The sequence below is a fragment of the Balaenoptera acutorostrata genome, chromosome 5 (assembly GCF_949987535.1).
Source record: "Balaenoptera acutorostrata chromosome 5, mBalAcu1.1, whole genome shotgun sequence".
In the NCBI taxonomy this organism is placed as follows: Eukaryota; Metazoa; Chordata; class Mammalia; order Artiodactyla; family Balaenopteridae; genus Balaenoptera; species Balaenoptera acutorostrata.
The window spans coordinates 50,178,837-50,467,194 of NC_080068.1; the positions used below are offsets into that span (position 1 = coordinate 50,178,837).

At 39.3% G+C, this 288,358-nt stretch overlaps 6 protein-coding genes and 1 non-coding gene across 11 annotated transcripts; 6 read left to right on the forward strand and 1 right to left on the reverse strand.

Annotated features, from left to right (window-relative positions):
- Positions 1 to 337: 337 nt before the first annotated feature.
- Positions 338 to 68,416, forward strand: SCARB2 (scavenger receptor class B member 2). Of its 2 annotated transcripts, none has more exons than XM_007165566.2 (12): positions 338 to 870; positions 19,701 to 19,858; positions 40,809 to 40,956; positions 42,029 to 42,217; positions 47,652 to 47,743; positions 51,311 to 51,430; positions 55,150 to 55,319; positions 58,262 to 58,380; positions 59,796 to 59,869; positions 61,220 to 61,271; positions 64,058 to 64,216; positions 65,710 to 68,416. In XM_007165566.2, exons 1-12 carry the CDS (start codon positions 754 to 756, stop codon positions 65,746 to 65,748), a joined length of 1,437 nt encoding a protein of 478 aa, XP_007165628.1. In that variant the 5' UTR covers positions 338 to 753; the 3' UTR covers positions 65,749 to 68,416. The 2 variants fall into 2 exon arrangements, with proteins under 2 accessions (XP_007165628.1, XP_057402664.1); XM_057546681.1 differs by lacking the exon at positions 338 to 870 and adding an exon at positions 14,112 to 14,146.
- Positions 68,417 to 72,393: 3,977 nt separating this feature from the next.
- NUP54 (nucleoporin 54) lies at positions 72,394 to 102,806 on the forward strand. The gene is made up of 12 exons (XM_007165562.2): positions 72,394 to 72,545; positions 76,335 to 76,418; positions 76,875 to 77,024; positions 84,429 to 84,655; positions 86,170 to 86,357; positions 87,087 to 87,283; positions 88,944 to 88,998; positions 89,427 to 89,520; positions 94,984 to 95,091; positions 99,250 to 99,369; positions 99,928 to 100,038; positions 102,172 to 102,806. Exons 1-12 carry the CDS (start codon positions 72,479 to 72,481, stop codon positions 102,298 to 102,300), a joined length of 1,530 nt encoding a protein of 509 aa, XP_007165624.1. The 5' UTR covers positions 72,394 to 72,478; the 3' UTR covers positions 102,301 to 102,806.
- Positions 102,807 to 104,813: 2,007 nt separating this feature from the next.
- ART3 (ADP-ribosyltransferase 3 (inactive)) lies at positions 104,814 to 142,459 on the reverse strand. Of its 4 annotated transcripts, none has more exons than XR_449602.3 (11): positions 142,350 to 142,459; positions 141,103 to 141,180; positions 134,757 to 135,468; positions 115,530 to 115,562; positions 114,648 to 114,680; positions 111,297 to 111,329; positions 110,654 to 110,686; positions 109,993 to 110,025; positions 108,299 to 108,376; positions 106,894 to 106,923; positions 105,116 to 105,246 (listed from the first exon to the last, which is right to left on the reverse strand). XR_449602.3 is itself a non-coding variant. In XM_007165564.2 (10 exons), exons 2-10 carry the CDS (start codon positions 141,169 to 141,171, stop codon positions 105,110 to 105,112), a joined length of 1,113 nt encoding a protein of 370 aa, XP_007165626.2. In that variant the 5' UTR covers positions 141,172 to 141,180; positions 142,350 to 142,459; the 3' UTR covers positions 104,814 to 105,109. The 4 variants fall into 4 exon arrangements, 2 of the variants coding, with proteins under 2 accessions (XP_007165626.2, XP_007165625.2); XR_449601.2 differs by having other exon boundaries at positions 105,116 to 105,252; XM_007165564.2 differs by lacking the exon at positions 108,299 to 108,376 and having other exon boundaries at positions 104,814 to 105,246.
- A 62,045-nt stretch (positions 142,460 to 204,504) lies between these two features.
- Positions 204,505 to 205,719, forward strand: CXCL11 (C-X-C motif chemokine ligand 11). Its single transcript, XM_028166134.1, has 4 exons — positions 204,505 to 204,565; positions 205,159 to 205,285; positions 205,394 to 205,466; positions 205,708 to 205,719. The coding sequence occupies exons 1-4, from the start codon at positions 204,505 to 204,507 to the stop codon at positions 205,717 to 205,719; spliced, it is 273 nt and encodes a 90-aa protein (XP_028021935.1).
- Positions 205,720 to 237,978: 32,259 nt separating this feature from the next.
- Positions 237,979 to 240,279, forward strand: CXCL10 (C-X-C motif chemokine ligand 10). Its single transcript, XM_007165561.2, has 4 exons — positions 237,979 to 238,078; positions 238,593 to 238,719; positions 238,950 to 239,039; positions 239,484 to 240,279. Exons 1-4 carry the CDS (start codon positions 238,018 to 238,020, stop codon positions 239,515 to 239,517), a joined length of 312 nt encoding a protein of 103 aa, XP_007165623.1. The 5' UTR covers positions 237,979 to 238,017; the 3' UTR covers positions 239,518 to 240,279.
- Positions 240,280 to 240,814: 535 nt separating this feature from the next.
- On the forward strand, positions 240,815 to 240,887 carry TRNAW-CCA (transfer RNA tryptophan (anticodon CCA)). The gene has a single exon. It is a non-coding gene; the product is annotated as a tRNA-Trp (tRNA).
- A 29,982-nt stretch (positions 240,888 to 270,869) lies between these two features.
- Positions 270,870 to 275,005, forward strand: CXCL9 (C-X-C motif chemokine ligand 9). The gene is made up of 4 exons (XM_007165560.2): positions 270,870 to 270,958; positions 272,064 to 272,190; positions 273,486 to 273,570; positions 274,718 to 275,005. The coding sequence occupies exons 1-4, from the start codon at positions 270,895 to 270,897 to the stop codon at positions 274,820 to 274,822; spliced, it is 381 nt and encodes a 126-aa protein (XP_007165622.2). The 5' UTR covers positions 270,870 to 270,894; the 3' UTR covers positions 274,823 to 275,005.
- Positions 275,006 to 288,358: the final 13,353 nt, after the last annotated feature.

Below are 288,358 nucleotides of genomic sequence, written 5' to 3' on the forward strand. Positions count from 1 at the left end.
CCCATCCCCCAAGACCCAGTTCAACTGTGAGGTCCTAGGTCGCCGGGGCAGAGGTGTGGTAGGCACAGATCTCAGCACGCCCCTCGTAAAAGCACTTGTTACATTGCGCCTTAATTACGGTTCACAGTGTCCCCGCTAACTTGTGAGCTCGTCTAGAGCAGGCGCAGTGTCGTATCCATCCTGAATCCCCCGTGCTTGGCACTCGGTAGGCCCGCAGCTCGTATCTGAGGAGGCGGTAGAGCCGGGGAGGGCAGGCGATTTTCCGGGGTGGGCGCGGGGTCTGCGACGAGGGGGCGAGGGGCGCTGCCGGGCGGGCGTCAGGGAGCCGCTGGCGCTGGGGGGCCGCCGGGACTGGCCGCGGGTCGCGCGGGCCGAATCGCGGCAGCCGCTGCGGGGCACATGACTGCGGGCTCAGCCTCCGCCCCGCCCGCTTCCCCGCGCAGCTGCCGGCTGTCGCCTCCCGGGGCTGCGGAGAGCCCGGCTGGCGAGCGTCTCCGCCCTGCGCGCTCCCTTTTCCTCGCGAGCTGCGCCACAAGGGCGTCGCGGCTGCCCCGGCCAGGGAAAGCGAAACCAAAGCGGGCCTTCCACTCCCCATCGGCCGGCGGGGGGCCGCGGAGTCGGGAGCCGCGCGCATCGGCCGGGCCGCAGGCGCCCGAAGGCCCCGGGCCTTCCGGCCGCTACTGCGGCGGCGCCTCCCTCCCTCCCTCCTTCCCGTCCAGTCGCCGGCCGCCCGGCCCGTGAGCGGTACGCGGAATGGGCAGGTGCTGCTTCTACGTGGTGGGGACGCTGTCCCTGCTTCTGCTGGTGACCAGCGTCACGCTGCTGGTGGCCAGAGTCTTCCAGAAGGCCGTGGACCAGACGATCGAGAAGGTGAGGCGTGGCCGGCTGTGTGTGTGTGTGTGTGTGTGTGTGTGTGTGTGTGTGCGCGCGCGCGCGTGTGTTGGGAGGACACTTCCAGCCCACCCTCCCTCTGCTAAACCTTGTGCAGGGAGGATCTGCACCCCAGCGAACCCTCTAGACTAGAGCCCTGCTTTCCTCCTTGTCTTCTTGGGGTGGGTTGGTAAGGGTTAAAGGAGGAGAGGAATGAGAACGCTTCTGTTCCTTTTAGAATAATAAACGAGACTACGGATCTAGACTTTTAAAGAAAGATTCCACTTCTCTTCTGTCGTTTGCATCCCCGCCCACCCTGAGCCCTCCCTACGCCCCAATTTCTGTTGGGCCCAAACTCATTTCCCTCCCACTTTATGAAGAAACAAAACTAAATGAAAGACCCCACAGGTGTGTTGGCTGCTTGCTGTGGCCTTGGAAGTGATGTGGGGTGGGGATGAGAAGCGGGTGTGTGGTCTATTGTGTCCTTGCCTTCCTGGGCTGAGCCCGCCCTTGGTTGCCAGGCCAGGCCTCTGGACTGGGTGACTTTCCAGTCCATCAGAGTCTGTGTTTACCGGCCGACTTAGATGTTTGATATCTTGTACCAGCAGTCTGTGTTGCTTTGTTTCACCGTGGATTCTTGCTCTTCTCAAACAGCCATAAGCTTCAGGCAGAGATACATTTAGATCCTTAAAAGAATCTGAGCCCGTCTCTTCCCCCTAGATGTGTGCGCTGGATAGCTGGTCATTTCAGATTTTTCCATCCTGTGATTTCACCAGTAGTCATTTCTTCTGCCCTTTCACCCACACCCACCAATCTGTGTGGAAAGAGGAACCGGAGAGAGTTAATGGGATCGCTTTTTCCTTTAAAAAAAGATTATCGGAGCAGCCTTTCTTGTTAGCACCCATAACTGCATGCCTAATTTCTTCCACTGGTTGACGCTTGCAGTTGGCCAGATAATAAAAGCCCTGGTCCTCCTCCAAGATTGATCACTGCACTCCCAGTTAGCAAAATTGTTTTGTTCCAGGTGGCAAAAGACATATTCCTTTAATAGAGGCTTTTCTAAAGGCCATCAATTACTTGAAATCTGACGGTAAAGGCAACTTAAAAAAAATGCCATGGTAAAGCATAGTTTAATTTTTTTTAAGTTCACGTTGCCAGTGGGAGACAAGGCCCACTGTCTGAGCTTCTCAAAGGCCATTGTTTTCTCTGAGCACCCATGTTCAAAGAAAAAACTAAATTGAATCTCTCCACGCTTGTCCACCTGCAAATCCACGGCACGATTGTTTAAGGATGTAACCTCTTGCTTGAGTGACTAGAGTTAAGCAATCCAATTGCAGTCAATTGAATTTTCTTGTGTGGCTTTGAAAGGCTGTTTCAGGAGAGCCCTGTAGGTTGAGTGATCTCCCCCGTGTCTCAGATATTATCAGCCTTCTGATGCTCTGTGGGTCTACATTCATGGGCGGTCAGCAGGGAGGATGCCGGGGGTTGGGGGGGGGTGGGCTGTAAGGCAGCTTGGCTGGGACTTGAGTTGGTGTTGATATTTGGTAATTGGCTTTTAAAGATGGTTTTTTCCATGAGGAATGAACTCTGATCTGACTGATAAATTATAGTACAGAGGAAGTGAACTTTCAGAATTGCCTCACTCTGCTAAGGAATATTGCACAATGTGGTATGTGAAACTAAATGAGAGGGCTAGTTTCTGTGGACAGGTGTGGGAATATTGTAAGGCAACCAGAGGTCACGCATTACCATCATTACCATTCTGCTTTCCTGGATCACCTGTAGGATGTTAGCGTGAGATGGCAGGAAAGAGTAAGGACTCAGCAGGTCAATTCGTGGGCATGAATCCTGGCTCCACTGTGTACTAGCTAGGTTACCTTTGGCTGGTGCTTAACCTTTCTTGATTTTAGGTTTTTCCATCTGTAAATGGGGTTAATAACAACTCACGTAAATAGAAGGACTATAAGAATTATTAGAGAAAATGAGTGTACTTTTCATGGGGTATAGTTAGTACGTATAGTTATTTGTAAACGATAACAGTTTTATTTTCGTTAGAAGGCACGTAAGCAAAGAAAAAATACATGAGATTTGAGGTCAGGCACCCTGTGCTCAAATCCTAGCCCTGACATTTTCAAACCTTTTGACTTTGGGCAAGTTACTTTTCTGAGCCTCAATTTCATTCCTTGAAGTGAGGATGTTAGCCATCTTGGGCACAGCGGTGCATTTACCATGAAGCTCACAAAGCTCAAGCTTTGGGTCCCTCGTGTGCATAGGCCCTTCCAAAGCCTTCTACCTAATTCTGTATCCAAAATTTTCTTTTCTTAGGGAGGGCCTCCACACCATGTATAAGCTTCACACGAACCCAGGATCTGCCTCTGTGTGTGCTGTTGTGAGACTGAGTGAGGTAATCTGAGCCCAGCATCAGGCATGGAATAGGTGATCAGTTATGGCTGCCATCATTCTTTCCATTAATGTTGTTATGGAAAAATTCATTCATAACTTGACTTTAATATACTTGTAATATAATCCACCCTGTTACTCCCAGTTCTTAATTTTTTTCATTTGAAGACTGTGTCCTGTCTTGTCTACATCAAAAAGAGAAGAGAGAAAAAGAATGAAAATCAAATGAGTAGGTTGGGTTAATTGTGAGAAGCTTAGTAACATAATTCCTATTAGAAGAATTTGTCTCATGTGATAATCATCTATGATCCCCACAGTAGCCAGGGATGATTGAAGGGAGATTTTAATTTTGGCCATTGAATAGAGTGGAAGGAACCCAGACAGTTTGGTTCCATTCTTGGCTTGTTATATTATGCCTTGCATTGGGCAAGCCCTGTAATTGTTTCTCTTTACTTTTCTCAATTGCAGAAGAGGCAGAGTAATGCTTCCCTCCTTGGCCCACACCTGCATCCTGGGGGATACTCTGAGCATTAACTAGGCCTTCCCTGTCGAGCATTTTAACCTCCCTGAAGACAGAGCTTTGCAGAGACCCAGCAATCTCTTTTCCTCCCTAGAACCTGGAAGGGCAGGATTTTTCGGGACATTTCATTTGGTAACCCTGCTAATTGTTCTGGCACCTAGTGTAGTGCCTGGTACATGGTAGGTAGCTAAAAAGCCTGCTGCCTCACTTTTGATCGTTTTAGTTGAAAGAACAGTGTCCTAAGAATCAGCAGAACTTGGTTAAAACTCCTTTTTCTGTCACTAGCAAATACTTGGATTAAATTGGACAAGCCAAGTAGCAAAGTATTGAACCTCTCAAACCGTTAGGTTCCTCATCTTGAAAATGGGGGTAATAAGAATACCTACCTTTGGGTTGGTGCAAGAATGAAATAAAAGGATTGATGGAAAGCATATAGCACAGTCCCTCCCAAGCACCTGACTTTGTTATTGTTATTTGTATAGGCAAAGTATTTGTATGGACAACAGTAAACATTTGTTATTGTTTGCAGCTATTCGTTTCTTATCTAGGAACTGAAGCTTATATAGTAGATAAAGTTCCTTCTAGCTTCAAATTTCTGAGATTCTATGACACAGGCATACGACCTGTGCTTGAGAACAACTCTGCAGGTCAGGATGTTAAATTTGCCTTTAGGCTTGTTGACGGTTTAAACATCTCCCAGAAATGAGGACATAGAGCTGGCCGAAGTCAGGGCTGGCTAATAAGAGATGGGCTGGCAAGGGAAGCAGTGAGAGGGCAAGAGACTGTTGACGCTTTGCTTCCTATTCACAGACCAAGGAAGAACAATAGCCTTAGGTCTCCGCGATGAGACAAACAGGACAGATTCCCTTACCCTTTGCCAGAACCTGAGGCTCTAGGCAGGTACCAGCTGGCCTCCATCGGAGCCAAAGCAACTTTGGAGCTGTTCTAGTGCCTCAAGAAATAAAATATAATCACTGATAATTTAACCAAACAACATTGATTGGTGAATATGTGGGGTCTTTTTTAAAGTCAAATGAGTAAAACATCTTCATTGTTGTTTATGTAAAGACAATCAAGTATATGTAATCTTAAAGGGCTCCTTCTTGCTCGGCTACCTCATCTCCTTAGTTGTCTCTTTTCAGAGTTAAGAAGACATAGAATCTTAGATTAAGAAAAAAACCTTAGGCATCACTTAATCTGTTATTTTCTAGTCAAGGAAACTGAGACTGTGTCAATTTTGAAATGGATGGTGGTGGGTATCGAATTACCTTTACACCTATATGACACTGGATACGTAGATAAGTGACTTACCAAAGTCCAAATGGAGAGGCTTGGGGGGCAAGCTGGGTCTCCTAATTCACTTTTCCCATCCTGAGGGTGACCCTACATCCCGTTGCCTGTGACAATTCTGGCTTATTTACACCTGTTATCCTGGAGCAGTTACTAGCACCTTCTTTCCTTTCAAAAGATTCCTGGTGACAGTAAATTCTACCCTCGCATATCACATTGTCCTCCACTTCTTGGCATTAAAGAGGAGCAATGCTCTCTGAGGAAACGAGGCACCCTCACGCGAGCTCAAGAACGAGCTAGCCGGCTTTTTATAAAGCCAGAAGAGGAAGCTCATAGAAATCCAAGGGTGAGACCCACAGCACAGTCAGGCCTCCTACCAATCCAGTAGAAACTGGAAAGTCAGCAGGACCAGGCACACTCTGTGTCTCCCACTCGTTCCTCTGTTTTCCCCACCAACCAGCTTCCTCTGATTCCTTGGGCGCAGGCTGTTTCCTCATCTGGAGCTTCCCCAGCCCTGACCCTATATGACTCTTCAGCTACTGAGCCTCCCATGAACGTGCTTCATCTCTCAGTTCCTTCTTCCCGGATTCGTGGTAGAGTCACGTGATTGGCTCAGCACAAGCAGAAACCATAGATCTGTAAACAGAGGCCGTATCCTTGCCAGATTCTTTAACTCCTAAGCAAAATTATCCAACTCCTCCCTGGCTTTTAGAAACATGAGCTGGTGACATCAAAATCATATTACGTTTCTTCCAGCTGTTACTAATTCATGGTGACCGTGCGTGCATTCATTACTAATGGTTAAGACAATGGAGTGAACCGGTGGTTCTCAGTGTTGTCTCTAGACTCTAGGGAACCACGTCAGAATCACCTATAGAAATTTAAAAAATAGAGACCCCACCAGCCCTGCTGAATCAGAGTCCTTAGAAACAGCACCCAGGTCAAAGAGCTAACCATGAAGTCTGTGACTGGTTTGGATGGTGATTACGTTAACCCACGTCTTCACTCCTTGAGATGGCAATTCTTTTTTTTTTTTTAAACTTTGTATTTTATTCTTTATTTTTGTTTATTTTTCTGGTAAAAAAATACGTGCCATTGTAAAAAGTCAGACAACAAAAATTAATAAAAGAAAGATAACCACTGTTAAATATATTGTTGATTAATCTACATTTTTTCATTGTGCATATATAGTAATACATATACTTTAGAGAAATAGGGTGCTTCTATTTATTTTTAATTTATTTTTAATTTGCTATATTTATTTATTTATTTTTTTTAAATTAATTAATTAATTAATTTATTTATTTTTGGCTGTTTTGGGTCTTCGTTTCTGTGCGAGGGCTTTCTCTAGTTGTGGCGAGCGGGGGCCACTCTTCATCGCCATGCGCGGGTCTCTCACTGTCGTGGCCTCTCTTGTTGCGGAGCACAGGCTCCAGATGCGCAGGCTCAGTACTTGTGGCTCATGGGCTTAGTTGCTCCGCGGCACGTGGGATCTTCCCAGACCAGGGCTCGAACCTGTGTTCCCTGCATTGGCAGGCAGATTCTTAACCACTGTGCCACCAGGGAAGCCCTCTATATTTATTTTTAATTTCATCTGGTATGACTAACATATAAAAGAGTTGATAATTCTAGTTGGGGCTATTACTCTTAGTAATTACTATTATTCTGCAGGTTTACATTAAAGGAGATATCTTTAGGGAGGGAGAGGAAGGTTCTAGATTGTGAGAATCGTTTTTGTTTTCTCGTTGAATAAAGTACAAGATTTCATTGTCAGGCCGCAGTGAAGGGGCCATCTGTTCTGCCAGACACTTGCTTGTTTCCCAGGGAAGAATCGGCAGGTGGGATTATAAGATCATTAATGAAAACACAGGATGTTGGCCAAGTGACTGGGCATTAATGGCCTATATCATCAAGATATATACTCTGTATACATGATACATTACATGAAGCGACTGTTTTTTATCAAAGCTGGTAACTAGTCAAAAGCAACCGAGGAAAATAAAGGCTACATTCAGTGTTTGCTCTCTATATCCAAAAGCACTTTTAGGTATATTCTTTGGCAGTCATCTGTTTATTTAGCAAATATCAGTATTTACTGAGTGTGAACCATTTGTGAGGCAGTGTGCTAAGAGCTACGGATACAATAGTAAATGAGGCACAGCCCTTACCCTTATGGAATTTATGATCTAATTCAGACTTTTGGGGCTCAGACCCTTTTATTCTCTTAACAATTATTGAAAACCCCAAAGAACCTATATTTCTGTGGGTTATATCTATTGATATTTACAATATTAGAAATTAAAACGGATACATTTTTAAAACACAAGAATACACAAGCACATATTCCGTTAGCTGTCAGAGCAATGACATCATTACAAGCTGTGTGACCTCTAGAAAGCTCCTCTGTATGCTCACGAAAGAATGAGTGAAAAAGGCAGATTATGTCTTAGTATTATTATGGAAATAGAGTTGACCTTGAGGAACCCCCTGAGAGGGTCTTGGGGACCCCCAGAGGTCCTCAGACCACCCTTCGAGAACTACTGATCTGGTTTTCATTTAATTAATTTTGTTGATTTTTAGAATAATTTTAAAAATAACATAATGTCTCTGCTTTATTTCTGTAAGGCCAGTTTGGAAGCTATATTATTAATGTTTTCAAACCACCAGGATTTTGTTTAGTTTGTTACTGGGTTGGCCAAAATGTTCATTTGGTTAGTGAATGTTCAATAAAACTCTTGGTGAAAATGAAAAATGTGTCTTTTATGGTTACTTAAAACCGAACGAACTTTTTGGCCAACTCAATATATATTCATATGTCCTTTTAGTTTCATTAGTCCAGTGTGAAGGGTAGTAGTTTGGGCCATCGGTGATGCAGGTTCAGCAAATCTCCTGTCTTTTCCTGCATGTGAAACAAGCTAGACTAGAACGTAAGCAGCTCCATAATTGAATTCCTTGATAACTCCCCTCTAGCCTCAGGCCTACCAGGGATTTTCTATTCATATGACACAATTTAGTATTTAAAGCTAGCCTGAAAGCTCTCTTTGAAGGTAGGGGTCCTGCCTTATGTAACTTTGTATCCTCTTCCCAACCTGCTGAATGAATGTCATACAAAGTAGATGGTCATTAAACATTGCGTGGATGAACGGAAGAACGAAAACTTAACATCTTCAGGATGATTTTGTTTGTATATTGTTATTTAGCTTCACATTTTTGTTCCGCTCTGTAGGCCAGTGGTCGCGTTTGCCTCACTAATAGTTTATGCCTTTAAAATCTGGAAAATTCACCAAATAATCCAGCTTTCCAGCTTCTCCGGAAACATGCGGCTGTTTTGCCGTGCTGACCCCATCACAGTCCTGTGTGTCAGTAGCCTGGGCAGAATAGAGGCTGCTAACCTCCCTCCCTGTTCCCACCACGGTCACACCCCTGTTGTCCCCTGACCGCAAGGCTCAGTGAAGGGGCCCTTTGTCATGGTGCTTGCTCTGCTGTCTTTCCTAGAGTAGAGAAATATCTGTTTGTGTCTGATGCTCTTTACCAAAAGAAGGAAAATGAAAGATAGCCTGTGTTTAACAAAATGTGTTTAGCAAAAATGGGAGAGGGCATATTTCTGTGTAGAAGTGAATATTATTGCTAGGATTTGGCTTGCAAATATGTACAAACCTGTACCTGCTTCACTCATTGCCCTTTCCCACGTGGCTCCTTTGGCATCTGAGTTTTCTACTCTTTCTAGAGAAAGCAAGGCAGAATGCCATTGTTATGGGAATGTAATCATTACTCTTGCAAGTCCCATTTTAAGGATATTACTTTTAATACTATATTTCTGATAGTCCACAGTAATGGAGGGAAGAGGAGACGTAGAACATTACTTATTTCATCTTTGGGATATATAATCGCAACCAAACAGGTTGTAAAAGAATGACTGGCTCTACAGGTTATACACAGAACCCAGCATTATTGTCACGGCCACATTTCTTATTTATTCACATCTTAAAATACTTTCTGTCATCCACTCCTTCAGCCTCTTCCCCCCAACCCCCTGCTGGCTGGAATCCACATATATTTCCCCAATTTTCACCTGGTCTTTTTGATTAACTTTATGTCTGGTGGCTGCTTTTTCTTTAGGCTGGCAGTCTCAACCTTGGTGTCACATTTGTAATTACCTGGAAGCGTTTAAAAAGTACTCTAGTGTGTATTTTGTAGCAGGAGCTTTTTCAGGATAACTGTTCCACCTTCTTGTCTTGTATGTAATTTTTTTTTAAAGGTCAAGTTTTTTTTTTTTTATAAATTATTTATTTGTTTATTTTTGGCTGCATTAGGTCTTCATTGCTGCGCGCGGCCTTTCTCTAGTTGTGGCGAGCGGGGGCTACTCTTCACTGCGGTGGCTTCTCTTGTTGTGGAGCATGGGCTGTAGGCACATGGGCTTCAGTAATTGTGGCTCATGGACTCAGTAGTTGTGGCTCGCGGGCTCTAGAGCGCAGGCTCAGTAGTTGTGGCGCACAGGCTTAGTAGCTCCGCGGCATGTGGGATCTTCCCGGACCAGGGCTTGAACCCGTGTCTCCTGCATTGGCAGGCAGATTCTTAACCACTGCGCCACCAGGGAAGCCCCCCTTGTATGTCATTTTATAGACAGAGTAGCAGCTTACACATAAACTAACATTTGAACCTCAACTGTCAGATCTCATTAGCCGAAATTGTTGGAGTTGCAATTAAAGCAAAATGAGTTCAACAACAGTGACATTAAAAAAAAAAGCCAAGGCATTTGTTCTTGAGTTAAAATAAGGTCAGAGAATAAGGGTAAAATGTTAATGGCAGCGTATTTCTTTTACCTCAACAGAGAATTTAAAAAGGTAAATAGTGCAAATTACTTACATTACTATAAGAGTCTGCATTGGGTTTGCTTAATTTCAGGGAGAAATTTTTAAAATAATGCAAACCAACTGGTGTTTTGCTATATGGTGAGTTTTATTAATCTGGAATCCAATGAGAATCATCCACATGCTATTAGATCAGGTTCTCAAAGTTGGTCTGCATCATCTCCGGGTGAATTCAGATGGTGTAGATGGCAACATGGTTGCTGAGTTTCTGTTTAATTATTAAGTAGCACTTTATTGAACTAAAAGAACAACCAGCAGTGCTCTTGAAGCCTGGAAGTTTCCTTTAAAGTATTACTTACTCCCATCAAGCCCAATGCAATTCCCTGAGTGCTTATTTTTATCATCTGGACGTGGCTTATACCAGGACAGCCGGTTCAGCAGCCATCCTTGTGCTGCCTTCCCGAAAGATCTCTGTCAGGCTGGCTTGGATGTGTTGTATCTTGTGGCTGTACCAACTCATGTCAGCTCTCAGCAGAAGCAGCTAATCCAGCCCATACCTGGGGGAAGGTGGGCAGTTGAGTGTTGCTGGTGCTTAAAGGACCTGTCAGGGGATGACAGAGGATGGCAGGTGACGGGCTGCGTCAGGTCAAGAACCTCAGACTTTATCCTGTGAGCAGTAGGGAGAGTGTCTGTCCTGATAGGCACTTTTGATAGAACTCTCTGGAAGCTGATGTGGATAATAGCTTTGAAAGGGCCAAGGCTGGAGAGAAGGAGAGCAGTTAGGAGACTACCTGTTACCTAATTACCTATGAGGAGACTAGCTAATACTGAACAGTATTGCCTCAGTCCACGCCGGTGATGGAATAGGCACAGGAATAGAAGTGGAGAAGGGGAGGAGGTAAACTCAATAGGACTGAGTGATTGATTAGGGGAGAAGATCATGAGTCCCTTTTTTGGTCACGTTGCTGTTGAGCACCCTGTGAGGTATCCAGATGGGGATTTTAGGATGGATCCATACAATTGAAACGATCCAAATAATTTCAGGCATAAGCCCCTCTTTGGGCCTTGCACTGTTACATGCAGGTCAATTTTGTGTCCTTAGCTAAATGTCTTCTTGAAACAGGGCCTATGCTTGTTGGGCATAGAGGAAGCTCTCATTATATGCATATTGGCTAATTAACTGAAAGGTACGTTTTTCAGTCCAAATGATTAACTTGGCTGCTGACATTACAGATTGACCACGTAACTTGATCATCTTTCCAATACCGCTTTTGATGGTAGTGCCGTCATTTTATGCCTGGAACAATTCATCATGTTCTGCAGTATACAAAGTCACATTGTAAAACTGATTTGGGACCTTACGCTGATTGTTAATTTAGCATAAGTGGAAAACTCTGCTGGTTATAGGGTTGTCTAGTGGCCCGGGAAGGTCTCGGAGCCCAAGTGATGATTTCTCTACAGTTTCACGGTCTTTCTGGGGTAGGTTGCCAGATAAAATACAGGATGTCTAGTTAAACTTGAATTTCAGATAAACTACAAATAATATTTTAGTGAGTATGTCTATGTAAGAGTTTGATTCATTTCAATTTATAAGTTGTTAGCATCTTCCTATATAGACGTCATCTCTCTCTCATACACTTTTTCTTGAATTATTTGAATGCAAGTTGCAGATATTACAGCACTTTGCCCCTGAATCCTTCAGCATTGCGTCCTAAGAATTAAAGCATTTTTGACATGGCCTATGCAATATTTGGGACAACCTTGGGCATCCTTTGTTTTTATTCACTAAATCTGGCAGCTCTACCCTGAGGGTGCGATGGTGGGGCAGCTGCTAGAGTGGCCAAGCATGGGCTTTGCAAACCCACAGACCTAGACTAGGTGGGACTTCACTTGACTTACTGGCTCTGTGAGTTTGGGAAAGCCGATGCCACCATTTCTTTACCTGCAAAATGGGAATTCTTACCTTGCAGGGCCAGCGTAAGGCTTAGAGATCCTTTCCATAAAGCCCTAGCACGGCACCTGATTCCTGGAGACCTTCAGTAAGTAGCATTTTAGCAGTGATAACTGTCCTTCTCTGAGCTGAATGTCAGGGTAGGAGATAAAAATAAAGAAGCGACTGTTTTAGAAATGTTGGCAGCTGTCTTTATAAACTCCCCTCTGTTCTCTCATTCCCCTTCCCTACTTAGTGTGTACACACACACAGACACACACACACAGATGCACACGCACCACCCCACACCATCCACTCTGGGATTTACAGTGGGTTCCGTGACAGCCCTTTAGCTGGGGAAGAAAAGAGACATGTTAAAGGTACAGGAAAAACCAACACTCTTGAGAGCAAGATTTGAAGGGAATCAAAGGTGGTCCGAGACTTGTTTGAGTGTTGACTCAGCTAAGAGTGACCAGGGAGAGGCCGGTGATGGGGGTGGAGGAGAATCCCGGGTTGTCACAGCACCTGCTGTCACTGTGGCTCTGGCAAGCTGTCAGGGATTCTTCCTGTTAGTAGGTTTGCATTTGCTTTGTTTAGCGAAGGACTCCAGTCTACCAAATGTTTATTTCCATCCTGGAACTTCATCATCCACTTGAAACTTGGAGGAACAAGTTCACATCAGACTGTCGTGAGAACAGCTAGTCTTACCCTCCCTTCTGGGAAAGATTTTGCCTTCCTTCTTTCTGGGAACTCTTCCCCTTGTCTTTGGACTTTTTTGGCTAAGCTGGATACAAACCAGGCAAGATAAACTTGGGCAGTTAACCGTCTGTTCACTCACACTGACTGGCTCTTTTGGGGTTCATAATTCTGAGATGATTTTCTTTAATAAATAAACGAGGTTGCAAATCCTTTTTTTTATTGACGTATAGTTGATTTACAATATTGTGTTAGATTCAGGTGTACAGCAAAGTGATTCAGTAATATACATATATACACACACACACATATATATGTATCTATATTCTTTTTTTCAGTTCTTTTCCATTATAGTTTATTACAAAATATTGACTATAGTTCCCTTTGCCATACAGTAAATCCTTGTTGTTTATCTATTTTATATATAGTAGTGTGCATCTACTAATCCCATACTTCCAATTTATCCCTTCCCACTCCACCTTCCCCTTTGGTAACCATAAATTTGTTTCTAGGTCTGTGAGTCTGTTTCTGTTTTGTAAATAAGTTCATTTGTACTACTTTTTAGATTCCACATATAAGTGAAATCATATAATATTTATCTTTCTCGGACTTACTTCGCTTAGTGTAATAATCTCAATCTCTAGGTCCATCCATGTTGCTGCAGCAAGTCCTTTCTCACTGTGAAGTTCTTCACACACTGTGGCGCTTGTCAGGAAAAGCTGGCGAGGAACACAGTGTTACATCAACCGTCCTGACAATAATAGGAAAAGAAATACTGTACAGCCCAGTGTGGCGGGTGGAGGCCCTTGGCGCTTGTGAGGGGGAACTGACCACAGCTGAGGAGGCATCAACCTTACCTCTGTTTTGCAAGGACAGAGGAAAAGCTAGATGAAGCTGGTTCTCTGTATCTCCTCCTTCTGCCTTCCCTTGGGGTCTGTTAATACATTTTGTAGAATCTGAGTTTCTTTCTTAGATTTTCACTTAAAAAAAAATGATAAGGGAACAGTTATTTTTTCTGCTTACAAAATTACTTTACTTCTGTTGTAAAAAAAAATCCAAACAATGCAGAGAAACATCACAGAGAGAATGCAAGACCCTTCATAATCCTGTTCCATAGAGTTAAGTGCTATTAGACATTTAGTGTGGAGGCTTAGTGATTTTGAGGGTAACTAAAAGATTGAAATTGTAAAATTATCTATATATCACCCCCCTGGTTTCATGTTTACATTTTATCTGCTAGTTTTGTCCACACTTAGGCATATTTTACATTGTCTGCTTTTACCATTTAACATACATTATGAACATGTTCCTTAGGTCTATGTAGTTTTTGTAATTCTAATTGCTTTCTACTCCAGCCTGTGAATTATCGTAATTCACTAAGTCATTCTTGTCCTGTTCAACATTTTGGTTATTTCCGATTTTATACTAATTCCTTGTTGTTTCAACCTAAACTGAATTTTATGTAGGGCTGGAAGAGAGAATCATGACTAAAGACTTTATTTTTTCCCCCTCTTTCATTGTTTAACATTTGTTGGGTTGTCTGTATTTGAGCAGACTCATGGAAGTGACATGATTCCTTTTTTTCTTCAGACTAAGTCCTGGAACCCTGTCATCCCCATCCTGAAGATGGTAAGAGTCAAGATCGCAGTCACCATTTATTGAGTATTTTGAGCATGGCCTGCGATAAGCGCTCTGCTGAATCTTCCTTTAATCCTTACAACAACCTTAGCCAAACCCTCCTTCCCACGTATGCCAGTGTAACCTTCTGAAACACCTCTTGCCTGTGTCAGTGCAAAATAGGCAACGTGGCACAATAGTTAGGAGTGCCAAATAAAAAACAAATCTGACTGTAAAGGGGAAAAGACTTTGCAGTAGGGGCAAGGGGACTTGCATTAGGGAGAACCTCTGTGTGGTCTGCAGGGCCTCAAGGCTTAGCCAAAAGGATTTTCCTTTTATAGGGAGGAGTTCATGGGGCTGGGAAGGAGGGAAACCTAACCAAAGTTTGGTGAACAAACATTTTTCCCCCCAGCTTTATTGAGGTATGATTGACAAATAAAAATTGTATATATTTCAGGTGTACCATGGGATGCTTGATATGCACCGTGAAATGATTACCACAATCAAGCTAATTAATATATCCATAACCTCACGGAGTTAATTCTTTGTGTGTGTGGTGAGAACACTTGAGATCTGTTCTCTTAGCAACTTTCAAGTGTACAATACAGTGTTATTAACTATGGTCACCGTGCTGTACCAGCATTTCGCTCCCATTGACCAGTGGGGTCAAGCTGTTCAGCTAATCATTATGAGGCAACAAATGGGAATCTGGAGGGTCAGTGCCTAGCCTTGTCTTAGGTAAACAAGAGAGACATCTGTGAATCTAAGTCACACGGGGAAGGGTGTTTCTTTGCAGTCAACCATTTCCCGGAACACGGAAGCAGAGATTCCCGAACCATTACTGTTTTCCAGGGGCATGAGGTTCCGGTAAAATTCAGCATTGCCAGGAGCCCAGGTTTGCAGTGAGTCCTGGGGTGGGAGGCTAGCTGCACCCTCTGCTAGCAAACCTTAGGCGTTCACCTAACCTCTCTGAGCTTTGGTCTCCTGAGGTGTAAGATGGGGAAGATGATTTCCCTCTTGTAGACTATTAAGGGGATTAGATGAGATAAAGCGGCAACATAATGCCTGGCTCTTGATAGTATTCTGCAGCTCAGAAACCTTCCATAACCCCTCCTTATATATCATGTAAAATCTAGACTCCTGGGACCCCAACCTAGCTCTCTAAATCAATCTCCCTACTCCCTAGAAAACCCACACCCAGTCACATCTAATACCGTCCCTCTTCTGTATCTTTTACTGTCTCCTTCTCCACATCCACTCTTTCTGATTAAGCAGAGGGCTCCAGGAGAGATGGACGTGGAACAGGCCGGGAGGAAGGGCTCACTCTGCCCAGCCAGACAGGATAGTCGAATCAACCCCAGCTATCCATAAGGAGCCCACCCCCGTGACCTCCTCTGCTTGCCAAATTTTTATTCATTCTTCCTTGCTCAGTTCAAGCACTACCTGTCTCCATCTCAGTTCGTAGAATCCATTGTCTGAACACCACGGAGACCACTGCCTGGTATACTCATTGACCATTTCTTACGGGCTACTTTACATTGTTGATTATCTTGCATGTGTGAGTTACCATCCCCCAAACAGAGGGTAAACTCCTGGAACACAGAAACCATATCTGTGTTGCTGGGTATCTCCTACCTGCAATGCCTGGCACAGACAGTGTTTGGATGATTTGCATGTATAGTTCTACGCTTTGCAAGAAAACCATGGGTATAGCGCTGCTTTAAATAGTTGTTAGGAAAAAGGGATCACGGAGACACACAGATTTTTCTTTCCACCCACAAAAGGAACTGGCTGCACTTAGCTCTTTAGCGTGCTGGGTTACCGATAAGACACACAAACTAATAGGTGCTAGATCTGTGTGTTTCTGATTCTAGTGAATCTGTATCTGAATTGCTTTCTCTATATCTGAATGTGGCTGAAATGGCTAGGGAACAACCACTTCCTCTGGGTATACTTTAAAGGCTCCTTGGACTTGTAGCTGTCGAGCTGCTGTTATAGGGCCTTGACTGTGGCTTTGCCTTTGACTGATCATGCCTTTCTTCTGCTCTTCTCTGGTTGTCTCACATCAGTTTCTTCTCTCCCAGCATCTTATAAGCAAAGTTGACGGAAAATATAGTTTTCTAGTACTATATTTTGTGGATTGAACCAATATTTCTCCAAAACCTGCATTGTCCTTGAGAAGTGGGGAGGAGTAAAGAAAAATTTTAAAAACCCTACTTTTTTTTTTGTAGGTCAGCACCTTCTGTTTTGAGAAGCCAACTGTTAACCTAATATGTTCCAATATAATAGCTGCACTTTCCTTCTCATTTTTGGTTGCTAATATCCTGCTTCATGTAGATTCCAATTAACCTCAATTTTTAGATGTTTTCTGTCCTGAGCACTTTTTTTCCTAAGAAATTCCTATGTAATGTGTTATAGGGTTCAAAGGAAGGGATGATCCATCCAGTTAAGGGGAGGGTACTCAAGGAATTCATGGAGGAGGAGAAATTATTGCCCTGCCTTTTTCTGGAAATTTCTGGATAAGAAAAAGAGGTTCTTTTTTTTTTTTTTTTTTTAATGTATGTATGTATGTATTTATTTATTTATTATTTGGTTACACTGGGTCTTAGTTGCGGCAGGTGGGGTCCTTAGTTGTGGCATGCGAACTCTTAACTGCAGCATGTGTGTGGGATCTAGTTCCCTGACCAGGAATTGAACCCAGGCCCCCTGCATTGGGAGCATGGAGTCTTAACCACTGTGCCACCAGGGAAGTCCCAGAAAAGAGACTCATTTTAATGAAATCAGATGACTTTGAAGGTATCTGTGGGCCTTCAAAATCCTCTAGGAGGCAAATAATTATTGTATATGTGTTACACTTCTCATAATTAACATACTAGTTTTAGGTAGGTTATATTCATGTTACTGAGCTGTTTCTAGGTGCTGTGTGTATACTTTATACCAGAGAAACTCTACCATATAACTTGTATAACTAAAATGTGTAGTAGGTTTATACCCATTTTATTAAAATGTTGTATGCTGAGGTGGGGTGGGAGAGTGGAGGAAGGGGGCACTGGGTTCCAGACCCAGTTCTGACATGAAGCAGCTGTACAACCTTGACCACAGGCCCCTCCTTACCCTGCCAGGTCCTCTGGGTCCCACCTGGTAAGCCTCTCCAGTTATGCTGTCCTCTCTCTCTCTCTGGGCCCGACTTTCTCCCTTGTTCCTCCTCAGATAGCTAAGACTCCTGTTTAGAAGATAAGATAAAAGACCACGAAACTCTTAAAAAACTGCCTAAAATGATCAGTTAGGCTGCTCTATGGCCAGGACAGGGAGAGAGTAATGTGTGCAGGGGCAGGCAGGGAGGGCTTCACAAAGGAGAGAGTCTGAGCTGGACCCGGAGCTTGGAGGAAAGGGGTTTCGTGGTTTGTCTTTAAATTTTTCTATCTCAACAATCTGACCTCAACTCAGTAAATCAGTACTGATAGTAAAGGCCAAGAATATTTCAATAATGTGTTGTTTGGCTAGAAATCTGATGATTAGATGTTCCGAACTGATGCCAAACCACAAAGAGTCCCCAGTTCTATGACATGGCTGACTCATGGATGTGAATTGACTTCCAGCCCTCCAGATGACTGTTTTTGCTCTGACAAGCTTAGGTTTTCTGCATCCATTTATTCCGGTGCCACTTTGTTTTTCCCTACAGAGATTCTTGGGATATTTTCCATTGAATAATAGAGTTATATCATTAAGTTCCCTTGCAACATTGCTTCTATTAAATTGGAGGCCTGGACTACTAAAAATTGGCATCCTGTTGTGTTCTGTGTCACAGGATGTTTTAGCATGTGATTTCTGTCATGTTTTGAAGCGGTCCCTCTGTTGATTGTCATTCAAATCCTCACCGCTAGGGGAGTGACAGGTGATATCAGGGGATGCTTCTCTTGCAATCTAGTTATTGTTTCACTAGTGGCCCTACATTGTCTTTATCAGCAAATCCCATTTTCCTCTTTTAAAAATTTTTCTCGGTGTTAATTTTTTTTATTCATTATAAAAATTCGGAAAATACAAAATCTCATCCAGGAGAAAATAACAATGATCCAAATTCCAACATGCAGAGTTAGTCACTGTTTGCATTCTGGTTTATTTATTCTGTGTATGCTTTTATCCTTCTCAAGCACTTCAGTAATCTTAACTTTAAAAATGCAGTTTTTCTTTATTAACAAGTTAACTACTAGATATTAGCTTTCAGTCTATTAACTTTAGGTGCTGTATTAATCAGGCTACTCTTGCAATGCTGGATAACAAACAACCCCCAGATCTAAGTGGCTTATAATAGTAACATGTACTCCATACTCCTTACGGCCAGGTTGGCTGCAATTTGAGCTTAGCTGGGTCAGCTGACTTAGGCTGGACTCCTGGCTTCATGTCTGGTCTGCACATTACCATTTTAGGGCCTTGGCTGAAGGATCACCAACTACCTGGGACAGGGCAACAGAGGGTGACTGGTGGAAACTTGCCATGCCTCTTAAGGCCTCAGCTTGAAGTTGGCGCTTTGCCATTCCACTCACATTCTGTTAATCAAATCAAGTTACTTGCCACACCTGAAGTCTGTAGGGTGGGAAGGATACTCCTTCCATAGAGGGGCCATGGTGTATTAGTTTGCGAGAGCTGCCATAACAAATACCACAGACTGGGTGACTTGAACAACAGAAATTTATTGTCTCACAGTGTTCTGGATGCTAGAAGTCTGAGATCAAGGTGTCAACAGGGTTGATTTCTTCTGAGGCCTCAGTCATGTTGGATGACAGCCCACCCTAATGACTTCACTTAACCTTTAATTTCTCTTTAAAGACCCTATCTCCAAATACAGTCACATTCTGAGGTACTAGGGGTTAGGACTTCAATATATGAATTTTGGGGGGGAGGGGGGTGGCAGGGACACAATTTAGACCATCATCCATGGTAAGGGTGGGAAACAAAGGAAGGATTGTAGACAAAGAATACCCTAAGCACTTAACCTCAGTGTGGCTTAGCTTTCTCATCATTAAAACAGGGATATGCAAACCTATGTTAGGGGTTTGTTGGGGATTAGATGAGAAAATGCATGTGAAGCCCCTGGTGGTGAAAGTGGTAGAGCTGGGTGTGGTTCTACCTCAAATTGAAGGACCAGAGTAACCTTCTGGGGCCTCGCTTCCTGGTCTCTCCCATGGGCGAGCTGGGAGTGCCTGGAGCTTCTCAGAGTGGCCTGACTTCCACGGAAGCTGTCCGATCAGTAGACTCTTTGTGACAAAGCAAATAAGGCACTTCGGTTACTCAGACTGTGGCCTTGGTCTTGGTGAAACCATGAGCTATGGCTCTAGCATCCTTTCTTTACCACAAATATTTATAGAAAACCTGTTATGGCTTCTGAGGGCTGTGGGCTTCATATTGGCGTAAGGCATGTCCCTGCTCCCAAGGGACAGCAGCTGAATGCCTGTGGAAAACATAAGTGAGCCGGGAGGTCAAAGGACAGGGTGTCCCTCGTTCTGCCTCTGTGTTCAAAGCCAACTGCCTTACCCTACGTAAATCCCCTTTTGGTTTTCTCCCCTAGAATATTGTGTTAAGGAATGGCTCGGAGACCTTTGAGTCCTGGAGGAAGCCCCCTCTGCCCGTGCACACCCAGTTCTATTTCTTCAATGTCACCAATCCAGAGGAGGTCCTCAGAGGGGAGACCCCTCGGTTGGAAGAAGTGGGGCCCTACACCTACAGGTGAGTCCCGACCACCTCCCTGCCATACCAGCCAGAAGATGGAGCGAACCCCCCCGCTGTGGCCTGAGCCCCCGTCTCTTCCCACGAGCAGCCTCTGTGTGCTGCGTGGGGGGCACACGTTCCGGCTACAGTTGTCTGAAATGCTGCTGGTGGTTGGCCCACGTGTGTCAGTAGCTTTGTGGACCCGGCCAGTCTCAGCCTGTTAACGTTTAGAAACGCAGCTGCTTCCTCCTGAGGTGGCAGAATGTGGTTACTAAGCGACGGAGAGCTCCCCTCCACTCCCTACCCTTTTAAGGTCGTCCTGCGATGTTCTTTGGTGACTTTTAGGGTCTTTTCCTATTTCCCTCCGCCACATACCTAGTTTTAGACCAGTTCCTAGAATTCATTGTTGGTCTGGAGACAGGCCTTTCTGTGTCTTCTTTTTTTTTTAACTGAGGTATAGTTGACTTACAATGTTGTGTTGTTTTCTGCTGTACAGCAAAGTGATGCAATTATACATATGTATGTACATTCTTTTTTATATTCTTTTCCATTACAGTTTATCATGGGATAGTGAATATAGTTCCCTGTGCTACACAGTAGGACCTTGTTGTTTTTCTGTCTCTTCATATTCACTCCTTTTCCCACTCCTCCAGAGTACAAGAGATAACCAGGTGGCAGGGTGGGTTAGAGTCTTTGGCAGTGACCATCAATTCCAAACGCTGGGGGAGTTAGGAGCATTGCTTTAATCATTTTTTTGAAAAGATTAGTAGAGGGAGGTGCTGGGGGATGTTATGGTCAAAGTGTTTTCCCCACTGTTGCCGTTATCCCCGCAGCCCTCTAGGACAGTAAACTGCCCCACACGCCTTGCAGTCATCTTTCCAACAAAGTTTCTCCATACCAAGTTTAAAAAAAAAAATAGTAGAGGAAGCAGACAGCGAGATCTTTATTCTTCAGAACTGCTGCATGGTAAAAATGCCTCACAATTCTATCGTAACCGATTGCTCAATAAATGGTTGCCAACTGATTCATTTACTGTGAGTCAGCACTGTCTCAGCGCTGGAATTGAGAGATAAAAATCCCGGTCCCTGCCTCAGGTGCTCATGGTCTGACTCTGGAGTCGAATGACCTGTTGTGAACCTCACCTCTGCCACTTACTAGTCCTCCGTGCCTCAGTTTCCTTACCTATAAAGTGGGGATAAAAATAGGACATCCACCATGGGATTGTTATGAGGACTAAGTGAGTCAAGTACTTATAAAGTGCTTAGACTAGTGCCTGGCACAGAATTAACACTAATTAAGTGTTTGATGTTATTATTAGTCTTAGGGGATTGTCTTAGTCCGTTCCGTGGAAATCAATACCCAGAATTGTAAAGATGAGCTTTATCATTATATAGTAGAATTTTAAAAAATAAACAACACTTGGGTCCTCATTTTAAAAAGCATTTTTATACCTTTAATGCCTCGAGAAACTCCAGGTACTGGGTAGAACCAGGCCTGCATTTGAGGCTGTCCAGCTTGGTGACAATTAGAAGTTGAACCAGAATTAGGCTCTGAGCGTCCTGTTTGTTTGTTTTGCAGTTTTAACCATTTTTATGGTGATTAAAAAAAAAAAACCCACATAAGATGTACCATCTTGGGCTTGCCTGGTGACGCAGTGGTTAAGAATCTGCCTGTCAATGCAGGGGACACAGGTTCAAGCCCTGGTCCGGGAAGATCCCACATGCCACGGAGCAACTAAGCCCGTGCGCCACAACTACTGAGCCTGTGAGCCACAACTACTGAAGCCTGCAAGCCTGCATGCCTAGAGCCTGTGCTCTGCAACAAGAGAAGCCACTGCAATGAGAAGCCCGCGCACTGCAACAAAGAGTAGCCCCCACTCGCCGCAACTAGAGAAAGCCCACGTGCAGCAGCGAAGACCCAACGCAGCCAAAAATAAAATAATAAATAAATAAATTAATTTTTAAAACATTATTAAGAAAAAAAAAGATGTACCATCTTTACCATTTTTAAGTGCAGTTCAGTAGTGTTAAATATATTCACACTTGCAAAACAGACCTCCAGAACTTTTTCATCTTGCAGATCTGAAACTGTATAGCCATTAAATAACTCCTCTTTTCTCCCCACCCTCAGCCCCTAAGAACCAACATTCTACTTTGTTTCTATGAATTTGATTGCTGTAGATATCTCATATAAGTGGAATCATACAGTATTTGTCTTTTCCTGTTTTTGTTTTGTAACTAAATTCCTTCGGGCGAGACGGATGACTTCCTCCCTGCAAGAATAAGCTCGCCTGAGAACTAAAGAAAAACCCCAACAAACAGTCTTCCCTCTGGGTCTCCTGGGCCTGTTCCTGTGATCATTATCCTCATCTGAGAAAAAGACATGGGTTCTAATCATAACCCAAGGAAACCCAGTGTTCCATTAAGACACCTTCTGGGCCATTGTGTCTGCTGCCTTAATATGCTGTTGTAGATGTGGTCATGAGAATAAATAAATCCTAGAAGTAAAATAGCGTCCAACTGTTACCATACTCCCTGCATGTTCCCATCTTAGAGGGACCTAAACTTACTCCTGAGGGAAGCCTGGGAACATCTAACAAGTGTCTTTAACCCTTGATCCATGGATCCCTAAGGGGTCATGGATGGAATTCAAGGTGGTCTGTGACTTGGGGGGAATAATTACAGTTCATTTTCATTAACCACTCACTAAAATTTAGCACTTCCTTTGAGTATAAATGTAGGCAACAAATCACAGCAGTGTTAGCAGTACCGTGGCTTCACCACTAATGGAAACACAGATATCGTTGGGTCTCGTGATAGCTGTTGCTCAATATATCATTCATGTTCGTAAATACTTCAAAATTACCATAATTGTGGACTTCCCTGGTGGCGCAGTGGTTAAGAATCCGCCTGCCAGTGCAGGAGACAAGGGTTCCAGCCCTGGTCCGGGAAGATCCCACATGACGCAGAGCAGCTAAGCCTGTGCGCCACAGCTACTGAGCCTGCACTCTAGAGCCCACGAGCCACAACTACTGAGCCCATGTGCCGCAACTACTGAAGCCCGAGTGCCTAGAGCCCGTGCTCCGCAACAAGAGAAGCCACCACAATGAGAAGCCTGTGCACCACAACAAAGAGTAGACCCCGCTCACCTCAACTGGAGAAAGCCCGCGCGCAGCAACGAAGACCCAACGCAGCCAAAAACAAAAAAAAATTACAGTAATTGTTAGACCTGCTGCTACATCTTATTTAAAGTGTCAATAAAGAAGCACACATATTGCCACATCACAGATTTTTACAGTGACACCTGTATTTCAGTCATTGGTTTCCTTTGTAATCCTGGGTATTTTATTTTCTGTATGTAAAGACATTTATCTGAGAAAGGATCTACCAGGCTGCCACAGGGCCCAAGGCACAGCGAAGGTAAGAATCCCAAGAGCAGATCCTGTAGGTTGGGAGGCAGATTGGTCACTCACTGATATTTCATTTTTGCTCCATGAGTTTTCCTGCCTCCGGTTTTCACCCTGCCCTGGTCTCTCCCATTTCACTGCCACAGTGATTTTCCAAAGCACGCAGCTGACATTTCCTTTCCTTCCCTGCTCAGGGTCCTAGTGACTCTCCCTGTGTGATGTTCAAGGCCTGAGCACCCCTGCTCCTTCTGTATATATAACCTCTTTGATTTTAATTTAATTTTTTGTCACTCTCAACCTAGAATTTTATTCTCTAACCAGAGCTAATTCTGTGCTACAACCAGAACTGTCCAATAGAAATTTGAGTGTCAACTTAAAAACAAAAACGCGCAACGTAAGAGCTGTGAGTTGAGTTTATTCTGTGTCTTACAGAGGACTATAGCCTGAGCCTCTCAGATAGCTCTGAGAAACTGTTCCGAAGAGGTAAGGAAGGGGAACTTCCCTGGCGGTCCAGTGGTTAAGACTCCACGCTTCCAATGCAGGGGGCACGGCTTGGATCCCTGGTCAGGGAACTAAGATCACATGCCACTCGGTGCAGCAAAAAAAAAAAAAAAGAGGTAAGGAAGGAGTCAGAATATATATGAATTTTTTTTGCAGGAAAAACATGTAGTCAAAACATCAAAAGATTACTTCTAATCACAAAAACAGACATCTCAAGTTAATGATCTTAGTACTTTTCTGTGTATGGGAAGATGCAAGAATCTGAGATCTTTGAACTATTTCCTTAGGTATGTACCTTAATTATCTAGGGGCTGGTATCCAAAGCACAAAATGCTTCCTGTTTTTCTCCATCCTGAATTCCCCTCGGGCTCACTTTTGGTGGGCAACTGCAGGGGCTAATGGCTTGATACTATAGAACTAAAAGGGCAAGCAACATTTTTTTTTTGTTTACAGTGCCCCACGTTGGTCATAAATTTGACCAAAGCTTGGGAGGCATTTCATGACCAATTTGTCCCACAGCCCTAGGAATGCTTATTCCTAGGTCAGGCAAGGATCTTAGTGATAGGCCATTCATATGCTATATCTGGCTTAGGCCCTATTAACAACCTGAACAACCTAAAATCCTCTGGATCTTCTGTTTTACTACTCTATTATGATCCAGGAAATGTTTTCCCCTTGTTGTTTCTTCCCATATTTAAAGTTGCGCTATTACAATTAACTTTATCTGTATATATGTAATATATATGTGATCATACATATATGTGTGATCAATTGCCTCAAGATATTTAGCCATCATTAATTTTGTTGGAGGCCTGGTTACACATCAGGTAATGCAGGATACAACAATCTTATAAAATAGAATATAAGTAATATAACAAGTAACATTAATAAGATAGTACAGCAGAGAGACAAAAAGTATAAATAGTTTGAAAACAACAAAGAGAGAACAAATTAAAACAATGATTAGTATAACTAGTTGTAATCTGAATCTCAGTAAGCCATCAAGTCCAGAGGGGAGCCAGTTAGAGAAGCCAAATTCTGGAGAGATTAGGTAGAGAGAAAAAGATAAATGTTTCATCTTCATTTGCAGAGGTATACTTCATCAACTTGCCACATATCATAGTTAGCATAAGAGGAAAGGTTTTTCTGGAACACAGAGATTAAAAGCCAGTATATTTAAGAAAAAAATCATAAGATTATAAATCATATTTATCAGTTCACTAAGTTCCATATAATTAATTCTTGTTGATCTTGATAAACGCATCAGGTTTTCTATTAGAGTTTTATAATTTCTTACCCAGTTCAGTGGTATGATCTAAAAGTCATCAGCAACTTATATTTGTCAAAAAATCCTTTTTATGAATCTTCTTGAAGATTTTCATTTTTGTAAAAGCATCAGAGTAAAACAATGACTGTCTATAAATAACAAAAGACTTAAAATGGCGTGGTTAAAGATTTGATTACAGTGCAGTTGACAAAGCAACTTGGTTATTTCTGTGACAATACAACATTTTAAGGAATAATTAGAATCATAACTGATAATATTATACTAGGACATATCAGGTTGTTAAGAATTCCATATAATTTCTAGAATATCTATGTTAATGACATTTACCCATGCAATATAACCTAAGAAGGTTTATCACCACTTATTTGACAGTGTTTCCCATGTAATTTAACATATCAAATAAACCTAATTAGTTTAATATCTCTTTTGAGGATGCTTTGGGATCTCTCTGAAGCATCCGAAAGTTAGCTACAGGTCAAAAGGACTTCATTTAGAATTGACTTGGGGAAGTTTGTCAAAGATATCAAAAGGTTTAAAACACTTGGTCATATAGGATCATAGGTCACTGTGAAACAATACTTATTTACTTAACCCAAATTACAAAAGATTTTAAAGGCAAATACAGAATGTTACAACAGATCACTTAAAAGGTAGAGAAGCTTTTTTAATCTGTTATCAAAAACAGATCAATATTCTAAGAAAACTTTGTTCTCTTAGCACAGAGAAAAAAACAAATTCTAGTGTCATACCAGCTTACTTTTAATGTTAAAATTTATTTACTCAATTAAATTTTATTTTAATCCTAGCCAGTCCTGACCATGTACAAACCTTTTTCTTTTCAGGGTTTCTTTCCCACAAAACTTCTAAAACTTTCTTTTTTATCTTCAGGTTTTGTCCTATGCCTTCCTTTTCTTTCTCTCTCTCTAGGACAAAATTACCTTCTTTTCCCTTAACAAAATGCATTTCCATTTCTTATACTTTTTTTTTCTTTCATACAAAGATGTTTTCCTTATTACTTTTAGTAGTTTTAATTACATGTATTAATTAGAATGCTTAACCTTGAAAACTTTAATTTCTTTCTGCAAAGAATACATACAGATGGCCAACAGGCACATGACAAGATGCTCAACATGGCTAATTATTAGAGAAATGCACATCAAAACTACAGTGAGGTCAAAATGGCCATCATGAAAAAGTCTACAAATAATAAATGCTGGAGAGGGTGAGAGAAAAGGGAACCCTCCTTTGCTGTTGGTGGGAATATAAATTGGTGCAGCCACTATGGAAAACAGTATGGAGGCTCCTTAAAAAACTAAAAATAGAGCGACTGTATGATCCAGCAATCCCACTCCTGGGCATGTATCTGAAAAAGATGAAAACTCTAATTCAAAAAGATACAAACCTCAGTGTTCACAGCAGTGCTATTTACAATAGCCAAGACATGGAGGCAACCTAAATGTCCATTGACAGATGAATGGATAAAGAAGATGTGGTATATACGTACAGTAGAATACTACTCAGCCATAAAAAAGAATGAAATATTGCCATTTGCAACAACATGGATGGACCTAGAGATTATCATACTAGGTGAAGTAAGTCAGACAGAGAAAGACAAATATTCCACTTATATGTGGAATCTAAAAAAATACAAATGAACTTATTTACAAAACAGAAACAGACTTGCAGACATAGAAAACAAAATTCTGGTTACCAAAGGGGAAAGGCGGGAGGATGGGATAAATTAGGAATATGGGATTAACAGATACACACTACTATATATAAAATAAGCAACAAGGACTTACTGTATAGCACAGGGAATTATAGTCAATATCTCGTAATAACCTATAAAGGATAAAAATCTGAAAAAGAATATATATATACCTATAAAGGATAAGAGTCTGGAAAAGAATCTGAAAAAGAATATATATCAATATGTATATATACATATATATCTATATCTCTATATATCTGAATCACTTTTCTGTACACCTGAAACTGACACAATGTTGTAAGTCAACTATACTTCAATAAAAATTTAAAAATTTTAAAACCTTAATTTCTAGTGAAAACTAAGAAGTAAGCAATTATGTACTTTTATGTTAGCATTCTGTGGATTGGCAAACTTATAAATACCATTTATGATTTTTAAAAACGTGCCCTTGGGGCTTCCCTGGTGGCGCAGTGATTAAGAATCTGCCTGCCAATACAGGGGACACGGGTTCGAGCCCTGGTCTGGGAAGATCCCACATGCCGTGGAGCAACTAAGCCCATGCACCACAACTACGGAGCCTGTGCTTTAGAGCCCACTAGCCACAGCTGCTGAACCCACGCACCACAACTCCTGAAGCCTGCGCACCTAGAGCCCGTGCTCTGCAACAAGAGAAGCCACCACATTGAGAAGCCCATGCACCGCAGCGAAGAGTAGCCCCCGCCTGCCGCAACTAGAGAAAGCCTGCGTGCCGCAACTAGAGAAAGCCTGCGTGCAGCAACGAAGACCCAACGCAGCCAAAAATAAATAAATAAATAAAGTTAAGATCTTTAAAAAAAAATAAATTAATTAAAAAATAAAAATAAATAAAAACATGCCCTTTTATGGAAAAATTTCCAATGTGACACAAAACATTTATTAATGGTGCTAAATATCTTTAATTTCTCTGTAAAAGGAAGCCTATTTTCAGTAATCAGTTTTTCAGTATCTTTATTTGGGAATGATCTAGATATTTAGTACATTTCCATCATTTAACTTAACTTAGCAAAACTCTAAAGTTTCAAGTTACAAAAAATCTGGAGAAACTATTTTTAAGTAGACATACCATCATAAAACATAATCTTAAACAGTACACTAAATGGCTCTTATCCCATTTATATCTATTTAACTCATTTGTTTCCAATAATTATATTTAGATTACCCATGAAAACTTCAGGAGACATTAGACCAAGTCAGCCATCATTCCAAGCTATTTTTCTTGCTGATAAATTTTACAACAGAAATAATATGAACATATCTGACTAGGTTCAATAAAAGTAAGACATGTCTGTATTAATTAAACCAACAAACTTAAACTTTAAACCAAATATTAATTTAATATTGAATATTTCCCAGATCACATGAACTTGAAATTCATTTGGGTTAGTTTCTATTACATTCAAAAATATTTAATTTTTAAGTGCTTACTTTTAAGTCAGTTAAATAGAGCTCCTTTATAAATTAATGTTGATACTGTCTGGAGATAGAGACATATCTATAATGTACACACAGACATATAACAGACATAACCAGAGATCTCATAACTTCATTTTATAACTTAGTTGTGAATCAGGTATTACAATATAAACTTACTAGTTTATAAATAACAGTTGGCGTAAGTTAAATTTATTTGCTTAGATGACTTAGCCTTTTTACAAAGACAGTTGCTTTCAATTCCCCAAAGAACTGGTCTGCCTAAATGATATCAAATGATTGATTTGTCCAACTACATTTTCTTTAATTTGCTTTTTTATATCAATGAGAAGATTTCCAGCTAAACTGGAAATTAGGAGTTCTATGTTCTAGAGCTTTAGGGTTCATTTTATCATGCCTTCAAAAGTTTGCACAAGGCATTCAACAAAGGCCCTCTTTCTGAGTGCACAAGTCAAACCCAGACCAATTTACCCTAGAGGCAAAAAAAGTCTCCACTATTGCTTTATTAGGCCCTGAATATTAGCCCCCAGTTTTTGTTTCATATTGTGTGGGCTCAGGTAACTCTGTTTCCTTTAGTATGTTTAATTAATACTGCCTTAGGGGCAGATATATATGCTCTGTATTATAATACCGGGCAGGAGAAGCATTCCCCAGTGAGACATAATGTCTATCCCACAGTATAATCAGGCAAAAGGGATGTAACCATCTCACATAAAGCCCATTCAAATATGCCAACTTTGTTTTTTTAATTTATTTTTGCCTGCGTTGGGTCTTTGTTGCTGTGTGCGGGCTTTCTCTAGTTGTGGCAAGTGGGGGTTACTCTTCGTTGTGGTGCACGGGCTTCTCATTGAGGTGGCTTCTCGTTGCAGAGCACGGGCTCTAGGCACACGGGCTTCAGTAGTTGTGGCACACAGGCTCAGTAGTTGTGGCTCGCGGGCTCTAGAGCGCAGGCTCAGTAGTTGTGGTGCACAGGCTTAGTTGCTCTGCGGCATGTGGGATCTTCCCGGACCAGGGATTGAACCCGTGTCCCCTGCATTGGCAGGCAGATTCTTATCCACTGCGCTACCAGGAAAGCCCCAAATACGCCAATTTTTAAAAAACAAATTGTTATCTCAATTCTGTCAACTCTTATACCTTTAACTTTAGCCAAGTGACCCAGGCCCTTTTGTCAATCTTTAACTTGATTAATTGGCCTGTTGCCTCAAGCAGTTGCTGGTTAGGTATCATAGTATAATTTTATTCCAGCCTTTAAAACAAATTTTTTTTTAACTGGGCTAAATAAACCAGACTTGTTTGGGGCCCTTTAATGTTGGGGGGACCAATAGGGGGTCTCTTTGGCCCATTCAACTTTAGGTAATGTTGTATCAAAGCCTTTGTTTTTTATTGTTTGTTTTATTTTGTTTTTTGGCTGTGCTGTGCGACTTGCAGGATCTTAGTTCCCTGACCAGGGATTGAACCTGGGCCCTCGGCAGTGAAAGCACAGAGTCCCAACCACTGGACCACCAGGGAATTCCCTGAAGCCTTTGTTTTAATCTCATCAATGTCCATTTTATTTATCGCATTTTAAAATCACCATCTAAAGATTTCTATCCTGCTGGGATGAGTCCCTTTAAAATTTCCACCTTGTTGGGAAGCAGTCTCTTGACTTTCCCTTCAGCATTTCCTATTCCCTTGTTAATCAACCTGATTAACGTTAATTAACCTAATGTTTTTATTAGTATCCTAAGACCCATCAAGGGAAAGCCAAGACTACAAATAAGGCTTCCCAAATCGTTTTGTTTTATTTTGTTTTAAACTATGGGAATTCTTAAGGTTAGGATCTTAAGAATTCCCATAGTTTATTCAGAGGTTGTTAATAAACCTCTGTATCTACCTTTTAATTTGCTCTTTTCATAGGTACCAATAAAACAGCTATTTATAATGAGAGCTCTCTAAAAATTTACCAATTTAGAAGTTTCTTCAATTTAAAGGATCCATTGTCTGGCCATTGATGAGTAGTATCTTAATAGTGATAACCAGTAAGATGCAACAGGCCTCCGCAACAAGAGAGTGCAAAGGATGCAGGCTTCACAAGATCCACAAAGTTTACTCCAAAAAATAGTCTAAGAAAATAAAGGCCTTTGTTGTACAGGTGGACGCAACGAAGGTTGAGAAGACAAAGGTCCCTTATGGACCGGGACCCCTTATGACAAATTTTCCTGAGAGCCGGCACAGCCAGACAAAAAGACTGTTTGGAATCCCAGTCTATTTGACGGGTTGTCAAGTGTACATCGTATGTGTACTTTGCTGATGGCGGACACTGTGCCCTCAAAACACAGAACAAAATGCCTAAGACGATCAGGTAGAACATTTACATCTCAAAGGCATAGGGAGAGAAATGCAAGTTCCTCCTAAGTCCTAAGAGGGCTTTTGTTCCTTTAAGTTCAGAAATCTGAAAAGATGTTTTATCAAGCTGGCTTTCTCTAACTGGGTATGCAAAAACCAGTTTTGGAATGTCAAAAAGAGCCCCATCTCAGCCATTTTTAGGGTGAGATTTCCTTAGTTCTCACTTAAGTACTTGCAAGTATAAATTCTGTACATCCCTAAACCTGGCTGGGTTTTAGTTGTTAGTTGGAGGTTGGCTTTCTGATACCCCTCATTTCTCTGTTTGAGAAACTGTTTCCTATTTTAAAGTTGAATTTGTCAGGAATAAAATTTACTAATGAAATTGTGTGATGGGCAATGTGCTGCTTGTGAGCTTAACCCCTCTAGGCGTTACCCTAGAGTCACTTCTGCTCTTCTGCATGTCTCTTCTAAAACCACCATCGGTGCTGGGATCAGTGAGTGGCCAACTGTCATACATGGTCCCCAGACAAGCACGTTTTAAACTAATGAGTGGGTTTCCTTATGGGACTCTGCTTCCATCACTCCCACAAATTTCTTAGTTGCCTGAGAAAGCCGTAACTGGCTGGGAGGAGCCTTGTCCCTCTTCCTCCGAGCAAAGCTTTCATGCGATATCTTCACTTTTATCCCAACAGAGTCTGTTAAGGAAGCCAAATTGAGGAAGGATGTCAGGTCAGCTTCCTACTTAATCACCGCGTCCGAGCCTCCTTAGGGTCCTTCAGCTGAACAACGTCATCCCAGTGGTTCTCACCTGAGGGTAACCTCAGTGTCTTTCAATTGAGCAAATACAGGCACCTCTTCTGGAACCTAAGTTCAAGGATAACCTACTCCGCATAGTGAGGAGTTTAACAACCTCTGAATAAACTCAGGATCTTCAGCTAAGAGTGGGAGATCCGGTACCAAGAGAGACTCACTTAAATTTGTCTGGACTCACTGAGGAGGCAGACTGGCACAAGGGGCCCTGCTGGTGTCAATCAAGGTTCTGGATCCTTGTAGAATTCAGGCGAAGGAGAGAAGTCTGCTCTGGGTCTTCATGGTTGCCAAAACTGCTGCCAAAAAAAAAAAAAGGCACAACATAAGAGCTGTGAGTTGAGTTTAGTCTTACTGAGGTCTATAGCCCAGGAGACAACCTTTCAGATAGCTCTGAGAAACTGTCCCAAAGAGGTAGGGGAGGGGCCAGGATATGTGTGAACTTTTTTGCTGGAAAGAAACACATAGTTGAACATCAAACAATTACTGCTAATCACAAAGAGTAGACATTTCAAGTTAATGATTTAAGTTGTTTTCTATGTATGGGGAGATGCAAGAATCTAGGGTCATTGAAATATTTCCTTAGATATGAACCTTGATTATCTAGGGGCTGATATCCAAAGGACAGAATGCTTCCTGTTTTTCTCCATCCTGAATTCCCCTCAGGCTCACTGTCGGTGGGCTACGGCAGTGGCTAATGGCTTGATCTTTGTGGAACTGTAATTGCAGGCAACATTTTTTTTTTCCTTACATGAGCCACATATGTAATTTAAAATTTTCTAGGAGTCACATTAAAAAAAAAGTAAAAAGAAACAGGAGAAATTAATTTGAATATTTCATTTACCTCCAAACTACTTAAAATAGTATCATTTAAACATGTAATCAATATTCAGAATTATTAACAAGGCACTTTGCATTCTTTTTTTCATATGAAGTCTTTGAAATCCATGTGTATTTTACATTATAGCACATTGAATTTAGGACTAACCACTTTTCAAGTGTGTAATAGCCTCGTGTGGCTAGTGGCTACCATAGTGGACAGCACGGTTCTAACCAAACTCCAATTAATTTTATAGCCCTAGACACCCTACCCTGTCAGTAAGCATGCCGTTCCCTCAGTCAAGAAGGAGCTCCTCACCACCTCTCTCCGTTCTCCCCTAGATTTTCCCTGACTTTGAATGCACTCTACCTGGTATGTGATAAAGTGAAAGGGAAGAACCAAATCCTTTCATCTCTGAATATCCAGTGTCCAGTGAATATTTATAGAATAAGTGAATGAAACATCCTCAGCCATGGTTTAAATCCACAGGACACAGGTTGCTCAGCTGGAACCCCAGGACTGAATCAGGGAAACCCAGGACCCAAGGACAGGTTCAGGAAAGGGGAATAGGGTCCTGAAAATGAGTGACCTTGTTTAGTAACGGCTACTCACATGTGCATTACCAACTGCTAAGTGTTCCTAGTGGGGTTGAGTGGGTTGTGAACTGGGATTTGTAGGAAAACCTGGCTTTTTAGGGAGACCGGCAGCCCCTCTAATGGGTCTTTTGTAATCATTTGGTGGATCTGATCTCTGTCACTTGTGACTTAATTATGCTATTGTTTAGCTACACGGGAAAGACAGAACATTCCAGTAGCTCTGCCCCAGTATTGGATAGTCCCAAGGGTTCCCTCCAGACTGAGTCAGCTGTGTGCGTGCAAAGAAGGGGAGGGCATGCGGCCCCCCATTGGTCAGTGTGGACTGGCCTGGGGGTGGGAGTCTCTGAGATGGGGAGGCCACGCTGGGCAGTGCAGGGCCTGATTGATTGGACACACAATTTACAGTGGTACATTCCCCATGACTTTCACATATTCGTGAGTTCAGAATATTAGTGTTTTTGGAAAAAGATGGTGGAAGTTCCACATGTAAATAAAAAAATCAGTCTGGTTTAAGGAATGTAGTGCATTATTTACATTTTTATTAAGCTGTGGATGGATCAGCCCTGGAACAGGTCTGTTGACACGAAACTAATTTGCCTCATGATCCTGTTGCTTAGTGACCTACTTGCCTAAAATTGTGTATCCAATGGCTTCTGCAACCTTTTTGAGATTTTTCATTTTGTCTGGTTTCTTTTTCTATTTTGCCTACTATTTAGCATTTCAAGAATTTTTTTTTAATTAATTTGTCCAAGGGCTCTATCAACTAACTTTCATGTTTCTAACATGTATTTGCTGAATTTACAATATCCCATTAAACATCTTCTCCTTGACTTTCTTAGTTTTGCTGTTTGGATTGTTAATTTCTTTTATAAGGTCTTATTACTGCTTTGATAGTAAGGAAAAAGATGTGAGGGACAAATATTTCATAAGTGTTTTTTAATTATTATTCACTGACCAGTAAGTAATACTGGATTATAAAGTAATCAATATGTACAGTATCATATATAGCATTACCTTTAAAAGAGTAAAATATATTTTATATTATAAAAATAATATATATAAGCAGCAAAGTTGAAAGTACAGGAAAGTAAAATAAAAAAACTACTGCTACCCTCCATCACTGTCTCAAAGATAACCAGTGCTAATGGATAGATTCTTGGTCATTTTCGCATGGTTGTGTTTTACTTTTACATGGTTATACTGTATATACTCATGCATGTTCATGTACATACATGTATATTCTACTCACTTAATATTACATCAGAGGTATTTTCCCATGTATGTGTTAGTCGTTATACAAATATATTTTCGTGATGATAATATTCAAGAGATAGAGGAAATATATTACTATACTTAACCACTCTGTTCTTCTTGGACATGTCTATCAGTTCTCGTTCCATCCTTTGATTATCACACGGATTGAATGTTCTCCTCATGTTTGCCAACCGATTGTGTTTCCACATTCTTAGTTCTTGTCCTTTGCTGGTTTGCCTGTCTGGGTTCCGTCCGGTGTGTTCATGCCACTCCGTAAGCTTTTTATATAATACGATGTTAACCCTGTGTCACAATGGTGGCAACTGTTTCTCTATTGTTTGCATTTTTAATTTTAAAATTTATATGTAACCAAATCTATTCTTTAATGAACTTTTCTATCATTTCTGAGTTTAAAAAGTCCCACTTCCTTCAAAGGTTGATATTCAAGTCTATTTTCTTGTAGTTCTCTTTTTTTCACATTTAATTTCTTATGGATCTAATTGTCTCCTTACAATTTAGCCAAGATAGGAACTTAGTTTAAAGTTTCAAATGCTGTACTGTTATTCCTTTGGTCCTTTACTCAACTCTGAGCCAAGCTATATATATATATATATTTAAATACCAAAGAGATGGTACAAAAAATTTAAATGCCATGGTTTTTGTTTCCATTACTGTAAGAGGATGCTTATCTCTTTTTCTAAACCTGACTCACTCTACTCTGATAGGACCGTTTTTCTCAAAATAGAAACAGAAATAGCTTTAGATAAATCCGTTTTTTAAAAAATCAAAAGTGAGAAAAATAGAAAAAGATCTGCTTCTTATCCTGTACAAAAAGGTGGTGACCAGGTGGGTTTTAAATACATGTGGAGTCCTGGGTGAGCCAGCAGGGTCAGGGTAACACTTGGAGGACGGGGGACCATTTCCATCTTCAACAGTGAAGCTGTCTCTTATACATCGCCAACAAACATGGGCCACCGCCCACCCCCTACCCAGTGCTTTTTCTCCGAGTCCTGCTCTGGACTCTGGGTTTTCAGTCTTTCTCCTAGTTGACAAGGCAGTGGTGATAGAAAGTTCAGCAGCCCGCTGTTTAGACCCCGCCTTTGGCCGGCTTTCCTGCTCTGCCCTCTCTTCTGGGTCGTCCCATCCACTCTGACTGCACTTCACTTCCCTGCCATGCCCCGAGCTGCAGGCTGCTCTTTTTTTTTTTAAACATACACAAAGTTGGAAGAAGCTTTTTACTTATTTATTTATCTATTTTTGGCTTCATTGGGTCTTCGTTGCTGCGCGCGGGCCCTCTCTAGCTGCGGCGAGCGGGGGCTGCTCTTCGCTGCGGTGCGCGGGCCTCTCACCGCGGGGGCCTCCCGCTGCGGAGCACGGGCTCAGTAGTTGTGGTGCGTGGGCTCAGCAGTTGTGGCTCACGGGCTCCAGAGCGCAGGCCCAGCAGCTGCGGCACACGGGCCTACCTGCTCCGCGGCATGTGAGATCCTCCCGGTCCAGGGCTCGAACCCGCGTCCCCTGCATTGGCAGGCGGACTCCTAACCACTGCGCCACCAGGGAAGTCCAGGCTGCTCTTTCTAAACCGCCTCTGCAGCGCGTCATCCCCCGCCCCACCACAGTTTTCTCACCCTCCACTTAGGAAACACATCCTGTGCTGTCGTGCGATGCTGCCTGCCTTGCTCTTCCTCTGCCTCTGCCTGGAAGCCCCTCCACCCTCCCACCCCCGGGAAGCCTACTCCTTCCAGATTCAAGTGTGCTCCTGCCCAGTGTTCCCTCAGGACACCCATCCCAGTTGCCCCCCCCCCCCCCGCCCCCGACCTAGCACCTTGGGGTCAGCTTCAGAGCCCTTTCTACATGTGAGGTAGCCCTTTAAACAGCAGCCTGCTCTGCTCTGCTGTGGATTCTTCGAGGACAGGACCCAGGTCTTAACATCTCTCTATCTCAAGAACTTAGCACAAGCCCCCTCCTACATGATATTAGTAGCTAATGTTTCCTAAAGCACTTAGTATGTGCCAGGTAGTGTTCTAACTGGATGACAAGCTTATGTGGATTTAATTCTCACAACAACCCTACAAGGAAGGGATGCTGTTATTTCCATTTTACAGATGAGGAAACTGAGGCACAGAAGTTAGTAACGGATGAAGCCAGGATTGAATGCAAAGCCTGACAGTCAGATCTCAACCCAGACCCTACCCAGTGTGTTCAGTCACTTCTTATAGGAACCCTCAACAGAGAGCATTGGGTGAATGGAGAACAGAAATGACTTGGGACATTGGATTATATGGTGGTATTGAATGTATCTAATTTATCCAGCACCTCTGAGGAATTAGATATTGCAGAGATGTTAGTTTTCCAATTGATTAAAATTATTCCTTTTGGTTTCCTTATCTCAGGTGTATTTTTTGCCTTCTGTGATGGTGAGATTTTGCCTAAACATTCAGGAGATTAAAAATTCTTTTTTGTTTTAAAAAGTAAGAACTTCTTTTAAAAAAAGGTTTTAAATGAAATATCTCTAAAATCAATTATGTATTTTCCTGCCTGATTAAACAGTTCATGGGGCATAATCAACCTTTTCTTAGTGACTAGGGCTATCATTGTGATTAACAAATAGTAAACTGTATTCTGAGCCTGTGATGTCCTGGGGCCTTTGACATCAATCAGTAGGATTAATTAGTATCTACTAAGTACCAGGGACTATACCAGGCACTTTCAAGTATGGTTCCTTAATTAATTGTCTAGGCCTATGATTTTGCTTTGCCTTTTTGTTTTTTAATTTTGTTTCTATTTCTGGAAGCTTCTTTGGTCTTCTCCGATACTGTAAAGCACTAGTCCATCACTTCTTGCTCTCAGTCTGCTGTTCACCAGGACAGCGCCCTGCCTCTAGTTGACTATGGTTGATCAGCTATGGGGGAGATTTGGGTAATGAGACTTGTTGCTCTTGTTACTAAACTCCCTCTCCTTTTGCTGTGACCTCCTTAGGGTCTCCAGAGTGACAGCAGTGCTTGGAAGGGGAAGCCTTTTGGGTTTCCTCTGACTGTCACATGTTGTTTTGAGACGGAGGTCCCTTGCCATCCCTCCCCTCGGTTTTCCTGGCCTCTGCAGAGCTGGAGGCCACTCCTGACAGCCCTGTGGCACTGTCTTCCTTCAGTTAGATGGCTCAGCAAAGGTTGTGTGTCGGTCATGCCCGAGGACGGCTGGCGGCTGGGGGAAGTCACCTGGTTAGCTGTGAGTGACCTGACATGAACCTTTTGTGCCTGCCAAGGGAATGAAATGTTTTTGTGGTTCGGGAACCCTTGGCTTTGACTTTTTGAAGTTTACTGAGAAACCAAGTCAAATTACGAGGCAGAAAGCGATTGGAACATCCATGTGCAATTTCCCTTTAAAACATCAGGTTCTTACAGGGTAAGCAATAAAGAAAACATTTTAAAAGTCATCTTCAAAGTCAGTAAACATACATAGACGTAAACGAAGCAGGCTCTAGACTTGGAATTACTCAGGCCTCTAGGTGTATGACCTAAGGCTCAGTGAAAACAACAAAAAGTCTTGGGAAGGTCATCGATTTTCGTCATCAGTTAGAAAACTTGGCAGTGTTGGTCCCTGGCTTCTGAATCTGTGTTGAATCCCAGCTCTTGACTGCCTGGCCCAGCTTTCTGTGAGTGCAAGGAAACTGGCGTTCACCCTGGGGTCGCTTTTTCTACTTCTAGTTCCCTGGTGTGCAGCAGGGCTAAGCTGGTATCCTGGGCCCTGATTATACACAGCTTCTCCTGGAGAAGTCTGTCCTTTCCCCTTCCCTGCAGGGTGGCTCTGGGACTAGAGAGGGGGCGGGGCCCTCTCTGCAGGCACCTGCCTTGGCTCAGGCATGGATTTGCCTTTGAAATTTCTTCTTTTCCTCCAGCTTCTAACAAATCCCTTTGCATTCACTTAGGTGTAGACTCAAGGAAGACCTTGGACATGAAGTCAGGCTACCAAGAGTCTAACCCTGGGTCTGACACTTCTTGGTTAGTCCTGGGCAAGTTACTTTAGCTGAACCTCTGTTTCCTCATGGGTTATGATTTCTCTATGAGAGGGTTTTTGGTTGCAAGCAAGAGAAACCTCTAATTTAAGTAAAAAGAGCATGTATTGGAAGGCTATAAAGTGGGTTACAGATCCCAAGGAAACCTGTAAAGAAGAAAGGGGCAGGGGCCGGGGAAGCTTTAAAGACCCAAGTCACAGGAGCCCATGGGTCCTTATCTGTGCATCCTGGGAGAAAACGTCTGTCTACTGTGTTTTCCATCCTGAGGCTCTGTGCTCAGGATTCCGGGGCCAAGGAAAAGGAATTGGGTACCACACCACTGCCCAGTGCAGGAGAGGAAAGAAAATGAGGGCTCTGACCAGCAGAAAGGGGAGTGAGTATCTAACAACCAAACGTCCAGTGCAAACACCCCGAACTGCAAACTGCACAAGGCTTTTAACAAGTATTTGTACGTATTCCTCGCAAACTGGAAGGGCGTGGACTTTTTTTCTCTCATACTTATTTAGATTTGGCAATTGCTAGAGGCACTCATTGGTTTCATCCTACAGACATTTAGTAAGCACCTACTAGGAGAGACCATCTGATTCAGAGGAGAGAGCACTAGGCAAGAATTAGAAGCCTTGAGCTCAGGTTCTGACTCTTCCACTGCCCTGTGTCCCCATCTGTAAAAGTTGGACGAAAATACTTGCTCCGTGTGTGCCACAGGCTTGTCAGAAAGATTAAATGATATCAAATGGCATAGTGTGGTCAAACCCTTGGAAGAGCTGTACAAGTGTCAGATATTTATATGACCGTGTGTAGCTTGGTGCTAAGTACTAGAGAAGAACGAAGACTCATCTGCTTTTATGTATAGGTATGCATTTGTTTATTGTTTGCTTGTCTATTTTTATTTTAAAATCTAGAAAAGATTTGAAGCATACAAGTTTCTTAAGCTTATTTGCAATCTACGTGAGGCTTCAAGCTAATTTCTTCACAATCTAAATGATGTCGCTAAGCATTTTATAACTGAGTGCCAGTCTCCATGGGTGTTCAGGGATGAGAAAGCCCACGTGTGGCTGTGGTTGGGAAAGGCCTCCGGAGGAGGTGGCGGGTAGCCCCGCTGCCTAATGCCTTCGTACCTTTGTCTACATTAGCTCTGTTCAGTCGAAATATAATGTGAATCACATATGTCATTCCAGATTTTTCTAGTAGCCACATTAAAAAAAATAAAAAGAAACAGATGCAATTAGTTTTAATGATATATTTTTAGTTTACTCATTCTGTCTAAAATAGTATCATTTCTGAATGGATAAAGAAGATATGGTACACACACACACACACACACACACACACACACTGGAATACTACTCAGCCATAAAAAAGAACAACATTTTGTCATTTGCAGCAGCGTGGATGGACTTGGAGAGCATTATGCTAAGTGAAATAAGAGAAAGACAAATACTGTATGATATCACTCATCTGTGGAATCTAAAAAATACAACAAACTAGTGAATATAACAAAAAAGACTCACGGACATAGAGAACAAGCTAGTGGTTACCAGCAGGGAGAGGGAAGGGGGGAGGGGCCTTATAGGGGTCAGGGAGTAAGAGGTACAAACTATTAAGTATAAAATAAGCTATAGGGATATATTGTACAACACGGGGAATATAGCCAATATTTTATAATAACTATAAGTGGAGTATAACCGTTAAAAATTGTGAATCACTGTATTGTACTGTACACCTATAACTTATATAATATTGTAGAGCAACTATGCTTCAATTTAAAAAATAAATAAAATAGTATCATTTCAACATGTAATCAATATATATTTTTTTTTTGGTACTGGTTTTGAAATCTGGTGTGTATTTTACCCTTACAACACATCTCAGTTCCAATTAGCCACAGTTCAAGGGTTCAGTAGACACAGGGCTACCAGGTGAGACAACACAGCCCTTGATGAAACAGGAAGAAGAACAGGTAAGCAGCAGAGAAGGAATGGACATGGCAATTTAGTGAGCATCTACTATGGACCAGGCAGGCTCAGGACTGGCATGAGGCATATTTGATGGACAAAACATCAGTCCTGTTTTTATGTAAAATTTTGATATTTTGTTCATCATGAATTTTTAGCATTAATTTTGATTTTTTAAAATTGCATTGAAGTATTATTTATTTTGATTACTGAGTGTTTGGGCACCTCTTACATTTTGTACCCAAGGCAGGGGCATCACTTCCCTCACCCTAGTCTCAGGCTTGGCACCAGACACTTCCTACCAACTTTGCCAATACCTCATTTGGGGGCACTCACAGGCACCAAGCTGAAATGGATATCAGAACCAGGAGTGAACTCCTCTACTTGACTAAACCTTAGGCATTCGTTTTGGTATATGGATTTTTAATTGAATTCAACTTAGAAATAAAAAGACATTGGTAAACACATTGAAATTGAAACTGAATCTATGAGCTGAAAAATTTGAAAATATTTTGGGACCAAACTATAACCCAGGAGAGAGTTCACTGGCTTTGATTCCCTAGTTAAGGTGACCCTTGACCACTGCATTTCCCAAATTATGGGGGGAAGGAATGAAAACAACACTTTTTTTCCTCTCTCCAGGGCCTCATTTCCTTTCCACATTATAGCTTAAATCTCCAGTGTTTAGGGGGTCAATATCTGCAGTCTCTCCCAATATGGGTTGTATTGGGAATGTTATATTGAAAATAACTTTGATGCAGAAAGAAAGGAAAAGTATTACTTAGTAAAGTGTTGCCTATTTTCAAACGAAATCCTTTTCTTTTAGGGAACTCAGAAACAAAGAAGATATTCAATTTGGAGATAATGGAACAACAATATCTGCCGTGAGCAACAAGGCCTATGTTTTTGAACGAGATAAATCTGTTGGAGACCCTAAAATTGACTTACTTAGAACATTAAATATTCCTGCATTGGTAAGTAGGCATTTTAAATCTCATTATTGTGGATTTTAGAAGAAAGGAAAAAGCTAAGTTAAAGCCATTATGGTTTTACCTTTAGGAGCTATTAAGTTATATATGTGTGGGTGTGTATATACATATATATATTTTTTAAATGTTTATATATATATGTGTGTGTGTATGTATATATTTATATTTTCCCCCCTTCTTTAAAGTTCATTTCAGACTTTTTTTGAGGTCTTTCAAATGCGGTCTTTTCAAATGGTGACAAAATGTAAGTTTTAGGATTTTTTTCACGGTTTCTTCCCGTGTGTTCAGCATCAGCACTTGTGGATTTTGGAAGGTAGCTGATAATTTTTTAAATATTTATTTACCCCTTGTTTTGGTTCAGAAACTGTAGCAATAGAACTCGCATACTACTTCTTAATTTAGCTTTCTATCTTGGATTTTTTAATTCTCAAAATATATATTGACTCCCCCCCCCCCCGCCCCGTCCCCTTTTCAAATAGCAGAGACTGGGCTGTTGATTACAGCCTAGCATGATTTATTGGGCTCTGTTTTTAATGTCAAGTCCAGCTAATAAAAATACATGAGGCCCAGGAGACTTCTTCTGTCCCCTCTGAGGTTCCCACTCCAACTCCTGGGTGACCGCTACGTATGCAGCTGGACACTTATGGTGGACCCAGGACCTGGAAAGTATTAGGTCCCAGGTCTGGCCCTGCCCAGCTGGCTAGTCGGGCAGAGTTTATGGGGACCCAGCCTCTATCCCTGATCGGGAGGAGGATGGTGCCACCTTGTGGCTAAAGATGCCAATATATCGCAGGAGTTTTTCCCCTTCCGTGGTGTTGGGAGAACTCTGGGAGTTGCGAGTGAGGATGTTAAGATGACAGTTACAAAACGTAATACTGAGAAAGGACAGTAACTGAAGAGTCCTATTCTTCACACCCAGCCAGAGAGGAGCTCTTTGGTTAACCTCTCAGCTATTTGATCTCAACATTTACATTTAAGTTTGCAGCCCCCTTTGCTGAAGGGGCGGTAGGAGACTGGGGTGGGGACACTGCTATCTGAATGTGCCTGTGCTCCTCAGACCGCCATGGAATGGGCCCAGCTACCCTTCCTCCACGAGCTCATCGAGGCCCTGTTGAAGGCCTATCAGCAGAAGCTCTTTGTGACCCACACAGTGGATGAATTGCTCTGGGGCTACAAAGATGAGATCTTATCCCTCATCAACGTTTTCAAACCTGACATCTCTCCCTATTTTGGCCTGTTCTATGGGGTAAGTCCATTTTTCTTCTCAGAGATTCTTTGTTCAGCTGAGGAGGAGGGCATTCCAAGCCAGATTTTATCTTCACTTTGGGCTTCTTCTGGGAGAAGACCAAAGTTGGTTGGAATTGTAGATCTCTTGTAGAGTATGTGAAAAATAACAAAGTGCTTTAGTAAGGGAAAAAAAAAAAACTTCTCCCACAATTTCAACATGCTACCAGTGCTGACTTTGAATGAGTGTCACTATGAAAAATATATAGAGTGTGCTGTACCGTTAATCAGGTGCAGTCTTTCAAAGTGTCATAAATTTCAGTGATCAATGCCGAGTCTTGTTTTGATGACTTGGAGACTAAACCCATGGATGAGTCTGACAGAGGCAAATAAGAAACTAAATAGGGATGTGATAGTCCATTAGGGGTGGGAGCTACTTATTAGATTTTTAGACATCTTATTTGTGAAAGAGGCTGGATAATTTGAAACTCTATGTGTCCCTCGTCTATGATTTCTTTTGTTTATAAGTGGAATTTTGTATCATTTTTTGCAGATTTGATTTACTTTGGCTTGAACCCCAAAATACCAGCATTCAAGTAATTATTATTCAAAGCATATGTTATTGCTGCCTGAGCTTCAAATGAATTAAAATTAAAAGCAATTAAAAATCTATCCCCCCCCCCCCAAAAAAAAAAAAAACTTGAGTAAAATGGATAGTTGGAAGGTTGGTAAATGACAAACTTAAACTCAGGAAGAGAGGTAGGTTCGGGACAGGATATGGAATTGTGATGAATTTCCCCATCTTTAAATTTGTGGTTATTCTCTGGGTCTAACTACTGGAGAACTTCACCCTCATCATGTAATCTCTTAGCATTTCAGTTGCTTAGTGGTAATAATACTGCCCCTGTACCTTCAGGGATATATAAAACTTAAAAACTGTTCAAACGAAATGGTAAACAACTTTGAAATATTATCTTCGCAAGAGGAGGGTGGTCCTAGGAGTAGGGTCCCACCAACCCTAAATCCTTCACTCTGGGCAAGCAGACCCAATAGATGTTCCCTAGAAGCTTCCGTCTGACAGGAGCCAGCTTCCACAGGACCAGAGGAAGCACCGATTTCTTGTTAAGCTGTGACTAGACTCCCTTCTAGAAATAATTTCCGGGAAACTTCCTGCAGAAAGATACAAAGGTTTCCTTAAGCCCCCTTTGGTCCCAGTGGCTACCATCCATCTGCCAAGTGGATCCTGTTCCTAATACCTCAGTATTTCTCTGATAACTTTCATTGTATGGCTTGCTTTTTGTTTTTACACTGACCTCATCAAACTTATAACTAATATCCTTAAACACCTGTTAAAAATGTCACTCACATTTACAGACAGATTTAAAAATTGGCACTTTTGCTTTCCCGTGGCAAGGATGTGTGGTTTCACTTTATATATTTTCTCTCTCTGCCTCTCCTTGCAAGCACCACGGTAGCTCTACAAGGCCCTGTTAGTGAAAAGCCCTGGCATTGCTCAGTTAGATTAGTACCTGGTGTAGATTTCCCACATGCAGGAAAAGAGCATGAGACTTAGACTCAGAGGGCCTGGATTTGCATTCTGACTTTCTCGTTTAATAGCTGTGGGACTTTCCTGAACCTCAGTTTCATCATTTGTAACTTGAGGCTAAAGGTATCTACACTTCAGAGTTTGCTTGGAATGGCCAAATGAGAGTCCATGAAAGTGCTTTGCAAACTATAAGTTGCAACACATTTTAGGAACCATTATTCTTTTTCCCCTCCATGACTGGCTCAAAGTAAAGACCCTGAATTAATATGAATGACTGGTATATGCTTCCATTTTGGAGCCAAATAAACTGTCTCTAGTGTTGTTGGTAAGAAGGCAAAGGTGTTTTTTGTTCAGTTTTTCATCTGCTCTGGCCAATCCTGACTGTATCTCCAGCAGCACAGAGGTCCATACTTGGGCCGTCATTCATTCCAGACCGGGACAGACCGCGGGCTTGTGCACCTCACTGGCACCTCCTGCTCTGCACCCGTCTGAGCCCGGCCTCAAATCTTTCCTTAATCCCAGTGGCGTCTGCCACATTCCCCTCTGATCCCCTAGGCCTGTGTGCCCGTTCCACCTGCTCCAATACACATTGTGATGAAAAAAGAAAACCTTGTTTAAGGCCGTTGAACACTTTTCCTTCAAAGACTTTAATGATGAAACAGCCAAACAATTAACGGTGCGGGACAGGGTGTGTGAGTGAGTAGGATGAGGTAATACAGACAGCGTGTTGGCACAGAGCTCCTGAGAACAAGGGACCTGGCTGAATATCAGGTGTGCTCTTATTTGCATACTGGAGAGCCAATCAGCAAATCTTTACCCGTTGATTTTAGGGTACCTCTGTTTTCCTTGGCATAAGAGAGTTGAAGCACCTCCCAGTGAGTGTGGGTTCTTGGATGTCTAAAGCGATGGTGGCTGGGGAGTGTCCTTGAGAGGTCAGCCAGTCCAGCCAATTGTACTGGGAGGATGGATTATGCATGTAGTACGCTAGTGGTATGAATGTTTTCTTATTCTCAGAACATTTCTCAACCTCCTGCAGTAATATGTTCCTTGTATTCAACCCACAACCCTACTGCAATAACACAAAATCTATTTATTCCTGCTTGTTCTCAAATAACAAAAGTTCTAGCAAGTAACAGGGAAGCATTGACATTCAGTGTCTGACTCTTGGGCCAATAACAGCTGGGGAGAACTCTTGGAGATACTCTGAAATATTTAAATGCTTAACCACTTAGCTTAACCCACATCTGAGTTCATTGGAGAACTTCAGGAAGTAACACAAGCATTTTTTAAATTTGGTGGTTCAGCATTTTTTTTATGTGAATTTGCTTCTAAATTGTTGTATGTCCATATTGTTGCCCTTAAAGAGGAATCCTTTCTCATATCTTAAAGTCGTGTAAAATTTCATATGTGGAACACAACATGACTATTATGTATGTGGACCATGTTGTTATATTGACATAGTTGGTGAAGTAGTGTTAAGTGACAAAAAGAAGAACCCAAGTAGGCAAAAAATTGAAAAGAGAATTCACAAAGGGTATGAATGTTTTTTTAAGGAAACTGACTGAATGAAAAAAGAGTTCAACCTCAGTGAATACAGAAATGCAAAAAGAGATAAGAAACCCCTTTTTTGTTGATCCAATAAGCAAAGTTTAACAAAAGGCATTTGGGGAATGTAAACTGATTTATCTTGCTGTTTCCACTGGGTGACCTTGAGCAACTTGATACTATGTTTCAAAAGTTTAAAAAATGTTCATGTTCTTTTATCTGGCAATTTCACTTTTAGTGGTCTATTTAGAAAATAAAAGCAGGGGAAAAGTTTTTAGTCATAAAGATATTCATACGTTATTTATAGTAGCAAAACAATTCAACACTAAATATTCAATAATAAGAAAATGGTTAAATTATTTACACATAATATTATGGAGTCATTAAGTTGTACCTAGGAAGAACTTTTGATAATACAAGAAATATATTAGACACATAAGTAAAGAAATTGTATATGTGTATACACAATTGTATATATGTATAAAAATTGTGTATGGCAGATACTGTATGTGTATGTTATATATAATATATCTTAGTTCTACAAACAAATTTTGTGTAGAAAAAAGACTGAAAAGAAACAGACCAAAATACTAAAAAATAAATACATGTATGTTGCTTCTTGAAGTCCTCCACTTAACTCAGATGTGGTCTAAACTAAGTGGTTAAGCATTTAAATGTTTCAGAGTAACCCATGCTATTTCCCAGAAGTCAAAGCTCCATCCCAGATGAAGAACTTGTAAGAATGTACAGTGTGTCTGTCTGTGCCATTAAGAAGTGTAATTTGGAAAGAATATACAGCTCAAGAAAACTTTAATTGAAAAATGGGATTATATTAATACCACTTTTTTCCTATTCAAGTATAATTGGGTCCTGGCCCTGGATTTATGCTTTTTTATTTTTTAATTGAGATATAATTCTCTTAACATAAAATTCACCATTTAAAAGTGTACACTTCAGTGTTTTTTAGTATATTCACAAGGGTGTGCAACCACCAACACTATACAATTCCAGAGCATTTTAATCAGCATCCCCCCCCCCCCAAAAAAAACACAACCTGTTAGCAGTCATTTCCATTCCCCCCTCCCACAAGCTCCTGGTAACCACGAATCTACTTTCTATCTCTATGGATTTGCCTATTCTGGACATCCATATAAATGGAATGAAATTCATATGAAATCATATAATATATGATGTTTTGTGTCTGGCTTCTTTTATTTAGTATAATGTTTAGAAGATTCATCCATGTTGTAGCATGTATCAGCACTTCATTCCTTTTTATGGCTGAGTAATATTCTATTGTATGGATATACCACACTTTGTTTATCCATTCTTCAGTTGATGAATATTTGGTTTATTTCTACTTTCTGGCTACTATGAATAATGCTGCAAATGAACATTTGTGTACAAGTTTTTGTATGACCATTAGATATAAACCTTGGAGTGGAATTCTCTTGGGTATATCCATAGGAGTAGAATTTTGGAGTCATCTGGCAACATTATGTTTAACTTTTTGAGGAACTGCCAAACTGTATTCCACAGCAAGTGCAACATTTTACATTCTTACCAGCAATGTAGGAAGGCTCTAGTTTCTCCACATCTTCACTAACACTTGCTCTTGTCCTTTTTTTTTAAATTGCCATCCTCATGGGTATGAAGTTGTATCTCATTGTGGTTTTGATTTGCATTTTTCTAATAACTGACAATATTGAGCATCTTTTCATGTACTTATTGGCTATTTTTATATTTTCTTTGGAGAAATGTCTCTTCAAATCCTTTGTCCATTATTTAATTGGGCTCATACTTTTTAAAACCATAAAGTAATAATATGGTTAATATGGGATTTAGCAAAGTAGTTACTCTATTCCCTAGTTGTGGTTCAGTCTCATGAGGCAATTAGGCCCAACTAGGGTAGTTTCATAAAGATTAAATGTGTTAGTTACTGTATCAGTTAGGGTTGTCTAGAAAGACACAATCAATGGAGATCTATATATCTGTTGAGGAATTTATATTAAGGAATTGTCTTACGCACTTGTGGGTCCTGGCAAGTGGCAAGTCTGAAATCCATAGGACAGGCCGGCAGGCTGGAAGCCCAGGCAGGATTTCTATGTTTCAGTCTTGGGGAGAGAACTACTTTTTCTCCAGGAAACCTCAGACTTTGCTTTTAAAGCCTTCAACTGATTGAATGAGCCCACCCACATTATCAACAGTAATCTCCTTTACTGAAACCGAACTGATCACATCTACAAAATACAGCAACATCTAGAGTATTGTTTGACCGAACAACTGGGTACCATAGCCTAACCAAGTAAACACATAAAATGAACCATCACAGTTACCATCAATGACCATATTCACTTATTTTCAGAAAAATGGGACTAATGATGGAGACTATGTTTTTCTAACTGGAGAAGACAATTACCTTAACTTTTCCAAGATTGTGGAATGGAATGGAAAAACGTAAGTCTAATGATTTATTGGTGTAATTATTTTTTCAATTTTCATTTAATTGAACGTCCACTTCTGCTTTATTTCAAAAAAGTTTAGCACTATCATTTTTTGGATGAAAAATCTATAAATTAAAAAAATCTATAATTATGTAAAATATCCTATAATATAAATAATATAGTTTAAATATGTAAAATTATTATCTTGTAAATCAAGATTGGGGTAAGATACTTCACAAATTAAATATTAATGATAGGTAGGTTTCTCATGGTTAGTCATGAATCACAAGCCAATGAAAAGTTTTGGTCTTCCACTTAGTCATTGAATGATATGTAGCTGCAGCACAAATACTTCTCAAATCACTGCTTGTTTTTGGGGAAGGAGAGAGGTTCTCTTTTTTATTTAATTTAGTGATTCTGCATTGTTTATGTATTTTTTTTAAGATGAAATACATTTAAGTTCAGCATTACAGCATTTCAAAATATTTTTAATGTTTATAATTTATAAACAAACTACCTCCAAATAGGGACTGAGGCAGCTTGCAATAAAGCCACACATAAAGCAGAATGATTTTTTTAAGTCATAGAAATTAGAAATCTTCGAGAGAAAAGGAGGCTAATTCTTCAGGAACTATGGTAAGAGGAATTTTGTTCTTGAACATTAAATTTACTTCACAGCTTCCCAGAAATACAGGCAAGAAAACTGGCGTGGAATATTATCTGCACAACTTTTCTGTAAAGCAAAAACTGTTTTTAAATTTTAAGTTTATTTAAATTTTTTAAAACACACATATCCAGGTACATACACATACATTGGCGCATGCATGAGGGCGCGCATGCGTGCACACACACACATTCCCAAGAATAAGGACCCTAAAAGAATATGAGAAACTGGCAATAGTATTGCCTTTGGAGGGTTAACTAGATGACTGGGTACTGAGCTGGGAGGGAAATTTACTTGTAAACAGAAAATAGCTGGATTTTGCTTTAAAACCAATCTGTTATTTTCTTTCCACATTTTCTTTCCATATTTTCTTTCTCCTTTTAATAGGAGAGTTTAATCCTTTTATATACATGTTGTAATTACTGATACATTTACGATATAATGATATATTATTTGATATATTTAGACCTATTTCGACATTATTTTTCACCCTTAGCTGGTTTATATCTATTCTACCCTTTGATTATATTTAACAGGTTTTTTTCTAACAGAATCTAAAGCTATCTATTATCTCTCTTTTTCAAATGAGACAATAACTTTACCCATTTCTTAATACCCACACCTTCTATGTTATTCTTGTCTACAACTTGTTTCACCTTCTTCGGAAGCCAAATATAAGTAAAATTTCATTATTTTTATAGTAAATAATTAAATATACCAACATACAGGGGCAATTTTGCTCTCTAGAGGACATTTGGTGATGCCTGGACACATTTTTGGTTGTCACAACTGGAGGTTGCTACTGGCATCTACTGGGTAGAGACCTGGGATGCTGTTAAACATCCTGCAGTGTACAGAACAGTCCCCCACAAAGAATTAATCAGGCTCAAAATGTTACTAGGTTGGGAAACACTCTATTAGTTCCTTCAGTGAGGATCTGTGGGTGGTAAACTTTCTTAGACTTTGCATATTTAAAAATATCTTTATTGCACTTTCACTTGTTAATGGTTTTAGTTGGGTATAGAATTCTAGGTTGACAGTTCTAAATTATGAAGATGTTACTCCATTGGCTTTTGATATCTATCTTCTTCCTTGGCCTTTTGCAGTTTTACTGAAACATATCTAGATTTGAATTTATTTTATTTATTCTATTTGGCCCTTGGGGCATACTTTCAATCCAAGGTCTCGTATCTTTCTTAAATTTTGGAAAACTTTCAGCAGTTATCTCTTAAATTATTGCTTCTCTGTTATTTACTCTATTCTCACTACCCTCCCACAGACTCCTATTAAATATTTATTGGAGCCTCTTGATACATTCTCTGTATCTTGACCCTTTAATTTTTAATCTTTCTGAGTTTATATTTGTATAAATTCCTTAGAGCGATCTTTCAGTTAGCCAGTTCTTTCCAACTACCTACAGTCTAGAGCTTATCCCTATATGGAGTTTTTCTTTCAGAAAACTTTTTTATTCTGTTTTTATTCTGAAGATTTCTATTTTTCATTCTTTGGGTCTCTCTACTCTTATCTCATTCTTTTTTGTTTTTTTTAATAATTTGCCATTCTTTTTTACGGATGTTATTCTTTCATTTGTCTCTTTGAGGATACTAAACAACATATTTATTAGCCAGATTGTTCAGTTATTTTAATTTCTTCTCAAGTGAATTCATCTTATTGTTGATTTTGTTGCCTATCTCTTAGTATAAGTTTCTTTCATTAAAAAAAATGTTGACTTGCAGAATAATTATTTGGGAAGCCTGTTATCTATCCATCCATCCATTCAACCATCCATCCATCCATCCCCTCACCTCTCCCTAGGTAACACTTTTGCAATTGCCTCCATGTAGCCTACCTAGGAACCCCAATACCAGTACACATGGTGGGTCTCCACCTCACGATTACCCAGGGGTCATCACAGATCTGGCCAAAGAGTCAGCAGGCAGCTTGACTCAGGTTCTGGTTGTGAGGCTGTGTCTGGGGCTTTCTGCCTCCCAGCAACTCAGCTTTGCTTTCTTCAGCCTCTCTCGCTGACCAGAAAATCCCTGCCCCCAGATCCCGGTTTCACACCCTTGATGGACCACTTTTAATCCTCATTAACCTCAGGAGCTAGACTTGCAGATCTTTCTCCTGGCTTCCAGACCTGCAGCCCAGTGGGCGGGCGGTTGTAGCCCTACTCACCACTTGGCAGTTATCACCTTTCATTGTCTAGGGAGATGTTCTTTTGTGTTTGAGTAGGATGTAGACCTTTTAAATGTTCTCTTTTTTGTTCTATCAACCACTGCTCTGGAAGATGTCCTCAACTCACGAACTTAGAAGGCCACCTTGACCAGAAGTTAGAGGAATTACTATTTATTGCCTGTCCTTTCCTGTCTTTTGCATTTTATACCATTTTTCAAGGAATTAATTTTTAAAAACCCGCTATCTCAACTGTGCTCTTAGTGAGCATAAAGTTGATTCAAGGTTAAACTTTCTTGTGACCCAAAAGAAATCCTCCCTTAGCTGTTTGGAGGGGGAGACAGTTAATGCTCTGTCACAAATATTATCTCCCTGCAATATCTGTCCAGGGCTCATCTGTCCACGGGCTGGCTGTGAACAAAGCTACTGTAAATGCCAAATGGACCACTGCTTTAAGGAAGTGCATATTCCCAAACCTCTACGTGAGATACTCTGTTTTAGAGGAAGGGAAGAAAGATTTTTGGCTGTTGCCTCTGTCAGAATTGATTGGGGATCGGGGGCCTGCTTTTCTGCCTTTTGATCCAGTCCCCAACCAATACCACCCTTGTGTCTGCATGTGAATAAGATTCTGTGGGTAGCCAGCTCCTAGTTGAGTCTTGAAAAGTCCTGACCATTAAAAAAAAAAAAAAAAAAGCCTGAAATCAAGTGTGACCTCCTGGACTCTTTCTTGTCTCCCAATGACAGGTCGCTTGACTGGTGGACAGCAGACGAGTGCAATATGATCAACGGAACAGACGGAGATTCTTTTCACCCATTAATCACCAAAGACGAAATCCTTTATGTCTTCCCATCTGATTTTTGCAGGTAAGAACTTGAAAAATAAGTTCTTTGACTGTAAGACCACCAAAAATGTGAGGAATATATATAGTTGCACTTACTCGGTGAGGATACGTATGCTTAGTGAGTGATCAACGATGATGGCATATTGAGAAACAGCGAAGTGTAGTGGTTCACAGCACTAACTCCAGAGCCCGGCTGTGTTGGTTTAAATACCAGCTCTACCACTTACAGCTGTGTGACCTTGGGAACATTATTTAACCACTCTGTGCCTAACTTTCCTCATTTGTGAAATAAGGATAGAAAGAGTTGCCTACCTTGGGAGTTGTTTTGAGGACACACGAGTTGCTTTGATAAAATACTCAGCCCAGGGCCTGTCACACTGTAAATAACATTAAATGTTAGCTGTTTGTTATTATAGTATGCTCTGTCAGGTGTGAAATTTGCCCTGGTCTTCTTGCGGTCAACAGGTGATCGCTCCACAGAAGGTAAAGAAAGCATACTGCGGTCCATGTTTCAGAGTTCATAGGTCTTTGCTGAGCTCTAACCTTCCCGTTGATCCCGTCTGCTCACGCGTGCCCCGCAATCTCTCCCTGTCTCCCACCTGCCGTTTCTCTCCAGACGCGCATGATGAAGTCCCCTCTGTGGCAGGAACGCATCCTGCTCTGTGCCCTGATTCCCAGCTCCCCGTCACCACTGCTCCTTCTCCCGCCCTTCACCCTGAAACCGCTCAGCTGAGTGGCTGATCACACAGCCTCCCTTTCCTCTCCCACTCACTCCTGCAAAGCTTTTTGTGAGACTTCCCCTCCGTCAGAAGTAATCTAGTTGCCTTGGACGCTATGGAGTCAATATTCTCAAGGTCAGCTGTTCTTCTGGCTTTCATATCTCACACCATTGACACCTCCTCAGTCAGCCCTGCCAGAATCACTATAAATCTCCCTCTTCTCTTGCACTGAATCAGTCACCAAGTGGTATCCATCCTCCTCAGAAAGAGCTCTCCTTTCACTCGATCCCTGCTCTCTGTGCCGCGGTGCAGACCCTTTCCAGCTTTCACGTGGAATATCTCAGTGACCTTCCATCCAGCTGCTTTCTTCAGTCAATATTTGTGAAAGGACTGAAGGAAGAGAAAATATGTTTGAGTGCAATGGGTGAGACAAAGAAACTTCGGAGGGTAGTAGGAGGCTTATTAAAGACATGGCACAGAGGAAACTCATTCTTGTTTGGTACCACTACTTCTGAAGAGCCACTTGGCAATGCTTAGTAAAGCCAAAGACATGCAAACCCCATGATTCCGCACTTCCCTCCTATGAAGGTTCCCTGACCTGAAGAACTCGTGTACATACATGAAGGAGATTTATACAGAAAAGTTCACTGCAACATGGATTGTAGTTAGGAAAAATTGGAAGTGTCAATGGAAATAATAAACAATCTGTAATAGGAATAGAAAAGAGTTTTATTTGAGCCAAACGGAGGACTGTAGCCTAGGAGACACTGATTCAAGGAGCACTTGAATTGTGTTTTATCAGACTACAAAATGGGGGAGACGTACAAAGGCAAAAACCTCAAGGTTGCAGTTAGTTACATGAGTTGTTTATCAAGAATTATAACTGGAGCTGGCAAGAAGTAAGAGTGCTTGTTAAGCAAGGATTGGTTGGGATCTGAAATGGTTGCATAGTGACAAGGGGAGACCTTGAGACCATGAGGTTGCAGCTGGCCACTGCTAGCAGATACTGTTTTGAGAATGGCTAGTGGTGTCCTTGAGTTTGATGCAGTTCAGAAAATTCAAGTTCTCAGTGATGCAGGAATGTGTCTGAAACCACATCCGCAATGGCCACCAGGCTCCATCCTGAATGTGTGACCCACAGTTACTCCATTTTGATTTTTAAACGCATTCTTTTCTTTAATGGTTAAAGCAGATGTACAAGGCGTGTTTGACAGGCTATAAGAGAGGCTGTTCTCTTTAGCATAAAGTTTAAGTTAAATCATGTGTAAGCCAGAATAACTTCCCCATATCTCGCTATGTGAAAATTTCTTCCATCCAAAGCAATCTAAGTGCCTGTGAAAAGGAGAATATAAATAAATAATGGGGCTTCCCTGGTGGCGCAGTGGTTAGGATTCTGCCTGCCAGTGCAGGGGACATGGGTTCAAGCCCTGGTCCGGGAAGATCCCACATGCCACGGAGCAACTAAGCCCGTGCACCACAACTACTGAACCTGCACTCTGGAGCTTGTGAGCCACAGGTAATGAAGCCTGAGCTCTATAGCCATGAGCCACAGCTACTGAGCCCACGCACAGCAACTACTGAAGCCCACTCACCTAGAGCCCGTGCTCCGCAACAAGAGAAGCCACCACAATGAGAAGCCCGCACACCGCAATGAAGAGCAGCCCCTGCTCGCCACAACTAGAAGAAAGCCTGCGCGCAGCAACGAAGACCCATCGCAGCCAAAAATTAAAACAAACAAAAAGTTTAAAAATAAATAAATAAATAATGGGGTATTTGTTTGATAGAATATCATACTAAAAGTAAAATATAACAACCAGAGCCATGTACATTAATGCAATAAATCTTAAAAATATAATGTTGAAGGAAGAAGCAAATTGTAAAAGAGAATATGGTATACTGTTTATATAACACTTAGAAATAACAAACAATGCCACAAGTTGTTTATGGATATGCACGTAGGTGAAAGTATAAAGACCTGCATGGGAGTGATAAACCCCAAATTCAGGATAGCGGTTACCTCTGGGGGTGCAGAGGACCAGAATCAGGAGTGTTACGCAGAGAGCTTCAGTTGTTATCTGTAAAATATACATTTTATTTATTTAAGTGGTATTTGTTATAAAAGGTACTTACTATAGTATTTTCTCTGTTTTTCTGTTTGCTTAAAATTTTCATGGAAAAATGCTATGGGGTGGGATGTGCAGTGGAAGGCAGCTCCTGTTAGGCACAACCCAGCGAGAGATGTGTCCCGCCTGTGCGTCAGAGATGAAAAAGTGAGGCCCCAAAAGCAGTTCCCCTCAGCCTTCAGACGCCTTCAGATGCAGGGCTGAAGGATCAGTTACCACAGTGTATGTGAAAAGTACCTTGGCTGTCGCTCAGGTGCTGTGCAAATAGAAGGGTGGTTAGTATCATAAGCGACCACTGTTTGAAACTCTGTAACCACTGAAGGCAGAATGATGTTGAACGCCGTTGAAATAAGTGACCTAGGCAAAATATGGAAACTATTTTTGTTTGGGGGAAATGGGTATCAAAGTATATATTCTAATCAAGTATCTGTCTAATGGGGCACTCTTCCAGGCCTTCAGAATCTACCAGGCCACACCCTTTGCCACCTCTTCTGCTTTTGCTTTGCCTCTGCCTCACCCTGTCTTCCTTTGCTTTGCTTCTGCTTCATGCATACTGGCATGTGTCCATGCTAGTCTAGACGACTCCTTTCTTTCAGCACAAATATCCATTCTAACTCATTTTCTTGATTTTCTACCACACATTATGTTTTTTTCTAAGCCTTGTTAAGATGTTAGCATAGCTGCTGCCTCTTAAACATCTTTCATTATAATCTGTCTCCTACTTTACTACACATTGAATGGGTTGAGCTCCTTTCAAGCTTTCTTTTGCCTCTTTATTTTCCACTTATCCTGTAAGCTTTTAGCCACGTTACACCCAAGAACGGTTGGCTAACTCACTGATATGGTCAGATCGTGCTGATGGGAGCTCACGTTGACTTTTTATTCTTACTTCCTAACAGGTCAGTATATATAACTTTCAGTGACTTTGAGAGCGTACAGGGACTGCCTGCCTTGAGGTATAAGGTGCCTGCAGAAATATTAGCCAATACCTCAGACAACGCTGGCTTCTGTGTACCTAAAGGAAACTGCCTGGGCTCAGGAGTTTTGAACGTCAGCGTCTGCAAGAACGGTAAGAACTCAGAGAGGGGACATGGGCAGGAGGGTCTGGATGCAGGATTGGTGTTCTTCAACAAAGAATGTTGTCAGCCCAATAGAAAGAGCGATTTTGACCTTTCAAGAATAACGTTTTGTCAGAAACAGACTCACAGACATAGAAAACAGACTTATGGTTACCAAGGGGGAAAGCAGAGGGTATAAATGAGGAGTTTGGGATTAGCAGATACAAATTACTATATATAAAATAAAATAGAACAAGGTCCTACTGTGTAGCACGGGGAACTATATTCAATATCTTGTAATAACGTATAAAGGAAGAGAATCTGAAAAAGAATATATATATATATATATATATATGTATAACTGAGTCACTTTGCTGTACACCAGAAACGAACACAGCATTGTAAATCAACTGCAATTACAAAAAAAAGTTTTGTAACATGGCTATAGCATAGTTTTGTTTTTTTTTTAAAAAAGCATTGGCTTTCCTGTAATGATTTTTATTCCTAGATTGCCATGTTATGTTTTTTCTGGGCAATAGTTGAAGAGTTTGTTTTTTTTTTTCTTGAAACCAATCCAGGGCCAGGGTTTCTTAATGTCTGAGCTAATCTGCTCCTTTCCGTGAATGAGGTGGAATGATCAGGGGTGCAGCTGACAGAAACATTTTTTTCATCACGAGGACTAGTTTTTGCAATCATATGCTGCATAATATTCACAATAGCCTTGCTAGATAGACAGCCAGTAGCCTCTTTTCATAATTGTGGAAACCAGGGCTCAGAGAAGGAACAGGATTTTTATAAAATCCTTACCTCTGAGCAAATTCCTGCTAGAACTTAGGGTCTTCTCATACTTGTACTGTGATCTTTCTTAGGCTACAATTCTTGTTTAAAGTTTCTCTTGAGAAACTTTGTAACTCCTTTCTCTTGATTGAAGTTGTACTTTTTTCCTGAATAATGTGCTAACTTTTGCCCCCTTGTCCATTTGGTTTGAAAATCTCCTTTTAGGATAACCCTCCCTTTCTTTGTCTGATGGGGTCATGGCTCCCAAGCCTGGCTTTGCATCAGAACGATCTGGAGAATCATTAAAAACATCTGTCCCAGGGCGCACCTGCTAGCACCCCCGTATCTGTAGTTTTAATGAGCTCCAGGTGATTCTCATGAAGGTGGTACCTGCGAGATTGGGAACCACTGTTCTGGGGAACACACACCCCTGACCTAGAGATCAGACCTCTCCTGCTGGCTCACTGGGGGATGGTCCTGAAATGGCACCTGCCCGCTCAACCCATGTTTCTGTGGCTCAAGGCACACATGCAGACACATTTTTCTTGTTGTTTTGTTAACAGTCTGCTTCCTCAAGAAGTTGATGTCAGAACCAACAGAAGGATTCTACTTTGCAACAGTCATACCTCTTGCTATAATCCGTTTCCTCTTGCCTGTCCTGTGTTCCCAGATGCGGACTGAAATATTACCCTTCAGTACTATCCTCAAGTGTTTTGCATTCCCCAGGGGAACATTCTGGCTAGTGGGATGAGTGAGCGTTCTGGAGTCAGGGGGATCTGGGATTGAATTCTGTTTGTTAGCAAATTGGCCACGTTGCTGAAGGAGGGTTCCAGACAGCAGTTTTCTCCTCTGTAAAATGGGGGTGATTATAACTTCCTTGGAGGGTAGTGTGAAGGTTAGAGATAATGTATGTAAAACACTCAGGACAGTGTCTGGCTTTATTAAGTCCTTAACAGATCTTTAAAAATACATTTTAAGGGTCAGTGTAGGAAATTCCCTGGCGGTCCAGTGGTTAGGACTCTGCCCACTCACTGCTGAGGGCCTGGGTTCAATCCCTGGTCAGGGAGCTAAGATCCCACAAGCCACGTGGTGTGGCAAAATAAATAAATAAATAAAGGTCAGTGTAGGTCACAAAGAAGGAAATCGTGTCTTTGTGAAACTGTGTAGCAACAGAGCGCAGAACTGTGTGTGGGACAAGTGAGGTGTCTGAGCCTTGGGCTGGAGGATATGTGAGCAGACTTAAACTACTTGCCGTTAAGCTAATTTCTCCCAAAATGTATTTTCCTGGCAGCAGTTATTGAGTCCCTCTCCTCTTTTCAAGAGCAAAATCTATCAATAGAATAGGTTTCCTTTAATAACTTGCTTCTCTATTTGTTCCTTAAAATGAATAGGAAATATTTTTTTTTAAAAAGGAAGGAAAAAAAAAAAAACCAGTGTCTTCCTGTGGGCAGGCCTTGATCTAGTCAGAGGCTGCAGATGGCAGGACCAGGCAAAATCTTAAAAAAATTCTGCATTGGGAATTCCCTGGCGGTCCAGTGGTTAGGGCTCTGTGCGTTCACTGCTGAGGGCCAGGGTTCAATCCCTGGTCGGGGAACTAAGATGCCGCAAGATGCCTATTTTGGGTAAAACATAAACAGAAAAGCAGAAAAATAAGGGGGAAAGAAGTCCATTTACTGGTAGAGAATTACAGTTGAAACAAGTGCTTTAAAATGAGCCGTCCCTTATTTGATCAGAATTCTGCCTCCATCGCCTGAAAGCTGGATGTCTTGGGGAAATTTTATAACTTCTCTGAACCTCCCTTTCCTCAAATGCAAAAGGAAGGAAATAGTTCTAACTTCATAGGGCTGCTGGGAGCGTTAATTAAAATAATGTGTGTAAAGCATTTGTCTATTATAGGTTCAGCAAATGTTTGTTGAAGAATAAATGATTTAGCCAGGACTTCATTATCATATTATGATATAAAATAACGTAGGGGTAAATGAGATGTCAGCAGATGAAGTATAAATCCCAAGCTAGGAGATGTAGAATATACTTTTAGCCTGCCCCTCTCCCCGACCCAACTTTTCTGTGTATAGCTTTCCCCCCACTGAGGAACTGGATTTGTGGTCAGGAACTTTATATTCATCTTAGACTTTTAAGAACCTCACCATTCATTTCTGTTTTCCTCAAAATGCAGGTGCACCTATTATTATGTCTTTCCCACACTTCTACCAAGCAGATGAGAAGTTTGTTTCTGCCATAGAAGGCATGCACCCAAATAAGGAATATCATGAGACATTTGTGGACATTAATCCTGTGAGTACACATGTCTTCTTGGTTGAAAAACATACATTTTATTCTGTCTATACGGTGTTCACCAGCTTAGCCCTGGGTACTCTTGAGAAGTGTATTGTCTTCCTTTCGTTCACATATTCAAGTGGAGGGAGCTCAGCTCAGTGTGATGTGATGCAGAGTCTCATAGCCCTGTAATTAGAAGGCTGAGTTGTATGGAGCTAATACGCAGAAATATCGGCAAACCCACTTTAACAAAAAAGCAACAGTGAAAGTCCCATCATTGGAAACAACTGGAATCGGACCCAGGTAACCTGGTCAGTCTTCTGTTGCCAAAAGACCGGACCTGAACATACACACATTCCTCTCACTGGGCCACAGATCAGCAGGGTGAAGACATTCCTCTGTTTACTCGCTGCCAGGAACATTTTGGTTGAAATTTAAATGTGTATATATTAGCTTCAGTCACTTTTGGCAAAACTCTTTATACAGGTGCTTTTGAGAGTTATTATATGACATCATTAATTTAAAAAGCTTCAAATATATACATACTCTAATCCCGTAATCATAGAGGAGAAAACCTAAAAACCATGTTGAAAGGCTGTGAGTATCATTTCACAATGTGAGAACCTTTTACTGTAGGGACTGAATTAAAGGTGAGATGTCTTCATTCTTGGGATTTTGAACACACGCATGGGACAGTCACAGAAGAGCCAGCACATTCTTTGAGCACAGCAACTTATGGGCATTTCACTCTTAGCTACACTCATTGCATTTATATTTGAGAAATCGGTGCTCTTATCGTTTTGTGAATAAGGTCAGGTGTGGTTTTCTCCCTTTTCTCTCTTAGCCATCAGTCAGTTCCCTTTCAGTAGCCAAACCGCTTGTCACCAGGGTGAGGCACAGCCCCACCCGCTTGGTGCAAAAGGTGGCATGGCCATGGGTGGACGGTGCTGCGTCTGTCCTCCGGGCTCTGTTGGGTGGGCCTGGCCATACGTGGGCATCATTCTCTGGCTGTGACCACGTCCTCCTTGTAGCACTCTGGCCCTCTGCCTGGATACCCAGACCCGACAGGGTATCTGCTGGATCTCCTTCCCGCCCGGGTCCTCTAGGGCTTTGCTATTCAGAGTGACAGCATCCTGCCCAATCTCAGGCCCCACCCCAGACCTACCAAATCAGAATCTGCATTTTAATAAGGTGCCCAAGGACTCGCATGCATAGTAAAGTGTGAGAAACATTGGTCTACCAGGCACCTAACACAATCCACAGTTCTCATTCTGGCCTGGGGAACAGTTTTCCCTCGTCCCACTCTGCCTAGCAAATGTGGCAGTGGCCGCCCTGTTTATCAGAACCACACAGAAATGGTGCTCTATTGACAAAAACTGTGTGTGTGGCTTTAATAAATCCTAACGTTTTCTTTCTACTTCTCTGATTCACAGTTGACTGGAATCATCCTGAGAGCAGCCAAGAGGTTCCAAATCAACGTTTATGTCAAAAAATTAGATGACTTTATGTAAGTTTTGCTTGTTTCTGCAGAGGCAGAGGGTGGTTTTGCTACATTGACTTTCTGGTGGGGTTGATGTCGAGAGGGGTACAGCCCACTTCTAAGTCTGTTCACCCTGCCCTTCAGGGATGAGGCACGATCAACATTGTCATGGGCAGCCTCGGTCTTGGAATTTACTTATTTTATTTAACCAAACACTTATAGAATGCTTTCCATGGGTCAGCCATTATTCTAAGTAGTTTACATACATTAACTCATTTGTTCCTCACAATAACCCTGTATTACCCCGTTTTACAGATGAGGAAACTGAGGCACAGAGTCTGCTCTTACCCACTCTGCTTTCCCTCACCAGGACTCTGGCTGCCTCCCTCCCCTCCCTTTCTTTCCACTGCTCCCACCCAGGCCAGCCACAAGCCCTCCCGTGGATGGTTAAATACTCTCTGGAGTCCAGTGTACCCACACTCTATCTACTTAATTAGGATTCTTGAGTATAATCTCCTGCTCAGACTTTTCAGTGGAAATTGAGAAAATGATTTCATTCAATGTTGAATGAAAAAACAGAATGCAAAACTGTAATACATATCTATAATACATCTATATTTATCAAATCTTTCTGTCTGCCTGTCTATCATTCAAACTTGGTTGGCTCCCCCCATAAAATTTGCCAGGTTTAAGCGCATGTGTTAGGGATCTTTCTAGGAAGCAAATGTGATTTGTAAGGATGCATTTTGTGTGTGTATTTCTGAGGGAGTATAATTTAGTAGTTACAACCTAGAGCCTTAGAATCAAAGTGGAATTCCAATCCTAGCTCCACCACTTCCTCGTGGTGGTCCTGGGCAAATTGCTCTGAGCCACCATCTCCTGGCCTTGAACCTGGGACAGTAATACCTACTGCATGGGACTACCATGAGAATTAAGTGAGATAAATGTTCCCAAGACACCTGGTACAGAGCTGGTGCATAGTAAATGCTCAGTAAGTGACTGCTCCAGGCTCTTGTAAAGACAATACTGAGTAGCCTGATTATAAAACATTCTGAGGAATGACAGCATTGTTCTGCTGGAACCTCCCCTCCAATAACCCTTGGGAGTATAGTAATCATTTTGATGAATTTACTTTTGGCATCTTGTGTTTTGGTTAAACACACTTTACATAAATATGCAACACTTTGAATTGCTAGACTGTTTGTGATCTAACTGCTGATTATTGTGTGTTTGCAAATATACTAAGAGGTCTGCATAAATTCCAGGTAATTTAATGAAATAACTGGGCTGGCATTTTCATATAAACTTGTCTCGCCAGGCCAGTGTGCCATCGTTATGAGGATGTCTATAAAACAGTCTCTTTTTGTGTGTTTGTAGTGAAACGGGAAATATTAGAACCCTGGTTTTCCCAGTGATGTATATCAATGAGGTAAGTCCTGGGGGGGGGGGAGCCCCGGGTACATTTTACCTGTGGACGCTTGGGGAACGTCCTGCTTCTGCGACTGTAGCTATGTGTAATTTAAGATGTGAGAAAGGGGCAAAGGTGATTTTTTAAAACCTGTTTGTCCTCAGAAAATTTCTGTTTGTACGTTTACATGAATCTTCCTGTGTCTGAGACTTGAAAACGACAGAAAGAAATTTCCCTTGTCAAGAACGTTATTTGGGTGAAACTTCTTTCTGGGAAGCTGGTTCTGTAAGAAACAAAATGCAGAGGTAATTAGTTTACCGTTCATTAGTTGAGGAGAAAAAGAGAGTAAAAAAGAGCGTGGGGTGGTTGAGAAATGATTAAATAAACTGTGATACATGCCCATTAATTGCAGTGATACGTGGTTGCCTTATCCTTCATCATAGCATAGAGTCTTTTCTCCTTTCTGCTTCCTGTCTTAGTTCAAACAAAAGGAGTTTCTCTTTAGAAATATTTCTTTCACAGTGTACCCACAGAAATATTATCCCTAATTCTTAGGCATAAATTGAAGTTTTGTAAAGCATATTCTGAAAGCTCATAAAACATCCACTATTTAAGACACCTGTGATAAATTCTTTTCTGAATCACATATCACATTTCCTGTAGTTATATCTCCTCAATTTCCCTTCTCTCTTTCACCCAGTTTTGAGGGGAAAATTGCAGAATTGTCCCCCTCAAATTCATGATCCGCTGGCTTCCATTGTTAACAGCAGCAGTTTTTAAAGTTTTATGATTTTTCTCTCTTCCCTAAAAATATTTGTTCTTTGTAGAAGATTGAGTAACAAAGATTAGCAAGAAAAGGGAAAATTAAAATGACTTCTCACAAAACCTGAGCCAGACTGATAAGTTTTTTTTTTTTAATTAATTAATTAGTTTATTTTTGGCTGCGTTGGGTCTTCATTGCTGCGCGGGCTTTCTCTAGTTGCAGTGAGCGGGGGCTACTCTGTGTTGTGGTGCGCGGGCTTCTCCTTGCAGTGGCTTCTCTTGTTGTGGAGCACAGGCTCTAGGCGCGTGGGCTTCAGTAGTTGTGGCACGCAGGCTCAGTAGTTGTGGCTCACGGGCCTAGTTGCTCCGCGGCATGTGGGATCTTCCCAGACCAGGGCTCGAACCCGTGTCCCCTGCGTCGGCAGGCAGATTCTCAATCACTGCGCCACCAGGGAAGCCCCTGATAAATTGTTTTTAACTTGCTTTATTTTCTTCAACAATGTGTTGTAAAATTTTTTTTTTCCAAAACAACTTTGTAAAAAATAATTTGATGTTTCGCATTTTGTAAAAGTAACGTGCTCTTTATAGAACTCAGGAAATTAAAAATAGTATTTAAAAAGTGAACTGCTTGATAAGCAAGCCCATCCCTCAGAGAAAAGTGCAATTGACATCTGCTTATGTTGCCTCAGTATTTTTCTGGTCTTGATATTACATAGTTGAGACCATACGGTAGATACAGTTTTATATCCTTTTTCAACTTAGCATTGTACTGGTAGCCACATTGATAAACTTTTGAAGGGTTTGTGATTACAGTTCTAAGACAAGGCTTTTATTGTTTCATAGGAAGAATTCAGGCAATATTTACCATTTATAGGACCTATTTGCAGTTGCTCCTGGGTCATTACGGTTATTGTTTGTGGGGAGAGCCATGGAAGGAGGGCTTTTTGAAAGTGTGGAAGGGCCCTGTTCTGCCAGCTTACGTTCATTGTTGCACCATATTTGAAGTCCCCTCCACCTTAACATCTGCTTTGACTTTTTGTTAAAGACTAGATTGAGTCCAGGGAATGATGGAGTGAAACCTCGTGCTTTTACTCCCTCCCAGAAAGAACCTGACTTTTCTCTTCTCTAGAGAAGGAAAACATTAGACCTGGAAGTGACCTTGGAGACTGCTCTCCCACCGCTTTTTTTCCAGAGGAGGAGACTCTGACCATGATGGGCCTTCATCTGCAAATTGAGCCTAAATTAAGCCCCAAGTCCCAGTTGTTGCTAATAATTTTTATAGAATTAAGCTCTGCAGATGCCTCACAGTTTAAGGTGATAATACTTTTGCCCTTAGTTATCTGGAATTCTGGTTAGCCTCAAGACTTCCCTGAACACTTTCTGTCTAGACCTCTGGTCCCGATCAGTATAGATCCAACCAAGAGAGAAATGATGCTTTCCACATGCCATTGTTGGAATATTGCATTCATTCATTCATTCATTCCTCTAATCAAGCGACATTAATTGAGCACCTACTGTGTTTCAGGCACTATACCCAGTGTTTAGTTGACTGAAATAAAAGTCTTGCCTTCAGGAACCTCACAGTCAGGAGGAGACAAACAAGTAAACAGACAGTTATAGTGCAGAGTATGGAGACAGTGATGGAAGATTTTAGAATGTGAGATGGAAGCGCAGAAAAGGGGCCTTGAACCGGCCAAAGGAGACTTCTGGAAGGAAGTTATGCTGAGTTGGATTTTGAAGGGTGACATGGAGTTGTCTGATACAAAAGAAAAGCTGATATTATCTCAGTATTTCTGAATACTTTCCCCCTCCTTTTTCCCACCAATTTTGAGTAAAACATGTCTTCAGGAGAAAAGAGACGTCAATGAATAAGTGCCCCCTCTGGTTATTCTAACTTATAAAAGGATTTTCAGTATCTCTGGTTTTCGAACAGGAGGACATACCCAAATTGTGTTTAATGGTTTGGAAGAAAGATAGAGCAAAAAACTTTACACCCTGGATATTCAGTAATCAAGGGAATACTGTTTTCTTGCCCCTCCCCCCAGAGTGTTCTCATTGATAAAGAGACTGCAAGTCGACTGAAGTCTGTGATTAACACTACTCTGATTATCACCAACATACCGTACATTATCATGGCGCTGGGTGTGTTCTTTGGTCTGATCTTCACCTGGCTTGCGTGCAGAGGACGGGGATCCACGGATGAGGTGAGCAGTGGCTGGAGGAATGTCTCCTTTACCGAATAACGTTCCCCGAGGACTTCAGCTGTGCTTCATGGAAGGGCTGGCTGTCAGCGGGCTTATTAGGGTGGATTCTGAGGTTTTATGCTGGGCACAGTGATTTCATGGTTATATTACTGCTGGGCCAAATGAGAGGCAAGGGAAGTGTGTCAAAGGTGGAGGGGTGATAGAATGGTATCTTTCAGTATTTCAGGCTTTCTTGGTGGGAATGGAACCCCTGGGAGAAAGCATTATGTCTTTGAAAATAACCTGAAAAAAAGCGGAAGAATATAAAACAGCTAAGCACCCGGGCTTTGGTGTCAGACTGCCCAGGTTCAAATCCCAGTTTGGCCACTTAATAGCTGTGTGACCCCAGAAACTGTGCCTTGGTTTCTCTAGCTGTAAAATGGGATGATAATTGAGCCTCGCTTAGGAGTTTTTTGTGAGGATTTGATGACATTTTAAACATAAAGCACTTGGCCCAGTGTAAGCATTTAGTAAGAGCTCAATAAATATTAGTTATATGACAGAATAGCTCCATAATTATAGAGCAAGGCAGCCAGAGATCTGCTTGGAAAGAATCCCTGGTTTATCAGAAGATACCTACCACTGAGTCGTCATTGCATAATAAATGATGGGCACAGGGGAGTAGTTCCTCTCCTGGAGGGGTGGGAACAGCCCCAAATGGGTGGGATAAGTGGTTAGATTGGCTTCCCTAAGTGACCAGCAGGCCAACCCAGGGGTCTTAACACCTTCAATGAGCCCTTCTTAAATTCTCACCAGCCTCTCTGTTTGCAACAAAGCCTTTTTTTTTTCCTCTCTTCACTGCCTCCATTACGTGTCTGAGGCAAATGTGAAGTAGGAAATGAAATAGGCTGAAACCATCTAAATCATATAAGCTCAGACTTCCCTGTGTTCTGCGTGCTTCCAGTATGCCTTTCAACCCATGCCCATCACGTTAGCGTGAATTAGGTATGAGGCAACGATTTTTCCATTTCTATCTATGGATTGATCTTACAGTCACTGTAAGATGGATTGTACTGTCACTGAGATTTTCATAGGCACAGATGAAAGCCCACGTAAATATTATGACTGTTCCTACAATTAGCCGTCTTCACATATTCAACAAGCAAGCATTACTGAGCAGCCATCCCCTCTGAGACATTGTTCTCTGATGGGCCTCCAACTGAAGGAGACAGATTCAATAGGGTGTGATGAGGATTATGGTCCAGGTCAACACAAGGAGAAGGGTACTGGTCCAGTGTCAGGGTAGGGGTGTCAGAGCAGGCCTCCTGGAGAGGATCAGGGCTGAATGTTAAAGAAAGAGCAAGAGGAAGCAGGCCAAGAGAAGAGAAGGTGATTGGGATGACAGTCTTCCCATCACTTTCCCCTCCTTGCACCCCTCTCTCCACTTCCCACATCTGGGGAGATGTTGGTCACGTGATCGCCTAACCTCACTGTTCTCTCTCACCTGGTCTCAGGGAACTGCAGACGAAAGAGCACCCCTCATACGAACCTAACCTAACCATGGGCTGCGCTTGGGGAAGGAAGCGTGCGAGCTGTCGTGACCTGGACCACAACAGTGGGGCAACTGTCTGCATCCTCACAGGCTTGTCAACGGGTGTGAGAGGAGGGTGGAGACCCCATGCCTGCGTGTGGTGAGCGCCTTCTGGCAGAGGTTCAAGAACAGGCTGACCTGGTTGGCCGTTAGGATCCTGTGGTCCCTGACAAATTGTTTTGTTTTTCATGTGTCTAGCAAGTATTTAATAAACTCCGGTATAGTAATTTTTTTGTTGTTGGGTGCTGGTAGCTCCAGAATTTTGTGACCACTGTCGTGGTTATAATGTCTGTGCATCACTTGTTAATGCTACTTGGTCTAACCTTATTCACTACTCTTCATTCACCAAACTTTGTGCTCAAAATACATAAATACTATTTGATGTTGTATTCCTCCATTCATTTCATCCACAAAACAGAAGTAAGTAAGAGTTTGGGATGCAGGGTAAAATGGTAAGCCTCATTCAATATCATTCAGATGCATCTAATTTCCTCGTTTGAAAAGGTGCATATTGCATTTCTTGCTAATCTTCAGTTCATAATTCCTCCAGGAAAATAATTCAGACAGCTTTCATACAGGGTAGGAATCAAGCAGGGAAGGGGTTGGTGGAGGTGGTACCCATGAGTTGATAGTGACAAGCACCTGAGGATTTTTGACTTGTACTTTTGTGAATTGAGAGAACGCACAAATGATGTTGGTGAGGACAAGTACAGATATTTCATATAGAATAGAATGCCAGTTATGACATTTGTGGGTAGTTTGTTATTTTTTTAGTCAAAATGATCTTGATGTGGAAAGATGTTTCTGGGAGAATGTAATCAGTAACTGATTTTTTTCCCCAATCGCCCTTGCCAAATATGACTGTATCAATTACAATACTATTGAGTGATTATTTGTAAAATGATTTATAAATATAGGATATCCACAGCCTAAGTTACACTTAAATTTCAGGAAGTCTGACTGCACTAAAGAGACATTTCTTCTAGGGCAGTCTTCTTGGTAACTTTGAAATTGTTTTTATAGGTTGTTCTTTTCTCAGGTTCAGTCCCTTCTGATGTTTTGTGGCTCACTATCACTCACTGAATGGAGAAAGATGTGCTCACACTTCCTGTGACAATCATTTTGCTGACAGAGTGAGGGTGTTTTAAAATATTGCACAGGAAGTATCTTTAAAGAAAGGTCCCTTGGGACCAGAAGCAGAGCCACCTCTCTGCAGAAGACCTCTCGGCTTTCAGTGTAACCTAAGTCAGGATTGGGAACCATCAGCTGTCACAGAATTCAAGCACATTTAAGGGCAGTTCCTTTGATTCTCAACGTTCACTATTCATTTTTGATTGAGAAACCTGTACAGTTAATATGGCAAAGTGCACAGATAATTTCTTACCAACGGAATCATTCTGCAGGACTTTTTGTTTAAAACTGGATTTCAGTGTAAGCAAATGAAGGGAAAAAAAGCCACAGATTTCACAAATGCAACTTCCGATCCCTGTATGGAGGTAATCAATCATTTCGTTTCCTTGCCCCGATTTTCCTATTCTCTACACTAAAGCAATTTGCAATGTTTCCCTTTTTGAAGGGGCAGTTCATTAAACTCTCAATTTCTCTATAAATTAAGATAGAACCTATAGATACCCCAAATCACCGAAATGTGAGAAGCTAAATTGAAGATATTTTGTCTTCAATAATGCCAAATATCTAGATTTTTTAAAATTTATCAATATTTAACTAGATAATAGGCACATCTTATTGTTATGCACCCATTTATTCACATTAATAAAACTGATAAGTCAGTGCATACCCATTGATTCATTCTCTTACCAGGATATAATCATCTGTGAGGAGGAAATTTTTAAACACTATGAGTGATAATATTACAGTTAATGATGCACACCTTTTGATTGAATCCCACACAGTCAGGGAGGCCAAAAGCATAATATTTTCATATGATTCTTAATAGTTACTTGGCTTAAAAATCACATTTGATATTTTACTTCTGAAAACTCTGTGGCAAACCCATACACTGCAGTCAAGATTATAGATTGGTTAAGAAGAATGAATGTACCCATTTGGTTTGAGGTTGAAATAACAAACAGTTCCTCATCCTCATTTTTGTGGAGCCATTATCCTAGAAAGGTCCCCAAAAGCTTTGTGACTGTCACAATCAAAGAATACGGTGTCCTGTACTATGATACTCAATTTAGGGAGAAACCAAACAGAGAGAGGTTACCTCACTTCTCTCAGGGAAACTTAGGAGTTGAACACAGGACAGGAAATGGGCTTTGCCACTTTCAGCTCCAGGCTTTTCCCACTAGACTTTATTCTAGAAAGCTCACTAATGGTCAGGCAGACCAAGTACTACACAACTAACCTTTATCGGGGTTTTTACTTAAGAGAAGCTAATTTTTTATTTCAGTTGCTCAAGATAAGAGTTCTGTAAAAGGTGACCACCATCCTTGGCCCTCTGGGTATTATCACTAGGATTAATTGCTTGTGGCTATTAAAGAGAATGCTGACCAGAATGTTCTTCCTATAGTTTATACTGCTGGTTCCTTTCATGTGATTCTTGACATGTTTATTTCTACCCTTAATGCAATGGAATATTTCACTAATAAAAAAAACTTTCTATGAAATTGCACTGGAAATTGTATGTTATGTCACCAGATGTTCAGTGGTCTATGGAGTTTCATTTGAAAGATGCTCTTCGCCCTCCTGATGGGCTCAGGCCTGAGTCACCCCCCTTGGGCCACCTCTGATTTCAGCTCAGCTGTGGTGGACGGTTATAGGCAGCCTGACAAGCCCCACTTCAAGCAGGTCCCACACTGTGCTCTTCTGCCTCAGAGCTTTCTCCAGAGCCCTGGAAGCCCCTCAGGAGCATGGGGGTTAATACTCCCATGTATTGACGCTCAATCAAAGGGGGCAAGAGTCAGCTGACAAGGGTTCCCGTCCTCAGAGGGACAGTTCTCAGGCTCATTCTACTTGGTTCCTCAGCTAGGGTTGCCCACACCAGAAACTGCTTCCTATCATCATTTCTTCATCCCCTGTCTCACTCTACCCACCCCCTCACTGCTGCTTCCAACCAAATAATCTACCTGCACTAACATCCTTATTCAGGTCTGCTTCCAGGTAAACACAAACTGAAATGCAGACAAGTCCACCCAGAGGGCTCAGCAAGATCAGAGAGCTGTTGGAGAAATACCAGACCTTTGTTTCTGCGGACATTTGGACCGAAGTTACTAGTCCAAAAGTTTAGATTACCTTTAAAACCTTTCCCATCCCAATAATATTGCAACTTATTTCTGAAGTCAGAGCAAATCCAGATCAATCATAAAATATTTAGTTCAGTGTTACAAATGTCCTTATGTATTAGGGACACTTGAACCTCAGCATAAGTGCTTCCTAGGAATCCCAAATCTGCTTAACTGGCTTCTGTCATAGGAGAAGCTCCTTATTTGATCATAAATGTAAACTTTCAACTAAGTTTCATGATGCTCTGGGAACCTGACTCCGAGGGAAGGCTTGCCCAAGGAAGTAACATTTAAGTGATACTGAAGAATAGGTGTTAGTTAGGCAAAGCGAAGCATTTCAGACAGAGGTAGCAGGAGGTGCCCAGGAGCAGGAAGGAACATGTTACAAGCAACTGAGAAAATATTTGGCTGGGATTCAGAGAAGGAAGAGGAATAGTGGGAGATGAGGCTGGAGAGAAAGGCAGCCTTATGGAGCCATGTCAAAGGTTTTGGTCCTTTTCAAGGCAAACGGGAAGCCATTGAAGTGTTGTGAACTGGGTTGTTGGTCAGTGTGTGTGTGTGTGTGTGTGTGTGTGTGTGTGTGTGTGTGTGTGTAGGGGGGGTGGAATGGGAGATACGACAGGTTTGTTTAGAAAGACTCACTCTAGCTGCAGGGTGAATAAATTGGAAGAGAGTCAACGTGGATACAGGGAGGTCAGTTAGGAGGCTGTTGTGTTAGGTGTTAGGTGGTTCCTTTAGGGTCCCCACTGGATCTTGTCTGGGTGTCATGCACTAGCCTGCAGGGTGAATTGCACAAAGCCACATACATAGCATAGGTCAAGTAATGGCTTTAATGGGGAAAAAGAAAAATTATGGACAAAGGAAGGCACAGACCCTCCATCTTCCTGTCATCCCATGGTGAGGCAAGCTGAGGGCCAGGGCACTGCTTGGTCTCAGTGCAGAGCGCATATTCCTTCTCGTCCACCTTTTTATAGGGCGAAGGTGAAAAAAGCAGTCTTGTCAATGGAGGAATACACAAGCAACTGAACAAGAGGCAGTTTGGACTTGGGCTGCCCATGGAACGTTATTACAACCTCCACTGCTGGGGTGAAGAAGACACCAGTTACGTGGGACATAAGGTTGGGTGCGGCCCCTTCCCCTCCCCTAGGAGAAGGGGGAACCCCCAGCCACGGCCAGCGCATTTGCCAGGCAACCTAGAACGAATCCTGCTCATTGCACTGCAGTAGTCTAGGTAGGAGCTGGCAAACTTTTTTTCTGTAAAGGGCCACTTAGAAAATAGTTTCGGCTTTGCAAGCCTCTCTATCACAACTACTCAACTCTGTACTTGTAGCATGAAAGCAGTCATAGACAACACGTAAGCAAATGCATATGTCTGTGTTCCAAGGAAACTGTACAAAATAGGCAGCAGCCTACATTTGGCTCATGGGCTGTCTGCTGATCCCTGGTCTAGGCAAGAGATTATGGTAATTTGAATCAGGGAGATGGCAGTGGAAATGAAATATTTTAGAAATATTTAAAAGATAAAATATATAGGACTTGGAGATGAAAATGGGAAAGGCAAGGGAGAGAAACATGTCAAGGAAATCATTCGTTCATTCCACGGTACTGAATAAGGGCCTATCACGTGGGTGGGCACTCTGCTAGCACTAGGGACACAGCCAGTAAATAAAGTTTGCTGCCCTCATGGAGCTAACATGAAATGGGGGCTGGGGGGCAATAAATAGGTGGTGGTAATGCTAAGAATATTAAAGCAGCCAGTGACAGCAGTGGGATGTGCAGTTTTAGAAAGGGTGATCAGGGATGGCTTCCTACTGAAGAAACAGTCATCCATTCTTTTCCATCTGAGATCGTTCTCGCCTTCCATCCATAATTTCTGGATTTGGCTCGGCTGGTTCTTCTTCTTTCTCGCAGGCTCTCTTGAGCGCTGTCTCCTCTGGTCTAATTACTGATGCTCAGCTGCATCTTCTCACTTGATCCTCTCTCCCTGACAACCTCATTGGCTCCCAGAGTTCCATTACACCCTAAACATGGGCCTCTCCGTTCCACCTCAGTCCCACATATCCAAGCGCCAGCTGCATATCCTCAGCCAGGTTGTCCTCAAATCCAGTAAGTAAAGAAAGGAACTCATTTGTTCTTGTCTCCCTCCCAAATTCCAATGGCATCACAGTGTACAAGCCAGGAACCAGGGACTCTTGCTAGAGTCCTCTTTGCCCGCCTCTCCACACCCCGTCAATCATCAAGTCCGCCTGCTCCTCAGTCTCCATTCCTGCCGTCCTCATCCGCATATCAGCGTTCTCACTGGGACTTCTGCGATGACCACTATTAGCATTATTTAATTGTATGAGTAGGTAACCCATTTACATTTTCAAAAACTAAACGGGGTTTATACTGCAAAGTCCTCCTCCACCCATCTTCTTGCCACCCAATTCATCTTCTCAGAGGCAACCGATGTTACTCATTTTAAAAATGTATCTTTCCAGGAATATTTCATACAAATATATGTAATTACATATTCTAGCCCTCTTTTTTTCCCATCCAAATTGTAGCATACCATATACAGTGTTCTAAATTGTTTATATAATTTACCTTTGAGATCTGTCTTTTCAGTACATAAAGAGCTTTACTTGGCTGAATAGTATTCCTTTGTATGAATGCAACTATTTAAGCAAAACACTGGTCCCAATCATTTGTTATTATAAATAATGCTGTAACCTATAACCTTGTATTCCATTAATTTTGCCAAATCATTTACAAGATAAATTCCTAGAAGCAGCATTGCTAGGTCCAAAGACAATTTTAATTTCGATAGACACAATGACTTTGTTTTTATTTTTATTAAAGTTACAGAAGCACATAGGTTTAAGAAGCAAATAATTCTACAAAGTTTCTACCAAGAATTCTACAAAACAAAAAACCAAAAACCTAAATGGACATCATTCTCAGAGGCACTTCTTTTAGCCTTCTTTTTTCTTTCTTTCTTCTTCTTTTCCCCATTACCCCATGACTTTGAGTGACATGCTGCTTCGTGAATTTTCAGTTTTAGTGTTATCCACTGTCTCCCCACTATGGAGAACAAGGATTTAGCTTTCTTTCCTACCCTGTCTTCATTGGACACTGGTATTCAGCCTGCTGCACATCTTTCCCAAGGGGCCTCCCTAAAGCAGTTTTTAAGGGCTCTCAGGCGGCACGCCACGGCGAGCTTCCCAGCATCTCACATTGCTTGTGACGCTCCACACCACGTGAAGCCACAGGCCCCCGGAAGCGAGCCCGGCCGGGGGCGTTCCCTCTCCACCCTCCACCCCCTACGCTTTTCAGGCGTTCCGGCCTCTTAGGCTAGGCCGGAAAAGAGGCGGAACGCCGAGATCCGGGAGTGGTTTCCCCGCGGATCGCAGAGCGGAGTGCACCGAGCGCCGCGGGAGCAGTACCTTGGTCCCCTGCTCCCGCGACATGGCCTTCAACTTTGGGGCTCCCTCGGGCACCTCTGGTACAGCTGCAGCCACCGCGGCCCCCGCGGGTGAGTGAGTCCCCCGGACCTTCTCCCGGGGAGGAGGGAAGGCCTTTGGTCCAGCCCTTCGGTCCGAGACTCTTCGGCTTGGGGATCCTGGGGTCTCCTGCCCGCGCGGAGACTTTAGGGGCTTCGGAAAAGGGCGGGCGGCAGCAGAGCGGGCAGAGGCGGCTCCTGAGGAGGCCGCGGGGAGAATGGAGGCCCAACCCAGAGCTCGCGCGCTGCGGGTGGGTCCCCGCAGGGCCCTCTCCTCCTAGGGTTCGTTTCCCGCCGCCCGGGAGGCGGACTCGGAGAGACCGGAGGCGGCTCCTCTCACCCTTTGCCGGAGACCCATCCTTCCCTCCCCAACCCTACTCACCCCTCCCCACCTCAGCGTCCGGGACGGGCGCGAACGCTCGCTTGGTTCCCGCTGCTGGGCTCGGCGAGGACAGGGTTGGGGAGCCTTGGGCGCTGCTCTGCGGCTCCCTCGGCCCTGGCCCCTTCGGTTCTTGCTGCGGGACTACACGCTCCGGCTCGTTCTTCCCGTCCCCGCCTCCGCGGCTTTCTTAACTCGTTTGGAGCAAAGTCCGGGTTTGTCTTTGTTCACTTCTTTGAAACCTCCTGCAAACTCTTCTAATCTTTACCTTGCTTTCTTTTCTTTTTCTTCTTTCTTCTTCCCCCCTCCCCCTTTTAAAATTCTGTTTGTTTCTTTGCCTACACGCCTATCAGGATTTGGTGGGCTTGAGACTGCCAACTCCACCGCCAGTGGGTTTAATTTTGGGGGTTTCGGATTAACTGCTAATCCTGCAGTGAACTTTAATATTGGGAATTTCGGTGTTTCTACTACCTCGGCGACTCCGTTCAATTTTGGTAACAGTCTGGCAAGTGCAGGTAGATATGCGGGTCGTCTGTGTAACGAATGTTGGGAGCTGGAGTCCAAGAATATTTTGTGGTTCCAGAGTTTGGGAAAGAACAGCGACTTGTCTAACAAGGAAAGGAAATTCATTTCCTAATGTCGAATCAAAAACATTTGTAGCAAGTTTTGACTCTCTTAAAAGATTTGGTTTGGGGAAGTCTTGCAAGTTATAAAGTTCCTTTGTTAAATTTGCATTTAATTGAACAGAATATACCTTCCAAGTGATAAGTATTTGGAATGGATTTTTATTTTGAGTAGAATATATCTTCCAGATTATTAGATATCTCTTTCGAAGTATAAGCTCAACAGTCAGGCCCATTTTCCTGGAATTCTTGGACTCCTGCAGTCATTTTTTTCCCATTTTTCCTGCATCTTTCATTGGAATTTCATTTGATTGTCCTTGTGTTTCCTGAGAGAAACAAGTCTTATACGAACAGCAGCAACCTATCTTGTTTTTTAACCTGTACAATAATAATAATAATGTGTTTCTTTGGCCAACTAAGCAGATTAGGATACATTTCTATAAGATAACGCAATTATAGAAAGAATCCCCAGTTCTTTACTGGATTTTTTGAGAAATGATCAGAGAGAGCAATTTAATTTATTGTCAGATAGCATTAACTTCTAAAATATAGGCTAGACGTCTTTGTACTCAAAAAGGTAATTATGAAGATTCTGTTATCTATATGGATTGTTTGAAGCTCGTTGGAAATTCTGCAAAACATAAACTATAACGTGTGTGTGTGTGTGTATATATATATATATATATATAATTTAAAATAGGTCTATGTGTACCTTGCATACAGTGACCCTATAGAAAAGCCTTGTTCCTCAGCTGCTCGTATATGAATTTATTATTCATATTCTCTTACATATGCCACTTATGCCCACCCATGCCAATTATATGCATTTGGTAAGCATGATTTATTCCCTACGACATATTTGGGAAGTCTGGCATTTTGTGCAGTTACTTGTTACTGCAGTGTGAATATGACCTTGGCAATCTGATTTGAAAACGTTTTGAAGAATACTTGAAATTCCAAAGATTAAACAATCCATGATCACTAAGGTATATTTAAAGTGATCACATATCCCTGTTGCTTGGTATGTTTACTTTTCCCTGTTTGCTTAAAATTGGCACTGGGTAAAACAGAAACATTATTTTGAAGTTTGTGTTTCCGAACAAACCCACCCAGCTCGTAATTCAACAGTAATAAATAAACCTGTTGGTATTTGCTTGATTTCATGTTCATTTGGAGTTATCACTGTGAAGTTTTGAGTTGTGATAATATAACTGTTTTAACTGCTTTTATGTATGTTTATGTATGTTCATCAACTTCAAAAGGCTGATTGAAATTCTTGTTTACTTTTTTATTTTATATCCTTGCAGATCCATTTTTACTAATAAACATTTTCATATTATGAAGCATGTTAAGATACCAATGTTTTTATTGTATAGCCAATTCAGAATATATCTTAGTTTTTCTGTGAAAATTAGAAGTTATGAAAAAAGATTAGGAACAATGTTCAGTACTTTAGGTGATTTTTATCAAAATGTTTACAGTTTGCAGTACTGCAGTAGAACCTACAAGTAAATAGAGTATTTGGTTGTGCCTGCATGCAACACGTAGTCTATTCTTGAGTAATTTTCCAAGTCAGAGTCATATGATGACTATCAGTGGGTTGGGTTTTTTTCCTTCTTATATCTTTTATGTTACAATATTGATGAATCTCTGTCTCTTATGCCAGAAATATATGAGACTAAAAGTTAGAATCCCAGAGAGTCTGCAGTATAACTCAACACTAATGGTTCAAACATTTGTCTTAAAAGTCTTTTTTGACACCACATTGGTAATCAGGTAAAGACTGACAGTAAGGGGAAAACAGCCATTGTGTATTGGCCAGCATTCCATTCCATTCATATGTCAGCTTCGATATGGTTAAGATTAATTTCATCTCTAGATTTATCTAAAAGTGAAATTTGTGTATCTGTCAGTGTTGTGGCGCAGAGCGCCATGGTGATAGCTCTGCTCTACTTGCCGGCCACTGTTGCCTTGTGATATTTTTTCCCCTTATCTCTTCAAGAAACACATTCTTGTTTACATACCAATATAAGAGTCAGTATATTGGTATGTTTCATTTGAAAAGTTGCTCAGTCTTGATGGAGACTAAGTAGAAATATAAGCTAAAGTAGAGTATAAATTAATTCACTGAAGCCAGGGTTGCAAACTGGCAGCACAGTCTGCCAGTATGATCTGTTTGTCACACTGTTGTAAAAATATTTGAATTAGTTACAAAAAAATCAATTGACTTCAGGTTTAAAATTGTGTAAATTTCACACGGAAAATCTAGATTTTCTATTTCTCGGGAGAAGTGGGAATATTCAACACTACTAAACTACCATTCTCCTGCAGCAGTAATTTGCTGGAATTTAGGAACTGCTGCCATTTAAAAAAAACTGTTCACACTGATCCATTCTGGCAGTCGATAAACACCTAGTCTATTTCATTCATGAATGTTATCAGCCTGTATCTTGTAGGCATTTGAATTTGCAACCTCTGCTATAAAAGTACACAGTCATTTTAGCCTTAACACTATGGCAATAGGCTTATTAACATGTTTACTCAGCTGTAGCTTAATCACTTCTTTAGTTGAAAGGTATATATTGCATTGTGGTATTTCTACTTTAAATACTTAGTAGCTCATTTCTTGCAACATACTGACTTCTTGATTAGTAGTATAGTTTTTTAAAAATTGACACTGAAGTAGAGAAAGGAAAAGTTAGACCAATATATTTTGTCTTTATATGGAGCAATTGCTTATCATGTAATTTGAAAAGGAAATTACCTCATATGTATACAAAAGATTCTTCCTTGCTATTTTATTTATCCTTTTTTAATTAGGTGGGTTTAGTGGATTTGGGACGCCGTCTACAACAGCAGGTTCTGCGTTCAGCTTTTCTGCTCCAGCTAACACGGGCACTACTGGTGAGAGGACACCTTTTTTTTAAAAATTTTTATTTTATTTTTTTTGACTGTGTTGGGTCCTCGTTGCTGCGTGCAGGCTTTCTCTAGTTGTGGCGAGCTAGGGCTACTCTTCGTTGCCGTGTGCGGGCTTCTCATTGCGGTGGCTTCTCTTGTTGCAGAGCACAGGCTCTAGGTGCGTGGGCTTCAGTAGTTGTAGCACGTGGGCTCAGTAGTTGTGGCTCGCGGGCTCTAGAGTGCAGGCTCAGTAGTTGTGGTGCACGGGCTTAGTTGCTCCACGGCACGTGGGATCTTCCCGGACCAGGGCTCAAACCCGTGTCCCCTGCGTTGGCAGGTGGATTCTTAACCACTGCGCCACAAGGGAAGCCCAAGAGGACATCTTATATCATTTGTAGAAGCAAATGAGCTACAAGTCAGCTTGTTTTTTTACCTTAAACAATTAAAATTTTTCATTCAAAGGACTGTTCGGTGGTGCTCAGAACAAAGGTTTTGGATTTGGCACTGGCTTTGGTACAACAGCTGGAACTAGTACTGGTTTAGGTACTGGTTTGGGAACTGGACTTGGATTTGGAGGATTTCATACACAGCAGCAGCAGCAGCAACAGACTAGTAAGTATAAGAGGTTTTCATTTTCAGATATAAAGCCGTAACAATGTAGGCAACATTGTTGAGTGCACTGTTCAAAACACTTTAGTGGATATCTTTTTTTTTTTTTTTTGGAGGAATTATAAAGTATTCTAAAAGCTACTTCTTGTGTTTATATATGATGATAGCACCTGGGGAAAAGACACATTGGCATGATTCTGACTATAAGGCCTCTGTGTTTAGTATCACTCCTTTAAAATTTTTGTTGTTGTTGATAAAAATAACAAATATAGAAAGCGGCACAAAATTACAGCTTCATGAATTACGCCATTGTAACCACTGCCCATGTCAGGAGGTGGACCCTGACCAGCCACTTCAGAAGCCCTCCATGTTTCCCTCCTAGTCACTTCCCCATCAGAGGAAATATAGTTTTGCCTTTTGTGTTGATCACTTCCTTACTTTTCTTTATGGTTTTGTCTTGTATTGTTTAGTTTCATTTGTCTTAAATCTCTGTAAGTTCCCCTTTTAGCTCTTTCTTTTTTATTTATTTTTCAATTTGTTGAAGAAATCAGATCATTTGTCCTGTAGAGGTTGTCAGTCAGAACTTTACTGATTGCATTCCTATTGTATAGTTAGCATATTCCTTTGTACAGTTAGCATATCCCTTGTCCTCTGTATTTCTTGTAAATTAGGTTGGATCTAGGGGCTTATTTATGTTGATAGTTCAGTTTTTTTGTTTGTTTGCAAGACTACTTTATAAGTAGTGTTGTATTTTTATCAAGAGGCATATAATGTCTGATTCTATTTTTTGTGATGTTAGCAGCAGCCATTGGTGATCATTACCTAGATCCATTAATTCATTAGGGGTTGTAAAATGGTATTCCAACCATCAGATTCCTTTGTCATTTATTTGTTGAAATACTTCTATAAAGAGAAACTACCTCATCCACTATTTGGTTGATTCTTTCCCTTTATTCTTAGCTTTCAAAATAAAGAGTTGGTTCCCTATCATTCTCCAAAGGTAACCAATTTTTTTTTTATGTCAGGAACTCAAGTATTTAAATTATTTGATATTTTTCAGTCCATTGCAGTTTTCCATATTGATGTTTAAATTGTTCCATCTTTGGCCAGTGTAAGCCTCTTCAGGTTGGTTCCCAGGTCCTTTCAGACAAGTGTAGAATTAGTCTTTGATAGCTTCCTTACTAGCTGGTGTGGCAGTATGTTGCAGGGTTATCTTGTATGGATTAGTTTATTTAATTATCACAAGAACTCTATGAAATAGAACTCTTGTTACCTCCATTTTATAGGTGAAGAGAGGTAACTGAGAAAATTGTGACTTTTCCATATATCTTCCAAGATGTAGTATAGGAACATAAATTCAAGTTCCTTGACTTCCTTTGTAATGCTCCTTTTGCTTTTCCATAGTTTGCTACCTCTTAAAATCACTTTTGTTTCATTTTTCTTAGGTAAGTTGATTGATTGGCTGAAATTCATCCTACTCAGTCATTGAAGATTAGTAACATATTAAAAATGAATTTCAAGAATTATCTAACCAATAGGATGAAGATAATAGAATTATTCTTTCTAGTGTTACAATTATATCTTTCTTACTGTCCTCCTGCAACAATACAAAGTTTGATGGAAATCCAAGTAGTTAAGGAAAAGAAAGGAAAAGAAGTTTTTTCTTTGTTTCTTGACATAAAGTCTCTTCAACTATAAGTTATAGTTGTGCTTACTCTTGTTAGGAAAAATGGGAATTTGAATCTGGTGCTGTTCATTTTCAGAATGAAAAGGGCTCATTCTGCTGAGTGTATGTTTTATATCAGGCACTGTGTATATAAGGTATATGTACTGGGTATATAAGGTTGCTCATAGTCTATAAGGAGATAGAATAACAAACATCCAATTAGATAGAATAATAAACATCCAATTATAAAAAATATATATGTGTGAAAGCACTAAAATAGACCCATACAAGGTGCTTTGGAATGTAGAGGAAGAGTTGAATCTTAAGGGAATTAGCCAGTTGGATAAAATCAGAAAAGGGTATTCCAGGCAGAGGGAATAACAGTGACAAAGGCACGAATGCATGGCATGGCGTGATGAATTTGGGACCTGCTGTTGAAAGGAGTTTGAGTTTAATCTGCAAAGACTGTGGAGTTTTTGCCTCATTTTTAAAAACTCCGGCTTGCATGAGGTGCTTGCTGTCTGGTTATACCACCTCTGATGTGTCTGATCTCTGTTATCTGCTGATTTCCTGGGCATTGAACACTTTGGCAGCTGGCTCTGAGTCCCACTTTTCTTTCCAACTTGTGCTCTCAATCTGGGTTATTTTAGCATTCACATGGCTATGTACTCAGACAGCCATACCATCTACCTTTTATTCCAAAGACCTTTTCCATTTCACTTTAGCCACAATTCTTACCTTGGACTTTGGCAACATCTGAAACTGTTCTAATTCCATAATCAATCAATAATCTAATTCCAATCATCAATAATAATCCATAATCAAACATCCCACAACCTATTGCTCTTTTAGCCTGCCTTTTCAACCACTTCCAACATAGCTGTTCTTAGACCTCATTAGGATCTTAGAGCACTGACACTTTCTGCTCTTCCGTCAGCTCCTTCCTGTCTCACTGTCCTTTCTAATTAGCTTAGAGCCCTTGTCCTTCCATTTCAGTCACTCTTGCCAGTATGCTAAACTTCCTTATCCTTGTATCATGTCTGCTGGAAAAAACAACCCCAAGCCTGTGTAAGCCCAACTGTCTGTCTAGATACTGCTTGAGAAAATCATACAGTACAGAAGATTGAATCTCTAAATTCTTAATCACCAACCCAAGTTGGGGCCTCAACATTGCCTTGTAATCCTGTGAAGTTTCTATTTTCAAATTTTTCTCCCACTTTCTGTAAGTTATTTTAAACCTTTATTCTCTTCAAATCTCAAAGTTCTCTGTTCTCACTTTTAGTAGATGGCCTTGACCTCTGCTTCGAAGAGAAAATAGAATGCCTCATTGTAATTCCTTCAGTTGCCCACTACCGAATCTTATTTATCTACCTACCCCTGTAACCCATCCTCTTCTCTTTTCGCCTGTGCTCTGGATCTCATATCCTCCCACCTTCTGGGGCTCCTTGTGCTGTTGATTATTTTTCCCAGCAGACCCCCACCCCATTCCACCTCTCATCCCCCACCAAAAACAAAGTCTTCAGCTTCTCTATCCCAGGATTATTCTCATTCACATTTAAACATCTGAAGTTTCTTTTTTCTTAAAACAGAAACAAAAAAATAAAACTACTTTAATTTCACATCTCACTTCAGTTATCTCTTGCTATCACTCTCTTCTCCCCTTCATAAACTACTTGAAATAGATATAGAAGAATGGGACCCCCTGCTGCTGTCTTCTATTACCTCTTAGCCCACACTAATCTGTTTTCTACTTTCTTTACCCAGTCAAATAGTTATGGTCATTAATTATCTCAAATCCAATGAACATCTACTGTTCTTTAATTGTGAAAAATTCTAACACAAAAATAGTAAAATGACCCCACGTTCTACCAAATAGATTCAACAAAAGTCAGAACTTGCCACATTTGTTTTATCTATATCCTCCTTCCTCCCCCCCTCCTTTTTTTTTGAATTGCTGAAGTGTCAGTACTTTAAATCAAATCCCAAACATGTCATTTCACCCTTACTTTACTGCTTTACTATGCTTCTCTCTTTAAAAACATGGAGTCATTCCAACTCAAAATTACTAATTCCTTGGTATCATCCTTAATCAGATTTCCCCATATGTCTCAGTAAAGTTTTCTTCAGTTGGTTTATTTGAATCATGATCTAAACAAGGTCCACACATTATGTCTCTTAAGCTTCTTTTTAGTATAGAGAATTCCCTGTTTGGGTTTTTTTGTTTACCCCACTCATGAATTGTTACAGAAACTGGACCAGTTGTCCTGTGAAATATCCCCCAATCTAGATTTGTTTGTTTCCTTGTAGAATCATTTGACTTTATGCCCCATATTTCTGGTAAATGAAGTTAGCTTTAGGTACTTTATTAGATTTAAGTTTGACTTTTTGGCATGAATACTTTGCGGGTGGTGCTGTGTGCTTCCTATTGTATCATATTATGAGGCCATCTCTTTTAGAGATGCTAAGATTGATCATTGGGTTCGGGTGGTGAGAGCCAGTCTGTCTTGTAAAGTTCCCCATCAGTCTTTAACCTAATGGTTTCATTCATTGATGGTCATTGCCTCAATCAGTTATTTTATTAGGAGTTGCAATATTAGGAGTTAGTGATTTTCTAATTCTGCCTTCTCTTCCGCACTGAAAGTCTTCTGTAAAAGGAGTTTTTCTGCATCTCCCCAAGACTGCTTGGTCACCCTGAAATGGAATCTGTATAGGAAAGGCAAGATAAATTCTTTCTTTTTAACTGACAGTTTTTGTAAGAAGTTGTTGGTGGCCTGATTATTTCCAATGGTGTCCAAGGTGTTGAGATTTTTCTGAATTTTTAATTTTTACTTTTAAAAATTATCATTTTGAATGCATGAGATTTAATAAATTGAATGTGAGTTGGATGCATTCATTATTCTTTTTGATGCTCAAATTGTCACATTTTTGGCCAATGTGAGCCCTCAACTTCAGTGATAGTCTGGTCTTTTTCTTCTCTTACCCTATTGTTTAGTACTCCATATTCCTTTTGCCAGCTTATCTTCCCCTCCTCTTTGACACAGAGATTTTGCACATGCTGTTCTTCTTTGACGCTACCCCATGGCCTGGCTGACTACTTCCTTTAGACCTTAGCTGAAGTTCTTATGCGACAGCCTTCTCTTAACCCTCCTGCCCCAAGCTTGATTAGCTTCCTCATTTAGGACTCTCAGAGCCTCTACTTCGAGGCACTTATCACAACTGTTAATATTTGTTTGATATGCTCAGTTTGTTTAAAGAACCAGTCTTGTTTACCATGATATCCTTAGTGTTTGCCTCTATGTCTGACACTTAGGGGGTACTCAGTAAATATTTGTTGAATGAATGCATGGTGAATGAATGAATGAAAATATGCATGTATGTATATATGTATGATATATAAAACCAGGAGAGACTGTATTGTCAGGAAATCTAAGAGAGAAGAGTTTTTCAAGAAGGATGCGTATTCAGTGAAAGTTGAAGATTTTCTTTGAGGATTGAAGAAATGAATAATCAACAGCATGAGGGCCTGAGAAGGTAGAAAGGTGTGAGAAATCTAATATGCTAAGGCTTTAAAAGCATCTGTTGCATTTTGTTATTTGCGTTTCTCAAATGCCTTCCAGCTAGTGAGCTCTGAGTAGACTAGTGTGGTTGGAATCTAGTGTGAAGTGTAAATTAGTATAGATGATAGTTTGTTAATCTTATTTAAAAGTTGAGGAAGATAAAACCTAGGAATTTCTTGTTGGAAGCTCCAAAGTGAGCATATAGCAAATCAGGATTCAAATCTTCTGGCTTCTAATCCACTTCTTTACCATTTTCATAAATGCCCATTTGGGAATTAATAATTCTCACGTTGAGGGTAACAGCAGCCCCTCTCTAGCCCTGTAGAAGCCCCATTGGCCTTGTGGTACTTGCAATCTTTAAAGCTGAAAGAAAACTTAAATATCATCTAATATAGTGGTCCTAAAATTCAGGTCATTTTGGTATTCATGATTTTTCTTTTATCTACATACCATTTGTATTATTATTAGAGAATTTTCTTTAAATCAATTTACTTTTTTTTTTTTTTTAATTTTTTTTTAAAGTGAGTTTATTTATTTATTTTTTAATTAATTTATGTATTTTATTTATGACTGTGTTGGGTCTTCGTCTCTCTGCGAGGGCCCTCTCCAGCTGTGGCAAGCGGGGGCCACTCTTCACCGCGGTGCGCGGGCCTCTCACTATCACGGCCTCTCTCGTTGCGGAGCACAGGCTCCAGACGCGCAGGCCCAGCAGCTGTGGCCCACGGGCCCAGCTGCTCCACGGCACGCGGGATCCTCCCAGGCCAGGGCTCGAACCCATGCCCCCCGCATTGGCAGGCAGACTCCCAACCACTGCGCCACCAGGGAAGCCCAATCAATTTACTTTTAAACATTAAATATGTTTATTTTGAAAGGAAAATCCAAACTACTGCTATAAATGGAAAACCAGTATCACTTGCTATAGCTATTGTTTCTTTATAAAGAAACAATAATTGAACTTAAGTCCACAGAAAATATAATAGTGTTAATAAATTCTAGCTAGATACCTTTGCTTTAAACTCCTAGTTTTAGATTTGTTCTCCCCTTTGTTAAAAAGTGAGATAAGTGATGACACGAGGCATTAAAGGCATACTAGCACCAAACTGAGACTTTAAAAATATATATAATCAGATAATTAAAAGAGAAGTTTTTGTCATATGATTTAGTCCATCTGGTGACTCAACTGTTGCTTGACAAAATAATTTCATGTACCAAGGTTATTTGCTTATCTAGCACTTTGGAAATACTGATCTGATCTAACAACTTAGCCCTTCTTTCTATTGGAGAAATTTTAACACAGAGTAAGTAACTTGTCCAAAGTTACACAGCCAGCTAAAGCTTTAGCTTAGGATTTGCCCATTTGTTGTTTTTTTTTACTATATATTTCTTTGCACTAAGAGAAGGAAATTGTTTATTAAGCTGATATTGATATAACATTGATATAATGATTCTTTTGGCTTATTTTGTATCCTCCAATTTGTATATATTATACAAATATAACAGTAGTAAAGGTTGTTTAAAAAAACAATTCTGCAACTTCACAGACTTTACCCTTTTTTCGGTGTGGGTCTAATATTAATATCATGGATCTAAACTGTGTTTAATGGAATTAATTGTATTAAGATGATATCAGAAATGCAAGTTTAACATTATAAGGATTGTTCTGGCATATTACTTTCCTATTATTGCCATAACAAAGCGTCACAAACTTAGTGACTTAAAACATATTACCTTACAGTTCTGGAGATCAGAAATCCAGAACTAAATTTCACTGAGCTAAAATCAAGGTGTTGATAGGACTGCATTACTTCTGGGGGCTCTGGGGAGAATCCATCCCCTTGCCTTGTCCAGATTCTAGAGTCTCCATTTCTTAGCTTATAGCTTCTTCCTCCATCTTCAAAGCCAGCAGCACAGCATCTTCAAATCTCACTTTGACTCTGACCTCCCTCTTCCCTTTTAAAGAGCCCTTATATTATGTTGAACCCACTCTGATAATCCAGGATAATCTCAGTTTAGTTAATTTAATCACATCTGCAAAGTCCCTTTTGCTGTGCAAGGTAACATATTTACAGGTTCTGGGGATTAGTATGTGGATCTCTTGGGGCGGGGGATATTATTCTTACCATATCTAGGACCTGAATTGATTGATTCTTTTTTTAAAAAACTAATTTTGGGGTACATTTTTAGCATTAGGTGGTCTCTTCAGCCAGCCTACACAAGCTCCTGCCCAGTCCAACCAACTGATAAATACTGCAAGTGCTCTTTCTGCTCCAACACTGCTGGGAGATGAGAGAGATGCTATTTTGGCAAAATGGAATCAACTACAGGCCTTTTGGGGAACAGGAAAAGGATATTTCAACAGTAACATTCCACCAGTGGAATTCACACAAGAAAACCCATTTTGCCGTTTTAAGGTATTAATACTGCTTTTGATCTTCACTTGAAGAGTGTATGAGAAAATGTGATATTTGGATTAAAATAATACTACGAAAACAATTGCTTGGTTTTTTAGTACTCCTTAAACATGGTACAATAACACTTTCGTTTTAAAAGTACAGAAACTATAAAATTGAAGTGATTTCTTACATATGTGTGATTGAGATGACCAGAATATGACTGAAGGAAGGTGTGACTAGAGTGTAATTTATAGCAGGAAAAAATGTTAACAGAGGGGAAATGGTCTTCTTGGCACCTATAAAGGGGAGACCAAAAACTAGAATTTAGTGGTTTTCATCTAACATTGTCCTGGAAAGTACACCCTAACCAGCAGATCGGAGTAACTCTTCTGCTTGGCATGTATACTCTTGTCATTATAGCTGACTGCCAAAGCCAGTACTCCAACAACATAGTATGTTTTCTTTGCTCTGATTCCATGCCTACCAAACAACTTTCTCATTTGAATTTAACTTCGCAGAGATTCTACTTATCAGCCAGTGAGATTTAGGTCAACTTGGTGATGTATTTTTTCATAAAAAATTAACGTATTTCAATCCAGTTTATACGTCAGCCTCTTTTAAGTTTTGTTGGCCTATGTCAGTCTCTTAAACCTAATCAATGTGTACATAGGCTGGTGTTTGGAGTTGCAGGGCTGAGGATCAGACCCTTGAACATGGTTAAACAACAGAAAGTGACCAACCTATCTTGTTAGGGAACCTCTTTATCTCATCACTCTACAAAAAGAAAGTATATCTTTTGAGTGTATATAGTTGAAATTTTAATACTTTTGTGTAGTGACTAAGAGGTATATAGTAGACATAGGTTGAATATGACAATTTAATTTTTTTCTTTTTTTAATTGATATATTAACATACATATGGTAAAATGCATAATGAACTAATACAGAGTGAATTTAAATTCTTTTTAAAAAATTGCATTATAAGTGGTGACAAAAGAGAAAAAAGGCTCTGTCTAAAAGAGTAATTCTTCAGGAAGGTATAGTTTGTCATTTAATATATGTAAAAAACTAACCTGTTTCATAAAGTTTTGTATTACATGAAACCATAAAATAATGTAGACGTTGTTTATAGCATTTATAACTTGACAGTGTTATTATGGTACTTTAAAAGTATTTATTTGGTAAACATTTCTTTATATATCTTTATATAAACTTCACTTAAGATTCCATGAGTCAGATATATAATAAAGTAAATTACATTTTGGTCGATGACTTTTGCAGTCATTTTTATGGCATGCAGAGTTGTTTCCACAGTGTTCGGAAACACCCAATGATGATGGATATCAAAGTTTTTCAGAGGAGAAAGCTATTTAGTTACTCTGTGGAAGAGTTGTGGAAAGAATCATTACATATTCCCTTCATTACCAGACATTAAGCTGTTTTCCCTGTTTTAGCAGATGTTAAGCTGTTAATATTAAACACGTGATTTGAGATCTGTACGTTTTTGATATTGTTTGTTTTGTCATTCCACAGGCAGTAGGTTATAGTTGTATGCCCAATAATAAAGATGAAGATGGGCTAGTGGTTTTAGTTTTCAACAAAAAAGAAACAGATATTCGAAGCCAGCAACAGCAATTGGTAGAATCATTGCATAAAGTTTTGGGAGGAAACCAGACCCTTACTGTAAATGTAGAGGGTATTAAAACATTGCCAGATGATCAGTAAGTATACATTAAATATACTGTATATTTCTGTGTGCCTGGTCCAAAGAGAGTGATCAACAGTGTTTTTGTTGCTAAAGCACAAATTAAATCTCAAAGCAGAATATTTCTCAGCTAGTGATTCTTCAGTATTTATAGAAGCATTTGTTTAAAAGCTTTTTTCTTAATCTTGGGTTTCTTATTAGATGCTAATAATTTCTTAGATTTCTCATTCAGAAACAGGAGGAAACTTAATTATGGCTGTGTGCAAATTAGGGGCCACAAAGACATTGGAATGTTTTAACTGATTACTGTACATGTTCACTCATGGATAAATGTGATTAACTTCCCTTGTCCTATGTATAATTATCATGCTTAGTGTCAAGACATTTGCTTCAGGATATCTTGGGTTAGAAGAATTATTGTTATCAGTGAGATATAATAACTGAAATCAGATTTTACTTTTTGGACTAAATTGCAATGAAGCAACCCATAAACTTCAACAGAATCTCCAAAGTACTTCTCAATTCTGGGGGAAAAAAAAATAACATTTACATAGGACTTTGCAGCTAAGCATACCTTTTATAGATAATATCTTACTTGCTTACCTCATTTTAACTTTATTTAGCACCCTTTAATTTAGAAGGGTGCTTCTGAATTCAGCTAGCACCCTTCTAAAATCACATGCTGCATTGATATTTGTGGCTGTTATATGCTCCATATTTTATAACTTGGTTATCTTTCCCCCAGGACAGAAGTTGTCATTTACGTTGTTGAGCGTTCTCCAAATGGTACTTCAAGAAGAGTTCCAGCTACAACACTATATGCCCATTTTGAACAAACCAATATAAGAACACAGTTGCAGCAACTTTGTGTAACCCTTTCTATGACTAGAACAGAACTTTCTCCTGCACAGATCAAACAGCTTTTACAGAATCCTCCCGCTGGTATGTTTCCAGAGTCATAGAGTTGAGGAAATGAAAAATTTAGAAATACATGCTTCCTCTATTTTGGGAGGTGTTGCTTGGTTATTAATATTAATAACACCAGTGTCAGCTTATTGTGTCTGCTTATTTGGGACACAGTTTTGAATGTTTTTATTGTATTCATTCATTTAGTTTTTTCTATTATATAGCTAATATGTTTGTTAGAAATTTGGGCAATGATGAACTAAAGAAAAATAGTCCATACTCCATCTACCCAAAGATGATGTAATCTTAGTATTTTATTTTTGTTTAGCTTATCTCTTATTTTAACTAAGTATTCAAGTAAAACCTGAATGTGTTCTCACCATAAAAGTTTCTAGATTGACTGTGTGATGGATCTTTACCTCTCTTCCATAGAAGTAACTATTATCAATAATTTATTGAACTTTATTAATCCTTTATCTGTAATTTTAATGTAAGCATATGTATACTAAGTCCTTGAAAAAAGTATTCTGCACTATATATTTACTGCAACCTGCCTTTTGACTTATAGTATGTCTTAGTATTTTCCATGTCAGTACATAAATCTTATTCTTTTTAAAAGCTGCGTGGAATACTGTGGATGTACCTTACTGAATTTAACCTCTAGGTTGTTTCTACCTTTTACTATTATAAACTATGCAGCAATTAACATCCTTGTAAATATGTCTTAGAACACATAGGCATGTATTTTTTTAGAATAATCTCTGGTACTGAAATTTTTGAGTCAAGATTATGTATACAGTCAGCCCTCTGTATCTGGGAGTTCCACATCTGTAGGTTCTGCATTTGCACATTCAACTAACCACAGCTCCAAAATAGGAGAAAAAAGATCTTAGGAAGTTCGAAAAAACAAAATTTGAATTGCTGCGCCTTGGCAGCTATTTACAAAGCATTTACATTGTATTAGATATTGTAAGTAACCTACAAATGATTTAAAGTGTATGGTAGGATGGGTGTAGATTATATGCAAATACTACGCTATTTTTTACAAGGGACTTGAGCATCCCCAAGGAGTGGGGTGGGCCTCAACCCTATCCTCTGTGGATACCAGAGGGATGACTGTACTTAACATATTGTTGGAACTGCCAAATGGCTCTCCAGGGGAAGTTCTACCATTTACATTCATAACAGGAATGTGTTACTTTTCCTCATATTTTTAATTTTTCTAATATTTTCTCATTCTGCTCTATTTTTGCCAACAATAGAGATTATCTGTCTTTAATTTTGCCACTCTGATGGCAAAAAATTAATACTTATTTTCATTTGCATTTCCCTGATAACTACTAAAGTTGACCAGCTTTTTGTATGTTTATTAGTCCTGTGTTTATAATTTTTGTGAATTACCTATTCATGTCGTTTGCCCATTTTCTATTAAATTTTTTGTCTTTCTGATTTAGAAGAGCTCTTTCTATATTCTGGAGGTTAATCTATTACCCTATAGGTTATAGATATTTGCTTTCAAGTCACTTTTTTTTTTAGCTTTAGCTTACGATTTTTTGTTGTTGTGGTCATATTTGACAATCATTTTTCATTACAGCTTCTAGGTTTTGTGTCTTACTTTAGCAGGGCTTTTCCCATACAAATATTATAAAAATGGAAAATAGTTCCTTTTAGAAAAAATACTTCTTCTTTGTGGTAGGTGTTGATCCAATTATCTGGGAACAAGCCAAGGTGGATAACCCTGATTCTGAAAAGTAAGTGTATCTTCATCTTGCTTTCATATAAGAACTAATATTTACTACCAGGGAAGCAAACAAATGCAAGCTGTTAACTACAGTTCTTACATTCGAGGTGAGTTTATTTTCCTTTTCATTGCTTTTTAAAGAATGTTGATTATGGTAAAGCAGCATAGTGCGGTGAAAACATTAAAATCTGAGTACTAGTGCCCTAATTATATATCTGCATTTAGTAATGCAGTTTTTGACCAAACTGTATTTCCTCATTCGTAAAATAAGGAGGTTAGATGAAATCTCTGTGGTGTAACATTGTTGATTTCATAGTCATAGATCTGCCTTTGAACCCTAGAAATATAGTGAAATTACGAGTGTTATTATGAAAACCTTACCGTGTATTTTGTAATAATAGGTTTAGGTCTGAAAATTGACCACTTGTATTTCTTCAGGTTAATTCCTGTACCAATGGTGGGTTTCAAAGAACTTCTTCGAAGACTGAAGGTTCAAGATCAGATGACTAAACAGCATCAGACCAGATTAGATGTAAGAATCTAGCTTCATTCTCTAGCCCTAGGAGCAGTATAGGGGTTACAGACCTTTCTTTTTACCATGTGTTTTAGTTACTGTTCTGTCTTAGGGGAGATAATATAGTATATACTGCAAATTAACAATTATACTTTTATATAACTTCTTTATTATGGAGCCTCCAAAATCATGTAAATTTGATTTGTTATATTCTAACAATGAATTTAGAATTGTTGGCTTTTTTTTAATAATATAAATTTATTTATTTATTTATTTATATTTGGCTGCATTGGGTCTTCATTGCTGTGTGCGGGCTTTCTCTAGTTGCAGCAAGTGGGGCTATTCTTCTTTGCGGTGCACGGGCTTCTCATTGCGGTGGCTTCTCTTGTTGCGGAGCACAGGCTCTAGGCGCACGGGCTTCAGTAGTTGTGGCTCGCGGGCTCTAGAGCGCAGGCTCAGTAGCTGTGGTGCACGGGCTTAGTTGCTCTGCGGCATGTGGGATCTTCCCGGACCAGGGCTCGAACCTGTGTCCCCTGCATTGGCAGGCGGATTCTTAACCACTGTGCCACCAGGGAAGTCCCAGAATTGTTGGCTTTAACAGATTAATTAGACTGTTATTTTCAATTCCAGCCAGAGAATGCATATTATTTTATTAAACACTTTTGAAAATGAAGGCTACAATTATGATTATGTTGTCATAATGTATTATAATTTGTAGCTTAATGAAGCAAATTTAAATTATTGAATGCTTAAATCTACTTAATATTTTATGAAGTAGACTTTTGTAATCAAATGCCTAAAGGTTCTTAGACGTCACCTCCATGTTCTCTTATATGGAATTCCTAATTAGATATTCATTTGGACTCTGTTTGAGTAATGAAAAGCTTACTGTTTTATGAAGCAACCCATTTCATTGTCAGCTCTAACTGATACAAGTTCTCTTTCTTACATTGACCCAGAATCTGCCTTGCTATAATTTACACCCGTTTTCTCTGGCATGTTTTGTAGGTAATCACTATGTTCCTATGATAGCCCTACAAATATTTGAACTTCATAATCATTCTTCCTTTGTATTATTTTCTCTGGCTAAAAATTCCAGCATGGTTTTGTAATGTGACATGATATCCATGCCTTATTATCTTAGGCTGGATACACTGAATTTATTGGCATCACTTTTAAAATGAGTTGTCCATAGTACTATAAATGGGGTGTGACCAAATTTCTTCAAAGTAAAGCCAAAGAAGCTATTATTTCTCTTTATTTTTATCAGTCTTGCTAGAGGTTTGTCAATTTTATTGATCTTTTCAAAGAACAAGTTCTTGGTTTCGTTGATTTTTTCTTCTTCTGATTTTGTTTACAGTTTCATAAATTTTTGCTCTTAACCATTTCCTTTATTCTGCTTGCTTTGGGTTTTTCTCTTCTTTTTCTAGTTTCTTAAGGTAGCAGCTTAGGTTATTGAGACTTCTAATAAAGGCATTTGATGCTATTAATTGCCTTCTAAGCGCTGCTTTACCTGAATCCCCCAAGTTTTGATAATGTTCTATTTGTCATCTTTGATTCATTAAAAATATTTTCTAATTTCCCTTGAGGATTCTATTTGACTTGGATTTTTTTGACTAACGGATTATTTAGACTTGTTTCATATTCAAGTGTCTGGAGATTTTTCTGTTACTCTATTGTTATCTAGTCTAATTCTGTTATGGTCAGAGAACTTTGTATGATTTCAATTCTTTTAACTTTATAAAGGTTTGTTTTTTTTAATAAATAAATTAATTTATTTATTTATTTTGGCTGCATTGGGTCTTCGTTGCTGCACGCGGGCTTTCTCTAGTTGTGACGAGCAGGAGCTACTCTTCATTGCGGTGCGTGGGCTTCTCATTGCGGTGGCTTCTCTTGTTGTGGAGCATGGGCTCTAGGTGCGCAGGCTTCAGTAGTTGTGGCACATGGGCTCAGTAGTTGTGGCTCACGGGCTTTAGAGCACAGGCTCAGTAGTTGTGGTGCATGGGCTTAGTTGCTCCGTGGCATGTGGGATCTTCCAGGACCAGGGCTTGAACCCATGTCCCCTGCATTGGGAGGCAGATTCTTAACCACTGCACCACCAGGGAAGTCCTTAACTTTGTAAAGGTTTTTAACCCACATGCCTATGAAAAGAATGTGGATTCTGCTATTCTTGGAGTTTTCTGTTAATGTCAGTGAGATCCATTTGATAGATTGTTCAGTTTTTCTATATTCTTACTGATTTTTCTGTCTACTAGTTCTATTGTAAGAGGAGAGTTGAAGTCTCTGGTTACAATTGTGGATTTATCTTTTTCTCCTTTCATGTATTTTGAAGGTTTGCTGTTAAGTACCTAAGTATCTAGGATTGTTACATTTTTTTGGCATATATACTTTTTTTTTTTTTTTAAATTTTATTTATTTATTTATTTTTGGCTGTGTTGGGTCTTTGTTTCTGTGCGAGGGCTTTCTCCAGTTGCGGCAAGCGGGGGCCAGTCTTCATGGCGGTGCGCGGGCCTCTCACTATCGCGGCCTCTCTTGTTGCGGAGCACAGGCTCAGTAGTTGTGGCTCATGGGCCTGGTTGCTCCGCGGCATGTGGGATCTTCCCAGACCAGGGCTCGAACCCGTGTCGCCTGCATTAGCAGGCAGATTCTCAACTGCTACGCCACCAGGGAAGCCCATATACTTTTTATTATTCCATAATGTTCCTCTTTATTGCTGGGAATCCTCTTTGCTCGGAAGTCTACTTTCTCTGATACTAACACAAAGCCACTCTAGCTTTCTTTTGATTAGTGTTTGAATGGTATGTCTTTCTCCATCCTTTTACTTTTAACCTACGTTTATCATATTTGAAGTACATTTCCTGTAGACAGCATAAAATTTAGATTTAGGCCTACAGTCTTATTGTTATTTGTTCGCTCTGTTTTTCCTTCCTCTCTTTCCTCTTTTTTGCATTCTTCTGGGTTATTTGGACATTTTTTAGTATTCTGTTTTTAATTTATTGTCATTTCAACTATCAGTTTTTTTAGTGGTTGCTCGAGGGCAGTAGTTCTCATTGGGGGTTGTGGTGGTGGTGATTTTGTCCCCCAGGGCACATTTGGCAGTATCTGGAGACTTCTTTGGTTGTTACAACTGGGGGGTTGGGGGGATGCTACAGGCATCTAGTGGGTAGAAGCCAGGATTCTGATAAGAATCCTACAGTGTACAGAGCAGTAGCACTGCAACGAAGAATTATCTGGCCCAAATTAATAGTGTTAAAACTGAGAAACTCTTTCCTAGATACCATAATGTATTTCCTTGCACTAGAGCTAGAGCTGGGTTTCAACACAGCCCAAAACTTCCAGGTTTTGGGCTGTGTTGAAACCAAACCTGGAGGGCTGCCAGAGAGGAAAATAATGGTAAACTCACCACTAGTTCAGTGGTACTTCAAATTCATGTCTTCTTCCTCCTGCCACTTTTCATTTTTCAGTCCTCAGGTAGTTGCCCATGCATTCTGTTCATTTTACAGCTGTCTTCAACAGGAGAGAGAGAATGGCATGTACCTAGTCTATCTTGTCCAGTTTTTCTATTGGGCGTCATATCTTTTCTTTTTGAATTTCAGGAGTTCATCATTTATTATAGATTTTAGCCCCTAGTCTGTTTATAACATTTTAAATATCTCCTACTTTTCTCATCTCTCTGCTAACTCTGTCTTTAGTGTCCATAGTTGAACAGCAAACCTTTATTTTGTTGTTGTTGTTGATTTACAATGCTGTGTTAATTTCTACTATACAGCAAAGTGATTCAGTTTTACATATATATACATTGTTTTTCATATTCTTTTCCATTATGGTGTATCACAGGATACTGAATATAGTTCCCTGTGCTATAAAGTAGGATCTTGTTGTTTATGAAAACCTTAATTTTAATGTAATGATATCCATTGGTTTTTTTTGGCCTTGTGTTTTCTTTTTCGGGAATTTGCTTAAGAAATCACTCCTCACCCAAGGTCTTAGAGTCTCCTACATTTTTTTTTTCTATTATTTTATACTTTAACCTTTCACATTTGAGTCGTCTGTCCTCATGGAGTTCACTTTATATGTACTAAGTGATATGAACCCAACTTTCTCTAAATAGTGGGTCAATTTTTCCAATGTCATTCACAAAAAAACTATTTTCCTCAATGATTTATCAAAGCATTTATCAAACCAAGTTCCCATATATATGTGATGTAGTCTGTTCTTAAATCAGTTTCACATTTTTTTACTCTTATGGCTTTGTAGTATATCTTAAATATATGTGGTAGAGTGAATCTCCAATCTTCGTTCTTTTCACATTTTTAAGTTCTTTATGGATCTTCATTCTTCTATAACAGTTTTAGAATGAGTTTGTCAAAATGCTAGAATTTTAGTTGGAATTGCATTAAATATATAATTTGTAGATAATTGAATCTTAGTAATATTAAATTATTCCATCATGAACATGTTGTTTCTTTACTTATTGAGGTGTCTTGTGTCCTTTGTAACAGTTTTAAAATAACCTCTTTAAAAATCATAGCATTTTTTCTTGGTTAATTCCTAGAATGTTTTAGTGTTTGTCAGTAAATACTGGGAGTGGTAACATTTCTATTTTTCTTAATATTGCTGGTATAGAAGAATAATTACTCTTGTTGTCTAGAAGCCCTGACAACTTTTCAAAACTGAGATGGGGAGGGTGCCTGGGTTACATAATATAAAATATGGTCACCTAATTTTGTCCCTTCAACATGGCCTGGCATTGGAAAGTTTCCTTAAAAGGTGACATGTGTAGGTAGACATGCTAAAATATGTCTTGTACAATCTTCTTACCCTCTTACTTATAACATCTCAATATAAGCTAGTGTCATAGAATGATTAATTATGATAGGAACAATAATGGGGTTAATTTTGATTCGGAAGCTATAATAAAATAGGATTTTAACTCACTCTTTAAGGTTAAGACTTTCATAAGGTGGAACAGTAAGATTTCAGGCTAGGGAAAGAGCAAATCAAAGATCCAGAGACATAAAAATGTCTTCAGTTGTGTAATTAATATCCATCCTTTTCCCCTCCACTGTGAGCATATCCCTCCATAATATTCTGTTACAGTTGATATTCGACTATATACTATATTTTAGGCCCCTCTTGCATGTCACTTTATAGATCTTAGCTTTTTCTATTAATGGCCTGGTTGTTGGCTCTGTTCTACAGTATACTTCAAGTTCCTTAATTATTTCTGAAGTATATTATTTTTCTATACACTTTGCCTTGTCACTAAATTTTCTGGAGCTCTAAAGAAATTTTTGAATGGTACTTTTTAATTTTTAGATGTACAAAAGGGGAAGAAATATAAAAGGAGATTTAAAGGGAAAGAGTTTATATTTTGAAAGATGACTCTTAGGTTCATTTTTTGCATATAGGTAACCCTGATAAATAGTTGTGATACCTATATTTGATTTACCTTAAAAATTTTTTTTTTTTAAAAAACAGATCATATCTGAAGATATTGGTGAATTACAGAAGAATCAAACTACAACTATGGCCAAAATTGCACAATACAAGAGGAAACTCATGGACCTTTCCCACAGAACCTTACAGGTAGTAATTTGGACTTTTTTCCAACATTTATAAGACTGTATACATGATGGAAATGCTAAATATGGATTTTTGCAATAGAAAAAAACAGACTAAAAGGAAATAACAATAATAGTCTGAAACTGAAAGTACCAAACTTTCTCATTAAAACCTGGAAGTTGGAGGAGAGATCTTACAGGACTGGGTGAAGAACGTGAAAATATCTTAAAATTAGCATTTTATTGAGAGGGTGGGGGGAAAGCAGTGAAAAAAAAATCATCTTGGTACAAGAAAAGTATGCATCAGATCATTAATATCTGGTTTTCATAAAAATAGTAGAAAAATACAGTTTTGATTTTGAGTGCTAGAAAAGGGAGTGTAACTGTTAATGAATGAAAAACAACAACAGAACTTGCAAATTAACAAGAGGAAGTAAAAGAATGAATAGCAACAAAAGTTGAAATTATCATGAAAACAAACATTATATAGCAGAATCAGTGGGATACAGCAAAAGCTGTACTCAGAGGACAATTTATAACCTTAAAAAAATCTTCATTTTTTAAAAGTACAAATGCAAAAAGTAAAGAACTTAGTACTGATCTTAAGTTAGAAAAATACTATCAATAAGCCAACAGAAACCAATAAGAGAGAAATAAAAGTGAAATAAGTAAAACAAAAAAAATTAATCATAATAGAAAGATTAAATGGAAAAGCTGTTTCTTTGAAAAGACCATTAAGGGACTTCCCTGGTGGCCCAGTGGCTAAGACTTCCACGCTCCCAATGCAGGGGGCCTGGGTTTGATCCCTGGTCAGGGAACTATATCCCATATGCTGCAGCTATGGGTTCGCATGCTGCAACTAAAGATCCTGCACGCTGCAACTAAAAGATCCCACATGCTGCAACTAAAAGATTCTGCACGCTGCAACTAAGACCCGGTGCAGCCAAATAAATGAATAAATAAATAAATAATTTAAGGGGAAAAAAAGACCATTAAAATGGCGAAACATGAGTCTGAAGAAGGAAAAAAAGACTCATCTCATGAGCCTGAAGAAGGTAAAGAAAAATTAGAAGTGAGAAAGGAGACATTACCACAGATATACACAAGAGAATAAGAAAATACTGCAATGGAATTCACAGCAGTAAACTGAGAAGTTAGAGAAAACATGATTTTCTAGCAAAATTGATCTACAGAGAAAAATCTTAAATAGACAAATACCATAGAAGCAATTGGGAAAGTTATTAAAGATCAACCATGGAAAAAGCACCAAGGTCAGATAGTTTCATTGCTGAATTTTGTCTAACCATTAAAGAGCTAATTCCAAAGTTACTTTATTTCAGACAAAATGAAAAATATAGATTTTTTTACACAGTTTCATTGAGATATAATTCACATACCATACAATTCACCTATTTAATGTAATTCAATGATTTTTAGTATATGCACCGTTTTGTACAACCATCATCACAGTCAGTTTTAGAACATTTTCATCACTCTAAAAACAAACTCCATACCCATTAGCAGCAACTCCCCATTTCATCCCAAATCCCCCCAGCCCTAGGCAACCATTTTGTTTGTATGGATTTGCCTCTTTTGGACACTTCATATAAATGAAATCATATGGTATGTGGTATTTTTTGACTGGCTTTCTTTCACATAGCATAATATTTTCAAGGTTCATTTATGTTGTAGCATGTAACAGCACTTCATTCTTTTTTATTGATGAATAATATTTCATTGTATGACTATACAACATTTTAATTTATTCATCAATTGATAAACATTTTGGTTGTTTCCACTTTTTGGCTAGTATGAATAATGTTGCTATTAACGCTTGTGTACAAGTGTTTGTGTGGATGTATGCTCTTGTTTCTCTTGGATACATAAACCTAGGATGGAAATTGCTTGGTTATGTGGTAACTCATGTTCAGCTTTTTGAAGAACTACCAAATTGTTTCTCAGAGCAGTGGCAGCATTTTACATCTCTGTTTTTAGTACCCCAAAACAAAAATTTATAAACAGATCATTCTAGTAGAGATGCAAATTATGCTAAGCAAAAGAAGCCAGACTGAAAGGCTACACATGGTATGATTCCATTTATATGATTCATGCGAAAGTACAACTAGAGGTGGGTAATAGATCAGTAGTTGCTAGGAGCAGGAGGTAAGGGAGAGGAGACTCCAGGAGGCAGGAGGGAACTTTTTGGGGTGATGGAAATGTTCTGTATCTTGACTGTGGTGATGGTAACTTGTGTTTGTCCAAATACATAGAACTGTCCACCTTAAAAGGGTCAATTTTGTTGTATGTGGATTATACCTCAATAAATCTGACCAAAGAAAACAAGTACAGAAATTCTAAATGAAATATAAGTAAAGAGAATCCAGCTATTTATCAAATTCTAATGGAATATACTTTGAGTAAGGTTTATTTCAGGAATGGAGGGTTGGTTTTATAACAGGATATCTATCAACATAATTTATCATAGCAACACATGGAAAATATACAAGTTTTCATAAATGTAATGAGCACGGTAGTTAACTAGTATAAACACTGAAAAGAAATCATCTCTTTTTGCTGATGACATGATTGTACATCTAGAAAACCCAAGGAAATAAACTATAGAATTAATGTGGCAAGATGGCTCAATATGAGGTAAATGTACAAAAATCAGTGTTTCTTTATACTATTAATGGAAATAGGAAAATATTTCATTCACTATTATGAAAAAACTGTAAAATACTTAGGAATAAATTTGAGGGAAATATACAATCTGAATTAAGGTTTTCACAAATAGACAGATAAACCATATTCTTAGATGAGAAGACAATATCTACTTTATAAAATTTTAAAATGAATTACAACTTTAAAAAAATTGATTAAAATCTTTCAGTTCATAAATAAAGATAACTGTTTTGAGAATAGCTTCTGGGGGGAACAAAAAAGATAGTGAAGGGGACTTGCCTTATCAAGTTTTAGAACCTATTTAAAGCTCTTGTAATCAAATCAATATGGGATTGGTGTAGGATTGGATATAAAGATCCACAGAAAAGAATGGACAATCCAGAAATAGATGCACATGTATCTTAATATGACAAAGGTGGTATTTCAGTTCAGTAGGTTTATTTAATAAGTAATGCTAGAGTAATTGGCTATCCATCTGGAAAATAAAATTAGACCACTGTATCACACCATATACAAAAATAAGGTGTATTAAAGACTTAACTCTAAGAAATTTATGAGGCTGCATGTACAGCCTAGGGACTGGAGACACTTTTAGCTAGAAAGCCAGAAACTGTAAAACAAAATTGACTATGTAAGAATTAGAAAATTTTGTATAGTAAAAGGTAACAGAAGCCATTTGTCAATAGTCAAGTGATTTCAGAAAAAGAAAAATTTGAATTTGCAAACAGCACTGATTTCAGTTGTAGTGTTTGTATTATACAGAGATCCTATAATTTGACCTAAAAAACCCCAAGTGAAATACGGGCAAAGAATGTATAAAGGCAGTTCACAGAAGAACAGATGCAAAGTAGTTCTTAACCGTTAAAAGACGGTCCTTTAACATTCAAAGGGGGAATTCCCTGGTGGTCCAGTGATTATGACTCTGCGCTTCCACTGCAGGGGCCCCAGGTTTGATCCCTGGTGAGGGAACTAAGATCCTGCTAGCCGATCCCACAGGCCAAGTGGCACGGCCAAAAAAAACAAACACATTCAAGGGAATGCAGGTTTTTTAAAAAATTTGTGTGATCTCTTTAATACTCATCAGGAGGATCTTTGGGAAAGCAATCTAGCAGCTTCTAAAGATTGAACACACACACTTCTAAACCCAGCAATCTCATTCCTGGGGGTCTATACCAGTAAATAAAGATACATATACAAAAATGTTTATTACAGCATTGTTCATAGTGTCAAAACTAGAAATAAAATATATGCCCCTCAACATAAGAATACTTGAGTTTATTGATTAATAATGCATGAAAATTATGTAGTCATTAAAAGTAACAAATTAATGTAACTTGCCTAATAAAAATGGGCAAACATAATTCAAATCTTGAGCTGTTAATGATTCTAACTATTGTTAGTTTATTCAGCTAATTTCTTTCAACAGTTGATGTGTAATAAAATTACTTGCATAACTGAAAAGAGATGATTCTGTCGTTATTGGTGGGTTTTCTTTGTATAGGTCCTAATCAAACAGGAAATTCAGAGGAAGAGTGGGTATGCCATCCAGGCTGACGAAGAGCAGTTGCGAGTTCAGCTAGATACAATTCAGTGTGAACTAAATGCCCCTACTCAGTTTAAGGTAAGCACTTATAACACCATAAAGCTAGACTTTGTTTCAGGTGGATCTGCAGAGAAATGTTACTTGGTCTTCAAAAAGAGGAATTTTGTATACTTGTTTTTTATTAAGTATTTGTTCTCTTTAATCAAAACTTCCTTTCTAAAGTAGACTCTTAATCATGATGTTTTGGCCTTGTATTAGTGTTTCAAATAATGTACAGAGGGAGAATTGACACCTTTAATTAGAGTAGTACCTATCCTTTTAAAATAAAACATTCTCTTTTAGAAATGGTTGCTGTTGTGAGCAGTTGTAATGCAACTCAGTATTTTTATTTATTTATTTATTTATTTGGTTGTGCCGGGTCTTAGTTGTGGCAGGCGGGCTCCTTAGTTGCGGCTTGCTGGCTCCTTAGTTGTGGCAGGCGGGCTCCTTAGTTGTGGCATGCAAACTCTTAGTTGTGGCATGCATGTGGGATCTAGTTCCCTGACCAGGGATCAAACCCAGGCCCCCTGCATTGGGAGTGCCGAGTCCTATCCACCATGACACCAGGGAAGTCCCTCAACTCTGTATTATTTTTAGGGCCGACTGAATGAACTGATGTCCCAAATCAGGATGCAGAATCATTTTGGAGCAGTCAAATCTGAAGAAAGATATTACATAGATGCAGATCTGTTACGAGAAATCAAGCAGGTAAGTGTTGCACTAGAGTCACCTTTTAAAAAGGTGAATTCACCACTTCACATCCATTAGGATGGCTATTATCCAAAAACAAAAACAAAAACAAAACAAAATAACAAGGGTTTAGAGGATGTGAAGAAAATGGAACCCTTGTGCATAGCTAGTGGCAGTGTAAAAATGGTGCATGCAGCCACTGTGAAAAATGGTTCCTCAAAATATCAAACATAGAATTACAATATAGTCCAGCAATTCTGCTTCTGGGTGCATACTTAAAAGAATTGAAAGTAGGGACTCAAACAGATTATTTGTATAGCCAGGTTCATAGAAGCGTTATTCACAGTAGCCAAAGTGGAAGCAATCCAAGTGTCCATAGATGGATGAATAAACAAAATATGGTATATATACAATGGAATACTAGCCTCACAAAGGAAGGAGAGTCTCACATGCACACACTACATTATGTGAAATAAGCCAGTGTAAAAGGACAAAAGTTGTATGATTCCACTTATGGGGGTACCTAGAGTAGTCCAATTCATAGAGACTACTGTAGAATGGTAGTTGCCAGGGGCTGAGGGGAAGGGGAATGGGGAGCTAGTGTTTAATGGGTACAGAATTTCAGTTTGAGAAGATGAAAAAGTTCTACAGATAGATGGTAGTGATTGTTGCACAACATGATTTACTCAGTGCTACTGGACTGGACATAAAATGGTTAAAATGGACATGTTATGTATATTTTCCCACCAAAAAAAAGTTATCGTTCTCTTCCCCTGTCCCCCAAATCGATGAATTCAGAGGTAATACAGACAACCGAAGTTCCCTAGACCCTGCTGCTGTGTGTGGGCGGCAGCAGCAGCACCTGGGGGGTCGTTAGAAATGCAGACGCTCAGGCCGTACGCCAGACCTCCTGAAGCTGCATTTTTCAAGATCACAGAGTGATTTGTATGCACAGTTAAAGTTTGAGAAGTAACTGCTCTATGTCACATTTTCCCAACTCATATGATGCCACATATCAATTATAAATATGTAGAGTTACTGATCCTGTCAGCCCTCAGGGGACCTGGGTGTAGACTGGGGTAGCCAAAACCTCCAACCACTTGTCTAAGGCTCATTTTCTATGAAGAAGTTGGGACGTACTGCTCTAGCTTAGTTTCATTAGTATAAATATAGATTGGTTTAATAAAAGTTATCCAACCATTAACTGTGTCTAAAAATATATATTAAGATGGTAAACTTTGTGGAACATATTAGGTGGGATTAATTGGTGTGGCAGGTTGGTATGACCTGAGGATATTAGGTAGTTATAAATGTCATCAGCAAATCTGATTTTATTATGTGCTTTAGAATGGATATTGCCGTTATATGCAACTAAAAACTAGTTTGGCTCCTGGGTTCTCGAAAAGTATACATACACTTGATGATATTCATATTTACAATAAAATTAACTGAGAAAGATTCCAGCATGTTAGAATAAAGAACTATATAAAAGAGTTTACGTATGCAGTAAAATTGGGAATAATATAAACACCTACCTAAAACGATGAAAAGCAGTATATTGTTTTGGAATTGAAGCATCATGGCTCATCACCTGTATCTCAGTTTCTTTATCTGTAGAGAAGAGGTAATAATGGTACCCCCAAAGTGTGTGCTCAAAGGGATTTTAAATGAGTTAATACCCATGAAACTCTTCAAGCTGCCTTAACATCTGGGAAGGAATCTTTAAAATGCTAGCAATTGTAGTTATCACCGTTATCATCAGTTTATACTTTGTACTTTAAAACATGGAAATCCTCAGTTTTCAGAATGATTATTTTGCTAGTCATCTATATTTGAGTACCTTCTTGCATTGTTTTAATATACCTTTGTTTTTTATCAAAGGTTGACAAAAGGAACCTTTAAAACTGCATCTTTTGTAAAATTTCTGTTACAGATATTGTTTATTGTATATTTGATTTTATTGCTTTTTACAGTAGTATTTTACTGTATTTAAAAGTGTTAGCAAAAGATATAGTACAAATGTTTAAATATGCAGATAATGAGAGCAGCCACTAAGTGCTGTGTTGCTGGTAAAATAGTGAAAAATAGCCTTTTTCCTGTGAGTAGCATGCAGTTTAATAAATACATTGATATTTTTTAAATTCCTTCTAGCATTTGAAACAACAACAGGAAGGCCTTAGCCACTTGATTAGCATCATAAAAGATGACTTAGAAGATATCAAGTTGGTAGAACATGGATTGAATGAAACCATCCACATCAGAGGTGGTGTCTTCAGTTGACAGTTCACAAACTTGTGTTAAAGGTTTGTGAAATACATTTTCTTGTTATATCAGGCCTTCCTTAAGAATGGAACTGACCACGTGGAGGGGAAAAGAAAGAAAACAATCCTCTCTCCTGACTTGGTTTTTGAGAAGGTTCCTGACAAATTATTGTTCATCAAATCTGAAATAACTGTCACTTCACTGCTCTTCAGAGATAGCCTTTGAAAGATTTACATCTAAAAGCTGTAATTACTTTAAAAAAGAAGTACATAATTACCAAAAATATTTCCTATTGTATATTTTTACAACAGCACTCTTCTTAAAAATAATCAGTGTTTAATGATTATTCTCCATTGAGCCTGTATTCTGCTCTCCATAGCAAGTAAATAGGAAATGTCTACTTTGCACATAACAAACTGTGTAATTACTTGGCTGTTGGAGATTTGTACTTCAGAATGTAAATGTATGTCAGTTTTTATATTTGTGAATTCATCTGTGGGAGGAGTAAAGAAAATCCAAGAGTATTTAATGATTAATGTGGTTTTCTTTTCATTCTATAAAGATTTGAAAATATATTTTTATATTATTTTACTTATTTGGAATTTACAGAACACACCTAAGCAATTAGGATATAACAAAATTACATTTTATCATTTTTACAACTTTTTTTTAAACCTCTTTATTATTTCTAAAAAAGATGAAAAGTTATAAATAAATTCTTGATTATAATTACTTTTTATATAATTCTGTCTGGTGCTTTGTTTATTTGGCTCCGGGAGAATGACCATTCATGTCCACACAAATATTAAATCATAATCACAGCTCAAGAATTTCAGTTTTAACCTGGACTTAAGTCTGACTTTACCCTCCTAAGGAAAGTATATCAATACTGCTATATTTTGACTAGGGTACAGCAAATAAAAATTACTTCCTGTATCATCCAGGATAAAGAATTCTCTAATACATCATTAGTACCTGAAAACACTGGAAAATCTGAATTAGACATGATTGATAATGTGCAATAGTGATTCTTTAACAACTAGATAATTTTAAACAATTTTTCTGACTACAAACTGCACACCTGGGCTGCATCACATTGGCCCCTCTTGGAATGCTTTAACTCTGCATTTCTGCGTAATGCTTTGTCTTATGATGAGAGGTGTTAAAAGAAACAGCCCCATGAACCGTGCCACTGTGTGTATTATGAGGATGGCGAGGGGTGTGGTGCACGGTATATCCAGAGGCCTCCCTCTGAGAGCCCACTGAAGGACTCTGTCACGATGCAGACCAGCTAGCTAACGGTTGTGTAGGAGACACAAACAAGGCTCACGAGGCTGTTTCTTATAACAGCGCTCATCTTTCTCATCCATGTAGCCGAATGTGGAAGAGCACATTCGCCCTGTGCACACCCTCTTACTGTAGGAAGAGCTGGTGATCTAATAGATGAGAACTGTTGTTACTCATTGAGCCACATTCTCTGTTGGACAGATGGCTAATCATACATACCATGCTTACTTCTCTAGCCTTTCATTTCTCGCCCTCTCATATTGTTAGGTTTCTAATTTCACAAGCCCTAGATAGGGCTCGGGGGTCTGCCTTTTAAAGACAGGCCCAGTTAGCCTCCTAAGTTTTGATCCTGCTGGTGACTACACGTTTAAGGCAAGGCCTGTGGTCCTTGTTCATGTAGCTGGTTAGATAACTGGACTTGGTCTGTACCTGAGCTGTGTTCCAAGCAACTGATAACCAAGTTCTAGATTTGGGAGGAAATGAGAAGAAAAGACCAACTTTGACCTCTGGACTAAGTTGTGTTCTCCAGCACAATTTATAGACGTTCTGTGAACTGGCTAATGGTTCTTGTGGTAAGTAAGTCCACTCAAAATTCTGAACATGAAGAGAGGTAAATGGTAGAATTAAAGCACACTGAACCCCTAACAAACACCTAGTTTAGATTTCATGTAGTTTTTCTGAATCTCTGAAAGGGGCCTTAAGTCCTTTTTTGAAACACTGGCAGTGTAAACAAGAGTCAGTTACCAAAGCCCATGCCTAAATCAATTACTATTCAACCAGCACAATACCTGGGGGAAAAGACTACTGTACTTGTACTCATTTCCCTTGCTTATTGAGCCCACATATTCATTCAGTACTGTCTGCCTTCCTGGGTTAACATGAGGTTCAAGTTAGGGACTACGTTATGTGAAATAATACTTGGTAAACTGTTGTGGTTATAAAAATATAAGGTGTTCATATATAGAAGGAAAATGAAGAGATTGAAAGAATACACTATTTGAAGTCAAAGTTTGATCCTTTAAAGATAAGTAGAACACCTTTAAATTCTAATTAGGAATTAAATTCATGTTAACCACTAGCATTACTGACATTTTAATATCTAGCAATTCTACTGAAATTATAGCTAATAATTTGTCTTTTATTGAATTAAAAGTATACAGTTTTTTTGCAATCGTAAGATTAATACAGAAATAAGTGAAAAATGAATTCTATGACATCTGGGTCAGCTACCTGAATTTGCTAATTACATTAACAAATATGTAATTCTCATTTTATCAAATGACTTTGGCCAACAAGTGAAAAATACATCATTCCTTTTGATGATTTCTGTGGGATGCCTGTAGCATATTTCAAGTAATAAAGAATGTATCAAAAAGCTAGTCTGTCTTGAAACTTGCTTACCTTGAAATTATCAGAATCTCAGTGTTTGAAAGTACTGAAGCACAAACATCTCTGTACCATTCTGTACTAAAGCACTCGAGTCTAATAAATAAATAAATCAGCACGCCCCCCCCCCAAAAAAAAATTTAAAAAGAATGTATCAGACTACAGAGCGACAGAGATTTATAGCAGAAACACTGATTAAAATGATGAACGTCCCAAACGGTGGAAGGAGCATTTTGCCAGAAGATGCAGAGGTATGGGTTTTGGGACCTGGAACTGGACCTGGAGCTGGAGCTGGAGCTGTTAATGAGAACACATAGTCATTGACATATGTTATTTTTAGTATCAAGTTTCATCCACCTACACCATATATCCTGAATATGTGAACATTCAGGTTGAGTTAGAAACTTACATGAAGTAATTCTAACCAGGACAACTTTAGATATAGTTCATTACAGATATGGGGCTATATTTTCATATATATCATCAGGGTGTGCTGATCTAGGTTTTATCTAGGATTTCACAGGCTTTTTATTATCTTTGTAGACAAGGTAATTTTTTGTTCAAGTTCTCTAGAATTTCTTGGCAATTTAAAATTTTCGTTTTCTGTATATGCAAGATAAAGTTTAATTCTGTGTCTTTTCTATTTTGAGATAGTATATTTCATATGCATATTCTACCAATATACAGTGTAATATTTTACAGTGTAAAATATTTTACAGTGTAAAAAAAAATTGCATTTTTTAAACAGCCCTGCAAGCTGATAAAATGTTTTTCCCTCTATACATAAAACACTGCTCTGGAGAAAACTGCGTCCCTTTCACCTGAACTAGTGGAGAGAGGGACAGTGGAGTCCAGCCATCTCAGGATGGTCTGTTTCACACTGCCCTTAACTCAGATATCTGACTTCTGGCTGTGTTTTGGTTTAGACTGGACAAGGGAAGACTGATTGGAAATATCCAAATGGGATCACCACTCACATAAGTGAAACCAAAAGAAATAGCTAGTAAATGTTATAAAAACCTTCAACTCATAAATTTACTTGCTATAATTATAAACGTGCAGTTATATGTATACAGGTGGGGGAAATGGACAAGCAGAAGCACTCATGCATTAGCCTGTTACTAGAGAGCAGTGGTTCTCAAGGGGGCTGTATTGCCCCCTAAGGCAGTTTGGAAATTTGTCAGGGTATATTTTTGATTGTCACAGCACTGGGGTGGAAGTAGAGGGCTAGTATCCTGCAGTGCTCTCGACAGTCTTGCACAAGGAAAAATCGACCCACTTGCACATAAATTTCAAATGCACTGCTAGACATATATATATGTTAAAAACCTATTTATAATGCTCAAACCCAGAACCTAAGTTTTACATATAAGCAAAATATTTTTGGATAGTTTTAATAAACATTGGCTTCTAGTGCCCATGATATTTCTTCACTTTCATTTTTCTTATATTTGTATAGAATAGCTTCCAGTCCTCTCTTAAATCCAGATTTCTCTGTGTAAGTAAATACAATCTGACTACTTCATGACGTCTTCTAGAATAATCTAGGCATTTACATATTGAAATGTATATAATTTTGTTATATAGTTAGGACATTATATTGATTTTTTTATGGTGCAAGTGGGACTTATTTATGAATCTTATTTCAGGATACCTTTATAAAATATTTGTTCTAAAAAGAGAATTGGGTTGCAGGGTTGAGAACCATTGCTCGAAAAAGTACAGTCTATATACACAGTTGAAAATGAGTGCTTAAGAAGCAAAATCAATTTGACCCCCCCCATTTGCACATACAAGCATTTGGATATGACATTATATTCTGTTATGATGCTTTAAACTCGAGATTTTGTTCCTTTTATTAAGAGAAAATAAATTTCTCAGTTTTTCTATATTGCAGAAACAGATATTTATCAACTAAGGAAAAGAGATATTTCTTACCAGGACTGTCGATATCTTGACTTTTGTCTTCTAAAATATAAACAGATTTTGAGTTAACTGCATTGTACACAGATTTATCCCAAAGAGAAAAATCTGATTAAATGATTAAGCTAACTTGGTTATCTCTGCGTGTGGGACTGAGGGGCAGGGCACTAGTTTTAGAGGTATAGGTGGGACTGGGGGAAGGGTTCAGTGTTTACACATTTGCATGCTTTGAAATTTTTTACCATGTGTGTGTTTCCATTAAAAGAAAGGTTATACTTTGTTTACAGAAAAGTCTTTTTTCTACATATTGAACTCAGATTCCCAAGCACAACCATAACACTAATCATTTATTGAATGCTTACTGTGTGTCACGCATTGACCAAATGCTTTATGTACATTATTACCTTTACTTGTTACACTCCTAGTAGGTAGTAGAGTTACCCATATTATACAGAGGTTCCCCAAAACTTGCATAAAATCACAGAGGTAATCAGTGGTAGCAATGCCTGCTTTCAAACCCTCTGCTCTTACTTACTATGCTATTCTAACTCCAAGTGTGTTAACCATGAAATATTACAATATTGCCATATTCTGACAGCTGTGAAGCCAAATGCCAGTTCTAGGATCCCAGGTTAGAGGAGTATTTTCTAGAACTACATCTAGCTGGAAGACAAGTGTCATGTGACAGAAAATGAACAAAACTTGAAAAGTTTGGGTCTTGACTGTCTCATTCTACCCTTTGACAGGTCCCTTAACTTCCTATATTCCATGTTTCCATCTCTGAAACGGTGATAACAATATTTCTTTTATTGGATTCTATGAGATCCTGTGTAAATGTTTTGACACCACTTTTTTTTTTTTAATTCTATTGTGTTTGAGCTGTTTTATTATTTTTGGGTTTGTTTGTTTTTGCAGCTAGTGTTACCCTAACTAACAGCAATTGAGAGGGGAATTCTCTGGAGAATTTGAATTTTTTTTTTTTTTTTTTTTAATGGCTGTGTTGGGTCTTCGTTTCTGTGCGAGGGCTTTCTCTAGCTGTGGCAAGCGGGGGCCACTCTTCATCGCAGTGCACGGGCCTCTCACTATCGCGGCCTCTGTTATTGCGGAGCACAGGCTCCAGACGCGCAGGCTCAGTAATTGTGGCTCACGGGCCCAGTTGCTCCGCGGCATGTGGGATCTTCCCAAACCAGGGCTTGAACCCGTGTGCCCTGCATTGGCAGGCAGATTCTCAACCACTGCACCACCAGGGAAGCCCTTGACACCACTTTTTAAAAAGCCTGCAGTACACACAGCTTTCTAGGAGAGGGCACAATACAAAGCAGTCCCAGCAAAACCGAGTGGCCTGTTTGTTGGAGGACATGGAGAGTGTAGTAAGGAGCGCAGAATGGATGGTCCCACACTGTACGGGTCTCACACACACCTCTTTGATGATGCTGTTCCTGTGACTACAGATTCTCTCACGGCAGCCTGCGCACCCTGGGAAGCCTCCTGTCCCATTCTGGAATAGACAGGCGCAGCGGGAAGCCAACTGTCCCAGTTTCAGGTCAACTGCCTTTTTCTCTGCCTGACCCGGGCAGCCATAATAGCAGTCTGCTGCACACACGGAAAGGAGTTCTCAACATTTCCCCCTCTGGCTTGCAGCCTGGGGTGTCAGAAGCTGTACAGCTCAAGTGTCCCCTCCCCATCCCCCTTAAGATGGAGCTAACTGAACGATTATGGTAAAGGACTCAGAACCCCCCACCCCCAGGAAAGAATTTATTACCAGGTTTTTCGCCCCGGTTGTAACATTTTTATTCCTAAATGAAAAAAAGATTTTCAGATAATAATATAGGCGTCTACCATTTACTACTATTTTAAGGGACCATTCATTTTGCCAGTACCTTTATCTCATTAGGATTTTAATCAGTCTTGCAAGACAGAAATTTTCTTCATTTTACAGATGTGGGAGCAGAGGTGCAGAAAAGTGAAGTAAAGTTACCTCTACACAAAGTTCGCCGGAGGAAAATGGCAGAGGAGAGACTTCATGAAGCTGGGTCTGTCTGTCCACACAGACCGTGTCCATCCTCCACATGCTGCTCCGCAGCTGCCTTTCAGGCAACCGGGGCGCCTAGTAAGGTGCCCGCGAGAGTACTGTGCAAACTCAGCTCCAGCGAGCTGAAGAGATGTAGACACACAAAGTGTGTCATCAGCGTCATTAGAGGTTCACTTCAAAGTCGCGGCCAAATAAGTCCAACAGTTCAAATCTGGGTGAATATAAAGGTATTGCCGGAACCTCTCTCTCTGGGTCTGTCAGTGCTTTAGATCATGAACTGGGAATGGCTGTTTCTGTACACAGCACACAATATCCAAAGGCAGCAATGCGAGGCAAAGCTCAGTACTGTGCGGATGGATGTCATTTCGCAGATGCCAACAATCTAATTTCCTTAACAGATGATCATTCCATAATAACAAAACCTAACACAAATTATTTCCAAAACACTACATGAACTCGGAAGCAGGATTGAACCATCAGATAGGGGTTTGCGCCCTGAGATTTTGTGTTTTTATAGTCCTTACAGATATCCCTGCAAGGTAACATGACATGTGTTAGCCCCCTTTGAAAGATGACAATTCTGAGGACTAGAGAAGTGTTATTACTGTCCATAGCTCTCTGGTAAAATATTAGATAATGTCCACTTTTTTTTTTTTTAACTTCTCCTTGTCTCAGGAAAAAAATTAAGTTTGAGGGCCTTTTCATTTTTTTCCTCCCCTGTAAGCGTGAGTTCTGAGGCCCTTTTGACTTGACAGGAGTCACACTGTTCAGTTTCTCTGGCCACAGAAACTCAAGGCCCCGCCCTCAGCAACAGCCTCATACTTTTTAAATACCTGCTTTCATGGTTATATCTTGAAGGTAGGTTAAATGTGTCATGATAAATATACTGGAAAAACACTAGAGGAATCACAGGTTTTAAGAAACAGGTGCTTGGCCATAAGGTAAGAGACCTGGGTCCTTCACTCACTCACGTGATCTTGCTGTGCAAAGTACTTAGCCTTCCTTGCGTATCTAATGGTGACAATTATATTTATACTCCCCAAATTGGCAGCTTCCTCTCCAGCATGCCTAACATCGCTTACCAGGTAGTGAAAAAGGTTCTGGAGTTTTCATTCCTAAATGAGAAAGAAATTTTCAGTGACTTGCAGTTTGTTCCTGTGAGTACACTTTCCACACTCCTTCTTGTCTCATGAACTCACGAGATACAAGCACCAAAGGTCCCACGGCACTGTAGTTTCTGGCTTTTTACTTGAAAGTTCTGGCTACGTGAACCCTCACTGTGCAAATCCATGCCAAACTCAGAGGAGACTTCTGCCACGGCGCCTCATTAAGCCTGCCTCTATGCCAGGAGAGTACTATGCTTAGTTACCTGGAGATCCTAGATGCTGAGATGTTATTAGCCAAAGCTAGCAGTTAGCTTTTGCATGAAGTTGAAGTTTCTATTGAGTACCTTTAGCTATAGAATCTAAGGCTGGGCTGCATGCCTCCAGGGCCCAGCAGCCTTGCCTTCAGCCATGCCCCCAGCAGAGCTAACTTTCCTGCTCCAGGAAGGCACGAACACTAGGGAGGAAAGGTACTTTTCTACTCTCTTCCCCAGCTAAATCTTTGTAGAATGACCAGCAGGCAGCTGTAAGGGAAATATTAATGAATAATAATCTCATGACTCTTCATATTCTCTTTAATACACGGGGGGATCCTTCTCTTCTCATACTTTGGCCAAGAAAGTAAATAAAGCTGTCTTACCAGGTATTTGGGTGGCTTCTTGGCTCTTCATACCTGAAGACAGAAATGAATATTGGTTAGTGTTAATCGACTATCTTGCAATGTTAATGCTCCCTTTGGTCTATACCTCCCCCATCTTCAACCCCCCCCCCCAAAAAAAGGAAAAAGAAAACAGTAACAACAAAAACACCTTTCAATTGCTGTTCATTCTCTAACTGGACAAAGCCCAAACTCCTTATGGTGGACTTCAAGAACTTCATTATCTGGCCAACCTTATCTTCATAAGGCAGTCAGTCCTAGTACATCGGTTTTTAAATGAAATAGTACTGGGTCCAAGACTCTGCTTGGTTTAGCTCTATTGTCATTATAGTTATTAGCTCTATGATTGGGCAGGCTTAATCCCTCTGACCTTCATTTCCTTATTTACTCAAAAGAAATACCTTGTAGGTTTGTAGTAAGTGGTGATTAAAGGTGATACATTATAAAACTGCTTAGTACATTACTGCATGGAACATAATGAGCTCTCAATAACTAGAGTCCCTCTGTTTTGACTTAACTTATTCCTCAAACTCTCCATGTCCAGTAATGTCCTTAGTTCTAGGAGTCCTCATGCCTCCTTCTAACCTTGTAGCTAGTTTCTGAGAGTAAGTAAAAGATCACTTACCAGGTAAGATTGTGGACTCCTGGCTTTCCATTCCTGAAGATGAGAATAGGAAATGTTTAGTGATAAACGCAGTAAGCTTGAAATTTTAACCTTATATTTACATAGCTATTTACAGTAGAAAACTCTAAAAGCTTTGAGAGATGACCCACTCTCAAAGCTTTTAGAGTTTTGGGTAAAAGGGAAAGAGATTTAACCCACTGGTGCCTAACTTACTGTGAGAACTATGGCCAGTGATCCAGGCACTCTCCTAGATTAAGCAAAATATCTCTTGTTGATTTTTTTTTAGACTCTGACCTACATTTGTCATGATTTATCTTTAAAAATGAAACTTCTTGATTATATAATATAATTACAGATACTTTGGAAAAATATAGGAAATTATTAAAAATTACTCATAATCCCAGATATCAGAGCTATTCAGTCTTAATATTTTGGTATATTTCCTGTCTCTTTGCTATATATATATATATATGTACATGCTCATACACATTTTTTACTACTTTTCTCAGTTTTATTGAGATATAATTGACATAAAACACTGTATAAGTTTATGGTATACAGCATAATGACTTGAGTTACATATATTGTGACAGGATTACCACAAGTTTATTGCATCTCATACAGATACCAAAAAAAAAAAAAAGGAAAAAATGTTTTTTTTTCCTTGTGATGAGAACTCTTAGCATCTATTCTGTTAACAGCTTTCAAATACACCATACAGCTGTTAACTATAGTCATGTTGTACATTACATCCCCTGTACTTATTTATCTTATAACTGGAAGTTTGTACCTTTTGACATTTTAAAATAAATTTGATATTATACTCCATATGCTGTTTTCATCCTATCTTTTAAAAAATTTTTATTGGAGTATAGTTGATTTACAATGTGTTAGTTTCAGGTGTACAGCAAAGTGAATCTGTTATATATATACATATATCCACTCTTTTTTAGATTTTTTTCCCATATAGGCCATTACAGAGTATTGAGTAGAGTTTGTTTTTATCCTATTTTTTATTTTATTTTATTTTTTTTTTTATTTTTACAAGAGATAAATAGACTGACACCAAGCATTGTACATGGATGACCACAACAAAAGCAACAATGATTGCAATTACCAAACATGAAACACACTCATACTATGTCATAATATTGACATTCAGTTCAGTAATCCTCCACTGTAACAGCTCCTTTACTTTGCAGTGAAAATTGATTTGTATATTCTTTGCCTCTGAGTCCTTGTGGGATTTTTTTTTTTTTAATTCAGACAGAAAGTCACAAAAATTATACTCATCCTCATCAGTTCACTCAGTCCCATGTAATTAATTTTTTTTTTATCTTGATCTTTTGTTAGCACTTTTATGAGTTCATCAGTTTTTCATTAGAGTTCTGAAAATGCTTATTCATTCAGTTCAGTTTATCCTATTTTTATTGTCACTGTATTATAAGTATTTTCTCATATCTTTATTTTTCAAAAACATGGTTTTTAAATTGGTTAGTGTTTCATAATATGAATATAACTTATTTAACGATACCCAACTGTTGGATACTAAGGTTATTTATAAATTTTGGCTACCATAACACTGCATAAACATTTCTGTACATATTTTGTACACAAATTTTTATGTTTATTTTCTTAGGACAAATATCTAAAAGTGTTATAGCTAGGTTAAAAGGTATGGACATTTTTAAGGCTAGTGATACATACTATTGAAATTGTCCTCCAGAAAAGTTCCAACTTACAATCTCACCAGTAATTTATGAGAGTGTTTCTGTTCCAGCACCCTTGAAGAATATCATTTTTAAGAAAGACAAAAAAAATTGGGAATGAGTCATACTTTGGAATATACTAAATAATCAAATGGATATAGCTAATAGCATTTGTTACTCAGATTGCTAGAAACAGGAATATATATACGTATATAAAATCATTTTAGTTTAGAAAAAAATGCCATTTGTTATGCTTCTGATGAACACCCTATGTTACAGAGTTTGTGGAATAATTAGTCACACCTTCCTCTATCCATGTAACAGCTAGCCTAAAGCAGAAAATAGTAAGTTCTCTAGAACTAGTTTCTTATGTCATGTCTCTAACTGCTCCGCTGGGATGACCTATGGTTGTTAGACAGGAGACAGACAGAGCTGCTGTGTCGTCCTTAGAAAGAAGGATATCTGGAACTCAGGAGCGTCTCTTATATACCAAACTAGTAAGCTAATGTGGGTTCTGCCTTCTTCCCACTTTTCCTTACCATGCCATGCCCACCTGCTCCCACCCTTAAGGAAGCTGTCTTACAAATGTTAAGTCCCTAGAGTTTATGAAAATGTCTTACCAGGGTCTTCAAGTTTCTGGGTTTTCTCACTTAAGTTACAAAAAGAAACTTACCAGTTTTAATGATAGAACAAAGTAATTGGGAGTTACCACAGTTAGAGCAGAACTATTTTCAGGTAATTATGGCCTTAAAGATCCACTTGATAATATCCAGTAAACCAATGCTACTAAATTTAAGTGTCGGCCACAGTCTAAATGCACCTTGGCTGATTGGGCTGGAACATTCCCCTGGACACTCCTACTAAGAGAAACTGTTATATACAGTAAGTCACCTAGCGATCTCCACAAGCTAGAAAAATGTCTGTCTTGAAGAGTTAGCTGAAGTCCCTGTGAAGTGACCAGTAAAACTCGTGGCTGCCCTGCCAATGAGAAGTGTTACTAAGCATGAAACGCGTCACACAAGGACAGGAAATATCTTCCAAACGTCAGGTAAACTGCATACGTAAGGAAAGGCCAGATACTTTTCTCTCTTCAAAAAAGAAAAACTTACTGTAGCTACATGGGCCAAATACATAACAAGGAACTTAAATGTAAAGAAGTGATTTGGGCCATATCACCATAAGTGGAAACTTAGGGGCTGGGGAAAGCGTCTAATCACCCAGATGTTTTAGTCAAATGATACCAAACATCACCTTACTTGAAAAAGGCAAATGACTAACTTTCTACCTTCATCTGGATGTTTGGTGTCACGCAGGCTAATCTCAATGACGGAAAATAGCGCTATACTTAAGAGGCCTCAGACCTGTCCAGAGTGCCTAGCTCTTCAGGTCCGCCCAGCCTTATTCTGCAGAATGTTTCCATATTGATCAGATCTCCAGAGAGCCAACTCTCTCATTTGCAAGGAGGTAAATTTCCCCAGAATGGATTCTTTTTTTCCGCCTCGTATCTGCCAGGTTACTCCTTCATATGTGCAAAGTACTCTTTTTCTTCAGCTAAGAATTGAATTTGCTGAACAGGAAAGAGCTATTAAACATCCGTGTAGCTAATAAACATCCGCTATTTTTAAAAACACAGCATACTTACCAGAGTTGTAGACATGGAAGGGTTGAAAATATTCTGAAATACAAACATGTTTTCATTACATAGTACTATACTTAGATGTGAATGTCAGGTTCAGTCAAGATACATGCAAAATATGGCAATATGAGAAATATAAAATTTCAGTCTCAAAAATAAATAGATATAGATTCATTTTAATTACTTTAAGAAGAATTCAAAGAAAAACTAGCCAGGAAGACAGCTAGAAATGGACCCTTATTTTCAAACTATTTAAATAAATCTTCAAAAGGATCTACCCAAAGCATGCATCAGTCCAAGGCATTTCCTGTCAACTTTGGTTCAGATCGGTTGAGCCTAATTTGATAATGTTGTTCCTGAATACTCTTAGAATTCCTGTTTACCTTCCCAAATCTTTTCCATGGTCCTCTAAGACAGACTATTTTTGTTATATTCTATTTTTCCCTGAGGAAGAGGAAACAGACCACATTACCGTTCTGTCCCCCAAGTCTTTCCCCTGATGAAGGAATCCTTCATCAGTCTCCCAAATATTACTTCCCAAGATGTCAAAACAAAGGAATACAAGTCTAACTCTGTGCATAGGAGTCATGTAGGGGTATTCAGGAGTCAAAATCCTGTAATGATAGGCTAGGGTCAGAGTGGCATGGTCCCTGCATGCCCAAGGCAAATGCAATGCTTGAGAGAACAGCCACAGGCAAGGCTGGGATAGGCTTAGGGTGGGCTCCTGTACTCTCCCCCTGAAAAGGTAGTAGCAGTAGCACAACTCAGCCTTGAGAAGACAATGGCTGACAGTATGACAGTACAGTGGGGTGGCTCTGACCTATTCCTGTGAGAAATAACACTGATAAAATTCCCATTACAGAGATAATACTCTAGAGCATATCTTACCTATGTTCTCAACACACTTTGCAGTTTTTAGTCCTGAAACATAAAGATAAAGTTTATTAGTTAGACACAATCTACCTTAGTAAAGATTTCAAATTGGTCTGTGCCTACTGGTAATCTAATCTGTCAGCTCCTAGTCTATCAGACTCATAATTTAGTGGGAAGCAAATTACATTTTTGTATTCATAGTACAGTCACCAAAGAGCAGCAGCTCTAGATAAAACATCTAACTTTTCTGGAATTCAGTTCCCTTATGTGTATCTTTTATTGGGAGATTGCTTCAAATGACCTCCAGAGTCCCATCCAAAGCTAACTATTTATTTATGTATTTATTTTTAATAGATCTTTATTGGAGTATAATTGCTTCACAATACTGTGTTAGTTTCTGCTGTATAACAAAGTGAATAAGCTATATCTATACACATATCCCCATATCCCCTCCCTCTTGAACCTCCCTCCCATCCTCCCTATCCCACCCCTCTAGGTCATCACAGAGTACCGAGCTGATCTCCCTATGCTATGCTGCTGCTTCCCACTAGCTATCTATTTTACTTTCAGTAGTGTATATATGTCGATGGTACTCTCACTTCACCCCGGCTTCCCCCTCTCACCCCGTGTCCTCAAGTCCATTCTCTATGTCTATATCTTTATTCCTGCCCTGCAACTAGGTTCACCAGTACCAATTTTTTTTTGGATTCCATACATATATGTTAGCATACGATATTTGTTTTTCTCTTTCTGACTTACTTCACTCTGTATGACAGGCTCTAGGTCCATCCATCTCACTACAAATAACTCAATTTCGTTCCTTTTTATGACTGAGTAACATTCCATTGTATATATGTGCCACATCTTCTTTATCCATTCATCTGTTGATGGGCATTTAGGTTGGTTCCATGCCCTGGCTATTGTAAATAGTGCTGCAATGAACATTGGGGTACATGTCTTTTTGAATTACGGTTTTCTCAGGGTATATGCCCAGTAGTGGGATTGCTGGGTCACATGGTAGTTCTATTTTTAGTTTTTTTAAGGAACCTCCATACTGTTTTCTAGTAGTTTTCTGGTGGCATCTTTAGGATTTTCTATGTATAGTATCATGTCATCCACAGTGACAGTTTACTACTTCTTTTCCAATTTGTATTCTTTTACTTCTTTTTCTTCTCTGATTGCTGTGGCTAGGACTTCCAAAACTATGTTGAATAAGAGTGGCGAGAGTGGACGTCCTTGTCTTGTTCCTGATCTTAGTGAAAATGCTTTCAGTTTTTCACCATTGAGTATGATGCTTGCTGTGGATTTGTCATATATGGCCTTTTTTATGTTGAGGTAGGTTCCCTCTATGCCCACTTTCTGGAGAGTTTTTATCATAAATGGGTGTTGAATGTTGTCAAAAGCGTTTTCTGCATCTATTGAGATGATCATATGGTTTTTATTCCTTAATTTGTTAAGGTGGTGTATCACATTGATTTATTTGCGTATATTGAAGAATCCTTGCATCGCTGGGATAAATCCCACTTGATCACGGTGTATGATCCTTTTAATATGTTGTTGGATTCTGTTTGCTAGTATTTTGCTCAGAATTTTTGCATCTATGTTCATCAGTGATATTGGTCTATAATTTTCTTTTTTTGTGATATCTTTTTCTGGTTTTGGTATCAGGGTGATGGTGACTTCGCAGAATGAGTTTGGGAGTGTTTCTCCCTCTGCAATTTTTTGGAAGAGTTTGAGAAGGATGGGTGTTAGCTCTTCTCTAAATGTTTGATAGAATTCACCTGTGAAGCCATCTGGTCCTGGACTTTTGTTTGTTGGGAGAGTTTTAATTACCGTTTCAATTTCATTACTTGTAATTGGTCTGTTTATATTTTCTAATTCTTCCTGGTTCAGTCTTGGAAAATTGTATCTTTCCAAGAATTTGTCCATTTCTTTGTGGCTGTCCATTTTATTGGCATATAGTTGTTTGTAGTAGTCTCATAATCCTTTGTATTTCTGCAGTGTCAGTTGTGATTTCTCCTTTTTCATTTCTAATTTTATTGATTTGCATCCTCTCTCTTCTTTTCTTGATGAGGCTGGCTAAGGGTTTATCCATTTTGTTTATCTTCTCAAAGATTTTAGATTTTAGTTTTATTGATTTTTGCTATTGTTTTCTTCATTTCTATTTCATTTATTTCTGCTCTGATCTTTATGATTTCTTTCCTTCTACTGACTTTGGGTTTTCTTTGTTCTTCTTTCTCTAGATGTTTTAAGTGTAGGGTTAGATTGTTTGAGATTTTTCTTGTTTCTTGAGGTGAGACTGAATTGCTATAAACTTCCTTCTTAGAACTGCTTTTGCTGAGTCCCATAGGTTTTGGGTCATTGTATTTTTGTTGTCATTTGATTCTATGTATTTTTTTATTTCTTCTTTGACTTCTTCACTGATCTCTTGGTTGTTTAGCCTCCATGTATTTGTGTTTTTTACAGTTTTTTTCTTGTAATTGATTTCCAATCTCATAGCGTTGTGGTCAGAAAAGATGCTTGATACAATTTCAATTTTCTTAAATTTACGGAGGCTTGATTTGTGATCCAAGATGTGATCTATCCTGGAGAATGTTTTGTGAGCATTTGAGAAGAAAGTGTATTCTGCCACTTTCGGCTGGAACATTCTATAGATATCAATTAAATCTATCTGGTATATTGTGTCATTTAAAGCTTGTGTTTCCTTATTTATTTTCTGTTTGGATGATCTGTCCATTGGTGTAAGTAGCGTGTTAAAGTCCCCTACTATTATTGTGTTACTGTTGATTTCTCCTTTCATGGTTGTTAGCATTTGCCTCATGTATTGAGGTGCTCCTATGTTGGGTGACTAAACATTTACAATTGTTATATCTTCTTCTTGGATTGATCCTTTTTTTTTTTTTTGGATTGATCCTTTGACTGTTATGTAGTGCCCCTCCTTATCTCTTGTAACAGTCTTTATTTTAAAGTCTATTTTATCTGATACGAGTACTGCTACTCCAGCTTTCTTTTGATTTCCATTTGCATGGAATATCTTTTCCCATCCCATCACTTTCAGCCTCTATGTGTCCCTAGGTCTGAAGTGGGTCTCTTGCTGACAGCATATATATGGGTCTTGTTTTTGTATCCATTCAGCCAGTCTGTGTCTTTTGCTTGGGGCATTTAATCCATTTACATTCAAGGTTATTATCAATATGTATGTTCCTATTACCATTTTCTTAATTGTTCTGGGTTTGGTTTTGTGGGTCTTTTTCTTCTCTTGTGTTTCCTGCCTAGAGAAGTTTCTTTGGTGGTGCTGAATTCTCTTAGCTTTTGCTTGTTTGAGAAGCTTTTGATTTCTCCTTCGAATCTGAATGAGATCCTTGCTGGGTAGAGTAATCTTGGTTGTAGGTTTTTCTCTCTCATCACTTTAAGTATATCCTGCCACTCCCTCTGGCCTGTAGAGTTTCTGCTGAAAAATCAGCTGATAACCTTATGGGGATTCCTTTGTATGTTACTTTTTGTTTTTCCCTTGCTGCCTTTAATATTTTTTCTTTGAATTTAATTTTTGCTAGTTTGATTAATATGTGTCTTGGTGTGCTTCTCCTAGGGTTCATCCTGTATGGGACTCTCTGTGCTTCCTGGACTTGGATGACTATTTCCTTTCCCATGTTAGGGAAGTTTTCCACTATAATCTCTTCAAATATTTTCTCAGACCCTTTCTTTTTCTCTTCTTCTTCTGGGACCTCTATAATTCGAATGTTGGTGTGTTTAGTGTTATCCCAGAAGTCTCTGAGATTGTCTTCAGTTCTTTTCATTCTTTTTTCTTTATTCTGCTCTTTGGCAGTTATTTCCACCATTTTGTCTTCCAGCTCACTTATTCATTCTTCTGCCTCAGTTATTCTGTTATTGATTCCTTCTAGTGTATTTTTCATTTCAGTTACTGTGTTGTTCATCTCTGTTTGTTTGTTCTTTAGTTCTTCTAGATCTTTGTTAAACATTTCTTGTATTTTCTCAATCCGTGCCTCCATTCTATTTCTGAGATTCTGGATCATCTTTACTATCATTACTCTGAATTCTTTTTCAGGTAGATTGCCTATTTCCTCATCATTTATTTGGTCTTGTAGGTTTTTACCTTGTTCCTTCATCTGTGACTTTTTTTTGCCATCTTTTTTTTTTTTAATGAGTGGGATTGTGTTCCTGTCTTACTGGTTGTATGGCCTGAGGCTTCCAACACTGGAGTTTGTAGGCTGTTGCGTGGAGCTGGGTCTTGGTGCTGAGATGAGGACATCCATAAGACCTCACTCCAATGAATATTCTCTGAGGTGTCTGAGGTTCTCTGTTAGTCCAGTGGTTAGGACTCAGAGCTCCCACCACAGGAGCTGTCGCCCAACCCCCAGCTCGTGAACCAAGATCCCGCAAGCCACGTGGGGTGAAAAAAAAAAGAGAACAATAACAAGGTAAAAACTAAAATTAGACTAGGAAACTAACAGATATGTTAGAAAGAATATAAAAATAAAAATATAGATGAAACAACAACCAGAAGGTACAAGAGTACCACAATAGTAAAAGAGGGGAGGAGGGAAAAGAAGAAAAAAGAAAAAAAAAGGGGGGGGGGAAACATCTTGGCTCTGGAGGGCGGGGCCTAAGCAAGGGCAAGGTTTGGGCACTGGGCGGGGCCAGTGCTCAGGACCCACAGGGCTGGAAAAGGCCCTGGGGGCTGTAGGAGGTGGGGCTTAGGCTCAACGGAACAGAAGGGGCCCAGGCGTGCCCCCCACCCCTGGTCTCAGAGGGTAGGGGACCTCACCTGGGAGCCCAGCAGGCTTCCTGGGCTCGAGTGGGCAGGGCAAATGCCCTCCTCTCCTCTCCCGCTCCTCTGGTCCTGAAGGGCCCCTCCAGCCTGCCTCTCCTGATCTCCCCTGCCTCCTTCCTATGCCCTCAAGACCAATGCGGCCAGGGTTGGTGGGAGCCTTGGAGGGCAGGGGACCAGCCTGGGAGCTCAGCAGGCTCCCCGGGCCCGAGTGGGTGGGCAATTGCCCTCTGCTCCTCTCCCAATCCTCCTGGAGGGCCCCTCCGCCTGCCTCTCCTGATCTCCCTGGCCTCAGGGGCGCCAATCTGGCCTCCACTTCTCCTCCCCCCTCAGTCCCCCCACATCCTACCAGTTCGCTTGGGGGTTCCTCCCATCTCCTTGGCCGTCAGGGTCCCCCCATCAGCGGCCAGCAGGTGCCCTAGTCGTGGGGAGACCTAACTCGGCATCTTCCCACACTGCCATCTTGACTCTGCCCCCCCAAGCGAACACTTTATGATTATATGATTAGTCTGAAAAAATTAGGAGAAAATTTATCTGTCTGTTTAACTAATTCTCTCTTCAGATACTAAATGTCCTCCTCAACAGTTAACCTGACCCTTTACTATGGCTTGCTAGCAATCAGGGTGGAGAGAGACTGGTGCTGACAGCTTCCACCTTGCTGCACTTCCCAGCCTGAAAGGCCTGCCAGGTGGGGCTGCTAGTATGTGCAGTGGCTAGGCACTGAAACTCAGGGAGACGGACCCTGGGAGAGGACTCTGTCTAGCTGTGCAGAAACAGCCCAGAGGGCCTGGGGTGTGATCTGGGCCAAACCAGAGCTCATTGTCAGCGTGCATGGCAGGGCTTGGCTCCAGCAGTGGACTCTGTTGGTGTGCACAGTAGGTGAGAGGCAGCATCAGAGAATCACACGTGAGGAGTACTCAGACGTTCCTTTCCCGGCAGAAGGGCTCCAGTTCTGCCCACCTCACACAGCAGCTTGGCGCCGGATTTGGGGCAGACAGGTCCTGGGAGAGCCCTACCACAGAGGCAGCCCCAGTCCCAGGTGGCAACGCAATCACCTCGATTCCTGCAGTCACAACACCCCAGCCCCCAGCACCAGCCTAGCACTAGGCACGAAAGGGATGGGACTCCATGGAGCAAAGAGGAGGCCCCACCCAAATCCAGTGCAGGCTCTGGTCACCACAACACCAATCACATGCCCTATTAAGGGGATAACGCTCTGAGGAAAGATGTGGCTAGCATCCATACCAAAAGCAGCCATTGCACCAAAATTATTGGACTCATACAGTCTACTCAGGAATGCTCCCACATAAAAACCAGCCCTTCAAGACCACAGTAGATAACTGTTTCTCCTAAATTTATAGAGACATAAATTTAAGTAAAATTTAAAAAGCACAGGAACTGCTCCCAGTTAAAAGAACAAGAGAGGGGCTTCCCTGGTGGCGCAGTGGTTAAGAATCCGCCTGCTAACGCACGGGACACAGGTTCGAGCCCTGGTCCAGGAAGATCCCACATGCGGCGGAGCAACTAAGTCTGTGCGCCACAACTACTGAGCCTGCACTCTAGAGCCCATAAACTGCAATTACTGAGCCAGCGCGCCACTACTACTGAAGCCCACGCACCTAGAGCCCATGCTCAGCAACAAGAGAAGCCACCAAATTGAGAAGCCCGCACACTGCAATGAAGAGTAGGCCTCACTCACTGAAACTAGAGAAAGCCTGTGTGCAGCAATGAAGACCCAATGCAGCCAAAAATAAATAAATAAAATAAATAAATTTTTTAAAGTTATAAAAAAATTTTTTTAAATAAATTAAAAAACAAGAGAAATCCTCTGAAAGAACAAACAATGAAACAGACCTCTCCACTCTACTTGACCCTGAGTTCAAAAAGGAGGTAATAAAAATGCTAAAGGAATTAAGAACGATTATTGATAGAAATGCAGAATCACTGTAACAAGGAACTAGAAACTATAAAGAGGAGCCAATCAAAAACAATTCAATTACCAAGATAAAAACCAATCTAGAAGCAATGAATAGCAGACTAAATAATGTAGAAGAACGAATAAGTGATCTGGAAGATAGAATAATGGAAATCACCCAATCAGAACAAAAGACAGAAAGACAAATGAAAAAAAAAATGAAAGCAATAAATGCGGTCTATGGGATGATATAAAACGTGCCAACCTTAAGGTCCCACAAGCTGCATGGCAAGGCCAAAAAAAAAAAAAATGTATTTGAAGAAATTATGGCTGAAACCTTCCCAAACCTAAAGAAGGAAACAGATATCTAGGTACAGGAAGCACAGAGGGTCCCAAATAAGATGAACCTAAACAGACCAACACCAAGACATATTATAATTAAAATGGAAAAAGTTCAAGATAAAGAGAGGAATCTAAAGGTAGCAAAAGAGAAACAAAGAGTCAGTTACAAAGGAACCCCCATAAAGCTCTTAGCTAATTTCTCTGCAGAAACACTGTCAAACAAAGTCATGAAACGGAAAAATCTGCAACCTAGGATACTCTACCCAGCAAGACTATCCTTTAGGCTAGAAGAAGAGATAAAGGATGTCTCAGACAAGCAAAAACTAAAAGAATACAGCACTACTAAACCTAACCTAAAAGAAATATTGAAAGGTCTTCTCTAAATAGAAAAGAATCAAGAATCTATAGGAAAGGGAAAATCACAATAGGAATAGCAAATGTATAAAAGGATTGAAGACACTTAAATAAGCCAGTATATAGATTAAAAATCAATCAGAAAATTTTTGTAAAAGTGATAACTACAATTAACAGCAAAAACGTAAACATTAAGATGTAAAACAGGACATCAAAATCATGAAATATGGGGGAGGGGATTAAAATTGTAGATCTTTTAGAATGTGTTTGAACTTATATGACTACCAGGCTAAAGCAAGTAGATATAGTTATGGGTTAGCATACTTGAAAACAAGGGTAACCACAAGTCAAAACCGTATGATAGAGTCACCAAAAATAAAAAGAAAGCAATTCAAGCATAATACAAAAGAAAACCATCAAACCACAAAAAGAAAAACAAAAAGAAGAAGAAATGAACAGGGAACAACTACAAAATCACCTGGAAAACAAGGTTTAAAATGGCAATAAATATATACCTGTCAATAATTACTTTAAATGTCAAAGGACTAAATGCTCCAATCAAAAGACACAGAATGGCAGATTAAAAAAAAAAAAAAAAAGAACCTACAATATGCTGCTTACAAGAGACTCACTTTAGGGCAAAGACATACATAGATTGAAAGTGAGGGGATGGAAAAAGGTACTTCATGCAAATGAAAACAACAAGAAAGCGGGGGTAGCAATATCCATATCAGACAAGACAGACTAAAACAAAGTCCATAAGGAAAAACAAAGAAGGACACTATATAATGATAAAGGGATCAATACAAGAAGATGATATTACACTCATTAACATATTCACCCAGTATAGAAGCACCTAGATATATAAAACAAATATGAACAGACATAGAAGGAGAAACTGACAGGAATACAGTAATAGTAAGAGACTTTAACACTCTACTGACATCAATAGACAGATATTCCAGATGAAATCAATAAGGCAACAAAGATTCTAAATGACACAATAGACCAGTTGGATTTAATTGATATCTACAGGACATTACATCCAAAAAAACCAGAATACACATTCTTTTCAAGGGTGCATGGACCATTCTCTAGAACAGACCACATACTAGGACACAAAACAAGCCTCAACAATTTTAAGAGGATAGAAATTATTTCAAGCATCTTTTCTGACCACCACAGTATGAAACTAGAAATCAACCACGAAAAGAAAAAAAAGGTAGAAACCGATCACATGGAGACTAAACAACATGCTACTAAAAAAAACAATGGGTTGATGATGAACTCAAAGAGGAAATCAGAGAACACCTTGAAACAAATGACAATGAAAATACAGCCTTACAAAATCTATGGGATACAGCAAAAGCAGTTCTAAGAGAGATGGTCATAGCAATACAGGCCTTCCTTAAGAAACAAGTCTCAAATAAACAAACTGTCACCTAAAAGAATTAGAAAAAGACCAAACAAAACCCAAAGTCAGCAGAAGGAAGGAAATAATAAAGATCAGAAAGGAACTAAATAAAAATAGAGATAAAAAACAATAGAAAAGATCAATAAAACCAAGAGCTGGTTTTTTTAAAAGACAAACAAAATCAACAAACCTCTAGCCAGGCTCACCAAGAAGAAAAGAAAGAGGACCCAAATAAACAAAATAAGAAATGAAAGAGGAGAAATAACAACCAATAGTGCAGAAATATAAAAAATCATAAGAGAATACTATGAACAGTTATATGCCAACAAATTGGACAACCTAGAAGAAATGGACAAGTTTCTAGAAACAGCCTGCCAAAATTGAGTCAAAAAGAAACAGATAATTTGAACAAACCAATCATTAGAAGTGAAATAAAATCCGTAATTTAAAAATTCCCTGCAAACAAAAGTCTAGGAATGGACGGCTTCACTGGGGAATTCTACCAAACATATAAAGAAGAACTTATACCTATCCTTCTCAAACTATTCCAAGAGACTAAAGAGGAGGGAACGCTCCCAAATTCTTATGAAGCCACCATCACCCTGATACCAAAACCAGACAAAAACACTACAAAAAATGAAAATTACCAGCCAATATCTTTGATGAATATAGATAAAAAATCCTCAACAAAATATTAGCAAACCTAATCTAACAATACCTAAAATGGGTCATGCAGAATGTTTAAGTTGGATTCATTCCAGGGTCACAAGGATGGTTCAAATAAGTAAATCAATCAATGTGATACACCACATCAACAAAAGAAAAGACAAAACTACATGACCATCTCAACAGATGCAGAAAAAGCATTTGATAAAATTCAACATCCATTCAAGTAAAAACTCTCACCAAAGTGGGTATAGAGGGAACATAACTCAACACAATAAAAGCCATTTACAACAAACCCACAGCCAACATCATACTCAACAGAAAAAGCTGAAAGCCTTCCTGCTAAATTCAGGAATAAGACATGGATGCCCACTCTCACCACTTCTATTCAACACAGTATTAGAAATCCTAGCACAGCAATCAGACAAGAAAAACGAAAGGTATCCAAATTTGAAGGGAAGAGGTAAAACTGTCACTATTTGCAGATGACATGATACTCTATATAATATAGAGAACCCTAAAGACTCCACACAAAAACTATTAGAACTAATAAATAACTCAGCAAGGTAGCAGGATATAAGACTGATATACAGAAATCTGTTGTATTTCTTTACACTAACAATGAAATATCAGAAAGTAAAAAAAAAAAAAAAAATCCCGTTTAAAATCATGTCAAAAAAAAAAAAAAAAACTAGGAGAAAAACTTTTAAGCAAGAAGGTGAAAGACCTATACATTGAAAACTATAAAACACTGATAAAGAGACTGAAGATGATTCAAAGAAATGGAAAGGTATCCCATGCTCTTGGATTAGAAAAATTAATATTATTAAAATGGCCATACTACCCAAAGCAATCTACAGATTTAATGTAATCCCTATCAAAATATCCATTCCATTTTCACAATACTAGAACTAATAATCCTAAAATTCATATGGAACCATGGAAGACCCAGAATTGCCAAAGCAATCCTGAGGAAAAAGAACAAAGCTGGAGGCATAACCCTCCCAAGACTTCAGACAATACTACAAAGCTACAGTAATCAAAATAGCATGGAATTGGCACAAAAACAAATAGATCAATGGAACAGAATAGAGAGTCCAGAAATAAACCAACACACGTATAGTCAATTAATCTACAACAAAGGAGGCAAGAACAGACAATGGAGAAAAGACAGTCTCTTCAACAAGCGGTGTTGGGAAAGCTGGACAGCTACATAAAAATCAATGAAATTAGAACACTCTCCCATAGCATATACAAAAATAAACTCAAATGGTTTAAAGACTTAAATATAAGACATAATTCCATAAAATTCCTAGAAGAGAACACAGGCAAAACATTCTCTGACATAAATTGTAGCAGTATTTTCTTATATCAGTCTCCCAAGGCAAAAAAAGAAAAATATTAAAGCAAAAATAAGCAAATGGGACCTAAACAAACATAAAAGCTTTTGCACAGCAAAGGAAACAATCAACAACAAAAAAGACAACCTACAGAATGCAACTGACAGGAGTTAATATCCAAAATATACAAACAGCTCATACAACTCAACAGCAAAAAACCAAACAATCCAAACAAAAAATAGAAAGAAAACTTGAATAGATATTTTTCCAAAGAAGACATACAGATGGCCAACAGGCACATGAAAAGATGCTCAACATCATAATTATTAGAGACAAGTAAGTCAAAACTACAATGAGGTATCACCTCACACCTGTCAGAATGTCTATCATCAAAAAGTCTGCAAACAATAAATGCTGGAGAGAGTGTAGAGAAAAGGAAACCCTGCTACACTGTTGGTGGGAATGTAAATTGGTGCAGCCACTATGGAAAACAGTATGGAGGTTCCTTAAGAAACTAAAAATAGAGCTACCATATGATCCAGCAATCCCACTCCTGAGCATATATCCAGAAAAGATGAAAACCCTAATTCAAAAAGATACATGCGGGCTTCCCTGGTGGTGCAGTGGTTGAGAATCTGCCTGCTAATGCAGGGGACACGGGTTCGAGCCCTGGTCTGGGAAGATCCCACATGCTGCGGAGTGACTGGGCCCGTGAGCCACAACTACTGAGCCTGCGTATCTGGAGCCTGTGCTCCGCAACAAGAGAGGCCGCAACAGTGAGAGGCCCGCGCACCACGATGAAGAGTGGCCCCCGCTCGCCGCAACTAGAGAAAGCCCTCGCACAGAAACAAAGACCCAACACAGCCAAAAATAAATAAATAAATTAATTAATTAATTTAAAAAAAAAAAGATACATGCACCTCAATGTTCACAGCAGCACTACTTAGAATAGCCAAGACGTGGAAACAACCTAAGTGCCCATCAATAGATGACTGGCTTAAGAAGATGTGGTATATATATCTATATACCACATATATGTATTATAATATATTATATATATAATATTCCATCGTGTATGTATATGTATAAACACAATGGAATATTACTCAGCCATAAAAAAGAATGAAATATTGTCATTTGCGGCAACATGGATGGACCTAGAGAACATCATACTAAGTGAAGTAAGTCAAACAGAGAAATACAAATATTATATAATATCTCTTATATGTAGAAACTAAAAAATAATACAAATGAATCTATATACAAAACAAACAGATTCACAGACACAGAAAACAAACTTATGGTTACCAAAGGGGAAAGGGAGGAGGGGGTAGGGATAAATTAGGAATATGCGATTAACAGATACAAACTACTATATATAAAATAGATAAGCAATAAGGATTTACTGTATAACATGAGGAACTATATTCAGAATGTCCTGTATAACCTATAATGGAAAATAAACTGAAAAAAAATATATATATATAACTGAATCACTTTGCTGTACACCTGAACCTAACACAATATTGTAAATCAACTATACTTCAATAAAAAAAAAGTAGGAGGGTTAAAAATGGGTAAGAGGTTGATCCAGAAATAAATGGGGGACACTAATATATATAGGGATTGAAAAAGGGAATATAACCACGGATTCAGCAGGTGTAAAAACACATGAGATTACTGTGACTAGCTTTATGCCAATAAATTTGAAATATAAGACAAATGGACAATTCCTAGAAAAATGTAACTTATCAAAAATAACTCAAGAATAAACAGAAAATTCACATGGTATTATAACTATTAAGCAGTTTAAACTTTTTCCACAATGAAAAATACCAGGATAGTTTGGTTTTTACAGAGTACTAAAGAGAAAGGAGCTGCACAGAGAACCCCCAGAGACCTTCAAAGGGTTTCCAGTACTCAGCAAAGTACTGATCAGTTTATACTTGTCTAAGGAAACTACCCAAGGCCAGGGAAAGAACTCAAAGGATGAAGAATAGTGACTATTCCTACCAGCCACACTGGAAAACCTTATAAGTTGTTATTTTAGCGGGAAGCTCTACAGTAAGAAGCCTTGGAAGCAGTTCAGACAACAGTAAATAAAGCCCTCCCAGGAGTTCCTATCTCCTTCAGATCTCAAGAAATTACAGATGTCTGTGACCAAACTCATAGCTGATTGGAATTTCTGGCAACAAGACTACAGCAGTATTTGTTGGCCACTGCACTTTTGGACACAAGGACTCCTCCCTTTGTAGGCCCTGCTACTGCTAGCCTGTTACTGGGCCTAATGAGACAGACTGTCTCACTAAAAGAAAAGTCATGACTCTCCAACCTAATATCTTATTGTGCAATGGGTTCTCTTTGAACTAAATTCCCATGAAGCAGGACAAACTCCCAAAAGTTCCATTGTCACATGGAAATTTTACCTCCAATTAAGGGCCAAACCTGGCTCCTAAAGCCTTAGCCACTTCCGCAAATAAATGGCTGCCCATCCATTAGACCTGCAGTCTCCAAACAGTGGCAGAGGTGTCCCTGCACGCTCTAGCAAATTCACAGGGGTACCAAGGGATATTTTAAAATTTCAAGACAAACACAGCCCGACTTGATACCTTTCAGACACTGCATGAACTACTAGCTTTAGATAGAACACAGTTTCAAAGTTACGTTACATTCTGTTCGATAACATCACATATTTGCAAAGCTGGGTTTTTAGCAAGTGTCGTGATAAAAAGCAAATATATGTGAAAAATCAATGTGGATCAGGAAATAAGGTGGTATCTAATCTGATATCAAGGTTTGAGAAGCTGTGCAGTCAGTGTCCAACAGGCACGTACATCCCATTAGCAAGTCACTGTGGTTAAAAATGAAATAATAGTTCTTAAAACTTTTTATATATATTACTTCTTAAAGAACAGCTACTAAGATATTAGGACATAAATACTTATTGAGTGGTTTGAGTTTACTTAATAAATGGAATTCTTAGGCATTTATTTTAGCCTAGGGACACTCTGAAAAAAATTATGACAACACTAAGGACACCAAGAAGCAAGAAAGTCTGAGAACCTCTACATTAGACAGTACAAAGCCTCACCTACTACTTTATCCAAACTATTGGCTCAATGGGGGGCCTTACCTGTAAGACTTCACACCTGAAAAGACAGCTGCCATGCTGTGAGACAGTCTATGGAGAGGCCTATGTAGTTAGGAACAAGGGAGGCCTCCAGCCAACAGCTCATGAGGAACTAAGGCCTTAGTCAACAACCCACAAGGAACTGAATCCTGCCATCAACCATGTGAGTGAGCTGGGAAGTACATCTTCCCCAGTCAAGTATTATGATGACTGCAGCCTAGTGAGAGATCCCGAGTCAAAAGACCCAGGTACACTGAACCCAGATTCCTGACACAGCAACTATGAGACAATAAATGTTGTTTTCAGCCACCAAATCTTGGAGTAATTTGTTATGCAGTGATGGATAACTAATACAGGTGTGAGGGTCAGTTTTATGTATCAACTTGTCTAGGATACAGTCCCTAGTTATTCAATCAAACATTAATCTAAGTTGTTGCCTTGAAGGTATTTTATAGATGGGATTAAAATCTATAATCAGTTACCTTCATATAAGGGAGATTATCCAAGATAATCTGGTGGGCCTGATACAATGAGTAGAAAGGCCTTAAGCGCTTAGGCTTCCCAAAAGAAGAAATTCTGCCTGTGGACACAGCTTCAGCTCACACCCAAGAGTTCCAGCCTTCCCTTCCTGACAGCCTGACCTATGGATTTCAGACATGTCTTGCTAGCCCATACAATCATGTAAGCCAATTCCTTACAACTGATTCTGTTTCTCTGGTTGGAAACCTTGTCTGATACAATCAGCATGAACAAGTATGGTGGGTGAAATTCTGGAGGGGGTTGGTAATGAAGAGTTCTCCCTTTTCCTATAAATATGGAATAAACAGTCTGAACAGCCTTCCAAATGTTCCAGGCATTGATTCATAACGTGAATTTCTCGAGGTGATGGATATGTGATATGTCACTTCCTATCTGGTTTATCTACACAGAATCTTGTTGAATCCCCAATCCCAGACAACAACACAGCAACTTCGCTACTCCCAGGGAAGGCTAAAAGAGTGTCCATCAGAACCAATGAAGGTACTTATATTTGATGAGCCCTCAAGTGCTAGGGGTGAATTTATAAAAAATAAATCTGGATAGCTCTGTAGGTTCACCTTCTTTCCCCCTTTTGATGGCTTAGCAGAGAGTTGGCTCAGCAGGTCTGAGTAAGCTCAACAAAATAGACTAACACCAGCCACTGGAGTTCAGGGGCTCTTGCTTTCTAACAAGATTACTTTTGCAGTCAGGGAACACTGATATTCCCCGCCCCCATGACTCTATTAATATGTAAAATATATTTACATGTATACAGTCTGGTCCCTCTCTATGGAAATACTGTCCAAAATACCAGATGATCTATGACCAGCCTGTTCAGTAAAATAATGAGAGTTCAGGGGATGAGGTATACTCTACTATTTCTCTGCTTATAAGTTTTCTTCCAATGAATCATATTACATCTACACTGTAAGGGGCATGAAATCTCAAAGCTATGGCTTCCTACCAGGTATTTATAATTCATCTATAGTCCTCCCAATCCAAGTGCAGTTTTCAGATGGGGTCATTTTAAACGATGAGGAATGTAGCCTGATTACACAGCTGACATTCTACTTTTATCAAGTTTTCTAGAAAAACAGTATAAAAGAAGGTTAACCTGTGGTAATTTTCCCATAAGGACGGATCAAGGGTTTTGTTACCATCTACTGACTCCCATTATCTTGGATTAATACGAGTATCTTTGACCACCAGGAATTATCCTCTCCACTTCCTAACCAACTGAACTATTTTCTTTAGCTAACTAGTTTTTGTAAGGCCCACATACATTTTTATCTTGAAAATCACAAGCAAGTTTAAAGTAACAGCACAGGACTGTGTTAGCACACTAAATTTAGCACAGTATAATTTTTTAATCACTTTCATAAATGCTGCCTTTTTACATCCAGAGGTATATTCAGTCACAATGGAACAAGGTTCTGATTATATCCTCCTGGCTTGAGCTTTTAAAACCCCTGGTTATTATCCTTCATAGTGTTTCAAACAGCCTAGCTTTAATGATCACTTCAGGGTGTTTTTGATCCCGAGTTCCCATTAGTTATCTCCAGATGGCAGCAGAGGACATTGGTCAGACTCCAGTTTAGAGGTAAAGCAACACAATCAAGTGCAGTGGCCTGACTTTGCCAGAGCTCTCCAAACAAATAGTACAGGTGAGCCTCCACGGAGGTTTTCCCTTGTGGCTGGTTTGAACATTAACCTGCTGCGTAGCCTCTGCCTGACTTTCTGGGCAGGCCCGCAGAAGTTTGCCCACTCTCCTCCCCTTTCCTCACACTGGGCTCATAACACACTTCCCCATGTAGGTCTGAGACTCATTCTGAATCAACCCAGCGGCTCCACCCCTTTTGTTTATCGTAATGCTACTCACAAACATGAACTCTGTGGGCTCCACTGCCCACCTCTGTTCATCAACCAGATACGAGTGATTCATCTGGCCTACTGCAGCTACCGTAGCCAGGGTTTCTGCAGAACCAATGCCTCCACAAATAGCATCTGGCTGAGTGCATTAGAAGCACCAAAAGTGGTATCATTTTGTCAGCCCAGCTGCAACTGGGTTTCTGGCTATAATGTGCTGGTAAAATTGAACAGGTTCTGGGGTGGAGAATGGGGGTTCTGATCTATAGTGTTTGCTGATGTCCATGGTATAACTCTCATCCATGGCCAATTTCAAGCCATCGTGATGTATGAGGAATTGCCAAGAGATATACGCCCAGAGTCAGCTCCCGTGAGCTGGTATGGGCTGGCTCCAGCTGGCTTCGTTTTTGGTCAGGTCCAATGTATGGTTGGGTGAGGGAAATGGGCACTTTTCCTCTCAACATAAATTTGCTCACTTCAGTCTTCGTCTGCCCCCTCAAGGAGAACAGTTGGTCTAACTTCCAACTCAGGGCCAGGACTAAGGTGAGGCAAATGAGGTGTTTAGAGTGCAAAATTTAAGGAGGCACTCACTCTTAGGATCATGCAGGTGCAGGTTGTGCAAGTATACGACCCTAAGCATGAAAAAATCCTTAAATTTTGTGCCCCAGGGATCTCAATGGCCACATAGCTTCTGCCATTAAATCGAAAGTGGACCAGCTCCCCTCCCCACTCCATCTCACAGGTATAATGTCTCATCAGCACTTCTCTACCTGTTCTTTTTTATCTCATAATGCGCTGGCACATTTGAGTCAAGGTCTAAAAGTCTTTCCCACTTCCAAGGCCCTACTTCAGTACTCGCTCTGCTTGACCAGCAGCTATGGTTTTGGGTTCAGCTAGACAATCATACTCATAAGACTCCAAAAGGCATCCCCTCACCAGTTTACTCAGTTTTGCAGAAGAATGCAAGGCAGGGAATACAGCATACCTATTAAAGGGTAGCGTGAGAGATACACCTTCAATGCAAGTCCTCACAGCAGTCCAGGGCTGTCCTTCAGTCCCCAGAATGACATCTCAAATACAAGAAAACAAGGTTACACAGGTGGGTGCAGGAACTATCCTAGCTTAGTAGCCTCATGCCACACATAGAAGACAACATCTCTTATATCAGTCACGCCATGAGTATACTCCAGGACTCAGCAAGAAGAATACCTCAGTGTGTCACACCACATTCAAGAATGCCCAAAGCTATGGCTTCCCTCCAGGTATTTATACTTCATTCACAACCTCCCAGCTCAGAGGCACTGTAATGATCAACGGTTATGTTCACCATTAGGCAGTGCTGCATGGTTATACAGTTGTCATTCCACCCTTAGTAGATTACAGAGAAGTAGCACTAGAAGAAGATCAACAAGAGGCCATTTTCATAAGAGGAAGGAGAAAGGGTTACCCCAAAGCACAATACCATAAAATTTCAGAATGCTGGCGATAAAGAAAATATCCTAAAACCTCCCAGAGGGAAAAACAAGTCTCATTCAAAGTTTTAGTAACTAGAATGGTTTCACACTTTTTAACAGCAGCATCAGAAACTAAAAGACAATGAAGGAACATCTCCAAAATTCCAAGGAAAATAATTTCCAAGACAAAAATACAAATCTACAAACTATTATTCAAGGTCTCAAAGATAGATTTTTCGGGTATACAAAGTCTTAGAAAATTTGCCTCAATGTCTCTTTTCTCAGAAAACTTCTGAAGAATCCTTAACCCCTTCCAAACTAAGGAGTAATTCAAGAAAGAGAAGGAAATCCAAGATATAGGGGATTTCTCATAGGGTAGAAGCAAAAGAAAGTCTCAGAATAGTAGTGAGGAGAGATTTCAGGATATTTTCATAAAGCAAGATGATGGAATCCAGGAGTATATCCAGAAAAAAAAAAAAAAAAGAGAGAGTATCTGATATACCTAAATGTATTAAGAGGAGATTTACATCTCTAAGGATGCAGGGGGTGAATTATTGATGGGATATAAAAAGCTAAGGAAACAGAAAATCATACAACTAATAACTCAGATAAAAGTAGTACTTAAAAACAAAACAGTACCAGTCTTTACTACACTGGGAGAATGGGAAGGGGAAATGCACAAATGTTGAGGAGGGTGGTGGTGATCAGATTCTTCTAATTCGCTTCTCCCCTGTCTCCCTACACGACAGAGTCTGAAAAAGCTAATTATTCTCTTTTCAAGATTTTCTTGTAGTTACAGATGATCAAGTAGCTGTTCTGGTCAATGATATGCAATCAGAAGTCTACTCAGAATTTCTTTACTCTCCTGATTAAACAGGCAGATTTGGCTGCCATCCTCCTATCCTTTCTTTTTGTCTTGAACATGGATTGATGCCTACCGCTGCCAACAGTCACGCTGAAAACATGAATCAACAAACCAACATGCTAAAATTGGTGGACGACAGAGAGTCTGAGTTTCTCATGATGTAGTTGAGCCCCTGTACCGACTCTGGACAGCCCACCTGTAGACTTCCAGTTAAATGAGAGCCGTGAGGCAGGTTTTGTTCCTTGGCCTATACCCATTAGATGCTAGCAGCAACTAAAGATAGTTGTGACAATTAAAAATGTTTCCAGCTACGGTCAACTGATCTTAGTGGGCAAAATTGCTAGTTGAGAACCATTACCTTATATTAGTATTTTGGGTTTTTAACTTTCAATAATACCGTAAATGTATTATTTTGATACAATTAAATTATGAAAAAAAGAAACTAACAGTATGAAAAGAGCTAGATGAGAGACCACCAATGTTTTGTCTCCTTTTAAAACCTCCCAATTTTCTTCCTGACCTCTCCCTGGGCCTAAGAGTGCCACTCCTTCTTTCCCAGACAAGCACAGACAGAACAGAGACACTTACCACCTAGAAATGCACACTCATAATGGCTGCAGGTCTTGTTTGTGCTTTGAAGGATAAGGTTATTGCCAGCCCCATCCTGTGACACATGAAAAACCTCATTCAGAGGTATTAAAGTAATTCTTTCACTTTCTTTATCAAAAAATTTTTCAACGGCAATTCCAAAGCATGTGTTGATGGTTAACAGAACGTCTTGCTCATTAGCAACTTGAGGTTTGGTTGAATATGCCAAGGTGAAATGGCCAAATCGGACTTGGTTTAGTTCTCCAAATGTAAATAAAGTAGTCTGCCTTACGCTATACACCACATTTTTGTAACTGTTCTCACAAGATCTTCTCAGCAACTGCAGAGCTTTTGTCAGGTAAAAATGAAAAGCTTTGAACTGGAAGCCATAGACATAATCTTTTCGAGACTGGCCAGCCATTTTCCCAGCTTCATTGAACAGATGGTAAAAGGAAGTTTGCTCTTGAGCTTCAGAAATATATGCCATCAGGGCTATTCCATGGTTATCCTTAAAACCCACAGGGAGAAAGAGCTGAGTCTTCCAAGCTTCCCACTTGGCTTCTGCATTTTCCCACACATCTTCCAAGAGCTGGAGGCTTGCTTTTTCCTCCTTGAGCAATTGGGGAACATATTTGATTTCCATCCTGTCAGTGCATTTCAGGTATTCGTCATCAAATGCATTATCTGCCATATCTAACATTTCAGCTTGTACCTTCAAAGGAAAAGGACATTAATACTCTTGAAATAAAGACATTTGGTGTACATCATTTCTCTCAATTTATCGCATCCACCCCCTCATGCCAAGACCCTCTCCCTTGCTTACAATGAACTTTGTATATGTTTTTACATAGGAAGTATCTTCCACTGCTAATGATAACTTTTCTCACATATTTATACGAAAGAGTAAATGACCATGCCTACAACTCATTCGTTTGAACCCTGTGGTACGGAGGAAAGAACAATGAGGGTGAAACTGAAGAAAATGGGTGGCAGTCCTGGCTTTGAACAATATTCTTAGCTAGATTTCCTCAACCACTCAAGACTGTTGAGTGAATTTGAAATATCTTGTGTGAAACACTTTACATGAAGGATAAATATATAAAGGCAAATATTACCCCTTTTGCTTTGAGGCTGCCCCCTCCCCCTTGTCTGTGTGGTTCGGCTAGGACTGATTCTGCATCTTCAGCCCCTATGATAAGCAACGATGCAGGCTTAAAAACCAGAGCACTCCCAGAAAAACAAAAGGCTTTCTTTCCCTATTACCATAAGCTCTAAGGATAATATTGGCTTGCGGCAGCCAATAGTTACCCATTTAGTCCCATGGAGAATCCTGTCTACAAATAAAGCCAACAAAGGAAGGTTTGCAGAGCTGAGAGGTGAAGAGAGAGATGAGGCCCTGATAACATTACTTAAGGCCTGAGTCTAGCTTTACCTGAAAACTGTATTTTACTTCAGTCATAAGAATCAGTAAATTCCCCATTTATCTGAGCTAGTTTGAATTGTCTTTCCATTACAAGTAACTGGAAAAGGACTAAGCATCTTTAAATGACACACATAACATAAGAAGCAGGGCAGTGTAGTGTAACGAACACTACTAGCTTTGAATCAGATAGATCTGGGTTCAAATTCCATTTCTGTTACTAACTAGGTACTAATTACTTATGGGAAAGTTACTTGACATTTCTGAGCTTCAATTTTTTTTCATCTAAAAAATGGGGATAACGTGAGGAAATAATATCTTAATTGCAGGATTGTTGTGAGGATTAAATGATATAATGAATATATGCAAAGTCCTTAGCCCCATGCCTGGCACGTATCAAGCCTTCAACAAGCTGTGGTTATTTTTATCATTTCGTAATAGGAATATATGTACAGTCTTCCCTCAGTATCCATGGGGGATTGGTTCCAGGAGCCCCCGCAAACACCAAAATCCGCAAATGCTCAAGTTCCTTATAAAACTGGCATAGTACAGCCTTCCCCGGCGGTCCAGTGGTTAAGGCTCCGCACTTGCACAAACCAGGGGTGCTGGTTTGAACCCTGGTCGGGGAACTAAGATCCCGCATGCCACGTGGTACAGCCAAAAAAAAAGGCACAGTACAATGAATACAGTGGGCCCTCTCTATCTGCGGGGTCATGCATGTATGGATATGGAGGGCAGACTGTATTATACTGTAAGTTCCTCAAGGGCACGATATGTATCATATTTATCTTCTGAATTCCAAGCATCTAGCATAGCAACTGGCAAAACACTTAGTTCAAGTGAACTAAGTAAGAACCCTGTGCTCAGGCCTATGGATCAAAACACAGGATGAGCACATCTGCCCAGAGACACCATCTAAGGGTTTCTGCAAGTAAAAGGATAATGCCCTCCATATCATTGTCTCTTTCCACTACTCTGTACTTGTATGGTACACTGACTGCATAAGTTGCAACCTCAGTTGGAGACTTTATAGAAGCACTTAGCCAGGATCTGTTAAAGTTGCAGGCTCCATGTGAATGATTCTTAAAGTGTGTGAGTGTGTGTGTGGAAAGGAAGAGGCGGTGCAGAGAACCAACTTAAGAAAGCAAAATATAACTTGATTCCACATCCCACACTATCTCCTTCTCACTATCTCTCTTCTCCCCTCATAGTCAAACTTCTTCAAAAAGACATCTATCTTTGCCATCTCCGTTTCATTTCCACTCATATCCCAGCCCTCTTCAATCCGGTTTCCGACCCCCATTCCTCCATCCAAACAGCTCTCACTAAGGAAACATTTCTTCTTAGACTCCTTTGCAGATCTAGCATATTCTAGTTGGCCATTAAATGCTGGAGTTTCTCAAGGCTACTTATTTTCCAACTCTCAATTCTACCCTTAGGCAATTATATAAGACCCATAGTTTCAGTTATCATCTAAATACCTCTGATCTGTCCTGTAAGTGCAAGATCTGTAGAGCAACTGCCTACTTAATAACTCCACTTGAATTGCTCAAAGACTCTTCAAACAAAACAATCTAAGACCAAGACCAAACTTATAATCTTACTGCCTACAACTACCATCAACTTATTCATTTGTGAAATTTTCTTAGATTTCTCATTCTCAGTCACCCCCTGTGGCCACTTCATCATTAAGGCCTAACAAACTTCTCCAGAGTGCTTTCTGTATGTGAAGCACTAAGTGTTCATATATATTAATTCATTTAATCTTTATGGTAACCCTGTGAGGTAGGTAGGTACTATTATTAGTTCCTTTTTTAAGGATGAGGAAACTAAGGCACAGAGAGATTAACTTGTTTGGAATTGATATTTGAACCCAGGCAATCTGGCTCCAGAGTCCGTTCTCTTAACCAAAATGTTGTGTTTCTGATGATGAAGACCACTGACATTTATGTAGCACTTTTTAAAAAAAAGAGTTTAATTTTGTCCTCATAACAACCCTTATGAAAGGTTGGGCAGACAATTCACAACACCGTGTTACGAATGTAGGAATTGTGCTGGCATCAGAAACGGTCTTGATTACCAGCCACAGAATATTCTGCTGGGGAAGTCACTGAGACTCCTGAACTCCTGGGTCTGTAGGTCAGTTTCTTGAAGTGGGAATTTGAGCTTCATGAGATGAAATCATTGCCATCTCCTAGCCAAGAAATGCACTTTGCTCCACAGCACAGAATGTATCAGAATGCATCTTGGGCACCAATGCCTAATTTATCTTCAAGACTTCAACATCTTATAAGACATCATACCCTGAAACCACCCCCCCACACATTCCTCACATCATATCAAGGGTTGATCCAATATGATCCTGTCTTTCCCCCTGTGCCTCTAACCAGTCTCTGCATGTCTAATTTTAGACATCAAGTCTTTCTGGCCAAAGGCCACCGTTGATTGTGTGTTCTGTATAGTGAGTACCTTGAGCACTGAAAAAGCTCACAAATGCCACCACAATTCAGGGGAAACTGAATGGACAAGGAACAGGTACAAAGGCTAGGTGAACACACTGATTATATTTTCTTCCTCTGAGTTATCCATTGAAACAAAAGCCTATATGGATGAAATTCAATTACTAAAAGTTTGTTACAAAAATGTAAAAATGACCTAAATGGTTAAAAAAAAAGAAATTCGTTAAACAAATTATGAAACATTCATAAAACAAACACATCAAATTTATGTTGCAGAAGAATATTAAAAAGGCAAATCAAAACCACAGTGAGATACCACCTCACACCCATTAGGATGGCTATAAAGATAAGGAAAAAAAGGAAAATAGGGACTTCCCTGGTGGCACAGTGGTTAAGAATCCACCTGCCAGGGCAGGAGACACGAGACACAGGTTCAACCTCTGGTCTGGGAAGATCCCACATACCTCGGAACAACTAAGCCCGTGCGTCACAACTACTGAGCTTGCATGCCACAACTACCGAAGCTCACGTGCCTACAGCCTGTGCTCCACCACAAGAGAAGCCACTGCAACGAGAAGCCTGCACACCGCAACAAAGAGTAGCCCCTGCTCGCTGCAACTAGAGGAAGCCTGCGCGCAGCAACGAAGACCCAACACAGCCAAAAAAAAAGGAAAATAGCAAGTGTCAGCAAGGATGTAGAGAAATAGAACCCTCATACCCTGCTGTATAAGTAATTAAAATGGTGCAGCCACTGTGGAAAAGTTTGGGGCACTTCCTCAAAATATTAAACATAGAGTCACCATATGACCCAGCAATTCTACTCCTGGGTATATACCCAAGGGAACTGAAAATATATGTTCCCACAAACAAAAACCTTTGCATGAAAGTTTGTGGCAGGACTATTCATTCATAAGAACAAAAAAGTGGGGCCAACCCAAATGTCCATCAATTAATGAATGGATAAAAAAAATGTGGCATAGCCATGCAATGGAATATTATTAAACTATAAAAAAGAAGGATGTACTAATATACACTGCAACATGGATGAACCTTCAAAATGTTATGCTAAGTAAAAGAAGCCGCACAAAAGGCCAGATAAAATGTCCAGAATATGCAAATCCATAGAGACAAAGTGCATCCCAGGGGATGCAGGGAAGAGGGAATTGGGATTGACTGCTAATAGCTACAGGATTTCTTTTTTGTCATGATGGGAATGTCCTGTAATGAGACAGTGGTGATGGTTGCACAACATAGTGAATATATGAAAATCACTGAACTGTACACTTTAAAATGGTATATTTTGGGGACTTCCCTGGTGGAGCAGCGGTAAAGAATCCACCTGCCAATGCAGGGGGCACAGATTCGATCCCTGGTCCGGGAAGATCCCACATGCCGCAGAGCAACTAAGCCCATGCGCCACAGCTACTGAGACTGCACTCTAGAGCCCACAAGCCACAACTACTGAGCCCGTGTGCTGCAACTACTGAAGCCCGTGCACCTAGAGCCTGTGCTCTGCAACAAGAGAAGCCACCATGATGAGAAGCCCGCGCACCGCAACAAAGAGTAGCCCCCGCTTGCCGCAACTAGAGAAAGCCCACGCGCAGCAACGAAGACCCAACACAGCCAAAATAAATAAATTTAAAAAAAAAATTTTTAAAGTAAAATGGTATATTTTTATATGTGAATTATACTTCAATTTTTAAAAAGTCACACTGCAGACCAGGTAACAAAATATACAGTGATTCTATAAACAATATATCAGAATATTAAATTTAAAAATGGATAAAATTTTAAGAATTTAACACATTTTAAAGAACATACTTCAAATCAGTGGACAAATACTCATTCAGTAGTGATGTGAGAGTTAACAATGTGGCGAGAAATATCAAGTGAGATACCTGGCTCATATTTTACATAAAAATATGATACAGAATGTTTAAAGATTCAATTGTAAAAAATAAAATCATAAACTATCAGAAAAAAAAAGAATACTGAATGTGGGAAAATAGTCACTATATAGTTTAATGGAAAAAGTAGATAAACATTGCAGTGTCATCTAAAGAAAAATACATATTTTTAGAATATCTGATGCCATGGACAGACATCTGTAGCACAATATTAACTTAAAAAGGTAAAAAAATACTATGTATAGTGTGAATCCATTTTTGTAAATTACAAACATAAACACACAGAAGAAAGCTGAGAAGAATACACACCAACAGATTGAGTCTTTCCCTCTGGGTGGAAGATCGTGGATGATTTTTACTTTCCTCTTTTTGCTTAATTTTAATTTTTCAATTTTCTACAGTTAACACGTATCAGCGTGTAAAAGATAAGATCTACTTGTAAAAAACTTACCTACTCTCTCTGTTCTCATTTCCATCATCAACCCACACAAATGCCTCAGGCAACCTTATATCAAGAGTTCCCATTCCAGTGACCACATGCTTCCCATTCCTAACATTACCTGGAAGATGTCCATTAGAATCATAGGTGCCAGCAGCATGGTGACCACTTCAAAATGTCCTACCTTCATTTTTCTCTTCTAAATTAAAAAGAAAGAATTCCAATTTAGCAGACTTAAAAAAAAAGGTTTAGGGAAGTCGAACAGGATGACACACTATATATATTTTTTCATTCTGGGTAAGAGTGGGTATCATGATGGTTAGGAAGTGATTATTAATAAATTTCCGATGGCTGGAAGGGTCATTACACTTTGTCTGGTGGTCTAACACCCTCATTCTACAGATGAAGAAACCAAAGCTCGGAGAACTTCAGCAATTTGCTCAAGATTAAATCTGTCCATTTCCATTCTCTTTTAGACATGTTGTCTCTCCCACCATAGTCATTGGTAGTCATTTTTTCTTCCTATCTCTAAATCTCCCCTCAGCATACATAGGAAATCACAAACTAAAAAACAACCATTTCAAATTGGTCCCCTAGCTCCCAGTCTCCAAGAATTCTCCAGGAGTTAGTATCCACACATATCATCCATTCTTTGATCCTCTTTGCAAACCAAGTCATGCCCATTTGGCTAGGATGGAGGCCAGTAGTGGTAAAAACCAGAAGGTTATCCGAGGCAGTCTGCTTCTCCCAAATATTCACATTTAAGAGAAGCCAAGGATAAAACAAGTGTCTTGCATAACTTTCTGAAGGCAGGAATGAGAATAAGAAGGAACTGGGTAGGAAGCAATTCTAGTAAGATTATGTAATTCTATTGGCTGAATGCCCAATATTCATCCCAAAGTTCATGAGACAGGAACAGGTAAACAGGAGGAAAAGAGGCCGTCAAGGGCTGAAGCTGTCCCAGAGCCATTAACTGATTCAATTAAAGACTGGTTTATAGTTCCTTCCACATACCTACAACAAAGTTGACACGGCTGGAACTGAACTGAAATCTCTTTTTTTATCCTACCAATCACCATATTATGGCATCTGAAAATGGGGAAGAACAGCACAGGGGAAAGAAGAGAGTCTTCCCTTTGGCCCCAGATCCCCATCTTTATTCAGGAGGCATATCTTTATTTAAAGATATCAAAAGATAGTACAAACATGCCGCTTTTATGTGAAGCTTCCCTTTAAAAAAAGATTTGGAAAATAATACTTGACAGATAACTGTCACAAGGCAGTATGTACCAAGCAAGCTCTGAATCAGGATTTTCTTGAAAATTCTTCACTTCCATAGTCTGAGTGTAAATAAGTCAAAATGTTTACCTGGTTTTTCTGCCTGTGGAGGTTTAAATGATGCTAGGTCTCAAACTGTTTCCCCACTCTCTCAGTGGCGGTGAGCGTGTCTTCAGGATAGGAGGCTGCTGACGCTGAGAGCTGAGAAGGGAATGCTTTTCTTTTTATAAACATCCCCAGCAATAGTTTGGCAGTGGCACATTACCTCGTTTGTGTTCTGCTATTTATATCTGCCCCCCAGACTATCCCTTGGAATCATTACTGTTAACACATGAAATCTCCAAGAGGCTTGTAAAGCCACAGAAATTCCCTCTAACCACACAGCATGTTCAGTTCTGAGCCCTCAGTTCTGGGCTTCTCAGAGAGTGATCACTTCCCATTCCTAACCCTTTGACCCTTTGACCGTTTGACTCTGAGATGTCAGACTAAAGCAAGGATTTTACCCTAGCTAAATGGTTCACATAACTCAGGGGACTTGCTGTGTTAATCACTGGCAATGGTGATGGCTATCACCATTCACTCAACAGGCTTACTATATTTTAGGTACTGTGCCAGGTGCTGGGACACACAAGTAAGTAACATAAAGCTGAAAAGCACTCAAACTAACAAAAGACATGAATATGCATACTTAGCCAGAATGCATGTTAAAAATCTTAGGTATAGGCAAAGCCCAGTGAGAACACTAAGAAGGGAAGGATTTGGTAATATCTACAACTATAGCTCTCATTTGAGTAAAGTACACCTAGTAAATATATTGACTGCAGTGCTGAAGAATACTTAAGAATTCACTGACTATGGATAAAAAAACCATGAAATATCCTAGGAAATTCACGCATATGTGTATCAAAATTAATTAATAGAATATTTAGAAAGTAGCGCTATTCATAAAAGCCCCAAACTGCAAACCATCCAAATGCCTATAAATAGTAGAAGAGATAAATTGTGGTGTATTTATACCATGGAATTTTGTATAGTATTGAAAATTAATAAACTCTTAACTACATGTATGTGCATAAATACCACAAATTTTAAACCTATGAACAGATACAAACATCTACACACTGAATGATTTAATTAGTACAGAGTACAAAATCAGGCAAAACACTTCTACAGCATCAGATGTCAGAACAGTACCCTGAATGGGAGGTAGTAACTGGAAGAGGCACACGGGGAGCATCTGGGATGCTAGTTAGGTTCTGTTTTTGGTTCTGGGTCTCAATTACACTGATATATTGTTTATGAAAGTTCACCAAGCTATTATATACTTAAATGTATTTTTCTCTCTGTGTGTGTACATACATATTTACTCAATGAAACATTTTAAACTGTCATGAAGTGAACCTACTTTTACAAAACCCATCTCTCCTCCTCAGACTCTTCCAGACGTCTAGCCTCTACCCACCTCACTGGCTAAGCAATTTAAGATCAAATACACTGAATAGGCTCTCAGTAATTGTATCATTTAAAAAAATAGAGTTTAGTTAGAAAGGAAAAAGTTTGCACATGTTTTCAGTCCTTAGGCTCACAATGACCGGCATTTTAGGCCCAGGCATGTGGGCCTACAGGGAATGAAGTAGTGGGATTTTCCTGTATTTGGCCCCCTAAAGCCTATCAGATTCATCAATAAATCATACAGAAGACTGAGTCTACCAAAAAGAACATAACAAACAATGCATGAAGTTCAAGGCAAGTTTGACCTTATTTATTCCCAGTATGCTTTTGCTCCATTCTTGTTTTCTTTCAAGAAAACATAGTGACTTGATATTTGTATATACTGTGACATGATCACCACAATTAAGTCTAATTAACATCCATCACCATACACAGTTACAAAATATTTTTTTGTGTGATGAGAACTTTTAGGATTTAGTCTCTTGGCAACTTGCAAATGTGCAATATAGTATTATGAACTCTAGTTGCCAGTTAGATCCCCATGACTGACTTACTTTGTAACTGGAAGTTTGTGCATTTTGACTCTCTTCACCTGTTCTGCTCAACTCCCACCCCCATCTCTGGCAGCCACCAATCTGTTCTCTGTACCTATGAGCTTGGTGGTTGCTTTTGTTTTTAGATTCCACATATAAGTGAGATCATACGTTATTTGTTTTTCTCCATCTGACTTATTTCACTTGGCAAAATGCCCTCAAGATCCATCCATGTTGTTGCAAATGACATTATTTCATTCTTTTTATGGCTGAGTAATATTCCATTGTATATAGGTGCCACATCTTCTTTATCCATTCATCTGTCGATGGACACTTAGGTGGCTTCCATACCTTGGCTACTGTAAATAATGCCACAAAGAACATGAAGGTGCAGAAATCTTTCCAACTGTTTCCATTTTCTTTGGGTAAATACCTGGAAGTGAAATTGTTGGATCATACAGAAGTTCCGTTTTTAATTTTTTGAGGAACACTCATACTGTTTTTCATAGTGACTGCACCAATTTACATTCTCACCAGTAGTGCACAAAGGTTTCCTTCTTCATATCCTAACATTTGTTATTTCTTGTCTTTTTGATAATAGCCATTCTAACAGGTGTGAGGTGATATCTCATTGTGTTTTTTTTAATTTTTTTTTCTTGGCCACACTGCACAGCATGTGGGATCTCAGTTCCCTGACCAGGGATTGAACCCATGCCCTCTGCAGTGGAAGTGCAGAGTCCTAACCACTGGACAGCCAGGGAAGTCCTTCTCATTGTGGTTTTGATTTGCATTTCCTTGATGATTAGTGATGTTGATCTTTCCCTGTGTCTGCTGGCCATCTGTATATCTTATTTGAAAAAATATCTATTCAGGTCTTTGCCCATTTTTTATATAGATTGTTCTTTTCCTATTGAGTTGTATGAGTTCTTTATATATTTTGGATATTAACCCTTTATCATATGTATGACTTGCATATTATCTCCCAATCAGGCTGTATTTTCATTTTTTTTTTCTTTTAACCAGGTAAGTCCCTGGGGGCCGTTTTTTTAAAAAATTAATTTATTTATTTATATTATTTATTTTTGGCTGCAGTGGGTCTTCATTGCTGCGTGTGGGCTTTTCTCTAGTTGCGGCGAGTGGGGGCTACTCTTCATTGCAATGCGTGGGCTTCTCATCGCAGTGGCTTCTCCTGTTGCGGAGCAGGGGCTCTAGGCACGGGGGCTTCAGCAGTTGTGGCTCACGGGCTCTAGAGTGCAGGCTCAGTAGCTGTGGCGCACGAGCTTAGTTGCTCCATGGCATGTGGGATCTTCCCGGACCAGGGCTCAAGTCCATTGGTAGGCGGACTCCTAACCACTATGCCACCAGGAAAGTCCCCTGTATTTTCATTTTTAGATGGTTTCCTTTGCTGTGCAGAAACTTCTTAGTTTGGTATAGTCCCACTTGTTGATTTTTGCTTTTGTTGCTTTTGCTTTTGGTGTCATATCCAAAAAATCACTGCCGAGACCAATGTCAAGGAGCTTACCACTTATGTTTCCTCTAGGAGTTTTATGGTTCAGGTCTTATTGGGTTGGCCAAAAAGTTCACTCAGGTTTTCCGGTAAGATGTTATGGAAAAACCCAAACAAACTTTTTGGCCAACCCAATACATTCAAGTCTTTAATACATTTTGAGTTAATTCTTTGGTATGATGTAAGATAGTGGTCCAGTTTCATTCTTTTGCCTGTGGCTGTTCAGTTTTCCAAACACCATTTACTAAAGAGACTGTCCTTTCCCCACTGTATATTGGCTCCTTTGTCATAAGTTAATTGACCATATACACATGAGTTTATTTCTGGGCTTGCCATTCTATTTCACTGATCTATGTGTCTGCTTTTATGCCAATACCATACTGTTTTGATTACTGTAGCTTTATAATCTAGTTTGAAATCATGGCGCACAATGCCTTCAGCTTTGTTCTTCTTTCTCAAGATTGCTTGGGGGGTTTTGTGGTTCCATACAAGTTTTAGGATTTTTTTGGTCCTATTTCTGTGAAAAATGCCATTGGAATTTTGAAAGGGATTGCACTGACTATGTAGATTGCTTTGGGTAGTATGGACATTTTAACAATATGGATTCTTCCAGTCCATGAGCATGGACTATCCTTCTATTCATCTGAGTCTTCTTCATCTTTTTTCATCAATATCTACAGTTTTCAGCATACAGGTTTTTCACCTCCTTGGTTAAATTTATTCACAGGTATTTTATTATTTTTGGTGCAATTATAAATGGGGTTATTTTATTTCTCTTTCTGATAATTCATTATCAGTGTATAGAAACACAACAGATTTCTGTGTATTGATTTTGCATCCTGCAACTTCACTGAATTTATTAGTTCTGGTTTGGGGAGGAGTCTTCAGGGTTTTCTGTATATAATATCATGTCATCTGCAAATAATGACAGTTTACTTCTTCCTTTCCAATTCAGATGCCTTAATTTCTTTTCCTTGCTGGATTGCTCTGGCTAGGACTTCAAATACTATGTTGAACAGAAGTGATAAGAGTAGCCATCCTTGTTTGAACATGATTTTAGAGGAAAAGCTTTCAGCTTTTCACCACGGAGCATATTAGCTGTGGGCTCTCATAGATAGCCTTTACTATGTCGAGGCACATTCCCTCTATACTGACTTTGTTGAGAATTTTTTATCAAAAATGTCTGTTAAATTTTGTCAAGCGGTTTTTCTGCATCTTTTGTGATAATCACATGATTTTTATCCTTCATTTCATTAATCTGGAGTATCTCACTGATTGATTTGTGAATATCAAACCATCTTTGCATCCCTGGAATAAATCCCAATTGATCATGGTGTATAATCCTTTCAATGTATTGTTGAACTCAGTTTGCTAATATTTTAAGGATTTTTGCATCTATGTTCCTTGGGGATACTGGCCTGTAATTCTCATTTTTTATAGTGTCTTTGTCTGGTTTTGGTATCAGGATAATGCTGGCCATAAACTGAGTTGTGAGCTTGGAAGTGTTCCCTCCTCTTCTGTTTCTTAGAAGAATTTGAGAAGGATTGGTGTTAATTCTTTTCAAATGTTTAGTAGAATTTGCCAGTGACGCCATCTGGACTTTTATTTGGGGGAAGTTTTTAATTACTGATTCAATCTACTTACTAATAATCAGTCTGTTCAGATTTTCTGTTTCTTCCTGATTCACTCCTGGAAGGTTGTTTCTAGGAATTTATCCATTTCTTCTAGCTTGCCCAATTTGTTGGCATATACTTTATTTGTAGTAGTCTCTTATGATCCTTTATATTTCTGTAGTATCATCTGTAATGTCTTCTCTTTCATTTCTGATTTTATTTATTTGAGTCCTCTCTTCTTTTCTTAGTGAGTCTAGCTAAAGGTTTGCTGGTTTTGTTTATTTAAAAATAACAGCTCTTGGTTTCATTGATCTTCTCTATTGCCTTTGTTGCTTTTCATTTATTTCTACTATGATCTTGGTTATTTCTTTCCTTCTACTAACTTCAGGCTTTATTTATTCTTCTCTTTCTAGTTCTTTGAGGTATAAAGTTAGGTTGTTTATTTGAGATTTTTCTTGTTTCTTGTAGTAGGCATTTATCACTATGAACTTCCCTCTTAGAACTGCTTTTACTGCAGCCCATGAATTTTGGTATGTTATATTTCCATTTTTGTTTGTCTCAAGGTATTTTTTGATTTTGCTTTCAATTTTTTCTTTGACCTATTGGCTGTACAGGAGCATGCTGTTTAATCTTCACATATTTATGAATTTTCCAGTTTTCTTCTTCTTATTGATTTCTAGTTTTACGCCACTGTGATTAGAAAAGGTGCTTGATATGATTTCAGTTTTATTAAATTTGTTAAGACCTGTTTTGTGGTCTAACGTATGATCTATCCTAGAGAATGTTCCATGTGTACTTGAGAAGAACGTGTATTCTATTGCTTTTGGATGGAATGTCCTGTATATTTCTGTTAAGTCCATCTGGTCTAATGTGTCATTTAAGGCCAATGTTTCCTTATTTATTATCTGGATGATCTATCCATTGAGGTAAGTGGGGTATTAAAGTCCCCTACTATTGTTGTACTGTTGTCTATTTCTCCATTTAGGTCTGTTAATATTTGCTTTATATATTTAGGTGCTCCTATATTGGGTGCATAAACATTTACAAATGTTACATCCTCTTGTTGGACTGACCCCTTTATCACTATATAATCCCCTTCTTTGTCCCTTATCACAGTCTTTGTTTTAAAGTATATTTTGTCTGATATAAGTGTTACCAAACGCAACTCTGTATACTTGATGCACAGTGAGGCCAAACAATACCAGAACGTCAGATACCTGGGGGCTCCAGATGGAAGTGGTGCCAGGTCCCAGGCCAGGGCTCTGCTGCAAGCCTGGCAGGGGGCTGGATGTGAGCCGTGGCTTCACGCACCACATCCAATGGAGCCAGCTTGCCCAGTGCTGCCCCGCCTCATGCCACTGCCACTGCCCCCAGCCTGGCCTGGCCCGGCAGTCCCTGACTCCTGCTGGACTCCCTGCTGGGACAACTATGACAGGAAGGTGAAGCAGGCAGCCAGGAAGAAGGCAAGGAGGTGGCACATGCCTGTGCCCACTTGGCCATGAGAGCCTGACCTGCAGATGTACCTGCCTCTGTAACAGGGTCAGGGCAGGCTCAGAGCCGTTAGCTTGTGACCATTAGCACATGGCAGTTAGAGGCCCTGCTCCACCAACAGTCAGCCAAGGAGTGGTCCTGGGGCAGAGAGTGTGGTGAGAGGCAGATCGCAGCCTCCTCCAGGCCCTCCAGGTCTGCTGGCCTCAGGCTGAGGACTGTGTCCTACAGAGCTCCAGAGTCCTTGCTACAGCTGCCCACTGGCCGGCCCCAGGCCTTGCAGCAGCAGTGAACCTCTCCCCCATCCCCACCTCTGCAACCTAATGGTGGCAGCAGTCTCCATGGGTTGCAGTTCAGGGAGCCCTCAGCAACTGGAATGTATGGACACTGCCATTAAGGTAACAGCAGTCTCCATGGATCGCAGGCCATGGAGGCCTCAGAGCCTCTCCAGTTTAAATGAAAAGGCTGAGAGCTGGCTGGATCCTGGGTGCCTTGTTCCCTTAGTGATGATGGCTGGGCAGGGTTTGGGAACCTGGCCCTGAGGGTGCCGCCAGCTGAGATCTGCCTCTTCAGCTGGGCCTGGGCACTGGTGGGAGGACCCAGGCTGGGTGCTGGATGAATGCTCCCGGGCAGGGTAACCCACCCGTGTAGGGATCCCCTTCTCTTAGCCAGGACCTGGAACTTGGTGGATGAAAGTTGAGACTTGACACCTTGCCCTTTCTTGTTAGAACAGAGAATAACATTTGTTTTGGTGGAGGTTTATAGGAACATTGTGACCTGACCATGACCTGACCTCAAGAACAAAGGATCTGACACCAAGAATTCTGCAACAACTAACCATGCCCCTCCCTCACCTGTCCTATAAAAGGGCTTTGCTGAAAGTTTTGGGGGAGTTTGGGTTTTTTTAAGGCATGAGCCACCCATCTCCTTGCAGGGCCCTGCAATAAACCAAACTCTGATGTTTTGGTATTGTGTGGCCTCACTGTGCATCGGGCACATGGACTTGCGTTCACAACATAAGTATAGCTACCCCAGCTTTCTTTTGGTTTCTATTTGCATGGAATACCTTTTTCCATCCCTTCACTTTCTTTTTTTTTTTTTAAAGATTTTTTTTTTTTTGATGTGGACCATTTTTAAAGTCTTTATTGATTTGTTACAATATTTCTTCTGTTTTATGTTTTGGTTTTTGGCCATGAGGCATGTGGGATCTTAGCTCCCCAACCAGGAATGGAACCCACACCCCCTGCACTGGAAGGCAGAGTCTTAACCACTGGACTGCCAGGGAAGTCTCCATCCCTTCACTTTCAATCTGTGTGTGTCCTTAAGTCTGAAGTGAGTCTTCTGTAGGCAGCATATAGATGGGTCTTGTTTTTGTCACTCAATCATTCTATATCTTTTGATTGGAAAATTTAGTTCATTTTAGATTTAAAGTGATTATTGAAAGGTATGTTCTAACTGTCATTTTGTTAATTGTTTTCTGGCTGCTTTGTAGTTCCTCTGTTCCTTTCTTCTTCTCTTGGTCTCTTCCTTTGTGGCTGATGATTTTCTTTAGTGCTATCTCATATTCCTTTCTCATTTCCTTTTGTGTATCTAATATAGGTTTTTGCTTTGTGGTTATCGTGAAGCTTACATATAACAGCTTGTAACAGTCTATTTTAAGTCGATAACAACTTAACTTTGAATGTATTCTAAAGTTCTACATTTTTATTCTCCCATCCCCCACATTTTATGTTTTTGATGTCACATTTTACATATTTTAATAGTGTGTATTCCTTAACTAATTATGGTAGTTATGTAGTAGTTTTACTACTTTGTCTTTTAGTAGTACATAGTTATGTACCATAATTATGTAGTTATGTAGTAGTTTTACTACTTTGTCTTTTAACCTTCATACTAGCTTTAAAAGTGACTAATCTACTACCTTTACCATACAGGAATACCTTATTTTACTGCACTTTATTGTGCTTCATAGATATTACTTTTTTTTTTTTTTACAAATCAAAGGTTTGTGGCAACCTTGCCCTGACCAATTCTGTAGGTGCTATTTTTCCAACAGCATTTGCTCACTTCATGTCTCTGTGTCATATTTTGGTATTTCTTGAAAAATTTCAAACTTTTAAATTATTATGTCATGGTGAGCTGTGATCTTTGATGGTACTACTCTACAGCTTGCTGAAGGCTCAGATAATGGTTAGCATTTTTTAGCAATAAAGTATTTTTAAATTAAGGTATACATACTGGTTTTTTAGGCATATGCTATTGCATACTTAATAGTCTATAGTACAGAATAAACATAACTTTTATATGCATTGGGAAACCAAAAAATTCATGTGACTTGCTTTATTGTGATATTCACTTTATTGTGGTGGTCTGGAACCAAGCCACCATATCTCTGAGGTATGCTCATATATTTATCTTTAGCAGTGAGTTTTATACTTTCATATGTTTTGTTGTTACTAATTAGTGTCCTTTCTTTTCAGCTTAAATATGTCCCTTTAACATTTCTTGTAATGACAGTTTAGTGGTGATGCACTCCTTTAGCTTTTGCTTGTCTGGAAACTCTTATCTCTCCTTCAGTTCTGAATGATAACTTTGCAGGTAGAGTATTCTTGGTGGTAGGTTTTTTTCCTTTCCTTGCCACTCCCTTCTGGTCTGCAAAGTTTCTGCTGAAAAGTCTGCTGCTGGTCTTATGGGGGTTCCCCTATACATAACAAGTTGTTTTTCTCTTTCTGTTTTAAGATTCCCTCCTTGTCTTTAACTTTTGACGTTTTAATTATAATGAGTTTTATTGTGGGTCTCTTCAGGTTCATCTTATTTGGAACTCTCTGGGTTTCCTGGATCTGGATGTCTGTTTCCTTCCCCATGTTAGGGAAGTTTCAACCATCATTTATTCAAATAAATTTTCTCCCCTTTGTCTCTCTCCTGTCCTTCTGGGACTCCTATAATACAAATGTTAGTCCATTTGATGTTGCCCCATAAGTTCCTTATGCTATCTTCACTTTTTTGCATTCTTTTTTCTTTTTTTGCTACTCTGATTTGGTGAGTTCTTCTACCCTGTCTTTGAGTTCACTGACCCTTTCTTCTGTTTCATCTAGTCTGCTGTTGAATCCCACTAGTGTGTTTTTCAGTTCAGTTACCATATTCTTTGCTCTGTGACTTCTGTTCACAACTTTTAAATATTTTCTATGTCTTTGCTGAAGTTCTCACTGTGTTCATCCATTCCTCTTCTGAGTTCAGGGAGCATTTTTTTTTCAAATTATTATTATTTTTTTATGTTTTTAGCATCTTTATTGGAGTGTAATTTCTTTACAATGGTGTGTTAGTTTCTGCTTTATAACAAAGTGAATCAGCTATACATATACATATATCCCCATATCTCCTCCCTCTTGTGCAGTGAGCATTTTTATGACCACTACCTTTGAACCCTTTATCGGGTTAATTACTTATCTCTATTTTATTAAGATTTTTTCCTGAGGTTTTATCTTGTTCTTCCATTTGGAACACACTCCTCTGTTTCTTCACTTTGCTTGACTCTCTATGTTGGTTTCTATGCATTAGATGAAAGAGCTGCTTCTCCCAGTTCTGAAGGGTTGGCCCTGTGTAGGACACAAACCTTATCATTCAACCCTGCCCTAGCCCTCTTTGTTGTTTCTCAACATGTTTGTGATTATCCAAGCAGCCTATTTTATATTTAATAGCTCCCAGTAGCTGAGGGTGCGCTAAGACTAGTTAGTGTCCCAAAGGGAAGGATCTCACTCAGCATCTAGTTCAGGCTGATTACAAGCCAGACCCTCAAGCAGCAGCTTTTTTTTTTTTTTTTTTTTGGCTGCATTGGGTATTTGTTGTGGTACGTGGGCTTCCTGTTGCGGTGGCTTCTCTTGTTGCAGGGCATAGGCTCTAGGCGGTGGGCTTCAGTAGTTGTGGTGTGTGGGCTTAGTAGTTGTGGCTCGCGGGCTCTAGAGCACAGGCTCAGTAGTTGTGGCGCAAAGGCTTAGCTGCTCTGCAGCATGTGGGATCTTCCCGGACCAGGGCTCAAACCCGCATCCCCTGCACTGGCAGGCGGATTCTTAGCCACTGTGCCACCAGCGAAGTCCCCAGCAGCTTTTAAAAATACAAAATAAACAGTTTTGTCAGACCACAAGTGCAAGCCCTGCTGGTCCCCAGAGCCAAGTGATCTGGAGGTATCCCCTGGGCAGCAATCATAAAAGTCAGGGCTCCAGATGAGTGTGTAAGCTCCTTTCTGGGAGATACCAGTAAGCTGTCACAAGGCAGAGGGAGGGCAAAAAGATGGTATTCCCCAGCCTACATTCCCTGAGAGCACCTCTGTAGCCTCTGAACATGTTTCATACCTGAGGCTTGTCCCTGTGGCCAAAGCTCCAGGACTAGCAAGTAGGACTCTTTCACAGAAAGACTAGGGGAGTGTTTTAGTCCACTTTCTGTGCAGTGCCCTGGGGATGGTAGCCTTCCAAGAACTCTCTCTCTGTTACAATCCTGTGGGACCTAGGAACGTCATCCCCCCTAACCACCAGAGTCAGGCAATCAAGGGATATTCCCTGGGCAGCAGCTGCAAAAACCAGGGCACCAGATGCAAAAACTGGGACACCAGACACTTATAAGAGCTCCCTTTCGAGAGATGCTGACACTCTGGGGTACAGCAGGAGAAGGGGAAGATAATACCTGCCCTCCGAGTTCTCAGGAAAGGTTTACAGTCAGCCCTTAGCTGTGTGTTTAATTAGAAGCCTGCCCCTCATGTTGCAGCAATAATGATAAGCTAATAGGCCTTTTTCACAAAAACACTGAGCTCCTGAGTCTGTTACCTCCTGCTGTGCCCTGGGGGTTGTTGCTATTTAAGAACTCTTTCTCATTGGTTATAGTCTCGTGGGGCCCACGAGCTAAGCCTGGCTGGCCACCAGAGCCAAGTGATGTAGAGGTGTCCCCTGGTAGCATCTGCAAAAATCAGGGCACCAGAGAAGGCTATAAGCTCCTTTCTGGAAGATACCAGCGAACCGGAATAAAGCAGAGGGAGAGCGCAAAGACGGAGTCCACCTGCCTCCATTCCCTGAGAGCAACTCTATAAGCCCCTGTAAGTATGCCAAACCAGAAGTCTGTTCGTCAGGCCAAAGCCCCTGGACAAGCAAATAGGTCTCTTCCTCAGAAAGACTAGAAGTGTGTTTCAGTCTGCTCTCCGTGCAGTGCCCTAGGAGTGGCAGTCTGCCAAGAACTGAATCTCCTTTTGTTACAGTCCTATGAAACCCAGGGGCACAAGTCCTCTTGGCCTCCAAAGCCAGGTGATCCGCCAGGTGGTAGCTGCAAAAACTGGGTCACCAAATATGAAAACCAGCGCACCAGATGTACACAGAAGCTCCTCGCTGAGAACTACGGGTGCTCTGGAGTGCAGCAGAGGGAGAGCACTAGACGGCACCCACTGGCTAGATGGGAGGTGGGTGGGGGGCGGGTGTGCCGAAATGGCACCCGCCAAAAAAAGGAAAAAGAAAGAAACACATTTTTTAAAAGTCGGGGGAGATGGCACCCGCTGGTTTCAGCAAGACAGAAATAAAATTGTGAAAAATGGCGCCCACCGACTGGAGCATAAAGATGACACCCATCGGAAGGGGGAAGAAAGAAAGAAGAAGAAAAGATGGCGCCCGGGGGCTTTAGCAAAGGAGAGGGAGGGCATGATGACGGCGCCCACTAGCCTCCGTCCCAGGAGAATATTCCAGCAGACCCCTGCTCCTCAGACCAATTGCTTTAAAATTAGCAAATGAGTCTTCCGCATATAAGTCTGGGCGATTTTCAAGGGCTGCTTCTGCGCTGCACCCTAGAGCAGGTGAGTCTGCACACGGTCCCTTTAAGAACTGTACCTCGGTTTGCCTCAGCCCCACAGGTCTCGTGTATGTGAGCCCTGCTGGTCTTTAGACCCAGGTGTTTTGAGGGCTTGTCTCTCAGGTGACTGTCTTTAAAGTTGGGGTGCCCAGCGTGCAGGAAGAACTCTTTACTCCTCAAAGCAAAGCTCCAAGTTCTGAGCTACCTTCCAATTGTGGGTTGCAGCATCAGAGACGGAATTTATGGCAAGATTGTGCCTCAGCCTTTCCTACCCACTTAAATGTGGTTTCCTTCTCATCTGTCTAATGTGAAGGATTGCTGTATTTAGCTTTTTCCCAGAGGAAACTGTTCCATATATGGCTGTAGATTTGGTATGCCATGGGAGGAGGTGAGTTCAGGATCTTCTTATGTCGCTATCTTGAACTGGAACCTCCAGTTTTTAACTCTTGATTTCATTTATCCATCCATTCATTCAACAAATATTTGAGTGCTCACAATGTTCCAGGAACTCTTTTAGGTACTGGAGGTATATCAGTGAACAAAATAGATAAATATCTTGCCCTTGTCAAATGCATTTTGTGGGAGGGGGGCAGTCAAATAACAACTAAAATAAATAAGTAAATTATATAAGTATGTTAGAATATAGTAGGGTTACGTTTTTTAAAAAGTAATACAGGGCTTCCCTGGTGGCGCAGTGGTTGAGAATCTGCCTGCCAATGCAGGGGACATGGGTTCGAGCCCTGGTCTGGGAAGATCCCACATGCCACGGAGCAACTGGGCCCGTGAGCCACAACTACTGAGCCTGCGTGTCTGGAGCCTGTGCTCTGCAACAAGAGAGGCCACGACAGTGAGAGGCCCGCACACCGTGATGAAGAGTGGCCCTCGCTCGCTGCAACTAGAGAAAGCCCTCGCACAGAAACGAAGACCCAACACAGCCAAAAATTTAAAAAATTTAAAAAATAAAAAGTAATACAAGAGAGACTGGGAGTGCATGGAGAGTTTGTCATTTAAATTGGATGGTTGGGGGAATCCCCGAAAACGTGGTATATAAGCAAAGACTTGAAGGAGATGAGGGAGATCAGCCATGTGGTGGAAGAGTGGTCAGGCAGAAGGAATAGAAGAGGCTGATATGGCTGGAACAGAAGAGTCATAAGTAAGGGAAGAGTTGTAGGAGATAAGGTCAGCAAGGTAAGGGTGGTAGTGGGAAGATAAGTCTTTGTAGGCTATTTTAAGAATCTTGAATTTTACTCTAAGAGAAAGGGAGCAAATCACAAGGTTTGAATGGAATTATGAAAAGATTTGACTTATTTTTTAAGATGATGACCCTGGCTGTTATGCTGAGAATAGTCTATAGGGTGAAAGTCAACCAGTTTACAGGTTATTACGATAATGCAAGCAGAGATTATGGTGGCTTGAACCAAGATGGCAGCAATAAAGGTGGTGAGGTTGTGACTGAGTTCTTAGTATAACGCTTTGAAATCCACCCACGTTGTTGCACGCGTCAATAGTTCTAAAACTAACTACAGTGATGGTTTCACAATTCTGTGAATGTACCAAAGACCAATGAATTGTATACTTTATTTATTTATCTTGCCTATTTATTTTTTTGGCTGCGCTGCACAGTTTGCAGGATGTTAGTTCCCTGACCAGGGATTGAACCCGGGCCCTCGGCAGTGAGAGGGCAGAGTCCTAACCACTGGACCGCCAGCAAATTCCCTGAATCATATACTTTAAATATGTGAATTACATGAATTACATGAATTATGAATTACATGGTATCTGAATTAAATCTCAGTAAAGCTGTTTTTTGAAAGAGGAATGAACTGCTGATACAAATAACATGGATGAATCTGAAAAGCATTACACTAAGTATGATAATATTGGGTTGGCCAAAAAGTTCGTTTGGGTTTTTCCATAACACCGTACAGAAACTTTATCATTCTAGAACTTTGTCATTCTAGAGAAGACAAAACTATAGTGATAGAAAGCAGATCAGTGACTGCCAGGGCCTTGGATGGAGGGAGGAGACTGACTACAGACCTTTTGGGGTGACGAAATGATTTATATTATGATTGTATTGGCAGTTACATGATGATACACATTTGTTAAGGGTCATAGAATTTGAAAACTTAAAATTGACGAATTTTATTTATATAAATCATACATAAATACAGTTAATTTTTTAAAATAACAGTAACAACAACAACCTTGCCCACATACTCCCTGGAATGTTTTCATGACCTCCAGACTTATATGTATCCCAGTTTGAAGACTACTATTGGAAAGCATCTGTAATGTTGCAACGGCCAAAGGAAGAGGCTTGAAAGAGAGCTAGGAAATCCAAAGGAGCTCAGGGTTGTGATCAGATAATGCAAAGGACATGTTATCAGAGACTGGAGCCCAAGGCAGGATATTAAGCAGAGAAAGTAAATTACAAATTACCATCATCCAAAGACCAGCAGGATCAGACACTTTAAGGAAGGCCAGAGACCACTAGAGGTCAGCACCAGAACAAGTTACCTCTCACCACAATGGCAGGACTTAGCTTGCTCTTGGGAAGGACAAAGAGGAGAAGAGGAGAAAATAATTCTGAATTTAACTAAATTTTTACCTAAAGAAGACTGCTTCAGCTTAGAAGTAACTAAATTTTAATTGGCAAGATTAATGTTCTACCATTAGTGGACATGAGAGTTTGTGAATTATGTTTATTTCCAATATAGACAAATACGTTTCCTTTCTGCACATGGTTCCCCATCTACATTGTGGCACTCTGCTATTGGGGAAAACTGTACTCTGTTCTCTGCTGGCTCTAGCTGTTGGTATGGTCTCCAGCAATGGTGACATTTAATTGCTGGTTTAATGACTTAGTATTTTCTACAGATTGTTGGGTGCCCTGTTGGTCAATCCCTCCACCAGTAAATCCCTCCTGGCACTGGGGATTCTAAAGAACAATTTCTATGTCCTCTCACCTGTATTGGGTGGTCCTCCCACAAACTCTAGATGAGCTTCCTTGGTCCTGCTGGGCATCTTTTTACAGAAGATTATAGCTGGTTTGTGCCCCAGTTACCTTCACAGGCCCAAAGGGAAACCTAGGACTTCCACCATAACAACCTTGATTTTGTAGAAAACTGGAGAGAAGGAACCTTTGTCTGCTCCCAACTAATTCTGTTACCTTGCTATTTCCAACTTATTGCTTGGGTGGTCTCATGTTATACAGGATGGTTTTCTAAGAGACCTTGAAAATAGCCCAGTTTTCCCAAGGAGAGGCAAAAGAAAACAATCACTGCTGTGCCAGGAGTCCCTGAAACAAGTTGTTTCTAAACTCCTACACCAGCCCTTTCCAGAGTTTCGGTCAGAGGAGCCAGGACATAGGAGTCTAATCTTCCCCTTTTCCTTTTCTTTCTGTTTTACTCTTCTACTCCCAGTTCCTGTAGGGTACTTCCTACATGCTATTTCCTCCTCCTCTAGCCTATGAACCTCCTTGTTCCGCATTTTCTACCTTTTCCTTCCCTTGGACTACTAATGACTTAATCTTAAAGGTGTTTGGAGAACAGACGGAACAGAATCTACAGAGGGAATGAAAGCATATTTACTTAGTATTTTCAAAATAATCCAGAATATTACCCCTATAACATTCAATATACAATGATTAAAATATATTATTATATTTGTAGACATGTTTCTGTTGGTAAATTTTAAGCCTCTAGGCTTTAATTCTCAACTTCCTTGTTCTACTACAACTAGAGACACATTCTTAACGAGAACAATGGATCTCTATGGCAATGATTTAAAAGTGTTTATGTGTATGAGTGGAGTGGGTTACATTACAGTGCGAGAGACACAGTATTTTTTTTTAAATGCCTTCAGATATTTTTCACATGTCCTTCATGACATATGTTAACTTATCTTCAAATCTCCTAGAATGCTCCTTAGTATATGTCTTTTACACTATGAGAACTTCAAAAATGTTTATGAAACAAGGATAGAGAGGGAAGGAGAGAGAGAGGAAAGAAAGTCAGTAGGCTTACTAAGCTTCATGAGATTTCCAGGATGAACATTAGCAGTAATAGTATCAACATCTTTAGACACTAAGGGAAACAATTTAGTTTTTGTAACTAGATCTAATGTGCCCACTTCCTTGGGGAAGAAGCTTTACTCATAGGAACTTTCCAGTAAAAGTATTAATTTGTCCTGGTTTTGGTTACCTGGACTTACAATTTAGGCTTCAATGAACACTTAGATGAACTATGACTTGAATCCATATGCTTCAGCAGTCTTGTACTATTTATTTATACCTATTACACACACAGACACACTCAGTCGCAAGTTCACATATAACACTATGTTCCAGGCCATAGAGTTCAATGTCAGTGCTCTAATATTTGCAAATTAACTTTATTTTCTTCACCACTGTGATAGGAGCACTTGCAAGTGGGAAGCACTAAGCTATCTGGTGAGTATTTTCCTACATGCTGGAAGGAGGCTAAAGCCAAGTGAACAGTGACGGTTCCTAGCTAACCTGTTATGGTCTTACAGATCTCTTTTGCAAGTACTAGAAATCACCCCAGGAATTTTTTTTAGTACACTGAAATCTACAGGCAGCCTTTATTTGATTATTTAAATCAGATAATTTGGCTGGTTGTCAAAAAATCTAGACCAAGATCGTGAAGTTATTAGCAATTGTCTTTTTTGCAGAGTAAAACTCCAGAGTCCAACCCACAAACAATCACCATGGAAAAAGAGTAACTGATAACTGAGACTACTGTGGCGTAATTTTTTTAAAAAACTATTTAGAGAATCGTTTTACTGAGCACCCAAAATGTTGTAGGCAGACATCACTCAACCAAGTATGAATGAACCCATGGTAACTGCTGAGGATTTGGTTTCTCATATACTAATCACTGATTTGGATAGTAAAGCACCTCCGAGGAAAAGAAATAAGGGCGTATGACAATCCCCCCTTGCATTCCATCCTTTCAGAAGACTTCTAAAACTTGCAAACCAAGATTCTGGGACAATGGACTGTAAATGGAACTTCTGACTAAGAACAATATTGATACTAAAGTAGAAAAGCAAAAAATGAAATATGACATTAGTAAAATTAGAGATTCATTTGAGCTCATGAAGTACTTTAAAAGAATGAGAAAAGGTATCAATAATCTAGGATACGACACTTAAAAGATACTCTCTAGAAAAGGGATATGCAAGAACACAGTACACAGGAGTCAACTACATCAGAATTCTTCTCCAGGCAAAGGCCCATTCCTGAGTGACTGACTGATGACAAAGGTAACTCCAGAGATTATATTTTTGTGGGATTCTCTGTATCCATATGATTCAGCAAAGGTAGTCGTTCATTTATTCATGTGTTCATTCACTCAAATACTTACAAAAAAAAAAAAAAAAACCACTTGAGGTGTCTACTATGTGCCAGACTATAGCGTTCAATGTCAATGTTCTAATATTTGTAAATTAACTTAATTTTCTTCACCACTGTGATAGAAACACTTGTCAATGGGAAGCACTGAGTTATCTGTTGAGTATTCTCCTAGGTGCTGGATGGAAACTAAGGCCAAGTGGATGTTACACCTCTATACCTCACTCTGCCTCTGAATAGGGTAATCTGAACCTTAAGTGCATACAAGGTTTACAGAAACAAGCAACTCAAATATTTATTGAGTACTATGTGTTAAGTCAGGTGAAGGATACTAAAAATTTTAAGAGAGTCCTTGGCCTCAAGATACCATCTGGTGATGGTAACAGATTTAAGATGAAGAAGTTTAAGATCATAATATCACTAGGAAGGAATAGAGAGGTCTTGATAAGAAGAATTTCTCTTTCTTACAGATATATAATTTGGTTTTCCTCCAAAGGATATTGCCTTATAATGATCCTTTCTTCTGAATACATCAATTTCAAAGTGTCTATTATCCAAGGCCTCATAAAGTTAACTTTTTAAGTTAAATTTTATACAAGTAATACATATAGCTTAAACATCAAATATTTCAGAGGGTGTATAAATGATAAACAATAGCCAGTGCTCCATTTGTTCCCAGAAATAATCACTTCTATTTCAAGTTCTTCTGTTCATACTACTAGCATTTGCTTATATCACTTCTATACTACTAATATATCAACTTGAAAATAAATCTACTGACTTCTTACTATTATAGACAAAGATTTTACACTATTCCAACTCCCTTCTTCCTCCCAATACTGATAATTGTAAAAGTAGTTTTAGTATATTTAAAAGAATCAGCTTTCAACATTCTCTTTCTGGAACTCATTTTATAATAGGAGGACATTAGTACTCCTATCCTTCCCTTCATCTCTTTACTGCCTTCTACCTTCCAATTCCTGTCAGTAATTTTTATCTTTACATTGTTAAAATTTAATAACATTTGTTTTCTATTCTACAGCCACAAAAAAATCTTCCATATTTTGATTATAGGTCTATTCTAAAATTTTTTTAAAAAATCCATCTATGTGCTTGCAAGAGACTCACTTCAGAGCTAAAGACACAGAGACTGAAATGAGGGGATGGGAAAAGATATTTCATTCAAATGGAAATGACAAGAAAGTGGGGTAGCAATACTCAGATCAGACAAAATAGACTCTAAACTAACTCTATAACAAAAGACAAAGGAAGGGCATTACATAATGACAAAGGGGTCAATACAAGAAGAGGATATTACACTCATTATATTGGGTTGGCCAAAAGGTTCATTCAGTTCTTTCCGTAAGATGGCTCTAGTAGCACTTAGTTGTCTTTAACTTCATTTGAAACAATATTGTTAGATTGTATGTGACAACTGTCATATCAGCATGCATTTAAAAAAAGACATCAAAATTGGTTAATGTTTGTGTATCCATTTTAATATGGAAGATGGAAGAAAAAAAGCAACATTTTCAGCATATTATGCTTTATTATTTCAAGGAAGATAAAAACGCAACTGAAACACAAAAAAAGATTTGTGTAGTGTATGGAGAAAGTGCTGTGACTGATGGAACATGTCAAAAGCGGTTTGCGAAGTTTTGTGCTGGAGTTTTCTCGCTGGATGATGCTCCACAGTTGGGTAGACCAGTTGAAGTTGATAGTGATCAAATCAAGACATTAATTGAGAACAATCGACATTATACCAGGCAGGAGATAGCCGACATACTCAAGATATCCAAATCAAGCGCTGAAAATCATTTGCACCAGCTTGGTTATGTGACTCGCTTTGACGTTTGGGTTCCACACAAGTGAAAAAAACCTTTTGACTGTATTTCTGCATGTGATTCTCTACTTAAATGTAATGAAAACGTTCTGTTTTTAAACAAATTGTGACGGGTGATGAAAAGTGGATACTGTACAATAATGTGGAACTGAAGAGATCGTTGGGCAAGTGAAATGAACCAAAATCAACCACACCAAAGGCCAGTCTTCATCCAAAGAAGGTGATGTTATGTATATGGTGGGATTGGAAGGGAGTCCTCTATTATGAGCTCCTTCTGGAAAACCAAACGATTAATTCCAACAAGCACTGCTCCCAGTTAGACCAACTGAAAGCAGCACTTGATGAAAAGTGTCCAGAATTAGTCAACAGAGAACGAATAATCTTCCATCAGAATGACACAAGGCAGCATGTTTCTTTGATGACCAGACAAAAACTGTTACAGCTTGGCTGGGAAGTTCTGATTCAACCACTGTATTCACCAGACATTGCACTTTCAGATTTCCATTTATTATGGTCTTTACAAAATTCTCTTAGTGGAAAAAATTTCAATTCCCTGGAAGACTGTAAAAGGCACCCAGAACAGTTCTTTGCTCAAAAAGATAAAAAGTTTTGGGAAGGTGGAATTATGAAGTTGCCTGAAAAATGGCAGAAGGTAGTGGAACAAAAGGGTGAATACGTTGTTCGATAAAGTTCTTGGTGAAAATGAAAAATGTGTCTTTTATTTTTACTTAAAAACTGAAGGCACTTTTTGGCCAGCCCAATATATTATTAACCCAATACAGGAACAGCTAAATATATAAAGCAAACATTAACAGATGTAAATGGAGAAACTGACAATAATATAATAACAGTAGGGGACTTTAACAGCCCACTTATATCAATGGACAGATCATTCAGACAGAAAATCAATAAGGCAACAGTATTCTTAAATGACACAATAGAGCAGTTGGATTTAATAGATAGCTACAGGATATTCTATCCAAAAACAGCAGAATACATATTCTTTTCAAGTGCACATGGAACATTCTCCAGGATAGATCTCATGCTAGGCCACAAAATAAGTCTCAACAAATTTAAGAGGATAGAAATTATATCAAGCATTTTCTCTGACAACAACAGTATAACTAGAAATCAGTTACACGAAGAAAAATGGAAAAGCACAAACACATGGAGACAAAAGCACAAACACATGGAGACTAAATAACATTCTACTAAAAAACCAATGTGTCAATAAAGAAATCAAAGAGAAAACCAGAAAATACCTTGAGATAAATGAAAATGAAAACACAACTTTCAAAATCTATGGGATGCAGCAAAAGCAGTTCTAAGAGGGAAGTTTACAGCAATACAGGTTTACCTCAAAAAACAAGAAAAATCTCAAATAAAAACCTAACCTACCATCTAAAGGAATTTGAAAAAAACCGAAATCCAAATCACCAGAAGGAAAGAAATAATAATGATCAAAGAGGAAACAAATAAAATAGAGACAAAAAAAAGAAAGAAAAAAAAGATCAATGAAACCAAGAGCTGGTTTTTGGAAAAGATAAACAAAATTGATAAAGCTTTAGCCTCACTCATTAAGAAAAAAAGAGAGTGGACCCAAATAAATGAAGTAAGAAATGAAAGAAGAGAAATCACACCTAACACCACAGAGATACAAAAAACTCATAGAGAACACTACAAACAGTTATATGCCAACAAAATGACAACCTAGAAAAAACTGACAAATTCCTAGAAACATACAATCTGCCAAGACTGAATAAAAAGAAATAGACAAGCTGAACAGACTAGTCACTAGTAGTGAAACTGAATTTATAATTTAAAAATTCCCAGCAAACAAAAATCCAGGACTGGATGACTTCACTGGGGAATTCCACTGAACATATAAAGAAAAGCTAATACCTATCCTTCTCAAACTTATTCCAAAAAATTAAAGAGAAAGGAATACTCCCAAATTCATTCTATGAAGCTACCATTACCCTGATACCAAAAGTAGACAAAGACACTACAAAAAAAGAAAATTACAGGCCAATATCTCTGATGAATGTAGATGTAAAACTCCTCAACAAAATATTAGCAAATGAAATTCAACAGTATATAAAAAGGAACATACACCATTCTCAAGAGCGATTTATTTCAGGGATGCAAAGGTAGTTCAATATTTGCAAATCAATCGATGTGATACACCACATTAACCAAAGGAGGATAAAAATCACATGATCATCTCAAGAGACACAGAAAAAAGCATTTGACAAAATTCAACACCAATTTATGATAAAAACTCTCATCAAAATCGGTATAGAGGGAACATATGTCAACATAATAAGCACCATTTATGACAAACTAACAGCTAACATCATACTCAATGATGAAAAGCTGAAAACCTTTCCTCTAAAATCAGGAACAAGACAAGGTACCCACTCTTGCCACTTCTACTTAACACAGTATTGGAAGTCTTAGCCACAGTAAACAAAAAAAACAAACAAACAAAAAAATAAATAGGGCTTCCCTGGTGGCGCAGTGGTTGAGAATCTGCCTGCCAATGCAGGGGACACGGGTTCGAGCCCTGGTCTGGGAAGATCCCACATGCCACGGAGCAGCTGGGCCCGTGAGCCACAATTGCTGAGCCTGCGCGTCTGGAGCCTGTGCCCCACGACGGTAGGGGCCGCGATAGAGAAAGGCCCGCGCACCGCGATGAAGAGCGGTCCGCGCACCGCGATGAAGAGCGGTCCCCGCACCGCGATGAAGAGTGGCCCCCGCTTGCCGCAACTGGAGAAAGCCCTCGCACGAACCGAAGACCCAACACAGCCAAAAAAAAATAAAATAAATAAATAAATAAATAAATAAGAAAATCCTTTAAAAAAAAAAAAAATAAATAAATAAATAAATAAATAAATAAATAAATAAAAGGCATCCAAACTGGAAGCAAAGAAGTAATCTTCAGATCTGCAGATGACATGATACTACATATAGAAAAAACTATTAGAATAAATGAATTCAGTAAGTTGCAGGATATAAGATTAATGCACAGAAATCTGTTGCTTTTCTATACACTAACAATGAATCAACAGAAAGAGAATTCAAGAAAACAATCCCATTTACAATTGCATCAAAGAGAATAAAATACCTAGGAATAAATTTAAACAAAGAAGTGAAAGACCTATACTCTGAAAACTATAAAACACTGATGAAGGAATGTGAAAATGATACAAAGAAATAGAAAGATATTCTATGTTCTTGGATTGGAAGGATTAATATTACTAAAATGTCCATATTAACCAAGGCAATCTACAGATTTAACACAATCCTCATCAAAATACCCATGGCATTTTTCATAGAACTACAACAAATAATCCTAAAATTTATATGGAACCCCAAAAGACCCCTAATTGCCAAAGCAATCTTGAGAAAAAAGAACAAAGCTGGTGGTATCACCCTCCCTGACTTCGGACTACACTACAAAACTACAGTAATAAAAACAGCATGGTACTGGCAAAAAACAGACACATAGATCAATGGAACAGAATAGAGAGCCCAGAAATAAACCCATGCACTTACAGTCAATTAATCTACAACAAAGGAGTCAAGAATATACAATGGAGAAAAGACTTGTCAATAAGTGGTGCTGGGAAAACTGGCAGATACACGTAAAAGAGTGAGATTAGAACATTTCCTCACACCATATACAAAACCAAACTCAAAATGGATTAAAGGTATCAATGTAAGACTGGAAACCATAAAGCTAGGAAGAAAACATAGGCAGAACAGTCTCTGACATAAATTGTAGCAATATTTTTTTGGATCTGTCTCCTAAGGCAAAAGAAATAAAAGCAAAAGTAAACAAACAGGACCTAATTAAACATAAAACTTTTGCACAGCAAAGAAAATCATCAACAAAAGAAAAAACATCCTACCAAATGGGAGAAAATATTTGCAAATGATATCACCAATAAGGGGTTGATATCCAAAATATATAAAAAGCTCATACAACTCAATATCAAAAGAAACCCAAACAACCCAATTAACAAATGGGCAGAAGACCTGAATAGCCATTTCTCCAAAGAAGACATACAGATGGCCAAGAGGCACATGAAAAGATGCTCCACATAACTAATCATCAGAGAAATGCAAATCAAAACCATGATGAGATATCTCCTCACACCTGTCAGAATAGCTACATCAAGAAGTCTACAAATAACAAATGTTGATGAGGATGTACATAAAAAAGAATCCCTGTAACTGTTGATGGGAATGTAAGTTGGTGCGGCCGCTGTGGAAAAAAGTATAGCAGGACTTCAAATCACTAAAAATAGAACTACTATATGATTCAGCAATTCCATTCCTGGGTCTATATCCAAAGAAAACAAAAACACTAATTTGAAAAGATAAATGCGGGCTTCCCTGGTGGTGCAGTGGTTGAGAATCTGCCTGCCAATGCAGGGGACACTGGTTCGAGCCCTGGTCTGGGAGGATCCCACATGCTGCGGAGCAACTGGGCCCATGAGCCACAATTACTGAGCCTGCACGTCTGGAGCCTGTGCTCCGCAACAAGAGAGGCCGCGATAGTGAGAGGCCCACGCACCGCGATGAAGAGTGGCCCCCGCTTGCCACAACTAGAGAAAGCCCTCGCACAGAAACGAAGACCCAACACAGCCATAAATAAATATATAAATAAATTTTTTTAAAAAAAGATAAATGCACCCCAATGTTCAGAGCAGCATTATTTACAACAGCCAAGATATGAAAGCAATCCTAAGTGTCCATGAACAGATGAATGGGTAAAGAAGATATGGTATACATACACAATGGAATATTACTCAGTCATAAAAAAGAATGAAATTCTGCCATTTGCAACAATGTGGATGGACCCACAGATTATTATCCTTAGTGAAATAAACCAGATAAAGACAAATACTCTATGTTATCACTTATATGTGGAATCTAAAAAATAAACAAATGTGTATAACAGAAACAGAAACAGATTCACAGACATAGAGGACAAACTAGTGGTTACCAGGGGGAGAGGGAAGGGGGTAGACGCATGATAGGGGTATGAGATTAAGAGATACAAACTACTATGTATAAAATAGATAAGCAACAAGGATATATTGTATAGCACAGTGGAAGTAAGCCATTATTTTCTAGTAACTTTAAATGGAGTATAATCTATAAAAATATTGAATCACTATGTCATACACCTGAAACTAATACTGTAAATCAACTATACTTCAATAAAAACAAAACCCAAAAATATTGTTTATAACATTGCAACCACCTAAAGAATAAATATTCTTTAGGATAAAGCCAAGAAACACCTAGGATTGTACTTCCATCTCTGCTGTTCTGTTCCAATGTCAAGATCACTATCATACACAAAGTAAAGCATTTTAGTGTTAAGATCAAATGAAAAATCCTTTCTGGTGGAATATACTCCACTAATCACTTGAAATCATGCCCCATTTTGGTCTGTTTCATATTTGGATCATTACAATTTTTTCATTTTTCCTTGAGTTTCCCAGTGACTCTGATGTTGCTCTTAGGCGAAATAATGCCTCCATCATATCTCTAATGTATTTCTGTTTCCAATTTTATTGATTGAAATCTATTCTGTGCTTGTTCTTGAAGTCTAATTTTTAGTCTTCCCCCATGTCTTTTCAAAGCATGATAACTCATTTCTTTTTAGGGAGGAATATTCCATTGTCTGGATGTACCCCAGTTTATCTATCCATTCACCTACCGAAGGACATCTTGGTTGCTTCCCAGTTCTGGCAGTTATGGTTAAAGCTGCTATAAATATCCATGTGCAGGTTTCTTGTGGACCTGAGTTTTCAATTCATTTGGGTAAATACCAAGGAGTGTGACTGATGGACCATGTTGTATATTTAGTTTTTTAAGAACCCCCCAAACTGTCTTCCAAAGTGGTTGCATAATTTTGCATTTCCATCAGCAATTAATGAGAGTTTCTGTTGCTCCACATTTTTGCACCAGCATTTGTTGTCATCAGTGTTCTGGATTTGGCCGTTCTAATAGGTGTCTAATGATATTTCATAGTTGTGTTAATTTGCATCTGATAACAGATGATGTGGAGCATCTTTTCATGCACTTTATTTGCCGTTTGTATATCTTCTTTGGTGAGATGTCTATTAAGGTCTTTGGCCCATTTTTAATCAGGTTTTTTGTTTTCTTATTGTTGAGTTTTAAGATTTCTTTGTATATTTTGGATAACTGTCCTTTATCAGATGTGTCTTTGCAAATATTTTCTCCCAGTCTGTGGCTTCTCTTCTTATTCTCTTAACATTATCCTTCACAGAGCAGAACTCTCTAATTTTAACTAAGTCCAACTTAACAATTATTTCTTTCATGGATTGTGCCTTTTAGTGTTATAGCCAAAAAATCATCACCATACCCAAGGCTATCTAGGTTTTTCCTTATGTTATCTTCTAGTTTTATAGTTTTGCATTTCATATTTAGGTCTGTGATATATTTTGAGTTAATTTTTGTGAAGGGTATAAGGTCTGAGACTAGATTCATTCTTTTGCATGTTTATGTCTAGTTGTTCCAGCAACATTTCTTTAAAAGATTGTTTTTGTTAAATTCAATTTTCAGAACTGAAATTATTCTCTCTTTGTCATTGTTCTATCTAGTTTTCAAGTGTAGGTTTTATAATACTTTCAGTTTTTCTATTTGTCATGTTCAAGTCTTGTCAAATGATAAACACATAAATACTCAAATATATATTGAGAAATTCTCAAAGGAATATATGCAGCACGACTAGAGGCACCATATTTTAAGTCAATTCTCTAATGTTTGCAGCAGAATGCATCATTTTTCATATTTTCTCTTTTTTGTGAATCAACTTTCCTAACTAGATTATAAACTTCTTTTGTACTCCTCATTTCTCTTCCCACGACTTCCAGATTAAAACAATATAAAGGTACAAAGAATGCATTCAAGATATATTTAAGCAGAATTTGGTCAATAATGCTTTTTAACTCTGTCTGAATTATATCTAGAACCTAATATGTATTTATTAATAATTTCAACAAGTTTTTAGAATGATTCATTCATTTAATAAATTTGATCTAAATGTTTATTGAGTACCTGTTATAGGCCAAGCACTATTCTAGGTGTTGGGATATATCAGTGAACAAAACAAAGATCTCTGCCTTCAGGAAGCTTCCATCTAGCAAGTAGCAGAAGAAAGGGAGGGAAGCAACTGACAATGAAAATAATAAATTAGCAATTATACAGTGAAGAGAGATGAAGTAGGGTGGAGTATGGCAGATTAGAAGTATGGAGTATGGTGAGTTATGGGCAGATTGTAGTATTAAGTAGAATGGTTGGCAGGCCTCACTGAGAAGGTGAGATTTGAGAAAAAAACTTAAGGAGGTAAGGGAGTTAACCAAGCCGTTATCTGTAGGAAAGCTTTCTTTACAGAGAGAGAATAATTAGAACTGCACTGTCCAGTAACAACTATGCCTACTGAACACTTGAAATGTGACTTGGTGGCTAAGGAACTGAATTGTTTTACTGTGTTTCAACTTATTTAATTTAAACTTAAAAGCTGATACTGGGGCTTCCCTGGTGGCACAGTGGTTGAGAGTCTGCCTGCCAATGCAGGGGACAGGGGTTCGAGCCCTGGTCTGGGAAGATCCCACTTGCCGCGAAGCGGCTGGGCCCGTGAGCCACAACTACTGAGCCTGCGTGTCTGGAGCCTGTGCTCTGCAACATGAGAGGCCGCGACAGTGAGAGGCCCGCGCACCGCGATGAAGAGTGGCCCCTGCTCGCCGCAACTGGGGAAAGCCCTCGCACAGAAACGAAGACCCAACACAGCCAAGGATAAATAAATAAATAAATAAATTCAAAAAAAAAAAAACAGCTGATACTGGATTTATTTGAAAAAATTTAAGTTATGTTTAGAATAACTAGGATATGAGATTCTATGCTTCAACTGTAAACTTTATAAAATCTAAATACAGATCAAGTATCTCTGATGAAAATTCAGTGCCCAAGTGAAATGTGCTGTCAGGGTAAAACACAGATTTCAAACACAAAGTAGGAGAAAAAATAGTAAAACTTCTTATTTAGATATATTGGGTTAAATAATTCATTAATAAAATTAATTTCACTTGCTTCTTTTAATCATTTTTAATGGTGCTGCTAGAAATTTTTATTTATTTATCTATTTATTTCCTTACTTTTTTTTTGGCCACAGTGTGGCATGTGGGATCTTAGTTCCCCAACCAGGGAGTGAACCCATGCCCCTTGCACTGGAAGTACGGAGTCTTAATCACTGGACCGCCAGGGAAGTCCTCCTTGCTGCTAGAAGATGTTAAATTGCACGTGTGGTTTGCTTTGTATTTCTTTTGGACAACACTGAGCTAGAACAGGGAGCCTTCCTCCTATGTCTGAGGAAAGGTAACTGTGGCTGGCTGATGGAGAGTGAGTGAAAAGTATAGCAGATGATGAGGTCAGAGAGGTAAAGGGTCCATGTCATGTAGGTGCTCATTTACCTTTTAAACCAGGAAAGGATCCCTGATCCGGGGCAGCACTCACCCTCTCTCTCCCTGAAGAAATGGGAACTTCCCATTTTGTTCAGTCCTTCTCCTCAGGGTGGGAGACTTGGTGGGGGGGTGCTTATTAAGACTTTTTTTATTAAAAAAATTCAAGAGCAGCTGAAGCAATAGCCATATCTTCATCTGCCTTTTTTCTCCATACAATACAAAATTGATTAATTAACATAGATTTAGAAAGAAAAAAAGCTTTTAAATCAGACGGAAAATAAGCTATTTTCATTCACTTATCAGCTATAAGACGTCCAAAATTGCGTGGGATCTTGTGGACTGAGCACACAAAATAAGGGTAAACAGGATCTGATTTACTGATTGGAAAATCCTGTGGAAGTTACACATTCCTAAATAAGAAGGGGAAAAAAGGAAGAATAATGTTTACTTTCAAGCCTGTACATTTTTTAAAAATGCGTAAGAACATTATTAAAAAGGTGAGCATTTTATATAACATGAAGAATAGAGAGGGACATCTGAGGGAAGATGGCGGAAGAGTAAGACGCAGAGATCACATTCCTTCCCACAGATACAGTAGAAATACATCTACACGTGGAACTGCTCCTACAGAACACCCACTGAACGCTGGCAGAAAACGTCTGACCTCCAAAAAGGCAAGAAACTCCCCCCGTACTTGGGTAGGGCAAAAGAAAAAAGAAATAACAGAGACAAAAGAATAGGGACAGCACCTGCACCAGTGGGAGGGAGCCGTGAAGGAGGAAAGGTTTCCACGCACTAGGAAGCCCCTTCGAGGGCAGAGACTGCGGGTGGCGGAGGGGGGAAGCTTCGGAGCCACGGAGGAGAGCGCAGCCACAGAAGTGCGGAGGGCAAAGCGGAGAGGTTCCCGCACAGAGGCTCGGCGCCGAGCAGCACTCACCAGCCCGAGAGGCTTGTCTGCTTAGCCGCCGGGGCGGGCGGGGCTGGGAGCTGAGGCTCGGGCTTCAGTCGGATCGCAGGGAGAGGACTGGGGCTGGTGGCGTGAACACAGCCTGAAGGGGTTAGCGCACCACAGCTAGCCCGGAGGGAGTCCGGGAAAAAGCCTGCGGCTGCCGAAGAGGCAAGAGACTTTTTCTTGCCTCTTTGTTTCGCGGCGGGCAAGGAGAGAGGATTCAGAGCGCCGCCTAAACGAACTCCAGAGAAGGGCGCGAGCCGCGGCTATCAGCGCGGATCCCACAGCAACAGGGGCGCAGAGGGAAAATCGGAGAGACTCCCGCACAGAGGCTCGGCGCCGAGCGGCGCTCACCAGCCCGAGAGGCTTGTCTGCTCCCCCGCCGGGGTGGGCGGGGCTGGGAGCTGAGGCTCGGGCTGCGGTCGGATCGCAGGGAGAGGACTGGGGCTGGCGGCGTGAACACAGCCTGAAGGGGTTGGCGCACCACAGCTAGCCGGGAGGGAGACCGGGAAAAGGTCTGCAGCTGCTGAAGAGGCAAGAGACTTTTTCTTCCCTCTTTGTTTCGCTGCGCGCAAGGAGAGGGGATTCAGAGCGCCGCCTAAACGAACTCCAGAGAAGGGCGCAAGCCGCGGCGATCAGCGCGGACCCCAGAGACGGGCGTGAGACGCTGGAGCTGCTGCCGCCGCCTCCAAAAAGCCTGTGTGTGAGCACAGGTCACTCTCCCCACCTCCCCTCCCGGGAGCCTGTGCAGCCTGCCACTGACAGGGTCCCAGGATCCGGGGACAACATCCCCGGGAGAACGCGCTGCGCGCCTCGAGCTGGTGCAACGTCACGCCGGCCTCGGCCGCCGCAGGCTCGCCCCACCTCCTCCGTACCGCTCCCTCCCCGCGGCCTGGGTGAGCCAGAGCCCCCGAAGCAGCTGCTCCTTTAACCCCATCCTGTCTGGGCGGGGAACAGACGCCCTCAGGCGACCTACACGCAGAGGCGGGTCCAAATCCAAAGCTGAACCCCAGGAGCTGTGCGAACAGGGAAGAGAAGGGGAAATCTCTCCCAGCAGCCTCAGAAGCAGCGGATTAAAACTCCACAAACAACTTGATGTGCCTGCATCTGTTGAATACCTGAATAGACAACGAATCATCCCAAGTTCAGGAGGTGGACTTTGGGAGCAGGAGATATTAATTTTTCCCCTTTTCCTTTTTTTTGTGAGTGTATATGTATATGCTTCTGGGTGAGATTTTGTCTGTATAACTTTGCTTTACAATAGCTTTATTTTACTTCACTATATTATAGCCTCTTTCTTTCTTTCTTTCTATTTTTTCTCCCTTTTACTCTGAGCCGTGTGGATGAAAGGCTCTTGGTGCTCCAGCCAGGCATCAGGGCCGTGCCTCTGAGGTGGGAGAGCCAACTTCAGAACACTGGTCCACAAGAGACCTCCCAGCTCCACGTAATACCAAACGGCAAAAATCTCCCAGAGATCTCCATCTCAACATCAAGACCCAGCTTCACTCAACGACCAGCAAGCTACAGTGCTGGATACCCTATGCCAAACAACTAGCTAGACAGGAACACAACCCCATCCATTAGCAGAGAGGCTGCCTAAAATCAAAATAAGGCCACAGACACCCCAAAATACACCACCAGATGTGGACGTGCCCACCAGAAAGACAAGATCTAGCCTCATCCACCAGAACTCAGGCACTAGTTCCCTCCACCAGGAAGCCTACGCAACCCACTGAACCAACCTTAGCCACTGGGGACAGATACCAAAAACAATGGGAACTACGAACCTGCAGCCTGTGAAAAGGAGACCCCAAACACAGTAAGATAGGCAAAATGAGACGACAGAAAAACACACAGCAGATGAAGGAGCAGGCTCAAAACACAATGGACTTAACAAATGAAGAGGAAATAGGTAGTCTACCTGAAAAAGAATTCAGAATAATGATAGTAAGGATGATCCAAAATCTTGGAAATAGAATAGACAAAATGCAAGAAACATTTAACAAGGATGTAGAAGAACTAAAGAGGAACCAAGCAATGATGAAAAACACAATAAATGAAATTAAAAATACTCTAGATGGGATCAATAGTAGAATAACTGAGGCAGAAGAAAGGATAAGTGACCTGGAAGATAAAATGGTGGAAATAACTACTACAGAGCAGGATAAAGAAAAAAGAATGAAAAGAACTGAGGACAGTCTCAGGGACCTCTGGGACAACATTAAACGTGCCAACATTCGAATTATAGGGGTACCAGAAGAAGAAGAGAAAAAGAAAGGGACTGAGAAAATTTTGGAAGAGATTATAGTTGAAAACTTCCCTAATATGGGAAAGGAAATAGTTAATCAAGTCCTGGAAGCACAGAGAGTCCCATACAGGATAAACCCAAGGAGGAACACGCCAAGACACATATTAATCAAACTGTCAAAAATTAAATATAAGGAAAACATATTAAAGGCAGCAAGGGAAAAAAAACAAATAACACACAAGGGAATCCCCATAAGGTTAACATCTGATCTCTCAGCAGAAACTCTGCAAGCCAGAAGGGAGTGGCAGGATATACTTAAAGTCATGAAGGAGAAAAACCTACAACCAAGATTACTCTACCCAGCAAGGATCTCATTCAGATTCGATGGAGAAATTAAAACCTTTACAGACAAGCAAAAGCTGAGAGAGTTCAGCACCACCAAACCAGCTTTACAACAAATGCTAAAGGAAATTCTCTAGGCAAGAAACACAAGAGAAGGAAAACACCTACAATAACAAACCCAATACATTTAAGAAAATGGGAATAGGAACATACATATCGATAATTACCTTGAATGTAAATGGATTAAATGCTCCCACCAAAAGACACAGGCTGGCTGAATGGATACAAAAACAAGACCCATATATATGCTGTCTACAAGAGACCCACTTCAGACCTAGGGACACATACAGACTGAAAGTGAGGGGATGGAAAAAGATATTCCATGCAAATGGAAATCAAAAGAAAGCTGGAGTAGCAATTCTCATATCAGACAAAATAGACTTTAAAATAAAGACTATTACAAGAGACAAAGAAGGACACTATATAATGATCAAGGGATCGATCCAAGAGGAAGGTATAACAATTGTAAATATTTATGCACCCAACATAGGAGCACCTCAATACATAAGGCAAATACTAACAGCCATAAAAGGGGAAATTGACAGCAACACAATCATAGTAGGGGACTTTAACACCCCACTTTCACCAATGGACAGATCATCCAAAATGAAAATAAATAAGGAAACACAAGCTTTAAATGATACATTAAACAATATGGACTTAATTGATATTTATAGGACATTCCACCCAAAAACAACAGAATACACATTTTTCTCAAGTGCTCATGGAACATTCTCCAGGATAGATCATATCTTGGGTCACAAATCAAGCCTTGGTAAATTTAAGAAAATTGAAATCACATCAAGTATCTTTTCCGACCACAATGCTATGAGACTAGATATCAATTACAGGAAAAGATCTGTAAAAAATACAAACACATGGAGGCTACACAATACATTACTTAATAACGAAATGATTACTGAAGAAATCAAAGGGGAAATCAAAAAATACCTAGAAACAAATGACAATGGAGACACGACGACCCAAAACCTATGGGACGGGCTTCCCTGGTGGCGCAGTGGTTGAGAATCTGCCTGCTAATGCAGGGGACACGGGTTCGAGCCCTGGTCTGGGAAGATCCCACATGCCACGAGCAACTAAGCCCGTGAGCCACAACTACTGAGCCTGCGCATCTGGAGCTTGTGCTCTGCAACAAGAGAGGCCACGACAGTGAGAGGCCCGCGCACCGCGATGAAGAGTGGCCCCTGCTCGCCGCAACTAGAGAAAGCCCTCGCACAGAAACAAAAGACCCAACACAGCAATAAATAAATAAATAAATAAATAAGCTTTCAGAAAAAAAAAAAAAACCTATGGGACACAGCAAAAGCAGTGCTAAGAGGGAAGTTTATAGCAATACAAGCCTACATCAAGAAACAGGCAACATCTCGAATAAACAACCTAACCTTGCACCTAAAGCAATTAGAGAAAGAAGAACAAAAAAACCCCAAAGCCAGCAGAAGGAAAGAAATTATAAAGATCAGGTCAGAAATAAATGAAAAAGAAATGAAGGAAACAATAGCAAAAATCAATGAAACTAAAAGCTGGTTCTTTGAGAAGATAAACAAAATTGATAAACCATTAGCCAGACTCATCAAGAGAAAAAGGGAGAAGACTCAGATCAATAGAATTAGAAATGAAAAAGGAGAAGTAACCACTGACACTGCAGAAATACAAAAGATCATGAGAGATTACTACAAGCAACTATATGCCAATAAAATGGACAACCTGGAAGAAATGGACAGATTCTTAGAAATGCACAAACTGCCGAGACTGAACCAGGAAGAAATAGAAAATATGAACAGACCAATCACAAGCACTGAAATTGAAACTGTGATTAAAAACCTTCCAACAAACAAAAGCCCAGGACCAGATGGCTTCACAGGGGAATTCTATCAAACATTTAGAGAAGAGTTAACACCTATCCTTCTCAAACTCTTCCAAAATATTGCAGAGGGAGGAACACTCCCAAACTCATTCTACGAGGCCACCATCACCCTGATACCAAAACCAGACAAAGATGTCACAAAGAAAGAAAACTACAGGCCAATATCACTGATGAACATAGATGCAAAAATCCTCAACAAAATACTAGCAAACAGAATCCAACAGCACATTAAAAGGATCATACACCATGATCAAGTGGGGTTTATCCCAGGAATGCAAGGATTCTTCAATATACGCAAATCAATCAATGTGATACACCATATTAACAAATTGAAGGAGAAAAACCATATGATCATCTCAATAGATGCAGAGAAAGCTTTTGACAAAATTCAACACCCATTTATGATAAAAGCCCTGCAGAAAGTAGGCATAGAGGGAACTTTCCTCAACATAATAAAGGCCATATATGACAAACCCACAGCCAACATTGTCCTCAATGGTGAAAAACTGAAACCATTTCCACTAAGATCAGGAACAAGACAAGGTTGCCCACTCTCACCACTATTATTCAACATAGTTTTGGAAGTGTTAGCCACAGCAATCAGAGAAGACAAAGAAATAAAAGGAATCCAAATCGGAAAAGAAGAAGTAAAGCTGTCACTATTTGCAGATGACATGATACTATACATAGAGAATCCTAAAGATGCTACCAGAAAACTCCTAGAGCTAATCAATGAATTTGGTAAAGTAGCAGGATACAAAATTAATGCACAGAAATCTCTTGCATTTCTATACACTAATGACGAAAAATCTGAAAGTGAAATTAAGAAAACACTCCCATTTACCATTGCAACAAAAAGAATAAAATATCTAGGAATAAACCTACCTAAGGAGACAAAAGATCTGTATGCAGAAAATTATAAGACACTGATGAAAGAAATTAAAGATGATACAAATAGATGGAGAGATATACCATGTTCCTGGATTGGAAGAATCAACATTGTGAAAATGTCTCTACTACCCAAAGCAATCTACAGATTCAATGCCATCCCTATCAAACTACCACTGGCATTTTTCACAGAACTAGAACAAAAAATTTCACAATTTGTATGGAAACACAAAAGACCCCGAATAGCCAAAGCAATCTTGAGAACGAAAAATGGAGCTGGGGGAATCAGGCTCCCTGACTTCAGACTATATTACAAAGCTTCAGTAATCAAGACAGTTTGGTATTGGCACAAAAACAGAAATATAGATCAATGGAACAGGATAGAAAGCCCAGAGATAAACCCACACACATATGGTCAACTTATCTTTGATAAAGGAGGCAAGCATATACAGTGGAGAAAAGACAGCCTCTTCAATAAGTGGTGCTGGGAAAATTGGACAGGAACATGTAAAAGTATGAAATTAGAACACTCCCTGACACCATGCACAAAAATAAACTCAAAATGGATTAAAGACCTAAGTGTAAGGGCAGACACTATCAAACTCTTAGAGGAAAACATAGGCAGAACACTCTATGACATACATCACAGCAAGATTCTTTTTGACCCAGCTCCCAGAGAAATGGAAATAAGAACACAAATAAACAAATGGGACCTAATGAAACTGAAAAGCTTTTGCACAGCAAAGGAAACCATAAACAAGACCAAAAGACAACCCTCAGAATGGGAGAAAATATTTGCAAATGAAGCAACTGACAAAGGATTAATCTCCAAGATTTACAAGCAGCTCATGCAGCTCAATAACAAAAAAACGAACAACCCAATCCAAAAATGGGCAGAAGATCTAAATAGACATTTCTCCAAAGAAGATATACAGATGGCCTACAGACACATGAAAGAATGCTCAACATCATTAATCATTAGAGAAATGCAAATCAAAACTACGAGATATCATCTCACACCGGTCAGAATGGCCATCATCAAAAAATCTAGAAACAATAAATGCTGGAGAGGGTGTGGAGGAAAGGGAACACTCTTGCACTGTTGGTGGGAATGTAAATTGATACAGCCACTATGGAGAACAGTATGGAGGTTCCTTAAAAAACTACAAATAGAACTACCATACGACCCAGCAATCCCACTACTGGGCATATACCCTGAGAAAACCATAGGTCAAAAAGAGTCATGTACCAAAATGTTCATTGCAGCTCTATTTACAATAGCCAGGACATGGAAGCAACCTAAATGTCCATCGACAGATGAATGGATAAAGCAGATGTGGCACATATATACAATGGAATATTACTCAGCCATAAAAAGAAATGAAATGGAGGTATTTGTAATGAGGTGGATGGAGTTAGAGTCTGTCATACAGAGTGAAGTAAGTCAGAAAGAGAAAAACAAATACAGTATGCTAACACATATATATGGAATCTAAGGGAAAAAAAAAAAAAGGCCATGAAGAACCTAGTGGCAAGACGGGAATAAAGACACAGACCTACTAGAGAATGGACTTGAGGATATGGGGAGGGGGTGGGGTGAGATGTGACAGGGTAAGAGAGTGTCATGGACATATATACACTACCAAATGTAAAATAGATAGCTAGTGGGAAGCAGCCGCATAGCACAGGGAGATCAGCTCGGTGCTTTATGACCACCTAGAGGGGTGGGATGGGGAGGGTGGGAGGGAGGGAGATGCAAGAGGGAAGAGAAATGGGAACATATTGTATATGTATAACAGATTCACTTTGTTATAAAGCAGATGCTAACACACTATTGTAAGGCAATTATACTTCAATAAAGATGTTTGAAAAAAAATAAAAAAAATAAAAAAAAATAAAATAAAATAAAAAATAAAATAAAATTAAATTAAAAAAAAAAAAAAAGAATAGAGAAAAATTCTGTCCCTAGGCGTGGCTAATGTTGTAATCAAGAGTTTAGTTATTAACTTTTTTGTCAAAGCTGGAAACCCCCATGAAGCAACTACTGTTGGAACATCATTCAAACTTAAAAGAAAACTGAAGATAACCTAATGCTTTTCAATTTAAGGTTACTCTCTTCTGGAACAGAAAATCTTAGCTTTTAAAAAAAGGGAAGCAAAACTGAAAGGGGTGGTCCCTTAAGGAGATGAGAGAAGTTAATGATTACATGAATAGGTCTAGTAGCTTTCTTATATGTGACTCGACATTCTTTCTAGAGGCTCTAGGGGAGAATCCATTTCTTTTCTCATTCAGGTTGTTGGCAGATTTCTGTTCCTTGTAGATAGATGTAGGACTGAAATCCCTATTTCCTTGCTGCCTGTCGGCTGAGAGCTATTCCCAGTTTCTAGAGGACACCACATTCCTTGGTTTCTGGCCCTTTCCTCCCTCTTCAAAGCCAACAACAGCACGTGGAGTCCCTCTCACACTTGAGTCCCCCCTTCCTCTTCTTTTGTTGTATCTCTCTAACTGTTCTGTTTTCCTCTTTCACTCTTAAGCACCCATGTGATTACACTGGTTCCACTTAATATATGTATGTATATATTTTAAGGTCCATAACCTTAACTCCAATTGCAAGGTTCCTTTTGCCATATTCACAGCTTCAAAACGTTAGAGCATGGACATCCGGGGGGCGGGCATTATTCTGCCTATCATATTAGCCAAATGGTGTGGTAGACTTGAATGCAGGGGATAATGCCCTGGAAAACACTGGTATTTAGGTGCAGCTGGAGACAAGGTTCAAGATGGAAATTAAGAAGGAGACTAAGCAGAAGTTTCAAGAAGAGAGATTTTTTTAGAGCTACCATATGATCCAGCAATCCCACTCCTGGGCACATACCAGAAAAGATGGAAAACTCTAATTCAAAAAGATACATGCACCCCAATGTTCACAGCAGCACTATTTACAATAGCCAAGACACGGAAGGAACATAAGTGGCCATCAACAGATGAATGGATAAAGAAGATGTGCATAAAAAGAATGAAATATTGCCATAAAAAAGAATGAAATATTGCCATTTGCAGCAACATGGATGACCTAGAGAATATCATACTAAGTGAAGTCAGTCAGACAAAGACAAATATTATATGATATCACTTACATGTGGAATCTAAAAAATAATACAGGGAATTCCCTGGTGGTCCAGTGGTTGAGACTCTAAGCTTCCACTGAGAGGGGCACGGGTTCGATCCCTAGTCAGGGAACTAAGATCCTGCATGCTGCATGGCCAAAAAAAATAAAATAAAATAAAATAAAAATTAAAAAATACAAAATAATACAAATGAATCTATTTACAAAATAGAAACAGACTCACAGACATAGAAAACAAACTTATGGTTACCAAAGGGAAAAGGTAGGAGGGGGAGGGACAAATTAGGAACATGGGATTAACAGATACACACTATTATATATAGAATACATAGGCAATAAGGATTTACTATGTAACACAGGGAACAATATTCAATATCTTATAACAACCTATAATGGAAAATAATCTGAAAATATATATACATAACTGAATCACTTTGCTGTACACCTGAAACTAACAAAATATTGTAAAACAACTATACTTCAATAAAAAAAGAAGAGAGATTTTATGAGGGAGGAAAAGTTGACTTTCAAGGACCACAAAGTCAAGCTATATAAGACACAAAAAGAGTCTTTTGAACTTGGTTACGTAAGAATAACCAGTAACTTATGAGAGTTCCACAACAGAAGAAATTCTGACATCAGTAGATTAAGGAGAAAATGGGAGAAAGGATGGGATCCTTACTGAAACAATGGGATGATGATGATGGTGGTGGTGGTGGTGGTGGTGTTCATCCACTCGTGCTGCCATAACAAATAGTACACACTGGGTGGCCTAAACAACAGAAATTTATTTTCTCACAGTCCTGGAGGCTGGAAGTCCAAGATCAAGGTCCCAACAGGTTTTGTTTCTCCTGAGGCCTCTCTCCTTGGTTTGCAGATGGCCACCTTTTCTCTATGTCCTCACAGGGCCTTTTTCTTTGTGCACATGCCCCTGGTGCCTCTTCCTTTTCTTGCAAGGACACTGTTCCTATCGGATTAGGGCCTCCAGTCTTATAACCTCATTTAACCTCAATCATCTCCTTAAAGGCCCGATCTCCAAATACAGTCACAATGGGTTTTAGGGCTTCAAGCTATAAGTTATGAGAGGACGCAACTCAGCTTATAACTACGATGATGACGATGATGATAATAATGATCGCTGCTAACATTTATGGAGTGCTTACTGTATGCCAGGCATAGTGCTAAACATATCACATGTATTGTCATTTGACCCTCAAAGCAAACCTATAAAGAACCATTATTTCTCTCATTTCATCATTTGAAAAGCTGAAGCAAAATCATACATCTACAAGTGGCAGAGCTGAAACTTGAATCCTGGTCTTTTAGCTTAAGCCCATGTTTTCAAACACAATGCTATCTCTACTTTTTAAATAGCTGTAATGGAACAGAAACAAATAAGACAGCAGCCAGGTGAGAATATGAAGATGAGGAAGGTTTTTTGTTCTTTCCTTTGCTTTTGTCTTGTTTTTACTAGTCCAAAGCTAAGGATGGCTTGAACAAGATAATACACTAAATAGGAAAAAGCTCAGAGAAAGGGAGAGGTTGAAGATTGATTCTATTGTTCCACTTTTAGCTTCTGCCCTGATCTTGATGAAAACTGAAAAATAAAAGTTACAGCACACAGCTATTTAAGTCATTCCCTCTACAAATAATTCTTAACTACTTATCATGTGACAGGCACTATACAAGAATCTTATAATAGTGAGCAAAAACCAGAAACTGTCCTTGCCCTTATAGTACTTAACGGTCTAGTGGGGGAGGCAGGACTAATTAAATAATCAGAAAGGATTATATAATAATAAACTGAGCTAAGTGCTATGAAAGAAAAGAACATACTTCTAAGAGAACATTTAATAAAGGAACCTGATCTACATTGGAGGGGGTCAGGGAAGACTACTCTAAAAGAAAGTTACTACTGAGCTCAAAACAGAAGAACGAGTAATATGTGCAATGGCGAAGGGGATGGGTAATATTCTGGGCACAAGGAAGAGCAAGGCAAATACCCTGTGGGATGTGTGGGAGGGCTATAGCATACTTGAGGAAATGAAAGAAGGTTACTGTGGTTAGTGTTGAAGTAACAAAGCGCAGAATGGTGGAAGATGAAGCTGAGGAGGCAGGCAGGGCCATGATAATGAACTTGGTCTTAATCTTAAAGGCTGTTGGAATATTTTAAGAGTATCACAGAGACACAAGATTAGATCTGCCTTAAAAAAAATCCCTCTGGCTCCACTGTAGAGACTAGATTAGGGGGAAAACAGAACGGATGCGGGTTGATCTATTAAGAGACTACTGCAGTCTCCCATGTTTCTGGCTTGCACAACTGGTTGTAACTGATGGGTGATGGTGTCATACACTCAGATTAGGTACACTGTAGAGGGAAAGCTTTTATGAGTCTGCTTTTGGATATGTTGAGTTTGAGGTGTCTCTTAACTACTCAAATAGGGATGCTGAGTAAGCAGTTTATGCACAGGTCTAGAACTCAGAGAAGAGGTCTAGATTGGAAATATAATTTGGGAACCATTGACATACCTACATAATTACTGAAGTATGATCATTGACTACGCTGCCTAAGATATAGCTAGTGTTATAGGATGGAAGATATAGGATAGAAAGTGATAAAAGACTGCCTAGGCCTAAATCTTGAAGATATACACAACATTTAATTATCAAGGAGAGGAAGATGGGACTGCAAAGAGGGAACAGCAAGAGAGGCAGAAGGAAAACCATGAGTTCCGTATCACAGACACCAAAGGAAGAGAATTGCAAGGAGGAGGGGTTCAAAAGCATAAAATGCTGCTGATAGACACCAATTCACAGACTATCGGAGTTTAAAGGGAACTGAGACATCATCCAGTGCCCCATTATTTCCCAAATTATGGAATTAGGATTCAGGTAATACACTAGTTAACTAGTCGAATCTAGATTAGACCCATAATTCCCAATACATAGGCCAATACTCTTTTCATACACTCATTTGCCTGATGACGATTACTTGACTCAGCTTTTCCTTTTTAATTAAATCACCTCTACTACTTTAGTCTTTCACCAAACCTCTGGCTATTTTAATGCCATACTTCTGAAGCTTCTCCAAGTCCTTTAAATCATAATCCATTCTAAGAGAAGCCTGCACTAAACCCTAAATTAGGTTGTTGATTGATCTGGCTCTGCAGCCAGAAAATAAGTTGCCACCCACTCCTTTACCACCCCCAGCCACTCCCCCTCCCCAAACCCCCTGCCGCCCCAACTAAAGCTGTTACGCATCAGTATCTCAGCACAGCATCCTACACTTTGTATTCAAAGGAAAGACTGCTTAACTGGGAAACAATTGGAAGAAAGACCTGGAGCCTAACTCTTTGTCAAGTTGGCATACTCAGTCATCCTCTCTTGCCCAGGTAAAGTTAAAAGTTCAGCCCCACAGAGATAAAGGGAGGGAGAAATAAAGGAAGGAGAGGTGGAAGGAACGCAGGAAGATGGGACACAGTCTCTTTCCTCCCCTTTTATTCAGTGATTTTACATGACAGAGACAATTGAGGCAATTATTATGAGTACCATATAGCCAATTCTAAATTATCTTTTGAATGAAGGGAAACATATTCCATAGACAATCAATCCGACAGTGGATAATTCAAAACTCATTTGTTTTTGGAATATATTTCATTTTCAAAATATCTTAACATCTGAATTTGGTTTATGACTGATAACCAGGAACCCATAATACTTTAAAATAAAGAACAATCCTGTCAAAACATATCTCAAGATAGGCTGGAGAGATTGTTGTAGTGTATGTCCCAAACCCTGCTCCTCACTCCATGCTATTAAAGAATAGCATCACCTTTTAAACTGATGCATTGTCTCAATGCAGCTGCTGGGTTTTTTTGTTTCTGTTTACATTTACAGACACCCTAGTTGTTTCACACTGTCAATACCAGTCTCTGAAGTAGATGGTTAATCAATTTTTTTTATTTAAGAGGCTTCCCTCCTAAACTTATATAGAATTAGAATGAATGAAGACCTTTTGTGTATCCATGAAAGCCTTAGAATATATGACAATGCTAATAAGTTTTGGAAATAGATATTTGATTCTGTAACGCAGGATTCCCACGTGGGTTAATCCTAATGCACCTAATTAGCGTAACTCATTATTATGGTACATCCTTTACATACCACCTCAGCATCAGTAGACTGGTTCACAAACCAGAAAGATTCTGTTTTCCAACCCAGAAACACAGCACAGGATTCTGAGGTTTCCCACTTCTTCACACCTCCCCTTCTCTATCCATTGCAAATAATAGGTTTTCCTGAGATCAAAGCTGTCCCAATTTACTCTTTCTTGCCCTAGGCTAGGTGCAGGTACAGGTGTGCAGTCGCTAGTGGCCAGAAAAAGTAAGTAAGGAGAGACGGAAGTTGTGGCAACACCTTACAACAACTTTCAAAGACATTATTATTATATAATGGCTAAGTTCTATAGTACTTTTGCACTTGAATTTGAAAGTACTTTAGAAGTTAACTAGATTTTGGAGGCCAAGGATTACATAAATACATTTATTAAGACTTTACTTGATCTCAATTATATGTGGAATCTAAAAAAACCAAGCTCATAGATACAGAGAACAGACTGGCTGCCGGGGTGGGGGTGGCGGGGGGGGAGGAATGGGCAAAATGGGTGAAGAGAGTCAAAATATACAAACTTCCAGTTATAAAATAAATAAGTCCCAGGGATCTAATTCACAGCATGGTGATTACAGTTAATAATAATACTGTGGGGCTTCCCTGGTGGCGCAGTGGTTGGGAGTCTGCCTGCTAATGCAGGGAACACGGGTTCGAGCCCTGGTCTGGGAGGATCCCACATGCCGTGGAGCGGCTGGACCCGTGAGCCACAATTACTGAGCCTGCGTGTCTGGAGCCTGTGCTCCGCAACAAGAGAGGCCGCGATAGTGAGAGGCCCGCGCACAGCGATGAAGAGTGGCCCCCACTTGCCACAACTAGTGAAAGCCCTCCTACAGAAACGAAGACCCAACATAGCCATAAACTAAAAATAAATAAATAAATAAAAATTTAAAAAAATAATAATAATACTGTATGGCATATTTGAAAGTTCCTGAGAGAGTAGATCTTAAAATTTTTCATCACAAGAAAAAAATTCTGTAACTATGTATGGTGACAGATGTTCACTTGACTTATTGTGGTGATCATTTTGCAGTATATACAAACATCAAATCATTATGTTTTACACCTGAAATCTCAATTATTTATACACACACACACACACACACACTTTACTTTATGCAAGGCAAATAAATTGGAGATAAAAAATAAATCAGACAAGGTTCCTGCCCTGGAAGGACCTCTCAAGTTTAACAATCACCACCATCATTTTAACATCTATAGGAAAGTAGCTTCTGATTTCCTAACTAATATCTCACAGATATCTTGAATATCACCCCATCAACAACCCTTTTCCTAATTTTATAAATGTTAGTGATGCACATTTAACTCATATTTAGCTAATGGTTTATTTTGGTGAGAGATGAATGGTGTCCTTCATCTCTCTTTGTCATACATGCACAAACATAGTAGTTTTCCAGCTCATATGTCTATAGTCTATTCTCTTAATTCCCTTGCCCTTAATGCTACTGCACTTCAAACTTATTCATTTCTCTAAATTGTCAAAGTCACTTAGTAGTTTAATTTAGCTATTCACACAATTTGGAATGGCCTGAATAGGTAATGAGAGTACTGAGCAGCAAGTAAAAGACATTTCTTTTTCCCTAAAAGGGGAAATATCAATTGAAAACAATTGAGAATATAAGTAAAAAGCCACTTAATTCAAGTTTTTAGAGAAATAAGAATGGTTCAACTCACAATCTTTTAAATTTAAAACACAGAAATAACTTTTTTTCAAGATATAACTTTTTAAAAATAAATTTTACAGACATTTTTAAAAATTTAATTCCATATTACAATCAATTAAAAAGTAAGGATGGGGCTTCCCTGGTGGCACAGTGGTTGAGAGTCTGCCTGCCAATGCAGGGGACACGGGTTCGAGCCCTGGTCTGGGAAGATCCCACATGCCACGAAGCGACTAAGCCCGTGAGCCACAACTACTGAGCCTGCGCGTCTGGAGCCTGTGCTCCGCAACAAGAGAGGCCGCGATACTGAGAGGCCCGCACACCGCGATGAAGAGTGGCCCCTGCTTGCCGCAACTGGAGAAAGCCCTCACACAGAAACGAAGACCCAACACAGCCAAAAATAAATAAATAAATAAATAAATAAATTATTTTTTTTAAAGTGTTTAAAAAAAGTAAGGATGAAAAAAGATAGAGATATGAATAAATTTTGAAATAAAAGCAAAAGAAAGGGTAGGAAAGACAGTAAGAAAATTAAAGGAACTTTGACCTTTGGACTTTCCAAAGCAAATATCTGCTATGAGATTCTTCCCCTGCACCATGAATACAAAGCTAACAGGAAAGAAGTCACTATTGCTGCTGTTTACAAATTTAATTCAAAACATAGGAAAAAATGCCCTAACCATGGAAAGAAAGACAAACACTAGTTGCTTCTGCAGCAAAGACTATATGTACATAACTAGGCAGGAAATTCCTACTCTTTTTATCACCTTTTAAATAACTAGTTTCTTTTCTTTTTGGCCAAGATGAAAGATAGAAATGAATTTCTTTAAACATATGCATCAGCAATGATTAATTCCTAGAATTATGAAGTTCAGTGAGTTAGTAACTGTTAATATATGTATTTTATCAACTTTCTATTTCACTCAAAGATAAAATCTTTCTTCAGAGTAATATGTTCTTTGTGGAAGCCTGTACCTCTAGCCATTACAGGAAGCTCAGGTTCAGTCTCTACCTTATCTGGTAACCAGACTCAAGTAATTCATGCAGACTCCCAAAGGGCCTATCTACAGTATTCCATATATAATGATCTTTCTTTATTTTCAAAGAATACAAACAAAGCTGTTGTTACAATGGTTACCAAGTTGGGGTTTTTTAAATATAAATAAATAATCTCAATACTAAGATAAAAAAGACATTTATACTAATTAAAGCATTCATGAGAGTGACAGCAGAACTTCTTGGCTAAATTCTGAACTAAGCTTGGTTCTACTTAATCTTATCATACAGAATGCACCTTGTAGTTATGAGTAATTAGCACCTTATTCATAAAGGTTTCCTGTCCAACCATCTCAGAAGGGATTCCCTAAGTTTCCAATACAGCTGCTATCTCTAATAGTCAGCATACCATGAGAAGCCTCTGAAGAGAGAACAAAACACTGCGACAGCGCAACTCTGAATATTATGGATAAAAACCAAAATGGGCTGCTATCAATGTTCAAGAGTAAATTCTTCTCTGAAGGTTTAAAACAAACAAATAAACAACAATGAAAACCCTAGTAACAGAGATTGCCTCAGGGAAAGGTAGACCTGTTTTTTGTATGTCTGAATTATTTTTAAACTGTGTGTGTGTGTGCGCAAACACACACACACACACATATCACAGTGAAAGCCAGTATAACATAATGGATTTCTGGATCCAGAATGCCTCAGTTCAAAACCCAACTCAGCCACTTTCTAGCTATGTGATCACTTAATAACTATGTGACAATGGACGTGTTTCTTACTTCTCTGTATCCAGTTTCCTCATCTGTCAATGGTGATAATAATGGTTCCCCTCACTGGGTTGAGAAGAATCAAAGAGTTAATAGATATAGAGTCTGGCGCACAGTAGGCACTATGTAAATATTAGATATCATTATGTTAATTTTTAACTTTTTGAGTTAATTTTAGACTTATAGAAAGTGGCAAAAATAGTACAGGTACCCTTATCTCCATCACTTCCCTTCCCCTAATGTTAACATCTTATATTACCATAGCACAATTATCAAGAACAGGAAATGAACATTGGTACAATATTGTTAACTAAATGACAGACTTTATTTATATTTCACCAATTTTTTCCACTAACATTTTTTTTCTAAGATCCTATCCAGGACCCATATTGTATTCCTACTTAGTTTCCAAATGTGATAGTTTTTCCTTGCAGACACAAACTTAACCAAATGATCAAAGTAAATATCACTAGTCATAAGACATATCAACAGTATAAGTTCCGGGACTTCCCTGGTGGTGCAGTGGTTAAGAATCCGCCTGCCAATGCAAGGAACACAGGTTCAAGCCCTGGTCCGGGAAGATCCCACATGCCTCGGAGCAACTAAGCCCGTGTGCCACAACTACTGAAGCCCTCGTGCCTAGAGCCTGTGCTCCACAACAAGAGAAGCCACAGAAATGAGAAGCCCGCGCACCACAACAAAGTGTAGCCCCCGCTCTCCACAACCAGAGAAAAGCCTGCGCGCAGCAACAAAGACCCAACGCAGCCAAAAATAAACAAATAAATTAATTAATTAATTTAAAAAAAAACAATATAAGTTCCTTGATATGATATACTAAAAAGGACATAACAGCATTTGGTTGTTTTCTTGCCAAAAATGTATAACCTCATTCCAGTTATGAGAAAACATAAGTTAAGCCAAAATTGAGGCACATTCTACAAAATAACTGATCAGTACTCTTCAAAAGTATCACTATCATTTTTTAACTTTTCAAAAATTAAGAGTAAATTATATTTTTAATGAATATCTGTAAGCCATGATAACATCTCAAAATTTGGCTAACTTTAATTCTAATTTACAGGTAGTTCCCCACTTATCAATGGAACCTAATTCAAAAGTTCATTTGAAGACCCGTTATTTTCCACCAAGATGATTTTTTTCATGACAAAGCCTATATTTCAAGTTCATTATGCAGTAACTCTATTTTAGCAGGCTAGCCTAGAAATCTAACTAACCTAATATATATTATTTTTCTAGAGAGAAAGGTATTATGGGTCTCAACTAGAGATGTCAGGAATACACCTCTTTCTCTTATTTACTCTGTCCCCAACCTGTTGAGCAACAGGAACTCTGCCTCTTTCCTGGTCTATCTAAACACATGCAACACCCCATTACTCTGCTGCTGTTAAACAATAATGCTGGTTCTTGGTAATTCCCAGGACAGCTCCCCTTTTACTCTAGAACTACTTCTCTTTTCCCCTTCCCAAACTCTTGGATTCCTGGCAATTTGAGACCTATTTCTGGAGCCCTCAGTTTTGGCAATATGTTCATATGCCTCTTTTCTGAGGCTTTCCAGACTCAGCTCTGGACTCTGCACATTCTTCAGATTTTGAGAAGACTCCACAGGTATAAGTAAAAGTCTCCCTCCACTAGTTTAACTCTTACAGAACTCCATCTACTAGCTGGGCTGATCCTTGGCATCCTTCCAAATATGTAAATTCAAACTTAGAGGGGTCCAGAAGGGACCTGGGATGAGGAGAGGTAGCAACTAGTACTCTAGAAAGGATTTAGAATATAGGCTAGAGAAAAAATGTTAGTGGAATGGAGGAATGAGAATACTGGAGCAGCACGGCAATAATTAGCGCTAACGTCCTAAAGTAGTTTCCTTGCCTCCTACTCTATCCCTCCCTGTTTTCCCTGGAAGAATCTAAGGCCTTCATCTGGTGTAAATTCCCAGGAACACGGACTGCTGGCTGCCTAGTGCACTGAAATCAACTACTGCCTCTGACCAGACTTTCTGTCCATCTCAGCTAATTGTAGAAAAGAATACAGTCTTCTTCCCTTTCTCTCTCTCCCTGGAATAAGCAAAGTTTTCTAATGGTTATGACTACTAGTCATGACGGGGAAATAGAGTATAAACATGACTAACACAGGGCAAGTTTTAAGTCACAATAACCATTCTCCTGGTATTCAATGAAATATAAATTAAATGGGGCTCTACACTTTCTCAAGCTTTTCTGATTGATCTCTCTCACCAAAAACCTCAGATTCTATTTATCCCAAATTGTTCAGTACTTGGTCCTCTACTTCAATATTCTGAGCTTTCTATTTGCCGGGGAGGTTTGGGTCTGGAATTATACAAACCCCTGAGGTTCCCTTTCACTCCCCTGTTTCATCACAGAAGAAGGGAACTCAGGTAGGCTTTTTCATTGCTCTTGTCCTCTGACTCTAGTACTTATTAAATGTGTTAAATGACTTGGGGAAGAGTTACACAATCTTGTGAAGCCTCATTTTCTTCTTCTTTAAAAAGAGAATACCAGTGCTCTTTCCTACAGAATTATTATAAAGACTAGTGAGACACTATGTACAGTACCTGGCACATAGCAGGCATCCAACAAATGATCGCAAATATTATGGTCTCCATCATCCATCCTGCTACCACCAACTGGCACAGATGCAAGGTGTGAAGTAGGAGACCAGAGCTGAGGAGTAAGCCATGTTTCCCTGACCACACCTCTTACTGCTCAGCTTCCCACACATTAAAATTAAAAGACTAAGGGGGGCCTTCAAGATGGCAGAGGAGTAAGATGTGGAGATCACCTTCCTCCCCACAAATACATCAAAAGTACATCTACGTGTGGAACAACTCTTACAGAACACCTACTGAACGCTGGCAGAAGACCTCAGACCTCCCAAAAGGCAAGAAACTCCCCACGTACCTGGGTAGGGCAAAAGAAAAAAGAAAAAACAGAGACAAAAGAATAGGGACGGGACCCGCACCTCTGGGAGGGAGCTATGAAGCAGGAAAAGTTTCCACACACTAGGAAGCCCCTTCACTGGTGGAGATGGGGGGTGGGGGTGGGAAGCTTTGGAGCCACGGAGGAGAGCACAGCAATAGGGGTGCAGAGGGAAAAGCAGAGAGATTCCAGCACAGAGGATCGGTGCTGACCAGCACTCACCAGCCTGAGAGGCTTGTCTGCTCACCCGCTGGGGCAGGTGGGGGCTGAGAGCTGAGGCTCGGGCTTCGGAGGTCAGACCCCAGGGAGAGGACTGGGGTTGGCTGCATGAAGACAGCCTGAAGGGGGCTAGTGCACCACAGCTAGGCGGGAGGGAGTCTGGGAAAAAGTCTGGAACTGCTGAAGAGGCAAGAGACCACTGTTTCAGGGTGCATGAGGTGAGGGGATTCCTTCCCAGTGTGCCCATAGAAGGCAGAGCACCACCTAAGCCAGCTCCAGAGACGGGTACAAGCCACAGCTATCAACTCAGACCCCAGAGACAGACATGAAACGCTAACGTTGCTGCTGCTGCCACCAAGAATCCTGTGTGCGAGCACAGGTCACTACCCACACCCCACCCCGGAAGCCTGTGCAGCACGCCACTGCCAGGGTCCCGAGATCCAGGGACAACTTCCCTGGGAGAACACACGGCATGCCTCGGGCTGTTGCAACGTCACGCCAGCATCTGCCACCACAGGCTCGCCCCACATTCCAGTTATGACTACCATACCCCTCCCTCTCCCCAGCCTGAGAGAGCAAGAGAGCCTTGATCAGCCTCTGCTTTAACCCCCTCCTGTCTGGGCGGGGAACAGATGCCTGAGAGTGACCTACACGCAGAGGTGGGGCCAAAACCAAAGCTGAACCCCAGGAGCTGTGCGAACAAAGAAGAGAAAAGGAAATTTCTCCCAGCAGCCTCAGGAGCAGCGGATTAAATCCCCACAATCAACTTGATGTACCCTGCATCTGTGGAATACCTGAACAGACAACAAATGTTCTCAAAATTGAGGTGGTGGACTTTGGGAGCAACTGTAGACTTGGGGTTTGATGTTTGCAATTGATTTGTTTCTGATTTTTATGTTTATCTCAGTTTTTAGTGCTTGTGATCATTGGTGGATTTGTTTATTGGTTTGGTTGCTCTCTTTTATTTATTTATTTTTATTATTTTTTGTTTTATCATTTTTTAATTCTTTTACTTTGTTTTATTTGCTTTCTTTTTTTTCTCCCTTTTCTTCTGACCATGTGGCTGACAGGGTCTTGGTGTTCCGGCCGGGTGTTAGGCCTGAGCCTCCGAGGTAGGAGAGCCCAGTCCAGGACACTGGACCACCAGAGACCTCCCAGCTCCACATAATATCAATTGGCAACGGTTCTCCCAGAGATCTCCATCTCAACACTAAGACTCAGCTCCACCCAACGGCCAGCAAGCTCCAGTGCTGGATGCCCCATGCAAAACAACTGGCAAGACAGGGACACAACCTCACCCATTAGCAGATAGTCTACCTAAAATCATACTAAGTTCACAGACACCCCAAATGGACACGACCCTGCCCACAAGAAAGACAAGATCCAGTCCCACCCACCAGAACACAGGCACCAGTCCCCTCCACCAGGAAGCCTACACAAGCCACTGAACCAAACTCACCAATGGGGGCAGACACCAAAAACAACGGGAACTACATACCTGTAGCCTATGAAAAGGAGACCCCAAACACAGTAAGTTAAACAAAATGAGAAGACAGAGAAATATGCAGCAGATGAAGGAACAAGGTAAAAATCCACCAGACCAAACAGATGAAGAGGAAATAGGCAGTCAACCTGAATAAGAATTAAGAATAATGATAGTAAAGATGACCCAAAATCTTGGAAATAGAATGGAGAAAATATAAGAAACATTTAACAAGGACTTAGAAGAACTAAAGAGAAAGCAAACAATGATGAACAACACAATAAATGAAATTAAAAGTTCTCTAGAAGGAAGTAATAGCAGAATAACTGAGGCAGAAGAAAGGATAAGTGACCTGGAAGACACAATAGTGGAATTAACTGCTGCAGAGCAGAATAAAAAATAAAGAATAAAAAGAATTGAGGACAGTCTCAGAGACCTCTGGGACAACATTAAACACACCAACATTCGAATTATACGGGTCCCAGAAGAAGAAGAGGAAAGTAAGGGTTTGAGAAAATATTTGAAGAGATTATAGTTGAAAACTTCCCTAACATGGGAAAGGAAATAGTCAATCAAGTCCAGGAGGCACAGAGAATCCCATAAAGGATAAATTCAAGGAGAAACATGCCAAGACACATATTACTCAAACTATCAAGAATTAAATACAAAGAAAAATATTAAAAGCAGCAAGGGAAAAGCAACAAATAACATACAAGGGAATCCCCATAAGGTTAACAGCTGATCTTTCAGCAGAAACTCTGCAAGCCAGAGGGAGTGGCAGGACATATTTAAAGTGATGAAAGGGAAAAACTGACAACCAAGATTACTCTACCCAGCAAGGATCTCATTCAGATTTGACAGAGAAATTAAAACCTTTACAGACAAGCAAAAGTTAAGAGAATTCAGCACCACCAAACCAGCTTTACAACAAATGCTAAAGGAACTTCTCTAGGCAGGAAACACAAGAGAAGGAAAAGACTTACAAAACTAAACCAAAAACAATTAAGAAAATGGAAATAGGAACATACATAACGATAATTACCTTAAATGTAAATGGATTAAATACTCCCACCAAAAGACATAGACTGGCTGAATGGATACAAAAACAAGACCCATATATATGCTGTCTACAAGAGACCCACTTTAGACCTAGGGACGCATACAGACTGTAAGTGAGGGGATGGAAATAGATATTCCATGCAAATGGAAATCAAAAGAAAGCTGGAGTAGCCATTCTCATATCAGACAAAATAGACTTTAAAACAGACTATTACAAGAGACAAAGAAGGAAACTACATAAGGATCAAGGGATCAATCCAAGAAGAAGATATAACAATTGTAAATATTTATGCACCCAACATAAGAGCCCCTCAATACATAAGGCATATACTAATGGCCATAAAAGGGGAAACTGACAGTAATACAATCATAGTAGGGGACTTTAACACCCCACTTTCACCAATGGACAGTTCATCCAAAATGAAAATAAGTAAGGAAACACAGCTTTAAAAGACACATTAGACAAAATGCACTTAATTGATATTTATAGGACATTCCATCCAAAAACAACAGGATACACTTTCTTCTCAAGTGCTCATGGAACATTCTCCAGGATAGATCATATCTTGGGTCATAAATCAAGCCTTGGTAAATTTAAGAAAATTGAAATCATATCAAGAATTTTTTCCGACCACAATGCTTTGAGACTAGATATCAATTCCAGGAAAAAAAGTGTAAAAAATACAAACACATGGTGGCTAAACAGTACACTACTAAATAACCAAGAGGTTACTGAGGAAATCAAAAAATACCTGGAAACAAATGACAATGAAAACATGACAACCCAAAACCTATGGGATGCAACAAAAGCAGTTCTAAGAGGGAAGTTTATAGCAATACAATTCTACCTCAAGAAACAAGAAAAATCTCAAATAAACAACCTAACCTTACACTTAAAGGAAATAGAGAAAGAAGAACAAAAAACCCCCAAGTTAACAGAAGGAAAGAAATCATAAAGATCAGATCAGAAATAAATGGGAAAAAAATGAAGAAAACAATAGCAAAGACCAATAAAACTAAAAGCTGGTTCTTTGAGATGATAAACAAAATTTATAATCCATTAGCCAGTCTCATCAAGAAAAAAAGGGAGAAAACTCAAATCAACAGAATTAGAAATGAAAAAGGAGACAACTGACACTGCAGAAATACAAAGGATCATGAGAGATTACTATAAGCAACTCTATGCCAATAAAATGGACAACCTGGAAGAAATGGATGAATTCTTAGTAAAGCACAACATTCCAAGACTGAACCAGGAAGAAAAAGAAAATATGAACAGACCAATCACAAGCACTGATATTGAAACTGTGATTAAAAATCTTCCAACAAACAAAAGCCCAGGACCAGATGGCTTCACAGGCAAATTCCATCAAACATTTAGAGAAGAGCTAACACCTATCCTTCTCAAACTCTTCCAAAATAGAGCAGAGGGAGGAACACTCCCAAACTCATTCTACAAGGCCACCATCACCCTGATACCAAAACCAGACAAAGATGTCACAAAAAAAGAAAACTACAGGCCAATATCACTGATGAACATAGATGCAAAAATCCTCAACAAAATACTAGCAAACAGAATCCAACAGCACATTAGAGGATCATACACCATGATAAAGTGGGGTTTATCCCAGGAATGCAAGGATTCTTCAATATATGCAAATCAATCAATGTGATACATCATATCACCAAATTGAAGGAGAAAAACCATTTGATCATCTCAATAGATGCAGAAAAAACTTTCAACAAAATTCAACACCCATTCATGATAAAAGCCCTGCAGAAAGTAGGCATAGAGGGAACCTACCTCAACATAATAAAGGCCGTATATGACAAACCCACAGCCAACATCGTTCTCAATGGTGAAAAACTGAAACCGTTTCCTCTAAGATCAGGAACAAGGCAAGGTTGCCCACTCTCACCACTAGTATTCAACATAGTTTTGGAAGCTTTAGCCACAGCGATTAGAGAAGAAAAAGAAATAAAAGGAATCCAAATTGGAAAAGAGAAGGAAAACTGTCACTGTTTGCAGATGACATGATGCTATACATAGAGAATCCTAAAGATGCTACCAGAAAACTACTAGAGCTAATCAATGAATATGGTAAAGTAAATTAATGCACAGAAACCTCTTGCATTCCTGTACACTAATGATGAAAAATCTGAAAGAGAAATTAAGGAAACACTCCCACTTACCACTGCAACAAAAGGAATAAAATACCTAGAAATAAACCTACCTAAGGAGACAAAAGACCTGTATGCAGAAAACTATAAGAAACTGATGAAAGAAATTAAAGATGATACAAACAGATGGAGAGATATACCATGTTCTTGGATTGGAAGAATCAATATTGTGAAAATGACTAAAGTACCCAAAGCAATCTACAGATTCAATGCAATCCCTATCAAAATACCAATGGCATTCTTCAAAGATGTAGAACAAAAAAGTTCACAATTTGTATGGAAACACAAAAGACCCCGAATAGCCAAAGCAATCTTGAGAACGAAAAATGGAGCTGGAGGAATCAGGTTCCTGGACTTCAGACTATATTACAAAGCTACAGTAATTAAGACAGTATGGTACTGGCACAAAAACAGAAATATAGATCAGTGGAACAGGATAGACAGCACAGAGATAAACCCACGCACATATGGTCACCTTATCCTTGATAAAGGAGGCAAGAATATACAATGGAGAAAAGACAGCCTCTTCAATAAGTGGTGCTGGGAAAACTGGACAGTTACCTGTAAAAGAATAAAATCAGAGCGCTTCCTAACACCATATACAAAAATAAACTCAAAATGGATTAAAGACCTAAATGTAAGGCCAGACACTATAAAACCTTTAGAGGAAAACATAGGCAGAACACTGTATGACATACATCACAGCAAGATCCTTTTTGACCCACCTCCTAGAGAAATGGAAATAAAAACATAAATAAACAAATGGGACCTAATGAAACTTAAAAGCTTTTGCACAGCAAAGGAAACCATAAACAAGACAAAAAGACCACCCTCAGAATGGGAGAAAATATTTGCAAACGAAGCAACTGACAAAGGATTAATCTCCAAAATATACAAGCAGCTCATGCAGCTCAATATCAAAAAAACAAACAACCCAATCCAAAAATGGGCAGAAGACCTAAATAGACATTTCTCCAAAGAAGGTATACAGATGGCCAACAAACACATGAAAGGATTCTCAACATCACTAATCATTAGAGAAATGCAAATTAAAACTACAATGAGGTGTCACCTCACAATGGTCGGAATGGCCATCATCAAAAAATCTACAAACAATAAATGCTGGAGAGGGGCTAGAGAAAAGAGAACCCTCTTGCACTGTTGGTGGGAATGTAAATTGATACAGCCACTATGGAAAACAGTATGGAGGTTCCTTAAAAAACTAAAAATAGAACTACCATATGACCTAGCAATCCCACTACTGGGCTTATACCCTGAGAAAACCATAATTCAAAAAGAGACATTTACCATAATGTTCATTGCAGCACTATTTACAATACCCAGGTCATGGAAGCAACCTAAGTGTCCATCAACAGATGAATGGATAAAAAGATGTGGCACATATATACAATGGAATATTACTCAGCCATAAAAAAGAAATGCAATTGAGTTATTGGTAGTGAGGTGGATGGACCTAGAGTCTGTCGTACAGAGTGAAGTCAGTCAGAAAGAGAAAAACAAATACCATATGCTAAAACATATATATGGAATCTAAAAAAAAAAATGGTTCTGATGAACCTAGGGGCAGGACAGGAATAAAGATGCACATGTAGAGAATGGACTTGAGGACACGGGGAGGGGGAAAGGTAAGCTGTGACAAAGTGAGAGAGTAGCACTGACATGTATACACTACCAAATGTAAAATAGATATCCAGTGGGAAGCAGCTGCATAGCACAGGGAGATTAGCTCCGTGCTTCGTGACCACCTAGAGGCGTGGGATAGGGAGAGTGGGAGGGAGGTGCCAAGAGGGAGGGGATATGGGGATATATGTATATATATAGCTGACTCACTTTGTTATACAGCAGAAACTAACACAACATTGTAAAGCAATTATACTCCAATAAAGATATTAAAAAATAAGTAAATTAAGTTAAAGACTAGAGAAGCAAGAAACATGGAAAGTAAGCTAGATTATGTATGCTTCTAAGGTGAAACCAATAACCAGGAAAGTCTTAGAAACAGGAAAAAGACAAGAACGTTTTATTGGCTTTTTATTAAAAAGGGAAATAGCATTTAGCATAATCTATAAAATAAAAATAATACACAGCCTATCTAAATATTTTAAAGAGTTGTTCTTGTTTTGAATCCAAAAGACATTCACTTATTCTAAGTATCACGATAATACAAGAAATAAAATTTTGCAACAAAAAAAAGTCCTTCCAGTTCTTTTTTTCACATTCCTGACTGTATCTCCTATTTAAAACATTACATTTAGTTAAAGTTCATATTGTCAAACCATGTGTACTGAAATGCTCTTTATAAATAACCATTTATTCTATTTTTAAAAAATACAAATAAATCCAATGCAACTTCATACCTTACATACATAGTGCCTCTAACATTCACATGCAGGACTCATCTCTCCAGGCAAGATCCTTTTGTGTACTACCCTCTTTTCAACTAGCCCTGAAATAATACCTTCCAGATCTATTTTTCCCTCTCCTTCAGCTTCTCTGAGTAGCAGAAAAAAATAGAGTAATGATACGGGAGGCTACAGCAAAATTTTCCTTCCGCTTATTGAATCAAGCTTCTTTCAGTTAGTTGTTTGTAAAGTTGTTCATTGCTAAACTCTCACATGTTTCTATCACCTAACAATAAGCATGTTGTTTCCCAACTTGGAAAATTAACATGAACATCTACATGGACCTGGCAGTTGTAGATTGCAGTCATTTTACAGGCAGGCAATTTAAGGCCATGCACAGAGCTGCCTTTGCTGTGAGAAAAATGATTACTTTCAAGTTTATGGTGATGTTGAAGCTGCTTTATACAACCCACTGCTACTGGCTCAAATACACGCAAATAGCAGCAAACATTCTGTGAGGAGTATAGAGGACATGGAAAAGAGGGTTAATCTATTCAGTGAGATAACAGAACTTGACTGTTTCTTCTTCTGTCTTCTAAATTTTAACACATGAGGTCTTAAAATTTTACCCAAAATTCTAGAGGAAAATAATTCATTTTCAAACCCATGTGTTTTTTTTTCCTTCTGAATTACTGTGAAAACAAATCAAATAGCTTCTCTTTGACACTTGTTAATTATACTCTAATAAGATCAACTTGGCAAAAAGTAATATTCCAAGGCAAGTAAGTTTGGTTCTACATAAAACAAACAGGTTAAAAAAAGCAAATTAAAAAAAAAAAAGCAAATATACAATAGCTGGGACATGGAAGCAACCTAAGTGTCCATCAACAGATGAATGGATAAAGAAGGTGTGGCACATGGAAGATCAGCTTGGTGCTGTGTGACCACCGAGAGGGGTGGGATAGGGAAAGTGGGAGGGAGACGCAAGAGGGAGGGGATATGGGGATATATGTATATGTATAGCTGATTCACTTTGTTATACAGCAGAAACTAACACAACATTATAAAGCAATCATATCCCAATAAAGATGTTAAAAAAAAAAAGATGTGGCACATATATACAATGGAATATTACTCAGCCATAAGAAGAAACAAAATTGAGTTGTTTGTAGTGAGGTGGATGGACCTAGAGTCTGTCATACAGAGTGAAGTAAGTCAGAAATAGAAAAACAAATACCGTATGCTAACACATATATATGGAATCTAAAAAAAAAAATGGTTCTGATGAACCTAGGGGCAGGACAGGAATAAAGACGCAGATGTAGAGAAGAGACTTGAGGACACAGGGATGGGGAAGGGTAAGCTGGGACAAAGTGAGAGAGTAGCATTGCCGTATATATACTACCAAATGTAAAATAGATAGCTAGTGGGAAGCAGTTGCATTGCACAGGGAGATCAGCTCGGTGCTTTCTGACCACCTAGCGGGGTGGGATAGGGAGGGTGGGAGGGAGACGCAAGAGGGAGGGGATATGGGGATATATGTATACATATAGCTGATTCACTTTGTTATACAGCAGAAACTAACACAACACTGTAAAGCAATTATACTCTAATAACGATGTTTAAAAAAAAAGCAAATAATGATTATTTGATAACTCTCCTTCCAAAAAAGTAAAACATTAAGTTTTCTTTTCAGAAGAAGAATGGTAGATTGAAATTGTAATCAACTTATTTCCCAGAAAATCAAAGAGTTATAGTTCAATAAATCACCTGTAGCTTAGCTGTTCCAGGAAACCCTCTCCTTTGCAATAAATTTAATTAAGATAATGGAAAGCCATCCAACTCCAGGAACAAGATACAGATAGCCTGTGTCTGACCAGCATGAAAAGGCATAGTTAAAAAGCAAAGTAAATTGAACTGTAACTTTCAAATCTTCAATCAATGAAAGCTAAAAGATCATTTTTCTTTTTGTGTTCATCCTTCAGAGTACAGATAACTGTCTCTCCTTTAACATTAGAAATTTGGTAGAGTTCAGTAATCTTTGATGCAAGGTGTATCAGGTTCTGATTCCATTCCTTCTGTCATTCTGAAGAGGAGAGGAAAGGTAGATGGCTAGCAGTTGGTCAGTATGGTGATGGAGGCCCCTGAAAATTGGTTCTTCTTTTGTGCGTGCATTTGAGACTGCAATGTTTGGGGTAGCACATATCACGGATGAAGTCGTCCTTATGAAATGTGAGCTTCTGTACATCTCATTCTCAAATACCAGATTACATTATCAGGGTACAGCTTTTGAAAATGTCTTCTTATGTCAATCTCAAACAAAGAGATTAAGTATAGGCTCAGAAACATCCTTATTCAAAATTCACTGTCTCTGTGGAATGATTTCAAACAGCAATAAAATATGCACTATTCCTTAGTGCCTTAATGATTTTTTTTATTGTTTATACAATTTTTTCCCAAAATATTTTTTGGAAAAAATACAGCCTTGCCCAGTGCCTAATAACTGCCTTGAATACAGTCTGTAGGATCTGTCTGATTTCTGGGAAAAGCATTTTAATAATGTTATAAGAAAATCACAGAAGTAGTATTCCACTAAGGGTTTCTGAAAAAATCCACTGGCAGCTCCTTATATGCCTTAATTCCTTTATAAAAGAGAATTCAGGTTTTGTACTACTATACTTTTAAGAGTTAAGAACCCTATGTCAATCTGTTCCATCTATTCATTATTTTAGGTGCCTATCACATGTGTGGCAACCTCTTCCCTAGGAGTGATAAGCTCAGAACAACAGGATTCTGTTACATTATACTGATTTATAATAAATGGGAACTGTTCCATTCCTAACCCATTTTTCACTAATTTAACTGGCAAAATAGTCTCAATTACTTTTCTCTGCAAGCCATATATTATTCAAAAACTTAGTAAATGGTGGGTCGGGAATTATCTTTAAATGCCTTGCACTAATCTCTTCCCACTTGAAAACATTTTAAAATTCTACATTAATTGCATAATTGGGGATCATAACTAAAACTTCATATGAATCACAGATTATAGAAATGTTAAGCTGGAAAGGTTTTTGGTGATTAATTATAAAAACTACATTCGTTTCCTGGGATTCTCCTTTAAATTCAAGGGGAAACTTGTTTGAGTGGATGAACTTAGAATAGTCCAGTTCCAGAACCAACCAAAAAATGGCAAACACTACTAAAAAGAGAGAGAATACAGTTTAATCTTTGTCCTGCTTAATCAAAAAGAAAGAGCAGGGCTTCCCTGCTGGCGCAGTGGTTGAGAATCTGCCTGCTAATGCAGGGGACACGGGTTCGAGCCCTGGTCTGGGAAGATCCCACATGCCGCAGAGTGACTGGGCCCGTGAGCCACAACTACTGAGCCTGCACGTCTGGAGCCTGTGCCCCGCAACGGAAGGGGCCGCGATAGTGAAAGGCCCGCGCACCGCGATGAAGAGTAGCTCCCACGCCACGATGAAGAGTGGCCCCTGCTCGCCGCAACTAGAGAAAGCCCTCGCACGAAACGAAGACCCAACACAGCCAAAAAGTAAATAAAAATAAATAAATAAATAAAACAAAAAGAAAGAGCAATGAGATATAATGACTTAGTGAAGAGAGAAAGGACTAGGAAGATTTAGAAAAGTTTCTAAAACAAACCAAAAAAAAAAAGCACAGTATCTCTCCTTCTTTCCATACCCATCTTTATTTAAAATTTAGTATCAAGGTAGTAGAATACGCTAAATGAATAACTAGACATGTATTGTCCAATATGGTCATCTCTAAACACATGCGGCTACTAAGCATCTGAAATGTGGCTAATTTGAAGATGAAGTACTAAAAAAATTAAAATCTCTTAATGTTTTTATAATGATTACACTTTGAAATAACTTTTTCATGTTTCATAAAATATATTATTAAAATTAATTTTACCTGTTTCTTTTTACTTTTTAAATGTGGCTACTAGAGATAATTCCCTGGCGGTACAGTGGTTAGGACTCCGCACTTCCACTGCAGGGAGCACGGGTTTGATACCTGGTTGGAGAACAAGGATCCCACAAGCCGTGCAGCATGGCCAAAAAAATAAAAATAAAAAACGTTTAAAAATGTGGCTACTAGAATATTTAAAATTAAGTAGGTGGCCATTATATTTCTTCTGGATAAAGCTAGACAAGACAGTAAGTGCTCTAAAGCCAGGAGAAGAAATCACTATGTATTGAAGAAAACTTTATGAAGATATCAAAACTTAAAAGAAGGAAAGGATACAGGAAAGCTGAGGAAAGTGCTAAAGGAACCATAACATATGAATAGAAATTAATCCTCCTCATGTGATAATAGAAAGTATTTAGGTCAGAAGAAGTCATAGTCTTAAAGACACACATCTACAGAACCAGTAGAAATTAGGCAGACTGCCTTCTACAATAGAACACTGTAAAACGTGAAAGACACAAAAATGAACTTGGTTGATTTTTTCACTGCTCTATTTTCAAATCTCAAAAGAGTGCCAGGCATGTAATAGACACCTAAAATAAATATTTGTTCTATGAATGAATGAGCAATGAACTATTGTAGAATGGGGTGGTGCTTTCCAGTAAACTTTAAGGCAGGGACTCTGGGAGGAAAAGGCAGTAAAAAGGGAGACAGTGTTAAGGAAAGAGAGAGCATCCATATTAGCACCTGCCAGAGCCTAATTAGGCTTACTTTTTGTATATTTCAAATAAAGAAGTAAAAAGGTTAAAGCACAGAACCACCTCCTGTCCCAACTCTGCATAATTCTGGATCTACATATTACCTGAGAACTTGAAGTGAAGAAAAAATAATGGATAAGGATTTATGAAATCCAAGAACATATTCCTTTTATTGATACTTTACCAGTTTTCCTGTGAGAAAATTTGCCTTGAATCATATATGTTAAATGAATGAATGAATGAGAAATAATATCCAGCTACTTTGAGATTAATTAAAATAAAGACTAAGAGGTTTTAAAGACTTGTAGTGTTTGATAAAATAATTTAAATGTAGGATATGTCTAAATAAATATATGATTTCAGAATAAAATGTAATCATAATTCTCAAAAAAGAAGTTGAGTAATGTGAAATAATCATCTGAAAATAGTAAACTAGCTACGAACCCCAGATTATACCAACAAAACTAGGAAATAGGAAGAAATGTTTGAAAGAAAGTTACAGTGATTCTTCTCATCTTACAAAGGGAGGAACCAGAAGATTCTATTTATGGTTGATGTAAATTATTAAGAAAATTTTTAACCTGACTTTTTCTAAGATTACTAGCAAAACACAAAACAATGTATTTTGTTCAAATCACATAAGAAAATGTTAAAGAAAATATATTTAAAGTTAGAAAGAAATCAAAGAAAACAAAGACAGAAAAGATAAAGGAAGCATTTTAAAAAGCTTACAGATTACCAATTACATGGAAAATAATTAAATTCACCTATTAGAAGTTCCCTTTGATATGATTTTTTAAGTGTTTGCAAGTGACATATTTAAAATAAACAGATTTAGAAAGCTTAAGAGGGAAAGGTAAAAAGAAAAAGAAAACAGGGGTTACATGGAAGTAGAATCCAAGAAATAAAAACATCACATGAGAAAAGACAATCATTTTTTAAAAATCCACAACTCATACAACTTTATGTACTAAATAACAGTGCTTGAGACGTATACATATATGTAAAAACTGTTAAACATGCAAAAAGAAATGGATATAAATTCAGAAGTATAGCTGTTTAGGAGACTTCTTCAGACATGCAATTATAGTCAGCAAAATATAAATAAGGTGAAATAAAAGGTCGTTTGATGTCAAATAAAATAGGTCTTACATGTAAGAGTTTGGACTTAAAAGCAAAAGAAAAAGTATACTTTTTTTTTTACTTTATTTAGTTATTTATTCATTTTTTTGGCTGTGTTGGGTCTTCATTGCGGCACGCAGGTTTTCTCTAGTTGCAGTGAGCGGGGGTTACTCTTCGTTGCGGTGCACGGGCTTCTCATTGCGTGGCTTCTCTTGTTGTGGAGCATGGGCTCTAGGGCATGCAGGCTTCAGTAGTTGTGGCGCACGGGCTCAGTAGTTGTGGTTCGCGGGCTCTAGAGCACAGACTCAGTAGTTGTCAAGCACGGGCTTAGTAGCTCCACGATGTGGGGTCTTCCTGGACCAGGGATCGAACCCGTGTTCCCTGAATTGGCAGGCGGATTCTTAACCACTGTGCCACCAGGGAAGTCCAAAAAAGTATAATTTTTTAAAAGAATGTTCTTTTATATAGTTATGTGAAGGATGGAGAGTGAAAGGACTGAATATAGGAAGACAATCTTCCTGAATGGAAGAATGAATGGCAGTCAGAATTTCACTGCCCAGCGTAGTCCAATAATTAAATACATTTCTAGGAAATGCTACCTTAAGGCTGGTTCCCATGTGGGTGTACTCTATTCTATATTTATACAGCACTTTACTATCTACAAAGAGCTTTCACATTCGTATTACTTTCAACCCTGTAACAAAAGGAAGGGAGAGTAATATTTAGATGAGAACAAAATAGAAACTATTGGAAGAAAGGAACATGACTCAAGGAGGGAAATTCCTATTGCCGTAAGAGGACTGCTGGTGTATAAAATGCCTTACATATGCCAATTAAGACTTCTCTTCCATGATCAGCATTTCTACTCCCTCCAAGAAGAGTATCAAAGCCAAAGCAGCAGCAACAGACAAACATGAATATGAAGGGCATGGCTACAGTCCTGGCTGTGATATTCTGTGCTACAATTGTTCAAGGTATATGGTACTTTTTACTTCTCAACCTATAAATTTCTTTTCTAATGCTTCAAATGTCTTTTCTTCCACTTTTATCCTAAAAGAAACAGTAAATTTTTATTTAACCTCACACATTAGAAGTTACTATAGGTTTGGCAGAGAATATTGGAAATGTTTAAAATACTAGAGATGATTACTTAAACTAGAGATGATAAATTTAATAGAATTTCTTATTTGGCTGCAAAATCTGGTAAGAGCCTTTAGCAATAGTTTTAAATGTCTGCTAAGAAGATTTTATATGAGATAATGTTATTAGCTTTCTGGAAAAATTCTTGAGCATAAAAGCAAGAGGCAAATAAGCTTGATCTCCAATAAACGTCTTTCATTCTTCCCCTTATTCTTTAATGGTTTGCTTACAAATTTAAAGAGAAGATCATCAACTTCTTACTTAAGCTCCTTTCCCAGTAACAGCAGTGTTGAGTGCTATTTGACAAATTACTATCTTTAGCCTTAATGAAAACCTGGCCCACATTCTTCAATCAAGATTATACATAAATCATAGCTATATGATTGCAATCAGATGTATTAGTAATTGATGCTATGATCTGTTCTAGGCTTCCCCATGTTCAAAGCGGGACGGTGTCTTTGCACAGGCCCTGGAGTAAAAGCAGTGAAAGTGGCAGATATTGAGAAAGTCTCCATAATTTACCCAAGTAATAACTGTGACAAAACAGAAGTGATGTAAGTAATGGACTCACTGAAGATAACAATGGTGGTGGCTTTTTTGCTTTGTTTTTCTTATGTTTTTCCATCCAAAATTTAAGACTGTTTTGGATCTTCCCTTAACAGTATCACCCTGAAAACACATAGACGACAAAGATGCCTAAATACCAAGTCAAAGCAAGCAAAAGTTATAATGAAGGTAGGTTACTAGATTACTTCCATTTTATAATCTGTTTTATCCAAGACAAATCTTTTGAAAAAATAAAATTGACAACTGCAGAACTGTTCTGCTATGATCCTGTGTAAATGTTTTGATAAGGGGTCTCTGGTTATAATTAGCTTCCCTTTCCTGCTGTATGTTTTTGTATGTCAACTTCTAAATCACTGGGAAACAAGAACAGCCCAAGTTTATAAAACTCTCATCTTCTCATTACAGAAAGTTGAAAGAATGAATTTTTTAAAATATCAGAAAGTATGAAGTCCTGGAAAGGAGGATTTGAAAACCTAGAACAAGTGTAACTGACTACAGACATGACAAGAATTCTGCAATAGGAAACTGAGTTTCTCCTGCCTGTTGTAATGAACATTCGTGCACTTCTAGGTTAGGAAACTTTCTAGGAGATTTGATGCTTGTAACTATTCCGCTGTGGCTATGAAAACATTTCTGTCTCTAAAAGTTGTCTGTCTGTATTTGACCTATATTTTACATTACAATATGTATTATTACTGAAATCAAGACCATGACTCATAAGTCAAAAGCATCCATGAACACTCCCTAAATATTCTTTTATGCAAATCCACATTCCTTTTCCTAAAAATTGGAAAAAGTCCTTAAACACCATCTTGTTTTATAAAAAAAAGGCTGTAATTCATGAAATGTACTACGAAGACAATTATAAGCTAAGGGTAACTGGTAAGAGTGCAAATATTTCATAACAGAATTAGTAGCTCTGGTCTTGATTTGATTTTTTTTTTTTTTTTTTTGGCTGCGTTGGGTCTTCGTTGCTGCGCACGGGCTTTCTCTAGTTGCGGCGAGCGGGGGCTACTCTTCGTTGCGGTGCGCGGGCTTCTCATTGTGGTGGCTTCTCTTGTTGCAGAGCACGGGCTCTAGGCGCATGGGCTTCAGTAGTTGTGGCACGAGGGCTTCAGTAGTTGTGGCTCGTGGGCTCTAGAGCGCAGGGTCAGTAGTTGTGGTGCACGGGCTTAGTTGCTCCGCGGCATGTGGGATCTTCCCACACCAGGGCTCGAACCCGTGCCCCCTGCATTGGCAGGCGGATCCTTAACCACTGCTCCACCAGGGAAGCCCTTGATTTTTTTTAGCAACTTTTTTTTCATTGAGATATTCTGAAGCAATTAGGATGTATGTGTTTACCGTGAATTTTGGTTTTATCTACTGTTATAAATTATACTAATATTTTGAACACATTTTAAATATGAAATGCTTTTCTCTACCAAATAAAAATGTTGAAATAAGTATATGTGCATATCTGGCAATCACCTTTACTTTCTGTGATTCTTTTTCTTAGAAAAATACATATCTAATCTATTTTAGTCATGCCTGTACTATAAAATGTAGAGATATCTATGATAGTTTCACTTTGAAAAGAAAATAATTTTTCTCTAATAAACCACCACAACCCTTCTTAAAACAGAAACAATTATATGTTTTCAAGAAATGTGAGATGCCTTGAACAATTTTACCTTGTATTTCAAGAGGCCTACAGCTACCTGTCATCACACAGAATTGTTTTGAAATATATTTTAATGAGTAGTTGTGAAGGACAGCTATCCCTTTTTTTAAAGGGTCTTCCTAGGCTCAAACTCCCTTCTTACTCAGGGCAAATTTCTTATTATGTGAGCTTTGGTGGGAAGCCAAAAGGTAGAAGCCAAAGGAAGAAGTTCCTAGACTTTGAACTCCAGCTAGCACCACAAAGATGCTATCACTAAGAAATATTTAAAGTAGCAGTAGTAACAGTGTAAGTCTGATAGTACAGGCTTCCTAACACGTTCCTGTAGCATGACTTTGGCTATAGTCCTTCCTGCCACCTAGCACCCTTAGGTTTTGTGTATTTTCCAAGTTTGATTCTTCAGTCTTCCTGTGGCTTCTTCAACTACCAGTTAAATTCCTTTCCTGCTGAAGCTAGCCAGAATTGGTTTCTCTGCGTGTATCCAAAAACCTTAGCTGTTACACCACTGTTTATATAGACAACTATACATTTGAAAAATGAAAATATTTATAGAATTACCAAAAATCAGGTATTTCTGTTTATTTGAAAACAAAAGAACAATTTAAGTGCATCTTTGGTGTACCCTTCTCATCGATATCAAAGAGCCAACCATAAAGCAGATCAGAGAATGGACAGAAAAGTAAATAGCAGAGTAGGCTGCCTGGAACCTAACAGGTCCTCCTACTGACTAACTTTTTGACTGGTCCCTACAAGCAATAATGAGAAACCAAAATGTTATCTAGGGGATTTGTATATAAATAAATAAGTATCTCAATCATATGTTTATTCTATGATATATAATATAGATATGTAGTATAAATATTATATATGTATATATCACAAATCTATATAAACTTCTACATAGAAATGGGACTTCTAGATGAATTCCCTGGATAGTTTTAAAACCTGGATCTATTATTTGACTATTTACAGTATTTTTTTTAAGAGTCTCTTTAAAAATAAAAAAATTCACTGAGTAAGAACTACATGATAAATTTGGTATTCTTTAAACTATATATCTATATTATATGTCATAGAATAAACATATGATTGAGATATTTATTTTTTTAAAGTAAAGTAGCATAGACCAGTACATTATTATTGAGAAACAACATAAAACTTAAATTTCTTCACAGCAAAATAAACATATGAATGAATTAACATACTTGAGCCAAGATCCTTCCCACCTCAGTACCTTTGCACAGACTATTCCCTTAGCCCATTCCTTCATTAAGCCAATGCCTATCCATCAATAAGATCTCAGCTTAAGTGACATTTTCTCCAAGTGGTCATCTTTGAAACAACCCCTTCAATCTCCACTAGATTAGGTGTCCTATTTGTTTTCAGAACACTCTACTTTTTCATGACACTATTTGTTGCAAGTAAAGAAGTATTCCTGTACTTAATATCTCCTCTCCCACAAGTGTAAGCTCAATAAGAAAGCTACTGTAGTCCTAGCCCACAGTACAGTGCCTAGCAGATATGAGACCCCTTGACAAATATTTAAGAATACAATGACTGAATGGCAATAGAAACTAAGGGGAAAGGAACTTACAGCAGAGGAATGTCATGAAGGAATGCACAATGGTAGGAAAGTATAAGGTGAGCTTTGAAAATAATAATTAAATTAGTTTGGTTGAAGTGAGTATGAAGGACATCAAATGTCTAGCTAAACAACCTTGAATTTTACTTTCTATAAAATGGGGATTCATTAAATGTTCACGAATAAGAGAATGACCCTATCCAAGTTATTCCAAGTTATTCTAAATTATTCTGGGAATGGTATAGAAGGTTGACTGGAACTAGAAAAGCTTGGGAAAGGGAATACATTGCCATAGCTCAGGTCTGTATTTACCAAAATTCAAGTCATTCTCATAACATCATCACAATTTTTTTTACCACATTTCTGATCAATTTTCATTATCCTTAGCAACTTCTGTGTACCACCTTTATTTTGCTTACATTTGCATAAAAAGCAAACTTTCACTACTGTACATGTGAAATCAGCATCACTTGCTATAAAAATAAAATGTAACAATAAAAGGCAATAAGACAAATTCTCAGAAAGGTACACTCTCCCAAAACTGAACCAGGAAGAAATAGAAAATATGAACAGGCCAATCACAAGTACTAAAGTTGAAACTGTGATTTTAAAAACTCCCAACAAACAAAAGTCCAGGACAGATGGCTTCACAGGCGAATTTTATGAAACATTTAGAGAAGAGTTAACACCTATCCATCTGAAACTATTCCAAAAACTTGCAAAGGAACACTCCCAGACTCATTCTATGAGGCCACTATCACCCTGATACCAAAACCAGACAAAGATACCACAAGAAAAAGAAAATTACAGGCCAGTATCACTGATGAACATAGATACAAAAATCCTCAACAACATACTAGCAAACTGAATCCAACAATACAGTAAAAGGATCATACACCACAATCAAGTGGAATTTATCCCAGGGATGCAAGGATTTTTCAATATCTACAAATCAGTGTGATACACCACATTAACAAACTGAAGAATAAAAACCATATGATCATCTCAGTAGATGCAGAAAAAGCTTTTGACAAAATTCAACACCCATTTATGATAAAAACTCTCCAGAAAGTGGGGGCATAGGGAACGTACCTCAACATAATAAAGGCCATATATGACAAATCCACAGGTAACATCACACTCAACAGTGAAAAGCTGAAATAATTTCCTCTAAAATCAGGAACAAGACAAGGTTGTCCACTCTCACCACTATTATTCAACATAGTTTTGGAAGTCCTAGCCATGGCAATCACAGAAGAAAAAGAAATAAAAGGAATACAAATTGGAAAAGAAGAAATAAAACTGTCACTGTTTGCAGATGACATGATACTATACATAAAAAAGTCCTAAAGATGCTACCAGAAAACTACTAGAGCTCATCAATGAATTCAGTAAAGTTGCAGGATACAAAATTAATACACAGAAATCTGTTACATTTCTATACACTAACAACAAAAAAATCACAAAGAGAAATTAAAGAAATAGTCTCATTTACCATCACATCAAAAAGAATAAAATAACTAGGAATAAACCTACCAAAGGAGGCAAAAGACCTGTATGCAGAAAACTATAAGATACTGATGAAAGAAATTGAAGATGACACAGATGGTAAGATATACCATGTTTCTGGACTGTAAGAATCAACATTATCAAAACAACTATACTACCCAAGGTAATCTACAGACTCAATGCAATCCCTATCAAAATACCAATGGCATTTTTCACAGAAATGGAACAAAAAAATTTTTAATTTGTATGGAAACACAAAAGACCCTGAATAGCCAAAGCAATCTTGAGAAAGAAAAATGGAGCTGGAGGAATCAGGCTCCCTGACTTCAGGCTATACTACAGAGCTACAGCAATCAAGACAGTATGGTACTGGCACTAAAACAGAAATATAAATCAATGGTACAGGGTAGAAAGCCTAGAGATAAACCCATGCACATATGGTCAATTAATCTATGACAAAGGAGGCAAGAGTATACAATGGAGAAAGGACAGTCTCTTCAGTAAGTGGTGCTGGGAAAACTGGACAGCTACATGTAAAAGAATGAAATTACAACACTCTGTAACACCATACACAAAAATAAACTCAAAATGGGTTAAAGACCTGAATGTAAATCCAGACACTATAAAACTCTTAGAGGAAAACATAGGAAAAACACTCTTTGCGGCAAGACTCTTTGACTCTTTGCGGCAAGATCTTTTTTGACCCACCTCCTAGAGTAATGAAGATAAAAACAAAAATAAACAAATGGGACCAATTAAACTTAAAAGCTTTTGCACAGCAAAGGAAACCATAAACAAGACGAAAAGACAACCCTCAGAATGGGAGAAAATATTTGCAAACAAAGCAACTGACAAGGGATTAATCTCCAAAACATACAAACAGCTCATGTGGCTCAATATCAAAAAAAACCAAACAATCCAATCAAAAAAATGGGCAGAAGATTTCACAAACATTTCTTGAAAGAAGACATACAGATGGCCAACAAACACATGAAAAGATGCTCAACACCACTAATTATTACAGAAATGCAGATCAAAACTATAATGAGGTATCACCTCACACCAGTCAGAATGGCCATCATCAAAAAAATCTACAAAAAATAAATGCTGGAGAGGCTGGGGAGAAAAAGGAACCCTCTTGCACTGTTGGTGGGAATGTAAATTGATACAGCCACTATGGAGAACAGTATGGAGGTTCCTTAAAAAACTAAAAACAGAACTACCATGTGATCCAGCAATCCCATTCCTGGGCACATACCCTGAGAAAACCATAATTCAAAAAGATACATGCACCCCAGTGTTCACTGCAGCACTATTTACAATAGCCAGGACATGGAAGCAACCTAAATGCCCATCAACAGAGGAATGGATAAAGAAGATGTAGTACATATATACAATGGAATATTACTCAGCCATAAAAAGGAATGAAATTGTGCCATTTGCAGAGATGTGGATGGACTTAGAGACTGCCATACAGAGTGAAGTAAGTCAGAAAGAGAAAGACAAATATTGCATATTAATGCATATATGTGGAATCTGGAAAAATAGTATAGATGAACTTATTTGCAAAGCAGAAATAGAGACAAAAACATGGAGAACAAATGTATGGATAACAAGGGCGGGAGGGGGAGGTGGGATGGATTGGGAGACTGGGATTGACAATAGATACACTACCATGTGTAAAACTGATAGCTAGTGGGAACCTGTTGTATAGCACAGGGAGCTCAGCTCCATGCTCTGTGATGAACTAGATGGGTGGGATGCGGGGGGAGCGGTGGGAGGGAGGTCCAAGAGGGAGGAGATATGGGGATATATGTATACATATGGCTGATTCACTTCATTGTACAGCAGAAACTGACACAACATTGTAGAGCAACTATACTCCAATAAAATATAAATAAATAAATAAATACTCTGTAATAACCTATACGGGAAAAGAATCTGGAAAAGAATAGATATATGTATAACTGAATCACTTTGCTGTACACCTGAAACTAACTCAACATTTTAATGTTATTTATTTATTTATTTATGGCTGTGTTGGGTCCCCGTTTCCGTGAGAGGGCCCTCCCCAATTGCGGCAAGCAGGGGCCACTCCCCATCGCGGCGCGCGGGCCTCCCACTATCGCGGCCCCTCCTGTTGCGGAGCACAGGCTCCAGACGCGCAGGCCCAGCAATCGTGGCTCACGGGCCCAGTCGCTCCGCGGCACGCGGGATCCTCCCAGACCAGGGCTCGAACCCGTGTCCCCTGCACTGGCAGGCAGACTCCCAACCACTGCGCCACCAGGGAAGCCCTAACTCAACATTTTAAATCAACTATACTCCAATATAAAATTTAAAAAATTTTTCAATGAATGAAATACTGATACACGCTACAACATGGATGAACCCTGAAAACATACTCAGTAAAAAAAAAAAAAAAAAAGCCCGATGCAAAAGGCAACATATTGTATGACTGCATTTATATGAAATACTCTGAATAGGCAAATCCATAGAAACAGAAAGCAGATTAATAGTTGTCAGGGCCTACGGGGAGGAGGTAATGAGGAGAGACTGCTTAATGGATCCAGAGTTTCTGCTTGGGTTGGTGATAAAAGTTCTGGAACTAGATTCTAATGATGATCATACAACACTGTGAATGTTCAACACTGTGAACTTAGTGCCACTGAATTTTATAATTTTATATGGTTAAAATGGTAACTTTTATGTTATGTGTATTTTACCACAAAAATAATAATGGCTAAAATAAGGTGGTAACGGTGAAAATGGAAATATAATGACATTACACTGCAAAAAGAATCAATAAGACTTCGTGATAGATTGTATGTGAAGGCTGAAGCTGAGGAAAGGAATCGAGGAAAATGCTAAGGATTTGAATTTGAAGTAGAGGCAGTGAAAGGAATCAAGGAAAGAAGCTGAGGTTTTGAGGTTTAGAAGAAAAGTACTGCCACTAACAGGAATAAGTAGATCAGGGGAAGGTGTGGTTTAGCAGAGAAAACTGAAGGTTGGGTTTTAAATATATGAAACCTGAGATGTCAAATATCCACAGTGATTTAGAAGTTCAGAACTGTTTCTTCTAATTAACCAAGAGGAGCTTTGAAACAGATGAAGCAGTTTTGGATAATACTGGTAGAAAAAGAAAGATTATATTTAATTACTTTTGGCTACTGAGTATGGTATTTAATATACCCATACAGAATTAATATACCTCTTTAGTATATGTTCCTTAAAGATTTCCAGAACCAACAAATATAAATCTTTATGATGTATTCAATGCATTCTGTGGTGTATAATAGTACACTCTCACACACACAACTGTTTGGGTTTTTTGTGGGGTTTTCTGAGGGTGGGTGGCAAGACAAAGTTAGTTGCTTCTTCTTGCCTTGTCTACAAATTTTATTTGAGACTGAGATCATTACGTACACTGCAACTATAGTTTCACTTAAGTACCAAAGAAGGACAACTACATTTGCTGGAAATCCTAGCACCATAAATGCAGATGTAGTTGTTTGGCGCTGGCTGCTCAATAAACTACTAGTATATTGGAAATGCCCTGAGGTAAATTACAGGCTTCATATAATTTCCCATAGGTCATGATTTAGCGTTCTTCTGTATATTGTTCACAAAGAAAAGACAAATTGTCAGTAAGAGCTTGAAGAAAACTAAATGGTGATATAGCTCCACCCCCAGCACCCAGAATGGAGCCCGTGTTTCTGCAGAGCTGGAAATCCTGGCTCGGGGTCTCTTCCCTCCGCTGTCACTGAGCTGCCCCGGAGCCCAATGGGAGGGTGGCCTCACTGAGGCTGCCAGCTCTGGAGGGACCCCACCGGCTGAAGCCACTACCATCCTTGGGACCCCGGGCCAGTTCCCTGAAACCTGGACCTCGAAGGTCACCTTTATTCACACAGAGAAAGGATTTTTCCATTTGGAGGTCAACATGTCAGAGGTCAGGAGCCTTGGTCTCAATACCCCTGTTTAAAAAGTGTTATCACATGTCTGCCAGAAAGAACTGCTGACAGCACTGGAAAAAAATTGAGAGTTATCCTTAACAATGAAGGGTTTTGCAGCAACATGGATGGACCTAGAGACTGTTATATTGAGTGAAGCGAGTCAGACACAGAGGGACAATGTCATATGATATTGCTTATATGTGGAATCTAAAAAAAAAGCAGTCAAAGAGCTGGCTGAGGAGAAATATCTGTGAGAAATATACATAATGGGTATGGCAGGAGGAGAGTAAAGATAATAAAGAACAGAAAATATTTTTTAAAAAGACTGAGAATTTCCCCAGATGAATGTCTGACATGAAAACCACAATATCCAAACTCAGAGGAAAATATGAATAGTAAAGAAAACTACTGACCAATATCTCTCAGGAACATCGATGAAAAAATCCTCAACAAAATATTAACAAACCAAATTCAACAATATTTTGAGAGAATTTTTTATCATGAATGAGAGGGATTAATCCCAGGTATGCAAGTCTGCTTCAATATTCTAAAATCAAATAATTATATCCATCATATCAACACCCTAAAGAAGACAATCATCAGCATATCAATAGATTTTCAGAAGACCTCTGAAAAAATCCAACACCCATTCTTCATAAAAACTCTCGTTAAAGAAATAGACTGAGGCTTTCTAAAGTTGATAACAAAAAAAATCTACAAAAAATTTTTATCTTACATCATGATTAATGGTAAAAAATGTGAAGATTTTCCACTAAGTTCAGGTAAAAAGCAAGGATGTTCCCTTTCATCATTCCTTTTCAATGTTTTACTCCAAGTCCATGCTAATGCAATAAGGCACGAAAAGAAATAAAATAAATACAGATTGGGTAGAAAAAAATAAAAGCAGCCTAAATAAAATGTGGACCAATATACGTTATGGACATCTCACCAAAGAAAATAGATACTTTGCATATAAGTATATGGAAGAATAATCCAGACTACATGCTGCCACTAAAAAGCAAATTAAAAATACAATTATATACCACTATGTAACACTTAGAATGGCCAAAATGTGAACAATGACAAGAACAAATGCTGTAAAGGACGTGGAACAACAGGAAATCTCATTTGTTATTGGTGGAAATGAAAAATAATACAGTTACTTTGGTAGTCTGATTGACACTTGCTATAATATTGAACATTCTCTTACCGTACAAACCAGCAAGTGTTCTCATGGATATATACTGAAAGTAGTTTAAAACATACGTCCAGACAAAAACCTGCATATGGATATTTATAGCACCTTATTCAATATTGCCAAAATGTGAATGAAACTAAGGTGTTCTCCAACAGATGAATGAAACAACATAGTATTAATATATTCTGGGAATGGAATAACATTGAGCACTAAAAAAGTAAGCTATCAAGCCATAAAAATATATGGAATTCTTTTTTTTTCTTTTGAAGTATAGGTGATTTTCTTTATTTTTTAATTTAAATTTTATTGGAGTATAGTTGATTTACAATGTTGTGTTAGTTTCAGATGCACAACAAGTGATTCAGTTACATTTATGCATATATTCATTCTTTTTCAGATTATTTTCTGATAAAGGTATTCCCAGAATATTGAGTAGAGTTCCCTGTGCTATATAGTAGGTCCTTGTTGCTTATCTATCTTATGTATAGTAGTGTTTTCATGTTCACCCTAAGTTCCTGAGTTATCCCTACCCCCCCCCCCACCTTTCCCCTTTGGTAACCATAATTTTGTTTTCTAAGTCTGTGAGTCTGTTTCTGTTTTGTAAGTTAGTTCATTTGTATCAATTTTGGGATTCCACCTATAAGTGATACCATAAGGTATTTGTCTTACTCTGACTTGCTTCACTTGGTGTGATCATCTCCAGGTCCATCCATGTTACTGCAAATGGCATTATTTTGTTCTATTTTATGGCTGAGTCATATTCCATTGTATATATGTACCACATATTCTTTACCCATTCATATGTCAATGGACCTTTTGGTTGCTTCCATGTCTTGTCTATTGTAAACAGTGCTGCAGTGAACACTGGGGAAGATGCATCTTTTCAATTTATGCTTTTCTCCAGATATGCACACAGGAGTGAACTTGCTAGATCATCTGGTAGCTCTATTTTACTTTGTTTTATTTTATTTCATTTCATTTCACTTCAGTTTCAATTTTTTTGGAGTATAGTTGATTTACAATGTTTTGTTGCTTTCTGCTGCACAGCAAAGTGAATCAGTTATACATGTACATACATCCACACCTTTTTAGATTCATTTCCCATATAGGTCATTACAGAGTACTGAGTACAGTTCCCTGTGCTATATACAGTAGGTCCTTATTTGTTGTCTCTTTTATATACAGTAGTGTGTATATGTCAATCCCAATTTCCATTTTATCCCTCCCCCCCCATCCCCTGGTAACCTCCATTCTGTGCTCCATGGTGGCTGTTACCAGTTGGCATTCCTACCAATAGCGTAATAGGTTTTCCTTTTCTCCACACCCTCTCAAGTATTTCTTGTTTGTAGACTTTGTGATGATGGCCATTCTGAGTGGTTCTAGGTGATGCTTCTTTGTACGTTTGATTTGCATTTTTCTAACACAAAGCAATGGTGAGTATCTTCATATATGCTTTTCTTTTTTTTAAACAGTGTGAGTAAAATTTACCTCTTGAAACAGGGAAAAAAAATGATGATCTAAAATATGGAATAACATGTACTATTGAACTATATCATATTGAACTATATATTTAAGATTCCTCATCCCCAAAAAGACAACAATGAATCAAAATTAAAACTAGACCTTTTCTAAAGCTTCTAATTCAAAATGGAACAAAATATTCATAAAATTCCTATTTACGTTATTTAAATCTCTGATTTATGGGAGGGGGAAAATGTACCATACTTTTCAAAACACCTTTACTTTTATAGTGCTCTCACTACAGTTATCATATATATATATCTTTTATAGTTATCTCCTCCCCCAAATGATTGTCTGTCACATTTGTAAAAGTCCTCCCAAATGCATGTATTCAGGAACATAGCACTCTATTCCAAGGTATATTATTCTCTGTCATCTATGGCAGTTCCCCAAAAAATACCAGGTCTGCCCATACCTCTACCTCTACCATGACTGTGGGTCTCTCTTCAATAAAGCCATATGCCTATGGCCTTCCTGCCCTGGTTTCTTCACACCCCAAGTTGTCACAAGTTTCTGAAACTAAAATCATTTAAATTGCCTTTAGGGGAATTCCCTGGTGGTCTAGTGGTTAGGACTCCACGCTTCCACTGCAGGGGGCTCGGGTTCCATCCCTGGTTGGGGAACTAAGATCCCACAGGCTGCACAGCGCAGCCAAAAAAAAAAATTGCCTTTAATATGTATGTCAATCCAACAACAAATACATCTATATCTACACACACACACACACACACACACACACATTCACACACATATATTCCATTCAGCCCATTAAAAAAGATAATAGGAAGCAAAGCAAGGATTTAGGAATCTCTTGTCATCTATATACAGCACCTGTCCAAATAGCATTACATGAATGTACAATCCATATCACATTAAATTTATTTAATTCATCCCTTTCACTCCTATCTCTATGAGTAAAGCTTAGTTGTCCCCAGTTAGCTCTTATCCAGACTACTGTAAGAACTTCCGTCTACCTGCCTCAGTCTTCCAACAGTGCTCCAAAGTAACTTTTGACAAAGACTCTCTCCTTGACCAACTTTTAGTTTGCTCCTCTGAACGCTCTTCTTACGTAGGTTTCCTTGTCTTTGGAGAATGGAGTTTTAGCAAGAATCCTGCTAAGTCAGTTTAGCAAGAATCCCCACCCTTGATATCTAATCACTCTTGATATCTGGTCAAACTCCTCAACTCCCACCATCCCCCAGTGACATCTGATCACTCTGGCTTGCCTTCAGCCAGAATCCTATTAGGTCAGTTTAGCAAAAATTACCCTATTCCCTTCATAATTTTCCATCCACTAATCCCCAGCTCCCCTTCTCACACACACACACACACACACACACACACACACACACACACACAGTCTCACTCCTTGGCTATAAATCCCTACTATTCCATGCAGTACTCAGAATTGAACTCAGTTCTATACTGAGGTCTCTTTTCCCCCTATTACAATAGTTCCTGAACAAAATCTGTTTTTTCTGCTTTAACTATTGTTCAGCTCTGGTTTTCTCTGACATCTTCTAAAATGTGAATCTGATATTACTCTCCTTTAAAAACCTTTCAATACCTTCTCATTGCCTTCAGAATAAAGTCCACATTGCTTAGCCTATCTCTCTGATGCTGCTTCTAATTGTTACCTCCTTGAACTTTCTACACTAGTAATATTCAATTATTTGCCATTTCCTTGCTATTTTCTATCTGAAATGTCCTTCTCCTTTATCCACTTGTCGAATACCTACTCATCTTTCAAGACTCTGTTCAAGAGTTACCTGCCATATCCTTCCTGAGGTATCCCACACATGTACACTATAGAATGGATCTTACTACTTCCACTATAACACACCGTTCCTCTCATCTGCTTACAATGGTCTTCCTCTCTTAGAAGATTCCAAGACTCCTTTCAGCAATCATGGGATCTCTTTGACAGTCTCTGAGCTTCCATGGCTGGTTGTCAGTCAATGGTTACCTTACAATACTTCTTTTCCAGGACTGAGACCATGTCATAGTTACTTGTACTCCTGAAGCATCCATGGTACAGTACCTTGGCAGGCGCTCAATACTTGCTAGTAAAATAGGACTCTTGGTGCCTAGAGCACCAGAGACCAAATGGTTTTCACCAAGTTATGCATAAGTGGTCTCCAAGCTGTAAAGTAAGTGATCCTCATATCTGTATAAATGGCATATGTTGTATCGAACAATGCTCTTAGAACACTCACAGGTGTTTCAAATACTTGTGATTTTCTAATTTATAGTAGTGATAGTGTATATCACTACTTATGTATCATTTATATTTTTTCATTAAATTCTTTCATCATTACTGTTCTTTTTTTATTTTGCATTAAAGGTTCTAATAAACATAATCACTGAATATCATACATGTGCTTTATAGTCACAGTCTTAATTGCTCACTGTGTAACAACTATGAAAGGGTTGAATGAGCACAGATCATACTATGCTATAATATACTATATTATAAAACAGCAGTTCTCAAAGTGTGACACTCTCCCTACTCCCTACTTTCTAAAGAGTCCTTGAGACACTTTCAGAAAATTTGTAAAGTCAAAACTATTTTCATAATAATATTAAGATGTTATTTTGTCTTTCTCAAATATCATGTCATATGATTTATATGTGGAATATAAAATAATGATACAAGAGAGCTTATTTACAAAACAGAAACAGACTTATGGTTTCCCAAGGGGAAAGGTGGGGGGAGGGATAAATTAGGAGGCTGGGATTAACATATAAACACTACTATATATAAAACAGATAATCAACAAGGACCTACTGTATAGCACAGGGAACTCTACTCAATATTCTGTAATAACCTATATGGGAAAAGAATCTGAAAAAGAATGTATGTATGTATATGTATAACTGAATTACTTTGCTGTACACCTGAAACTAACACAACAATGTAAATCAACTATATTCCAGTATAAAATAAAAATTAAATTGTAAAAAAAAGAAAAAGAAATCCAAATAGAGGCTGAAGAGGATCAAAAACTTAAAAGACAGTTTCTTAAAAAAAAAAAAAAATTTATTTGTCTTTTTTATTCTCATTCTCTCACCAGTTTCCCAGAGGCTACATGGCATGTAATATTGCAATAAATTAAATGTAGAAGGAGATATGAGAATCTAGCTATCTTTTATTAAGCCAGACATTAAAGAGATTTCTGGAAATGTAAAACAATGTTACTCTTGTCACTAAATTATTTTTGTTTGGAAAATATAGCTATTTTCATAAAATATGTTTTTATGTTAATATGTAATGGGTTTATCACTAGGTTCCAGTAACATCCTTTCCTTACCTTGCCTCTTTCTGACAGATGATAACAGCTTCTTTCTGGATGCTCTCAATATCCCCTGTTGGTTCCTTTACTCCTGCCCACACCTTCGTTAAATTCTTTTCTGAAGTCCAGCTGAGTATACCCCCATTTCCTCCCAGGTCCCTGTCTGATATACACTCCTCTTGATCCTCTTCAGGCAGATTCAGCAACAGACCCTGCTTCTTCCTGAGGGACAACTGATGCTACTAATTTAAGATGACCAGCTGCCCTGATCTGCTGATTGATGTCAAAGATTTTGTCAACAGAGGCTGATGACAAAAACAACTCACAGAAGCAATATAGTACACTGGTTAGACTCCAGAGTTAGACTGCCTGAGTGTGCTCTTGCTATGGAACCCCATTTTAGCTTACTATAAAACAGGTACACCTTACAGAGTGGTCATTAAAAGTAAATATGGTAAATTTTAAAAAACAACACAGCAAAAAAGAAAGCATATAGTAAATATTAATTTTAATATATTTTTGTAAAATAAATTCTAATGCTAAGCAGCTTATGCAGACTTTTTAAAAAATATCTTTATTGGAGTGTAATTGCTTTACAATGGTGTGTTAGTTTCTGCTTTATAACAAAGTGAATCAGCTATACTTATACATATATTCCCATATCTCCTCCCTCTTGCACCTCCCTCCCACCCTCCCTATCCCACCCCTCTAGGTGGTCACAAAGCTCTGAGCTGATCTCCCTGTGCTATGTGGTTATGCAGACATTTAATATGGAAACCAACCATCCTTCAGACTCTTTGTCTTAAGAACCATGCATAACTTGAGAGTCCCCTGTACTGGGATTTGTCACTACATTTTAATCCAGAGTCTTCCTGCCCTACTTGGGTCATGAAGAAAGAAAATGAGACAGAGACAGAGAGAAAGAGAAAAAAAAGAGAGAGAGAGAAGGAAAAAAGAGAGCTGAAGAAAGAAAGTGAAAAAAAGAAAGAGACACAGGGGGAAATAGATATATACTGGAGGGGCGGGGCAGGAGGAAGAAAGGAAAAGGAAAGGAAACCAATTCCCACCTCCCTCTCTTCTCTGCCAATCCTCTGGTTTTATCTCCTACCATCTCAACTATTCAATTTAATGCACTAGCCATAATCTGGCCATTTCTCCCTCTCCACTTCTTTGATCTCTGGATTAATACAACTCAATGTCCCTCTCTGAATAGCATGCTGATGTAAATTCATCAGTCGCTCTGTTAAGCCAAAATATTGCTACAATTTAATAGAGTGTCTTGGAAACTTCCCAATTTTTAAGATAAGAAATGACTCAGAAAAGCAGTGGCATAATTATGCCACATTCCTTTTGCTTCTCTCCAAAGGAGGAACCAGGAATCTAAAACTTATTCTCACTCCTGTGCCGAAATGAGAAGTGTACGGTCAATTACTTTTTTAATGGACCACAGATTTGGTGTACAGATTTGGATTAATCATTTTAGTTGATGACTCATATATTGTCATCTCTGATCCATGCATGCATATACCATACGTTTGTAATAGTGAAGACCCATGAACTCACTACCCAAATCAAGAACTAGAACATTAATAATAACTTAAAATATAGCTATGTGCTCCTTCCCTATCCTATTCCCTTGCCTCTTCCAACCCCAAGACAATCACTATCCTGAATTCTGTGTTTATTCTTCCTTTGCTTTTTTAAAAATTGTGGTAACAACCTTCCGAGACTGAACCAAGAAGAAATAGAAAATATAAACAGACCAATCACAAGCGCTGAAATTGAAAGTTTGATTAAAAATCTTCCAACAAACAAAAGTCCAGGACCAGATGGCTTCACAGGCGAATTCTATCAAACATTTAGAGAAGAGCTAACACCTATCCTTCTCAAACTCTTCCAAAATACAGCTGAGGGAGGAACACTCCCAAAGTCATTCTACAAGGCCACCATCACCCTGATACCAAAACCAAACAAAGATGTCACAAAAAAAGAAAACTACAGGCCAATATTACTGATGAACATAGATGCAAAAATCTTCAACAAAATACTAGCAAACAGAATCCAACAGCACATTAAAAGGATCATACACCACGATCAAGTGGGGTTTATCCCAGGAATGCAAGGATTCTTCAATATATGCAAATCAATCAATGTGATACACCATATCAACAAATTGAAGGAGAAAAACCATATGATCATCTCAATAGATGCAGAAAAAGCTTTCAACAAAATTCAACACCCATATATGATAAAAACTCTCCAGAAAGTAGGCATAGAGGGACCCTACCTCAACATAATAAAGGCTATATATGACAAACCCACAGCCAACATCATTCTCAATGGTGAAAAACTGAAACGATTTCCTCTAAGATCAGGAACAAAGCAAGGTTGCCCACTCTCACCACTATTATTCAACATAGTTTTGGAAGTTTTAGCCACGGCAATCAGAGAAGAAAAAGAAATAAAAAGGAATCCAAATTGGAAAAGAAGAAGGAAAACTGTCACTGTTTGCAGATGACATGATACTATCCATAGAGAATCCTAAAGATGCTACCAGAAAACTACTAGAGCTAATCAATGATTTTGGTAGAGTAGCAGGATACAAAATTAATGCACAGAAATCTCTTGCATTCCTATACACTAATGATGAAAAATCTGAAAGAGAAATGAAGGAAACACTCCCAGTTACCACTGCAACAGAAGGAATAAAATACCTAGGAATAAACCTACCTAAGGAGACAAAAGACCTGTATGCAGAAAACTATAAGACACTGATGAAAGAAATTAAAGATGATACAAACAAATGGAGAGATACACTATGCTCTAGGATTGGAAGAATCAACATTGTGAAAATGACTATACTACCCAAAGCAATCTACAGATTCAATGCAATTCCTATCAAACTACTAATGGCATTTTTCACAGAACTACAACAAAAAATTGCACAATTTGTATGGAAACACAAAAGACCCTGAATAGCCAAAACAACCTTGAGAAAGAAAAACAGAGCTGGAGGAATCAGGTACCCAGACTTCAGACTATACTAGAAAGCTACAGTAATCACGGCAGTATGGTACCAGCACAAAAACAGAAATATAGATCAATGGAACAGGATAGAAAGCCCAGAGATAAACCCACACACATATGGTCACCTTACCTTTAATAAAGGAGGCAAGAGTATACAATGGAGAAAAGACAGCCTCTTCAATAAGTGGTGCTGGGAACACTGGACAGCTACATGTAAAAAAATGAAATTAGAACACTTCCTAACACCATACACAAAAATAAACTCAAAATGGATTAAAGACCTAAATGTAAGGCCAGACACTATAAAACCTTTAGAGGAAAACATAGGCAGAACACTCTATGACATAAATCACAGCAAGATCCTTTTTGACCCACCTACTAGAGAAATGGAAATAAAAACAAAAATAAACAAATGGGACCTAATAAAACTTAAAAGCTCTTGCACAGCAAAGGAAACCATAAATAAGATGAAAAGACAACCCTCAGAATGGGAGAAAATATTTGCAAATGAAGCAACTGACAAAGGATTAATCTCCAAAATTTACAAGCAGCTCATGCAGCTCAATATCAAAAAAACCAACAACCCAATCCAAAAACGGGCAGAAACCTAAATAGACATTTCTTCAAAGAAGATATACAGATTGCCAACAAACACATGAAAAGATGGTCAACATGACCAATCATCAGAGAAATGCAAATCAAAACTACAATGAGGTATCACCTCACACCAGTCAGAATGGCCATCACCAAAAAAATCTACAAACAATAAATGCTGGAGAGGGGGTGGAGAAAAGGGAACCCTCTTGCACTGTTGGTGGGAATGTAAATTGGTACAGCCACTATAGAGAACAGTATAGAGGTTCCTTAAAAGACTAAAAATAGAACCACCATATGACCCAGCAATCCCACTACTGGGCATATACCCTGAGAAAACCATAATTCAGAAAGCATCACGTACCACAATGTTCCTTGCAGCTCTAGTTACAATAGCCAGGACATGGAGGCAACCTAATTGTCCATCGACACATGAATGGATAAAGAAGGTGTGGCACATATATACAATGGAATGTTACTCAGCCATAAAAAGAAACGCAATTGAGTTATCTGTAGTGAGGTGGATGGACCTAGAGTCAGTCATACAGAGTGAAGTCAGTCAGAAAGAGAAAAACAAATACCGTATGCTAACACATATATATGGAATCTTAAAAAAAAATGGTTCTGATGAACCTAGGAGCAGGACAGGGATAAAGACACAGATGTAGAGAATGGACTTGAGGACACAGGGAGGGGGAAGGGTGAGCTGGGACAAAGTAAGAGAGTAGCATTGACATATATACACTACCAAATGTAAAATAGCTAGTGGGAAGCAGCTGCATGGCACAGGGAGATCAGCTCGGTACTTTGCGACCACCTAGAGGGGTGGGATAAGGAGGGTGGGAGGGAGACGTAAGAGGGAGGGGATATGGGGATATACGTATGCATATAGCTGATTCACTTTGTTATACAGCAGAAACTAACACAACACTGTAAAGCAATTATACTCCAATAAAGATGTTAAAAAAATATTTTGGTAAAACACACATAACATTTCACTATCTTAAACATTTTTTCCTTCCTTCCTTCCTCCCTCCCTCCCTCCCTTCCTCCCTCCCTCCCTCCCTCCCTTCCTCCCTCCCTTCCTCCCTCCCTTCCTCCCTTCACTTTTGGCTGTGTTGGGTCTTCGTTGCTGCATGCGGGCTTTCTCTAGTTGTGGTGAGCAGGGACTACTCTTTGTTGCAGTGAACGGGCTTCTCATTGCTGTGGCTTCTCTTGTTGCAGAGCACAGGCTCTAGGCGTGTGGGCTTCAGTAGTTGCGCCTCACGGGCACTAGAGCACAAGCTCAGTAGTTGTGGCTCAGGGGCTTAGTTGCTCCGCGGCATGTGGGATCTTCCCGGACCAGGGATCAAACCCATGTCCCCTGCATTGGCAGGCAGATTCTTAACCACTGCGCCACCAGGGAAGTCCCTGTCTTAAACATTTTTAAGTGTCAGTTCAGTGGCATTAAGTACATTCACACTGTTGTGCGCCCATCACTCCCTTGCTTTTTAAAATTAGTTTTATTTATATACACACAGCTCAACAAAGTATTATTTAACTTTAGTTTTGCTTAACTTTATCAAAAGGGTAATCTTTCTGTATTGAATCTCAACATTATTTTACATGACATTCTTTTAGAAAAAGTCATCTGCATATTCTGCAAATAAGTCTTGCTTGCCTTTTGTTAGTTTCATTCCTTCCTAAGTATTTTATGTTTTTAAGTACTTACTGTTGTTTCTGTAAATTTTTTATAAAATAACATTAAAATTATTTTGTTATTGATGTAGAAAGCATAGTACATTGATCTTCTAGGTATCCACTTTGATAAATTCTATTATTTCTAAAACTTAGTAAATTGTGGAGGGGGTTTCTATGCAGAAAATCTTCTATGCAAAATTTTATTTCTTCCCTTCCAATTCTTATGGCTTGAATTTCTTTCCTTCTTTTTTTCTTTCTTTCTTTGTTTTTTTTTTTTTTTTTCAGGCTAGGACCTATATAGCACAAAGAAGAGAAGTGAAAAATGGGCATCTGTGTCTTGTTTTGTAAATTCACCATGTACTCTTATTCATCAAAGATAAAACAGGTTACCTAAATAAGCCCTTTCCTAAGAGGGAAATGCTGCATGATTCCAGCCCTCAGCTCCACCAGGAGAGGCATGCTATGGCTGGTCAATGCTGTAGACTAACAGACACATCTGATCACATGAATAACTACATCATCCAGAGAGAAAATACTATCTGTTGCACCTAGGAGATAAGCTGATACTTGGCCAGAGAGCTGGCTATATTTTTGAAATGTTGGCCAGTGAAAACTTCATTTAGGGCTTCCCTGGTGGCGCATTGGTTGAGAATCTGCCTGCCAATGCAGGGGACACGGGTTCGAGCCCTGGTCTGGGAAGATCCCACGTGCCGCGGAGCAGCTGGGCCCGTGAGCCACAATTACTGAGCCTGCGCGTCTGGAGCCTGTGCTCTGCGACAAGAGAGGCCGCGATAGTGAGAGGCCTGCGCACCGCGATGAAGAGTGCAGTGGCCCCCGCTTGCCGCAACTAGAGAAAGCCCTCGCACAGAAATAAAGACCCAACACAGCCAAAAATAAAATTAAAAAAAAAAAAAACTTCATTTAGACTTGTTAATAATAATTAATTATTTTTTAATAATCTGTCATCTTTAGAATTCTGTCATACTTTAGAATTAGAGTATCTAATGTAGGTTAGATACCACAATGCATATTTGAAAATAAGAAAACTGAAGCATAGATAGACCTAACAGTTTGTCCAAGACCATAGAGCAAATGAGACACAAAACTATATACTGTTATCTGTAGATTCCCAGCCCATCTCATCATGCCATCAAGTGTGAGAAAAGCAAAACGCTGCATGGTCTGAAGATGCGTACAAACAGAAGCTATTCTCAGGCTTTCCCAAGCATGACGATTTTAAGTATACATCACCAACTTTGCCCTGGCTGTGAATTATGAGACACATCGGTAACTAACAAGCATGTAGCCAGTATTACCAGACACTTAGCTAAGAGAATCTTTTTGCAACTCAGTCAAAACTATGAAAAGCAAAGCTTTGCCCTCCTCTCCCAGACTTTCCAAGGTGTACTGTATGTAAATCAGCTGAGGGGATTCCCAGTCTACAGAAATCATTGAACTCCTCCTGCTCGCTTTTTAGGAAATTTCTTCTAAGCACATTAGTTTCTCGGAAAAGCTTTTTTTTTTCTGGGTCTGTAACAAGTCTGTTAGGGCAGACTGTTTCTTTTGGCCTGATGCCATAGTTAGAGTCTTAAACCAACAGCAAATGGAACTGAAACTAAAGATGAACCATTTCCTTAATTCTTGTTTTCTTTCAAAACTAGACTCAGATCAGTGAACACTAAAAAGTGAATATGGCCTTCCCTGGTGGCGCAGTGGTTAAGAATCCACCTGCCAATGCAGGGAACACGGGTTCCAGCCCTGGTCCTGGAAGATCCCACATGCAGCGGAGCAACTAAGCCCGTACGCCACAACTACTGAGCCTGCACTCTAGAGCCCATGAGCCACAACTACTGAAGCCCGTGTGCCACAACTACTGAAGCCTGCGTGCCACAACTACTGAAGCCTGCGTGCCTAGAGCCCGTGCTCTGCAACAAGAGAAGCCACCACGATGAGAAGCCCGCGCACCACAACGAAGAGTAGCCCCGGCTCACCGCAACTAGAGAAAGCCCGCGTGCAGCAACTAAGACCCAACACAGCCAAAATTAAATAAATAAATAAATTTATTTTTTAAAAACTGAATATATCAAAAGCCTGGCAAAAATTAAAATATAAATTTTAAAAGAGTTATAATTTAGATTTTTATTCAGGTAAGGTTGGCTGTGGATATAACAAGTAATAGTTGGCTTCCTATTGTCTCTAAAGTTTGATTTTTTTCTGAATTCTTCTCCACATTGATCACACTTATAAGGTTTCTCTCCTGAGCGGATCCCTATTCAAAATAAGAGGAGAATGGTCCTTTGTTTTGATTCTGTTTTCACCAGAAAACAATCTGATAACTAATTCAACTTCCCAGGTACTCTGTTACTGGAGAAGTGTGACTTGGTTATCAGACCCAATCATTCCAGTCACTGGAAGGTCCTCGTTATAAATGAATAAACTGGGACTTCCCTGGCAGTCCAGTGGTTAAGACTTCGCCTTCTGATTCAGGGGGTGCAGGTTCAACCCCTGGTCGGGGAGCTAAGATGCCACATGCCTCATGGCCAAAAAACCAAAACATAAAACAGAAGCAATATTGTAACAAATTCAATAAAGACCTTAAAATGGTCCACATTAAAAAAAATGAATAAACTGTCTTTTTAATTTGCATCTTAGATTCTTGTAGATTTGGTTAGCAGAATTAACTCTTTGAGAACACGTTTACCCTGGGTGATTAGAATGTCATATTTTACATCTTCATGCTTATCCCTTAACTGTTTAGTGTAGTTATAGCTGCTTTTACAATTTTTTTTGTCTTTTCATCTACATACTGGCTTATTTAAGTAATCTTAAATCCTTCCTATATATTTGCCTTTCTTTTTTTTTTAAACATTTTTAAAAAATTTATTTTATTTATGTATTTTTGGCTGCACTGGATCTTCGCTGCTGTGCACAGGCCCTCTCCAGCTGCGGCGAGCAGAAGCCACTCCCCATTGCGGCCCGCAGGCCTCTCACTGCGGTGGCCCCCCCTGCTGTGGAGCACCAGCTCCAGGCACACGGGCTCAGTAGCTGTGGCTTGCGGGCTCTAGAGCGCAGGCTCAGTAGTTGTGGCGCAGGGGCTTAGTTGCTCCGCGGAATGTGGGATCTTCCCGGGCCAGGGCTCGAACCCATGTCCCCTGCATTGGCAGGCGGATTCTTAACCACTGAGCTACCAGGGAAGCCCTATATTTGCCTTTCTTATTGGCATTCTCTCTTTCCCTTAGATTCTATTTCTTTTCCATTTAGAGAAAACCCTTCAACATTTCTTGTAGGGTATGTTTAGTATTGATGAATTCTTTCAGTTTCTGCTTGTCTGAGAAGTTTTTTTTATTTCTCCTTCTATCCTAAATGGTACTCTTGCTCAGTAGAGTATCCTGGGTTGCAGGTTTTCCATTTCAGCAGTTTCTGGACCTGTAAAACTGAGGACCAGATACTACAGAATCCTAACAAGGTATTACCATCCCTATGAGACTGTGCCAATCTGCCTGACTGGTTGGCTGGCGTCGCTGGATACCATTTTTGGTGACACTTCTCTAATTGCATATGCTTTCCCTTCCTGGCCACTTGTCTTAAGTACAATCCATACTTTAAGGTTCATCTGAGCACTCCTGGTCTTAATGAATATAATCTCCTATGAACCGCCATATTATTTATTATCTACACCACTCATTTGTCACTGATCACACAGTTTCTTCTGTTGATATTTATTGTTTCATATTTGTTGGTCTTTCCAATTAGAACGTAAGTCCCATCAAGGACAATGGATCTTATCCCTCCCAGTATCCCCTGAGATTAGCTTGGTTCCCTACACAAAAAGTACAGACACAATAATGAGAACAAGTACAACCCTCCTCATTCTTCTGCTTCCAAAACCAGCCACAAATATATATGCAATATGCACTGAAGAGACTTGCATTCCTTCATTCATTCAATGCATAATTGCAGAGAACCTCCAATGAATAATTTTAAAGTTTTTAGGTGTACCACCCTGTATATATTTACCCCATAGTCCTAGGAATAAAGATTTTGACCTATGGCTAGCTGAGAATACCTATATTGACTCTACCTATCTGAATCTATGCTAACTTCCAGAGAAACTGTAGTTTTCTTAGGTTAAACTTGGTTCCTAAAGCTAGAGGAAACAGTAATACCCATGTCCTAATGTAAAAATGTGATGAGTCAATGGAAATTCTTTTTGAAGATGTATAACTCTTATCTGTGCCATTGCTTGAAGTCTGGAAAAATTTATACATCTATCCATCCATCCAATATTTACTGAATACCTTCCATGTGCCCGGTGATGCTCTAGTTCCTGGGGATAAGTTCTGAATAAGACCGATAAGGTCCCTGCTCTTTGGGGGCTTATACTTGAATGTGAAGAAATAGACATTAAAAAAATAAAAAGTAAACTAAGCAAATATCAGAGAGTGAGAAATGCCAGAGAACTAAAATAAGGTCATGGCTGCTCTAGATTGTTTGGCAAGAGAAAGTACTATAATATTTAGCTAAAATCCAAACATCCAGAAGGAACCACCAACACAAAGAACAGGGGGAAAAGCATTCCAGATACAGAAAATCGCTAGTATAAAGGCCTCTGTGACTGCAGTATAGTGGTTGAGAGGGAACAGTGTGAGATGAAGCTGGAGAAATCAGTAGCAGCCAGATCATAGAGGACTTAGTAAAACAGCATACAAAATTGGATTTAATTCTAAATATAACTGTAAGTTATTGGAGGGTCTTAAGCAGAGGAGTGACATGATGACTTATGGGTTTTTAAATTTTATATTGGAGCATAGCTGATTAACAATGTTGGTTAGTTTATGGGGCTTCCCTGGTGGTGCAGTGGTTGAGAATCTGCCTGCCAATGCAGGGGACATGGGTTCGAGCCCTGGTCTGGGAAGATCCCACATGCCACGGAGCAATTAGGCCCGTGAGCCACAACTACTGAGCCTGTGCGTCTGGAGCCTGTGCTCCGCAACAAGAGAGGCCACGATAGTGAGAGGCCCACACACCGTGATGAAGAGTGGCCCCCACTTGCTGCAAATAGAGAAAGCCCTCGCACAGAAACGAAGACCCAACACAGCCATAAATAAATAAATAAATTTTAAAAACTATTTTTTTAAAAAACAAACAATGTTGGTTAGTTTCAGGTGTACAGCAAAGTGATTCAGTTATACATATACATGTATCTACTCTTTTTCAAATTCTTTTCCCATTTAGATTATTACAGAACATTGAGCCCCGTTCCCTGTGCTATACAGTAGGTCCTTGTTGGTTATCTATTTTAAAAACTGCAGTGTGGAGACGTCCCTGGCAGTCCAGTGGTTAAGACTCCCACACTTCCACTGCAGAGGACACAGGTTTGATCCCTGGTCAGGGAACTAAGATTCTGCATGCCGCGTGGGTGTGGCCAAAAACAAATAACTAAATGTGTGTGTGTGTATATATACATATATATATATATGGCAGTGTGTACATGTCAATCCCGAACTCCGAATCTATCCCTTCCCCACAACCCTTCCCCCCTGGTAACCATAAGTTCGTTCTCTAAGTCTGTGAGTCTGTTTCTGTTTGGTAAAAAAATTCATGCATATCTTTTTTTTTTTTAGATTCCCCATATAAGCGATAGCATATATTTGTCTTTCTCTGTCTGATGTACATCACTTACTATGATTATCTCCAGGTCCACCCACATTGCTGCAAATAGCATTATTTCATTCTTTTTTATGGCTGAGTAATATTCCATTGTATATATGCACCACATCTTTTTTTTTTTTATTGGAGCATAGTTGCTTTACGATGTTGTGTTAGTTTCTGCTATACAGCAAAGTGAATCAGCTTTACGTATACATATATCTCCTCTTTTTTGGATTTCCTTCCCCTTTACGTCACCACAGTTAGTTTCTGCTATACAGCAAAGTGAATCAGCTTTATGTATACATATATCCCCTCTTTTTTGGATTTCCTTCCCCTTTACGTCACCACAGAGCACTGAGTAGAGTTCCCTGTGCTATACAATCGGTTCTCATTAGTTATCTATTTTATACATAGTAGTGTATATATGTCAATCCCAATCTCCCAATCCATACCACCTCCCCCTTCCCGCCCCTTGTTATCCACACGTTTGTTCTCTCTGTTTTTGTCTCTATCTCTGCTTTGCAAATAAGTTCATCTATACCATGTTTCCAGATTCCACATATATGCGTTAATATACGATATTTGTTTTTCTCTTTCTGACTTACTTCACTCTGTATGGCAGTCTCTAGGTCCATCCACATCTCTGCAGATGGCATAATTTCATTCCTTTTTATGGCTGAGTAATATTCCACTGTATATATGCACCACATCTTCTTTATCCGTTCCTCTGTTGATGAGCATTTAGGTTGCTTCCATGTCCTGGCTATTGTAAATAGTGCTGCAGTGAACACTGGGGTGCATGTATCTTTTTGAATTATGGTTTTCTCAGGATATATGCCCAGGAGTGGGATTGCTGGATCACATGGTAGTTCTATTTTTAGTTTTTTAAGGAAATTCCATACTGTTTTCCACAGTGGCTGTATCAATTTACATTCCCACCAACAGTGCAAGAGGGTTCCCCTTTCTCCACACCCTCTCCAGCATTTATTGTTTGCAGATTTTTTGATGATGACCATTCTGACTGGTGTGAAGTATTACCTCATTATTGTTTTGATCTGCATTTCTCTAATAATTAGTGATGTTGAGCATCTTTTCATGTGTTTGTTGGCCATCTGTATGTCTTCTTTGGAGAAATGTCTGTTTAGGTCTTCTGCCCATTTTTCTGATTGGGTTGTTTGTTTTTCTGATATTGAGCTGAATGAGCTGTTTGCATATTTTGGAGATTAATCCCTTGTCAGTTGCTTCGTTTGCAAATATTTTCTCCCATTCTGAGGGTTGTCTTTTCGTCTTGTTTATGGTTTCCTTTGCTGTGCAAAAGCTTTTAAGTTTAATTGGTCCCATTTGTTTATTTTTGTTTTTATTTTCATTACTCTAGGAGGTGGGTCAAAAAAGATCTTGCTGCGATTTATGTCAAAGAGTGTTTTTCCTATGTTTTCCTCTAAGAGTTTTATAGTGTCTGGATTTACATTCAGGTCTTTAACCCATTTTGAGTTTATTTTTGTGTATGTTGTTACAGAGTGTTCTAATTTCATTCTTTTACATGTAGCTGTCCAGTTTTCCCAGCACCACTTATTGAAGAGACTGTCTTTTCTCCATTGTATATTCTTGCCCCCTTTGTCATAGACTAAATGACCATAGGTGCAAGGGTTTATCTCTGTGCTTTCTATCCTATACCATTGATCTATATGTCTGTTTTTGTGCCAGTACCATACTGTCTTGATTACTGTAGCTTTGTAGTATAGTCTGAAGTCAGGAAGCCCGATTCCTCCAGCTCCATTTTTCTTTCTCAAGTTTGCTTTGGCTATTCAGGATCTTTTGTGTCTCCATACAAATTCTAAGATTTTTTTGCTCTAGTTCTGTGAAAAATGCCATTGGTAATTTGATAGGGATTGCACTGAATCTGTAGATTGCCTTGGGTGGTACAGTCATTTTGACAATATTGGTTCTTCCAATCCAAGAACATGGTATATCTTTCCATCTGTTTGTGTCATCTTCAATTTCTTTCATCAGTGTTTTATAGTTTTCAGAGTATAGGTCGTTTATCTCCTTAGGTAGGTTTATTTCTAGGTATTTTATTCTTTTTGTTGCAATGGTAAATGGGATTGTTTCTTTAATTTCTCTTTCTGATCTTTCCTTGTTAGTGTATAGAAATGCCACAGATTTCTATGCATTAATTTTGTATCCTGCAACTTTACTAAATTCATTGCTGAGCTCTAGTAGTTTTCTGGTAGCATCCTTAGGACTTTCTATGTATAGTATCATGTCATCTGCAAACAGTGACAGTTTTACTTCTTTTCCAATTTGGATTCCTTTTTTTTTTTTCTTGTCTGACTGGCCAGGCCCTGTCATATGCAGAAGCTGCTGGCTGCTGTTTAGCAGGGCCTGGTCACAAGGCAGCTGGCTGCAGAACCCTGAACCAGCTCTAGCAATGGGTCACTGGTAGGCAGAGTCAGATCCCAAAGACTGACTGTTGCCCACCCACTGGCAGATGAAGCCAGGTCCTGGGGTTAGTGCCAGACTACTGACAGGCAGAGCTGGTTCCCGGAGTCTGGCTGCAGGGCCCAGGGATCCCAGAGCTCGTTTCAGATCATTGGTTGGGGGTCCAGTTTCTGACACAGTTGGGGGTCCAGGGTATCCTGAAGCTTGTGTTGGCCTGCTAGTGGACAGAGCCAGGACCCAGCTGTCAGGGTAGGATCTGGCCTGCTGTGGACAGGCTGGGTCTATAGGCTTTGGGATTGTAGTTTTCTTGTGTCTGGTGTCTGTTCCTTGGTTGGTGAGCCTTGTCTAGAGGTTAGTGCAGGTTTACTGGAGGGAAGGGCCAGTGCCTGACCACTGCTGGGTAAAGCTGGGTCTTGGCCCTCTGGTGGGCAGGGCCATGTCTAGAGGCATGTCTAAAGGTGGCTGTGGACTTAGAAAGTCCTTAGGCAGCCTGTCTGCTGATGGTTAGGACTCTCCAAGACCAGAGGGTAGGTCTGGCCCAGGCTCCTATCAAATTACTGCTTTTTCCCTAGGTCCCAGTGCACATGAGATTTTGTGTGCACCCTTTAAGAGTAAACTCTCTATTTTCCCCAGTCCTGTGGGGCTCCTTAAATTAAGACCCACCGGCCTTCAATGCCAAATGCTCTAGCAGTTTGTCTTCCTGGTGCAAGACCCCCAGGCTGGGGAGCCTGACGTGGAGCTCAGAACTCTCACTTGTATGGGAGAACTTCTGCAATATAATTATTCTCCAGTTTGTGGGTTGCACTCCAAGGGGTATGGGATTTTATTTTATCGTAAGTCCGCCCCTCCTACTCATCTCATTGTGGTCCCTTCTTTATATCTTTGTTGTATAAGATCTTTTCTGGTAGGTTCCAGTCTTTTTCATCGATGGCTGTTTTGCAGATAGTTGTGATTTTAGTGTGCTCATGAAAGGAGGTGAGCTCAGGGTCTTTCTACTCTGCCATATTGGTCACTCTCCAGAAAATGGATTTTTAAGAAGTTTGATCCAACTGTACAGTTTTTACAAGAGGCAAAATTTATATTCACTGACATAAACTGGTTAAAAGTTAAATAACAGAAAAAGATATATCATGCTGACAGTAACCAGAAGAGAGCTGAATTAGCTATATTTAATAGACCAGACAAAAAATTGTTAGTAGAGACAAAGAAAGATAATTTATAATGATTCAGCAAGTCACAGCAGTTAAAAATAAGAATATAAAAAAAATTGGGGAGACATCTATATTTCTGATGAAAGAGAAGTTGAGTAGGCTGATGAATATAACCGAGGAATTGTCTAGTTGCAGAAATAACAAGGTGCTGAATGATTAAATCTATTTGCAGTGTTTTAAAAATTGCAATAAAACCAAACTCTTAAAGAAACAAAATTTACATATTTTAACACAATTAGAATACAAATATCAGAACTAGGAAGAAATAAATGTCTTTTTCCCCCAGTCACAAAAATCCCAGGATCACAATGTTCAATATAATCTAAAATGGGACTTCCCTGGTGGTGCAGTGGTTAAGAATCTGCTTGGGCTTCCCTGGTGGCGCAGTGGTTGAGAATCTGCCTGCCAATGCAGGGGACACGGGTTCGAGCCCTGGTCTGGGAAGATCCCACATGCAGCGGAGCGACTACGCCCGTGAGCCACAGCTACTGAGCCTGCGCGTCTGGAGCCTGTGCTCCGCAACAAGAGAGGCCGAGATAGTGAGAGACCTGCGGCCTGCGCACCGCGATGAAGAGTGGCCCCCGCTTGCCGCAACTAGAGAAAGTCCGCAAGCAGAAACGAAGACCCATGCAGCCAGAAATTAATTAATTAAAATAAATAATTAATTAATTAATTAAACGAATCCAACTGAACATGGACTGTTTTAGGCAAGAAAACTACCTTTTAAAAATACTATAAGTAAATAAATGTGTATCTATGTGATTGTTTACTAACACATGTGTATATCTGTATATATGTGTTTAACATATATATACTACAGCACTTTTCATTTCAGTATGAATTCAGTGCAAGATAGATACATCTTAAACCTTTTCTAGGTGTTTAATTACTGAGGCATCAAAATAACATCAAAGATGGCTTCAGCCAACTAAGATAGAATGGAAATCAGAAATCCAAATCAAGAACAATGTTCTCTCTGAGAGGCAGCATAACAAAGTTGTTGAGAAAATGGACTCTAGAGCTAGTTACTGGGTAACATGAGTCACTATTTAACGATTAAATAAGTCAATATTCATAAAGCACTTCAAACAACGCCTGGCATACAGTTAATGCTATGTAATACTTTTAAAAATCAATTAAACAAATAAGAAATATTTTCTCATTAACAACAATCCACTAGCAGGCATCTACCTCAACTCTCCTTTTACTTTGCTATATAGACAGCATCTTAGCTGAGAACTGAGATACTAACAAAAGTAAAATTATCACCATGTATCTTTTTATTGTTTAATGTTGAACTGTTCAGTGCCTCTTCCATCCATGATGTCAGACATTTCCCCAAAAAATGTTTGGCATTTTTACTCACAGTCCTATTTTCATTCTGCACAAACAGCCATGGGAGGGCCCCTCCATGTCACTGTCTCGCACAGACCTTTCCCTCATCAGAAGAAGGCCTTTTTACTGAGTGAAAGTCTTCTTGGCTCTATCAGTCTCTGCCTCACTTCCCCTCCTTCTGAGCTTCCAGTTTCCCCACAGTTAAGTCCACTCACTGACTTACCCACTGGGAAGCTTAGCTCTACCCAGTCCCTGCAACAGACCAACCTAGGATCCAGCAATTTCCGCCTCCCCAAGCAACACCTCACTGCTCTGATGACGGATCTCCTGTACCTGAAGTTCCAAGTCTTATGTGTGTCCAGTTTGCAGATACGGGCTTTTATCTTGGCCTCTATGCCAAGCTGTAGGCCAGTATCTGCCAGGTACACTAGTCTAACCCTAGGATGGCAGACCTACCTTTCCCTGGACTATCCCTACATTGTTGCAGCCTAGCTGACTATGAAAAGGCCTCCCAGATACTTTCCTAGGTTCCAAGTATCACCTGCATCTGATGCCTGCATTTAGAATAGTATTTCATTTTGTATCCCCTGTTGCCAATCACTCGCAAAGAACACAACCCTTGGATATTGGTGAAATTCCAACACATGTTATACTACATGAGTATCACCTACTTCTTACTGATGGTGTCAGCCAAGTACTACTGAATGCTAAGATAAGAGGCCAAGTTTTGACCCTATTTGGCCCTATTTGCCCAGTTGAAACTGTGCTTATTTCAGTTATCAATGTTACCAGCTCAAAGGCTAACACTTTTTTGCCTTTGCTTTGCATGTGACATTCTCTTAGAGCTGTACCCATCTTAAATCAACCTCTCTATTTCCATTCTGTTCTCCCGTCTCTATTTATGCCCCTCTTTTAAGTTTATTTCCTCAAAAAGCATCTTTTGTTTTTTGCAATAACCCTACTATAGCTACAAATCCTTTCCTTACTCCATTCTGGATATTGTCTTACGATGTTTTCATTCAGGGATTGACTATAATACATGAAACTTGTTTAATAACATACCAGAAATCAGATATCCAAATGAGTAGTGTTTTCCCTAGAAATAATTATGTTGGAAGCTATTCACTTATTCTAATGATGTTATGAATAATCAGAGCACTTCTGGAATTCCTTGAACCTTGCCAGTTCTATATCTTTGACCTTGTCCAAGAAGACCAAACCTATTACTCTGTAATACTGATCAAACACTGCAGTGCTTGGCTAAATTACTGTTTCCAAAAATTAGATTTACCTCCAAAGGTTGAAAAATTGCTATTACTGTGGAATTTTAAAAAATTATCTAGCCTCTGAAAGTATTACCAAAATTTAAAATAAATGTTGGAAGAAAAGCATCATAGTTAGAATAAATGGATGGCAACCTTTGTATGACCTAACACAGTTATCTAACCTTGAAGATTATTCTTCCACATATAAAATAATTTCCTACCTTCTTACAGGATTACTGTAGAAATAAAACAAGAAAGTATACAACATCTCTGAAACTCATAAAAAGTGAATAAATGTAAGATATTCCTATTCATGCCTTACTGCTGCAAATTTAAATGGATTCAAAACAAATATTAAGGCTTACTCGTTTTAAAACTGTGTTTAAGACTTTAACTTGAGTTTAAGTTGACATTTGCATTTTTCAGGAGGTGCAAGATGAGAATCCAAGTTCCATTTCTTTAAAAAGTATTTATATTTGCAGTAAAGTTATGTTTTTCAAGAAATAGTTCATGATTTAGAAAGTGAAACCTAGCTCACTCTTATTGAAACAAAGGAGGTGGAGGGAAATTCCATAACTCAGAAGCCACAATAAATACAAATAATATCTTTGATTCTGCAACACGGGACTTCCCCAAGGAACAGACACAGATTTTCCCAAGTCAACTGTAATGTTATCCAATCAGAGTTAGAGAGGGAAAGTGCCTTTGCAAATAAATACTGCAACCTAGCCCGACATTTTCGGAGACACTCTTCAACTATTCAGGCAGTCTGAGCCTACTACAGAAGAACCTTCAGTTGCAGCACCATGAACCAAAGTGCTGTTCTTATTTTCTGCCTTATCCTTCTGACTCTGAGAGGAACTCAAGGTGAGGAACATCAAGGGATATTTAATTTGTAAGATCAGAAATAGGACTGGGTATAAACTCTTTAAGTGCAGAAATAATGTATTTGCAAAAGTTTTACAGCCTGCCTTTTAAATGAAGGGTAAATGAGCAGAGATTCCTTCTGGTCAGAGTTTATAGGTAGGGAAGCAAGTGGAATAAAAGAAAGAGAGAAGGAGGAAGGTGGGAGTGGAAGAGGAAGAGGGACAGACAGAGAAAATGTGAGGGAAGGAGGAGAAAGAGGATGAGACAGTTATCTCCTTAGTTAACTTAAGTAACTGTATGACCTGGGCTCAAGGGTATGATCTTACAATCAACAAGTTGCAATTCCATTCTTTCAGAGAATCAACTAATTAATCATACAGAGCTGTATGATCACAGATTGACTATGTGATTACACAGAGGTACAGGTTCAGCTAAGTACTACCCAATCCACATTAAATGCCTAAAATGAAAACTGCGCTAACGTCATCTGCTGTACCTGTCTCTTTTCCTGCAGAAATACCTCTCTCTAGGACTACACGCTGTACGTGCATCAAGATCAGTGATCGACCTGTTAATCCAAGGTCCTTAGAAAAACTTGAAGTGATTCCTGCAAGTCAATCTTGCCCACGTGTTGAGATCATGTGAGTAAAATCCCACCTAATGATTACTTCCCTGGTTGTAATCATACAATTAAATACATGATGATGATTACAAAAATCAGTAAGGGGTTTGTGATGATTCTAAGACTTCTGTACAGCAAAGGGAAACATCTAAAGTGAAACCTAAATGTCTGACTTTAAAACTGTATATTCCATCTGTTTTATTGGCCTAATATTGTTTTAAATATTTTCACTCCTATTTACTTCTATAGTGCCACAATGAAAAAGAACGAGGAGAAAAGATGTCTTAATCCAGAGTCTAAGACCATCAAGAATTTACTGAAAGCAATTAGCAAGAACAGGTAGGTTTGCTATTGCTTGCAGAAGGACTGCTCTTTAAGAAATGTCGACCTTGGGATGTTAGAAATATCTGCATAGGGCATTCCCGTGGAATTCTTGGCTTAAAATGGTGTTACCACCATGCTTCCACTACCTCCGTCTATTTATATACTGAGGTGTCATCTTGTGTGGTATCAACAGTTACCCTGATTACTGTCTAGAAATGTCAATAGGTCACTTTAACCTTAAAGCAGAGCTATAACTATCCAAGCAAAGATGCCAAATTTCCCCCAAGCTTTTCCTGGCCTTAAAAAAGCATCCCGTGTAACCCACAATCATTGCGTAGCAGCAGGAAAGTTCACTACACACTTCACCTGAAGACTTAGGATTATCTATGAATTCAGCATGTTCCAAGCAGAATTCAGACTGAAGTCAGAGTCATTTACACTCTCCTTCTCTTCTTACAGGTCCAGAAGATCTCAAACACAGAAAGAGGCATAATCACTGCACTACCGACAAGGATGGACCACAGAGAAGCTACCTCTGCCGTCACTTCCCTACACACAGTATATGTCAAGCCTAATTGTCCGTGGATTGCAGTTCTCCTAAAAGGTGACCAACCACAGTCACCATATTAGCTGCTACTGCTCCTGTAGGGCGGTGGATGGCTCATCGTCCTGAGATGCTTGGTAGTAACTCTGCCCTGGCACTATACTATAAGCTACGCTGAGGCGCTACATTCTTAATGAGTGTGCCAAGCCCTAGCCCTGCTACTGACAGCTTCCTCACCTTTTCTATCTTCTAAAGGGGGTTATGAAGGGGTCTTCCCCCTCTGGGCTTATCAGGGATCTTAGAATCTCAAATAACTAAAAGGTATTCAAAGTAATAATACAATCTGCCTTTCAAAGAAAGATCTTTACTCCATGGGCTTCTACTGCCATCCCTCCAAGGGGCCCATATTCTTCCGGGTGTTATATACATAATTCCAAATACACAGAAGCAGCTAGAAATATCTGGAAATGTATGTGAAAACAGTATTATTTAGTCAAAGACTACACAAAGTAGAATTCTTAGATGTATATGTTTCTTATATTGTTTTCAGTGTTTATGGAATAACTTGTGTAATTAAGTACTGCAATGGGAGAAATTTTAAAATTTAGATACATGTTCTGCATGTTATGTAAGACAAATATGCTGAATGCTTTTCAAAATAAAAGTAATGTTCTCTCTTAGAAATATTAAGAAAGATTATTTAACTGTTTAGAGACCAAAACATAATAAAGTAATTATAACTAAGATGAAGTGTCTGGTGGGTCATTTGGGACATTTATTTCCTAAAAAGCTTAGATTGGAGAATCCATAGCCTAGAGAAGAAGTAAGGATGGGTAGAGGACAAATGAGTTTGAGAATTACCATATTCCTTCCAACTATATTCTCCTGGAAGGCCCGTCATACAGGAGTCCTCCAGCACTTATGTGGCATAACAGAGCTTGGCCTGAGCTTCAGATCCTTAGAGCCAACCTTCTATGAGACATTTGCAACTCAACATCCCATGGAAACACCAAACTCCAAAATGTCTTAAATTAATTCCTCTCTCCCCCAGATCTATTTCTCCTCCTCTATTCTATATCCTACTTTAATAGCACCATCATCCATTCAGTTCCCCAAATGAGAATTCTGGGAGTAATTCTACACTCCTTCTTCTCCCTTGCCTCCCATATCCAATTTGTCATCAAGAAGGTATTTGCAATGCATTTAGTTGGTAAATTATTAGTATCTAAAACATGCAGAGGGGACTTCCCTGGTGGTCCAGCGGTTAAGACGCCATGCTTCCAATGCAGGGGGCCCAGGTTCAATCCCTGGTCAGGGAAGTAGATCCCACATGCCACAACTAAAAGATCCCGCACGAGGCAACTAATACCCAGTGCAGCCAAAATAAATAAATAAAATATTAAAAAAAAATAAAACATATAGAGAACTCCTATGAATAAAAAAGGAAAAGATAGCTAGCTGAAAAACAGGAAACAAATGAATAGGAATTTCACAAAAGAAGAAAACACAAGCCCTTAACATATGAAAAGATGCTCAATTTCATTAGTAATCAGGGACATGTACTTGCTCTTTTTTTTTAATGTTTTTATTGGAGTATAACTGCTTTACAATGGTGTGTTAGTTTCTGCTTTATAACAAAGTGAATCAGTTATACGTATACATATATCCCCATATCTCTTCCCTCTTGCATCTCCCTCCCTCCCACCCTCCCTATCCCACCCTTCTAGCTGGTCACAAAGCACGGAGCTGATCTCCCTGTGCTATGTGACTGCTTCCCACTAGTTATCTATTTCACATTTGGTAGTGTATATATGTCCATATATACACTACCACTCTCTCACTTTGTCCCAGCTTACCCTTTCCCCTCCCCGTGTCCTCAACTCCATTCTCTAGTAGGTCTGTGTCTTTATTCCCATCTTGCCCCTAGGTTCTTCATGACCCTTTTTTTTTTTTTTTTTAAGATTCCATATATATGTGTTAGCATACCACATCTAGACCCACAGCTGGATGGGACCTAAGGCTGGACACTCGTGGGGCTAGGAGGCTTGGTAAGGATGAGTCAGCAAATGCAGCCCCTTTAGAGTAATACTGCCTGGTCCTGATTCCATGGGTCCCAAATCTCCAGATGCCAGTGACCCTTCGTACAGCTAAAACATGCATGGGACACCCAGAGAATGGTACACCATCAGATCGGGAAGAGTTTGGAAAAGGCACCTCATCTCCTCATCTGCTGGTGCTCGGGTTCCCCCCTCCAGCCTCTTTCCTAACAATCTCCCCATCTGGGGAAGTCAGCACCTTCAACACCCTGTTTCGCACAGTTTGGAATTTGTCCGGTGGCTGAACTGGAACGGGGGGAACAATGAGAGACAAGGCCTAGGTGGTTGGACAGGCACATGCCACTCTAATTTCCAATTAGGAAGAGGAATTGACCAAAGGCTCAGCTTGCCCTCAGAACCAGAATAGGGCTTGAAGAAATCCTGCTGTTTTGTGGCCATTTCCCAAAAAACAAGTTGAAAAGCGGAGCTCAGGGACGCTGCAATTCACAATCTTGCAGGATTGTAAAAGATACCTAACGTGGAAAAACGCCTTGAGGTAAGTCACGAAAAACGACTTGAAAGCAAGGCAGAATTGCAGGAATGGGATTTCAAGAGATAGATTGGACTCACCATGAAACCACATGGAAAGCGGCAGAACTTCTTCTACGATGCCGTTGGCCAAAAAGGGCATATGCGTTCCTCCTGAATATATTCAGGAAAAACACATACCCCCTTTTTGGCCAACCAAAACGGCGCACAGTGCAAATCAACACTACAAAGAGGTATCATCTCGCATCAGTCTGAAGGCTATCCTCACAAAGTGTAAAAACCAGAAATACAGGATAGGGCGTGGAGAAAAGGGAGCCCCTTTATGCTGATTGTGGGAAGGTAAATTGCGAATGGCACTCTGGAGAAGTGTATTGTGTTTCCCAAAAATATCTAAGAAACAAAGCTACAGAGCATACAGCACTTCCACTCATGGGCGTGTATCTTCGGAAACCCAAAACTCCACAGGACACATGCAACCCAACGTTTACTGCTGCTCTGTTTACAAGAGCCTCAACTCGGATACAACCGAAATTTCCTTGCAAGGAAAACATGGATAAAGAAGATGTGATACTTATGTACAATGGAATATTAGTCAGCCATGAAATCAATGAAATAAGGCCAGTTGCAGCAACTCGGATGGACTTAGGTACAATCATTCTAAGTGACATATGTCAGACAGAAAAAGAGACTTAACATATCACTTATAGATAGAACCTAAGAATAGCTACACATAAACTAAATGACAAAACAGACACAGAAATATGCATTTATTTTTTTTTGTCATAAGTTGTGGATTTAATTGCATTAATTTAAATGTTACTTTTGTTGTAAATTCACATATTCCATTAAGAATAGAGACCACATTCTCTAGTTCAACAATGCTATATATAAAATAGATACCAAACAAGGACCTACTGTATAGCACAGGGAACTATACTCAGTATTTTGTTTTTTTGTTTGTTATTTCGTTTTTTATCTCTTCTTGATTTTGTGGACTTAACATAGGTGTTGAATTTATCTTGAAATTGACTTTATCCAATTTTTTTTTCAATTTTATTTTATTTTTTTTTATACAGCAGGTCCTTATTAGTCATCAATTTTATACACATCAGTGTATACATGTCAATCCCAATCGTCCAATTCATCCGACCACCACACCCAACCCCCTGCTGCTTTCCCCCTTTGGTGTCCATACGTTTGTTCTCTACATCTGTGTCTCAATTTCTGCCCTGCAAACCGGTTCATCTGTACCATTTTTCTAGGTTCCACATATATGCGTTAATATACGATATTTGTTTTTCTCTTTCTGACTTCCTTCACTCTGTATGACAGTCTCTAGATGCATCCAAGTCTCTAAAAATGACCCAATTTCGTTTCCTTTTATGGCTGTGTAATATTCCATTGTATATATGTACCACAACTTCTTTATCCATTCGTCTGTCAATGGGCATTTAGGCTGCTTCCATGATCTGGCTATTGTAAATAGTGCTGCAGTGAACATTGGGGTGCATGAGTCTTTTTGCTTTACGGTTTTCTCTGGGTATATGCCCAGGAGTGGGATTGCTGGATCACATGGTAGTTCTATTTTTAGTTTTTTAAGGAACCTCCATACTGTTCTCCATAGTGGCTGTATCAATTTACATTCCCACCAACAGTGCAAGAGGGTTCCCTTTTCTCCACACCCTCTCCAGCATTTGTTGTTTGTAGATTTTCTGATGAAGCCCATTCTAACTGGTGTGAGGAGATACCTCATTGTAGTTTTGATTTGCATTTCTCTAATGATTGGTCATGTTGACCATCTTTTCATGTGTTTGTTGGCAATCTATATATCTTCTGTGGAGAAATGTCTATTTAGGTCTTCTGCCCATTTTTGGATTGGGTTCTTTGTTTTTTTGATATTGAGCTGCATGAGCTGTTTATATATTTTGGAGATTAATCCTTTGTCCGTTGATTCGTTTGCAAATATTTTCTCCCATTCTGAGGGTTCTCTTTTTGTCTTGTTTATGGTTTCCTTTGCTGTGCAAAAGCTTTGAAGTTCCATTAGGTCCCATTTGTTTTTGTTTTTATTTTCATTACTCTAGGAGGTGGATCAAAAAATATCTTGCTGTGATTTATGTCAAAGGGTGTTCTTCCTATGTTTTCCTCTAAGAGTTTTATAGTATCCGGTCTTACATTAAGGTCTCTACTCCATTATGAGTTTTTTTTGTGTATGGTGTTAGGGAGTGTTCTAATTTCATTCTTTCACATGTAGCTGTCCAGTTTTCCCAGCACCATTTATTGAAGAGACTGTCTTTTCTCCACTGTATATCCTTGCCTCCTTTATCAAAGATAAGGTGACCGTATGTGCGTGGGTTTATCTCTGGGCTTTCTATCTTGTTCCATTGATCTGTATTTCTGTTTTTGTGCCAGTACCATAGTGTCTTGATTACTGTAACTTTGTAGTATAGTCTAAAGTCAAGGAGTCTGATTCCTCCAGCTCCGTTTTTTCCCCTCAAGATTGCTTTGGCTATTCAGGGTCTTTTGTGTCTCCATACAAATTTTAACATTTTTAGTTCTAGTTCCGTAAAAAATGCCATTGGTAGTTTGATAGGGATTGCATTGAATCTGTAGATTGCTTTGGGTAGTATACTCATTTTCACAATATTGATTCTTCCAACCAAGACCATGGTATAAAAAAAAAAAAAAAAAAAAGAACATGGTATATCTCGCCATCTGTTGGTATCATCTTTAATTTCTTTCATCACGGTCTTAGAGTTTTCTGTATACAGGTCTTTTGTCTCCCTAGGTAGGTTTATTCCTAGGTATTTTATTCTTTTTGTGGCAATGGTAAATGGGAGTGTTTCCTTAATTTCTCTTTCAGATTTTTCATCATTAGTGTATAGGAATGCAAGAGATTTATGTGCATTAATTCTGTATCCTGCAACTTTACCAAATTCATTGATTAGCTCTAGTAGTTTTCTGGTGGTATCTTTAGGATTCTCTATGTATAGCATCATGTCATCTGCCATCAGTGACAGCTTTGCTTCTTCTTTTCCAATTTGTATTCCTTTTATTTCTTTTTCTTCTCTGATTGCCATGGCTAGGACTAACAAAACTATGTTGAATAACAGTGGTGAGAGTGGACATCCTTGTCTTGTTCCTGATCTTAGAAGAATTGCTTTCAGTTTTTCACCATTGAGAATGATGTTTGCTGTGGGTTTGTCATATATGGCCTTTATTATGTTGAGGTAGGTTCCCTCTATGCCCACTTTCTGGAGAGTTTTTAGCATAAATGGGTGTTGAATTTTGTCAAAAGCTTTTTCTGCATCTATTGAGATGATCATATGGTTTTTATTCTTCAATTTGTTAATATGGTTTATCACATTGATTGATTTGCGTATATTGAAGAATCCTTGCATCCCTGGGATAAATCCCACTTGATCGTGGTGTATGATCGTTTTAATGTGTTGTTGGATTCTGTTTGCTAGTAGTTTGTTGAGGATTTTTGCATCTATATTCATCAGTGATATTGGTCTGTAATTTTCTTTTTTTGTAGTGTCTTTGTCTGGTTTTGGTATCAGGGTGATGGTGGCCTCATAGAATGAGTTTGGGAGTGTTCCTTCCTCTGCAATTTTTTGGAAGAGTTTGAGAAGGATGGGTGTTAGCTCTTCTCTAAATGTTTGATAGAATTCACCTGTGAAGCCATCTGGTCCTGGGCTTTTGTTTGTTGGAAGATTTTTAATCACAGTTTCAATTTCCTTACTTGTGATTGGTCTGTTCATATTTTCTATTTCTTCCTGGTTCAGTCTTGGAAGGTTATACCTTTCTAAGAATTTGTCCATTTCTTCCAGGTTGTCCATTTTATTGGCATAGAGTTGCTTGTAGTAGTCTCTTAGGATGCTTTGTATTTCTGTGGTGTCTGTTGTCACTTCTCCTTTTTCATTTCTAATTTTCTGGATTTGAGTCCTCTCCCTCTTTTTCTCGATGAGTCTGGATAATGGTTTATCAATTTTGTTTATCTTCTCAAACAACCAGCTTTAATTTTATTGATCTTTGCTATTGTTTTCTTGTTTCTATTTCATTTATTTCTGCTCTGATCTTTATGATTTCTTTCCTTCTGCTAACTCTGGGATTTGTTTGTTCTTCTTTCTCTAGTTCCTTTAGGTGTAAGGTTAGATTGTTTGATATTTTCCTTGTTTCTTGAGGTAGGCTTGTATAGCTATAAACTTCCCTCTTAGAACTGCTTTTGCTGCATCCCATAGGTTTTGGATCGTCGTGTTTTCGTTGTCATTTGTCTCTAGGTATTTTTTGATTTCCTATTTGATTTCTTCAGTGATCTCTTGGTTGTTTAGTAATGTATTGTTTAGCCTCCATGTGTTTGTGTTTTTTACGTTTTTTTCCCTGTAATTCACTTCTAATCTCATAGTGTTGTGGTCAGAAAAGATGCTTGATATGATTTCAATTTTCTTAAATTTACTGAGGCTTGATTTGTGACCCAAGATGTGATCTATCCTGGAGAATGTTCCATGCACACTTGAGAAGAAAGTGTAATCTGCTGTTTTTGGATGGAATGTCCTATAAATATCAATTAAATCTACCTGATCTATTATGTCATTTAAAGCTTCTGTTTCCTTATTTATTTTCATTTTGGATGATCTGTCCATTGGTGTAAGTGAGGTGTTAAAGGCCCCCACTATTATTGTGCTACTGTCAATTTCCTCTTTTAGAGCTGTTAGCAGTTGCCTTATATATTGAGGTGCCCCTATGTTGGGTGCATATATATTTATAATTGTTATATCTTCTTCTTGGATTGATTCCTTGATCATTATGTAGTGTCCTTCCTTGTCTCTTGTAACAGTCTTCATTTTAAAGTCTATTTTATCTGATACGAGTATTGCTATTCCAGCTTCCTTCTGATTTCCATTTGTATGGAATATCTTTTACCATCCCCTCACTTTCAGTCTGTATGTGTCCCTAGGTCTGAAGTGGGTCTCTTGTAGACAGCATATAGATGAGTCTTGTTTTTGTATCCATTCAGCAAGCCTGTGTCTTTTGGTTGGAGCATTTAATCCATTCACGTTTAAGGTAATTATTGATATGTATGTTCCCATTACCTATTTCTTAATTGTTTTGGGTTTGTTTTTGTAGGTCCTTTTCTTCTCTTGTGTTTCCCAGTTAGAGAAGTTCCTTTAGCATTTGTTGTAGAGCTGGTTTGGTGGTGCTGAATTCTCTTAGCTTTTGCTTGTCTGTAAAGCTTTTGATTTCTCTATCGAATCTGAATGAGATCGTTGCTGGGTAGAGTAATCTTGGTTGTAGGTTCTTCCTTTTCATCACTTTAGCATATCATGCCACTCCCTTCTGGCTTGTAGAGTTTCTGCTGAGAAATCAGCTGTTAACCTTATGGGAGTTCCCTTGTATGTTATTTGTCATTTTTCCCTTGCTGCTTTCAGTAATTTTTCTTTGTCTTTAATTTTTGCCAATTTGATTACTATGTGTCTTGGTGTGTTTCTCCTTGGGTTTATCCTATATGGGACTCTCTGCGCTTCCTGGACTTGGGTGGCTATTTCCTTTCCCATGTTAGGGAAGTTTTTGCCTATAATCTCTTCAAATATTTTCTTGGGTCCTTTCTCTCTGTCTTCCCCTTCTGGGACCCCTATAATGTGAATGTTGTTGGGTTTAATGTTGTCCCAGAGGTCTCTTAGGCTGTCCTCATTTCTTTTCATTCTCGTTTCTTTATTCTGTCCCGCCACAGTGAATTCCACCATTCTGTCTTTCAGGTCACTTATCCATTCTTCTGCCTCAGTTATTCTGCTATTGATTCCTTCTAGTGTAGTTTTCATTTTAGTTATTGTATTGTTCATGTCTGTTTGTTTGTTCTTTAATTCTTCTAGGTCTTTGTTAAACATTTCTTGCATCTTCTCGATCTTTGCCTCCATTCTCTTTCTGAGGTCCTGGATCATCTTCACTATCATTATTCTGAATTCTTTTTCTGAGGGTTGCCTATCTCCACTTCATTTAGTTGTTTTTCTGGGGTTTTATCTTGTTCATTCATCTGGTACATAGCCCTCTGCCTTTTCATCTTGTCTATCTTTCTGTGAGTGTGGTTTTTGTTCCACAGGCTGCAGGATTGTACTTCTTGCTTCTGCTGTCTGCCCTCATGAAAGCAAATGGAAAGCAGGAAAACTTCTTCTACGATGCCGTTGGCCAAAAAAGTGTTTCTTGTTTCTTAAGGTAGGATTGTATTGCTATAAACTTCCCTCTTAGAACTGCTTTTGCTGCATCCCATAGGTTTTGGGTCATCGTGTTTTCATTGTCATTTGTTTCTAGGTATTTTTTGATTTCCTCTTTGATTTCTTCAGTGATCTCTTGGTTATTATGTAGTGTATTGTTTAGCCTCCATGTATTTTTTACAGATTTTTTCCTGCAATTGATATCTAGTCTCAGAGCATTGTGGTCAGAAAAGATACTTGATATGATTTCAATTTTCTTAAATTTACCAAGGCTTGACTCGTGACACAAGATATGATCTATTCTGGAGAATGTTCCATGAGCACTTGAGAAGAAAGTGTATTCTGTTGTTTTTGGATGAAATGTCCTATAAATGTCAATTAGGTCCATCTTGTTTAATGTATCATTTAAAGCTTGTGTTTCCTTATTTATTTTCATTTTGGATGATCTGTCCATTGGTGAAAGTGCGGTGTTAAAGTCCCCTACTATGATTGTGTTACTGTCGATTTCCCCTTTTATGGCTGTTAATATTTGCCTTATGTATTGAGGGGCTCCTATGTTGGATGCATAAATATTTACAATTGTCATATCTTCTTCTTGGATTGATCCCTTGATCATTATGTAGTGTCCTTCTTTGTCTCTTGTAATAGTCTTTATTTTAAAGTCTATTTTGTCTGATATGAGAATTGCTACTCCAGCTTTCTTTTGATTTCCATTTGCATGGAATATCTTTTTCCATCCCCTCACTTTCAGTCTGTATGTGTCCCTAGGTCTGAAGTGGGTCTCTTGTAGACAGCATATATACGGGTCTTGTTTTTGTATCCATTCAGCCAGTCTATGTCTTTTGGTGGGAGCATTTAATCCATTTACATTTAAGGTAATTATTGATATGTATGTTCCTATTACCATTTTCTTAATTGTTTTGGGTTTGTTATTGTAGGTCTTTTCCTTCTCTTGTGTTTCCTGCCTAGAGAAGTTCCTTTAGCATTTGTTGTAAAGCTGGTTTGGTGGTGCTGAATTCTCTTAGCTTTTGCTTGTCTGTAAAGATTTTAATTTCTCCAGCAAATCTGAATGAGATCCTTGCTGGGTAGAGTAATCTTGGTTGTAAGTTTTTCCCTTTCATCACTTTAAATATGTCCTGCCACTTCCTTCTGGCTTGCAGAGTTTCTGCTGAAAGATCAGCTGTTAACCTTATGGGGATTCCCTTGTATGTTATTTGTTGTTCTTCCCTTGCTGCTTTTAATATTTTTTCTTTGTATTTAATTGATAGTTGGATTAATATGTGTCTTGGCATGTTTCTCCTTGGATTTATCCTGTATGGGACTCTCTGTGCTTCCTGGACTTGATTAACTATTTCCTTTCCCATATTAGGGAAGTTTTCAACTATAATCTCTTCAAATATTTTCTCAGTCCCTTTCTTTTTCTCTTCTTCTTCTGGGACCCCTATAATTCGAATGTTGGTGCATTTAATGTTTTCCCAGAGGTCTCTGAGACTGTCCTCAATTCTCTTCATTGTTTTTTCTTTATTCTGCTCTGCAGTAGTTACTTCCACTATTTTATCTTCCAGGTCACTTATCCATTCTTCTGCCTCAGTTATTCTGCTATTGATCCCTTCTAGATAATTTTTAATTTCATTTATTGTGTTGTTCATCATTGTTTGTTTGCTCTTTATTTCTTCTAGGTCCTTGTTAAACATTTCTTGTATTTTCTCCATTCTACTTCCACAATTTTGGATCATCTTTACTATCATTATTCTGAATTCTTCTTCAGGTAGACTGCGTATTTCCTCTTCATTTGTTAGGTCTGGTGGGTTTTTACCTTGCTCCTTCATCTGCTGTTTCTTTGTCTTCTCATTTTGCTTAACTTACTGTGTTTGGGTCTCCTTTTCGCAGGCTGCAGGTTCGTAGTTCCCATTGTTTTTGGTGTCTGCCCCCAGTGGCTAAGGTTGGTTCAGTGGGTTGTGTAGGCTTCCTGGTGGAGGCGACTAGTGCCTGTGTTCTGTTGGATGAGGCTGGATCTTGTCTTTCTGGTGGGCAGGTCCACGTCTGGTGGTGGTTTTTGGGTTGTCTGTGACCTTATTATGATTTTAGGCAGCCTCTCTACTAATGGATGAGGTTGTGTTCCTGTCTTGCTAGTTGTTTGGCATAGGGTGTCCAGCACTGTAGCTTGCTGGTCATTGAGTGGAGCTGGGTCTTGGCCTTGAGATGGAGATCTCTGGGAGATTTTCGCCGTTTGATATTACGTGGAGCTGGGAAGTCTCTGGTGGACCAATGCCCTGAACTTGGGTCTCCCACCTCAGAGGCACAGGCCTGACACCTGGCTGGAGCAACAAGAGCCTGTCCTCCACATGGCGCAGAATAAAAGGAAGGAAAAAAAGAAAGAAAGAAAGAAAAACATAATATAAAATTAAAAAGTTATTAAAATAAAAAACAAAAAATAATTATTAAAAAAGAATTTTAAGTAATTAAAAAGAAAGAAAGAAAGAAAGAAAGAGGAGAACAACCAAACCAAAACACAAATCCACCAATGATAACAAGCACTGAAAACTATACTAAAACAAAGAAACAAAACAAAACCAAAAAACGGACAGACAAAACCCTGGGACAAATGGTAAAAGCAAAACTATGCAGACAAAATCACACACAGAAGCATACGCATACACACTCATAAAAAGAGAAAAAGAGAAATATATATATATATATATATATTGTTGCTCCCAAAGTCCACCTCCTCAATTTGGGATGATTCGTTGTCTCTTCAGGTATTCCACAGATGCAGGGTACATCAAGTTGTTTGTGGAGATTTAATCCGCTGCTCCTGAGGCTGCTGGGAGGAATTTCCCTTTCTCTTCTTTGTTCGCACAGCTCCTGGGGTTCAGCTTTGGATTTGGACCCACCTCTGCGTGTAGGTCGCCTGAGGGCATCTGTTCTTCCCTCAGACAGTACAGGGTTAAAGGAGCAGCTGATTTGGGGGCTCTGGCTCACTCAGGCCAGGGGGAGGGAGGGGTACGGAGTTCGGGGTGAGCCTCCAGCAGCAGAGGCCGGCATGACGGTGCACCAGCCTGAGGTGCGCCGCGCGTTCTCCCGGGGAAGTTGTCCCTGGATCACGGGACCCTGGCAGTGGCGGGCTGCACAGGCTCCCGGGAGGGGAGGTGTGGATAGTGACCTGTGCTTGCACACAGGCTTCTTGGTGGCAGCAGCAGCAGACTTAGCATCCCATGCCCGTCTCTGGGGTCCGCGCTGATAGCCGCGGCTCCCGCCCATCTCTGGAGCTCCTTTAAGCAGCGCTCTTAATCACCTCTCCTCTCGCACCAGGAAACAAAGAGGCAAGAAAAAGTCTCTTGCCTCTTCGGCAGCTCCAGACTTTTTCCCGGACTCCCTCCCGGCTAGCCATGGGGCACTAGCCCCCTTCAGGCTGTGTTCACGCAGCCAACCCCAGTCCTCTCCCTGGAATCCAACCTCCGAAGCCCGAGCCTCAGCTCCCAGCCCCCCGCCCCTGCGGGTGAGCAGACAAGCCTCTCGGGCTGGTGAGTGCTGGTCGGCACCGATCCTCTGTGTGGGAATCTCTCCACTTTGCCCTCCGCACCCCTGTTGCTGTGCTCTCCTCTCCTCTGTGGCTCTGAAGCTTACCCCCCACCACCCGCAGAAGAACATGTACTTTGGAATCATTATGATATACCATTTCATATCACCAGACGAGAAAAATTTTTTAAGTTGGGTAATAGCAAGTGTCAGGAAGGTATCTAGAAAATGAGATACCTCTGCTTCTGATGAAAGAGAAAATAGCTATAACTACCTTGAAAACCCATCTGGTATTATCTTATACAATTTAACATGTGCACACTCTATGCCCTAGCAATTATACTACTATATAGACACCGCAGATAAATTCCTGTATAGGATATATATGCGAGAATGTTATAGCAACATTGTTTGTAGTAATAAAACTGTGGATATAAATCCAAATGTTCATAAATAGAATGGTAAGTAAATTAGGGTATTTTAATTCAATGGAATATTATACAGCATGGAAATAAATGAAGTACAACTATATACATCAACATGGATGAATTTCAAAAATAATTTTGCACAAAAGAAGCATGTCACAGAAAAGTGCATGCAGCATGATTCCATTTACTATAAAGTTTTAAAATAGGCAAAGTTAACATTGTACAAAGACCCTTGAACACACAAGTTTGAATTATGTGGGTCTACTTACATGCGGATTTTTTTCAATACATACTATAGTACTACACGATCTGCAGTTGGCTGAATCCACAGATGTGGAACCACAGATATGGAGAGCTGACTGTAAAGTTACACATGGATTTTTGACTTAGGGGGAGAGGTCAGTACCCCAATCCCTACTTTGTTCAAGGGTCAAATGTTATTTAGCAGTAAAGACATATCTGATAAAAACAAAAAACAAAGGAATGATAAAGTTCAGGATGGTGATTATTTCAGGAGGTGAGAAGGAAATGCAATCAGGGAAGAGCACATAAGGGGTTTCTGGACTAAGGTAAAGTTCTATTTTTTACCTAGATAGTGGGTACATAAGAATTTGTTCTTTAATCTGTACCTACACACTTTTAAGTTTTAAACACATGCTCTATTTTACTTTAAAAAGGTAAAACAAACTAGCAAAGAAACAAAAAACTCCAGAATGTTACCAACTGTGAGATGTCTTCATGTATGTCAAACAACTTCACCCAGCAAAAATGAAAGAATAAGAGAGCTATCACTGGGGGTGTGATGTGCAGCATGGTGACTATAGTTAATAATGCTGTACTGCACATTGGAAAGTTGCTCAGAGAGTAAATCTTAAAAGTTCTCATCACAAGGAAGAAAACTGTAACTATGTGACAGATGTTAACTAGACTTACTGTGGTGATCATTTCACAATATATACAAATACTGAATCATTAGGTTCTAAATCTGAAGCTAATATTATATGTCAATTATACCTCAATAGAGGAAACTGAAAAAATAAATAAATAAAAATCTAACATATAACAAACGAATACAGTATATGACCATTACTATGAAAACCTTAACTGGATCATAGCAAAACTGAAGTGGCACAATTTCTCCTTCTTGCCCTCTCATTTTCTTTTTCTTCCTGACCCCATGAATCTATACAAAAGGTACCTCTCTTATTCTCAACTGGCTGTGAACTAATTTTCAGGAGGCATTAACGAATAGAGATTTATATTGCTGTCTGTTCAAAAGCAGGGCATTCATTTAACATACATTTCTTTATCCCCATTATATACCAGGTTAAAAGAAATTACTACACTGTGAGTTTATAATTTACTATTAATGACAGAGACAAAGGTAAATAAATTTGAACTGAAAAAACTCCATGGACTGAAAAACTTCCAAATGTACAAAGAAAGCAGAGAAAATCAGGGAAGCCTTTCCTGGGAAAGCGATGGCAATCTGGAATTTGAAAGACGCATATATATCTGATAGGTAGAAGGATAAAAGTGAATTCTAGTAGAGGAAAGAGCATGTACAAAGATGCAGGTGTGAAACAGCATATTCAATCTGGAGGAATGTAAGCTTAAAGTTAGAGGTATGGATATTGTGGGAAATGACGTTGGAGAGACAGACAGGAATTAGATCATGAAAGCCTTTCTATTCTTAGTATGCCATCACCATCATTACTATTTATAAGCTATACACATATTATAAAACATACCCCCAAAAGTGTACAATATTGCTAGACTATGCTGTAGTAACAAAGTTCTCAAAATATTAAAGACCTAACACAATGTAAGTTTATTTCTTGCTCACTCAAAGTTCCATGCAGGTTGGCAGGGCCTCTATGCTAACTCAGGAATACAGTCTCCCTCTATCTCAATCAAGGGTTGCCATGTCAGGAAGAGAAGGACGGAAGTGGCATACTGGCTCTTAAATACTATAGTCTACACTGCCTTGTCCAGAACAAGGTATTGCCTTACTTAATTGCCACAAGGGATATAAACTTGAAAGGGAAAGTGTACTTGTCTCTTCCACAAATAGAAAAAAAAATTTTAATGAGATTTTTAAAAATTATAATATAAGCCAGAAAACAAGGCTCATGCAGAAATCTAGTTCAGAAAGAGAAGTCTAGGCAGATATTTTAAAAAATAAAAGTCTCTATTCCTAAGGAAGTTAGATAAGAGGTGAAGAAGAATGTCTTTTCTGAGCAAAAAGCTCTCTACGTTTGACGTACACAAATAAAATTGGATGTAACAGTGAACAAATGGACATATCTACTGTATTACGGTCATGTTGTAAATCTCAGGGGGAGAACCTCTTTTTCTGGGGAAATAAATGGCCCACAGTGATCAATATGTTGCAACCTGATTTAGGAACATTGGCCTCTTACAAAGAAGGGGAAATGGGAAAGAGAAAAATGATTGTAATTTTATCTCTCAATTTTCTTTGTCAGAACATACATAGTTAATTCGCTGTCCCATATCTAGACGTTGATAACTGACTAACACTGTTCTTCCCCCATTCAGAGACTGGCTGAGAACCTCAATAGAGCAGTAAGAATACAATACTTAATACGTCATTAAGGCTTGTGTGGGCCTCTGTTTTCTCAAATAAAAGAGAAGTAGAAATAGAAATCTTCCAGAAATGTTGCTAAGAGAAATAACTGTCAAGAGTTAATTTAAATACTATTTCTATGTGATAGGATTATATATGATTTTATTTATTTTTGATTCTATTTTCTAAGTTTTCTATACAGAATACTTTTACTGTTTTTAATTAGAAGAAAAAAATTTAAGCAATTTTCAAAGACACTGAATTTTAAGTGTCAATCTTAAAGGTCTAGGATTTATGTTCTCAGTGACCTTCATAAAACTAATCATCTCTGAAAAAAGATCTGAACTGAAAACAGTCATATAGATACCAGAACTTCTCCATGCTAGGCTAAAACTTAATGCCTTGTGTCAAAAATCACTGAACTATTAGTGAATGTATTTCAGGTCACCAGATAATAATGTGTTTGTCGTCAGTCTCCCTGCTTACCCTCTTGCCTACTACAGTTTATTCACTATACAACAGTAATTGCAATATTTATAAAACATAAATAAGATTATGTTTCTCCCCTGGTTTTATCCTTCCAATAGAATTCCACCACACTTCACATGAAATCCAAAATCCATCATAGTCTGTAAGGCTCTGCAAAAATCTCCCACCTCATTCCTACCACTCTCCACCCCCGCCTTTCTACTCCCTCCATACTGGCCTCCTATTGTTTCTCAAGTACAGCAAACATATTCCCATCACTTCCAAAGCTCGTTTCTTTATTCCTTATCTCTGCTCAAATATCACCTTCTCAGAGGTTTTCCTCACCAATCTATTGAAAATAGCACCATTTCTATCACTCTCTATCTCGTTACCCTCCTTTACAGCCTTTATCGCTACATGTAAATACAGTTGACCCTTGAACATTGCAGGAGTTAGGCATGCCGACCTCCCCCCAGGCAGACAAAAATCCAAGTATAATTTTCTAGTTGGCCCTCCAGTTCCGAGGTTCCTCTGTACCCGCAGTTCCACATCTCTGGTTTCAACCAACCACGGATCAGTGTAGTACTGTAGTATTTACTGAAAAAAAATCTGCTTATAAGTGGGCTCATGCAGTTCAAACCTATGTTGTTCAAGGGTCAACTGTATATATTTAATTATGTTTATTCTCTATCCCCACAAACTTGTATAAGAGCAGGGACTATACCTGTCTAACTTACCACTGTATCCTTGGTATCTACAAGAGTACTGGACGCACAGTCATGCTCAGTAAATACTTGTTGACCAAATGAATAAATGAGTTACTGACATTTGCCACAGCTAGAATCCTTTGGAAATCAGTGTTCCCTCCAAGGACAGGACAACCTTCCAAAGACATCAGATAGTTGTTAAACCTTAGGAGAAAGTAAACTTGGAAATAAAAAGAAGCTTACTAGTTTTGTTGAATCATCAGATAGGCACAGAAGAAATGATGACCTTCTCCCATTAAAATATACAATATGTGTACTGGTAAACTGTTTACTAGATGACGAGAGGTCCCTATTGGGAATGGAATTAAGGTTTTAAGCAGGAGTTTATATAACTTTCAAAAATAAAAGTGCTTTAAAACTAAGTCTAATGCTTTAATAGCAGCAATAGCTATTAAGAGGAGGGGAAATCCATGCCCCTCAGGGTTTCACTCTGAGAGATACTTCTTTCAAAATAAAAAAAAAAAACTTGTCTTATTTTCCTTGTGATACAGACAAGCATGTTGTTTACATATTATGCAACATTTTCCCAGGACACTCAAATCTAACTGGAGCCGGAATAACATGGCCATCTCATTTCCTAGGCTCAGATGCAAGAGAGAAACTCCCTCAATTAACTTTAGAATGGGAAAAGAGGAGAAAAAAAGAAGGAGAAACTGAAAAAAGTTTAACATCAATCTGACCTTAAGGAGAGATAAAGAGTCTTTGCAATGCCATCATTCCCAGAACAGAACACTTTTACCTTGGTCTGTGTGATTTTCAGGGCTCAACAATTCCCTAAAATTATAAGCAAATTGTAAAAATGTGCACATATCCGTAGCCTTTACCAGATTCTCATAGAACTCTGTAACCTCCAAATGGCTAAAAACGTGAGTCTGTCCTAATTCATCACAGACCTTGAACAGACCATATCAGTTTGCAGAGCATTCACTTCAGGCCATAGGGACATCAATATACACACGTCATGTCTGGGTAAAGTTACATGCAAATGACACTGGAAATCTTGGGCTAGCTTGGGGATTTATTTAAGAAACCTGAGCTGACTTCAAGAGCTGGGCCCTAAAGGAGATATTAATAGTCATTATTTCCAAGGTATTCCTAGAATTTCAAGACTATCTGAACTATTTTATTAACCATGATACCACCCTTTTTTTTTTTCTTTTTTTTACTTCTAGAACCACTGAGGGCACAAACTTGCTCTGTTGTTAGAAATTAAAGACCTGGGACTTCCCTGGTGGCACAGTGGTTAAGAATCTGCCTGCCAATGCAGGCGACACAGGTTCGAGCCCTGGTCTGGGAAGATCCCACAGCCGTGGAGCAACTAAGCCTGTGCGCCACAACTACTGAGCCTGTGCTCTAGAGCCCACGAGCCACAACTACTGAGCCCGCGTGCCACAACTACTGAAGCCCATGTGCCTAGAGTCCATGCTGTGCAACAGGAGAAGCCACCACAATGAGCCCACGCACCACAACGAAGAGTAACCCCCGCTCACTGCCAACTAGAGAAAGCCTGTGTGCAGCAACAAAGACCTAATGCAGCCAAAAATAAATAAATAAAAATAAATAAATTTATTAAAAAGAAAAAGAGGAATCTCACTAAGTCTGGAATAAATTATTTAAAAAAAGGAATTAAAGACCTCCTTCAAATTATTATATGAGATGAAACGGAAAGATTCTTGGAGTATTCTCAATTCAATCAAATTCAACTTAGTGAATACTTACTATGCACCTACTACCTTCAAGATCCAATGAGGCAAACAAAGACATGGTACCTCAGCTTAAAATTATTATAATCTAGTGGAAACAAAGCACATATATAAAGAAAATGTCACCAGCAACCAAAGGTAGGAAGCACTAATATTTAGATAACTGGTATTTCAAGTAATGCTGATCAATAAAGAAATCTGTTATGTTGGAAGTGATAAACATCTTAGATATAGTTAGTAGAAACACAATGTATTAAATTCAAAGGAATATATAAATATCACTAAAACCCTACAGAGATACAAATTAACTTTTTTTAAGATAAAATTAAAGAATGCTTATATTCTTGCAATCATGTGAGATGAACAGAGATCAAAGTCACATTTTGACTAAATGGAACAGGGATAAAATTAAGACTAAATCATGAATGTGCCACTCTAAATTGTGTAGGTAATAGGACTTCTCGTCTTATTAATGGTGTTTTATTAAGAAAAGCTCACATAGTAATGAAGTCAACCATAAGCAGAGGCAGAACAATGTATGGTCTAGCTAGCTCCACCTTAATAGTGGTACTTGGGAGGTGTTTGAGAAGCTTCTGTACAATGAACAAGGATAGTCCTGTTAAAAGGTAAACTGAGGCACACACATTGATATTTTTCAAAAGTTTACTTGAGCAAACATTAATTCAAATAAGACAGTGCCAAACCAAAGGTGGTTAGAAACACTCCACTGACAGGAGCTAGGGGAAAGGTTTTTATAGAGAAGATGCAGAAACAAAGCAAGGAAATTATTTGATTGGCTATAACTTAAACAGTTGCCTTACTTGGGAAAGCCTAGTTGGTTGATTGTGATCAGTTGTCCTTAAGTTTCATTTTCTCAGATTCAAGTGCATTGACTGTGGTTTTGGTTTGCTTGTGTAGGCTACCAAGGCATTAGAGCCATCTCAATCTAATGGCCTCCTTGTTTAATTACTTAACAATTCATTTTTAAAAATTTGATTATAGGGCTTCCCTGGTGGCGCAGTGGTTGAGAATCTGCCTGCCAATGCAGGGGACACGGGTTCGTGCCCTGGTCTGGGAAGATCCCACATGCCGCGGAGCAACTAGGCCCGTGAGCCACAACTACTGAGCCTGCGCGTCTGGAGCCTGTGCTCCACACAAGAGAGGCCGCGATAGTGAGAGGCCCGCGCACCGCAATGAAGAGTGGCCCCCGCTTGCCACAACTAGAGAAAGCCCTCACACAGAAACGAAGACCCAACACAGCCATAAATAAATAAATAAATAAATAAATAAATAAATAAATAAATTTGATTATAGTTATAAGAAATTTTATTAAGTATATATGCTAATGAATTTAGGTCTTGCAGAGCAATTATATCTCCTGATGACTAGTCAGTATAAATAAGTGAAATGCATGTGCCTCCACATTGTCTCATCCTTATTGATGCTCATCATTACTCAGAAGGAATACTAACAGAAGTAGGATAAAAGAGTCAACATTATAAAATCTAAAATAAGTGTAAGAGTTACTCAGGAAAAGGAGAGATGACCTAGGACTGTAGTGTGTTCAGGGAAGATGTGACGAAGAAAACAGATTTTTGAAGTAGTTGTCTACTACAGTAATTGAACTATAAGTGAAATTGTTATTGGGGAGCGTGTAGAAGTTCACCTTGGCCAGGAAGCAAAAATCACAGAATTAGCACTGTAGACAAGACACCATCCATATACACACAAAGACCTCTGTAAATAGCTCAACATACCTCTGGGACTAAGTAAAACAATTATTTAGCTTGGAGGGAAAGAATGGATTGAGATAGAAAATACTAGTAACATTAAAATCCCAAGTCACAGATCATTAGATACTGAAGTATCTCATATGTGTTTTGGAACATAAAAACAAAACCCAATTAAATTGGAATTACACATTTTGGGGGAAACAGAAGTATGAGTAATAACATGATGTATACATCTAGCTAATCACTCAAAATAAAAATTCATAAAGTAACAAATGAATTTTCACAAATTACACATGAGTAACCACAAAGCCTAACTAACGAATACCACAAATACTGAAGAAGAAAAGTAAGATAGAATATATTCACAATGGCAGACACTATAACATGAGTTGAAATGTTAGAGCACAATTTTCAACTGGGAGCACTACCATCATTCCTACCAGGAGAAGTACATTTGAATCTTGGAGTGAGCAGCAAACATAGTTTGAAATATCCAACTTTGTAATTTTTAAAAATTCATTTATTTTATTTATTGATTTTTGGCTACGTTGGGTCTTCGTTGCTGTGCACAGGCTTTCTCTAGTTGTGGCGAGTGGCGGCTACTCTTCATTGCGGTGTGCGGGCTTCTCATAGCAGTGGCTTCTCTTGTTGCAGAGCATGGGTTCTAGGCATGCAGGCTTCAGTAGTTGTGGCTCGTGGGCTCTAGAGCACAGGCTCAGTAGTTGTGGCGCACAGGCTTAGTTGCTCCACGGCATGTGAGATCTTCCCAGACCAGGGCTTGAACCCGTGTCCCCTGCATTGGCAGGCAGATTCTTAACCACTGAGCCACCAGGGAAGCCCCCAACTTTGTAATTTGAAAACCAAAACAGTAACAATTATTATTTTTATAATAAAAACTACAAAAAAAATAAACTTTATACAATCCTCTTAGCTGATAGGAATTCTCAGAAGATAGAATAAAAAAGTTTTTAGAGTAAGCCTTAGTATAAACGTTATATGTTAACATTTGCTTGCTATGAACATAATAGGCAATTTTTGTTTCAAGGGAAGTATATATGTTTTATTTTAAAATCAAGTTTGATTTTTGTGGTACTATAGTACAATACAAAAGGGGCTCTTAGTTCCCAAAAGCTAACTTCTGTTGCATCTGCTATTTCCTCTATTTCAAGACTTGCAGATCCTCTTGACTCTGCAAGGTGTAAACCAAGAACATTTTCAAAATTACACCATTTAGATTCTGACTTCAGGTACCAACAACTGGTGAGATCAGAAGGGGATAGTTATTAGGCTGTGGGCACTGACATGTAAAAGAAATGAACAAATATTTACTTATTTCCAGCATAAATTAAGTATATATTGCAAAGAATGAAATCTAACCTTATTTTGAGAAAAGAAATCCAAAATTAATATCTGGAATTCAACTTTGATTCAGGTCTCAAAGATAACTTCCTGAAATTTACTTTGAATAAAATTTACCTTAACATGCATGAGCAGGCTTTGTGTGTCATTCTACTTCTCTTGACCTATGTTTATAGAGATATGTCAGGTCACTGGCTGACTACGAGATAATGAAAGAAATTTCAGTGACCACACATAACAAGGAATACCCACTTTGCAAAAATATTTGGAAGGTAACTAACAGATGGTTCCAGCCATCAACAAGCAAAATCAACAATTCCTGAGGAGTGGGAGAATTAGATTTCTGGAGTCCCTATGTTATAATATTCAGAATGTCTAGTTTTCAACAACAAGCAAATCATAAAGCATACAAAGAAATGGGAAAATACAGTCCATTCACAAAGAAAGAATAAACTGACAGTAAACCATTCCTGAGGAAACCCAGATATTCACTGGACTTACTAGACAAAGATGTTAAATCAACCATCTTAAATATGCTCAAAGAGCTAAAGGAAACCATGCACAAAGAATAAAAGGAAACTCGGAAAAATGATGTGTGAAAAAAATGAGACTATCAATAAAGAGATAGAAACACAAAAAGGAGACAAATATAAATTCTGGAGCTGAAAAGTAAAAAACGGAAACGGAAAATTCACTAGAGAGATTTATTCTCAGTTTTGAGCCAGCAGAAGAAAGAATCAACAAATCTGAAAATAGGGCAATTGAAATTACAGAGTCTGAGAAGCAGAAAAAAAAAAATTAAGAAAAAAGCACAGAGCCTAAGGGACCTATGGGATACCATCAGATAAAGTAATATGCTCATAACACAAGTCCCAGAAGGAGAAAAGAAAGAGAGAAAGGGATAGAAAGAATATTTACAGAAATAATGACCAAAAACTTCCCAGATCTGATGGAACACATGGATCTACACATCCAAGAAGGTCGGTGAACTTCAAGCAGGATAAACTCAAAGAGATAGATAATAATCAAATAGTCAAGATTCAGAGACAAAAAGAAAACCCTGGAAGCACTGAGAGAGAAGTGACTCGTCATATACAAAGGCTCTTAATAAGAATAACAGTCAACTTCTCATCAGAAACCATAGAGACCAGAAGGCAGTGAGACGACATATTTTAAATGCTGAAAGAAAAAAAACATTCTGTCAATCAAGAATAAAGGAGGGGGCTTCCCTGGTGGCGCAGTGGTTGAGAATCTGCCTGCCAATGCAGGGGACACGGGTTCGAGCCCTGGTCTGGGAAGATCCCACATGCCGCAGAGCAACTAGGCCCGTGAGCCACAATTGCTGAGCCTGCGCATTTGGAGCCTGTGCTCCGCAACAAGAGAGGCCGCGATAGTGAGAGGCCCGCGCACCATGATGAAGAGTGGCCCCCACTTGCCGCAACTAGAGAAAGCCCTCGCACAGAAACGAAGACCCAACACAGCCATAAATAAATAAAAATAAATAATAAATAAATAAATAAAAATTAAAAAAAAAAAAAGAATAAAGGAGAGGGACTTCCCTGGTGGTGCAGTGGTTAAGAATCCTTCTGCCAATGCAGAGGACACGGGTTCGATCCCTGGTCTGGGACAATCACACATGCCGCGGAGCAGCTAAGCCGGTGCGCCACAACTACTGAGCCCACACTCTAGAGCCTGCACGCCACAACTACTGAGCCCACTCACTGCAACTACTGAGCCCGCATGCCGCAACTACTGAAGCCCACGTGCCTAGAGCCCATGCTCCGCAACAAGAGAAGCCACTGCAATGAGAAGGCTGCACACCAAAACGAAGAATAGCGCCCTCTCGCTGCAACTAGAGAAAGCCCGTGTGCAGCAACGAAGACCCAATGCAGCCAAAAATAAATAAATTTTAAAAATTAAAAAAGAAAAGGAATGAAGGAGAAATAAAGACATTTCCAGATAAAAGAAGCTAAGGGATTTCATTACCATTAGACTTGACCTACAAGAAATGCTAAAGGGAGTCCTTCAGACTAAAATGAAAGGACACTAGACAATAAATTGAAACAGTATGAAAAAATAGAGAACACTGGTAAAGGTAACTACATAGTGAAGAAGAAAGAGGAGGAAGAAAGGATGGAGGGAGAAGGAGGTGAAGCTGCCACCACCTAAGCTATATTGCTGGAGAGGCAAGCCACATGGAGGAGTCTTCAGGGGCCATTTAATAGCCTGGGCTATACTACTGAAGAAAGAGGTTACGTGGAGAAGGCTTGTGATGCCATTTTGGGCATCCAGTCCAGTAAAGCCTTCAGATGACTCTAGCCCCAGTCACTATCTGATTGTAACAGAGAAAAATCACTATTTAACAAACTTCGGTGGGAGAGTTAGATATTAATTTGCAGATCAAGTAACTTAAGTCCACACTTTATATCAGGCAATAATTCATAGTTTGAAACAATCAACTATGGACTATCTATATTTTATAGAAATAAACAGACATCAGTATTTTATAAAAATGGAAAACTTCTAAACCATTAAAAGCAAAAAACTAAGATAAAAAGAAAACAATGAGCCTGATATGAAATATATGCAAGAATGTAGGGTCAACGAAACTCTCAGGGGCTTCCCTGGTGGCGCAGTGGTTGAGAATCTGCCTGCCAATGCAGGGGACACGGGTTCGAGCCCTGGTCTGGGAAGATCCCACATGCCGCAGAGCAACTGGGCCCGTGAGCCACAACTACTGAGCCTGCGCGTCTGGAGCCTGTGCTCCGCGACAAGAGGGGCCACGACAGTGAGAGGTCCGCGCACCGCAATGAAGAGTGACCCCTGCTCGCCGCAACTAGAGGAAGCCCTCACACAGAAACGAAGACCCAACACAGCCATAAATAAATTAAAACTCTCATTCACTGCTGGTAGAAGGATAAATGGTACAACTTCTTAAACTGAATACATACACACTCTATGAACCAGCAATTCTATGCCTAGTGATACAATCAAAATGTCCATCAACTGGATATATACCTTACAGTGAGTCATACAACAGAATACTATAAGAGCAATTGAACAAACCACTCCTACACACATGACATGGATGAATCCCACAAATATAATATTTAGAGAAAGGAATGAGACACTAAATAGGACATACTGTATAATGCCATTTATATAGTTCAAAATGACAAAACTCACCTATGATACGAGTTACCTTTGGGGAAGAAGTGAAGGGTACTGTCATGCCACTGACACTTGGTTAAAATTCACTGAGCCATACTGCTGCACTTTTCTATACATATACATTTTTTTCCCTGTATATAGGTTGTATTATTTAGCTAGAGCTGTGTACCAAATACCACAGACTGAGTGGCTCAAGCAACAGAAATTTACTTTCTCATAATTCTGGAGACCGGTAGCCCAAGATCAAGGAGTCAGCAGGGTTGGTTTCTTCTGAAACCTCTCTCCTTTGCTTGCTGATGGCCATCTCCTCCCTGTGTCTTCACATGGACTTCTCTGTACATCTTTGTGTCCTAATCTCTTCTTATAAGGACACCAGTCACAATGGATTAGGGACCATCCTAATGACCTCATTTTAACTTAACTACCTCTTTAAAAATCCTATCTCTAAGTAAAGTCACATTCTGAGGTACTGGCAGTTAGAACTTCAACATATGAATTTGGGGCGACACGATTCAGCCCATATAACGTGTTATACTTCAAAAAATTGTGTAAGAAACATGCAAGAAATGAAGGCAACAAAATAGAAAAAGCAGGTATTTTAACTGAAAATGGATTAAATCTTCCTATTCAAAATCTGTAAAGAAATGACATGTATTTATAAAGTCAACACCCTGACTCCACTTGACAAGTCATCCTGAAAAGGTTGAAGATGGAGATATTAAGCCAACACAAACTAAAATGTCAATAAGTAAAAAAACTGAAATAAACACTGATCTCAGATGTCCAGTTTCACATATTAAATGAACAAAAGTAAATACAAATGACAAGAGAATTGGAAAACTGGTACATCTATATACTGATGAAGGCATTACAAAATTAGTCCAATCTTTCTGACAAGCGAACTGTTAAAATGTTACAAAAGAGATAAAAATGTTTTTAACCTCTGTCTCTAAACTTCCAAAGAAGGAAAATATCCCAAGAAAGTAAAATCTCTGAAAAAATAAGAGTACTTGTTGTACTACTGAACCAAGGGAAGAAACTACAATGCCCAGCACTGAGAAAAAACAGACTACAAATACCAAGAACCATTTTTAAAATGTATAAACTACACAGATACCAGGAAATGTTTATGTAAAATAAGATAAATTAAATGATATTGTTTAGTGACAAGAGTCAGACTAGATATAGGTGTATATGCGTGTGTATGTGTTTGTGAATGTTCTCATGTCACTCCCTTGGGTAAAATCCTTCAATGTCTCCTCACCACACAGGGATTTACAAGGCCCTTCATCCTCTGGATCCTGCTACATTTCTAGCCTCATTTCTCACCACTCCCCCATTATCACTCTACCCTTCGCCCTTACCAAAGTTCTTGCAGTTTTTGCAGTTTCTAAAACTTAGCACACTTTTTCATGCCTCCTGCTCAGAATGCTTCCCTGCCGCCCACCTTCCCCTAGTAACTAATTCCAACCAAATCTCCTTCCAGACCTAATTCAAACAACTGTGTTTGAGGCCATGAGCCAAAGTTGTGACCTTCCCTGCACCTCCAATCATTGTGTACCATCCTTTATCATACCACCTCTTCTACAGTAATTGCTAATTTACATGCTGCTCTCTTTCACTCAACTGTGAGCTCTTTGAGGGCAGAGGCTGATTATTGTTCATATTTGTGTCCTAGAACGATAATAAAAGCTTGATGAATGAAATAATGATTAACAGTAAACGGAGGGTTTCAAGAACATGGATTTTTTTTCTTGTAAAGTTACTTAAAGTTACTTAGATAAGCAATCTGAATGTAAATCGCTTTAATATGGATATGTTAAACAAAAATATTTTCTTCCTTTTCAGGATAACTTCTTTTCAAGTTAGGCAGCAGCTTCTTAATAACTATGGTTACATTTTATCAGACTATAAGCTGACTTGCCAAAAGTCATAGAGCAAAAATGTGTTACTGCCAGCATTCAGCTAGCTGCAGCTGTCCTTTAAATGATGTACTGACATTCCTTCTCAGGACAGTTTCTTCACATATTTAATCCACTCCATAAACTTTAGATAAAAAATTATAAACCAGGAGGCCAGATATTAAGATCAGTAAAGGAAGAACTTGCTCCTTTCTCTTCGTTACCTGAGACACAGACAGGACATGAACCCCATTCCACCCCTCACCCCCCTCCAGCTATGATGTGCTTCTAGGCAACTTCCCATACTGTAATATTTTGGAAGGAAGGAATGACTCCTTGCATGGGGAGAAAAGAGCAAAGAAGAAAAATCAGAATGCTAAGTAGGGGCTTCCGAGGCTTTCAAGAAATAAAGTCTTTTCAAGTCAGCATCCTTTAACACTAGCAGTAGCTGCTGAGAGGAGGGGAAGTCCACACGGCAAGAAATTCAAACAGGCCTGGGGGTTTCACTATGAGAGAAACTTACTTCCCCTTTCAAAGTAAAAGGGAAGACTCAGATTTTCACCGCAGCAGGGTCACGCTGTGTATATAATTAAACAGACAGCACTGGCCCCATAACCAAACAGAAGAGGGAGGCGGGCGAGCGCATGTGAAAACAGAACCCTGCTCTGCCTGGGAGGGTGACATCAGCATTTAGTGCCTCGGGGCCAGGAGGCAAATGAGGTTAAAACTCCATCCAACGGGAAACTGGCAATTATCTGTTAGTTTCGACGGGTCTTCTAATCCTTGGCTTCCTTCCCAGGGCTGTGAGGACTGCCCGCAGTGTCCTCTCCCCAGGTTTCTGTTTCCCCTAAATGCCCCATCTAGTCATAAACGCCCCTTCGGTGGGGTTTTCAGTCGTAAACGTGTTTTCTCTCAGCCTTGTCTGGACAATTTCCAATAGGAGGCCTGGGAAACAAGCGAGGAACGCGCCTCATCTGAGGGCGGCGGCCCCAGCCTTCAGGCCCAAGGGCCAAACCTGCTCCACGCCCCGGCCCCGCACGAGGAGCAGCCCGACCACTCGCCGGGGCCTCCGTCCTGCTGGCAACCGGAGAAAGTTCGCCACCTCCGGATAAAAAATAATAAGACTGGACCTCGAGTGACCCCTAACTGACCCCGGCACCTCCTCCTCTCGTTCGGCAGACTTCTGTCCCAGTCACCGCGACCCAAGGCCGAACGACCCTCCTAGACCTGGCCTGGCGGCCTCCGCCCCAATGACCGGGCGCCTCCGAGGCCAACAATCCCGCCGGCCTCAGCCCAAGCCCCGCGTGGAAGCTGCAAACCAGACCCCGCTCCTGGCGTCCTTTGGGGAAGCGCCAACCCCTCGCGCTGGGAGGTGAGGGTCGAGGGGACACGCAGGAGGCAGAGGGGAGAGATCCCGAGGCGCACAGCCACTACCTTTCTTTCTCGACGTGCTTCACGGTGGGAGCAGCGCAGGTAGCGGAAACACCAGCAGGGCCACCAGTGGAGCAAGATGCTCCAGCTGCGACGGCAGCTTCCCCACTGAAGGTTCTGTAAGCTGACTGGCTGAGCATGCGCCGTGTAGTCACACCTGCTGAGCCCAGAAGCGCCTCGCAAGCGCAGTGCGGAGCCAGGGGGGGCGGGGCCTCGGTTCCCTCCCTGGTTCCCTCAATGATGCGCACGTGTTAACAGTGCGCCTACTGAGTGCCAGGCCCTGTGCTCGGCACTGCGCGCCGGCATGGACCCTCACAAGCCTTCCTTGTCCTAGTGGTGGAAGGAGATGTTCACCATAAGATAGCAGATAACGTAACATCGCCTTGCATGTCCTTTGAATGAGGAGAGGCGCATAGTGCCATGAAATCACATGGTGGGGGACCTGACCAAGTCTGGGGATCAGGGAAGTCTCCCCAGGGGAAATGCTAACCTGGACATCTAAGGTGGGTAAATTACTAAGCAGTAGGATAGGGAGGCAGATTAGGCACAGCATTCCAGGCAGGGAACAGCATGAGCAAAAAGAGTGTGATGGAAAGGAGCATTGCCCCTCTGAGGAACTGAAGGAGGAAAAGCAGAGTTGATGGAGCAGAGAGTTATGCAAGAAGAGGCTTGAAAGGTGGGCAAGGGCAGACCATTCTAGGCCTTGTTCTTTATCCTAAGAACGTTCCATCTAACTTTCTTTGCTAGAAAAAATGGTCACTAGCAGCTCTGTGGTGTTTTGCAGTTGAAATTCCTTGTTACCATTAATTTCACCAACCTGTGAGGTTAGTAATAGTTTTCTCAGCTGAGGGAACTGAGGCTCATAGAAGTTAAGTATTTGGCACACAGATGTTAAGTAGCAAGGCTGGGACCTGAACCCAGCTCCACCCTACCCATGGTCACAGTCATTACCAAAAATTAAACATAACCAAATGAATAAGCTGTGTCAAAGATCACCACAAGTTTTCTTCAAAAAGAATTCTTAATATTGTATTTAAGCATAATAATCCATCTAGAAACCAGTCCAAAAATGTGCATTGTGTAAGAGAAAATGCTAGTATCTTTTCCCCTCCTACTCTACAGCGTGCACTCTCAATGCGGGGGAGGAAGGATTGCCCTCAAGGGGACAGAAAATTGGTTCCTTGGGGGGCTAAAAAATCTTAGATATTACAATCTTAGATATTACAATATTATGGTCCACCAAAGTTCAACCCTACCCAACAAAATTTTATTTCTTAATATTTAATTTTTCTCTTTAGGAAGAAATTAAATTAAATTTAGATTTATGTTAATTTAAATTTGATCTAATTTATCTCAGGAGAAGCAATTATGAAAAAACAGGTTGAGAAACACTGTTCTACAGTAATGGAACCCTCAAATTTTAGTGGATCAACCAGAATAAAGATCACACTTCTTAACTTTCCCTGCAGCTAGTTGTGGCCATGTGAATAAATTATTGTCCAGGGTATGGACAAGTGATAAGTGAAGAAATGAGAGGCATGCCCTTTTCTGCCTTCCCACCAACCTGTACTTTGAAAGTGGACATGGTGGCAAGCCCCCCGTTGGCCACGTGCATGAGGGCAGCAATGTAGAGATGGTGATAAAACAACAAGATAGAAGGAGCCCGGGAGACCTCATGGAGACCTCAGAACCACCGTACAAGCCCTAGTCCACCTGCCTCTGTTCGGGGAAACACACTTTCATCTAGTTAGCCACTTAATTTGGATTTTCATTACATGCAACTGATCCCTTACTCCTATTTTATTTTATTGTGGTAAAAAACATGTAGCATCAAATTTACCATCTGAACCGTTTCTAAATATACAGTTCAGTAGTGTTAAGTATATTCACATTGTTGTACAACAGATTTCTAGAACTTTTTCATCTTGCAACACTGAAACCCTAAGCCCACTAAAGATTAATTTCATCTCACCCTTTCCCCCAGCCCTTGACACCCACCTTTCTACTTTCTGTTTCTAAGATTTGACTTTAGATACTTCCTATAACTATTTGTTCTTTTGTGACTGGTTTATTTCGCTGAACATAATATTCTCAAGGTTCATCCATGTTGCAGCATGTGACAAGATTTCCTTCTTTTTTAAGGCTGCATAATATTATGTTGCATGTATATACGATATTTTCTTTATCCATTCATCTGTCAATGGACATTTGGGTTGCGTCATTTCTTAGCTATTGTGAATAATGCTGCGATGAACATGGGTGTGCAAATATCTCTTTGAGATCCTGCTTTGAATTCTTTTGAACATATTCCCAGAAGTGGGATTGTTGGATCATATGGTAATTCTGTTTTTAATTTTTGAGAACCCTCTAATTTTTTAAGGAACCTCTATATTGTTTTCCATAATGGCTGCATCATTTTACATTCCCACCAACAGTGCACAAGGGTTCCAACTTTTCCACATCCTCGCCAACACTTGTTATTTTCTGTTTTTTTGAAACTGGCATCCTGGTGTGTATGAGGTGATAACTCATTGTGGTTTTGATTTGCATTTCCATAACAATTAATGATGTTGAACTTTTTTCATGTGCTTATTGCCCATTTGTATATCTTCTTTAGAGGAATGTGTATTCGAGTCTGCCCATTTTTTAATCAGGTTATTTGGATTTTATTGTTGTAGAAGTTCCATATAATATTAACTCCTTATCAGATATATGTTTTGCAATTATTTGCTCCCATTCCATAGGTTTCTTTTTCACTCTGTTGATGGTTTTCTTTGATACACAGAAGTTTTTAAGTTTGATGTAGTACCAATTGTCTATTTTCAACTGATCCATTATTCTACCTATTTAAAAAAATAATAATCTGTAGCAGCAATGACATAAAAATCAAAAAGAGCCTACCACAGTAGAAAATGACCTAGTCCCTGAATTAATTAAGATTCCTTTTAATGTATTTTGATTGTTTAAGATTGTTGGGTAAGCAATATAAGAAAAAATAAATGTGGCCATATATTATACATAAAGATATTCTACAAATAGTAAGAAAATTTGAAGAGTGTTTTATTTATCTGGACTTTAATATTTCCCATCTGGAAACCACATCTCCAGCCCTTCTTGTATGATGTTATTATATTCATTATATAACTTATTCTTCATCCAGGTGAGCAGCTGTGAGTGTGCTAAAGGCTGCCAGTGATGATGGTTTCACATCTCTTATGATAAACTATCCATTTATGTGAAATGGAAAGATATAAAGCATGCAGAAATTCCCTTGGATCAGAGAGTAGGGATTCCCCCAGCACAATTAAGTTTGTGGTCAGATTAGCTGGATCAGCTAAGACAACCAGCCAATCAGATTTTAGGAGGGAAACAGATTTCCTAAATAAATATGATTTCCAAGAGCATGTTCTCTAAAGAATTTCTCAGGCTTAAAATCTAATACAGGAGTGACTCCATTCTACCACTATGAGGAGAAGTGGTGTTCCTCTCCTTTTGGGTATCATCTTCCTGACTCTGATTGGAGTTCAAGGTAAGGAATTCTGAGTTATATTGGGTTAGTAAAGTCAGAGATGTGAACTGCTATAAAAGCCTCTTGATTTGCCAGTAAAGGTAACTGCTTTGTGTGCATCAGAAAGTGATGTGAGTCAGTTGTGGTCAATTATCCAAAGTTCATATCCTGAACCTGCCAAGTCAAATACAAGTCTTCTCAGTCCACGTGTGTGAATTCCTGGCACAGAGTAAGTGTTCAATAAATGTTTGTTGAACTGGGTGATAATGAGATGGAAGACTTTGTCTCCTAAATTATTTTTGTCACCCTGACAGTGTTTCTTGATAAGTATGTCTGTGGTTAACCAATTAAGTATCCAATAATCAGAGAGGTTGTCCCTAATCTGTTTACTAACTACCTTTATTTGAGGCAAATTAATGAACTTTTCTAGACTTCAGTTTCCTCAGCTGTAAAATGGAGATTTTATAGTTATGCTTTTTCTGCCTACTACACAATGTATGGCATATAGGAAGTACTGAGTAAATGTATGTTGAATAAATGAAAAAATTAAGGAATGAAGATAGTGTATTTTAAAGAATTTTCAAAAGTTTAAAGCACTACTGAAAACCAAGGCAGTGGGAAAGATCAGGATGGTGGTGGTAATTAGTTATTGTAAGTGAAACTTTTTGTTGAAACGAGTACCAACTCCATTTCACTAAAGTCAGATTAAAAAATGGCTTTGGGAGTTGCTTGAGATACTATGGTCTGCAGAGCACACATGAATTAGGTATCTGTATATCTGACCTGTGATAGACATTTATTGAATATTATAAAAATCCCTTTTCCTAAGGTTGTAAAATATGGTAGTTAAGAGTAATGCCTTTGGACCCAAAGAAACCTGAGCTGAGACCCTGCACTTGTCCCCTAAAAGCTGAAAGGCTTTGTTTTTTACTTAACTTCTCTGAACCTTGGATTCTTTATCTATAAAACAGAGATAACACCTACTCAAAATCTCGTGGTAATGATTAACAGACACTCAGTAAATGACAGTAGTAATCATGACTAAGTCAAATGTATCATTTGGGTGGATCGCCTAAATTGAGACATTGCTCTAAATCGATGTTTTCTGCCTCTCTTTTTCCCTTAGGAACTCCAACAATGAGGAATGGACGCTGTTCCTGCATCAACACCAGCCAAGGGACGATCCATTCAAAATCCTTAAAGGACCTTAAACAATTTGCCCCAAGCCCTTCTTGTGAGAAAACTGAAATCATGTAAGTAAAAAAACTCATCCAACACATATGCTCCAGCAATAAGTTTAGTGTGAGTATTACCCTCAGAATACTTGCCCATTCAGACCCTTAAAATGCAGATAGTTGCCCCTCCATAAATCCGGTCTACTTCTTCCTTTTCTTCTAAAAAAACAAGCAATTTCTGGTAGAGATTAGGAACCAAAGATGACATGTTTATTGTAGAAAATGTTTAATGTAAATGACCCAAAAGAAGAAATTAAAAATCATCTATAATCCTACCATTTAGAGATAGGTAGTGTTAATCTGTCTGCATATAGTCTTCCAAATCTCCCTCATTGGCTTTGTGTGTACATATATAGACACTATATATATATATATATATATACACATATACACATACACACAATATATGTACACAAAAATAAAATCATATACTACATACTGTTTTGTAATCTGCTTTTACATTAACACTATATAATGAACATTTCCTCATGTCAGTAAACCTTCTGTAATAACATCATTTTTTCCTAATAATGTCAATTTTAATGGCCAAATTTTATTCTATCATGTGGACGTACCATAATCTATATGACCAATGCCTAAATGTAGGTTATTTCCAATTTTTTTGCTATTGAAAACAAACTGCTATTGTAGCAATATTGTGTCTTTAATTCTTTCCTATGAGTAATACCTTTCTAGAGATTAGAATTGCTAGATTAAAGGATATGCCTATTGTAAGTTTTTTGAAACCTAAATCAAGGATGATGTATAGAATGACTACCCTTATTCTTAGATTAGACAGAAATTAAAGAAAAAAGTCTTTAAATTGCTCCTGGAGAGTCTGATGTAATTTTAAAAATTCAACCAGTCTGTTAATCTTGTCTTAGGAAAACATTTTAATTGTGTTTTAAGTTGTTTCACTAGAAAATTTAGCAAAATTCATGCTCATTTTAATTGTTTTGGGGGAAAAGAAAGTAGATATATTGGCAACTTTTCTATTTTATATTTTCACTTAAACATAAATAGCTTTTTCCAGCATAACAGAACCAATATTATCTTTAGATTTAAGTTTCTCCTATTGCATATACCTGTTGGATTTTTTTAACTTAGAGTTATGATGTGCTATCCTAGAAATGTATCTAAGTCCCCTCAGTCACTTAAAAAATGAAAAGGCAGGAAAAAGACTGGAAGTCTCAGATGCTTATAGTGATGACACAAATACATTTTTAATTGGGGAATTGAATTCTGTGGATAAGATGAAGCATTTAAATTATTAAAAGTAAAAAAAAAAAATCTTGTTGCTATTTCTTTTCTAGTGCTACACTGAAGAATGGGGATCAAACCTGTCTAAACCCAGATTCAACAGATGTGATAGAATTGATTAAAGAGTGGGAGAAACAGGTTAGTGAAAAAAAGGAACAAAATTTTCTTTCTTTTAGAAATTAACTTTAGAAGACAAAGAATTATGTAGTTCCTTTAAGGATACATTCTTCATTCATGTTATTGTGCTCCTATTTTTTTCATAGAATGATGTCATCACCTTGAGGTGTAATTGTAGTCCTGCTTACAGTATCACTTGTCTATGTCTCCCACTAGAATGTGTGTTCCATGAGGGTAGGGAGCTTGTCTTTCTTATCCAATACAATAAATGTGTATTGAATGGTAGACAGTGAGGAAGAACTACCACATGGCACAACCAAAAAAAAAAAAAAAGGTAATAAGATAAATTCCCTTCCTGCTGTAGCAAATTTGCTAACAATTAATTATAGTACAATGTGAAAAATATAAAATAAATGTATGTTCAAGAATCTTGAAGATAATAGAAGAAGGAGTAATTAACTTTGCCAGAGGTGAGGAGACAGGAAGAAACGGTTAAGGAAGACTTTTTATATCAGGTGACATTTGGTTTGGGTCTTGAAGGATAAGTAGTTCACCAGGAGGGTAAGGACAGCATGAAAAAAAAAAAAGACTAGAATCACGAGAGAGCTCACTGTGCTCCGGGAACCTCGGGTAATGTGGCTGGAGTTTGTGTGGAGGGAGTGAAGGGATTGAGATAGAAAAGTAGACCAGGAAAGGGGGAAGAATCCTGCATGGTGTGCTAAGGAGTTAAGTCTGAAGAGGACCACAGAATATGTAGTTGGGCGCTTGGTTCTGGACTCTGACAGACTAGCAGTTCTGCCACATACCAGCTGTGCAACTTTGGGCAAGTCACCCACTCCGAGCCTCAGTCTCCTCGTCTGTAAACATTGGATGATAATAGTACCAACCTCAGAAAACTATAGTTGGGACAGGTGGGTCATAGCAAGATTGGAGTGGGGGTAGTAATGAGCCCAGAAAATGGACAAAAGAGAAGCAGTCAGAAGGCTACTGCCTCCTCATCAAAGTGAGTGAAATAGAAACAAAAAGAGCCCCTCTGAGACTGAAGCAACTTTAAACTGGTTCTGAGGATAAAGAAAGACCACAGTCTGGAGAGTCCAAATATAATATAAGGAAGGAAAAATGGTAAGCTAGAGAAACATTCCCTTTTTTTTTTTCTGTCTCCTCACAGGTCAACCAAAAGAAAAAGCAAAAGAAAGGGAAAAAATATAAAAAAAACAAGAAAGTCCCAAAAGTTAAAAAACCTCTACATCCTCCTCAAAAGAAGACTACATGAGCTACCATTTTACCAACAAATGTTTTGTGTTAAAAAGGTTCTTTTCAACTATACTGAAATAATTCCAGAAAGGGATGGCATCTTAATACGTAAGCTTGTTGATTTGAACTAGAAAATTTAAAGCATTATTTTGACATTGTAATTAAAGGTAGAAAATTGCTTTTAAAATCCAAATGTGAAGAATTGTTAGAGGCTAGAGTTTGTCTTTGTTCTTCCACCTCCGACCAACTGAATTTCATCATGCTTAAGCCCACAATATCAGTAACGCCCACATCTGGACAGATGTCCTCACAACTACATCCCACACACAACAGCTGCCTGGGAGAACAGCTGTAGGCGTCCCAGGACTCCAGAGAATATCCTGAGGCACACATCAGCAGGCCCCAGCCTGGCAGCATGCTGGTAAGCCGAGCAGTTTGGAATCGAGCTGGGCCTCACCAAGCTGCCATAGCCATCAGCATCTGTATTTGAATCTGCCTGTGGGCCTCTCATACAATGCATCTGAGATATTCATGCTGGTTGTTTCTGGGGATCACCACTGGAGAACACTAGCACTTGGCTTTCAGAACCTTCTGTCTGGTTTTGAGGCCATGTGACTCCATCTTGCCCGCCCAGGGTAACCGCTTTATTCCTTACTGTTGCCTTTGCTTCAGTCAAGCCAGTTCCTCACCGTCCTACCACAATTCAGTGCCTGCCCCCTCTGCTACACAGGTCACGCTCTCACTCACCTGCGTCTACTGCTTTCTCACTCTTTCCCCAACACCCCACAGAAATACCTCCTTCTCTTCACTCATCCTCACTTGATTCGGTCTTTGAAGTTCATTTTAATCCTGCCTCTTAAATAAAATCTTCTGGATACTTGGATTATTTTAAAACTCCTATTTCACCCTGTGTTCAGTACCATACAGGAGAGCGCTTAGTTGTTTTCTAATTATTTTTTGTCTGTTAATTTTAACTCTCCAACAAGACTGTCAGCTCCTTGAGGGCAGGGGACACAGTTTATTCCCCCGAATCTGCCACTGTGCCTAATATACTATGGAACTAGGTTTCAAATAGTTTCTGATTGCAGTTGTTACAGGTAGGAGGGCAACCAGACCATCTCCTCAAAGCAGGAGCCGGCTATTTATTGGCTACTCCATATAGTCTAACCCCTGGTAACATCTTCTACTCATTATCCTCAGGCCATTATCACTCTGGGGACTGGGGGTGATGCAACATCCTTGTTTTCTTCTGACAGGATGTTAACTTGGCCTCTCCAAAAGATAAGAAGGAAATGTTTAAATCACTTATGGATATTCTAAACTGTTGTCATTAAGCATCAGGATACTTAGAATCATAGACTCTTACAATGGGAAGGGGCTTTAGAGATCACCCAGTGCCCAGCTTTTCCCCACCCAATACAAAAATTCCTTCAATACCATTCCTGACAAGCCTCACTTTTCTATGATCTTATGAGAAAGCCACCAAGATCCTTTCAAAAACTCATTTTAGGTAGATATGAATTTCATTGTCAGTTTAACTTGTTTCAAAGCTTGTAAAGTATTGTCGTTATCGATTACCACGCCAGCTCTCATGAAGAAAGCGGGTATTAAGTTACCAAGAGCTAGAGGGAGCAGTAAATCCTGTTAGTGGAAGCATGGCTGGTGCTACCCGTTAGCCTCTGCAAGGCTTGAAAAGCCTCTTAAAGGGGAGGTTCTGAGAACTGTGTAAGAGAGAATGTCTTTGGCCAGAATTTAAATCTATGCCTACTTTCCCAATTTTTGTCACTCCTTACACTGCAGATGATTTTCAGTGCTTCCCAGTGGTGATCCCAAACAACGTCTTAACTAGTCATGAAACTCTTTAGCTCCTTTCATGTAACTCCCCCTGAAAAATCTAAATGTTTCATAGTCTGAGAGTCTGACCCAGTTACCTTGCATCTCACTGGTAAAGTGGACAGTGTATAACTGATACCCAAAGACCACATGTTTTGACTAAGTAGCTATGACATATATATACATGCTAATCATTCATCACTTATATATACATGTATGCTCTCTGAGCAAATAATTAAGTGCAAAGCAGTATTGACATATATACCCTGTACTTTGAAATATTTTCTTTGTTAAAAGACAACGCTATCAATAAATGCACCACTGATCAGAAAACAAGTCTTGATTTTTTAATGTCTCAGACATGTACCTCAACTATTGCATGTGTAACAGTAATTCTCATGTGTCCTTATTCATTTAGTTTCATCTCAAATAAAGTGTAATTGAGATAAAGACATGGAAGCTCTTTAAAGTGCTCTTTGGAGACATAAAAAAACTTCAGCGGAAAATTTGACAATACGTTATAACAACATTGACTTACAAGAGGTTATGCAGAATGCAATTTATTTCCTAATCCTCAAGGGCAATGCTATTCCAATAAGAAGTATACCCAGGAGACCAAAAATGTCCTGACTCTTTTCCATAACCTAAAACTATATATGTTTAAATATTATAAAAGCCTCAAGTAGTTATGGAGACCCAAACATAGGATAAGTTATTCCAGAGTCCAGAAAACTTGGGCCGGAGGTATTATGCAGTATGGAGTCTCTCAGAAGGTTGGAAGTGAACAGAGACTACCAGCCTTGTACGTTTGAGATACACTTGAGAGGCCAGATATGTGTGATATGTGGGCAGGTAGCAGCTGCTGATGGTGAACATGACAAAGCCCACAAGGACCTTGACCTGAGACACAGCAGGACGCTGTGGAGAGAGCTAAGATTCTGGCTTCTGAGATATCTGAGTTAAGATCAATCCCACCACTTATTAGCTGTGTGACCCTGGTTCAAGCACACTTTTTAACCTCCCTGTACACCAAGTTCCTCCTCCAGGATTTGTTGTGAGGAACAGGCCCAGCATAGATCTTGGTGCATAGCAAGTCCTCAGGGTCAGATCCAGCCTCCCCCGACCCTTTACCTCTGCTGCACTTTCTTCGCAACAGAGGGTGTTTCACATCTCATACACACAGAGAGATGTTTCCAGGACCGAAAAAATAGGTTGGAGAAATGAGATCAAAAGCCTGCCTGACCAGTTCTCTGTATCTATATTTTCATACCCATAGTCCAGGCCATCATTGTCTCTTTCCTAGACTACCTCAGGAGCTTCCTCTTTTCTCTGCTGCTTCTTTTTCTCAACTTTTCTCTTGCTTCCTTACCATTCATGACAGCCAGAATGATCCTTTCAAAGCATGATTCACAGAAGACTACCACCTTACTTAAAACCCTGTAATTTAGGATTGAGTCATACATACCAAGGCCTACCAAGCCCTACACGAGTCAGGCTCTGCCTGCTTCCCTGACCATGCTCCCTTCACTCTTCCCATCACTTATTGAGCCTCAGCCTCACCTTCTTTCTAACTCTGAAGTACACTGAGTTCATTTCCTTCTCAGGGCCTCTGCATATGCTGTTCCCTGCTAGGCTGGGTTGGGCTATATCAACTTGGTTAAGCTGGGAGCTCTGTTCCCCAGAATCCTCTTCCCTGTGAGGTTCTAGGTTAGAGTTAACCAAAGAGGTATGTGTGTAAGATTTTGGAAGGCAGAAGTGAAGGAGTGGCCATTACTCTTGATTAGATTTAGTGACAGACACGGGGGATCCTTTGGATCCCAGCTTGCACTTGCTCTCCTCTGAGTTCACTTTGTCTTCATGACTGGTGGCCTTGTGACCAACAGTGGTCCCAGGTCCTCCACCAGATGCTTGGAAGTGGACCTAGAGAGGCAGTAGTTACATAGAAGCAATAGCTTCCCATAGGTCCCTAGCAGTCCCAATTTGGCAGCTGGACAGTCTTAGCTTCTTGGATTTTTCTCACAAGCTCTTATGTGTATAACTGTACCAGTGCTTCTGAAGGTTTGGTCGTTGAATCTTTCTCCAGTCCCTTGACTATCCTCCCAGACTTTCATTTCCCAAGATCCTCCCTCATCTGTGTAACATCTGATTCCTATAGTAAATCCTCTAATCCCTTAATATTCAGAGTGACTCTGCTTCCCTAACTGATACACCTGTGTCCGAAGCACTCTTCTTTGCACAGCTGTTCCTGCCTCTTCATTTGAATTTCAGCTTCAATGTCACTTCACAGTCTCCTTCCCTTATCACCCTTAGTAAAATAACCATCCTCTCCCCCAGACCCTGTCTGTTGTAGTGCTTTCCAAAGTGGGGTGTGTATACCCTATGGGGTAGATAAAATTAGAGTATCTATAATATATTTTGTCTGAAAAATAAGAAAGAAGTGAAGATTTACTATAAATCTGAAGTCAGCAATTGATACTGGCAGCTTCACTCAATGCATTTGTCAGGTGAGCCTGTGTCACATACTGATTTCCTGTGGAAAGAGTGAGACTTCCTTACCTGGGAGGGATTGACACGCACCCTCATTCAGTCACTTTCTGCACTTTGCAACAATGGGTTGCCACTTATGTGGGCACAGTCCTCTATGGCTAACTCTAAACTAGAACCAGGATCATGAGGATAATAAGACAGACTGCTAACTAAGCCAATCTTGACAAAATGGGCAAGTGGCTTTAAAAGATTCCTAAGGGGACTTCCCTGGTGGACCAGTGGTTAAGACTCCATGCTCCCAATGCTGGGGGCCCGGGGTCAATCCCTGATCAGGGAACTAGATCCCACATGCATGCCGCAACTAAGACCTGACGCAGCCAAATAAATAAATAAATAATAAAAAAAAAAAAGAAAAAGATTCCTACTAAGAAATTCATGTGGAAGGTAATAATAATAATGCAAACAAACTAACAAAAGAATAAAACATCCATACAGGGGATGCCTGTTCCAATTTTACCTAGAAGGCACACGATTTTTAAAAATCTGGTAGCTATGGTCTGTTTCATTCTCTTTTATCAGATAAATCAATCTAACTTCATCACAATCTGAAATTATCTTTTAAAAATATTTATATCGTTATTTCCTGTCCCCCACCCCACCACAAACAATAATTTTCTTTTATTTATTTTTTTAAGTTTTATTTATTTATGGCTGTGTTGGGTCTTCATTTCTGTGCGAGGTCTTTCTCTAGTTGTGGCAAGCGGGGACCACTCTTCATCGCGGTGCGCGGGCCTCTCACTATCGCGGCCTCTCTTGTTGCGGAGCACAGGCTCCAGACGCGCAGGCTCAGTAATTGTGGCTCACGGGCCCAGCTGCTCCGCGGCACGTGGGATCTTCCCAGACCAGGGCTCGAACCCGTGTCCCCTGCATTGGCAGGCAGATTCTCAACCAATGCGCCACCAGGGAAGCCCAAACAATAATTTTCTTGACTGCAGAAAAGTTTATTCTCTTCACCACTGCATCTATAGTGTCTAGAGCAGTGCCTGGCACTTAGAAAGCACTTAATATGTATTTTTCAGTTGACTGACATATGCTTTACCCTAAATTTTCTTTCATGTCTTTCCCAAATCAATCTGAACTACTCTTGTCATGACATCTAAACTTACCATGCTCACTTCTGCCTTCAGTTTTGCTCACGTTTTTATTCACCTGCTCCACTCACCTCCCACCCGCATCTAACTGATACCCACCTATACATGATTCAAGTCTTGCTTTTCCATCCCAGAATGCTCCCAGTCACACTGAATTCCTCTCCCTGTGACTGCCCTGTTGTAAAGTGACCTTAACTCATAGGAATTGTTCTCTGATTTAAAATTTAAATTATTTTGCTATACCGGAAAGCAGTTTGTATCAGAACAAAATTTATATATTAGAGCAATGGGTAATCAGTGAAAATATTAAATATGTAAGCTATACGTTTAAATTGAAATGCCAGTGATCTCTCGGTTAGTTAATTAGGAGAAAGCTATTTGAGGTTTCTTTATCCCTCCTAGGAAGATGCAAAGTTGCTTTCTTATTAGAAAGGAAGATAAAGAGAGAAACTGCAATCATAGGTGCTTTAGAATACGGTCACTCTGTTTTTTGGCTGGTATAGAGAGGATGAAATTAGGTGAGAAGGGAAAACAAGCAACCTTTCTTACATGTAAGGAGTTAATTAGCTTCTAGGCAGTCACCTGAGGCATTTTAAGGCAAGTAAATTTAAAGTTCCCAGGAGAGTTTTTGATCCTACATTTTAAGGAAGTAAGTAAATCACAAATGAGTAATCAAACCTAAGTCTGTGAATGAGAGTGTGAACTGGGGCAAATTGGTAAAAGATTACAGGGAAAGGTGTCAAGTTCTATAATACATAACTATTTGCTTTCTTTAAAAGTTTGCTATACAATGGACTTCCCTGGTGGCACAGTGGTTTACAATCCACCTGCCAATGCAGGGGACACGGGTTCAAGCCCTGGTCTGGGAAGATCCCACATGCCACGGAGCAACTAAGCCCGTGAGCCACCACTACTGAGCCTTCGCTCTAGAGCCCACGAGCCACAACTACTGAGCCCACGTGCCACAACTACTGCAGCCTGCGCACCTAGAGCCCACACTCTGCAACAAGAGAAGCCACCGCAATGAGAAGCCCGCGCACCGCAATCAAGAGTAGCCCCTGCTCGCTGCAACTAGAGAAAGCCCGCGCGCAGCAATGAAGACCCGACACAGCCAAAAATAAATAAATAAATAAATAAATAAAGTTATTAAAAAAAGAAAAGTTTGCTATACAAATTTTAAAATCTCATCCTTTAAATATACTATTTCACTTTACTGTTTCAAGTTGACTATATTCATAAGGAATTTTTTTGCTTAAAAAAAAGAAAAAAGTTGCTGGTACCTCTATCTTCATGAAATTAGGCCGTGGCCTCTGCATTCTGTGTAGTGTAGGACCAAGTGGGCCCAGCCACCCACCATCAGCTTTCCTTAACCATCTGAGTAGACAACCTGAACTTCCAATAGAAGGAGGAACTAACATCAAAATCTCTAAGTGTGAGAGGAGAAATGACAAAGTAAATTATTAACAGAGAGGGAAAAAGTGTTGTTACTTAGAAAGAGTAATGCCAGCAATCACTTCTACAATGTTAAAAGCAGCAGAACATACCTCAAGGCAGATGTCTCTTGTTTGGAGACTTTGATTAGGGCCAGACTGGCTGGAGGTTTTTATGGAATGGAAGTTAAAGCAAATGCAAGCTAAATTTCCCTGAATAGTAAGGGAATAGAAATTACCTCTGGCAGCTAGGGAGGGTGTTGGGAATTCTGGAACAGCAAAAAGAGAGGCAGAAGAAGGAGATGGGAGTAAAATGCCACTGTAAAAATGACAGCAGGCTGGAGTAAAGGTATAGAAGACCAGTGAGAAATTTCCTGTGGTGGGATGACCAGCTTGCTTGCTTGCTTGCTTTTCTTTTCTTTTTTTTTTTTTAATAATTTATATTGGAGTATAGTTGATTTACTTACTATACTTACTTTATTTATAGTTAATTAAATAAAAATGGAAGTTGGAACAATATATGACTACATACCCACCAAAATGTCTACTAAATTTGATAAAACAGACAATATGGCTTGTCTATGACAGTACACAGCAACAGGAACTCTCATGCACTGTTAGTGGGGACAAAAATTGCTATTCCGTTTTGGTAAAACTATTTAGAATTAACCAAAAAGATGAACATCTAAGGGATGACCAGCTTTAAAACACTGCTGCGTAACACAGTTTGTTTTTTTAAAAATTTTATTGGAGTATAGTTGATTTACAATGTTGTGTTAGTTTCAGGTGTACAGCAAAGTGAATCAGTTATATATATATTCATATATCCACTCTTTTTTTTTTTAAGATTCTTTTCCCATACTGTATAGGCCATTACAGAGTATTGAGTAGAGTTCCCTGTGTTATATAGCAGGTTTTTATTGGTTATCTATTTTATATATAGTAGTGTGTACATGTCAATCCCAATCTCCCAGTTTATCCCTCCCTGCCTTACACATTCAGTTTTAAATGCCAGCCTGGCTGGGACTCTGAAAATACTGGGAGAGATTTTAGATTTCTCATAATTGGGGGAATTAAGTCACTTTATTTGGATATTGAAGGTAACTCCAGACAAACAGAGAACTTTGGGCTGCTTGGGTCATGTGGCAGCCATGGGGGTGTGCCGCTTGGATCACCGTTCAACAAAGAACTTGCTGTTCAGCTGCAATAAGGGTGGTTAGCTGACCACATCCAACAGCAGCACCTTGGACTCACCCCAGATTTTGAGACCACGCTCTTACTGGGCAGCCTCCAGCCAATGACTGAGTATAGAAGAAATACTAGGGCCTGGTCATTTCCACCCAGATGGGCAGTCTTTCATCAGGAGCTCCCCACTGGATTGGCTAAAACTTTGACAGATCTGTATCCAAGTCTGAGGCAGTCTCTGCCCAGTTCTGCTTCCTCCCACTTTTATTTTTATAAAGGGTCCCACCAATAAACCTCTTGCACATCTGATTCTGTCTCAGTGCCTGCTTCCCAGAGAGCCCAAATGACATAGGTTACATAGAATATACTTTTTATTTTAATCAATAAGTATTAGCTGCTATTATCTTTATGATTATCTCCTATAACCCCAAACACAGACTTTTAACACTGGGAGAAACCTTCCAGATGGAAGGACAACCAAGAGCCTCAAAACCAAGAGACTGGAAGATATTTCTGATCCTGCCACTCATGAGCCATGTAGCCTTTAAAAAAATTTTTTTTTCCTTTATTTTGGCGGCTCCTCGTAGCATGCAGGATCTTAGTTCCCCGACCAGGGATCGAACCCATGCCCCATGCAGTGGGATCGGGGAGTCCTAACCACTGGACCGCCAGAGAATTTCAAATGGGCTGTGTAGCCTTAAGTCTCATGGCCTCTTCTTCATCTGCAAACTGAAGCATGAGAGACTATGATCTCTAAGGTTTCTCTAAGGGCTCCCCAAACATTATCCCTTTTCAGTTTTCTGTCCAGTACACCACACTTTTTGCTAATTGGATACCTTAACTTGGCCACCTTTTACAATGATGTTCCCTGTACTCCTTTAAATATATTTGTATTTTAAGATAAACTGCCATGGGGAACTAGTTTAGGACTTCCGAAATGTGAGAAGCCCACTTCTCCAGTCTTAGATTATTTTGATAACATGAGATGGAAATTAGAAGACTCCAAAAAGGTTTCGTTCTTTCTTTATTCCCTATCAAGAGCAATGCCAAGTAATGTCCAGGTAGTTCTCACATTGCTCTATCTTTCTGCCTGCAGGTGGGATTTTCCAATTGTCCAGTTACCCCTGTGGGTCCCTCAGGTTGGGGATAGCCAAAAGAGGGGATGTTATTCCTTTTGTAACTGAGTCTCTGAGGATATAACCAGGAGAACGTTTCAGGGGAGGAGAGAGAGGTGGTCTTACCACTTTTATTTATTTCCTGAAATAAATAAGATCCTTGAAGTTGTAGATCCTTGAGGACACCCCTCCACAACTTTCATGTCATTCGGGTTACAGAGGAACAGCTTTCTTCCTAAAAATTTATAGAAATTTTTTAAAAAGCAAGCAAGCATGATTTATAAGCAAAGAAAGAAACAGGGAATTTACACACATTACATGTTCTCTCCCCTTATTGTAACTTGTCTTCTGGAAAAGGACCCCAAAATCTTATATCTTGCTTAAAAACTTTAAAAATACCATCCACAGCCTACCCTATTTCCCATGAAATAGAAAAATTATGTAGTGGTATCAGGAGATTTGGGGCCCCAAGAGGGAAAATTTCCTAATCAGTGAAAATCAGGAACACCCAAAGTCAATCACATTAATAGTCTTACACAGTCTAAATGAATCCAGCAGTAACACTAGATTTTTACAGAATAAGGCAGTGAACAGCATCAGGTTCAGCTGGCACACCCAAGAAATCTGGCGAAAGGATAAAAACAAGTCTTTGTTTCCGTTACCCATTATGAGATTAAATGGTGCTACAATGTGCAGTGGTCTCCCTACAAAGGAGCTGGTTATCTCCTCTCTATTCACAAAATCATTCGCTCAAAGCCAACTGAAATCATGCTTTCAGGTTTTAAGTGTAACCACATAGAAGATAAAAGCCATTAGCTGGTTCTTGAGAAATATTTTGACTTTAAGAACTTGGCTATGGTGGTTTAAGAGAAAAAATCCAAGAAAGATGATGGAATTAGTCCCTATTGAATCTGGGGTTGATAGATTGTCCAAAGGCTGACCCAACAGTCCTCACTGTCCCCAAGGAGGAAAGGATAGATGGAATTGTGGATAAAACTCACAATAAAGCTGGAAAAAGAGGAGGGAAAAGAAAGAACAATTTTAAAAAGTGAAAAGAACTAATGAAAATATGAAAACTAAAATTTCTTCCAATACCAGTTTCCTGCTGAGTTTGCATGTAGTCATTTTGTCAAATGGTATAGTTTTCTTGTTAAAAAGAAAAGCATGAGCTCCCTCCAGTGGCTAATCTAACAATTAGAAAAAAACCATTTTAATTAGAAAAGAACGGACACGTGCCTGTCTTTTCTGAACAACAGTCAACATCATTGGTTTCTAATGAGAGAGACAATAAGTAGAATTCACGTGTTAGTCACTCACTGATTTTGAGACAAATTTTGTCTGTGGATAGCTAAGATATTTTAAGTTCTTACTTTAATAAATCACACAATTGAAGAATTGGAAGACTAGAAATTGTTTAGCCATTCCTTCAACAAATATTAACTGATTACCTACTAAGTGCCATGCATTGCTCCAAGTGTTGAGTATAGAGCAGTGAACAAGAAAAGGGACTTACTCTTTTGTCATTTACAGACAGTTCTGGGTGTACTCTGATGCTTTTGCAAAAATGTTCCTATAAAAGGGTTTCATCTTCGAGGAATTCATGGAAAAGACTCTGACAAGTACAGGTTTCTGGTAACTGACTCTACTGCTGAACTGAATGAAGAAGCATTTTCTGAACTCTAATGGAAAACTGATGAATTCATAAAAGTGCTAACAAAAGATCAAGAGGAAAAAACAATTAATTACATGGGACTCAGTGAACTGATGAGGATGATTATAATTTTTGTGACTTTCTGTTTGAATAAAAAATTTTAAAAAATCCCACAAGGACTCAGAGGCAAAAAATATACAAATCAATTTTCACTGCAAAGTAAAGGAGCTGTTACAGTGGAGGATTACTGGACTGAATGTCAATATTATGACATAGTATGAGTGTGTTTCGTGTTTGGTAATTGCAATCATTGTTGCTTTTGTTGTGGTCATCCATTTACAATGCTTGGCGTCAGTTTATTTATCTCTTGTAAAAATAAAATACAGTGTGTGTGTGTGTGTGTGTGTGTGTGTGTGTGTGAAAAATAAATAAATAAATTAATTAATTAATTAAAAAGAAAAAGAAAAGGGACTTATTAAATTCACATTCTAGTGCAGAAAGACAGACAACAAACAATTAAGCTAGTGAATACGTGTTATGCCAGAGGCTTGCAAGGGTAATGGAAGCAATAAAGCAGGAGAAGGGAGTGTGGGGTGGGAGGCAGGATGGGAGGTCAGGCAAAGCCTCCCTAATAAGATGTCACTTGAGCAGAGAGCAGGAAAGTGAGCGAGCAAGATGTGTGGTGCTTAGGACAGAGGAGACAGAAAGTGTGAAGGCCCTGAGGCTTGACGTGTTGAGGGAAGCTAAGAGGCTGTTTTCCTGGGCAGAGTGGACAAAGTGGGGCGTGATGGGAGGGGAGCCCAGAGAGGTAACGTGGGGTCTGGTTATAAATGGTCTTCTATGTTCCTGAAGGACTTTAGCTTTAAATCTGAGAGAGAAGGGAAGCTGGAGAAGTAACTGGATCTATTTAAGGATCCCTCTGGCCACCACTACAAGAAAATACACAACAGGGGCAAAGGAAGGAGCAGAGAGACCATTTAAAGGCCAATTACCAAATATGTTTCTAGAAGGAGGGAGAGACCAACTGTATCCAATGCTGCAGGTAAGTTAAAGAATGAAAACTGGGGGCTTCCCAGGTGGCGCAGTGGTTGAGAATCTGCCTGCCAATGCAGGGGACACGGGTTCGAGCCCTGGTCTGGGAAGATCCCACATACCACGGAGCAACTGGGCCCGTGAGCCACAACTACTGAGCCTGCGCGTCTGGAGCCCGTGCTCCGCAACAAGAGAGGCCACGGCAGTGAGAGGTCCGTGCACCGCAATGAAGAGTGGCCCCCACTCACCGCAACTAGAGAAAGCCCTCGCACAGAAATGAAGACCCAACACAGCCAAAATAAATAAATAAATAAAAATAAATAAATAATAAAAATAATAATAATAATAATGAAGCTTGGCTTAATGTCTCATCCTATACCTAAACTCTCAGCCAGATTTATCACCCTCACAAAAGTAATTAAAAAAAAAAAAAAAAAAGAATGAAAACTGACCATTGGACTTAGCAACATCAAGGTGATTGATGATCTTGATAAAAACAGTTTCAGTGGGATGATGGAAGCAAAAGACTAACTGGCATTTCTTAAAAAGTTAAATATAAACCTATCATGTGATCTAGCCGTTCCACCCCTAGGCATTTACCAAGAGAAAAGGAAACATATATCCATAGAAAGACTTGAACGCGAGTATTGATAGCCCCAAACTGGACACAACCCAAATGTTCAACAACAGGTGAACAGATAAACAAATTGCAATACATCCATATGATGGAATACTACTCAAAAATAAAAGGGGCACACTATTGATTCTCACAACATGGATGAATTTTTAAATAATTATAAGTGAAAGAAGTCTGACACAAAAGAATAGACACTGTATGATTCCATTTGTATAAAATTTCTGCAAGTGCAAACTTATCTATGGTGACAGAAAGCAGATGTATGTTTGTCTGGGGATGGTGCAGCACAAGGAAACTTGGGGATAATGGATATATTCATTACCCTGATTGTGATGATGATTTCATGGGTGCATACACGTATCAAAACTCATCAAATTGTACACTTTGTGGCCAGTTTCTTATAAATTAATATCTTAATAAAGCTATAAAATACATTAGCATAAAAAATAAAGGGTGGGACCTCATGTGGAAGCAGAGGCCTTGGTCTTAGCTAGGCTCAGGAATTTTCCATCCTATTTTGATGTGTATTTAGAAAATATAACCAGCACATCAAACCCATCATTCCCAGATATTATTGCTTTGGATAAGGTTAAATGAATAGCATGTACTTAAGCATCAATTTGAAGAAAGATTCAGTTCATCATCATGTGAATCGTACATCCACGTGGCAGTATAATAAAGTTAAGAGGTTGGCATGAGAATTGGCTTTGTTCAACACTCATTTTATAAAGAAGGAAGGATTTCCTAAGGAATGCCACAAAGTTCTCTTAAATAAATGATACTAATAAACTCTTATGGAGATTACTACCTGTCCCAATTGAGTTATTGTTTATTTATTCCCTGTGTATCCTCTCATCAAAACTGTACACATCCTTCAGACATCTCAAATACATCATCCATCCTCATAAAGCCTTTCCTTATTCCTCAAAACAAACATGACCTCTCCTTCCTTTTGTCAGAGCTTCATTGTACCCAGCAAAGACTTGCTTGTAGTACTATCCATCTCACTAAGTTCTGACCAAAGAGACAGTTGC

Excerpts from the sequence above, each read along its gene's own strand:
- SCARB2 (XM_007165566.2), top strand. The coding sequence starts at position 754 with ATGGGCAGGTGCTGCTTCTACGTGGTGGGGACGCTGTCCCTGCTTCTG. Across the intron at positions 40,957-42,028 it reads CATTAAATATTCCTGCATTG|ACCGCCATGGAATGGGCCCA; the intron begins GTAAGTAGGCAT and ends TGTGCTCCTCAG. Across the intron at positions 51,431-55,149 it reads TTCCCATCTGATTTTTGCAG|GTCAGTATATATAACTTTCA; the intron begins GTAAGAACTTGA and ends ACTTCCTAACAG.
- NUP54 (XM_007165562.2), top strand. The coding sequence starts at position 72,479 with ATGGCCTTCAACTTTGGGGCTCCCTCGGGCACCTCTGGTACAGCTGCA. Across the intron at positions 72,546-76,334 it reads AGCCACCGCGGCCCCCGCGG|GTGGGTTTAGTGGATTTGGG; the intron begins GTGAGTGAGTCC and ends TTTTTTAATTAG. Across the intron at positions 99,370-99,927 it reads ATGCCCCTACTCAGTTTAAG|GGCCGACTGAATGAACTGAT; the intron begins GTAAGCACTTAT and ends TATTATTTTTAG.
- ART3 (XM_007165563.2), bottom strand. The coding sequence starts at position 141,171 with ATGAAGGTAGGACATTTTGAAGTGGTCACCATGCTGCTGGCACCTATG. Across the intron at positions 135,469-141,102 it reads TTCTAATGGACATCTTCCAG|GTACAAGCTGAAATGTTAGA; the intron begins GTAATGTTAGGA and ends TTTCCTTTGAAG. Across the intron at positions 114,681-115,529 it reads AAAGTGTGTTGAGAACATAG|AATATTTTCAACCCTTCCAT; the intron begins GTAAGATATGCT and ends TTTGTATTTCAG.
- CXCL11 (XM_028166134.1), top strand. The coding sequence starts at position 204,505 with ATGAATATGAAGGGCATGGCTACAGTCCTGGCTGTGATATTCTGTGCT. Across the intron at positions 204,566-205,158 it reads CTGTGCTACAATTGTTCAAG|GCTTCCCCATGTTCAAAGCG; the intron begins GTATATGGTACT and ends GATCTGTTCTAG. Across the intron at positions 205,286-205,393 it reads TGTGACAAAACAGAAGTGAT|TATCACCCTGAAAACACATA; the intron begins GTAAGTAATGGA and ends TTCCCTTAACAG.
- CXCL10 (XM_007165561.2), top strand. The coding sequence starts at position 238,018 with ATGAACCAAAGTGCTGTTCTTATTTTCTGCCTTATCCTTCTGACTCTG. Across the intron at positions 238,079-238,592 it reads GACTCTGAGAGGAACTCAAG|AAATACCTCTCTCTAGGACT; the intron begins GTGAGGAACATC and ends CTTTTCCTGCAG. Across the intron at positions 239,040-239,483 it reads AAAGCAATTAGCAAGAACAG|GTCCAGAAGATCTCAAACAC; the intron begins GTAGGTTTGCTA and ends CTCTTCTTACAG.
- CXCL9 (XM_007165560.2), top strand. The coding sequence starts at position 270,895 with ATGAGGAGAAGTGGTGTTCCTCTCCTTTTGGGTATCATCTTCCTGACT. Across the intron at positions 270,959-272,063 it reads GACTCTGATTGGAGTTCAAG|GAACTCCAACAATGAGGAAT; the intron begins GTAAGGAATTCT and ends TTTTTCCCTTAG. Across the intron at positions 272,191-273,485 it reads TGTGAGAAAACTGAAATCAT|TGCTACACTGAAGAATGGGG; the intron begins GTAAGTAAAAAA and ends TTTCTTTTCTAG.